Consider the following 288,358-nt stretch of genomic DNA (forward strand, 5'->3'; position numbering starts at 1 on the left):
AGAGACCGAGGGGGAGAGACAGAGACCGAAAGGGAGAGACAGAGACCGAGGGGGAGAGACAGAGACCGAGGGGGAGACAGAGACCGAGGGGGAGAGACAGAGACCGAGGGGGAGAGACAGAGACCGAGGGGGGAGACAGAGACCGAAAGGGAGAGACAGAGACCGAGGGGGAGAGACAGAGACCGAGGGGGAGACAGAGACCGAGGGGGAGAGTCAGACGGGAGACAGAGACAGAGGGGAGAGACAGAGACCGAGGGGGAGAGACAGAGACCGAGGGGGAGACAGAGACCGAATGGGGGAGACAGAGACAGAGGGGAGAGACAGAGACCGAAAGGGAGACAGAGACAGAGGGGAGAGACAGAGACCGAGGGGGAGAGACAGAGACCGAAAGGGAGACAGAGACCGAGGGGGAGAGACAGAGACCGAGGGGGAGAGACAGAGACCGAGGGGGAGAGACAGAGACCGAGGGGGAGAGTCAGACGGGAGACAGAGACAGAGGGGAGAGACAGAGACCGAGGGGGAGAGACAGAGACAGAGACCGAGGGGGAGAGACAGAGACCGAGGGGGAGACAGAGGGGAGACAGAGACCGAATGGGGGAGACAGAGACAGAGGGGAGAGACAGAGACCGAAAGGGAGACAGAGACAGAGGGGAGAGACAGAGACCGAGGGGGAGAGACAGAGACCGAAAGGGAGACAGAGACCGAGGGGGAGAGACAGAGACCGAGGGGGAGAGACAGAGACCGAGGGGGAGAGACAGAGACCGAGGGGGAGAGACAGAGACCGAGGGGGAGACAGAGACCGAGGGGGAGACAGAGACTGAGGGGGAGAGACAGAGACCGAGGGGGAGACAGAGACCGAGGGGGAGAGACAGAGACCGAGGGGGAGAGACAGAGACCGAGGGGGAGACAGAGACCGAAAGGGGGAGACAGAGACCGAAAGGGAGAGACAGAGGGGAGAGACAGAGACAGAGGGGAGAGACAGAGACCGAGGGGGAGAGACAGAGACCGAGGGGGAGAGACAGAGACCGAGGGGGAGACAGAGACCGAAAGGGAGAGACAGAGACCGAGGGGGAGAGACAGAGACCGAGGGGGGAGACAGAGACCGAAAGGGAGAGACAGAGACCGAGGGGGAGAGACAGAGACCGAGGGGGGAGACAGAGACCGAGGGGGGAGACAGAGACTGAGGGGGGGAGACAGAGACCGAGGGGGAGACAGAGACCGAGGGGGAGACAGAGACCGAAAGGGGGAGACAGAGACCGAAAGGGAGAGACAGAGGGGAGACAGAGACAGAGGGGGAGAGACAGAGACTGAGGGGGAGACAGAGACTGAGGGGGAGACAGAGACCGAGGGGGAGAGACAGAGACCGAGGGGGAGAGACAGAGACCGAGGGGGAGAGACAGAGACTGAGGGGGAGAGACAGAGACCGAGGGGGAGACAGAGACCGAAAGGGAGAGACAGAGGGGAGACAGAGACAGAGGGGGAGAGACAGAGACCGAGGGGGAGACAGAGACCGAAAGGGAGAGACAGAGACCGAGGGGGAGACAGAGACCGAAAGGGAGAGACAGAGGGGAGACAGAGACAGAGGGGAGAGACAGAGACCGAAAGGGAGAGACAGAGGGGAGACAGAGACAGAGGGGAGAGACAGAGACCGAAAGGGAGAGACAGAGGGGAGACAGAGACCGAGGGGGAGACAGAGACAGAGGGGAGAGACAGAGACAGAGGGGAGAGACAGAGACTGAGGGGGAGAGACAGACCGAAAGGGAGAGACAGAGACAGAGGGGAGAGACAGAGACAGAGGGGAGAGACAGAGACAGAGGGGAGAGACAGAGACAGAGGGGAGAGACAGAGACAGGGGAGAGACAGACCGAGGGGAAGAGACAGAGACTGAGGGGGAGAGACAGAGACCGAGGGGGAGACAGAGACCGAGGGGGAGAGACAGAGACTGAGGGGGAGAGACAGAGACCAAGGGGGAGATAGAGAGAGACCGAGGGGGAGAGACCGAGACCGAGGGGGAGAGACCGAGGGGGAGAGACCGAGACCGAGGGGGAGAGACCGAGACTGAGGGGGAGAGACCGAGACTGAGGGGGAGAGACCGAGACCGAGGGGGAGAGACAGAGACCGAGGGGGAGAGACAGAGACCGAGGGGGAGACAGAGACTGGGGGGGAGAGACAGAGGGGAGACAGAGACCGAGGGGGAGAGAGAGAGGAGAGACAGAGACCGAGGGGTAGAGACAGAGACTGAGGGGAATCAGAAGGGGAGAGACAGAGACCGAGGGGGAGAGAGACAGAGACCGAGGGGGAGAGAGACAGAGACCGAGGGGGAGAGAGACAGAGACTGAGGGGGAGAGACAGGGACCGAGGTGGGGACAGAGACTGGGGGGGAGAGACAGAGGGGAGACAGAGACCGAGGGGGAGAGACAGAGAGAGAGAGAGAGAGGGGAGAGACTGAGGGGGAGAGACAGACCGAGGGGGGAGACAGAGACTGGGGGGGAGAGACAGAGGGGAGACAGAGACCGAGGGGGAGAGAGAGAGGAGAGACAGAGACCGAGGGGGAGAGACAGAGACTGAGGGGAGACAGAAGGGGAGAGACAGAGACCGAGGGGGAGAGAGACAGAGACCGAGGGGGAGAGAGACAGAGACCGAGGGGGAGAGAGACAGAGACCGAGGGGGAGAGAGACAGAGACCGAGGGGGGGACAGAGACTGGGGGGGAGAGACAGAGGGGAGACAGAGACCGAGGGGGAGAGACAGAGGGGAGACAGAGACCGAGGGGGAGAGAGAGAGGGGAGACAGAGACCGAGGGGGAGAGACAGAGACCGAGGGGGAGAGACAGAGACTGAGGGGAGACAGAAGGGGAGAGACAGAGACCGAGGGGGAGAGAGACAGAGACCGAGGGGGGGAGACAGAGACCGAGGGGGGGAGACAGAGACCGAGGGGGGGAGACAGAGACCGAGGGGGGGGAGACAGAGACCGAGGGGGAGAGACAGAGACCGAGGGGGAGAGAGAGGGGGAGACAGGGACCGAGGGGGAGACAGAGGCTGAGAGGGAGACAGAGACCAAGGGGGACACGGGGACCGAGGGGGACACGAGGACCGAGGGGGAGACAGAGACCGAGGGGGAGACAGAGACTGAGAGGGAGACAGAGACCAAGGGGGACACGGGGACCGAGGGGGAGACAGAGACCGAGGGGGAGACAGGGACCGAGGGGGAGACAGAGACTGAGAGGGAGACAGAGACCAAGGGGGACACGGGGACCGAGGTGGAGACAGGGACTGAGAGGGAGACAGAGACCAAGGGGGACACGGGGACCGAGGGGGAGACAGAGACCGAGGGGGAGATGGGGACCGAGGGGGAGACAGAGACTGAGAGGGAGACAGAGACCAAGGGGGACACGGGACCGAGGGGGAGACAGAGACCGAGGGGGAGACAGGGACCGAGGGGGAGACGGGGACAGAGGGGGACACGGGGACCGAGGGGGAGACAGAGACCGAGGGGGACACGGGGACCGAGGGGGAGACAGAGACCGAGGGCGAGACAGAGACCGAGGGCGAGACAGAGACCGAGGGGGAGACAGAGACCGAGGGGGAGACAGAGACTGAGGGGGAGACAGAGACCGAGGGGGAGAGACAGAGGGGAGACAGAGACCGAGGGGGAGAGAGACAGAGACTGAGGGGGAGTGACAGAGGCCGAGGAGGGGGAGTGACAGAGGCCGAGGGGGAGTGACAGAGGCCGAGGGGGAGAGACCGAGAGGGAGAGACAGAGACCGAGAGGGAGAGACAGAGACCGAGGGGGAGAGACAGAGACCGAGGGGGAGAGACAGAGACCGAGGGGGGGGAGACAGAGACCGAGGAAGAGACCGAGGAGGAGACCGAGGGGGAGAGACAGAGACCGAGGGGGAGAGACAGAGACCGAGGGGGAGAGACAGAGACCGAGGAGGAGACCGAGGGGGAGAGACAGAGACCGAGGGGGAGAGACAGAGACCGAGGGGGAGACCGAGGGGAAAAGACAGAGACCGAGGGGGAGAGACAGAGACCGAGCGGAAGAGACAGAGACCGAGGGGGAGAGACATAGACCGAGGGGGAGACAGAACCGAGGAGGAGACCGAGGGGGAGAGACCGAGGGGGAGAGACAGAGACCGAGGGAGAGGTCAGAGACTGAGGGGGATAGAGAGACTGAGGGTGGAGACAGAGAGAGAGACTGCGGGGGAGAGACTGAGGGGGAGACAGACAGAGAGATTGCGGGGGAGACAGAGACTGAGGGGGAAAGACAGAGACTGAGGGGAGACAGAGAGAGGGGGAGAGACAGAGACTGAGGGGAGACAGAGAGAGAGGGAGAGACAGAGACCGAGGGGGAGACAGAGACAGAGGGGGAGAGACAGAGGGGGGGACAGAGGGGGAGACAGAGACAGAGGGGGAGACAGACAGAGACTGAGGGGGAGACAGAAACTGAGGGGGAGAGACAGAGACTGAGGGGAGACAGAAACTGAGGGGGAGAGACAGAGACTGAGGGGAGACAGACAGAGAGGAGGAGACAGAGACTGAGGGGGAGACAGACTGAGGGGGAGACAGAGACTGAGGGGGAGACAGAGACTGAGGGGGAGACAGAGACTGAGGGGAGACAGACAGAGAGGGGGAGAGACTGAGGGGGAGAGACCGAGACTGAGGGGGAGAGACCGAGACTGAGGGGGGAGAGACAGAGACTGAGGGGGGAGAGACAGAGACTGAGGGGGGAGAGACAGAGACTGAGGGGGGAGAGACAGAGACCGAGGGGGAGAGACAGAGACCGAGGGGGAGAGACAGAGACCGAGGGGGAGAGACAGAGACCGAGGGGGAGAGACAGACCGAGGGGGAGAGACAGACCGAGGGGGAGACAGAAACTGAGGGTGGAGACAGAGATTGAGGGGGAGACAGAGACTGAGGGGGAGACAGAGACTGAGGGGGAGACAGAGACTGAGGGGGAGACAGAGACTGAGAGGGAGACAGACAGAGAGGGGGAGAGACAGAGACCGAGGGGGAGAGACCGAGACTGAGGAGAGACAGACAGAGAGGAGGAGACAGAGACTGAGGGGGAGACAGAGACTGAGGGGGAGACAGAGACTGAGAGGGAGACATAGACTGAGGGGAGACAGACAGAGAGTGGGAGAGACACAGACCGAGGGGGAGAGACAGACCGAGGGGGAGACAGAAACTGAGGGTGGAGACAGAGACTGAGGGGGGGAGACAGAGAGGGGGAGACAGAGATTTAGGGGAGAGACAGAGACTGAGAGACTGAGGGGAGAGACAGAGAAGAGGCACAAATGAGCCAGATCTGATGGGAAAGCTTCTGAACTAACACAAGCACCGGGGGCCATGCACACTGGAGAAAGTGAGAGGAAAACTGCGGATCCAGAAACAAAAGAAAGCCCGTCCCGATCGTCTCCTCCACCTGCTGCTAATAAGGCGAGATCAGAGTTTATATTTACGGTCGTGGCAGAAAGTGTTGGCACCCTTGAAATTATACCAGAAAATGACGCATTTCTCCCAGAACATTATTACATTCCCGTGTTTTGTTACACATGGCGTCTATTTCCTTGGCGTGTATTGGAACAACGCTATAAAAAAATAGAAAGGAAAGTTGAACATAATTTTACACAAAATCCCCAAAATGGGCCAGGGAAAATTGTTGGCACCTTTCCAAAATTGTGGTTGAAAAACTTTATTTGCAGCATGTGATGCTCGTTCACACTCACCTATGGCAAGTAACAGGTATGGGGAGTATAAAATTCACACCTGAAACCAGATAAAAAGGGGAAGAGCCTCAATCTGTCCATTGTTTGTCTGTGTGTGCCACACTAAGCATGGAGAACAGAAAGAGGAAGAGAGAACTGTCTGAGGACTGGAGAGCCAAAATTATTGAACAATATTCCCAATCTCAAGGTTACAAGTCCCTCTCCAGAGACCTTTATGTTCCTTTGTCCACAAGTCGTAGCATAATCAAGACGTTTACAACCTATGGCAGTGTAGCTATTCTCCCTGGATGTGGACGACAGAGAAAGACTGATGAAAGGTTGTAACGCAGGATAGTCCGGATGATGGATAATGCCCAATCAAGGTCTAAAGAATTCCGAGCTGTCCTGCAGGCTCAGGGTGCATCCGTGCCAGTGAGTACTATCCGTCCACATGTGAATGAAATTAAACACTATAGCAGGAGACCCAGGAGTACTCCACTGCTGACACAGAGACATAAAAAAGCTAGATTGCAGGATGCTAAAATATACCTTGGCCAAATTCCTTCTGGGAGAGTGTCGTATGGATAGAGGAGACCAAGATGGAGCTTTTTGGTAAAGCACATCATTCTACTGTTTACCGAAAACGGAATGAGGCCTACAAAGAAAAGAACACAATACCTACAGTCAGATATGGTGGAGGTTCAAAGATATTTTTGCATTATTTTGCTGCCTCTGGCACTGGGTGTCTTGACTGTGTTCAAGGCTTCATGAAATCTGAAGATTACCAAAGGATTTTGGGTGGCAATGTAGTGTCCAGTGTCAGAAAGCTGGGTTTGCGTCCTAGGTCATGGGTCTTCCAGCAGACATAAATACTTCAAGAAACCCCCAGAAATGGATGGAAACAAAGCGCTGGAGAGTTGTGAAGTGGCAGCAATGAGTCCGGACATGATCCCCTGTGGAGAGATCTTACAATCACTGTTGGGAGAAGGTGAAATATGAGATCGAGACCATTTCTGTGCAGCCCGTTTTTGAGATTTTATGTGAAATTTCGTCCACTTTGCCTTTTTTTTTTCTCTTTTTTTTGTGTTGTTCCAAATAAATATCATGTATAACAAAACATGTCATTGTAATAATTTTCTGGGAGAAATACATCGTTTTCTGAAACTATTTCAAGGGTGCCGACACTTTCGGCCTTGACTGTATGCAGTTTTCTAATGACTAGACTCTAGGAAATGACAGCAGAATGCTGCCATCTAGTGGTCAATCGTCACATTACTCTGATCCGGTTCCAGTGTCCGTCCTTATCGTGCACAGATATGGGATCTCGCTGATACTGCCAGATTATTGAGCCCCTGACCGCTTCTCGGTCTCCACACAGTAATTTTGCCCCTTTTATGTCTCCATACAGTAATAGTGCCCTGTCAAGAAAATATGAGTTATTGTCTAAATCACAGAAGCACCCATCCAGGGCTGCCTGTTGCATCTCCTTGGTTTGTGAATGACATGTTTCACAAATGATCCCCCCTCCCTCACTCTGCTTTGTGAGACACTATCCCTTCCCTTGAACCCATGGTCATTTTATGGCCCTGACTAGTTAAAAGCAGTTCTTCCCGCCATGGATTTAAACTCTCCTTTGTCTATTCAAACTCAAATTTAATAACACGCAATAATCCGAGAGACAGGAAACCTATATTTTCAGAATCGGTATAACTAAAGCTACGCCCGAGAGTATTTTGTGACTTCTAGGGTCATCAGAAACCAAGGAAAGGGTTTCTGCCCTCCAGCACCACACAGACATGTCATGATTGGTATTAAAGTGATAGTGCCCCCTCTATGCCTCCACACAGTAATAGCGCCCCCTCTATACATCCGCACAGTAATAGCGCCCCCTCTATGCCTCCACACAGTAATAGCGCCCCCTCTATACATCCGCACAGTAATAGCGCCCCCTCTATACATCCGCACAGTAATAGCGCCCCCTCTATACATCCACACAGTAATAGTGCCCCCTCTATACATCCACACAGTAATAGTGCCCCCTCTATACATCCGCACAGTAATAGTGCCCCCTCTATACATCCACACAGTAATAGCGCCCCCTCTATACATCCACACAGTAATAGTGCCCCCTCTATACATCCACACAGTAATAGTGCCCCCTCTATGCCTCCGCACAGTAATAGTGCCCCCTCTATACATCCACACAGTAATAGCGCCCCCTCTATACATCCGCACAGTAATAGCGCCCCCTCTATACATCCGCACAGTAATAGCGCCCCCTCTATACATCCGCACAGTAATAGCGCCCCCTCTATACATCCACACAGTAATAGCGCCCCCTCTATACATCCACACAGTAATAGCGCCCCCTCTATACATCCGCACAGTAATAGTGCCCCCTCTATACATCCGCACAGTAATAGCGCCCCCTCTATACATCCACACAGTAATAGTGCCCCCTCTATACATCCACACAGTAATAGCGCCCCCTCTATGCCTCCGCACAGTAATAGTGCCCCCTCTATACATCCACACAGTAATAGCGCCCCCTCTATACCTCCGCACAGTAATAGCGCCCCCTCTATACATCCGCACAGTAATAGCGCCCCCTCTATACATCCGCACAGTAATAGCGCCCCCTCTATACATCCGCACAGTAATAGCGCCCCCTCTATATATCCACACAGTAATAGTGCCCCCTCTATACATCCGCACAGTAATAGTGCCCCCTCTATGCCTCCACACAGTAATAGCGCCCCCACTATACATCCGCACAGTAATAGCGCCCCCTCTATGCCTCCGCACAGTAATAGTTCTCCCTCTATGCCTCCGCACAGTAATAATTCCCCCTCTATGCCTCAGCACAGTAATAGCGCCCCCGCTATACATCCGCACAGTAATAGCGCCCCTTCTATACATCCGCACAGTAATAGCGCCCCTTCTATACATCCGCACAGTAATAGCGCCCCCTCTATGCCTCCGCACAGTAATAGTTCCCCCTCTATGCCTCAGCACAGTAATAGTTCCCCCTCTATGCCTCAGCACAGTAATAGTGCCCCCTCTATACATCCACAGTAATAGTGCCCCCTCTATGCCTCCACACAGTAATAGTGCCCCCTCTATGCCTCCACACAGTAATAGTGCCCCCTCTATGCCTCCGCACAGTAATAGTGCCCCCTCTATACATCCACAGTAATAGTGCCCCCTCTATACATCCGCACAGTAATAGCGCCCCCTCTATGCCTCCGCACAGTAATAGTGCCCCCTCTATACATCCACAGTAATAGCGCCCCCTCTATGCCTCCACACAGTAATAGCGTCCCCTCTATGCCTCCACACAGTAATAGTGCCCCCTCTATGCCTCCACACAGTAATAGTGCCCCCTCTATACATCCACAGTAATAGTGCCCCCTCTATGCCTCCACACAGCAATAGCTCCCCCTCTATACATCCGCACAGTAATAGTGCCCCCTCTATACATCCACAGTAATAGTGCCCCCTCTATGCCTCCGCACAGTAATAGTGCCCCCTCTATGCCTCCGCACAGTAATAGCTCCCCCTCTATTCATCCTCACAGTAATAGCGCCCCCTCTATACATCCCCACAGTAATAGCGCCCCCTCTATGCCTCCACACAGTAATAGTGCCCCCTCTATACATCCACAGTAATAGTGCCCCCTCTATGCCTCCGCACAGTAATAGTGCCCCCTCTATGCCTCCGCACAGTAATAGCTCCCCCTCTATTCATCCTCACAGTAATAGCGCCCCCTCTATACATCCCCACAGTAATAGCGCCCCCTCTATGCCTCCACACAGTAATAGTGCCCCCTCTATACATCCACAGTAATAGTGCCCCCTCTATGCCTCCGCACAGTAATAGTGCCCCCTCTATGCCTCCGCACAGTAATAGCTCCCCCTCTATTCATCCTCACAGTAATAGTGCCCCCTCTATTCATCCACAGTAATAGTGCCCCCTCTATACATCCGCACAGTAATAGCGCCCCCTCTATACATCCGCACAGTAATAGCGCCCCCTCTATACATCCCCACAGTAATAGTGCCCCCTCTATACATCCGCACAGTAATAGCGCCCCCTCTATACATCCGCACAGTAATAGCGCCCCCTCTATACATCCACACAGTAATAGTGCCCCCTCTATACATCCGCACAGTAATAGCGCCCCCTCTATACATCAGCACAGTAATAGCGCCCCCTCTATACATCCACACAGTAATAGTGCCCCCTCTATACATCCGCACAGTAATAGCTCCCCCTCTATTCATCCTCACAGTAATAGCGCCCCCTCTATTCATCCGCACAGTAATAGCGCCCCCTCTATACATCCGCACCGTAATAGCTCCCCCTCTATTCATCCTCACAGTAATAGCTCCCCCTCTATTCATCCTCACAGTAATAGCTCCCCCTCTATTCATCCGCACAGTAATAGTGCCCCCTCTATACATCCGCACAGTAATAGCGCCCCTCTATACATCCGCACAGTAATAGCTCCCCCTCTATTCATCCTCACATTAATAGCTCCCCCTCTATTCATCCTCACAGTAATAGCTCCCCCTCTATTCATCCGCACAGTAATAGTGCCCCCTCTATACATCCGCACAGTAATAGCTCCCCCTCTATACATCCGCACAGTAATAGCTCCCCCTCTATTCATCCTCACAGTAATAGCTCCCCCTCTATTCATCCGCACAGTAATAGTGCCCCCTCTATACATCCGCACAGTAATAGCGCCCCCTCTATACATCCGCACAGTAATAGCTCCCCCTCTATTCATCCTCACAGTAATAGCTCCCCCTCTGTTCATCCGCACAGTAATAGCGCCCCCTCTATACATCCGCACAGTAATAGTGCCCCCTCTATACATCCCCACAGTAATAGCGCCCCCTCTATACATCCGCACAGTAATAGTGCCCCCTCTATACATCCCCACAGTAATAGCGCCCCCTCTATACATCCGCACAGTAATAGCTCCCCCTCTATTCATCCTCACAGTAATAGCTCCCCCTCTGTTCATCCGCACAGTAATAGCTCCCCCTCTATACATCTGCACAGTAATAGCGCCCCCTCTATACATCCACAGTAATAGCGCCCCCTCTATACATCCCCACAGTAATAGCGCCCCCTCTATACATCCGCACAGTAATAGCGCCCCCTCTATACATCCGCACAGTAATAGCGCCCCCTCTATACATCCGCACAGTAGTAGCGCCCCCTCTATACATCCCCACAGTAGTAGCGCCCCCTCTATACATCCGCACAGTAATAGCGCCACCTCTATACATCCGCACCGTAATAGCGCCCCCTCTATACATCCGCACAGTAATAGCGCCCCCTCTATACATCCGCACAGTAATAGCTCCCCCTCTATACATCCCCACTGTAATAGCGCCCCCTCTATGCCTCCACACAGTAATAGCGCCCCCTCTATACATCCGCACAGTAATAGTGTCATGATCCAGTGCTGGATCTGGCGGTATTAAATTGACAAAGTGATCTTTTTTTACTTTGTCAGGTTCAGGGTGTCTTGACTGTCTCCGGTGGTGGTGAGTGGTATCGCACCTTAGCTTTAGTTTTAGGTTAATATGCACGTTAATTACATGACAGGTGTTAGGCTCTATAAAGGACAGCCAGGGGTTTTCAATCACTGTTGGTGTTAGTTGTTCATTTGCAACCAACCTTGGTGGTGGAAGGAGCTGAAGAGAGTGCTCAGCTCAATCTGAGTCCTGGTGTGGAAGGAGTCACAGAAGGGAGTTCTTGGCAGCTATTCAGGAGGAAGGCTGCAGTCGGTCGCTGGACTCTGTGCTGGAGCTTTAGCACAGAGAGAGCTAAGTTTTCTGTTTCCCCTGTTTGTGACTTTCCTTATGTGTGTTCTAGTGCAGTGGTGGGATTAGTCTCCGCACCGACCTTTTCCCTAGTTAGGGTTTAGGTTTAGGGCTTGCTAGGGTATTAAGGCACGCGTGCGGCGACAGGCGAGGAGCCTGTATAGGGAATGTGAGGAGTGTAGGGACGCTGCCTCAGGGGAGCTCAGGAGGTCTCCACGTCCCCCTTTCCCTATCGCAGGGCCCACCACTGTAATTGTTCCCTGTGTTTACCCTTATTATTTAAATTCGCCAGCTGGAGGCGGGGTATCCAGTTTTACGTGTATTTCTTAAATTCGCCAGCTGGAGGCGGTATATCCGGCTGCACGTCCCATTATTGTTTAAATTCGCCCTGCTGGAGGCGCTGTATCCAGGATCACGTGTGTCATAAATTCGCCCTGCTGGAGGCGCTGTGTCCAGTCACACGTGATCATTACATTAACACCAACCATAAAAATTTTTTTTCTGCTGAGCCATGGACCTAATGCAAACCTTTACCCAGGTACTGCAGACCCTTACTGAAGAGATTAGGGGGCTGCGCGGTGAGTTGGTGCAGCAACTGCAGCTGTTGGTGGGCTTTGGAGGTTTGATTCAGGCACAGGCTCAGCCAGAACCCAAGATATCTCTCCCAGACCGGTTTTCTGGAGGGAGAGATCAATTCTTGGTATTTCAGCAAGCCTGTAAATTATATTTCAGGCTGCGCCCTCGTTCTTCAGGGAGCGAAGAGCAACGGGTGGGAATCATTATGTCCCTTTTGAAGGGTGATCCCCAATCCTGGGCCTTCTCCCTGCCGGACGATTCACCATCTTTAGAGTCCGTGGACGAGTTTTTTGCGGCTTTGGCGCTTGTGTATGGGGATCCTGATGGCTTCACCCTGGCGGAATCCCGACTCCGTAGGTGTAAACAGGGAGCTCGGGTCGCTGAGGAGTACTGCTCCGAGTTTAGGAGATGGGCCACTGACACTCAGTGGAATGACCCTGCACTTAGGAGTCAATTTGTGCAGGGTCTGTCTCCTAAGTTGCAGGACACTCTGGTGCAGTACGCCGCCCCCAGGTCGCTGGAGGCCGCCATGTCCCTCGCCATCCGGGTGGATAGACGCCTTAGGGAAAGACATGCACAAAATGTGCCCCCTGTAGTCCTCTCCGGGGGGAGGACCCCCCCGGTACGGTTGGAACCCAGGCAGCCCGGTGTTGTTGGTACAAATAGGGGGTTGCCTGGGGTTCGCCGTGGTGGGGGGGTATGCTTTTCCTGTGGGAAGCCGGGCCATTTCATGGGAGCCTGCCCAGGGCGTGCCAAGTCTCCGGACGAACCTGTGCAAGTAGGAGGTGTTGGGTTGTGTTCAGGCCTGCCTACGGTTCAGGGAGTGGTGTCGGCATGTTTTTCCTGTGGGCAGACTGGTCATTTCTTTAAGGCTTGCCCATTACGTGCCAAAATATCTGTGTCATCTCAGAAGCCGCAGACCCCTGGTCGTTTGGAGGGAGGCAACCAGGGAGTGTACATTTCCTCCATTTTGCCCTCCCAAGGTATTATGTCAGCAGAAGTGTTGGCTGGCGGGGTACCGGAGGTGGTACCGGTGCTTGTGGACAGCGGAGCAGGAGTCAGTCTGGTGGATGCTCGCTTTGTCCAGACTCATGGCCTGAAGTGTAGGACGCTGGCCCAACCTATAAGCGTCCAGGCCATTAACTCTGTTCCACTGAGTCAGGGGAGCCTTACCCAAGTCGTAGAGAATATCCATGTACGTATAGGACATCGTGAGGAGTCCTTGTCATGCTACGTCTTGGAGGGAATGCCAGTACCTATCGTTTTAGGCTTCCCTTGGCTGAAAAAACACAACCCGGGGATAGATTGGCCGAGCTAGGGAAGTAGTCAGCTGTGGGCAGTCGTGTGGGGGCTGCTGCCTTTAGACTACTGTCTCTGCCGTCTCTCTTCAGGGGACCCCTTCCTCTCCTGTGAGAGCAGCGATTGTGCGGCGGGGGAGTAGGGGCAAGTTCCAGCCCTCGCCACTTGCAAACCCTGTGAGGAGCAGACCTCGTGGTGGAAAGGGTTGGAGGGTGGTGAACCCTATGGTGTAGTGCGGGGGTGTGAGTGTGGTGACACAGGGGGACGCCTCTGTGGTCAGGTCCAGAATGAGTTCACCAAGTTTTATGACAAACGAATGTGTGGAATAAACGTTCAGGTCCGGACCTGTGTGTGAACGAGCGTGTATGTGTGCCACCAAAAAACATCTTGTGGAAATGTGTTGTGGAGCCTGATCAGCTCATAACAAACAAGCATACTCATACATAAACTCGTTCCCCAGGTCGGCGCTGTGGAGATGGGTGGTTCCTCCAAAATAAACTTTATTGCCAATACCAGCTGTGTATTTGTCTTATACCTGAAGTGTCAGGTAATGGTGGGGTGAACTTGGGATCGGGCCGTCCCCGCTGTAGGTGTTTCCCTAATGAGGGGTGGTCTTGAGGGTCCAGAGGCCCCTCATTAAGGAGGGGGTACTGTCATGATCCAGTGTTGGATCTGGCGGTATTAAATTGACAAAGTGAACTTTTTTTTACTTTGTCAGGTTCAGGGTGTCTTGACTGTCTCCGGTGGTGGTGAGTGGTATCGCACCTTAGCTTTAGTTTTAGGTTAATGTGCACGTTAATTACATGACAGGTGTTAGGCTCTATAAAGGACAGCCAGGGGTTTTCAATCACTGTTGGTGTTAGTTGTTCATTTGCAACCAACCTTGGTGGTGGAAGGAGCTGAAGAGAGTGCTCAGCTCAATCTGAGTCCTGGTGTGGAAGGAGTCACAGAAGGGAGTTCTTGGCAGCTATTCAGGAGGAAGGCTGCAGTCGGTCGCTGGACTCTGTGCTGGAGCTTTAGCACAGAGAGAGCTAAGTTTTCTGTTTCCCCTGTTTGTGACTTTCCTTATGTGTGTTCTAGTGCAGTGGTGGGATTAGTCTCCGCACCGACCTTTTCCCTAGTTAGGGTTTAGGTTTAGGGCTTGCTAGGGTATTAAGGCACGCGTGCGGCGACAGGCGAGGAGCCTGTATAGGGAATGTGAGGAGTGCAGGGACACTGGCTCAGGGGAGCTTAGGAGGTCTCCACGTCCCCCATTCCCTATCGCAGGGCCCACCACTGTAATTGTTCCCTGTGTTTACCCTTATTATTTAAATTCGCCAGCTGGAGGCGGGGTATCCAGTTTTACGTGTATTTCTTAAATTCGCCAGCTGGAGGCGGTATATCCGGCTGCACGTCCCATTATTGTTTAAATTCGCCCTGCTGGAGGCGCTGTATCCAGGATCACGTGTGTCATAAATTCGCCCTGCTGGAGGCGCTGTGTCCAGTCACACGTGATCATTACAGATAGCTCCCCCTCTATACATCTGCACAGTAATAGCGCCCCCTCTATACATCCGCACAGTAATAGCGCCCCCTCTATACATCCGCACAGTAATAGCGCCCCCTCTATACATCCGCACAGTAATAGCGCCCCCTCTATACATCCGCACAGTAATAGCGCCCCCTCTATACATCCGCACAGTAATAGCGCCCCCTCTATACATCCGCACAGTAATAGCGCCCCCTCTATACATCCGCACAGTAATAGTGCCCCCTCTATACATCCGCACAGTAATAGCGCCCCCTCTATACATCCGCACAGTAGTAGCGCCCCCTCTATACATCCGCACAGTAGTAGCGCCCCCTCTATACATCCGCACAGTAATAGCGCCCCCTCTATACATCCGCACAGTAGTAGCGCCCCCTCTATACATCCGCACAGTAATAGTGCCCCCTCTATACATCCGCACAGTAATAGCGCCCCCTCTATACATCCTGTGGATCAGAAACAGAATCCACCCCAGACCTCTGAGACACAAACAGACCCCAGATTTACCCCCTAAGAATACAGATCAGACCCCCAAACCTTACAGACCTCAGACCTTTATATAGATCTGGGCTCTGTATATTTTACAGGGTCTGGTCTGGGGGATATGTATAAGAGGGGCTGTCGCTGCTCTGTATTTGTATTCGGCCCCCTATCTTCCGGGTGCGGTCACTTTCCGATCTGAGGGCCAGGACTCGCTCCTGTGTGTAGTTCCCTGTGCTTACAGCAGGTGGCGCCATTAGCCTTGCACTTAGCCCTGATGACTTTCTCTGCTCCTCTCCCTTTATGGCTGCAGACAATTATTGAAAACCGCCTTCGGTCACAGCTGCAGCTTTGTTACTATTGCATCTGTGCACTGCAGGGTTCATTCCTCCTATATACTGCCACCTATAGCTTGGTTCATCCTGAACCACCTGGTGCATGTGATGAATGGTGGCAATCACACAGGACACAGTGCCCGGGTGTTAAAGTGGCGTATTCTGAACATTGCTGTCAATGAAGTGGTCATTATTATTATTTATTATTATAGCGCCATTTCTTCCATGGCGCTTTACATGTGAGGAGGGGTATACATAATACATACAAGTACAGTAATCTTACACAAGTCACGACTGGCCCAGGAGGAGAGGGGACCCTGCCCGCGATACAGTGGATGAGGGTAGAGCTGGTCGTGCAGCGGCTTGGTGGATCGGTGGATACAATTAACCTCTCCGGTGCCGCTCTCTGTATATTAGTGGCTCCTAAGTGCGGTGCAGCCTCCGCTGCTTTCTGGCCTTTAGGAGCTGCCCCCCCTCCCATTGCCTATCATAAGGGAACGTTACGATGCTGATATTACATCCGCCAGACATTATATCACTGCGCCCTTATCTCCACACTTTACCCTAATCTCCATTCTCCAGCCTTTATCTCCACTCTCCGACCCTTATCTCCGCGCTCCGGCCCTTATCTCCGCGCTCCTGCCCTTATCTCCGCGCTCCGGCCCTTATCTCCGCGCTCCGGCCCTTATCTCCGCGCTCCTGCCCTTATCTCCGCGCTCCTGCCCTTATCTCCGCGCTCCTGCCCTTATCTCCGCGCTCCTGCCCTTATCTCCGCGCTCCGGCCCTTATCTCCGCGCTCCTGCCCTTATCTCCGCGCTCCTGCCCTTATCTCCGCGCTCCGGCCCTTATCTCCGCGCTCCGGCCCTTATCTCCGCGCTCCGGCCCTTATCTCCGCGCTCCGGCCCTTATCTCCGCGCTCCGGCCCTTATCTCCGCGCTCCGGCCCTTATCTCCGCGCTCCTGCCCTTATCTCCGCGCTCCGGCCCTTATCTCCGCGCTCCGGCCCTTATCTCCGCGCTCCGACCCTTATCTCCGCGCTCCGACCCTTATCTCCGCGCTCCGGCCCTTATCTCCGCGCTCCTGCCCTTATCTCCGCACTCCGGCCCTTATCTCCGCGCTCCGGCCCTTATCTCCGCGCTCCGGCCCTTATCTCCGCGCTCCGGCCCTTATCTCCGCGCTCCGGCCCTTATCTCCGCGCTCCGGCCCTTATCTCCGCGCTCCGGCCCTTATCTCCGCGCTCCGGCCCTTACCTCCGCTCTCCGGCCCTTATCTCCGCGCTCCGACCCTTATCTCCGCGCTCCGACCCTTATCTCTGCGCTCCGGCCCTTATCTCTGCGCTCCGGCCCTTATCTCCGCGCTCCGGCCCTTATCTCCGCGCTCCGACCCTTATCTCTGCGCTCCGACCCTTATCTCTGCGCTCCGACCCTTATCTCTGCGCTCCGACCCTTATCTCTGCGCTCCGACCCTTATCTCTGCGCTCCGACCCTTATCTCTGCGCTCCGACCCTTATCTCTGCGCTCCGACCCTTATCTCTGCGCTCCGACCCTTATCTCTGCGCTCCGACCCTTATCTCTGCGCTCCGACCCTTATCTCTGCGCTCCGACCCTTATCTCTGCGCTCCGACCCTTATCTCTGCGCTCCGACCCTTATCTCTGCGCTCCGACCCTTATCTCTGCGCTCCGGCCCTTATCTCTGCGCTCCGGCCCTTATCTCTGCGCTCCGACCCTTATCTCTGCGCTCCGACCCTTATCTCTGCGCTCCGACCCTTATCTCTGCGCTCCGACCCTTATCTCTGCGCTCCGACCCTTATCTCTGCGCTCCGACCCTTATCTCTGCGCTCCGACCCTTATCTCTGCGCTCCGACCCTTATCTCTGCGCTCCGACCCTTATCTCTGCGCTCCGACCCTTATCTCTGCGCTCCGACCCTTATCTCCGCGCTCCGACCCTTATCTCCGCGCTCCGACCCTTATCTCCGCGCTCCGACCCTTATCTCCGCGCTCCGACCCTTATCTCCGCGCTCCGACCCTTATCTCCGCGCTCCGACCCTTATCTCCGCGCTCCGACCCTTATCTCTGCGCTCCGACCCTTATCTCTGCGCTCCGGCCCTTATCTCCGCGCTCCGACCCTTATCTCTGCGCTCCGACCCTTATCTCTGCGCTCCGACCCTTATCTCAGCTCTCAGGCATCATTATAGGTCGCCTCCTCACAAGTAAAAAAACAAACAAAAAAACGTTTTCTTATATCTGTACAAGTTTTATTAAAGCTCCAAAAAGAAGAGACCCCCGAAATATCACAGCTGAACCCAGAGCCTCAAACTCATCCAGACCCCAAACCAAAGCCCTAAACATAGATTCTGACCCCAGAACAGACCCTGTAACAAACATCAGCCGGTCTTAGATCGGACCCCTCATCTCATTCAGGCCCCTAAAAGTGTTCAGACCACATGTCACAGCTTAATCTGAGCCCAAATATACACTCAAACCCCAGACCAAACCCCTAAACTAATACAGACCCCCAACCAGACCCCTGATATTCAGAGCATCCTGGGGCTGCAGTGCGTGGTGGCATCTTCTATCCTGAGAGGTAGCAGTAGCTGTGGGCCAGCAGGGGGCAGCAGTGATTGGTAAATTCCATCAGACATTGGTAGGAAGCCTCAGTGAGAATCCTGAGAGCTAACAGGAAGACAGCAGGGAGCTGCACTAACATCCTGCACCAAGGGCCAGCAGAACTCTGCTTGCAGCTCTGGCTGTGAGTGGAGTAAATCATTACTAAGTGCTGCAGATTTCCTGTAAATTCGATTTTGTTGATGCGTTAACAGAGGAAATGTGTTGGGTCCAAAAATTAGAAAAAAACTTCATGACACGAAACTGGTGAAACAGGTGAATCCGCAGCGCGGAGACGAGAAGGAAAGTGACGAGGACGGTGTCACCATGACACCTGGGCATCATTAACGAGCGAGGCTCTGAAGGAGACAGATTCTGAGATGTACACGGCTCAGCAGTCAGTATCACACAGGAGAGGATTAGATACACGGCTCAGCAGTCAGTATCACACAGGATAGGATTAGATGCACGGCTCAGCAGTCAGTATCACACAGGATAGGATTAGATGCACGGCTCAGCAGTCAGTATCACACAGGATAGGATTAGATGCACGGCTGAGCAGTCAGTATCACACAGGAGAGGATTAGATACACAGCTCAGCAGTCAGTATCACACAGGAGAGGATTAGATACACGGCTCAGCAGTCAGTATCACACAGAAGAGGATTAGATACACGGCTCAGCAGTCAGTATCACACAGGATAGGATTAGATACACGGCTCAGCAGTCAGTATCACACAGGATAGGATTAGATACACGGCTCAGCAGTCAGTATCACACAGGATAGGATTAGATACACGGCTCAGCAGTCAGTGTCACACAGGATGGGAATAGATACACGGCTCAGCAGTCAGTATCACACAGGATAGGATTAGATACACGGCTCAGCAGTCAGTATCACACAGGAGAGGATTAGATACACGGCTCAGCAGTCAGTATCACACAGGATAGGATTAGATACACGGCTCAGCAGTCAGTGTCACACAGGATGGGAATAGATACACGGCTCAGCAGTCAGTATCACACAGGATAGGATTAGATACACGGCTCAGCAGTCAGTATCACACAGGATAGGATTAGATACACGGCTCAGCAGTCAGTATCACACATGATAGTATTAGATACACGGCTCAGCAGTCAGGATCACACAGGATAGGATTAGATACACGGCTCAGCAGTCAGTATCACACACGATAGGATTAGATACACGGCTCAGCAGTCAGTATCAAACACGATAGGATTAGATACACGGCTCAGCAGTCAGTATCACACAGGATGGGAATAGATACACGGCTCAGCAGTCAGTATCACACATGATAGTATTAGATACACGGCTCAGCAGTCAGTATCACACAGGATAGGATTAGATACACGGCTCAGCAGTCAGTATCACACAGGATACGATTAGATACACGGCTCAGCAGTCAGGATCACACAGGAGAGGATTAGGTACACGACTCAGCAGACAGTATCACACATGATAGTATTAGATACACGGCTCAGCAGACAGTATCACACATGATAGTATTAGATACACGGCTCAGCAGTCAGTATCACACAGGATAGGATTAGATACACGGCTCAGCAGTCAGTATCACACAGAAGAGGATTAGATACACGGCTCAGTAGTCAGTATCACACAGGAGAGGATTAGATACACGGCTCAGCAGTCAGTATCACACCGGAGAGGATTAGATACACGGCTCAGCAGTCAGTGTCACACAGGATGGGAATAGATACACGGCTCAGCAGTCAGTATCACACAGGAGAGTATTAGATACACGGCTCAGCAGTCAGTATCACACAGGAGAGGATTAGATACACAGCTCAGCAGTCAGTGTCACACAGGATGGGAATAGATACACGGCTCAGCAGTCAGTATCACACAGGATAGGATTAGATACACGGCTCAGCAGTCAGTATCACACAGGATACGATTAGATACACGGCTCAGCAGTCAGGATCACACAGGAGAGGATTAGGTACACGGCTCAGCAGACAGTATCACACAGGATAGTATTAGATACACGGCTCAGCAGTCAGTATCACACAGGATAGGATTAGATACACGGCTCAGCAGTCAGTATCACACAGAAGAGGATTAGATACACAGCTCAGCAGTCAGTATCACACAGGATAGGATTAGATACACGGCTCAGCAGTCAGTATCAAACACGATAGGATTAGATACACGGCTCAGCAGTCAGTATCACACAGGATAGGATTAGAAACATGGCTCAGCAGTCAGTATCACACAGGAGAGGATTAGATACACGGCTCAGCAGATAGTATCACACAGGAGAGGATTAGATACACGGCTCAGCAGTCAGTATCACACAGGAGAGGATTAGATACACGGCTCAGCAGTCAGTGTCACACAGGATGGGAATAGATACACGGCTCAGCAGTCAGTATCACACAGGATAGGATTAGATACACGGCTCAGCAGTCAGTATCACACAGGATAGGATTAGATACACGGCTCAGCAGTCAGTATCACACAGGATACGATTAGATACACGGCTCAGCAGTCAGGATCACACAGGAGAGGATTAGGTACACGGCTCAGCAGACAGTATCACACATGATAGTATTAGATACACGGCTCAGCAGTCAGTATCACACAGGATAGGATTAGATACACGGCTCAGCAGTCAGTATCACACAGAAGAGGATTAGACACACAGCTCAGCAGTCAGTATCACACAGAAGAGGATTAGACACACAGCTCAGCAGTCAGTATCACACAGGATAGGATTAGATGCACGGCTCAGCAGTCAGTATCACACAGGATAGGATTAGATGCACGGCTCAGCAGTCAGTATCACACAGGATAGGATTAGATACACAGCTGAGCAGTCAGTATTACACAGGAGAGGATTAGATACACAGCTCAGCAGTCAGTATCACACAGGAGAGGATTAGATACACGGCTCAGCAGTCAGTATCACACAGAAGAGGATTAGATACACAGCTCAGCAGTTAGTATCACACGGGATAGGATTAGATACACGGCTCAGCAGTCAGTATCACACAGGATAGGATTAGATACACGGCTCAGCAGTCAGTATCACACAGGATAGGATTAGATACACGGCTCAGCAGTCAGTATCACACAGGATAGGATTAGATACACGGCTCAGCAGTCAGTATCACACAGGATAAGATTAGATACATGGCTCAGCAGTCAGTATCACACAGGATAGGATTAGATACACGGCTCAGCAGTCAGTATCACACAGGAGAGGATTAGATACACGGCTCAGCAGTCAGTATCACACAGAAGAGGATTAGATACACGGCTCAGCAGTCAGTATCACACAGGATAAGATTAGATACACGGCTCAGCAGTCAGTATCACACAGGATAGGATTAGATACACGGCTCAGCAGTCAGTATCACACAGGAGAGGATTAGATACACAGCTGAGCAGTCAGTATCACACAGGAGAGGATTAGATACACAGCTCAGCAGTCAGTATCACACAGGATAGGATTAGATACACAGCTCAGCAGTCAGTATCACACAGAAGAGGATTAGATACACAGCTCAGCAGTTAGTATCACACAGGATAGGATTAGATATACGGATCAGCAGTCAGTATCACACAGGATAGGATTAGATACACGGCTCAGCCTTCAGTATCACAGAGGAGAGGATTAGATACATGGCTCAGCAGTCAGTATCACACAGGATAGGATTAGATACACGGCTCAGCAGTAAGTATCACACAGGAGAGGATTAGATACACGGCTCAGCAGTAAGTATCACACAGGAGAGGATTAGATACACGGCTCAGCAGTCAGTATCACACAGGAGAGGATTAGATACACGGCTCAGCAGTCAGTATCACACAGGAGAGCATTAGATACATGGCTCAGCAGTCAGTATCACACAGGAGAGCATTAGATACACGGCTCAGCAGTCAGTATCACACAGGAGAGGATTAGATACATTGCTCAGCAGTCAGTATCACACAGGAGAGCATTAGATACATGGCTCAGCAGTCAGTATCACACAGGAGAGCATTAGATACACGGCTCAGCAGTCAGTATCACACAGGAGAGCATTAGATACACAGCTCAGCAGTTAGTATCACACAGGATAGGATTAGATATACGGATCAGCAGTCAGTATCACACAGGATAGGATTAGATACACGGCTCAGCCTTCAGTATCACAGAGGAGAGGATTAGATACATGGCTCAGCAGTCAGTATCACACAGGATAGGATTAGATACACGGCTCAGCAGTAAGTATCACACAGGAGAGGATTAGATACACGGCTCAGCAGTAAGTATCACACAGGAGAGGATTAGATACACGGCTCAGCAGTCAGTATCACACAGGAGAGGATTAGATACACGGCTCAGCAGTCAGTATCACACAGGAGAGCATTAGATACATGGCTCAGCAGTCAGTATCACACAGGAGAGCATTAGATACACGGCTCAGCAGTCAGTATCACACAGGAGAGGATTAGATACATTGCTCAGCAGTCAGTATCACACAGGAGAGCATTAGATACATGGCTCAGCAGTCAGTATCACACAGGAGAGCATTAGATACACGGCTCAGCAGTCAGTATCACACAGGATAGGATTAGATACACGGCTCAGCAGACAGTATCACACAGGAGAGCATTAGATACATGGCTCAGCAGTCAGTATCACACAGGAGAGGATTAGATACACGGCTCAGCAGTCAGTGTCACACAGGATAGGATTAGATACACGACTGAGCAGACAGTATCACACAGGATAGGATTAGATACACGGCTGGTTGTTTCTGGCTGTTGGATGTGGTAGTGAAGGGTTAATCCCGCTCGCGCGCCGCTGTCCTATATGTCGCACATGTAATAATATAATCGCCATCATTACGATTATCAGGAAGAATTGGGTTTAATGCAGAAAACATCCCTCCCCCCCCCAACGGTGCGATTGTTTGTTGCTATGGAAACTGTTAATCTGGAAAGGAAATGAATTTATTGCAGGGTCCTATGGATGAGATAATGAAATGAGAAATTCCAGGAAAAAGAACCCCCAACCCCGGCTTAAAGGGGCACCGCACCTATTCACAAGAGAATCCAATCTACTCCTTGTTATCAGCCAAAGGAATAAAGTGCCTGGAAGTGTCACATACTCCCTGCACCCCATATCCACAGGCATCACTGATGTCAGCAACCTCTCATAAAATGCTGCTGAACTGTCAAAACACAACAATTTAAGAGTTACTGGCCCTTTAATTAGCAAAAAATAATTTTATAATCCATTAGCTGGTAGTGTGCCCATTCATTCTACTTCCAAAAGGCAGGGAGCTCCCCCTAGTGGTGGCTGCAGACAGGATCTTATCATGTGTCTCTGTATACAGGAAGCTCCCCCTAGTGGTGGCTGCTGACAGTATCTTATCATGTATCTGTATATAGAGAGCTCCCCCTAGTGGTCACTGCAGACTGGATCTTATCATGTATCTGTATATAGAGAGCTCCCCCTTGTGGTGACTGCAGACAGGATCTTATCATGTATCTCTGTATACAGGGAGCTCCCCCTAGTGGTGGCTGCAAACAGGATCTTATCATGTATCTCTGTATACAGGGAGCTCCACCTATTGGTGGCTGCAGACAGGATTTTATCATGTATCTCTGTATACAGGGAGCTTCCCCTAATGGTGACTGCAGACAGGATCTTATCCTGTGTCTCTGTATACATTGAGCTCCCCCTAGTGGTGACTGCAGACTGGATCTTATCATGTATCTGTATATAGAGATCTCCCCCTAGTGGTGGCTGCAGACTGGATCTTATCATGTATCTGTATATAGAGAGCTCCCCCTAGTGGTGGCTGCAGACTGGATGTTATCATGTATCTGTATATAGAGAGCTCCCCCTAGTGGTGGCTGCAGACAGGATCTTATCATGTATCTGTATACAGGGAGCTCCCCCTAGTGGTGACTGCAGACATGATCTTATCATGTATCTGTATATAGAGAGCTCCCCCTAGTGGTGGCTTCAGACAGGATCTTATCTTGTATCTCTGTATACAGGGAGCACCCCCTAGTGGTGGCTGCAGACAGAATCTTATCATGTATCTCTGTATACAGGGAGCTCCCCCTAGTGGTGGCTGCAGACAGGATCTTATCATGTATCTCTGTATACAGGGAGCTCCCCCTAGTGGTGGCTGCAGGCAGGATCTTATCATGCATCTCTGTATACAGCGAGCTCCCCCTAGAGGTGTGTTGTGAGTTCATTTTTCCCTTCACCAGTGAGGTCTGATAAACTCCCTCTTCTGGCGAAGGAAGGTAGTGAGGCTGATTACCAAACAGCTGAGCAGGTAGATGATGACTGGGTCACAGGAACTGATGACTGGATATAAGGCAGCCGACGCCCTGCTGCCTTGCCGGTGATTTTCCTGCTGGATTCTTGGAGACCAGTCTGATTTCTGCTTCTCAAAGCTAAGTTTTGCTCTGCCTTTTGTTCACTTTAGTTCTGGTTTTGTTTGCCTTGTTTTTTGGAGTTCAGCCATCCCCGGCCGGGGGTGAGCTGAATTCCATTTTTGTCTCTGATCTGTTTATCTCTGGCTCTGTCTTCAGAATATACCTGAGTGCTGATATAGTCTTTTTGAAGCCTAGCGACTTCAGGGCCTGTTTTTCCTATCAGTCTGTTGGTTCATTTTTGGGTAGGGTTTTTGCGGATTGCAGACAGCAGCTTTTCTATCCTGTCCTATTTAGTTAGCTTGGGCCCCATCATTTGCTCAACCTATCTTTCTATCTGTGTTAGTGTTTTTTCATCTTGCTTCACAGTCATTATATGTTGGGGGCTGCCTATTGCTTTGGGGTCTGCTCTGGGGCAGTTTAGATTTCCCCTTTCTGTCTTTAGGCTAATTTAGTTCTCTGGCTGTGATTGAGGGGTCTAGGGCACCGTAGGAACCCCCCACGGCTACTGCTAGTTGTGGATAGGTTCAGGGGTCTGCAATCCGATAGCTGCCAACTTTTCTGGTTTTCTGGACTTAGCTATTATTTTTGTTTTTTCCTCCTTCGGTGACTCATCCATAACAGTGGTGGCTGCAGACAGGATCTTATCATGTATCTCTGTATGCAGGGAGCTCCCCCTAGTGGTGACTACAGTCAATCTTATCATGTATCTCTGTATACAGGGGGCTCCCCCTAGTGGTGACTGCAGCCAGGATCTTATCATGTATCTCTGTATACAGGGAGCTCCCCATAGTGGTGGCTGCAGACAGGATCTTATCATGTATCTCTGTATACAGGGAGCTCCCCCTAGTTGTGGCTGCATACAAGATCTTATCATGTATCTCTGTATACAGGGAGCTCCCCCTAGTGGTGGCTGCATACAGGATCTTGTCTTGTATCTCTGTATACAGGGAGCTCCCCCTAGTGGTGGCCACATACAGGATCTTGTCATGTATCTGTATACAGGGAGCTCCCCCTAGTGGTGGCTGCAGACAGAATATAACTGTATTTGGTGTGGATCTTTATGTCAGTAAATGCCGCTCTCGGTGATGTAATTATAGAATATCATTCTAAGATTGAAACTCGTTTGAGTGAAGTACGGTAATGAGTGATCATTGTTCGATGAGAAGGCCGGTAATAAAGAATTGATCAGTAGTCGCCGCACCGCTCAGAGGTCGGTGCTCTGAGATGTGAGTTGATCTTGTTGGGTCTTTGATTGTTATGATGAGACTTTGCTGACCTCGTCCTCCTGGTGAGATTGTCTGGAAAGATTAAGAGGCTTTTTCCACTGTTAAAGGGGTGAGGCTCTGACAGAAATGATTTTAATTTTATGTTGATGCCGAGAACCTGCATAATTGAACTCTTTCCACAGCAGCCGGTTTGTTACAATGTATTCAGCCTGTAGAATCCTGGATTCCAATCCGATTACATTGTAAGAACAATGGAGATGACGTTTCTTGTCACAGCGAATTATTGAGCAGATAAATGATCGATGATCGGAGGTAATGACGACTGCTCCGCTTCACTGACAGCAGAGATCTTGGGAATAGTGGGGAAGTATGTCAGGTTGGGATTCCCCTTTAATGTTCTAGCACCGGGCGCCGGGTCACGTTCCTGGATCCCTCCCGGGTCACGTTCTTGGATCCCTCCCGGGTCACGTTCTTGGATCCCTCCCGGGTCACGTTCTTGGATCCCTCCCGGGTCACGTTCTTGGATCCCTCCCGGGCCACGTTCCTGGAACCCTCCCGGGCCACGTTCCTGGAACCCTCCCGGGCCACGTTCCTGGAACCCTCCCGGGCCACGTTCCTGGAACCCTCCCGGGCCACGTTCTTGGATCCCTCATGGGTCACGTTCTTGGATCCCTCATGGGTCACGTTCTTGGATCCCTCATGGGTCACGTTCTTGGATCCCTCATGGGTCACGTTCTTGGATCCCTCCCGGGTCACGTTCTTGGATCCCTCCCGGGTCACATTCTTGGATCCCTCCCGGGTCACGTTCTTGGATCCCTCCCGGGTCACGTTCTTGGATCCCTCCCGGGTCACGTTCTTGGATCCCTCCCGGGTCACGTTCCTGGATCCCTCCCGGGTCTCGTTCCTGGATCCCTCCCGGGTCTCGTTCCTGGATCCCTCCCGGGTCTCGTTCCTGGATCCCTCCCGGGTCTCGTTCCTGGATCCCTCCCGGGTCGCCACGTCTCTGTTGCCCAAGTTATTTCTAGGAATCTTTATTTCAGAGATGTCTTCCTTTGACGGCGTGGCCCCATGCCGAGTTCTGTGATTACCTCAATTATCCCCGGCAAAGCCAGGACTGAAGGCACGACGATTTATATAACACCGCCGGAGTCAGCCTGACCTTTCCAGGAAAAGTGCGAGCTGTAAAAAGCCGACTTATTCCGAGAGAAGTAAACAATTCGAAGTCGCCCAAAAGTAAACTCTACTGTATATAGAGCAGGAAAAACCAACCAATCAGAGGACAGAGACTCAGACCTGTACTGTATATAGAGTGAGAGAAACCAACCAATCAGAGGACAAAGACTCAGCCCTATACTGTATGTAGAGCAGGAGAAACCGACCAATCAGAGGACAGAGACTCAGCCCTGTACTGTATATAGCGCAGAAGAAACTGACCAATCAGAGGACAGAGACTCAGCCCTATATTGTACATATAGCGAGAGAAACCGACCAATCAGGGGACATGGAGGGAGGTCTTGGAGCTGCCATGAGATGAATCCAAATTAGACAAGCCAATTCACATGTGGAGGGTGCACATCCACTCGGGGTACAGGATAATGACACTGACACTGGGGGTACGGGATAATGACACTGACACTGGGGGTACGGGATAATGACACTGACACTGGGGGTACGGGATAATGACACTGACACTGGGGGTGCGGGATAATGACACTGACACTGGGGGTACAGGATAATGACACTGACACTGGGGGTACGGGATAATGACGCTGACACTCGGGGTACAGGATAATGACACTGACACTCGGGGTACAGGATAATGACGCTGACACTGGGGGTACAGGATAATGACGCTGACACTCGGGGTGCAGGATAATGACACTGACACTCGGGGTACAAGATAACGACACTGATACTCGGTGTACAGTATGATGACACTGACACTCAGGGTACAGGATAATGACACTCGGGGTACAGGATAATGACGCTGACACTCGGGGTACAGGATAATGACGCTGACACTCGGGGTACAGGATAATGACGCTGACACTCGGGGTACAGGATAATGACGCTGACACTCGGGGTGCAGGATAATGACACTGACACTCGGGGTACAAGATAACGACACTGACACTCGGGGTACAGGATGATGACACTGACACTCAGGGTACAGGATAATGACACTCGGGGTACAGGATAATGACGCTGACACTCGGGGTACAGGATAATGACGCTGACACTCGGGGTACAGGATAATGACGCTGACACTCGGGGTACAGGATAATGATACTGACACTCGGAGTACAGGATAATGACACTCAGGGTACATGATAATGACACTGACACTCGGGGTACAGGATAATGACACTGACACTCGGGGTACAGGATAATGACGCTGACACTCGGGGTACAGGATAATGACACTGACACTCGGGGTACAGGATAAAGACACTGACATTCGGGGTACAGGATAATGACACTGACACTCGGGGTACAAGATAACGACACTGACACTCGGGGTACAGGATAATGACACTGACACTCGGGGTACAGGATAATGACGCTGACACTCGGGGTACAGGATAATGACACTGACACTCGGGGTACAGGATAAAGACACTGACACTCGGGGTACAGGATAATGACACTGACACTCGGGGTACAAGATAACGACACTGACACTCGGGGTACAGGATGATGACACTGACACTCAGGGTACATGATAACGACACTGACAATAGGGGTACAGGATAATGACGCTGACACTTGGGGTACAGGATAATGACACTGACACTCGGAGTACAGGATAATGACACTCAGGGTACAGGATAATGACACTCGGGGTACATGATAACGACACTGACAATAGGGGTACAGGATAATGACGCTGACACTCGGGGTACAGGATAATGACGCTGACACTCGGGGTACAGGATAATGATACTGACACTCGGAGTACAGGATAATGACACTCAGGGTACATGATAATGACACTGACACTCGGGGTACAGGATAATGACACTCGGGGTACAGGATAATGACACTCGGGGTACAGGATAATGACACTCTGGGTACAGGCCATTTTTACTTGGATGCTGATAATTGGAGGTTGATGACACTACATGAGAAGTGAGATGTTCCAGTCTCTTTATAAGATTGCAGTACCCTGTGGCTCTGGCAGGGGGCGCTCTTACTGTACATTACTGTATATGGAGAGGAGCTTTATATGAGATTTCTTATTCAAGGGCTCAGCACTTCATATTCTGCTCATCTGATCTTCACTTACAGGTTTTGTACTTTTCCTCCTTTAGATTTAAGAATATTGTCAGGACACATCCAGGAAAGACGCCATAATGTCCTGCGACAAGACGAGGGGCCGGTGGACACCAGCCATGCAGAAGTGACTGGACTAATAACACCGCCATACACAGCCAAAATAATACCGCCATAGAGAGTCGAAATAATACTGCTATACACAGGCCAAATTATGCCGCCATTCAGAGCTCCCCGTAGTGGTGACTGCAGACAGGATCTTATCATGTATCTCTGCATACAGGGAGCTCACCCTAGTGGAGGCTGCAGACAGGATCTTATCATGTATCTCTGTATACAGGGAGCTCCCCCTAGTGGTGGCTGCAGACAGGATCTTATCATGTATCTCTGTATACAGGGAGCTCCCCCTAGTGGTGGCTGCAGACAGGATCTTATCATGTATCTCTGTATACAGGGAGCTCCCCCTAGTGGAGGCTGCAGACAGGATCTTATCATGTATCTCTGTATACAGGGAGCTCCCTCTAGTGGTGACTGCAGACAGGATCTTATCATGTATCTCTGTATACAGGGAGCTCCCCCTAGTGGTGGCTGCAGACAGGATATTATCATGTATCTCTGTATACAGGGTGCTCCCCCTAGTGGTGTCTGCAGACAGGATCTTATGTATCTCTCTATACAGGGAGCTCCATCTAGTGTTGGCTGCAGACAGGATCTTATCATGTATCTCTGTATACAGGGAGCTCCCCCTAGTGGAGGCTGCAGACAGGATCTTATCATGTATCTCTATCTACAGGGAGCTCCCCCTAGTGGTGGCTGCAGACAGGATCTTATCATGTATCTCTATCTACAGGGAGCTCCCCCTGGTGGAGGCTGCAGACAGGATCTTATCATGTATCTCTGTATACAGGGAGCTCCCTCTAGTGGTGACTGCAGACAGGATCTTATCATGTATCTCTGTATACAGGGAGCTCCCCCTAGTGGTGGCTGCAGACAGGATATTATCATGTATCTCTGTATACAGGGAGCTCCCCCTAGTGGTGGCTGCAGACAGGATCTTATCATGTATCTCTGTATACAGGGAGCTCCCCCTAGTGGTGGCTGCAGACAGGATCTTATCATGTATCTCTATCTACAGGGAGCTCCCCCTAGTGGAGGCTGCAGACAGGATCTTATCATGTATCTCTGTATACAGGGAGCTCCCTCTAGTGGTGACTGCAGACAGGATCTTATCATGTATCTCTGTATACAGGGAGCTCCCCCTAATGGTGGCTGCAGACAGGAGCTTATCATGTATCTCTGTATACAGGGAGCTCCCCCTAGTGGAGGCTGCAGACAGGATCTTATCATGTATCTCTGTATACAGGGAGCTCCCTCTAGTGGTGACTGCAGACAGGATCTTATCATGTATCTCTGTATACAGGGTGCTCCCCTTGTGGTGTCTGCAGACAGGATCTTATCATGTATCTCTCTATACAGGGAGCTCCCTCTAGTGTTGGCTGCAGACAGGATCTTATCATGTATCTCTGTATACAGGGAGCACCCCCTAGTGGTGGCTGCAGACAGGATCTTATCATGTATCTCTGTATACAGGGAGCTAGTGGTGGCTGCAGACGGGATCTTATCATGTATCTCTGTATACAGAGAGCGCCCCCTACTGGTGTCTGCAGACAGGATCTTATCATGTATCTTTGTATACAGAGAGCTCCCCCTAGTGGTGACTGCAGACAGGATCTTATCATGTATCTCTGTGTACAGGGTGCTCCCCCTAGTGGTGGCTGCAGACAGGATCTTATCATGTATCTCTGTATACAGGGACCTCCCCTACTGGTGGCTGCAGAAAGGCTCTTATCATCTATCTCTGTATACAGGGAGCTCCCCCTAGTGGTGACTGCAGATGGGATCTTATCATGTATCACTGTATACAAGGAGCTCCCCCTAGTGGTGGCTGCAGACAGGATCTTATAATGTATCTCTGTATACAGGGAGCTCCCCCTAGTGGTGCTTTCATTTAGAATGTATTTGTTGGAGGTTGCAGTCATTCTCTCCTCTTGTGACAATGAGTATTGACATATGAACATCTCCTTTATTTTATGTTTATCTGTCTTTGGGGTCCGTGTCTCATGATTTTTCTCCATCTTGGTGCTGAAGGATAAATCTGTTGGTAATAAATTAAACAGAATTTTTTGCCATTTACTTATTCATTTACAGAAATAAATAGAAAAAAAAACCCCATAACAAGAATCCACTAGGAGCTCAGTAACACCTGTTGTGTGAAGCCATGAATCACACCTTCTATTTCTGAGTCTTCAAATCCATCAGCGATCCTCAGTCCAGCAGCCATTAGTCACTGACAGGGAGGACGGAAACCCTCCGAGCGCCGAACCGGAGCGATAACCACGGGCATGACATCCAGTAATTAATATTACACAATGTGCAGACTGAGAGAAGAGATGGAACGGTTAAATCATCACACATGAGAAGCTCTAGACATAACATACAATCATAGCTAATGTTTAATTATTACATAAAGAGGCAGTATTATAGTAGTTACATTCTTGCACATAGGAGCAGTATTATAGTAGTTATATTCTTGTACATAGGGGCAGTATTATAGTAGTTATATTCTTGTACATAGGAGCAGTATTATAGTAGTTATATTCTTGTACATAGGAGCAGTATTATAGTATTTATATTCTTGTACATAGGGGCAGTAATATAGTAGTTATATTCTTGTACATAGGGGGCAGTATTATAGCAGTTATATTCTTGTACATAGGAGCAGTATTATAGTAGTTATATGGGCAGTATTATAGTAGGTATATTCTTGTACATAGGGGCAGTATTATAGCAGTTATATTCTTGTACATAGGAGCAGTATTATAGTAGTTATATTCTTGTACATAGGAGCAGAATTATAATAGTTATATTCTTGTACATACAAGCAGTATTATAGTAGTTATATTCTTGTACATAGGGGGCAGTATTATAGTAGTTATATTCTTGTACATAGGGAGCAGTATTATAGTAGTTATATTCTTGTACATAGGAGCAGTATTATAGTAGTTATAGTCCTGTACATAGGGGCAGTATTATAGTAGTTATATTCTTGTACATAGGGGCAGTATTATAGTAGCTATATTCTTGTACATAGGAGCAGTATTATAGTAGTTATATTCTTGTATATAGGAGCAGTATTATAGTAGTTATAGTCCTGTACATAGGGGCAGTATTATAGTAGTTATATTCTTGAACATAGGAGGGAGTATTATAGTAGTTATATTCTTGTACATAGGAGCAGTATTATAGTAGTTATATTCTTGTACATAGGGGCAGTATTATAGTAGTTATATTCTTGTACATAGGAGCAGCATTATAGTAGTTATATTCTTGTACATAGGAGGGAGTTTTATAGTAGTTATATTCTTGTACATAGGGGGCAGTATTATAGTAGTTATATTCTTGTACATAGGAGGCAGTATTATTGTAGTTATATTCTTGTACATAGGGGCAGTATTATAGTAGTTATATTCTTGTACATAGGGGCAGTATTATAGTAGTTATATTCTTGTACATAGGAGCAGTATTATAGTAGTTATAGTCCTGTACATAGGGGCAGTATTATAGTAGTTATATTCTTGTAAATAGGGGCAGTATTAGTTATATTTGTGTACATAGGGAGCAGTATTATAGTAGTTATATTCTTGTACATAGGAGCATTATTATAGTAGTTATAGTCCTGTACATAGGGGCAGTATTCTAGTAGTTATATTCTTGTACATAGGGGCAGTATTATAGTAGCTATATTCTTGTACATAGGAGCAGTATTATAGTAGTTATATTCTTGTATATAGGAGCAGTATTATAGTAGTTATAGTCCTGTACATAGGAGCAGTATTATAGTAGTTATATTCTTGTACATAGGAGCAGTATTATAGTAGTTATATTCTTGTACATAGGAGGGAGTATTATAGTAGTTATATTCTTGTACATAGGAGCAGTATTATAGTAGTTATATTCTTGTACATAGGGGCAGTATTATAGTAGTTATATTCTTGTACATAGGAGCAGTATTATAGTAGTTATATTCTTGTACATGGGGGCAGTATTATAGTAGTTATATTCTTGTACATAGGAGGGAGTATTATAGTAGTTATATTCTTGTACATACGAGCAGTATTATAGTAGTTATATTCTTGTACATAGGGGCAGTATTATAGTAGTTATATTCTTGTACATAGGAGGCAGTATTATAGTAGTTATATTCTTGTACATAGGGGCAGTATTATAGTAGTTATATTCTTGTACATAGGGGCAGTATTATAGTAGCTATATTCTTGTATATAGGAGCAGTATTATAGTAGTTATATTCCTGTACATAGGAGCAGTATTATAGTAGTTATATTCTTGTACATGGGGGCAGTATTATAGTAGTTATATTCTTGTACATAGGAGGGAGTATTATAGTAGTTATATTCTTGTACATACGAGCAGTATTATAGTAGTTATATTCTTGTACATAGGGGCAGTATTATAGTAGTTATATTCTTGTACATAGGGGGCAGTATTATAGTAGTTATATTCTTGTACATAGGGGGCAGTATTATAGTAGTTATATTCTTGTACATAGGGGGCAGTATTATAGTAGTTATATTCTTGTACATAGGGGGCAGTATTATAGTAGTTATATTCTTGTACATAGGGGCAGTATTATAGCAGTTATATTCTTGTACATAGGGAGCAGTATTATAGTAGTTATATTCCTGTACATAGGGGCAGTATTATAGTAGTTATATTCTTGTACATAGGGGGCAGTATTATAGTAGTTATATTCTTGTACATAGGGGCAGTATTATAGCAGTTATATTCTTGTGCACGGGGCAGTATTATAGTAGTTATATTCTTGTACATAGGGGCAGTATTATGGTAGTTAAATTCCTGTACATAGGGGCAGTATTATAATAGTTATATTCTTATACATAGAGGCAGTATTATAGTAGTCAGAGTCTTGTACATAACGGCAGTATTATAGTAATTATATTCTTGTACATAGGGGGCAGTATTATAGTAGTTATATTCTTCTAGATAGGGGCAGTATTATAGTAGTTATATTCTTATACAGTGAGGCAAAAAAGTATTTAGTCAGTCAGCAATAGTGCAAGTTCCACCACTTAAAAAGATGAGAGGCGTCTGTAATTTACATCATAGGTAGACCTCAACTATGGGAGACAAACTGAGAAAAAAAAATCCAGAAAATCACATTGTCTGTTTTTTTTTCATTTTATTTGCATATTATGGTGGAAAATAAGTATTTGGTCAGAAACAAAATTTCATCTCAATACTTTGTGATATATCCTTTGTTGGCAATGACAGAGGTCAAACGTTTTCTGTAAGTCTTCACAAGGTTGCCACACACTGTTGTTGGTATGTTGGCCCATTCCTCCATGCAGATCTCCTCTAGAGCAGTGATGTTTTTGGCTTTTCGCTTGACAACATGGACTTTCAACTCCCTCCAAAGGTTTTCTATAGGGTTGAGATCTGGAGACTGGCTAGGCCACTCCAGGACCTTGAAATGCTTCTTACGAAGCCACTCCTTCGTTGCCCTGGTGGTGTGCTTTGGATCATTGTCATGTTGAAAGACCCATCCATGTTTCATCTTCAATGCCCTTGCTGATGGAAGGAGGTTTGCACTCAAAATCTCACGATACATGGCCCCATTCATTCTTTCATGTACCCGGATCAGTCGTCCTGGCCCCTTTGCAGAGAAACAGCCCCAAAGCATGATGTTTCCACCACCATGCTTTACAGTAGGTATGGTGTTTGATGGATGCAACTCAGTATTCTTTTTCCTCCAAACACGACAAGTTGTGTTTCTACCAAACAGTTCCAGTTTGGTTTCATCAGACCATAGGACATTCTCCCAAAACTCCTCTGGATCATCCAAATGCTCTCTAGCAAACTTCAGACGGGCCCGGACATGTACAGGCTTAAGCAGTGGGACACGTCTGGCACTGCAGGATCGGAGTCCATGGTGGTGTAGTGTGTTACTTATGGTAGGCCTTGTTACATTGGTCCCAGCTCTCTGCAGTTCATTCACTAGGTCCCCCCGCGTGGTTCTGGGATTTTTGCTCACCGTTCTTGTGATCATTCTGACCCCACGGGGTGGGATTTTGCGTGGAGCACCAGATCGAGGGAGATTATCAGTGGTCTTGTATGTCTTCCATTTTCTAATTATTGCTCCCACAGTTGATTTCTTCTCTCCAAGCTGGTTGGCTATTGCAGATTCAGTCTTCCCAGCCTGGTGCAGGGCTACAATTTTGTTTCTGGTGTCCTTTGACAGCTCTTTGGTCTTCACCATAGTGGAGTTTGGAGTCAGACTGTTTGAGGGTGTGCACAGGTGTCTTTTTATACTGATGACAAGTTTAAACAGGTGCCATTACTACAGGTAATGAGTAGTGTTGAGCATTCCGATACCGCAAGTATCGGGTATCGGCCGATACTTGCTGTATCGGAATTCCGATACCGACTTCCGATATTTTTTCAATATCGGAATTCGGCATCGGAATCGGAAGTTCAGTTGATTGACGGCCTGACGTCATCATGATGCGCGGTGTGTGCGCATCATGATGCGCCGTCATTTCGGGCCTTCCGGGGGTCTCTGCCGGCCTGCCGGGGGGCTGTGCCGGCCTGCCGGGGGGCTGTGTGGACTGCCCGGGGTCTGTACCGGCCTGCCGGGGGGCTGTGCCGGCCTGCCGGTGGTCTGTGCACCCTGTGGGGGTCTGTACCGGCCTGCCGGGGGGCTGTGCCGGCCTGCCGGGGGGCTGTGCTGATGTCCGGGGGTCTGTGCAAGCATCGTCCGATGGGACTACAAGTCCCATCGGGCGATGCCTGCTACCATGACAGTGATTGACACATTAGCCAATGATGGGACAGTAGTAGTCCCATCATCCGGCTAATGTGTTAAATGTTAAAAAAAAAAAAAAAATACTACATACATACTACATGCATGCTACATACATACTACATGCATGCTACATACATACTACATATATACTACATACATACTACATACATACTGCATGCATGCTACATACATACTACATATATACTACATACATACTACATACATACTGCATGCTACATACATACTACATACATACTACATGCATGCTACATACATACTACATATATACTACATACATACTACATACATGCTACATACATACTGCATGCTACATACATACTACATATATACTACATACATACTACATACATGCTACATACATACTGCATGCTACATACATACTACATATATACTACATGCATGCTACATACATACTACATATATACTACATACATACTACATACATGCTACATACATACTACATGCTACATACATACTACATATATACTACATACATGCTACATACATGCTACATACATACTACATACATACTACATACATACTACATACATACTACATGCATGCTACATGCATGCTACATACATACTACATGCATGCTACATGCATGCTACATACATACTACATGCTACATACATACCACATACTACATACATACCACATATATACTACATACATACTACATACATACCACATATATACTACATACATACAATACATTCATACAATACATACATAGACATACAGTACATATAACATAGAGTAACATACTTACCAATACTTGTCACATTGTTCCCCGAAGCCATTGTCTTTTCCGGGATAAATATTAACATAACAAACCACAAAAATACTCACCCACGATCCGAAGCAGTCCACGAGTGTGTCCCACGACGATCTTGGGTAGAGAACGGCAGCATCAGATGATGCTGCCGTTCTCTACGGGCTGCAGGAATCCAATGACGGAAGGTAGGTATCCTTCCGCACTGTATTCCTCCGCCACTTAAAAAAAAAAAGTCCCTAGTCTCACTTTATGCCATTGCTGTGTGGGAAATTCCCACATGTAGTATGTATGTAGTATGTATGTAGTATATATGTAGTATGTATGTAGCATGTATGTAGTATGTATGTAGCATGTATGTAGTATGTAGTATGAATGTAGCATGTATGTAGTATGCATGTTGTATGTATGTAGCATGTAATTTTTTTTTTTTTTTTTACATTTAACACATTAGCCGGATGATGGGACTACTACTGTCCCATCATTGGCTAATGTGTCAATCACTGTCATGGTAGCAGGCATCGCCCGATGGGACTTGTAGTCCCATCGGACGATGCCTGCACAGACCCCCGGAGCCTGCACAGACCACCGGCAGGCCGGCACAGCCCCCCGGCAGGCCGGCACAGCCCCCCGGAGCCTGCACAGCCCCCCGGCAGGCCGGCACAGCCCCCCGGCAGGCCGGCACAGCCCCCCGGAGCCTGCACAGCCCCCCGGCAGGCCGGCACAGCCCCCCGGCAGGCCGGCACAGCCCCCCGGAGCCTGCACAGACCACCGGCAGGCCGGCACAGACCACCGGAGCCTGCACAGACCCCCTGGCAGGCCGGCACAGCCCCCCGAAAGGCCCGTACAGACCCCAGAGAGGCTGTACAAGGGCAGGAAAGGGTTTTTCTTATTCCGATACCGGAAGTCCCATAGACTTGAATGGGACTTCCGGTATCGGAATCGGCGATACCGATACTTTTTTTAAAGATCGGCCGATACCATCCGATACGATACTTTGAAGTATCGGACGGTATCGCTCAACTCTAGTAATGAGTGGAGGAAAGAAGAGACTCTTAAAGAAGAAGTTACAGGTCTGTGAGAGCCAGAAATCTTGATTGCTTGTTTCTGACCAAATACTTATTTTCCACTATAATATGCAAATAAAATGAAAAAAAAACAGACAATGTGATTTTCTGGATTTTTTTTTTCTCAGTTTGTCTCCCATAGTTGAGGTCTACCTATGATGTAAATTACAGACGCCTCTCATCTTTTTAAGTGGTAGAACTTGCACTATTGCTGACTGACTAAATACTTTTTTGCCCCACTGTACATAGGGGCAGTATTATAGTAGTTATATTCTTCTACATAGGGGGCAGTATTATAGTAGTTATATTCCTGTACATAGGGGGCAGTATTATAGTAGTTATATTCTTATACATAGGAGCAGTATTAAAGTAGTTATATTCTTGTACATAGGGGAAGTATTATAGTAGTTATATTCTTATACATAGGGGCAGTATTATAGTAGTTATATTCTTGTACATAGGGGGCAGTATTATAGTAGTTAAATTCTTATACATAGGAGTAGTGTAATAGTAGTTATATTCTTGTACATAGGGGCAGTATTATAGTAGTTATATTCTTGTACATAGGGGCAGTATTATAGTAGTTATATTATTCTACATAGGGGACATGTGATGGTGTGATATGCTATGTGGATGTAATTTTTTGTATATTCCTATTTTTCTATTTCAGTTATTTTCATAGTGTTTTTCTTATTACATTGTAAGTCTACAGCCTCACTGTATCTGTCTCTTGATGACTCCCTGTAGTGCATTAATCCCTAAGGCCCTTTTTTCTCCTCTGGGAGGCCTGGAAACCGCCCCAACTTGTTTGACTACCCCTGGACAAGGAAGGGGGTCGGGGGAGAACAGGAGCTGGGCAAGTCAGTTCCGGTGTGGACAGGATCGTGTAAAGACTGCATTTCAGAGAGAAGGACCCATTTTATCCTCTGGTGCTAGAGTTTTGGAATCTCGTTTCCCTGGACATTTTATCCTGATACTGGACTGCATTCTTATTCTGGACTATCTTATCCTTTGTGTGGTGGACTGAATATGGACCTTTTCGTATTTTTGCCTGAATAAAGGTCTTGGAATTGTTCACTCTTCGCTTGCTCTGTTGCTTGTGTGATACCAGAGAAGGACCCCGTGACAACTGGTGGCAGCAGTGGCATCAACAGAGCGTAACCCAATGGAAAACCACCCACAGAGTGAGTACAGAAATTGGACTGTATGCATTTTACAGGAGAGAGCCAGAGACCTGGGCCTGAACTACCAGGGACTGACTAAAGAGGCCTTAATCGATCTACTGGTGGGCGCTAGCCCGGCCACCTCCTCCCAGATGTCTGAAGGACGAGCACTGGAGACAGGGATCCCCTTCCAGAAAAGCCAGTGGTTGGTGTGGTACGAAGAAGAGATGGCGGTTCTGGGCCCCGGCGTCTCTCAGGAGTACAAGGAGGAGGCTGCCCGCCGGGCACAGCGGAGACAGGAAGCAATGGAGCTTGAAAAAGGGAGTAACGCAATGTGGAGTGTAACCCCAACAATCCGGGAGCCTGTACGGATCACCTGGACAGAGTTTATGCCATTTGATGAGGCTTCCGGAGATGTGGAGGGGTTCTTCAAGGACTTTGAGCAGCAGTGTACTGTGATGGAGGTGCCCCTCTCTAGCTGGATGCGTTTGTTAGTGGGGCTCCTGAACGGAAGCATGGCGGAGGCTTACCGAACCATTGATGCACAGCGGAATCGGGATTATAACATTGTAAAGCGGACTATCCTGGATTGCCATGCTATCACCCCAGACTCATATAGGGCCAAGTTCCGAGACCTCCCATGCACCACGGGGGGATCGTTTAGGATGTATGCACATAAGATGTCCGAGGCATGTCGAAGATGGCTGGAAGCAGAAAACGCCTTTACTGTGGAAGATGTTATACAGGCGTTCCTTATAGAACAATTTCTTGCCAAGTGCCCTGCAGAGGTACGGGAATGGGTCCGGGAGCGCACGCCGTGTACCGTGGATAGAGCTGCAGCCCTGGCCGATGAAGCCCTTACTATCCGGCCGCAATGGAGGAGGCTTCTGGACAATGAACCACGGCCTGCTCCCGCGCCCCGTCCCCCTACAATTATATCTGCCCTTCCACCTAGTCGCAAGCCGATGACAATCACACCTCACAATCCTAGGCCCCAACAGTTCCGACCACGACCTGGGGGTATCACAGAGAGGAGGTGTTATGGGTGTGGGCAACCTGGACATTTGCAGTCTGGCTGTCCCTCCAGGATTCAGAGGGAGCCTCACGCTGCCCCACCTCATCCAGTGCATCTTGTACATTCCACCACACCTGAGGAAGACCACCACCCCCACCAGAGTGGACCACCGACCACGGCACCATAGATACCCCTCCTGTAGTGTATGGACTCCGGCCTCTGTCCTTTAGCTACTCAGAGCAACGGCAACGCCACCTGCAGGATGTCTTTATTGATGGATACAAAGTGTCAGGATTTAGAGACACGGGGGCATTCTTGACTATCGCTGACCCCCGTGTGGTTCGACCCGAGGCAATTTACCAGGGTCCGGGAATTCCCATTGTCCTGGCGGGGGGTGCCCGCAAATATATACAGCGAGCTTCTGTGCGTTTGGATTATGGTTGTGGAGAAAAACTGTGTTGGATTGGAGTTATGGGAGGACTTCCTGCAGATATCCTCCTTGGGAATGACATTGGGGAGTTACAGTGCCAATTTGTGGGAGCAGTCACCCGACTACAGGCCCTTCAAGCACTACGTCATCCGGACCCCACCGGGGAGCAACCACCACGAACCGCAGCAGAGTCGGTAAGCAATACTTTCGCTGCTACTACATTGGGAGAGTCTTGGGACAGAGAGGAGTTTAGGCGAGAAATAGAGGGTGACACTACCTTAGCAGCCCTTAGGCGAAAGGCAGAAACTGGGCACATGGGAGATAATGGGGATGGCTTCACTCGAGAAAACGGACTGTATTATCGTGTAACAAAGGGCAGTGACCAGGGCAACCCTGACGCAACGACCAGGCAACTCATTATCCCTCAGAAGTACAGGGACAGCTACTTCAACTGGCCCATGACATCCCCTTGGCTGGGCATCAAGGGAGAAAAAGGACTGAAAAGAGACTCACCCAAAGTTTTTACTGGCCGGGCATTTCGCAATCGGTAGCCCATTATTGCCGCACCTGTGATGTGTGCCAGCGAATGCGGCATCCAGGAGCTCGACATAAGGTACCCCTGCAATCCCTGCCCATAATTGAGGAACCATTTCAATGTGTAGCTGTCGACATCATAGGTCCTCTGGCCCACCCCAGCAGGTCAGGGAAAAAATATATCCTGACCGTGGTGAACTATGCCACTAGGTATCCTGAAGCTGTGGCCCTGTCCAGTATTACAGCAGTAAAGGTAGCCGAGGCCCTTGTTACCATCTTTACCCGGGTAGGGTTTCCTAGTGAAACATTGTCGGATCAAGGCACTCAGTTCATGTCAGATCTGGTCCAGTCCCTATGGCATACCTGTGGTGTTCGAGCCATTCGCACCACCCCATACCACCCGCAGACCAACGGACTATGTGAACGCTTTAATGGAACCCTAAAAAATATGCTGAGGGCTTTTGTTGACGTTGAGAAAGACTGGGAAAAGTACCTGCCACATCTCCTCTTCGCCTATCGGGAGGTTCCCCAAGAGTCCACAGGGTTCTCTCCCTTCAAACTACTGTTTAGCCGGAAGGTCCGTGGGCCTCTCACTCTTCTGAAAGAACATTTGGAGGGAGACATCTCAGATACCGGAATGCCCATCGTTCCCTATGTTCTAGAGCTCAGAGACCGTCTCGCCCAGCTAGCTACCTTCGCTAAAGAACATCAGCGAATGGCCCAGTCCAGACAAAAAACCTGGTATGACCGTAATGCCAGGAACCGGGAATTTATGGAAGGACAGCAAGTGCTCATGATTACTGCTTCCCCTGCCAACAAGCTTCAAGCAGTGTGGGAAGGCCCTTATCAGGTTGTCAAGAAAATTAATGACACTGTTATTGCCCTGGACTCTAGTGGTCGACGACAGAAAACCGTCCACATTAACATGCTGAAAGACTACCACGACCGATCTCTGCCTGTTCTAGCTGTCTGCCACCCCCCTAGTGATACTGCCGACGACGAGTATCTCCCAGATCTCCTCCAGGTTGCCCAAGCAGGAGGATCACTGGAACAAGTGCCCCTGGGCTCCCATTTATCGGATATTCAAAAGGACGATATTGTCGCCGTACTAAGGCCGAGGGCTGCTGCTTTCTCCTCAAAGCCGGGGAAGACTACTCTCACCAGTCACCATGTGGAAACCCCCGGACAACGCCCCATCCAGCAGGCTGCCTACCGGGTTCCAGAGGCTGTTCAAGGCATGATAAAGAACGAACTGGAGGAGATGAAACAACTGGGAGTTATTCAGCCATCTCACAGTTCTTGGGCCTCTCCTGTCGTCCTGGTCCCCAAGAAGGATGGTACAACACGATTCTGCGTTGATTGCAGACGACTAAATGATGCCACCAAGAGTGATGCTTATCCCATGCCCGGGATTGATGATCTATTGGATCGTCTGGCCAGTGCCCAATTTGTGACCATGTTAGACTTGAGCAAGGGGTACTGGCAGATACCCCTAACGGAGGACGCTCGGGAGCGCTCAGCCTTCATTACTCCATTTGGGCTTTATGAGTTCCTGGGAATGCCCTTTGGGATGAAAACTTCCCCCGCTACTTTCCAGAGACTGGTGGATCGACTGTTACAACAATGTCAGGACTTTGCCTGTGCTTACTTAGACGACATCGCCATTTTTAGCACAACCTGGGAGGAACATCTTAAACACTTGGGCATAGTGCTGGACTGTATCCTTACTGCAGGACTGACCATTCGCCCTGATAAGTGCCAAATAGGGATGGCGGAGGTGCAGTACCTCGGGCACAGAGTAGGGGGTGGGACACTAAGGCCTGAGCCTGCCAAGGTGGAAGCCATTAGCAACTGGTGTAGACCCCAGACTAAAAAGCAGGTACTTGCGTTTTTAGGAACTGCTGGTTACTATCGCAAATTTGTTTCTAACTTCAGCACCTTGGCCAAGCCCCTAACCGACCTGACCCGCAACAACATGCCTAGGAATGTGACGTGGACGCCTGCATGCGAGGATGCTTTTTCAGCGTTAAAGACTGCCCTCGTCACTGCTCCTGTCTTGGCTGCCCCTGATTATAAACGCAGGTTCCTCGTGCAGACAGATGCATCCACCTTTGGGATTGGGGCAGTACTTAGCCAAGTGAACGCCGCTGGAGAAGAACATCCTGTTGCTTTTGCCAGTCGGAAACTACTGGATCGGGAAGTTGCCTATGCCACTATTGAAAAGGAGTGCCTTGCCATCGTATGGGCGCTAAAAAAATTGCAGCCATACTTGTATGGCACAGACTTTACAATTGTTACAGACCACAACCCCCTCACATGGCTGAACCGCGTATCAGGGGACAATGGAAGATTGCTGCAGTGGAGCTTGTCCTTACAACCCTACAGCTTCTCCATCCAATACAAGCGGGGAAGCCAACACCAGAACGCCGATGGTCTGTCTCGACAAGAAGAACCATAGGCTCCCCAGGCTGACCTACCCCTGCCACTATACAAGGAACTACAAATAACTGAGCAATATGGACTAAAGTGAGCAGGCCAGAGGTCTGTGTAGACCTCATGGCGTGCTCACTTATTATGGGGGGGAGAGGTTGTGATGGTGTGATATGTTATGTGGATGTCATTTTTTGTATATTCCTATTTTTAACAATTCCAGTTATTTTCATAGTGTTTTTCTTATTACATTGTAAGTCTACAGCCTCACTGTATCTGTCTCTTGATGACCCCCTGTAGTGCATTAATCCCTAAGGCCTTTTGTTCTCCTCTGGGAGGCAACTTGTTGGACTACCCCTGGACAAGGAAGGGGGTGGGGGGAAGAACGGCAGCTGGACAAGTCAGTTCCGGTAGAAACAAGATGGTGAAAAGGCTGCATTTCAGAGAGAAGGATCCATTATTATCCTCTGGTGCTAGAGTTTTGGAATCTCGTTTCCCTGGACATTTTATCCTGATACTGGACTGCATTCTTATTCTGGACTATCTTATCCTTTGTGTGGTGGACTGAATATGGACCTTTTCGTATTTTTGCCTGAATAAAGGTCTTGGAATTGTTCACTCTTCGCTTGCTCTGTTGATTGTGTGATACCAGAGAAGGACCCCGTGACACCTATGTACAGGAATATAGCTACTATAATACTGCCCCTATGTACAAGAATATAACTACTATAATACTGCCCCTATATACAAGAATATAACTACTATAATACTGCTCCCTATGTAAAAGAATATAACTACTATAATACTGCCTCCTAGCTGTGAGGTTGTGTGTCAGTGGTTCTCCTGATGTCTGGAGCAAGCCCAGGGAGGGGCCACCCTGGGCGGGGAAGCTCCCCTGGCAAGGCCCAGGCTTCCCGGCCTACACTGGGACTAGCCTCCCAGGCTTCTACTAATGGGAATGTTAATCCCAAAGCCACTGTGAGTCCAGTGAATGCAGTGAGTCAAAGCTGCAGCAGTTCTATGAAGAAGGAAACAGTTGTGAGTAAAGTTTTGGGAGGAAAACCTTCTCCAGTTCCAGCAAAGAAACAAGAAGGCAATGTGTCAGTGAGTGATGGAAACCAGCAGAATGTGAAGTCTTGTAGCTCCCCAGTCAGTAAGCAGCTCCTGCCAGGTGCACAGGTGAGATCGGCCCCAGCTGTGCAGATCACCTCTCCTGCTTCCAGGCAGAGACGGACGTCTTTGGAAAGACAGACAATGCAGGAAAACCTACAGCAGCATGGCAGTATGGCGCGGTCAGGATGCACACGGTCACAGTCAGGTGGCAGCGATAAACCTGCTGCGGAGCCTGCATCCAGCCAAGGGGCCACAAAACCATCCGTGGTGGACCCGCACAAGACTGTCTTCAAAACCCCTGTACCCGTGGTCAAGACTAAACCTGTGGGGCCGGCGCGTGCACCCGAGCTGCAGCTAGCGGATGAGATACCGGGACTTGTCCGAAAACTGGGTGAGTTACAGCAGCAAAAAAAAAGCGCTGCAAATGGAGGTAGACTTCATCTATAGCCTAAAGACCACTAATCCTGCCAGTAATGACGCGTATGACCTGAGACTGAACACACTGGGTGTACAGCTGGCGAGTGTTGTGCAGGACACTGAATCTGTGCTGGAGAGCATGGGGCCCCTGGCAGAGACCTACAGGAACCGCGAGCGGTTCGCCTCCTATAAGCAGGACTGTGCTGTAGAGGCCAGGACCCCTGATGTTCAGGACGGGACCCCCCAGCAGTGGACACGGCCAGTGTTACAGGCTGCCCGCTTCTGCTTCCAGGAGGGAAAACAGCTGCAGCAGCAGCAGCTCAGTGTGAACAGGAGCACGCACTGCAGACTGCAGCAGAGGCACCACAGGTCCCAGAATGCCCCAAACAGGAGCAGGACAGTATATGTGAGACTGTTTGTGCTGATGAGGCTGAGGCAGCCGAGTGTGAACAGGAGCACACACTGCAGACTCCAGCAGAGGCACCACAGGTCCCAGAATGCCCCACACAGGAGCAGGACAGTATTTGTGAGACTGTTTGTGCTGATGAGGCCGAGGCTGAAGCACAGACTGTGGCTGGTGATGCTGTGCCCATGGGGTCGGGGGTTGGAGGGGTTTCACATTCTGTATTGGACGTCGCACTGTATGATGATAATGATGCTGCTCATGATAATGTGCATGATATGTGTGATTATCCCCCTTTGCCATCCAGTCCACAAGGTGTGACAGCCCCCCCTGCTGCAGGCCCTCTCCCTGTCAGTCAGCCCAGTGTGACCCGGCAGGTGCCCCCAGGAATGCCTGGAGCCGTGGCGCCCCATCCTTCACTTCCAGCGCCAGGTACACCGGCCAGACATTCAAGCGCATTAATGTGGTGCGGTTTAAATACATAGGTGCCAAGGAGGATCTGCCACAACGCAGGTATGTGGTGAGAGAGCTGCTCTGCGGCCAGATGGGGTTTGTGGCAAATGAGATACTGGCGGTGTCTAATCTTCAGGACAGGCAGGGCTACGAGGTCAGCTTCAAGCTCATGTCTGACCTGGACAGATTCTGGGCCAATTACCCCAAGTTCAGAGATGCTGAGGGCTGGAATAAGTTTGTGTTGGTTCCTATCTCCAGGCCGGACACAGTCACAGTGAATATCACCTTCTGGAATGAGGCCGTTCCTCCACAGGACATCGAGGTGTGGCTCCGGAGACACTGTGACCTCGTCTCTGGACTCACCAAGGTCAGAGATGAGGATGGTATCTGTGAGAACATCACTGCCCACTTACCCAACTCCTTCTTCATTGGGAGGGAGAAGGGAAGGTGTTATTATCCCGGGCAACCCAGAAAGTGTTTCAAATGTGGTGGGAAAGGTCATCTGGCTAACGCCTGTACTGTGGTGAAGTGCAGTCTGTGTGGGGCAATTGGCCATGTCGCTGCAGACTGCCGGGACGTCAGGTGCAACCTCTGTGGTAGGATGGGCCACCCTCACAGGGACTGTCCAGACGCCTGGCACAACATCTGCAGAGTCTTCCCTGATGAGTTAGTGATGGCAGGGGCAAAGGCTCAGGAGGATGAGGATGTGGTGGCAGGGACACATGAGGAGGAGTGTTTAATGTCAGGAGAGATGTTGACCAGCTCAGATGCCCACCAGGAGTCCACTCAGGCAGCACCAGAGAAGCAGGGTGCAGAGGGGAACATGGAGGTCGTCCAGCAGCCTCAGATAGCCCCCCCTTCAGCATCGCTGTCTGTATCTGATGACTGGAGCATTAATAATAATAAAAGGAAGAAAAAGAACACATCCTCCCGTAAACCTGAGGCAGAATATGACACTGGTCAGACTGCTAGTAAGAAGGTTCAGAATTCTGCAGGAGTGATGGTCGTGTCCAAGTATGTAGTTTTATCTGACTCCAATGGTGACAATTATGAGGAAGAGTTGAGGAAAGTTGATGCTGAGTGTGACAGGGACATAGAGGACCACCCCCCGCCAAAGCGGAAGCCCTTATCTGTGGACCCTCAGGTGGAGTCTGACATGGACACCAGTGGTGGACAGAACATCTCTGACTCATGATGATGGCTGTTACTCTGCTCCTTCTATATTGTGCTGTGATGGCGGGGTTCTCATTGACAGTGACCTCGAGCAATGTGAATAGCATTAAGCTGAGGAGAACTAGACACACGGTGTATGAACATCTCAAATATCTGGACACAGATGTCATCTTCCTGCAGGAGACACGACTGACATCTCTGGGGCTTATGAGAGAGGCTGAGAGGGAATGGCGGTCCGGTCCTTCTTTCTGGTCACTGGCTGTGGAGCCTTACGCCGGGGTCGCTGTCCTGTTTAACACCAATGATGTGACTGTGCATAGGATGACGGAGGTGGTCATGGGAAGATGTCTGGTCCTGGAAGTCACTGTCCATGGGAGGCGACTCCGGCTTATTAACATCTATGGGCCACAGACAGTGACGGACAGGATCCAGCTGTTTAATGACGTCAAGCCTTACCTCTTCACTTCTCTTCCAGTGGTGATGGCGGGGGACTTTAATGCCATAATGACATCAGGTGACAGCTCCTCGGGCAGGGCAGTGACCAGGGACGGTTAGGTCCTACATAACGTCATAATGCAGGCAGGATTGACCGACGTTTTCACACAGGGTGGGCGACAGCCAAAATTCACGTATTCATGTTCCAACAGGAGCAGTAGGATAGATTTTGCTTTTGTCAGTCCTACTGAGGCTGTCGGCGCCCTGAGTGAGAAGGTCGTCCCTTACTCTGATCACCTTGCCTTGTGCTTCTCTTTGGGTTCCTCTAACCGTCCGGACATTGGTAGAGGGTTGTGGAAGCTCAATTCCAGTCTCCTGGATGATGCCTATGTTCAGAGCCGTGTTCACTCCCTTATCCAGCTTCATCTAGACAGGGTTGACTTCTATGACAACATGACCGACTGGTGGGAGGACGTCAAGGAGAATATCAGATCCCTCTTAAAGAGACTGTCAGTTAATAAAGGGAGGAATAAGTACAGCCAGTACCTAAAGCTGCGCAAAGAATTGGAGTCACTGTATTCGGCGGGCGGGGATGACAAAGTGAAGATCGACCGGCTGAAATCTGAGATAAAGCAGTATCAGTATAGCAGGTATACCTCCCTGGTTCTTGAACGGGATTATGGGTCATTAGGGGCCCCTGATCCCTTTGAGAATTGCAGGGAGGGGGTGGCCAAAAAAATGGTCACGGGTCTCATTGACTCCCAGGGTGTATTGCAGGATTCACGGGAGGGTATCCTGGAGGTGGTGAGATCTTACTATGCTGACTTGTTTCAGAGGAAAGTTTTGGATAAAGATAAGATGACTCAATTCTTGGAGGCAACTCCAGTGCCTGATACTAATGATCTGGACTTTTCTCCTTTGACAGCAGAATTAACGGTGGAAGAAGTTAAGGAGGCTATTGATAAGTTATATCTGAAGAAGGCACCAGGTCCAGATGGTATAACGGCAGAATTTTATAAGAAATTCAGAGACCTCCTGGCTCCAATTCTCGTGGATGTGTATAGAAATTGTCTAGAAAATCACCTGATGCCTCCATCCATGAGAGTGTCCTCGTTAATTCTGCTGTCTAAAGGTAAAGAGCCGAGTGACATCAAGAACTGGAGGCCGATTGCCCTCTTGAATGTGGATAGGAAGATTCTAGCAAAGATCCTATTTTCTAGATTAGTCTGTTTGTCCCCGGCACTGTTGGCAGGCTCTCAGTTTGGCACGGTAAAAGGGCGGAACATCTCTGGAGAAATCATCTCGATACGAGAGATGTTTGAGAGATGTAAAGCTCTGCGGTGTGGGAGATATGTTGTCAGTCTGGACCAGGCTAAAGCCTTTGACAGGGTTGATCATGACTATCTGTGGGCCACTTTGTCAAAGTACGGTATTCCGGGACAATTTGTGGATTGGTTGAAGACGTTGTACAGAGAGGCGGTGAGCTTTCCTCTGATTAATGGTTGGCAGGGTGACACTTTTGGAGTTGGGGCGGGGGTGAGACAGGGCTGCCCAATGAGTCCGCTCCTGTATGTTTTTGCCCTAGACCCATTTCTGAGGTCACTGCAGGAGTGCGATTTTCAGGGGGTGCCGGTCCCCCCACTGCCCGCCTCTGAATGTTGTTGCCTATGCGGACAATGTGACACTGGTGATCTCCAATCCTTGTGAGGTGCAGATGTTATCTGCGTCCATCAGAAGCTACTCAGAGGCCTCCGGGTCTCTGGTCAACCTTGAAAAGAGTCAAGCTCTGTGGACATTAGATACTGAGCCCAGCTTTGATCTGCCGCAGTTTTCCAAAGCCTCCACCCATATTAAGATCCTAGGGGTTAAATTTGGGAGGGATGATAATGCCATGCTAAATTGGGAGGAGAAATTGGAAACCGGAAATGCAAAGGTTCAGTGATGGAAGAACTGGAGGCTGACCTACAGAGAAAGGGTCACAATGTTGAAGATTTACCTGGTCCCCGTTTTCTTGTATGTCTCTGTCATTTTCCCTTTGCCAGAATCTTTCTCAGCGAGGCTCTTCAGCCTGTTCTTCCAGCTCTTGTGGGGGAATAGGATGAACCTGATAAAGAGGGGAATAACATACCTACGGCGGAGAGAGGGTGGGCTGGATATGTTGAATCCAAGGGTTTTCTTTGACTCCTTGTTTCTAAAGGTGAATTTTGGGAACATGGACTCAAACAGTAGCTCCCTGTGGGTAAATAGTATCAGGTACTGGATATTGCCTTTTGCAGAATCTTGGGTGCGAGGCGGCAGTCTCAAGAGGAGGAGATGGACAGGTGACCACCTCCCCCAGTATCTGGACTATGGTCTGAAGTGTGTTAGGAGGTGGGGACTGGAGAGGTCTTACATTGAGAGCAGTACGAGAAGAGACCTGTATGCTCGTGTATGTAGGACTTTCTTCTACTCTCCACTGGCCCTGAGAGATTGTGTCACCACCACCCTGCAGGAAAGCCTTAGGTTCCTAAACGGGAAACGGCTTCCTCCTAAACTGTTTGATGTCACTTGGCTTTCACTGCATAGTCGGCTCTTTGTCAAAGGGAACCTGAAACATCTGTGTGTCTCTGATCGGACGTGTCCCCTTGGTTGTCAGCAGGAGGAGACTATGGAGCACTTCATATGTGATTGCTGGGGAGGGAGGAAGATCTGGGAGGAAGTGTCAGATAATCTAAAAATCCCCATACTGCGGACTCTAAAGTATCCTGACATAATCTATGGTGTCACCTCCACAACAGAGAGACAATGTACATTATAATCAGTGTCATCAAATATTATCACTGGCACATGAGAACCCGGGTGTCACTGCACAATGAGCTGTTCGATCACACCGCTGCAGCCAATCAGGTTATGTCAGAACTCCGGTGGATAAAATCACTAGAAGTTGGAAGGAGTCTAAGAAACATAACGTTATGGAGAAACGTAAAGTTCAGTTAGAAAATATGATAATTTTTTTTTTGTTTTTTTTTTTCCCTCTAACTTTCTTTTTCCATCCCCAGGTGTGGACACTTTAATTTATTTATGAATATGATCTGATCATTAGTGCTGCGTATATATTACCTAAGTGGTTTGTGTTTTGTAATACTGGATGATTTTTGTTTTATTATAATTGTATTTATGTTAGGGGCAATTTTTATTATAAAAACCCAATGTACAAGAATATAACTACTATAATACTGCCCCCTATGTACAAGAATATAACTACTATAGTACTGCCTCCTATGTACAAGAATATAACTACTATAATACTGCTCCTATATACAAGAATATAACTACTATAATACTGCTCCTATGTACAAGAATATAACTACTATAATACTGCCCCCTATGTACAAGAATATAACTACTATAATACTGCTCCTATATACAAGAATATAACTACTATAATACTGCCCCCTATGTACAAGAATATAACTACTATAATACTGCCCCTATGTACAAGAATATAACTACTATAATACTGCTCCTATATACAAGAATATAACTACTATAATACTGCCCCCTATGTACAAGAATATAACTACTATAATACTGCTCCTATATACAAGAATATAACTACTATAATACTGCTCCTATGTACAAGAATATAACTACTATAATACTGCCCCCTATGTACAAGAATATTACTATAATACTGCTCCTATGTACAAGAATATAGCTACTATAATACTGCTCCTATGTACAAGAATATAACTACTATAATACTGCTCTTATGTACAAGAATATAACTACTATAATACTGCTCCTATGTACAAGAATATAACTACTATAATACTGCTCCTATATACAAGAATATAACTACTATAATACTGCCCCTATGTACAGGAATATAACTACTATAATACTGCTCCCTATGTACAAGAATATAACTACTATAATACTGCCCCCTATATACAAGAATATAACTACTATAATACTGCCCCTATGTACAGGAATATAACTACTATAATACTGCCTCCTATGTACAAGAATATAAGTATTATTGTAATGTTGCTCATGATTATAGCGGGTTATCATGTGCCAATATTTGTCAGCACTGGGATTGGACTTATCACATAATATAATTGTGCCGCAGAGGACGCCTCGGTCTTATTACAGCAGATTCGCAGTGAGTGTCGTGGGAACCATCTTGTAAGACTTTACAGAGAACAGAAATAGCTCAGATCTGACAGGAGGACTGAGTGCAGTAACCTTTTCCTCGCTCTTGGTATAAATGACTTTCACACATTTAAACTATAAAGGATTAGGAGAAGTCAGGAATCTGCGGCTTCATCAGTCATCGGAATGTTGGATACAGTGACCTTTAACCTGACATGAGAAATGTCGCTGACAACTAACAGTGATGAATCTCCTCACTGAGCCGAGAGGTGATTATATCCATCCCAGGCAGCACATACATGGTGCAACAACTAGGCAGGTCTGTGTGCAGTATACTTCCTGCAGGTTACAGAATGACAGCAGAATAGTGAGTGCAGCTCTGGGGTATAATACAGGATGTAACTCAGGATCAGTAATGTATGTACACAGTGACTGCACCAGCAGAATAGTGAGTGCAGCTCTGGGGTATAATACAGGATGTTACTCAGGATCAGTAATGTATGTACACAGTGACTGCACCAGCAGAATAGTGAGTGCAGATCTGGGGTATAATACAGGTGGTAACTCAGGATCAGTAATGTATGTACACAGTGACTGCACCAGCAGAATAGTGAGTGCAGCTCTGGAGTATAATACAGCATGTAACTCAGGATCAGTAATGTAATGTCTGTACACAGTGACTGCACCAGCAGAATAGTGAGTGCAGCTCTGGAGTATAATACAGGAGGTAACTCAGGATCAGTAATGTAATGTATGTACACAGTGACTGCACTAGCAGAATAGTGAGTGCAGCTCTGGAGTATAATATAGGCTGTAACTCAGGATAAGTAATGTAATGTACGAGTGTGTACACAGTGACTGCACCAGCAGAATAGTGAGTGCAGCTCTGGAGTATAATACAGGCTGTAACTCAGGATCAGTAATGTAATGTACGAGTATGTACAGTACACAGTGACTGCACCAGCAGAACAGTGAGTGCAGCTCTGGGGTATAATACAGGAGGTAACTCAGGATCAGTAATGTAATGTATGTACACAGTGACTGCACCAGCAGAATAGTGAGTGCAGCTCTGGAGTATAATACAGCATGTAACTCAGGATCAGTAATGTAATGTATGTACACAGTGACTGCACCAGCAGAATAGTGAGTGCAGCTCTGGGGTATAATACAGGAGGTAACTCAGGATCAGTAATGTGATGTATGTACACAGTGACTGCACCAGCAGAATAGTGAGTGCAGCTCTGGGTTATAAAAATAGGAGGTTACTATGTTGTATTGTCCAGGTTACAACATGTTATATAGGAAGTTGTCCAATCTACTTTTTTGGATTTCTCTTAGTTCTGCCTTTATAAAATTTATCACAAGGACAACAAATAGCAGAAATAACTCCAACTGTGGAATATGTGTAGGGTCTCTAATCTCAAAAATATTTTTACCTTCTGTGTCCCTAACTGAAGAAATATTTTATCATCGAGTTTAGTTTACATAGGACAAGTGCGACAAGGAACCCTTGTTTAGGAAATATTTTTTTTTCATCCTTAAGGCTTCCTCCATATATTCCTTTATGTCTGTGCTATTGTGTCTGGCTCCAATCAATTGTCCCTTAGTGGCTGGTTAAAAAATGTATAACTATTGCAATCTCTTTCCTTCCTACAGCTCATAGTTAAATTATTATTTTCTGATGTGTATGTAACGAGATCCAAAAAGTTCACAGATATTTATCTACATGTTGGGGTAAAGGAAAAAAAACTATTAATCTTCTCCAATTTTGAAGGAATGATCAGATCCTTTTCAATTTAATAGCATATCATTGATAAATCTTTTCCACAGGACCAGACCCACACCAACAATGCTGCTAGGGAACATAAATTCATGTTTCAAGTCATCCATATATAAATTTGCATAACTTGGCATGAATTTTGTCCCCATTGTGGTTCCCCATGTTTATACAGTAGATAAAATGATCAATTAGCTTATTTTTAGATATGTATGAAGTTCACAGATTCTCAATTACATGTTGGAGTAAATAAAAAAAATTGCTATTAAATGGGTTGTCCACAAGTATGACAGCACTTTCTCAATCTTATTGTTTGCACCTGTGAAAATAAAAACACATACTCACATCCCATTCCTGCACCATTTCAGCAGTGTCAGCATTTGTGTTCCTGGGGCTCCCATGAGATTGTTATGTCATGTGAACCCTGTGCAAAATCAGTGCTGGTGTCATTGTACCCCTCTCCAGATGTTTTAGCAATGAAGAGCAGCTATCCAAAGCTCTAATTTCCTCTTGATTATGTATAAGTCCGAAGGTGGGGACCGAGCTCACATTACATAACAATAGCACGTGAGCCTTGGGAGCACAAATGCAACACCAGTGGAAAGGTGGCGGCATGGGAGGTGAATACAGTATATGTTTCTATTTTCAAGAGGGCAAACATTTAGATCGAGAAGGGGTTATCCCAGTAGTGGGAATCCCTTTTAATCTTCTCTAAGAACATTTTCATGAAATCCTTAGATTCCTTTAAAAAAAAAATCACATCGTTAGGGCAAGTTAGGATAGGATGGGTTGAACTAGATGGACTTAAAGTCTCCCTTCAACCTTAATTACTATGTTACTATGTTAATAAATATTTTCCGAAGGACCAGATTTTAAGATTCGTACCAAGAACTCTGTCATGGAAGATTAAAACTTCCTTACCAGTAGCTCACATCTAAATTGCATAACTTGGTGAGAATATGGTCCCCATCGCGGTCCCACATGTTTATAAAGAAAATTTGACTTTACATAAAAATACATTTATGAGCTAGGATGAAATTCATGCACTTAACAATACAATCTACATGTTGGTAGAAAATGGTGTAACACCGCGCAATACTGGGAAACTCAAAAGGGTGAATCAGATTACTCACTTGTAAATATATGGAAAAAATGGAATGTCCTGAAGCTGTTTGCCTGTGCTTGAATATAAGTGATGCCTGTTAATTAGATGAAAAAGCTGTTAAAATAAAATAAAAATACAATCAGTGATAAATAAATGAACACTAATGTTTGCCTGAAAGTGAACCCCTTAAGGGTTGCACTCCCGCTTCCTGGTCTAGTGGATTTACGCCAGTGTGTTATTATCTTATCACAATCCACATGTTCTTGCTAATACTGTCCCTTTTTTTAAAAATCTGGCTACTTAACCCTCCTCAAGGTATGTGATGCTTTAAATAGAATTCAAATTGACTGTCCTCCAGGTGTTTTCTTCCATCCATTTAATCCCCTCAAGTATATGAAGGATGTATGATGTCTTTAATGTCTTGTACATTTTTGACACTATCTTTAAGGTGTGTATTATCATTATTATTTATTTCTATAGCACCATTGGTTCCATGGTACTATACATGAGACGGGGCTACATCAAAATGCAAATATCACAGTAAACAAACTAACAATCACAGACTGATACTGGGGGGAGAGGACCCTGCCCTTTCGGGCTTACATTCTACAGGATTATGGGGAAGGAGACAGTAGGTCAGGGGTTGCAGTAACTCCGATGGTGTTGAGGTGGCTCTGTGGTCATTACAGGTTTTAAGTTTTTTGAAGAGATTATTATTATTATTATTTATTTCTATAGCACCATTGATTCCATGGTGCTGTACATGAGAAGGGGTTACATACAAATTACAGATATCACTTACAGTAAACAAACTAACAATCACAGACTGATACAGAGGGTAGAGAGGACCCTGCCCTTTTGGGCTTACATGCTACAGGATGGTGGGGAAGGAGACAGTAGGTTGGTGGGTTGCAGCAGCTCCGGTGTTGGTTGCGGTGATATCACTGGTAGTGGTGAGAGAGAAGGAGGTAGTGGGGTCATGGCAGGCTGTAGGCTTTCTTGAAGAGGTGGGTTTTCAGGTTCCGTCTGAAGGATCCAAATGTAGTTGATAGTCGGACTTGTTGGGGCAGAGAATTCCAGAGAATAGGGGCTATTCGGGAGAAGAGATGGGTTTTCAGGTACCATCTGAAGGATCCAAATGTGGTGGATAACCGGATGTTTTGGGGCACAGAATTCCAGAGGATGGGGGATATTCTGGAGAAATCGTGGAGGCGATTGGGTGAGGAGCAAATAAGCGTGGAGGAGAGAAGAAGGTCTTGGAAGGACTGGAGATTACATGAGGGAAGATATTGAGAGATTAGTTCAGAAATGTACGGAGGAGAAACGTTATGGATGGCTTTGTAGGTCAGTGTTAGTAGTTTCAACTGGATACGCTGAGGGAATGGGAGCCAGTGAAGGGATGGGATTTGCAAAGAGGTGAAGCAGGAGTGTAGTGAGGAGAGAGATTAAATAGGCAGCAGAGTTAAGGACGGACTGGAGGGGTGCGAGAGTGTTAGAAAGTAAGCCACAGAGGAGGATGTTGCAGTAGTCGAGGAGGGAGATGATGAGGGCATGCACAAGTATTTTGGTAGAGTGAGGATTGAGGAAAGGATAGATTCTGGAAATGTTTTTGAGCTGGAGGCAAAGGAGGTGGCGAGAGCTTGGATATGTGGTTTGAAGGACATGGCAGAGTCAAGGGTTACTCCGAGGCAGCGGATTACCGGGACAGGGGAAAGTGTGAATTCATTTATTGTGATAGATAGATCAGGTAGGGAAGGTATACGAGATGGAGGAAAGATAATTAGTTCAGATTTGTCCACACTGAGCTTGAGGAAGCGAGAGGAGAAGAAGTAGGATATGGCTGATAGACACTCTGGGATTCTGGAGAGCAGAGATGTGACATCTGGGCCAGAGAGGTAGATCTGAGTGTCGTCAGCATATACATGGTACTGGAAGCCATAGGACTTTATGAGTTGTCCCAGGCCAAGGGTATAGATTGAGAGGAGGTGGTGTCTGAGGAGGAAACACTAAATACAGTATGTGGTTGGTAAGATATGAGGAGATCCAGGATAGGGCAAGGTCTTTGACACCAAAGGAAGAGAGGATCTGTAGAAGGAGGCAGTGGTCAACTGTGTGGAAGGCAGACGACAGGTCTAGAAGGAGGAGAATAGAGAACTGTCTGTTAGGTTTGGCTGTAAGTCATTAGTAAGTTTGGTCAGGGCCATCTCAGTGGAATGGTGGAGACGGAAGTCACATTGTAGGTTGTCGAAGAGCAAGTTAGATGCAAAGTGAGAGGAAAGTTCAGCTTGGACGTGCTGCTCAAGGAGTTTGGCAGCAAATGGAAGCAAAGATATGGGGAGATAGCTGGACATAGCACTCGGGTCAAGGGATGGCTTTTCAAGGGATGGTGTATCAAAAAATTTGGATAAATTGGAAAGCAAACAATCAATCCCTGAAAATAATGGGTCTCCCTGGTGGCTGTGGACAGGATTTCAGGATTTTAGGAAGATAAGAAAACAGTGCTATTTTAGGGGATTTTTTTAATAATTAAAGTATATTTCTTAATTCGTATTAACATCATATTTCAAGTTCTCCAGGGATTTGACAGATTTGTCAGTAAGGCCAGATATTCAATATTCTAAAGGTCTGTATGTCAATCAAAATTGCAAAATATCCGGGGTCTTATGGAAACATACTGCTACAATCCTGATCTAAATAGGGCTTAAGTACCGCAAGCGACGAGCGCTGCTTGCACCAAGATGTTGTAATTTTTAATGTCACGCCATTGGAGGTCGCTGGCCCTTCCTAACCATTAATTAAAAAATAACCCTTTAAAAAATCATCAGCATTACAGAATGGAATATTAATTAGAGATCTTAAATGATGAGATTTCCAGAATAGAAATTCCGAGAACTTGAATGTAATTCACGATGGCATTTCAAGAAATCAGAAGCAAAGAAAGGTCGTACGTCCTCTTAATGTCACAATCCGCGAGGGGACGGCACGGGAGATGGAAATATTTGAAAGGGTTTTTCTTCAATGTCTCTGTGTCGTCTGGTGGCGAAAGATCAAAAGTTCAAAATCTGTAGGCAAAACCAGCGCTTTCTTCCTAACCGTATAGAGGAGAAGCCGTGACGAGACACCACTGATCTCTGCCGACAACTCTCAGATGACAAATCATATTCATAAAAGGTGCAACACACAGAGACCTGGGGCAATGTCCGTCACTGAGAAAGAAACTGGACACCTAGAACATAGGCAGTGCAGGACGACATTATCTATCTATCTATTATATATCTATTAGCTATCTATTTATTATCTATTATCTATCTATCCATTGTAGTGCAGCGGTAGCACCGCCTGCAGTGATGAGGTAGTGACCCACAAAGTTCAAACAAAGAACTCCTTTAATGCGTTTCTTCACGGCATTAAATGTTCACTTTACACAAGTGTATATCATTAGTGTTTTAGTTCACACCAGTTCATAGCACCACATAGTACACGGCATTCTTTAAATCACAGTTACTAAACACTCCAGAATTCCCTTTGTCCTGTTTCCGTGGGCAACTGCAGCGCCGTATCAATGTCTTACTCATAGCCTCCTTTAGTTTTGCAGTCATTACACACGTCAGTCCTCCTCTGAGTAGTTTTTGTGGACGACAGCACCGCTGTGTATGATGTGGGTGCCACGACTTGTCCTGTGTCTCCTTACACAGACAAAGCTCTGCAAGAGCCAACTGCTCTGCACGCTTGCACCCACCAGACTGGCACTCAGCCTGACCTGACACACCCAACTGAGACACTCAAACCCTTTCCTGCAGGGCTTTTAACATAAGAACCTGTTTCCTTATGCCACATGGAAAACCCAGGACCTGGAATGAAACAGACTGCACAACACCATCCTCCAGTCTGTTTCACATCACTACACTCCAGAGCAGGTTTTCCCTACATCTGCCTTGGACACTGACATGTCCAAGACCAATACTCACTTTTATTATTTTAATTATTTTAGTCTGCAGTGCAGTCACAGCAACACCTGTGCCATGCACACCTAAGGCCTTGATACGCGTCTCATACTGTGCTGCTCTCTCATACTGTGCTGTTCTCTCATACTGTGCTGCTCTCTCATCTGCTCTCACATACTGTGCTGCTCTCTCCCCAAGCTCACATACAGCACTGTTCTCTCCCCTGCTTTCACATACTGGGCTCTTCTCTCCCCTGTGCTCACTTACTGTGCTGCTCTCTTCTACACGCTCACATACTGCGCTGCTCTCACCCTCACACTCACATACTGTGCTTCTATCTTCCCCACACTCACATAGTGCACTGTTCTCTTCTCTGCTCTCACATACTGCGCTGCTCTCTCCCCCACACTCACACATGGAACTGCTCTTTCGCCCCCACACTCACATACTGCTCTGCTATCTTCCCCGCTCTCACATAGGCGCTACTTTCTCCCCCGTGCTCACATACTGTGTTGCTCTCTCCCCCGCGCTTACATACTGTGCTGCTCTTTCTCCTGTGCTCACATACTGTGCTGCTCTCTCCCCCACTCTCACATACTGTCCTGCCCTCTCTGCTATGATTGGGTCACCGAGGTGGAGAGCAAGACCAAGCAAGCCACAGAAAACCAGAGAGGTTGGTAACTAAGCGGATGCAGACCCCTGATCCTGTCCACACAACTAGCAGTAGCCGTGGAGCGTGCTTACGATGATCCTAGATGCCTCAGCACAGCCGGAGAACTAACTAAGCCTAAAGCAAGAAAGGGGAAATCTAAACTGACCCAGAGCAGACCCCAAAAGAATAGATATCCCCCAAACATATATTGTCGGTGAGACAAGATGAAAACACAAATGCAGGTAGGAAAATAGACTGAGCAAACGATGGGGCCCAAACTAACTAGACAGGACAGGAAAGGAAAGACACTGTCTGCAATCACGCAAAAAACCCTGCAAAATAGTCCAACACGTCTGATAGAAAAATACTGAAGTCGCACAACTTTGCCCACTATATCAGCACTCTGGTATATTCTGAAAGCAGAGCAAAAAGAGGCAAATCTAATAAGTGACAAAAACAAACTGGCACAAGCAGTAACATATGGATGGTGATTCAGCACAGCCCCAGACGGAGCTGGCTGACCCACACTAAAATGAAATAGACAAAACCAGATCAAATGTGAACAATAGCAATAGAACACTTAGCTGAGCATGCAGGGGCTGAGCTGGAAACTAAGACCTCAGGAGGCAGGAAAAATCACCAGCAGGGATAGAGGGAGTGGGCTGTCTTAAATCCAGTCTTAAACCCCAGATCTCCAATCGTCCTCCTCATTATCAGGTGGCAAGCCTCTGTTAATCAGATCAGCTCCATTACCTCCAGTAACCACCAGAGGGAGCCCAGAAAGAGAACTCGCAACCCCTCTGTCTATATGACCAGCTCCACTACCTTCAGTAGTAACCAGAGGTAGGCCAGAAAGCGAATTCACAACACCTCTCCCCGCTCACATACTGTGCTGCTCTCTTCCCTGTGCTCACAAGCTATGCTGCTTTCTCCCCTGTGCTCACATACTTGCTTGTTGTGAGTTCATTCTCCCCTTCACTACTGAGGCCCGAGGAACTCCCTCTTCTGGTGAAGAAAGGTAGTGAGCCTGATTGTCAAACACCTGGGGCTGATGATGATGACTGGCTGAGTGGAGTTAATGACTGGATATAAGGCTGCCGACGCCCTTCTGGCCTGCGGGTGATTTCTCTGTGGACTTCTAGGAAACCAGTCTGATTCCTGCTCATCTAAAGCTAAGATTTCTGCTTTGCCTTTTTGCATTAGTGTTTTCTTTTCCTTGCTTTTCTGGATTCTGCCATTCCCTGCTGGTTTGAGCTGAATCTCCTTTTGCCTGTTGCTCTGTCTTCAGAATATTCCTGAGTACTGACATAGCTTTTTTGAAGCCTAGCATCTTCAGGGCCTTTTTTACTGTCAGTTTGTTGGCTCGTATTTTCATAGGGTTTTTCACGGATTGCAGACAGCAGCCTTCCTGTCCTTTCCTATCTAAGCTAGCGTGGGCCCCATCTTTGCTCAGTCTATCTTTCTGTCTGTGTTTTGTTCTTTCTTCTTGATTCACCGTCATTATATGTTGGGGGCTGCCTATTGCTTTGGGGTCTGCTCTGGGGCAGTTTAGATTTCCCCTTTCTTTCTTTAGGCCTATGTATTTCTCCGGCTGTGATCGAGGGGTCTAGGGCATCGTAGGAACCCCCCACGGCTACTGCTAGTTGTGTTGATAGGTTCAGGGGTCTGCAATCTGATAGTTGCCAACTTCTCTGGTTTTCTGGACTTAGCTTGTATTTCTGCTTTTGCCTCCTACGGTGACTCATTCATAACAGAATCACCCGCCATACCGCAGATTCTAGGGTACTCAATAGCAGGAAAGAATTGTATTAAAAAAAAAAAAAAAAAAGTGTGTATATTTTTTCCTCTATATCTCTGAGGCCGTAGGGGGAATTTTTTTTTTCTCTCAATGGAGATAAAGCAATTGTCTGATCGTGTGGAGCAGCTTGCTGCGGAAGTGTGGGGAATTTCCGCCTACCTTGCTCATTCACATGCTGCTGAACCAAAGATTCCTACACCTGATGTATTTTTTGGGGATCGGTCTAAATTTTTGAATTTCAAAAATAATTGTAAATTATTTTTTGCCTTGAAGCCTAACTCGTCAGGGAGCTCCACGCAGCAGGTTAAAATTGTCATCTCTTTGCTGCATGGCGATCCCCAGGATTGGGCGTTTTCTTTGAAACCAGATGATCCTATTCTGACTAATGTGAACGCATTTTTTCAGGCCTTGGGGTTGTTGTATGACGAACCTAATGCCATTGATCAGGCTGAAAAGACCCTGCTGGCATTGAATCAGGGTCGTGATTCTGCAGAATTGTACTGTCAAAAATTCCGAAAGTGGGCAGTACTTACTACCTGGAATGATAATGCCTTGGCTGCTCTCTTTCGGAAGGGGTTGTCAGAAGCCATAAAAGATACTATGGTGGGATTTCCTGTTCCCTCTGGTCTTGACGATTCTATGTCTTTAGCCATTCAGGTTGATCGGCGTTTACGCGAACGCAGAGCTGCATGAGAGGTGTTGCCACCTGTTGAACAGATGTCTGAACCTATGCAATGTGATAGTTTTTTCCAGAGAGCAGCGTCAGGAGTTCAGAAGGCGTAATAAGTTTGTGTTTTTTCTGTGGAGATGCCTCGCATATTATTTCTGTCTGTCCTAAACGCGAGAAACGCTTTGCACACGTTTTCTGTTGGTGGTGTTCAACCTAAGTTTCTTCTGGCTATTACTCTGATCTGCTCCCTGTCCACATTTTCCGCCAAGGCTTTTGTGGATTCAGAAGCAGCCCTAAACCTAATGGACTTGGATTTTGCTAAACGTGGATTTCCGATGACACCTCTGCAGACGCCTATCCCTTTGAGGGGGATTGATGCTACTCCTTTGGCTAAAAATAAACCTCAGTTTTGGACCCAGGTGGTAATGCGGGTCGCCCCAGACCATCAAGAAAATTGCAGGTTTTTGGTGTTACATAATCTGCATGATACCATTGTTCTGGGGTTTCCCTGGTTACAAATTCATAATCCAGTTTTGGATTGGAAATCTGTGTCTGTGGTGAGTTGGGGTTGCCGGTGTACCTTTAGTGAGGCTCCGTTTTTTTCCACCTCTCCTCAGTCGCATGATGTTCCTGATTATTTGGCGGACTTTTATGATGTATTTAGTGAGAATGAGTCTGCGTCTCTGCCTCCTCATAGGAGTTATGACTGTGCAATTGAACTGAGCCCGGGGTGTAAATTTCCCAAGGGTCGGCTCTTCAATTTATCTGTACCCGAGCACGAGGCTATGCGATCCTATATTAAGGAGGCGTTGGAGAAGGGTCATATTAGACCATCCTCTTCACCCTTAGGTGCTGGTTTTCTTTGTAGCCAAAAAGGATGGATCATTAAGGCCTTGTATTGATTATCGTGCTCTCAACAAAATTACTGTTAAATATCAGTATCCGTTACCCCTGATTTCGGATCTATTCTCCAGAGTTAAAGGTGCTTGCTGGTTTACCAAGCTTGACCTCAGGGGGGCGTATAATCTTATCCGCATTAAGCATGGGGATGAATGGAAGACGGCATTTAATACTCCGGAGGGACATTTTGAGTACCTGGTGATGCCTTTTGGGCTCACTAATGCCCCTTCTGTCTTCCAGTGCTTCATGAACGATATTTTCCGAGACTTTGTCGATAAATTTTTGATTATCTATCTGGATGATATTTTGATCTTCTCCAAGGATTGGGATTCTCATGTGAAACATATTCGGACTGTGTTCCGGATCTTGAGGGAGAATTCCCTGTATGTCAAAGGATCTAAATGCCTTTTTGGAGTACAGAGGATTTCTTTTTTGGGATTTATTTTGTCCCCGTCAACTATTAAAATGGACCCGGCCAAGGTACAGGCCATTTACGATTGGGTTCAGCCCACTTCTTTGAAGGCCCTCCAGAAGTTTTTGGGTTTTGCTAATTTTTATCGGAAATTTATAGCAAAATTTTCTAGTATTGCCAAGCCATTGACTGATTTGACTAAGAAGGGTGCTGATGTGTTAAATTGGTCTCCGGAGGCTGTTTCTTCCTTTCAGGAGCTGAAGCGAAGATTCACCTCCGCCCCGTTTTGCGGCAACCTGATGTCTCACTTCCGTTCCAGGTAGAGGTGGATGCTTCTGAGATTGGTGCAGGAGCTGTTTTGTCCCAAAAGGATCCTGTAACATCTAAAATGAATCCCTGTGCTTTCTTTTCCCGAAAGTTCTCTCCATCTGAACGTAACTATGATGTGGGGAATCGGGAACTGTTAGCCATGAAATGGGCATTTGAGGAGTGGAGACATTGGTTGGAGGGAGCTAAGCATCAAGTCGTGGTCCTCACTGACCACAAGAATTTGATTTACCTAGAGTCGGCTAAGCGCTTGAACCCTAGACAGGCTAGGTGGGCCTTGTTTTTTACACGTTTTGATTTTGTGGTTTCTTTTCTTCCTGGAACCAAGAATGTCAAGGCTGACGCCCTCTCTAGGAGCTTCTTTGCTGATTCTCCTGTGGTGACCAAGCCTGCTACCATCTTAGGCGAAGGGGTAGTTCTTTCTGCCATCTCGCCCGATTTGAGACGTGCTCTGGAAGAGTTCCAGGAGGACAAACCTGAGCGTTGTCCCAGTGGAAAGTTGTATGTTCCTGACCAGTGGAAGAAGAGAGTGATGTCTGAAGTTCATTGCTCTGCTTTGGCTGGTCATCCAGGTATTTTTGGTACTAGAGATCTGGTGAGTCGGTCTTTTTGGTGGCCCTCCTTGTCTCGTGATGTCAGGAATTTTGTGCAGTCCTGTGGGACGTGCTCCCGGTCTAAATCGTGTTCTCGCTCTAGTGGGTTGTTGATGCCTTTGCCTGTCCCCAAGAGGCCATGGACCCATATTTCAATGGATTTCATCTCTGATATGCCTGTCTCTCAAAGGATGACTGTTATTTGGGTGATTTGTGATATGTTCTCTAAGATGGTTCATCTTGTACCACTCCCTAAGTTGCCGTCTTCCTCTGAATTGGTGCCCCTGTTTTTACAACAGGTGGTTCGCTTGCACGGGATTCCTGAGAACATTGTATCTGACAGAGGAGTCCAGTTTGTGTCTAGATTTTGGAGAACTTTCTGTTCCAAGCTGGGAATTCAGTTGTCCTTCTCCTCTGCTTTTCACCCTCAGACCAATGGGCAGAGAGAACAAACCAGACCTTGGAGTCATATTTGAGATGTTTTATTTCCGCTGATCAGGATGATTGGGTTTCATTTTTGCCCTTGGCCGAATTTGCTTTAAATAATAGAGCTAGTTCTGCCACTTTGATGTCTCCTTTTTTTTGTAACTTTGGGTTTCATCCTCGATTTTCTTCAGGGCAGGTGGAGCTCTCTGCCTGCCCAGGTGTTGACACTGTGGTGGAGAGAATGCACCAGATCTGGGACCAAGTGGTGGATAAGTTATCTCTCTCCCAGGAAAAGGCCCAGCGGTTTTCCAACCGACATAGGACCATTGGTCCCCAATTTAAGGTTGGTGATATGGTGTGGTTATCATCAAAAAATATTGCTATGAAGGTGGCTTCTCCTAAGTTTAAGCCTAGATTTATTGGACCTTACAAGATTTTGGAGATTATTAATCCGGTCTCTTTTCGTTTGGCTCTTCCTGTCACATTTAAAATCCATAATGTGTTCCATAAATCTTTGTTGAAGAGGTTTGCTGAACCTGTTGTTCCGGGGGTGGCACCTCCAGACCCTGTATTGGTTGAAGGTAACATGGAATATGAGGTAGAGAAAGTACTGGATTCCCGTCTGGCTAGATGGAGACTCCAGTATTTGGTTAAGTGGAAGGGTTATGGTCAGGAGGATAATTCCTGGGTCTCTGCCTCTGATATTCATGCCAAAAGATAGGTGCGTGCCTTTCATCGGGCTCACCCTGATCGCCCTGGTGGCGTGGTTGAGGGTTCGGGGACCCCTCCTCAAGGGGGAGGTACTGTTGTGAGTTCATTTTCCCCTTCACTACTGAGGCCCGAGGAACTCCCTCTTCTGGTGAAGAAAGGTAGTGAGCCTGATTGTCAAACACCTGGGGCTGATGATGATGACTGGCTGAGTGGAGTTAATGACTGGATATAAGGCTGCCGACGCCCTTCTGGCCTGCGGGTGATTTCTCTGTGGACTTCTAGGAAATCAGTCTGATTCCTGCTCATCTAAAGCTAAGATTTCTGCTTTGCCTTTTTGCATTAGTGTTTTGTTTTCCTTGCTTTTCTGGATTCTGCCATTCCCTGCTGGGGTGAGCTGAATCTCCTTTTGCCTGTTGTTCTGTCTTCAGAATATTCCTGAGTACTGACATAGCTTTTTTGAAGCCTAGCGTCTTCAGGGCCTTTTTTACTGTCAGTTTGTTGGCTCTTATTTTCATAGGGTTTTTCACGGATTGCAGACAGGAGCCTTCCTGTCCTTTCCTATCTAAGCTAGCGTGGTCCCCATCTTTGCTCAGTCTTTCTGTCTGTGTTTTGTTCTTTCTTCTTGCTTCACCGTCATTATTTGTGGGGGGCTGCCTTTTGCTTTGGGGTCTGCTCTGGGGCAGTTTAGATTTCCCTTTCTGTCTTTAGGCTATGTAGTCCTCCGGCTGTGATCGAGGGGCCTAGGGCATCGTAGGGCCCCCACGGCTACTGCTAGTTGTGTTGATAGGTTCAGGGGTCTGCAATCCGATAGCTGCCAACTTCTCTGGTTTTCTGGACTTTGCTAGCATTTCTATTTTTGCCTCCTACGGTGACTCAATCATAACACTTGCTGCTCTCTCCCCCACTCTCACATACTGCGCTGCTCTCTCCCCCATGCTCACATACTGTGCTGCTCTCTCCCCCACTCTCACATACTGTGCTGCTCTCTCCCCTGCGCTTACATACTGTGCTGCTCTCTCCCCCACTCTCACATACTGTGCTGCTCTCTCCTGCACTCTCACATACTGTGCTGCTCTCTCCTGCACTCTCACATACTGTGCTGCTCTCTCCCCTGCGCTTACATACTGTGCTGCTCTCTCCCCCACTCTCACATACTGTGCTGCTCTCTCCTGCACTCTCACATACTGTGCTGCTCTCTCCTGCACTCTCACATACTGTGCTGCTCTCTTCCCCACTCTCTCATACTGTGCTGCTCTCTCCCCCACTCTCACATATTGTGCTGCTCTCTCCTGCACTCTCACATACTGTGCTGCTCTCTCCCCTGTGCTCACATACTGTGCTGCGCTCTCCCCTGTGCTCATGTGGGGAAGGTGACTTGACGGACGGACTTGACTGAAGGGAGAAGGGGCGGTTTGTGCACTGTAGACGAATATTGGCAATGACAGAAGGGAAACAGCTGGGGAAGATGGGAAAGGAGTGCAGTACCTAGATTTGACCACAAGATGGCAGGGGGAGAGTGAGAACAGGACTTTACAGCAGCTTATGACTTTAGAAACCGCTTAGTCATGGGGGGGTGGGGAGACAGGAACCCAGGAGGGGAATTCCCGAGGAGGGAGATAAATAGGACATGACATGGTTCCAGACAGTGCTAGTCCTGGGAGGAGCTCAGGAGGAAAAGAATCAGTACGGAGAACTAACAACGGTGGAGAGCTCGACCAGGGGACTGATAGGAAGAGACAGTCAGGGGGTGGTCCTGACACAAGGAACCGCAGGACAGACGAGGCCCCGGGGGTACCGATTGGATGACGACCTCGGACTGGTGAAGCGCTGATAGTAGATAGGCCTAGGGCAGCCCCAGCGAAAGATACGCGAGGAACGTCACTACAACTGAAGGAAGGTGAAGGTACCCGGGCCTGAAACCGGAGAGCTGTAAAGGTGCTGCAGTGTATGGCTTCGGTCGTCAGGAGGACGGCCAATAAACTCGGACCTGTTGCAACCAAAATCTGCCTCCGTCTGGTGTCTGTGTCGTCTGGTCGCGGTAAGCATTGGACCACCCCCAAATCCGGGTCATTACACACTCACATACTGTGCTGCTTTCTCCCCCACTCTCACATACTGTGCTGCTCTCTCCTCCGCTTTCACATACTGTGCTGCTCTCTCCTCCGCTTTCACATACTGTGCTGCTCTCTCCCCTGTGCTCACATACTGTGCTGCTTTCTCCCCCACTTTCACATACTGTGCTGCTCTCTCCCCCACTCTCACATACTGTGCTGCTCTCTCCCCCACTCTCACATACTTGCTGCTCTCTCCCCCACTCTCACATACTTGCTGCTCTCTCCCCCACTCTCACATACTTGCTGCTTTGTCCCCCACTCTCACATACTGTGCTGCTCTCTCCCCCACTCTCACATACTGTGCTGCTCTCTCCCCCACTCTCACATACTGTGCTGCTCTCTCCCCCACTCTCACATACTTGCTGCTCTCTCCCCCACTCTCACATACTGTGCTGCTTTCTCCCCCACTCTCACATACTGTGCTGCTTTCTCCCCCACTCTCACATACTGTGCTGCTCTCTCCCCCACTCTCACATACTGTGCTGCTCTCTCCCCCACTCTCACATACTTGCTGCTCTCTCCCCTGTGCTCACATACTGTGCTGCTCTCTACCCCACTCTCACATACTGTGCTGCTCTCTCCCCCACTCTCACATACTGTGCTGCTCTCTCCCCCACTCTCACATACTGTGCTGCTCTCTCCCCCACTCTCACATACTTGCTGCTCTCTCCCCCACTCTCATACTTGCTGCTCTCTCCCCCACTCTCACATACTTGCTGCTCTCTCCCCCACTCTCATACTTGCTGCTCTCTCCCCAACTCTCACATACTGTGCTGCTCTCTACCCCACTCTCACATACTTGCTGCTCTCTCCCCAACTCTCACATACTTGCTGCTCTCTCCCCCACTCTCACATACTGTGCTGCTCTCTTTCCCCCACTCTCACATACTTGCTGCTCTCTACCCCACTCTCACATACTTGCTGCTCTCTCCCCAACTCTCACATACTTGCTGCTCTCTCCCCCACTCTCACATACTGTGCTGCTCTCTTTCCCCCACCCCAGACTTCAATGCCATACAGTAGGATTAGGGAGGTGATGGCATTGAAGATCTTTATTTAGACCTTCAGTGGCGGATTTAGATGGTAGAGTTTCCTTCGGATGACATAGAAAGCTTCGTAGGCCTTGTCCTTCAGGATCTCTGTGGTTTGGTTGAAGCCCCCTGACTGGTGAATTTCCAGGCCCAGGAAGGGGTAATTGCCCATTCCTGTAAGGCCGCAGTTATTTAGCACGTATGGAAGGTGCTGGCCCGATCTCGGCTATCTCTTCTGGACACCATGATGTTGGTTTTCTTTGGGTTGCTGGGTAGTGTCTATGTGAAGCTGAATCTCTAAGGTTGGTAGATTGTCTTGGAGAACTTTCTCGGTTGGTGACAGCAGCAGTAGGTCATCTTCATACAGCAGTAATTTCACCTGGGCATCATAGAGTGTGAGACTTGGTGTCACGGAGGACTCCATAGCTGTGGCCGCTCAGTGATGTAGATGTTGAAGAGCGTTGGACTTAGGCTGCAGCCCTATCTGACTCCGCGGCTCTGCTGGAAATCAGACTTTCTTCTACTGTTCACACTCACGCTGCAGCGGTTCTTGGTGTAGGAGCTCTTAAGGACATCATATTTCTTTCCTCCTATTCTGCTCTACAGCAGTTTCAGTAACAGGCCCGGGTGCCATACCGAGTCAAAATCCTTTCTAAAATTCACCAAACAAGCGTACATCTTCCTATGTTTTGTGTTGTAGACTTGGCTCTGAATGAGGCTGTGCAGGGTGTAGATGTGGTCGGTGGTGCGGTGGTTTGGCATGAACCCTGTTTGATGTTTGTTGAGGACGTTATGCTCGGTGAGGAAACTGAAACTGAGGATCCTCTTGTTCAGGATGCTGTTGAACAGTTTCCCCAGGTTGTTGCTGACACATATGCCTCTGTAGTTGGCAGGGTCGTACCTATCTCCATTCTTGTGGATGGTGAGATGAGGCCTTGGTTCCAGGTATGAGGGAAGTAGCCGGCACTCAGCACAATATTGAACAGTTTAACCATTGCAGCCTGTATTTCTGGTGGGCTGTACGTCACCATTTCTGGTGGGATTCCATTCAGGCCACTGACTTTTCTACAACTTATGGAAGAGATTCTCTCAGTAACTTCCTGTAATGTGGATGGTGTTTCCAGTGGGTTTTGGAAATTTTTGACTTTTTCCTCCATTGCCTTTAGTTTTGCCTTCATGTTTTTCTATTCTTGGTTTACTTCTTCCTTCGGGATGTCTTTATAGAGGTCGCTGAAGTACTGGAGCCAGATGTTGCTGTTTTGGAGATGGATGTTGTTTTTCTTGATTTTCGTGCCCATGTGGTTCCATTGTTCCCAGAAGGAGTTGTCTTGGAGGACATCTTGGAGTTGGTGGAGATGTAACTCTGCTTCTTCCTCCTGAGGATGGTTTTGTTCTGCCTTTGTCTGATGTCATAGACTTCACGAGAGGCGAGTATAGGCTCTTTTATTTTATCAGGGCCAAACATTTAGATTAAGAAGGGGTTGTCCTAGTAGTGGACAGCACCTTTAAGGTCGGACAATCTGGCCATGGTGTTGAATATATCATTGACGTCTTTCGCGACCTGACTCACTACTTTTGGGTCAGACTCGTAGCTGTAGAAGTGGTGGAGCATCTTCTGTATTTTGGTTCTGCTGGGACCCTCTTGATATTTTATTGCCAACGTCTTAGACCATTTATAAGCAGGAGGCAGGTAGAAGAGGCCGCTCTGCTGAGGCTTTTGTGTGGATAGTTCTTTGCAGATTTTATGTACAACTGGCTGTGATCTGACGGGTGCGTTTGTGGAGTAACTATGAAGGTGCCGATATTTGCCGGGTCTATATCTGTAAGAGAGAAAAGCCTTGGCGGCACAAAAACAATCACGGCGCCACATGTCTGCCTGCAGGTGATGACGGCCCCTGGATATTTCTCATTTGTGCCACAGAGTACGTTAGGTAACTCCTGTGCCGTCCTCCGCTGACCCGCACGGTGTTTCTATGGTCACATCGGTGCAATGTTCAGTCGTGCGTCGTCCGCAGTTCTTCAAGTAATGGAGAAGAGAAGAGAGAAGATCACGAGGAAGAGTCTGCGGTGTACACGGATGTCCTGTCAGATATCTATCTATCATCTATCTATTATCTATCATTTATGTATCAATTATCTATCTATTATAGATCTATTATCTATCTATCTAGAGCTCTGGAAAAAATTAAGAGACCACTGCAAAATATATATAAAAATCGGCTTCTCTCCATGTCTGACCGCCTTTCCATTCCAGTGTCAGCTGAATTCCAACCAGAGTCCACCTCATTCTACTTAATGTGCTTCTGATTAGATGATCACCTGAACCAAACCTTATTTAACGAAGGAAAGTTTAAAAAACCTGCTGTGGTGTTCACAATCCTCCTGCAATAGGACAAGCTGGATGGCAAAACAAGTGCTAGTAATATCCCAAAAGTAATAGGACTGAAAAAATAACTTTTAACCATGCCACAGGAGGTGAAAAGAAAAGTCTTGAGTGAGGAAAAGAAGGGCTCTGCTGGCTTTACTAGCAGAGGGATACAGTGAGCGTCATGTTACCTCCATCCTTAAAATTTCTAAGACGGCAGTCCATTACAACAAGGTCAAGCAGCCGACATTGGGGACAACAAAGCTACAAACCGGCAGAGGGCGAAAACGGCTCTCCACTGACCGTGATGACAGTCATCTTATTCAAGTAGAAAACACTGTGTGCACTACTGTAGTGGTGCCAAGTTAGGTTCCCAAACCATATATGATAAAATGAAAACCTGAAAAAAAAATGAAAAGGTTCTTTCAGACCTTGCTTCATCTAGTACTGAAGGGGGATAACCCCTTTCTGAAAATCGTGCAAACATCTCATTAAGACGTACTGAACGATTAGTATTATCAGAGACAATCCTAGACACCCTATGAAATTGTGATCTTGGAATCGCATTTTTTGTGGATGAAGGGTGTAGACTCTGATAATGTAACAAACTGTGGACAAGTGGTGTTTACCACGTCCAGGAGGAACAGGCTGCGCTGATATTTTCAACTATTAAGATTATCCTGCGTTACAGCAGCTTTCTGACCATTTGATTACTGGCGTTAGCAGTGAAGAACATAAAAAGCGCCCTCCTTCAAGCTACTTTCAAACATACTAGCACGTAACTGATGAAGGTCTATATCGACCGAAACGTTTTCTGGTACTAAAATAAACTGCCTCACCAAGCATTAAGTTGAGTGCCAGGTTTTCATTTTCGTCATCTTATTCAAGTGTCACTCAGCAACCACAGGATGACATCCAGTGACCTACAAAAGGAATGGCAGCTGGGGTGAAGTGCATGGCAAGAACAGTTCATAACAGGCTCAGAGGCAAGGCTCAAATCATGTAAAGGTAGAAAAAAGCCTTTCATCAATGAGAAGCAAAGAAGAGCCAGGCTGAAGTTTGCCAAAGACCATAAGGATTGGAGCATAGAGGACTGGAGTAAGGTAATCTTCTCTGATGAGTCTAATTTTCAGCTTTGCCCAACACCTGGTCATCTAATGGTTAGACGGAGAACTGGAGAGGCGTACAAGCCACAGTGTCTTGCACCCACTGTGAAATTTGGTGGAGGATTGGTGATGGTCTGGGGATGCTTCAGCAAGGCTGGAATTGGGCAGGTTAATCTTTGTGAAGGACGTATGAATCAAGCCGCATACAAGGTTATCCTGGAAACACAGCGGATTCCTTCTGCTCAGGCAATGTTCCCCAACTCTGAGGACAATGCTCCATGCCACACAGATAGGTCAGTCAATGTGTGGATGAAGGACCACCACATCCAATCCCTGTCATGGCCGCCCAATCTCCAGACCTGAACCCCACTGAGAACCTCTGGAATGTAATCAGGAGGAAGATGGATAGTCACAAGCCATCAAACAATGAAGAACTGCTTACATATGTGTCCCAGGAGCGGCATAAGGTCACCCAAAAGCCATGAGAGAGACTGGTGGAAAGCAGCCAAGACGCAGGAAAGCTGGGGTTAACAATCATGGGGATTCCACAAAATATTGATTTCTGAACTCTTCCTGAGTTAAAACATTTGTATTGTTGTTTCTAAATAATTATGAACTTGTTTTCTTAGCATTATTTGAGGTCTGCATTGTTTTGTTATTTTGGCCATTTCTTATTTTCTGAAAATAAATACAAAATTTAGTGCTTGGAAATTCGGAGACATGTTGTCAGTAGTTTATAGAAGAAAAGAGCAATTTGCATTTTACTCACAAATATAAAGAGAAAATCAGACAAACTGAACATTTTGCAGCGCTATGTAACAGATGCGTTAACACACTCATTGGCCGCAATAATAGTAATGCATTCGTTAGCGATGATGCGTTACTTTATTACGCACCCTCGAACGTGGTCTGCAGCGTTTTCGGGTGCACCGGATGCGGTCGCTGTGCATTGACCTGTATGGCTATGGTAGCGAAATGCTACTGTGCGTTAGCGCATACCGTTAGCGCTAGGGCACAAAAGATGTCTTCAGTGTTAGTGCATCCGTTTAACGGATGCCCCTAATGCAATGTAAACCTAGCCTTAAGCTGGAGAAAGGTTCCTACTGTTTTGAAGTGATGAAGGCTGATAATCTTGTAGACCTCAAATACCAGCACCACTATTCACGTTACTTCTTCACAATCTGGAGGCAGGAACTTCACGGTTACACGTGGCGGTGCAGTACTTTCATTACATGTTACAGAAGTCCAGCAAACCATTATGGGAAGCTCCGTCTTCCTCTGTGAGGACTGGACCACATGGGACGAGGTGTGAGGCTCCCTTCCGCTCACCATTCCATTTCTTCCAGGTCTCCGTCCGTCCTCTATGGTTACTCTGCAATGGGCGGACCTTCTCTCTCCCCTCTGTTCCTCGGGGGTGGGCATACCTGTCCAAGGACCGTCTCCTCCAGGTGCAGCATTCTCTCCAGTGGGCATGACCGTTGGAGGAGTAGGCAAATCATCATCATTGGCTGCCTTGGGTAGGGCAACTCCTTGATATATGTCCCATTTTTCCACAAGTCCAACACTCACTTCTAAGCTTGTCTAGTGGGCTCTTTGGTCTGTATCGCTGTTCTCCGGCAGATACATACCCCCTCTGTAATCATTCATCATCCCAGGATATAGACTTAGATTCTGTGGTTGCTGCTTGAGTTTTTCTTGCGCTCCGTATCTCTTCTCTAATTTCTCTTATCTTCTGCCGTAAGTTACCCCAGGGTATGGGATTGGATTCCAAGGTAGCAGCAAGGGCTTCTTTTATGCTCCGTATTTCTGCCCTAATTTCTCGCATTTCCTGCCATAATTCATGGGTCTAGTCTGGTTCAGCATAGCACGCCCTCAAGCATAGTGTTCCACACCTGCAACAAGTCGTGTCCCATTCTGCAGCAAATGGTCACATTCCCTGTCGAGGTCCGACGGACATGCGAGACCCTGCATCGCTTCCAACTCATTTTGAGGAGGCTCCTCTCGGTGGCTTTTGGACTGGAGCAGGGGCTCTTCTAAAACTGGACCATTCACTCCGTATTTAATGTATTTCTTTCTCCGGATCTCTCGGGCCCACTCCAGTTGTGTTAGGCATCAGATTCCTGACACTGCACCGCAGGAATCCAGAGCCAGACATCCAGCGGTCTCCCATTCTCCTCCGACCACTCCGGGTGCTGCTCAGCAATCACAGCGAGCCAGCGCGTACTGCTCAGACTATCTCTAACAGCCTGGATGTTGCTGCCACCTCTGGTGCAGCAATGGTAGCGCAACCTGCTCTGCAGGGATCCGCTCCAGAGGCTAAGTCCTCATGCCGTGCTACTGGGCATGCCCGCAAGGTGACCTCTCACTGGAGAGCAGGGGTCACATGTTCAGGTCCTCTGTCGGATCTGATTGGTCCTTTCCAAGGTACTGGAAGGTCCCAGAAGCGCATGGCTATAAAAAGCCCGCATGGCGGCTCGGCCATGCGCTAGTGTACCATATTATGCTGTGTGTGTATGGTGATGGATGCATGGACTGGTGGCTGACTTATTATGAAACCCCTTCCCTTGGATACTACTAATGGTGACAGAGAGTTGGGTTAGTCAGCTCCAGATTGTGGCAAGCTACACGCCACTGAGCCTTCCTCACCTACACTAGCGTCCGTCGGTGTCCGGTTTTCCGGCACCGACGCTTAGCGGCTACAGTTACCGCCGCGCTGCAGTAGCAGCAGCCATTGGTGTTCGCGGCTGCGACGCCACACGCCGGCAGCCTGTGAGGTTAACAGGTCCGGCGTCTTCGCCTTGTTTGTTATAGGGCGTCTCTGTGCGTTTAAACAGAGTCACTCTTAGCGTTCGGGTGACGTTAAACCGAGCGCGGTATTGCACCTACCGGTGTATCTGCCATTGTCCAGCAGCGGTCTTACCATCTACCGCACGGTGGACCCCGGGCGGCGAACGCACCTCCTATCATATCTGGTGCGTTCCGCCGACCCTAACATTACACTAGCGCCAGGGTCTGGCTGGTAATGGCAGACGTGCAGCAGTTGCAGCGCTATATTCGGCAGCTGGAGAGCAAGTTGGCGGCTATTGAGAGTGCCAACTCAGCTGCGAATGCTGCACTAGCTGCTGCTCAGACAGTTGCTGAGGCTGTCTCACGTGTGCCCGCACTTTTGCCCACGCTGACAATTACCCGCCTCCCGCTTCCCGACAAGATTTCGGGTGACAGCGCCACCTGTAGGGGATTCGTGAGCCAGTGCTCAATTCAGCTCGAGTTACTGGCTGCACGGTTTCCTACAGAGCGGGCTAAGGTGGGCTTTATTGTGTCACTCTTGTCTGGCCGGGCATTAAAGTGGGCTACACCGTTGTGGGTACATGATGATCTTGTGGTTCAGGGTGCCGCTCAGTTCTTCGCGGCCCTGAAGCAGGTCTTTTTGGGACCACGGATCACACACGATGCCTCACTCCAACTACTGTCCCTAACACAGGGGTCGCTCTCGGTTAGCCATTATGCCGTCCGGTTCCAGACACTGGCTTCCAAACTAGAGTGGCCGGACAGAGCTTTAGTCCCGGTATTTCGGACTGGGTTGGCGGAGCATGTAAAAGATGCTCTAGCTACTAGAGAAGTTCCCACCAGTCTGGAGGAACAGATTGCAGTTTCCACCCGCATTGATCTCCGGTTTACGGAGCGCGGGCTGGACCGAGCGCAATCTAGACGAAGGGTTAATCTGGCTCCCATCTTCACCGAGCCGCTAATATACCCCGCACAGGAGCGTGCAACCTCCGAACCTATGGAGGTGTCTCGCACCGGCTCAAAGCCACGTCCGATGCGAAGCTCTGCACGTTGCTATCAGTGCCGACAGTTTGGTCACCCGGCTAGCACGTGTCCTTTGCGGGCGAAAAAACGTCCACGACCAGTGGCCATAGGTGGTGGGCAGTCCAACATGAAACCCTTCTCACCCAAACCGGTATTCCGGGGTACCTTACACAGTGCACTGTCCCTTCACCTGTGAGGCAGAGGTTATCGTGGATTCCGGGGCCAAAGGGAATTTTATGTCCTCAACCTTCGCCCAGAAACACGCTATCCCTCAGGTGTTGCTGCCTCAACCACTGACCATCATGGTGGTTAATGGGGTGTGTTTGCCCACTCAGGTAACCCATCAGACAGCTCCACTCGGGCTTTCTGTCTCTCCCTCCCATCGAGAGACCTTGTCCCTGCTCATTTTGCCTGATGGTATTGACCAGGTGCTACTTGGTCTTCCCCGGCTCCTTTGCCACTCTCCTCATATCAAGTGGGCATCAGGGAAAATACTGGCTTGGAGCAAGGATTGTGAGGGAAGGTGTCTGAAGGGCAGTCTTCAGGTGGCTTCCACTGAAGTGCCTGCGGATCTCTCCGCGCTTTCTAAACCCTACCACCAGTACGCGGACGTCTTCTCCCAAAAATCTGCGGAGACGCTCCCGCCGCACCGCCCATATGATTGCCCGATAGACCTCATGTCAGGCACAGAACCTGCTAGGGGCTGTGTGTATCCACTATCACTCCCCGAAACGGAAGCTATGTCACAATATATCCGGGAGAACCTGGCTAGAGGTTTTATCAGGAAGTCGGTGTCACCGGCTGGTGCAGGGTTCTTCTTTGTTCAGAAGAAGAGCGGAGAGTTACGTCCCTGCATTGATTACAGAGGTCTCAATGCCATAACAGTAAAGAACAAATACCCTCTTCCGCTGATCTCTGAACTGTTTGACAGGTTGCGAGGGGCCCGGATCTTTACGAAACGATCTACGGGGGGCATACAACCTGATCCGCATTCGCGAGGGAGACGAGTGGAAGACAGCCTTTAACACCAGGGATGGCCACTATGAATATCTGGTCATGCCCTTCGGCCTGTGTAATGCACCAGCTGTCTTCCAAGACTTCGTCAATGAAGTCTTCCGCGACATGCTCTCGACCTCGGTGGTGGTCTATCTGGATGACATCCTCACCTTCTCACCAGATTTGACTACCCACCGGAGAGATGTCTGCAGGGTCTTCGACCGTCTATGGGCGAATTCTCTGTTCGCCAAGCTGGATAAGTGCCAGTTTGAGCAGGAGTCCTTGCCGTTCCTGGGCTACATCATCTTGACCCAGGGATTGGCTATGGATCCAGCCAAACTGCAAGCGGTAATGGACTGGCAAGAACCTCATTCACTCAAAGCGGTGCAGCGCTTTCTGGGGTTCGTGAACTATTACCGCCAGTTTATACCACACTTTTCCACACTGGTAGCTCCTTTGGCTGCTCTCACCAAAAAAGGAGCTAACCCCAACACTTGGACTGAACAGGTCTCCAAGGCCTTCTCGGCTATAAAATCTCATTTTGCTGGCGCTCCCATTTTACACCGTCCCGATGTGAACAAACCGTTTATTCTGGAGGTGGATGCCTCTTCCGTCGGTGCAGGAGCAATCCTTTTCCAGAAGGATGCTCAAGGTCGGAAGCATCCCTGCTTCTTCTTCTCAAAGACCTTCTCGCTGGCGGAGAAGAATTACTCTATCGGTGACAGGGAGCTGCTAGCCATGGAGTTGGCCTTTTCAGAGTGGAGACATCTCCTGGAGGGGGCTCGGTTTCCCTTCCAGGTATATACGGACCATAAAAATCTGGTCTATTTGCAGACGGCCCAGCGCCTGAACTCCCGTCAGGCTAGGTGGTCGCTCTTCTTTTCCCGCTTCCGCTTCACCCTGCACTACCTCTCTGGGGAGAAGAACGTCCGTGCGGACGCTCTATCACGCTCAGTGGTCTCAGCGGAAGAAGGAAAGGCAGAGCCTCGGTTAATTCTCCCGCCAGAGAGTTTTACGACCGTGGCTCCAGTCGCTCTCGAGTCAGTGCCACCAGGCAAGACCTTGGTGCCTCCTCAGCTACGGCCGGAGGTCCTTGGCTGGGCACATGCCTCCAGGGTGGGTGGTCATTTTGGCAATAAACGGACCACCGAACTCCTGGCAAGGTCATATTGGTGGCCACATATGGCTCGAGATGTCAAGGAATACGTGCAAGCATGCGTCTCGTGTGCTCGAAACAGACCCTCTAGACAGAGGCCGGCGGGGCTGTTGTATCCCCTGCCAGTGGCGGATAGACCGTGGGAGATGGTTGGCATGGATTTCGTAGTTGGCCTGCCCAAGTCTGGTGGCAGTACGGTCATCTAGGTGGTTACCGACCATTTTTCCAAAATGGTGCATCTGGTGCCACTCGCACACCTGCCTTCCGCTCGAGGTCTGGCCACTTTGTTCATTAAACACACGTATTCCGTTTGCATGGCATGCCGGACAAAATCGTGAGTGACCGAGGTCCCCAGTTTGCGTCTCGGTTTGGGAGGGAGCTCTGCAGCTTACTCAGCATCGAGCTAAATCTGTCCTCCGCCTACCATCCCGAGACGAATGGCCTGGTCTAGAGAGCCAATCAAACCTTGGTCACCTATCTATGGCATTTTGTCTCTGCCAGGCAGGATGACTGGGCATCCTTGCTACCTTGGGCTGAATTTGTCTTAAACAATGCGGTGGCTGATTCCACTGGACAGACACCCTTCCTCTTAAACTACGGCCAACATCCACGCGGCCCTGTCCCGATGCCAGTGTCCTCCGCTGACTCCAGGGTGGCTGACTGGGCAGTGGAGGCCCGGGACATCTGGGATCGCACTCAGGATGCTATCTATGCCTCTAAGGAGAGGATGAGGGCGTCCGCTGACACGCATCGGCAACCCGCTCCAAGCTTTTCCCATGGCGACATGGTGTGGCTCTCCACCCGAAACATCAAACTACGGGTCGAGACCCCTAAGTTCGCGCCGCGACATATTGGACCATTCAAGGTCCTTGAGCGAATTAGCTGGGTGGTCTACCGCCTGGCTCTTCCTCCACATTTAGCCATTTCGGACGTGTTTCATGAGTCCCTCCTCAAACCAGTTCACATGGCCCAGTTTTCTGAGTCATCGGCCGGGTCGTCAGACTTATCATCTGACAAGTTTGAGGTTAATGCCATCGTAGGGCGCAGGTATGTCCGTGGCAAAAAATTTTATTTAGTGGATTGGAAGGGTCATGGGCCCGAGGCTCGAACCTGGGAGCCGGTGGAAAACATCCACGCACCGCTCCTGATCGCGGCTTTTGAGCGCAGTGGGGAGGGGGCCTTAGGGGGGGGTAATGTTAGGCATCAGATTCCTGACACTGCATGGCAAGAATCCAGAGCCAGACATCCGGCGATCTCCCATTCTCCTCCAACCGCTCCGGGTGCTGCTCAGCAATCACGGCGAGCCAGGCGTACTGCTCAGACTCGCTCTGACAGTCTGGATGTTGCTGCCACCTCTGGTGCAGCAATGGTAGCGCAACCTGCTTTGCAGGGAACCGCTCCAGAGGCTAAGTCCTCATGCCGTGCTACTGGGCATGCCCGCAAGGTGACTTCTCACTGGAGAGCAGGGGTCACATGCTCAGGTCCTGTGTCGGATCTGATTGGTCCTTTCCAGGGTACTGGAAGGTCCCAGAAGCGCATGGCTATAAAAAGCCCGCATGGCGGCTCGGCCATGCGCTAGTGTACCATATTATGCTGTGTGTGTATGGTGATGGATGCATGGACTGGTGACTGACTTATTAAGAAACCCCTTCCCTTTGATAATACGAATGGTGACAGAGTGTTGGGTTAGTCAGCTCCAGATTGTGGCAAGCTACACGCCACTGTGCTTACCGCACCTACACTAGCGTCCGTCGGTGTCCGATTTACCGGCACCGACGCTTAGTGGCTACAGTTACCGCCGCGCTGCAGTAGCAGCAGCCATTGGTGTTCGCGGCTGCAACGCCACACGCCGGCAGCCTGTGAGGTTAACAGGTCCGGCGTCTTCGCCTTGTTTGTTATAGGGCGTCTCTGTGCGTTTAAACAGAATCACTCTTAGCGTTCGGGTGACGTTAAACCGAGCGCGGTATTGCACCTACCGGTGTATCTGCCATTGTCCAGCAGCGGTCTTACCATCTACCGCACGGTGGACCCCGGGCGGCGAACGCACCTCCTGTCATTTATATCTGGTGCGTTCCACCGACCCTAACAAGTTGCCCATGTCAGATGAAGATAAAAGCGACATACACTGTGTTCCAAATTATTATGCAAAAAATATTTCCTCCTATTTTCTCTAAATTACCTGTATGAATTGCCGTCATTGTTATTTTCCAGTCATCTACTATTCTAGTATAATTGCAATGTTTTTTAACAATCTGCCTATGAAAACAGTATATTTTTAAAAATAAGAAACACTCAAAATGCATGTTCCAAGTTATTATGCACAGCAGAGTTTTCAACCTTTTTATTTTTATTTTGAACAAAAAAAATGGTGAATTGTGAAATGATAAGCATTATCAGGTCATTACAAAATGAAATCAAACAGTTTTCAAGTCAAAACTTTATTCTCGGTGATGTTACATTTGCACATAGGACCCCTTGTTGGAAAGAAGCTTCTGGACTCTCTCGTCCATTGAATTTGTCAGTTTTTGGATGGTTTGTGCTTCAGTTGTTTTGCCTGTGGACAGAATCCCCTCCCAGAGCTGTTGCTTAGATGTGAGCTGCCTCCCGCCATCATAGACACTCCTTTTGATGATGCTCCAGAGGTTCTCAATGGGGTTGAGGTCAGGGGAAGATGGTGGCCACACCAGAAGTTTGTCCTCTTTTCTGCCCATAGCAGCCAGAGATGCAGATGTGTTATTTGCAGCATGAGACGGTGCATTATCAGGCATGACAATGATCTTGCTGCGGAAAGCGCGGTTCTTCCTCTTGAACCATGGCGGGAAGTGCTGTTTCAGATTATGGAGTTCATCTTTACCCCTTCAGGGATCCTAAAGGGGCTGACAATCTCTCTCCCCATGATTCCAGCCCAAAACATTACTCCACCTCCTCCTTGTTGGCGCCTTAGCCGTGTTTTCATGGGGTGTCCATCAACCAGCCATCCTCCACTCCATCCATCTGGACCATCGAGCGTTGCACAGCACTCAACGGTGAGCAAAACAATTTGGAAGTCAGTCTTCATGTCTCGTTTGGCCACTGGAGCCGTTTCTGCTTGTGTGCAGTGGATATAGGTGGTCGACAGGATGGCTTACGCACAGCTGCAAACCTCTGAAGGACCCTGCATCTTGTTGTTCGGGGACGTTGGAGGCACCAGCAGCTTCAAAAACTTGTCTGCTGCTATCACAAGGCATTTTTGCAGCTGCTCTTTTAACCTGACGCATTTGCCTGTTGGAAAGAGTCCTCAATTTTTCCTTATCAGCACGCACACGTGTGTGCTGGAAATCAGCGACATACTTCTTGATTGTGCGATGATCACAATGAAGTGTCTTGGCAGTGTTGATTGTAGTCATGCCTTGACCTAAATATTCCACAATTTGTTGCTTCTCAGCAGCCGACACATCCTTTTTCTTTCCCATTTTGGCAAAAAATGTAGCCTGCTTAATAATATGGAACAGCCTTCTTCAGTAGTCTTGCCTTTATTTGGACACACCTGCCAAACTAATGTGCACAGGTCTCTGCAATTGCTTTCAGTGATATAAAGAGCCCTGACACACATCACCATCAATGAGTGTAAATGACAAACAAAATTCTAACCTTATCACTCCGAAACGCTTTTTGCATAATAATTTGGAACACAGTGTAGTGCTGCCCTGCAAATTAACTGGACCCCCCTCCATCACTCATCATTTGATCTCCCACAGTCTCAATTCATCCTCATTTTCTGTATCCAATACCCTGTCTCAATTTATAATTATTTGCTGTACCCACCCCCAGTCTCAATTCATCATCATTTGCTGATCCCCATCCCCCAGTCTCAATTCATCATCATTTGCTAATCCCCATCCCCAGTCTCAATTCATCATCATTTGCTGATCCCCATCTCCCAGTCTCAATTCATCATTATTTGCTGATCCCCATCCCCAATCCCAATTCATCATTATTTGCTGATCCCCATCCCCCAATACCAATTCATCATTATTTGCTGATTCCCATCCCCCAGTCTCAATTCATCATCATTTGCTGATCCCCATCCCCCAGTCTCAATTCATCATTATTTGCTGATCCCCATCCCCCAGTGTCAATTCATCATTTGCTGATCCCCATCCCCCAGTGTCAATTTATCATTATTTGCTGCACCCCATCACCCAGTCTCAATTCATCATCATTTGCTGATCCCCATCCCCCATTCTCAATTCATCATTATTTGCTGATCTCCATCCCCCAGTGTCAGTTCATCATTTGCTGATCCCCATCCCCCAGTCTCAATTTATCATTTTTTGCTGCACCCCATCACCCAGTCTCAATTTATCATCATTTGCTGATCCCCATCCCCCAGTCTCAATTCATCATCATTTGCTGATCCCCATCCCCCAGTCTCAATTCATCATTATTTGCTGATCCCCATCCCCCAATCCCAATTCATCATTATTTGCTGATCCCCATCCCCCAATCCCAATTCATCATTATTTGCTGATCTCCATCCCCCAGTGTCAGTTCATCATTTGCTGATCCCCATCCCCCAGTCTCAATTTATCATTTTTTGCTGCACCCCATCACCCAGTCTCAATTCATCATTATTTGCTGATCCCCATCCCCCAGTCTCAATTCATCATCATTTGCTGATCCCCATCCCCCAGTCTCAATTCATCATTATTTGCTGATCCCCATCCCCCAATCCCAATTCATCATTATTTGCTGATCCCCATCCCCCAATCCCAATTCATCATTATTTGCTGATCCCCATCCCCCAGTCTCAATTCATCATTATTTGCTGATCCCCATACCCCAATCCCAATTCATCATTATTTGCTGATCCCCATCCCCCAGTGTCAATTCATAATTTGCTGATCCCCATCTCCCAGTGTCAATTTATCATTATTTGCTGCACCCCATCACCCAGTCTCAATTCATCATCATTTGCTGATCCCCATCCCCCAGTGTCAATTTATCATTATTTGCTGCACTCGATCCCCCATTCTCAATTCATCATTATTTGCTGATCTCCATCCCCCAGTGTCAGTTCATCATTTGCTGATCCCCATCCCCCAGTCTCAATTCATCATCATTTGCTGATCCCCATCCCCAAGTCTCAATTCATCATTATATGCTGATCCCCAATCCCAATTTATCGTTATTTGCTGATCCCCATCCCCCAGTCTCAATTCACCATTATTTGCTGATCCCCATCCCCCAGTCTCAATTCACCATTATTTGCTGATCCCCATCCCCCCAATCCCAATTCATCATTATTTGCTGATCCCCATCCCCCCAGTCTCAATTCATCATCATTTGCTGCACCCCATCACCCAGTGTCAATTCATCATTTGCTGATCCCCATCCCCCAGTCTCAATTCATCATCATTTGCTGATCCCCATCACCCAGTCTCAATTCATCATCATTTGCTGATCCCCATCCCCCAGTCTCAATTCATCATCATTTGCTGATCCCCATCCCCCAGTCTCAATTCATCATCATTTGCTCCCCCTCCTCAAACCCATTTAATTTATTTTATTATTAAAAAAAAAGTTTTTCATACTTACCTCTCAGACGATCCCATTAAGGCGCAGCTCCACTTCTCTTATCCTGGCAAGTGGCACGTAGTCAACGTCACCATCCCATCACATACGAGATGGAGGGAGCCCCAGAACTATGCGGCTGTTCTGTTTTCACGGCTGTGCAGCAGGAGGAAAGCTTCCAACAGCAGCACGCAGTACTTTGTTATACCCTGGGGTCTGGTGAGCAGAAGTAAAAGAGGGGGTCCTCGGACTGGGTCTGAGCCCTGCTCTCTTTGCTTCTGCTCACTGGGTCACACACAGCAGTAAGGGCAGTAATGCTCTGATGGAAGCCCTGGTTAGCGGACCCACTAGCATGCCCCCAACTCTAGTTCTGGCCCAAATCCTTTTTTTTCCCCGTCCAGCAAAGGCCTTTTTAGGTTAATTACTAGCTGCCGAATCCTGACTCTCCCGTCCTCGGATCACAGAAACCCCGACAGGGAAACCCGCATCCTTGCTTTGGGACTTGCTCCCTCCGCTGCTGCGCCAGCCTCCGCCGGTTCCATCGCTCCTCCGGACGCTCCCTCCAGAATGTCAAAATTTCATATAACATGAAATTTTAGTTGATCAAAACTTAAGTTATTAAATCCTCAGTGTGTCAGCTTTGTACATGATTTCTATCAATTTAACACATGAGTAATACACTTTTGAATTAAAAAAAGATTTTTAGCAAAAAAAAAAATATTAGTCCAACAACGTCATTATCATCTGAATCACCAACACAGAATGTGCAGAATGTGTAACCACTGGGACGAGGAAAATTACAGGTGACTAATATACATTATAACGAACAGAAGATAAGGACAAGTGATGATTTCACCGGGTTACATCGGATAAGTAAGGAAAAAGGATATGGTTATAAGTCTCCAAGATAACACGTGGATGAAAAACTAATATAATACTGCCCCCTATGTACAAGAATATAACTTATATAATACTGCCCCTATGTACAAGAATATAACTACTATAATACTGCCCCCTATGTACAAGAATATAACTACTATAATACTGCCCCTATGTATAAGAATATAACTACTATAATACTGCCCCCTATGTACAAGAATATAACTACTATAATACTGCTCCTATGTACAAGAATATAACTACTATAATACTGCTCCTATGTACAAGAATATAACTACTATAATACTGCCCCCTATGTACAAGAATATAACTTATATAATACTGCCCCTATGTACAAGAATATAACTACTATAATACTGCCACTATGTGCAAGAATATAACTACTATAATACTGCTCCTATGTACAAGAATATAACTACTATAATACTGCCCCCTATGTACAAGAATATAACTACTATAATACTGCCCCTATGTATAAGAATATAACTACTATAATACTGCCCCCTATGTATAAGAATATAACTACTATAATACTGCCCCCTATGTATAAGAATATAACTACTATAATACTGCCCCTATGTACAAGAATATAACTACTATAATACTGCCCCTATGTACAAGAATATAACTACTATAATACTGCCCCTATGTACAAGAATATAACTACTATAATACTGCCCCTATGTACAAGACTATAACTACTATAATACTGCCCCTATGTACAAGACTATAACTACTATAATACTGCCCCTATGTACAAGACTATAACTACTATAATACTGCCACTATGTGCAAGAATATAACTACTATAATACTGCTCCTATGTACAAGAATATAACTACTATAATACTGCCCCTATGTACAAGAATATAACTACTATAATACTGCCCCTATGTACAAGAATATAACTACTATAATACTGCCCCTATGTACAAGAATATAACTACTATAATACTGCCCCTATGTACAAGAATATAACTACTATAATACTGCTCCTATGTACAAGAATATAACTACTATAATACTGCCCCTATGTATGTCACGCGGGGCTTAGGTCAACTAAGGCAGAAATACCCGGGGCCCCTGTGGTGTCCCTTTAACTAGGGGAAACCCTGTCTGACCCTCAACTCAGGGTTTTTGCTGATGGTGCAAATGCCTGAGTCTCCAACCTTTCCTTATCTCCTGCTGGCCCTGCACTTAACCCTCCACCCTCCACCCAGTGAGGAGACACACCACCAAAGCCCCACACAATAATGACAGACAGGGAGAACTTAAACTGCACCGCATACACACAGGACTATACAGTAATGTGAACAGGGCACAGCAAAACACAAATATGGGAAGGCGAGAAGGTAACAACGGATCATACGACACCAGATATGAATCTCTCTCTCTCCAACACCTCCACTCCAGACCGGAACCACTTGGTATGACACACAAGCTATAATCGGCGACGCCCATAGGCCAGGACCTATTTAAAGACCGTGGGCGTGACCAAACATCCAACCTTATCTCCAGCTAGATTAACCCCCGATAGCCTGAGAAAGTCAAGCCGGCGCCACTGAGGCTATAGTGGACGGAGGTGGAACTACCTCTGCCTGCCGGACGCTGTGGTGTGAATAGCGTCCGACATGACAAGTGGACGGAGGTGAAACTACCTCTGCCTGCCGGACGCTGTGGTGTGAATAGCGTCCGACATGACAGTACCCCGTCTTCTACGAGGGACCCCAGGGCCCTCAAGACTCATAGGACCCGGCTTGTCCGGATGACGACGGTGAAAGGAACTGCCCAGCCGATCCGCATGTATGTCCGAGGCTGGTACCCAAGACCTCTCCTCCGGACCATACCCCCGCCAGTGTACCAAATACTGAAGAGTACGGCGCACTACTCGAGAGTCCACTACCTTGGAGACCTCAAACTCTAAATCGCCATCCACCAAGACTGGAGGTGGCATCGGCGTCGTGTCCACAGAGCCTACCACCTTTTTCAATAAAGCCCTGTGAAACACGTTGTGTATCTTGTATACTGCAGGAAGTTCCAAACGATAAGCAACTGGGTTAATGATGGCAGCAATCTTAAAAGGCCCAATAAACCTTGGACCCAATTTTAAAGATGGAATTTTGAGTTTTATGTTTTTAGTCGCTAACCACACCCATTCACCCACACACAGGTCCGGACCTGGCACGCGTCTACTGTCAGCACTCATGCTCAACAATCGCTGTTTCACCCTCCTCCAGACCGATGATAATTGAGCTCCTAGCTGGTCCTCCTCCGGGACGCCCCCCGAGTCACCCTGACGTAAGGTACAAAATTGAGGATGTTGACCGTAAACACAAAAGAACGGAGACTCTCCCGATGACTCTTGGCGGTGATTATTTAACGCGAACTCAGCCAGAGGAAGGAAAGTAGACCACTCCTCTTGGTTGTCGGACACAAAGCATCGTAAATACTGCTCCAGATTTTGGTTCATGCGCTCAGTTTGACCATTTGACTGTGGATGAAACGCCGATGAATGTGACAACTTGATCCCCAAACGTGAGCAAAAAGCTTTCCAAAACCTTGCAACAAATTGAGTTCCCCTATCAGATACTATGTCCGACGGAACTCCGTGGAGTCTGACCACCTCCTGCACAAACATCTGAGCCAACGTCTTCGCATTGGGCAAGGAAGGCAATGACACAAAATGCGCCATCTTTGAAAATCGGTCAACCACCACCAGGATGACCGTGTTCCCCGCCGAGGCTGGCAAGTCAGTGATAAAATCCATGGAGATTTCTGTCCATGGCCTATTAGGTACCCCCAGAGGCTGTAGCGTGCCAGCAGGACGGGCTTGGGGCGACTTGGCCCTGGCGCACGTGATGCAAGCTGCCACGTACGAGACCACGTCCTGCCGGATTTTGGGCCACCAGAAATGACGCGATACCAGCTCCAAAGTGCCCTTAACCCCTGGATGACCAGCCATTACCGAGTCGTGGTGTTCCCTCAACACCTTAAGACGAAGATGAAGGGGTACAAATGGTTTGTTGGCGGGAAGTCCTGGCGGTACCTCCTCTTGGGCCTCGGCAATCTCCGCCTCTACCTTACTCGTGAGAGCCGAAACCACTACACCTTCCTGGAGGATGGGTACCGGCTCTTCCCGAGGTTCTCTCCCCGGAAAACACCTGGACAAGGCATCCGCCTTGGTGTTTTTAGCCCCGGGACGGTAAGTCATCAGAAAATTGAAACGTGTAAAAAACAATGCCCAGCGAACCTGCCTAGGAGACAGACGCTTGGCCGACTCCAGATAGAGCAGGTTCTTATGGTCGATGATGACTGTCACCTGGTGAGCCGCCCCCTCCAAGAAGTGTCGCCATTCCTCAAAAGCCAATTTGATGGCTAACAACTCCCTGTTGCCGATATCATAATTCCGTTCGGCCGGCGACAGCTTCTTGGAGAAGTAGGCGCATGGATGCATCTCGCTCAAGGACGAGCCTTGAGACAGTACTGCCCCCACTCCCACCTCAGACACATCAACCTCCACCACAAAAGGTTTAGTCACGTCCGGTTGCACCAGAATGGGGGCTGAAGCAAAACTGTTCTTCAGACGCTCAAATGCGCGTATGGCCACCTCAGACCAGCTAGCCAGATCGGTACCTTTTTTTGTCATGTCCGGTTTGGCTATAGTAGAAAAGTGTTTTAGAAATTTCCTATAATAATTAGCAAACCCAAGGAACCGCTGGAGCGCTTTCAGACTCTCCGGCCTCTCCCATTGCAGCACCGCTTGCACCTTCGCGGTGTCCATTTTAAACCCTGCGGCGGACACAATATATCCCAAAAAAGGCAACTCCTGAACAAAAAATAAACATTTTTCCAGCTTAGCATAGAGCTTATTCTCACGGAGCAACTGTAACACCTGCCTAACATGCTCTAAATGAGTGTGCCGATCGCTAGAATAAATGAGGATATCATCCAGGTATACAATCACAAATTTCCCCAGGACATGAGCAAATACATCATTAATAAAATGTTGGAAAACAGCAGGCGCGGTTGTCAACCCAAATGGCATAACCAGGCTCTCAAAATGACCCTCAGGAGTGTTAAACGCCGTCTTCCACTCATCCCCCTGACGGACCCTTATGAGGTTATACGCCCCCCTGAGGTCAAGCTTGGAAAACCACTTTGCCCCCGCCACCTGGTTGAACAAATCAGGGATCAAAGGCATCGGGTAGGGATCACAGATCGTAATCTGGTTTAACTCCCGGAAATCCAGACACGGGCGTAACCCCCCATCTTTCTTCTTAATGAAGAAAAACCCCGCTGCTACAGGCGAGGATGATGGCCGGATGTGCCCTTTACTTAGACTCTCCGCGATGTAGTCTTTCAAAGCTTGTCTCTCAGGACCAGAAATATTAAACATCCTGGCCTTAGGTAATTTAGCCCCGGGTTTTATCCTAATCTCACAGTCATAGGCTCGATGTGGAGGTAGTTCTGAGCAACCCCTCTCAGAGAATACGTCCGCAAAATCCAGCAACGCCTCCGGAAGGCTGGGCGTCACGGCGGACACACATGTGGCCAAGCAATTGTCCTGGCAGAAACCACTCCACTGGACTATGTCCTGAGTTTTCCAATCAATCACCGGGTTGTGCCTGGACAACCATGGAAAACCCAGGACCATTTGAGCTGGGAGATTACGGAGGACCCTACACGTAACCCACTCAGAATGTAGGACCCCAATGTGGAGTTTCACCTCTGCCACAAACTCAGTAATCTCCCCTTGTGGGAGGGGAGCGGCATTAATGGTAGCCACGCGATTAGGATGAGGAAGTTTTTCAATCTTAAACCCGGCGGTGTGTGCAAACTCCTCATCTATGAGATTGGTGGCGGAACCGCTATCCACAAACACTGATATAGGTAGCTCTCTGCCGGCGACAATAACCTTGGCAGGGAGCATACATTGAGATACCATCATGGAGGATATGCATACGCTCAGTTGGGCCTCCTCCATACCCTCTGAGCTTACCAGTTTTCCGCCGGTGTGACCCTCTTCGGTATCACAGGACAAACATTAACATAATGACCTCTTTTACCACAGTAGAAACATGCTCCGGGCTTCGTGAACCCAGGAACGCGACGCTTAACCTGTGACACCCCCGCAATTTGCATAGGTTCAGTGGCTCATCTACTTCAACCACACTTGCACCTCTGCTTTCCCCCAGGGGTAGCGGCTCCTGTGCCCCCTGACGCAAACGGCGATCAATACGTATCACCAAACTCATGGCAGACTCCAACGATGCCGGAGTCTCATACATCAGGAGGGCTTGTTTAACTCTTCCTGAAACCCCATGAATAAACACCGGACTCAAGTTAGTCTGCAGTTAGCTATTAGTTATTAGTTAGCTATTAGATTTTCATGTATGATGAATTCGATTTTCATGTATGATGAATTATTATGATGAATTCGATTTTCATGTATGATGAATTATTCATAGAGTGGATGGGTAAAATTTTATTCAGGATTGTGAGATGTTAATTTTGACTACTTGTGGTCCTGGGTTGTTCACGTAAATCACTTATTTATGTCGCGCAACCTACTCAATCGTACATAAGTTCATTTTGAAAAGAGGTTCCCTGGACCACTAGTGCTCAAAATGACCAGCTCAATGTCCTGAATAATATGTGCCAAAAAAAAGATCATCTCTATGTGTAGTTCAGAAGTTATTCACATAAATCTCTTATGTCGCGAATAATCAAACGCACTCAATCTAACCAATTTTGCCCAAAAAATTCACAACTCTATGTATAGTTGAAGAATTATACAAAATATGCTAACTCCACCTGTGAAACATTTTATAGGCACCTCACTGTTTGCTATCACAACTTACCTGAAGTTTCCGTAAGGGCTTAACCCACTAATCTATGTTTAATTCAAGAGTTGTTGCACAGATGCTAACTTTGTGTGTGAAATTACACTTAATAAAGTTTTATGTCATCAAATTATTTATATGTAATTGTAACGTCATTATTAACCTTGTTTTTAACTTTACATAGTGGTTCTTGTGTAGACACGGGGGTCAGTGGGTTCTCTCGTCCGCTTGCCCAGCCGCCTTTACAAAGACAGCATGGACCATGGCTCATCTCAACTGAACGCCCGACCTCCTTAACAGTGGGTAGAACACTACTCAGACAGCACAGGGTGCGGGAATCACAATATTAGGACTTTCTTGGATCCCCAAACAATTAATGGCATATATCACACAACCAGCAAAACAAAATGTAACAGCAATCAGTTTATCACCCTTCCACTGGCTCACCAGGGATTATAATATCCGTTCCTCAGAGCTTCCAGGGCTACTTACTCCAAGCCAGCAGCACCCCGCTTTCGGCACCCACCGAGAAAGGAATGATGCCAGATTTAGGAAGCTGACTGACTACCGCAAATTCTGTAGTCAGGTGACTGGATTGTCCCAAGCTGGATACCATCCTTATGTAGTCTTTGATATCTCAGCCGAATCCTTGCATTCGATGCTGACGTCCATGTAGTCTTATAATCCATGTGGGGTTATGGCCTGCCAATCGGATCCGCAGATCCAAAATTGGTACCATGCTGCAAGAGAGACTTGGTCACTGGACAGTCCTCCTTCTATACCCCTGAGCTCTCAATTCAGACCCTTGGGGCTTCATGATTGGTGGAATAAGAGTGTGCTAGATTCCAAGCCGCATACATAATATCCATAGTAGTAGAGTTGAGCGAAACGGGTCGAAAAATTTCAAAAGTCGCCGACTTTTAGTAAAGTTGGGTTTCATGAAACGAAACCCGACCCTAGGGTGAGGTCGGCCACGAGCTCGGCGACTTTAGCGCCAAAGTCGCGTTTCAAAAGTTTGTTTTCCGCCCTTTTTCAGCCAATCAGGATCCACGGACACTGTGGGCAACGTGATGACATAGGCAGGGGTCACCACCATCTTTGAGAAGGGCATGCAAGTGATTGGCTTGCTTTGGGGGGCGTCACAGGGGGTATAAAAGGGCGTGCATGCCGACCGCCATGTTACTCATGCTGATCTCAGAATAGGGAGAGCTGCTGCTGCTGATTCTGTAGGGAGAGCGTTAGGCAGGGAAGAAGATACCAAAAACTGATTCTGCTGCTAACGATTTTGCCTGTACAACACACCAGTCACTGTGTGTGCAGTGCAAGTGGAGGCTATATTTTGCTGGATCAACTGTGTTGGTTGTTAGGCTGCCTTATAAGGCTTCCTGACAGCTGCATTGCTGTTTTCCCACTGCTCTGCAAACTGCTTTTTTAAAAGCAATCCCAATTTTTTTCTCTTGTCCTGGTGAGGTACTGAGCGTGCATTTTTTCACACCATACAGCGGTGTACGCTCCTCACACAGTACCGTGTAACGGCTGTTATCACGGCCACAGTGAAGCTATCTGTGTGTGACTCTGTAAAAATAAGTCGAGGACATGTTCCGTTCTTACAGACCTGCACCTTCTAGTTTTGTCTGGTTTTCAAACAGTTAAGTATATTTGCTGTTTGATCACATTCAAAACTATAGAGAGACAGTGTGTGTCAGTCCGTATACTTAAAAAACACGGAGCTTGACAATTTTACGGACACCGGACAGCGGTGTACGTGCACGCTCCTCTCTCAGTACCGTGTAACGGCTGTTATCACGGCCACAGTGAAGCTATCTGTGTGTGACTCTGTAAGAATAAGTCGAGGACATGTTCCGTTCTTACAGACCTACACTCTAGGGAGATTCCTATTCTGCCCAATTCTATATACACCTTGTAGTTTGTCATACACTAGCCAATTTCTGCCTGTGACATAGCGGTGTGATATTCACTGGGCCTCACACAATCCAAAAGTGTCCACAAGTGTGTTCATAAATTCTACATCTCCCCTGTCCTATAGTGACATTTTTCACACCTACGACATTGAGCCTGTGACATAGCAGTGTGATATTCACTGGGCCTCACACAATCCAACAGTGTCCACAAGTGTGTTCAGAAATTCTACATCTCCCCTGTCCTACAGTGACATTTTTCACACCTGCGACATTGAGCCTGTGACATAGCGGTGTGATATTCACTGGGCCTCACACAATCCAACAGTGTCCACAAGTGTGTTCAGAAATTCTACATCTCCCCTGTCCTATAGTGACATTTTTCACACCTACGACATTGAGTCTGTGACATAGCGGTGTGATATTCACTGGGCCTCACACAATCCAACAGTGTCCACAAGTGTGCTCAGAAATTCTACATCTCCCCTGTCCTATAGTGACATTTTTCACACCTGCGACATTGAGCCTGTGACATAGCGGTGTGATATTCACTGGGCCTCACACAATCCAACAGTGTCCACAAGTGTGTTCAGAAATTCTACATCTCCCCTGTCCTATAGTGACATTTTTCACACCTGCGACATTGAGCCTGTGACATAGCGGTGTGATATTCACTGGGCCTCACACAATCCAACAGTGTCCACAAGTGTGTTCAGAAATTCTACATCTCCCCTGTCCTATAGTGACATTTTTCACACCTACGACATTGAGTCTGTGACATAGCGGTGTGATATTCACTGGGCCTCACACAATCCAACAGTGTCCACAAGTGTGCTCAGAAATTCTACATCTCCCCTGTCCTATAGTGACATTTTTCACACCTGCGACATTGAGCCTGTGACATAGCGGTGTGATATTCACTGGGCCTCACACAATCCAACAGTGTCCACAAGTGTGTTCAGAAATTCTACATCTCCCCTGTCCTATATACACCTTGTACCTTGTTTTACATTACTATATAGTTTGTGGGATTTTGTGTACATTTTTACCAAAAATGAGGAAGGCTGGTGGAAGAGGCAGTGGAATTGGGAGGGGGGTTGCCAGCTGGTAATGATGGTGTTGGTGGTGGATCTGATGGTAGTGGCAAAAGCAAAATAGGACCGAATGCAGGAGGTGTTGAGCCTACGTCATCGTCTGGCTCCACAAGGCCTCGAAGGCTTAGTTTTCTAGGAGTTGGCAAACCGCTTTTAAAGCCAGAGCTTCAGGAAAAAGTTTTGGCTTACATTGCTGACTCATCCTCCAGCTCTATCACCTCCTCTTCTGAAGTTGTAAAAAATAAAAGCACTGAGTCGTCATTGGAGGCTCATGTTCATGAACCACACCTTTCCTTGTGTCCTTCACCCCAACCAAGATTGAAGGATGACGCAGGCCATACAACTGATTACTCCATGGAGCTGTTTTCACATACCATGCCTGGGTTATCAAGTGAAATGGTGAATTACCCAGGCCAAGATGAATCTGACATGGAGTGCACTGATGCACAGCCACTGATAGATGATTCTGCTGGTACATTCACTCAGAGCACTACATTGTCCTCACAGTGTAATGAGCCAGATTCTGACCCTGATGAGACTCAGGTGCCCCTTCCCGCATACTATACCACCATACACGGTGACACAGAGGAAGGTGCACATGACATTGAAGAGGAGGTGATGGATGACCCAGTTGTTGACCCAGATTGGCATCCATTGGGGGGAAGAGGGTGCTGCTTCCAATAGCTCCGATGAGGAGGAGCATCCACAGCAGACATCGACATCGCAACAGCTGTTGTTATCTGGCAGGCCTGGAGCACTCCAAAGACAGGTTCCAAAAATCAAAAGAGTTGATGGACAGCTTGTCCAGACGGTCAAAATATCACAGCGTGCTAGGCCGCAAAATGTCTTCCAAAGTAGGAAGAGTGCAGTGTGGCACTTTTTTGAACAAAATCCTCATGATCAGGCCAAGGTTATCTGTAAGAAGTGCGCAAAGACCTTTAGCCAAGGGAAAAATCTGAAAAATTTGAATACCAGCTGCATGCTTAGACATTTAATCATGCACTTGCAAGCGTGGACACAACACCAAACCTCAAGTGCCACATGTGCAACTGATCACAACGAAGGTAGTCAGCAGCGCTACATTGTTTCCCCCACTGTAAGCCCACCGGTTAGCACAGCAGCAAATGTTGAGGTGTCATTGCAAGGCCAAAGCAGTCAGGGAATCCCACTGTTATATCGACGAAAGACTGAATCTAGGCCATCAGAAACAACACCAACTCCATCACCATCATCAGCCCTCTCTCAGTCCACCCTGACCACCGCTAGTTCCACCATATGCAGCTCTCAAGTCCAGGTCACGCTCCCAGAGACTATGAGTAGGTCAAGAAAGTACTCAGTCTCTCATCCGCGTACACTGGGTTTGAACGCCCACATTGCCAAACTAATCTCGTTAGAGATGATGCCCTATCGGTTGGTGGAAAGCACAGCTTTCCGCGAACTCATGGCCTATGCAGTACCACGCTATGACCTACCCAGTCGCCACTTCTCTCGCAAAGCCATCCCAGCCCTCCACCATCATGTGAAAGACCGCATTGTCCATGCACTCAAGCAGTCAGTGAGCGGAAAGGTGCACCTCACAACTGATGCATGGTCCAGTCGGCATGGCCAGGGCCGTTACGTGTCCATCACTGCGCACTGGGTTAATGTGGTGGATGCAGGGTCCACAGGGGACAGCGGTGGTGGGACAGTGCTGCCTAGCCTACGGTATAGGAAACAGTTGGCTGTCGGCGTTCGACCCTCCTCCTCCTCCAGAAGCGAAAGCTCGTCCACAGAGCGCAGTCGTACGAGCACTCCATCTGCAGCTGCCACTGTTGCACACGAGGTGTTCCCCTATCGAGCAGCTAGTGGAAAGCGTCAGCAGGCTGTGTTGCAGATGATGTGTTTGGGCGACAGACACACCACGGAGGTGCTGGCCGAGTACTTGAAGCGACAAACTGAGTCATGGCTGGGCAGTATACATCTTGAGGCAGGCAAGGTAGTTAGTGATAACGGCCGTAATTTTGTGGCAGCCATAGCCCTTTCAAAACTCAGCCACATACCTTGCTTGGCTTACACCTTGAGCCTGGTGGTGCAGTGCTTCCTCAACAATTATCCGGAGTTAACAGCCCTGCTCCAGAAGGTGCGAAGACTGTGCGCGCACATCCGCCGGTTGCCTGTACACTCTATTCGTATGCAGAAGCTGCAGCGATTGCTCCACCTTCCCAACCACCGCCTCATTATCGACATTGCAACAAGGTGGAACTCCACCCTGCACATGGTGGAGCGGCTGTGCGAGCAGAGGCAGGCCATAATGCATTTGTGGGAGGATACACGGCCAGGCACTTTGAGAGCAGACATGGAGTTGACAGGTGTGCAGTGGTCGAAGCTGAAAGACCTCTGTAAAGTCCTTCAGTGTTTTGAGGAATGCACACGGCTGGTAAGCGCAGACGACGCCATCCTAAGCATGAGCATCCCACTTATGCGTCTGCTCATGCAAACTTTGACGCACCTTAAGGAGCAGGCGTCTGCAGCCAATGTTGACGAGGAGGAAGAGGAGGAGGGAATCCTTGATGACATTCAGCCATTGTCTGCTCAGGGACCTCTCCTGGACGAGGTGGAGGAAGAGGAGGAGGAGGAGGATGATGGGGATGATTACTTAGGGGAGGAGGATGCATCTCGTGGGGCAAGTGAAAATGTTGGCGTGGCAAGGTCTGGTACAGGGTTTGTGCGTGACTGGAGGGATGTGGATTTGCCAGAAAGTGCTCCTCCACCCAGCACTCGCAGTGCATCATTGACACCGGGAACATTGGCCCACATGTCAGATTATGCCTTGCAGATCCTAAAAAGGGACCCCCGCATTGCCAAAATGATGAACGATGACGACTACTGGTTGGCCAGCATCCTGGATCCACGCTATAAAGGCAAATTACAAAACATCATGCCACACGAGAACCTTGAGCTAATATTGGCTAATAAACAAGCAACTCTGGTAAATCGGTTGCTTGAGGCATTCCCAGCACACAGCAGCGGTGATGGTTCTCACACGAGCCGTACGGGCCGGGGGCAGCTTGGCAGAGGTGTTCGTGGTGCACACAGCAGAAGTGGCGTTGGAGACAGGGGTTTCATGACAATGTTGTGGACTGATTTTTCAAGTACCGCTCACACAACAGGTAATACTGCATCGATGGAAAGTGACAGGAGACAGCAGTTGTCAACTATGGTTACAAACTACTTTTCCTCCCATATCGATGTTCTCCTGCACAGGTCATTCCCCTTTGACTATTGGGCCGCTAAACTGGACACCTGGCCTGAATTGGCACAATATGCCTTACAGGAGCTCGCTTGCCCAGCTGCAAGTGTGCTATCGGAAAGAGTCTTCAGTGCAGCTGGATCAATCCTGACAGAAAAAAGGACCCGTCTGTCAACCCAAAATGTGGATGATCTAACCTTCATTAAAATGAACCACGCATGGGTTTCTAAGGATTTTGTCCCACCTTCCCTTGATGACACATAGGTTGCCAGAAAAATGGCTTGCTTTGGTTCTCCTCCTATTCCGTGAACTTGACCTATTTCACCTTTTGCAGCAGCTGAATGTCCCACATCAACATATGCCACTTTGTAAACCGCCCCAACTGGGCTGCCCCCCCCATGGCCGGGGTCACCACTTAACGCACGAGACCGTGCGAGTGCCGTTGCCCTGGACAGGTGGGTAGGCCGACTCTTGGGCGCGGGCACTGGCACAGGGTCCCTCATAGTGCAATCAAGTGTCTCTGACGGTGGTGGTGCACACCCGCCGTCAGACACACCGCCGTACTATGAGGGGCCCAGTGCCAGTACCTACGCCCACGAGTGTGCCCCCCTTGCTTGGGTAGGGCCCCAGCATTTGCAATGTTTACCTCTCCCTGCTCCTCCGCTGTGTAGTCTGGGCTGTCAAATCCTTCACTGGGAGTGCCACTACAAATTGATTGAACTGAAAGGTGATGGTTAAGATGTAGCTATGCCCTGTCCTGCTGGCCGGGCTCTAGCTCCAGATGATCAATGGCTTCCATTTCTTATGGACGTGGACTCACAATGACATGCAGTGGTGGTTTATCATCAGCTTTCACAGTTTTCCTACTCACAAACGTGTGACATTCCGGCGCACATTTTAAAATGTGGCCTCTCATGCCAATCAATTAGAATCGCCTACGGCCTGTGGCTTCTGTCTTTTGCACTCCAAAGTTACGTGACAGATCATGATAGCCAGTGAGCACCATGTTTACATCGCTCCCTGTGATAAAAATTTGATTGAGATGAGTAACAGTGATGGAATCAACGGAAGTGCGATACAGCAAGACTTTATTCACAAAAAAATGTTTTCACTGTCTCAACACACAAATTAATTGAGGGTCAGCATCGCCTATGAGAATTGTGATGGAAGTTTTTCCCGTGAATAGTAATTCCTAGATTTCTGCAATCACTAGCCTTTATGTCAGTAATTGTATGCATCTCATTTCCTATTGCGGAGAGGCTGGACTGTATTACTGAGACAGAAATATATCTGAAGATTTAAAAATAACACCAAAAGTATATAGTTGTGTACGCCTCAATTGCATTTCCTTTTTTCCACTTTTCAGATTGCTGTGTAATCCATACTGAGAACACGGAGATTTTACATGTTTAAACTATGCTATATATACCTGCTATCCAGTGATAAAGTACCCTTTCTCAACTTTGTACAATCTGGTCAAATCCATACTGGGCCTGAGAACATCTGAGTCTGCCTCCTGATCTATAGACATATATTTTTAATGTGTAAACTAGGCTACATATAAACGTGTTATCCAGTGAAACTGTACCCTTTATCAACTTTCTACAATGTTGTTGAATCCATACTGGGCCTGAGAACGGCTGCCGAGCTGTTAAGCAAGCTACAGCACCTGTGGTTTGGACACGTAATTTTTTCAGGAATGACGGTTAAGCCTAACTCCGGAATTGCGGTTGACCTGAACTTACTGGGAAATCATCGTTCGTTTGCGGGGAATAATCTGAATCCCAGATCCCCATCACTAACAGAGTTCAGCAGGTTATCTGCACCTGTAAGCGACAAAAGCTGGTCCTTTCAGTGTAGCGTGCATGCAGCCCTGGACATGTACGGGAATGCTAGACCTGTTATTGCTCGATCTCACGTGCCAGAGCCTCACTTATCCCTCTAGTAAGCTTGACGCATACTGCGGGGGCATGCCGGAGTCTCGGTTGTTAACGGAATAAAGCTGAGAAATCGCTAGCACAACTACAAACACACATACCACACCACACACAGAATCGACAAAGCTTTCAAAGTGTGCATCTTTTCTTTAGGTGGCATGGTTGTGGTTTCCCGGGTGGAGTCCAATTAAGCCACAGGCTCTACTCCTGGTGGTGCCCTTTTGGACATTCCTTTAAGGTTCAGCTTTGCAATCATACTGCCCCCGGAAACCAAAAACTTTGCCTTCATGGACGCTGTTTGGAGGTTCGTGGGAATACCGCCGCCCGATCAGCAGTCGGCATATGGGTCACCCTCCCAGGGCTGTGGGATACTGGGTACCGTGCCGGTGTCAGTGGGATGTGTCACAGCAGCGGTGACCCGGACGGTGGCCCTGGGCGCCCATGTAAATGGCGTGGTATAATGGTAAGGAGTTTATATAGTTTGACGCCACCTGTGGTGTTCGGCAACATAGAAGTTAGGCCGACGCTGCATGCAGATCCTCTGGGACTGATGGTGTTGTGCAGCAAAGATGGTGAAGCTCCCCACAGGTGGAGCTGGAGTCCCAGGGAAGTGTAGATGTAGTGATGGGGGAAAGGCACAGGCGGTGTAGGTGCTGGTACCCAGATGTAGCGGTGCTGGAATACCTGTAGGACACCAGAGCGTGCAGTTCCAAAGCTTTACTCACAGTCTGCAGGTTACACAGATGCCTGCCTCCATGCTGTGTCCTCCGGGTGAGGACCTCAGCCAACCTCCGGGACCAAAATGGAAAGCTCCCTTCCAACACTCCGCCAACATGTACCTTCCTGAACGTCTCCTTTCTAGCGCTTGTGGGGGAAGCACTCACAGGACCGTGGTTCACTGAAGCGCCTCCTGTCTAACAGATGTTCCTCAGACTTTACTTGTATGGCAGACAGCTGTAGCCTTTTCCTTCTGGCTCCCACACGTCGATGCTGGGGCCTCCGAGCCTTAGTTGGGTACAGAGCATTTATAGCTGCTACTTCCCCCGGTTTCTGCTGCAGGAACGTCAGTGTCCCTACAAACTCGGAGACCGGAATCGGGACCATGCGCTCCAGCTAGGAGTGAGCCTTAACTCTGCTCATCCTCCAGCTCCCCTTCTCACGTCCACACACTTCCCCTTCCCTGCACAGAGTGCCCTAACTTACCTCCTCCCGACCACAGAGAGCAGCTCCTCAGCAGTCAGGTTCAGAGGTCTCCCTGCTAGCCTGGAGTGGGAAATGTGTTGTGTGTTGGTTTCACTGCTAGAGAGATCCTTCGTTGCTCCCAAACTTGACAACACACTCCCTAGGAGGAAGGTAATGCCACAGTGGCGACCTTACTCTTGGGGACGCCACAAGTGCACTGAGGTCCAGCCACTGCTGGATGATGCTGCTGGAACATTGACCCAGACCACTACATTCCCCTCGCACTCTACACTGCCAGAATCTGACCCAGAGGAAACTCAGGTTCCCCTTCCCACATACTATACCACCTTAGACGGTGACAAAGAGGAAGGTGCAGATGAAAGTGCAGGTTGGGGGGGCATACTCATGGGCGATGGCACTGGCACAGGGCACCGCATAGTACGCAAAAGTGTCTCTGCCGGTGGGAGGGCCTAAACAGCCAAGTGCAGTGAGATAGAAGATGGGGACGACAAGGAGTTCAGAGTAGTGCAGGGATTCCCTAGCAAGGAGACTTATGTAATTGTTTTCAATGTTGGGACAGCAATTTTTGGGGAGCACTATACTCTGGTGAATGATATATGGGGCCCACCATACACTGGAGCATTCCAAAGGTGGACATCAGACACTGGAGCAGCATTTACAGGGCCCATTATACACTAGAGCAGTAGAAATGGGGCCCATTATATATGGAGCATTATTTGGGCCCATAAGACAGTGGAGCTTCATCCATTGGGACCAACATATACTGTAGCATTATGTGGAGCTCATCATATACGGTTTGAAACATTATATGGGATCAATGATTCCATATGGAGAAATATATGGGCCTCATTACTCTGTATAGTGCACTAAGTGCTAAGTCCGTTTTTGGAGGTATTGGAGAATTTAAATTGGATATCAGTCATGAGATGTAAGAAGTGAAGTATTTTTCATTGTACTATACCGCTATTTCTCTGCCGTATCGGAGCATGATGAGTTGTGGTATGTGTTAAAGGGGCGCTCTTTGGCCCTGGGCCCACGAAAACTTGGAGCCAGCCCTCCCCCCCACAACTGTAGCGAAATAACCCCCATTTTTCAGTGCGTAACTAGTATTATGAAGTAAATTAAGGTTGACAAGCTTAAGTAATAAGAATTGATGCTTTTGGCATTCAAATGGGCACTGTAGGTGTGTTTCCTGTCCTCCTCTCACTGACGACTTTAATTCCCCATTGACTTACATTGGGTTTCGTGTTTCGGTCGGACCCCCGACTTTTCCCTATAATCGGCCGATTTTGCTCGACCCGACTTTTGGAAAAGTCGGGTTTCAGGAAACGAAACTCGACCCTAAAAAAACAAAAGTCGCTCAACTCTACATAGTAGTAATGGTGTCTAAAGGTGCTGTCACACTTAGCGATGTACCAGCGATCCCGACCAGCAATATGACGCGGTCAGGATCGCTGGTGCACCGCTAAGTGGTCGCTAGTGAGCTGCCACACAGGCAGATCTCACCAGCGACATCGCTGGGGACGGGGGTCGCTACTTACCTGTCACACCAGGCGATCCTGCGTCCTCCCGCCCGGCTCCACGCATCGCTCGTCGTCACAGCAGGAAGCTGACGACGAGAAACAGTCCTGGAGGTTCTCGCGCGATCAACGATAACCAGCGGGGGAGCCGGTCGTAAGTATCAGACATAGCGATATCGCTTAGTGTGACATGCCCTTAACAGAGATGAGGAAGAGTCAGCTAATTTACATAGAATGGAGCAACACAATGAAAGGTTAGCATCATTGATTTGTCGGAGTCTGTGACCTTCCCTGGCAAAGGTAATTACAGGAGTCAACAGGAACTGTAAAGCCCCCGTTACACACTGCGATATCGCTAGCAATATCGCTGTAGTCACCGATTTTGTGACGTTGCAGCGATATTGCTAGCGATATCGCTGCATGTGATACTTACCTCCGACCGGCTCCCCCGCTGATTATCGCTGATCGCGCGAGAAGCTGCTGGACCATTCCTTGTCGTCCACTTCCTGCGGCGCTTCCTGTGGAGAGACTAGCGACGCGTGGAGCCGGGCGGGAGGACGCAGGATCGCCGCGTCTGACAGGTAAGTAGCGACCCCCGACCCCTGCTATGTCGCTGGTGAGATCTGCCTGTGTGGCAGCTCACTAGCGACTACTTAGCGATGTACCAGCGATCCTGACCGCGTCATATCACTGGTCGGGATCGCTGGTGAGTCGCTAGGTGTAACGGTACCCTAAACCTAGACGAGTCTTGTAGAAACAATGAGGGGCTTATCACATGGTCATAAACGGAATACCTCCATGTGTGACCAAAGTTTAAGAAACTCAACCCATGCTAGGCATTGAAAGAGTCCATGTCATCACAGTTCTGAAGTGATACACTCACTTGGAAGCCATCGCAGTATTCCGTAGAGTGGCCCTACCTGGAGGATTGTCCGTTAGCGTCATCTGTCCAGGGGAAGTGTTTGTGTTGAGTTGCCATACGTGAGCGAACGTACACCGTAACCTCCAGTCTGAACTTCAGTGTTGTTGTGTTTGTCCTGTTTGAAAGCTATATTTATATTTGGCTATAGAAAATATCTAATATGTTTAAGAATAAAAGTCAATGATGAGATCAGTCTCAACATTTTAATTAAAAATTTACTTGCTTAATGTAAATGTTTTGAATGTTTTTGTTTTGATATCTCAGACAGGTTCGATGTTGGAGGTCTTGCTATAAATACGGAACTGCTCCAGTGTATGTATAAAAAATGTTGTCGCCAAGTATCATCTCGTGTGCAAGGAAGTCGTGCTTCACATAGATATTCATCCTCTATGTATTATAGGCACAAATTAGGTGAAATTAATTGATAATAACATTAGAAAGTTTACATATGATAAATGCTTATTATATTCATGTCACTGACAATAATTTCTACATATGTGGATTATTACGTTTTATGTACCGGATCAAGGTTGTTGAGTTAGTAGTATGGTTTTAGTAAACAATGATAATTAGACATAAATTTTTGTTGTTACCAATCCTTGTAATATCTATGAAATGCAATTCGATTGAGTGCGTTTGATTATTCGCGACATTAGTGATTTACATGAATAACTTCTGAACTACACATAGAGATGATCATTTTTTTGGCAGATATTATTCAGGACATTGAGCTGGTCATTTTGAGCACTAGTGGTCCAGGGAACCTCTTTTCAAGTTGAACTTATGTACGATTGAGTAGGTTGCGTGACATAAATAAGTGATTTACGTGAACAACCCAGGACCACAAGTAGTCAAAATAAACATCTCACAATCCTGAACAAAATTTTACCCATCCACTCTATGAATAATTCATCATACATGAAAATCGAATAGCTAACTAATAACTAATAGCTAACTGCAGACTAACTTGAGTCCGGTTGAATAAACTGACTCCGCAGCGCTGGGTCGTTCCACTGTGTGTCTACGGCCCACCGGCGAAATTCTGAGCAATAGTCTTCCGCCATATGTTCCCCCTGACGGAGGGCACAGACTTTAGATTCCGCTAGAGCCAATCTGTCAGGATCATCATAAATGAGCCCGAGTGCCGAAAAAACATTATCGACAGAATGAAATGTAGCAGAGGCGGCTGGTAAGGAAAATGCCCATGCTTGGGGGTCACCACTCAGTAATGATAACACCAGACCCACCCGCTGGGCCTCATTACCTGAGGAGACCGGGCGCATGCGGAAGTATAACTTGCAGGCCTCCCGAAATATGACAAATTTGCTGCGTTCCCCTGAGAATCGTTCTGGCAGCGGGATCTTCGGCTCTGCAACGACACCTGCAGATGCCGTTTGCACCTTCGCTACTACCAGGCCCTGCTGCTGAACTGCCCCTTTCAACTCGGAGACCTGTAAGGACAGCGCCGCCAACTGGCGGGTTATGGGATCCATGGACTCCTGAAAAATGTAGGCCGATTATAATGTCACGCGGGGCTTAGGTCAACTAAGGCAGAAATACCCGGGGCCCCTGTGGTGTCCCTTTAACTAGGGGAAACCCTGTCTGACCCTCAACTCAGGGTTTTTGCTGATGGTGCAAATGCCTGAGCCTCCAACCTTTCCTTATCTCCTGCTCAGCCCTAAGCTTAACACTCCACCCTCCACCCAGTGAGGAGACACACCACCAAAGCCCCAAACAATAATGACGGACAGGGAGAACTTAAACTGCACTGCATACACACAGGACTATACAGTAATGTGAACAGGGCACAGCAAAACACAAATATGGGAAGGCGAGAAGGTAACAACGGATCATACGACACCAGATATGAATCTCTCTCTCTCCAACACCTCCACTCCAGACCGGAACCACTTGGTATGAAACACAAGCTATAATCGGCGACGCCCATAGGCCAGGACGACTATTTAAAGACCGTGGGCGTGACCAAACATCCAACCTGATCTCCAGCTAGATTAACCCCCGATAGCCTGAGAAAGTCAAGCCGGCGCCACTGAGGCTATAGTGGACGGAGGTGGAACTACCTCTGCCTGCCGGACGCTGTGGTGTGAATAGCGTCCGACATGACAATGTACCAGAATATAACTACTATAATACTGCCCCCTATGTACAAGAATATAACTACTATAATACTGCCCCAATGTGCAAGAATATAACTACTATAATACTGCCCCTATATACAAGAATATAACTACTATAATACTGCTCCTATGTACAAGAATATAACTACTATAATACTGCCCCCTATGTACAATAATATAACTACTATAATATTGCTCCTATGTGCAAGAATATAACTACTATAATACTGCCCCTATGTGCAAGAATATAACTACTATAATACTGCCCCCTATATACAAGAATATATCTACTATAATATTGCCCCTATGTACAAGAATATAACTACTATAATACTGCCCCTATGTGCAAGAATATAACTACTATAATACTGCTCCCTATATACAAGAATATATCTACTATAATATTGCCCCTATGTACAAGAATATAACTACTATAATACTGCTCCCTATGTACAAGAATATAACTACTATAATACTGCTCCCTATATACAAGAATATATCTACTATAATATTGCCCCTATGTACAAGAATATAACTACTATAATATTGCCCCTATGTACAAGAATATAACTACTATAATACTGCTCCCTATGTACAAGAATATAACTACTATAATACTGCTCCCTATATACAAGAATATATCTAATATAATATTGCCCCTATGTACAAGAATATAACTACTATAATACTGCCCCCTATGTACAAGAATATAACTACTATAATACTCCCCCTATGTGCAAGAATATAACTACTATAATACTGCCCCTATATACAAGAATATAACCACTATAATACTGCTCCTATGTACAAGAATATAACTACTATAATACTGCCCCCTATGTACAATAATATAACTACTATAATACTGCCCCTATATACAAGAATATATCTACTATAATATTGCCCCTATGTACAAGAATATAACTACTATAATACTGCCCCTATGTGCAAGAATATAACTACTATAATACTGCCCCCTATATACAAGAATATATCTACTATAATATTGCCCCTATGTACAAGAATATAACTACTATAATACTGCCCCTATGTACAAGAATATAACTACTATAATACTGCCCCATGTACAAGAATATAACTACTATAATACTGCTCCCTATATACAAGAATATATCTACTATAATATTGCCCCTATGTACAAGAATATAACTACTATAATACTGCCCCTATGTACAAGAATATAACTACTATAATACTGCCCCATGTACAAGAATATAACTAATATAATACTGCCCCTATGTGCAAGAATATAACTACTATAATACTGCCCAAATGTACAAGAATATAACTACTATAATACTGCCCCTATGTACCAGAATATAGCTACTATAATACTGCCCAAATGTACAAGAATATATCTACTATAATACTGCTCCTATGTGCAAGAATATAACTACTATAATACTGCCCAAATGTACAAGAATATATCTACTATAATATTGCCCAAATGTACAAGAATATAACTACTATAATACTGCTCCTATGTACAAGAATATAACTACTATAATACTGCCCCATGTACAAGAATATAACTAATATAATACTGCCCCTATGTGCAAGAATATAACTACTATAATACTGCCCAAATGTACAAGAATATACAGTGGGGCAAAAAAGTATTTAGTCAGTCAGCAATAGTGCAAGTTCCACCACTTAAAAAGATGAGAGGCGTCTGTAATTTACATCATAGGTAGACCTCAACTATGGGAGACAAACTGAGAAAAAAAAATCCAGAAAATCACATATACAAGAATATAACTACTATAATACTGCCCCTATGTACATGAATATAACTACTATAATACTGCCCCTATGTACAAGAATATAACTACTATAATACTGCCCCTATGTACAAGAATATAACTACTATAATACTGAATCGTAGAGTTGGAAGGGACCTCCTGGGCCATCTGTACATACTGCTCCCTATGTACAAGAATATAACTACTATAATACTGCCCCCTATATACAAGAATATAACTACTATAATACTGGATCTATGTACAAGAATATAACTACTATAATACTGCCCCCTATATAGAAGAATATAACTACTATAATACTGCCCCTATGTACAAGAATATAACTACTATAATACTGCCCCCTATGTACAAGAATATAACTACTATAATACTGCTCCTATGTACAAGAATATAACTACTATAATACTGCCCCCTATATACAAGAATATAACTACTATAATACTGCTCCTATGTACAGAATATAACTACTATAATACTGCCCCTATATACAGAATATAACTACTATAATACTGCCCCCTATATACAAGAATATAACTACTATAATACTGCCCCTATGTACAGAATATAACCTCTATATTTAGAAGGATGACTCCTGCTGATCGGTTTCCTTTCCTTTTCTAGCGCCCTGGAAACATAAGATGAGTTTTCTTTCAGGTCGTAGAAACTTTTACCAAGTCTGAGAGTTAATTACGTTACAAGTTTCTGTGCAGATTTATTACGTGGGATTAATGCGGCATCTGAGCTGTGGAGCGGTGCGCGCTCATTACCAGGAGGACATTAGAGCTTTAATGGATCCATCGTAGATAAGTCTTCCGTGTAAAAGCGCGGGGCGAAGGAAGCTGCGGTTCACAGGTCGTTTTCACAAAGTCATAAAATGCTCGGCAAGTCGCCATAACCTAAAAAAGTGCTCCATGCTGAGATGAAAGACTATGCAGGTAAAGTTTGAGACTTCTGAAACATCCCTGGTGGTCTAGGGGGAATGAATATGGAATGGGTAATGTGGATTTGGTGAGTGAACATGTTCATCACTGGTGGTCTGTGTGGTGAAAAGGATAATAAAGCATCTATCGGACCCTGAAGGTGATAATTCCTTCCCATGTGTACGGCTCCCTCTGCTCTTGTGCTTGCTAGGTTACACCCTATGTTGCCACTCTTCTAGTCTTCAGGTGGCTGCATGCTGCCTGAGTATTCAGGTAGTTTGTCAAATGTCCTCCTAATCAAAAAACCAAGCTCTGTTATTTCACTGGGCTCTGTAATATATCCATCAAAAGGTGCGTGTCTGCATACCCGACTCTGCTGCTCCAAGGTGCTCAATCAAGAGTTGTATCAAGGTGCTAGTCTGCATAACGTTCTCTGCTGTTCCTAGGTGCTGACCACACAGTCCGCTTTGTTGTATGGATGTGCCTGTTTGCAGACTTGAGTCTGCTGTTCCAAGGCTCCCGTCTGCAAACTCAGCTCTGTTTTTGTAAATGTCTGTCTTCATAACCAAACCTGCTTCCAAAATGCCTATCTGCATACTCGGCTCTGTTGTTCTAAGATGTTTTTCCGCATACCCAACCCTACTTTTCCAAAATGCCTATTTGCATACTCGGCTCTTCTGGTCCAAGGCGCTTATCAGCATACTCGGCTCTGTTGTTCCAAGATGATGCCTGTTTGCATTCCCAACCCTGCTTTTCCAAGATGCCTATCTGCATACTCGGCTCTGCTGTTCAAAGCTGTCAGTTTGCTCACTTAGCTCTGCTATATTAAAGTACCTAGCTGCATATCCAGCTCCGCAGTTTTGTTCTCTTCCATCTGCCCCCAAGTATATCCATCTGAGCTGCTCCAAGTGTCGCCATTAGAGATGAGCGACTTTGCCTTTTTTCGGGTCGAGTTGGGTTTCATGAAATCCGACTTTCGCAAAAGTCGGGTCGAACGCAATCGGCCGACTATCGTGAAAAGTCGAAGGCCGACTGAAACACGAAACCCAATGGAAGTCAATGGGGAAGAAAAGTCGGCAGTGAGTGGAGGACAGGAAACACACCTACAATGTCCATTTTAATGCCAAAAGCATCAATGATTATTACTTAAGCTTGTCAACCTTAATTTACTTTATAATAATAGTTAGGCATTGAAAACTGGGGGTTATTTGGCTAAAGTTGTGGGGGGGTAGGGCTGGCTCCAGAATTCGTGGGCCCAGGGCCAAAGAGTGTCAATGGGCTCCTTTAACACATGCCAAAATTCATGATCCTCTGATATGGCAGAGAAATAGCGGTATAGTACAATGAAAAATACTTCACTTCTTACATCTCATGACTGATACCCATTTTAAATTCTCCAATAGCTCCAAAAATGGACAGTATATTACTCCATACAGTATTATGGCCAGCGCTTAGTGCGCTATACAGAGTAATAAGGCACATATATTTCACCATACAGAATCATTGGTCCCATATAATGTTCCATACAGTATATGATGAGCTCCACATAATGCTACAGTATATGTTGGTCCCCATGGATGAAGCTCCACTGTGTTATGGGTCCAAATAATGCTCCATATATAATGGGCCCCATTTCTAATGCTCCAGTGTATAATGGGCCCTGTAAATGCTGCTCCAGTGTCTGATGTCCCCCATTTGGAAAGCTCCAGCATATGATGGGCCTCACGGAAGATGCTCTAGTGTACGATTGGTCCAAATAATGCTCCATATATAATCTTCCCCATTTACAATGCTCCAGTATATGATGGGCCCCATGGATGATGCTCCAGTGTCTTATGGGCCCAAATAATGCTCCATATATAATGGGCCCCATTTCTAATGCTCTAGTGTATAATGGATCCTGTAAATGCTGCTCCAGGGTCTGATGTCCACCTTTGGAATGCTCCAGTGTATGGTGGGCCCCATATATCATTCTCCAGAGTATAGTGCTCCCCAAAAATAACTGTCCCAACCTTTAAAACAATTAAATAAGTCTCCTCGCTAGGGAATCCCTGTACTCTGGACTCCTCGTCGTCCCCATCTTCCATCTCTCTGCACTTGGACTGTTTAGGCAGAGGGCGTACAGACGTGATGTCATCGCGCTCTCTGACCAGAATGTCACTGTCAGGAAACGCGGAAGACGTCACGGCGGTGGCGCAGGGAGAGGTAAGTATTTCAACTTTGCAAGTGCTGTGATCCTGAGCAAGCAGGGGGGGCCCACTCGTTGGCAACGGCACTGGCACAGGGCCCCTCATAGTACGGCAGTGTGTCTGACGGCGGGTGGCCCTCCCACCAGCAGAGACACTTTTTCATACTATGAGGGGCCCTGTGTCAGTGCCGTCGCCCATGAGTAAGCCCCCCCACACCTGCTCAAGGAACCTGCACTTTCCAGGACGTCCACCTGACAGCACCATGGAGGACGTCCTCCTCCTCCTTACAGGGACAGGAAAACACACAAGAGGTTAAAAGGTCATGTCCCACCCCCTCTCCCTCAGTGTTTTTCCTGTCCCTGCAAGGAGGAACACACAAGAGACTTACCGGAGGGGCTCAGGGGATCGTGCGGCCAGTCCAAGCCTTCCCCTGTCAAGAGGTCCCGGGGCCGAAACTCTCCGATGGGGGAGTCCCTCTGCTCCAAAGGCCAGGAGCAGGACGACGCTCCTGGAGGGAGCCGTTCCTCCCTGTGGGAGGCTCTCGACTCCAGGACGCACCGCCATAACAGGCGAGGGTCGGCTCCCCGCAGGCGGCTGGCCGAGCGGGCACCGGCAGAAGGATGGGCGCAGCAGCGCCATGACAGGTGGGCCCCTGCAGGCGGCGGGCCAGGCACCCGCAGGATGGCTCCAACGGCGGGGTCAGCGCTGGAAGGCGCCAACAGACCGCCATAGCAGGCGGGGGGCGGTTCCCTGCAAGCGGCGGTCTGAGCGGGCACCGGGGGAGATGCAGAGCGCGGTCACACGCAGGAGCCCGGGCAGGAAGTGGAGGAGGCGGCCTATCGCGGAGGTCGTGCGTCACATCCGGTGACGTCAGACGCCGGCTTTTGAATCCCGGGCGCGCACTCCTGAGATCCACAGCGCTCGGCAGAATCGTGCCAGAATGGAAGGCAACGCTCCAGCAGGTGGAGGGGTAAGTGCGCATAGCGCAGACCACCCTCCCCCACCCATCCTCACAGCCCAGATCTGAGTAGGTGCCCCTTCTGTATTATTAGGAGAAGGGAACCTCGGCAGAATCCCCCTCGGTGAAGGACCCGGCAAAAGCCACCGCCAAATCGGTCCGATGCCCCGTATGCAGGGTAAAGCTGCCAGACACCTATAGCAAGACCCTATGCGGACCCTGTACCTCAAGGGTCATAGGCGAGGAACAGCCATCCCTCCTTTCCGAAATGAGATTGCTGATAAGGGAGGAAGTTCAGGCCTCTACAGCCGGCCTCACGCGGCGTCAGTCCCCCAGCCCAGGGCCAAGTCGCAAGCGTCCAAGGTGGGAAGCAGACCCAGTGTCGGAAGCAAGCCCTAGCGAGGAGTCCGACTTCTGGGATTCAGACCAGGAGGAAGAAGGCGAGATCCCGGGGGATAGACAGGATCAGAGCAGGAAGTACCTGTTCAGACTGGAGGACACGGACGAGCTGGTCCAGGCAGTCAGAAATACTATGCAAATAGAGGAAGTCCCTAAACCACAGTCCAGACAGGACTTAATGTTTGGAGGACTCGTGGCCCGGAAACAGGTAGTGTTCCCCGTAAGTGAACACATCAAAACAATGGTCCAGGAAGAGTGGAAAGAGGCAGAGCGTCGGTTGATACTCTCCCGAGACTTTAAAAATAGACTGCCTTTTGATCCCGAGGAAACACAGGCATGGGAGGAAGTCCCTAAAATAGATGTCCCAGTCGCCAAGGTTACCAAAAAGACGGCCATCCCATTCGAGGACTCGTCAGGTCTCCGAGACCCGATGGATAGGAAGGCGGACGTCTTGCTAAAAAGAACTTGGGAGACGTCGGCGGCTCTGATTAGGGCCAACATAGCAGCCACCTCAGTGGCCAGGTCTATGTTTTTGTGGATGGGGCAGTTGGAGGAACACCTAACCAACAAGACCCCTAGATCAGAGATCCTAGCATCACTTCCTCTCATGAAATCAGCCACGGCGTTCCTGTCGGATACGTCGGCTGAATCAGTAAGGTTTGCAGCCAGAAACAGCTCCCTCTCCAATGCGGCCCGGAGAGCAGTCTGGCTTAAATCCTGGTCGGGGGATAACGCTTCTAAAACAAAGCTATGCGCCATCCCCTTCTCGGGCCTGAGGGTATTTGGACCAGCCCTAGATAACATCCTAGAGCTAGTGTCCGATAAAAATAAAGGGTTCCCAGAGGAAAAACCCAGGTGGCCCCAGTCCTTTCGGAGACGCTCCTTCTTCAGGAGGCAGACGGAATTCAGGGGTCGAGCAAAGTCCAATAGAAGCTCCTATAAGGGCTCCTTCAGCCAAGACGGGAGGAAAAGGGGTCCCTCATTCACATCAACATCTAGATCGAGGAGGCAATGACGCCATAGGTGTTGGGGGGAGACTTCGCCACTTCGCAGCAAACTGGTCCCGGGTCACCCACAATCCATGGGTTGTCAGAACCATCGCGGAAGGCTACAGTATAGAGCTCTATTCACCTCCCCCTGACAGATATATTGCCCCACTGTCGTCCTGGAGGACTCCGCAATGTGGACGGATCTTCAGGACATGGTAAACTCAGAGGTCATAATACCAGTTCCCCCAACGGAAAGAGGAAGAGGGCACTACTCTTCCCTGTTTTCAATCACAAAACCATCCGGCGAGGCCCGTACCATCATAAACCTGAGACCACTAAATGCCTGGGTCAGATACAAGAGATTCCGGATGGAATCGATCCGATCCGCAATCCCCCTAATAGACAGGGACGCCGTTATGTGCACCCTAGACCTAAAAAAGGCATACTACCAGGTCCCTATCCATCCCTCATCCCAGAGCCTTCTAAGGTTTGCGGTCAGTTTACCAGCCCGGACCTGCCACTTCCAGTTCCAGTGTCTTCCACTCGGGTTGGCCTCAGCTCCCAGAATCTTTACAAAATTGGTGGTAGAGGTGGTAGCCTACCTAAGAGATCAGGGTATTGTGATCATTCCATACCTGGACGACTTCCTACTGGTGGCAAGATCCAAAGAAGCGCTCATTCGAGACAGAATCCGAGCAACTACCGTAATGGAGTTCCTTGGCTGGGTGATCAACTGGGAGAAGTCAGACCTCAGGCCAGACACCAGAAAAGTATTCCTCGGAGTCCTCCTAGACTCAGCCAACAGAATATCCTGGCTACCCGAGCAGAAGCAGAAGACTGTTCAGGCCAGAATCAGAGACCTGTTGAGGCGTCAATGTTCCATAAGAGGGGCAATGGAAGTCTTGGGCCTCATGACAGCCTGCATCCAGTGTGTCCGTTGGGCCCAATTCCACTCGAGGTTGTTACTGAGAGAAATCCTCGCAAGGTGGGACAGAAGTCGGGCGTCGCTAGACAGACCCCTAAGGCTGCCAGAACGAGTGAAGGAGTTCCTGCGGTGGTGGACACAGTCCAGAAACCTTCAGGTGGGCGTACAATGGACAACCTCTCCATACGTGGTAGTCACCACAGACGCCAGTGCGTGGGGATGGGGAGCCCATATAGAAGGGAAGATCTTCCAGGGGAAATGGCCAGCAGGCATCAGGACCAGATCCTCCAATTTCAGAGAGCTCTTTGCGGTTTGGGAAGCGTTATGGAGAAACCAGTCGGTACTAAAGAATCGTCATGTCCGCATATTATCCGACAATACAACGGCAGTGGCATTCCTGAAGCACCAGGGAGGGACAAGACATCAACCACTACAGGCCCTGGCGGGAAAAATATTCACGTGGGCAGAACGAACAGTCCGATCAGTGACCGCAGTACACTTAGAAGGTTCCCAGAACGAAGTGGCAGACTACTTGAGCAGACAACAGATCTACCCGACAGAATGGGAACTGAACATGGAAATCTTCGACCACCTTTGTCAGCGTTGGGGAACCCCCACTATAGATCTTTTCGCAAGCCGGAAGAACTCGAAGGTCCCCAGGTTCTATTCCCTGAATCCGACGGACCACCCGGAAGGCGTAGACGCCCTGAGTGAGACTTGGGGAGAATCCCTCTCTTATGCGTTCCCACCACTGGCTCTCATACCGGCAGTGCTCAGGAAGATACGCGAAGACCAAGCAAGAGTGATGTTGATCGTGCCATATTGGCCGAGGAGAAGCTGGTTTCCCCTTCTAGGAGCCATGGCAGTAGAAAATCCAGTCGAACTACCCCGTGGAAGGACATCATCCACCAAGGCCCGATCCGTCACCCGGACCCAGCAAGACTCCACCTGTCGGCTTGGATCCTGAGAGGGACATCCTGAAGGCAAAGGGACTGTCGGATCAGGTCATATCCACCTTACAGGCCAGTAGGAAACCGGTGACATCCACAATCTATCGAAAAATATGGAAAAGATTCTGTCTGGAGGGTGGCAGGTCCGATCTTGTGGCAGGCGCCCCTGACCTCCCTAACATACTAAGCTTTTTGCAGGCAGGTTTTAATAAAGGCCTTAAGCCCAGCACTCTAAAGGTTCAGGTTTCAGCCTTGAGCGCCTTCTTCGATTACCAGTTAGCTTCACATCCCTGGGTAATAAGATTTATAAGAGCCACACAGCGCCTGCGCCCCACGATTAGGCAGCTCACCCCGCCTTGGGACCTAGGCCTGGTACTTCGGTTTCTCTGTACAGACCCCTACGCTCTCGATGAGAAAATAACCATCTCTGCTCTCACTCGTAAAACGGCCTTCCTAGTAGCCATTACCACGGCCAAAAGAATAGGGGAGATCCAGGCCCTGTCCACTAAGGACCCATATCTCCAGATAAGAGAGGACCGTATAATCTTAAGACTAGACCCGGCATTTACCCCAAAGGTAGCCTCTCCAAAAAATCTAAATCAGGAGGTAGTGTTACCATCCTTCTGTGATAATCCCCGTAATAAGAAGGAGCAGCGTCTTCACTCGCTGGATGTGAGGCGCGCAGTTATAGACTACCTAGAGGCCACCAATAGCTGGCGCATCGACCCGAACCTGTTCATCCTCTTTGGGGGTAGAAATAAGGGGAAGAGGGCCTCTAAGGCGTCCATCGCGCGCTGGATTACCTCATTAATCTCGGACGCCTACCAAGCTGAAGGCGCCAACCCACCAAATTTCATAAAAGCCCACTTTACGAGGGCAGTATCGGCCTCATGGGCCGAACGGGCGGGGGCGTCGGTTGATCAAATCTGTAGATCAGCAACCTGGGCCAGTCTTAATACATTCTGCAAGCACTACAAGCTTGATGTGTTAGCTGGTCAACAGACCGCATTTGGGAGAAAGGTTCTCCAGGCGGTAATCCCACCCTGAGGAGGTGCTTTGGTACTCTCCATGGTGCTGTCAGGTGGACGTCCTGGAAAATAGGTATTAGACCTACCGGTAAGGATGTTTCCAGGAGTCCATCCTGACAGCACGGGTAGTTCCCTCCCTGTTATGTTATACTATGTTGTATTATGTTATGTCATATGCTGTAATATGATTGTTTCATTAAACTGTTACTAGCATCATCCACCTTGTGGTACTTGTTAAATCACTGAGGGAGAGGGGGTGGGACATGACCTTTTAACCTCTTGTGTGTTTTCCTGTCCCTGTAAGGAGGAGGAGGACGTCCTCCATGGTGCTGTCAGGATGGACTCCTGGAAACATCCTTACCGGTAGGTCTAATACCTATTTTCATCTGCACCTTCCTCTTTGTCACCGTGTAAGGTGGTATAGTATGCGGGAAGGGGAACCTGAGTTTCATCTGGGTCACATTCAGGCCGTGTAGCGTGCGAGGGGAATGTAGTGGTCTGGCTCAATGTACCAGCAGCATCATCCAGCAGTGGCTGGGCATCAGTGCACTTGTGGCGCCCCCAGGAGTACGGTCGCCACAGTGGCATTACCTTCCTCCTAGGGAGTGTGATGTCATGCTTGGGAGCAACGAAGGATCTCTCTAGCAGTTAAACCAACACACAACACATTTCCCACTCCAGGCCAGCAGGGAGACCTCTGAACCTGACTGCTGAGGAGCTGCTCTCTGTGGTTGGGAGGAGGTAAGTTAGGGCAGTCTGTGAAGGGAAGGGGAAGTGTGTGGACGTGAGAAGGGGAGCTGGAGGATGAGCAGAGTTAAGGCTCACTCCTAGCTGGAGCGCATGGTCCGGATTCCGGTCTTCGAGTTTGTAGGGACATTGATGGTCCTGCAGCAGAAACCGGAGGAAGTAGCAGCTATAAATGTTCTGTTCCCAACTAAGGCTCGGAGGCCCCAGCAGCGACGTGTGTAAGCCAGAAGGAAAAGGCTAAGGCTGCCTGCCATACGAGAAAGTTCCAAAAGAGAGCCAACAAGGGGAACTTCAGTGAACTCAGTACTGTGAGTACCTCAGATAAGCGCTAGAACGGAGGCCACACTACCGATCTGCAGAGAGAGAATTCCTAATTTGCTTCCAGGCTGACCAACTCCTCCATCTGTACGCTGGGTCCTGGACGGCACTTACCAAGTACAGGTAAAGGAACTGCACGACTGTGTCTGTCATCTTTCTCCTGCGCCTGGCGCACGGCTCTGCTACATCCTGCACTGCACACCATCTACCAACTCTTTCATCTGCCCTGCGACTACGGCCCTACCTGTGCAGGGCTTCTACATCATAATAATAGTAATACATTTTATTTCTATAGCGCCGACATATTCCGCAGCACTTTACATTTCGGAGGGGACTTGTACAGACAATAGACATTACAGCGTAACAATAATCACATAGATCATAACAGATACCAAGAGAAATGTGGGCCCTGCTCGCAAGCTTACAGTCTATGAGGAAAGAGGTAGACACGAAAGGTGGGTGGTAACAGTTGCCCTGATTGTATGGACCAGCCATAATGTTAAGTGTGTAACAGTACAGACACAGAGGGCTAATGGATGCATAAAGCATGTGGGAACATGATGCGGGGAACCTAGTTATGGTAAAAACTTTTGGCTGTGCCACATAGGGATTGTTATGTACTGTAAGGCATGATTTTGTTGGAACCTTCCAGAATCCTCCATTCTAGGAGAAAATATCCTTGTCACACAGCTGCAGCCCCCCTCCTTGTGTTTCTCCCTCCTTATTCACTTACAGCTCTCTGCCTGCATTTGGGTAACAGGACACCGTCCATTTCCTGTTGAGAAAGGAATGTTAATTAATTAAGGGAAAGGATCTCTTTGTCCTGGGACATGCGGCTGAAATAAAACAATGAGAAATATTAAAGAAGCTCTAGCTTGCACCTCCCTCGCGGCAGAGATATAATAATTACATTTCTGCGAAGGGCACGAAACCAGCTTTCTAACCTCTAATTTTCACGGCTCTAACCCCTCCAGAAACTGAGATATGGATTGCTCCCAAATGGAGTGTCTTAATTATGGCATGTTTGATGTTGTTTTATTGTATTCGATAAACTACAACCAATGAGACTCTCGGTGTGTCTATACGTGCTTCCCTCATTTAGATATGGTTATTATAAGTTTCCTAGTTAAATGGCAACTTGGAGAAAGGGGGCTGAACTTCCCCAGACTGCCCCTTTCGTGATGTAACCGACCCTAGGCTATAAGATATCAGGACTCTTCAGACCTACAGATGACTACCCATTCCTGCTACTACATGTGGGGACAAATGACACCGCAAGAAACGACCTTGAAATCATCTGCAGAGACTTTGAAGACTTAGGCAAGAAAGTGAAAGAACTGGGAGCGCAGGTGGTCTTCTCTTCCATCCTCCCAGTGGATGGCCATGGAACAAGGAGGTGGAATAAGATTCTGCAGGTGAACAACTGGCTACGTCGATGGTGCCGTCAGCAACGATTTGGATTTCTGGATCACGGAGTGAACTACTTATACGATGGACTACTTGCTAGAGATGGGGTGCACCTTACGAAGACTGGAAAGCATGTATTTGGAAGTCGCCTTGCTACACTTGTAAGGAGAGCTTTAAACTAGAACAACATGGGAAGGGAAGCAAAAGACCAGAAAAAGCCATACACCTGACAAATGCTATTGAGAACTCTGCTATTAGAAGTGGAAAGGAAGAACAAAGACGAAAGAATCTAATTAATAAAAATAATGGAGAAAGAGAAACCAATCACAAACTAAAATGTTTCTATACTAATGCACAAAGCATGGGCAACAAACAAGGAGAATTGGAACTACTAACACAGGAACAGAAATATGATGTAATTGGAATCACTGAAACTTGGTGGGACAATACACATGATTGGAATACAAGACTAGAAGGATACAACTTATTTGCAAGAAATAGACTTGATAAACGAGGAGGGGGTGTCGCATTGTATGTTCGAAACGCGTATATCTGCACAGAGATTGAAGCTACAGAGACTGGGAGTTCTGTGGAAACTGTTTGGGTAAGAATACAAGGACAGAACAATGGAAAGGACACCATTGTAGGCATTTACTACAGGCCGCCTGTGCAAGCCGAAGATATAGATGAACTCTTTATGCATCAGATGGCCAAGTTCTCCAAAAAATATGACATAGTTGTCATGGGAGATTTCAACTATCCAGACATTTGTTGGGAATCTCTCTCAGGCAAAACTAACAGGTCAAGGAAATTCTTATCCTCTCTTGCTGACAACTTTATCTTCCAAAAGGTAAGGGAGAAAACAAGGGGAACTGCTACCTTGGATCTAATCCTTATAAACAGGGAGGAAATGGTTGAGGAGGTAAAAGTGGCTGGGACCCTAGGAGGTAGCGACCATGCTATTTTAGAATTTTGGATTACTAGAGGTGGAAGACCTGTGAAGACTCAGACGTCAAGGTTAGATTTCAGAAAGGCAGATTTTAAGGGATTCAGAAAGAGAATTGGAGGGATCCAATGGCTGGATATCCTTAAAGACAAAAATGTCCAGGAAGGATGGGAAATCTTGAAAAATGAAATTCTCAAAGCACAGTTGTTAACAATTCCGAAAAGAGGGAAGAATAGGAAGCATTTAAGGAAACCAGGATGGATGAACACAGAACTTAAGCACATGCTAAAAAGGAAGAAAAAAATGTTTATAAAATGGAAAGAGGGAGGCATATCTAAAGAAGAATATAATGCTGTCTGCAGAACCTGCAGGGCACAAATCAGATTATCTAAAGCTGAAAATGAACTGAGGCTTGCAAGAGATGTCAAAAGCAATAATAAAGGATTTTGGGGATATGTCAAAAGTAAAAGAAAAGTCAAAGATGCTATAGGATTTTTACAGGATGAAAATGATGAAATGGTAAGACAGGATGTTGAGAAGGCTGAACTTTTAAATTCCTATTTTGCATCTGTTTTCTCTCAGAAAGGAAATGCAACATCAACTGTTATTCACTGTCCTATTAAGGGAATAGAAGAATCCAGGATATCTATAAACAGAAAGATAGTGAGGAAACACTTAGCTAACCTAAATGAATTCAAGTCTCCAGGTCCAGATGAATTACACCCCAGAGTACTGAAGGAGATAGCAGAAGAAATTTTTGAACCCCTCTCCATAATCTTTGAAAATTCTTGGAGAACAGGAGAAGTGCCAGAAGACTGGAGAAGAGCAAATGTTGTTCCTATCTTCAAAAAGGGGAAGAAGGTGGACCCAGGCAACTATAGGCCGGTGAGTCTGACTTCTATACCAGGAAAGATCTTTGAACAAATTATTAAACAACATGTATGTCAATACCTGGATAAGAATGAAGTGATTAAACAGAGTCAGCATGGGTTTGTAACTAATAAGTCATGTCAGACTAACTTAATTTCCTTCTATGACGGTATCACTGATTGGGTGGATCAAGGAAATGCTGTAGATATAGTATATCTTGACTTCAGCAAAGCATTTGACAAAGTCTCTCATACAATCCTTATTGAAAAAATGACTAAGTATGGAATGGACAAGGCAACTGTTAGGTGGATTCATAACTGGCTTAGTGATCGGACCCAAAGAGTGGTCGTAAATGGCTGCACATCCAGTTGGAAGAATGTCTCAAGTGGGGTACCACAGGGCTCTGTCCTGGGCCCTGTATTGTTCAACATCTTTATCAACGATTTAGATGAAGGAATTGAGGGTAAACTGATTAAATTTGCTGATGACACAAAGCTAGGAGGGATAGCTAATACTAGAGAAGAGAGAGAGAGGATTCAAAAAGATTTAAATAAACTGGAGAAGTGGGCAGCAACTAACAGAATGGTTTTTAACAGGGAGAAATGCAAAGTACTACATCTGGGCAATAAAAATGAAAAAAGCATATATAGAATGGGAGGAATAGGGCTAAGTGACAGCACATGTGAAAAAGACTTGGGTATACTAATAGATCACAGACTGAATATGAGTCAACAGTGTGATGCAGCAGCAAAAAAGGCAAATGCAATTCTAGGATGTATTAACAGAAGCATACAGTCTAGATCACGTGAAGTCATTATTTCCCTCTACTCCTCTTTGGTCAGACCTCATCTGGAATATTGTGTCCAGTTTTGGGCACCACATTTTAAAAAAGACATCAACAAACTGGAGCAAGTTCAGAAAAGAGCGACCAGAATGGTGACCGGTCTGCAAACCCTGTCTTATGAGGAAAGGTTGCAGGATTTGGGAATGTTTAGTTTGCAAAAGAGAAGACTGAGAGGAGACTTAATAGCTGTCTACAAATATCTAAAGGGATGTCACATTGTAGAAGGATCAACTTTATTCTCATTTGCACAAGGAAAGACTAGAAGCAATGGGATGAAACTGAATGGGAAGAGACACAGATTAGATATTAGAAAAAACTTTTTGACAGTTAGAGTGATCAATGAGTGGAACAGGCTGCCACGAGAAGTGGTGAGTTCTCCTTCAATGGAAGTCTTCAAACAGAGGCTGGACAGACATCTGACTGGGATGATTTAGCGAATCCTGCTTTGAGCAGGGGGTTGGACCAGATGGCCCAGGAGGTCCCTTCCAACTCTACGATTCTATGATTCTATGAGATATCCCTTACTTGGAATTCGTCAGTTGAAGCTGCAGATGCCATGCTAGAAAGACCAGCAGATGCCTGGGGATGTGTGGCTCCGCCTTCTTTCACCACATGGCTTGCCTAAAGAACCATAAGCAACTGTAAGTGTAATTTCTGTTTTCATCCATTTATTTTTATATTTGCAATGTACATATTTAATGTCTCAACTTTGTAACAACTTTTATCTGTGTAATCACTGCCCACCTGTTTGGGAATAAATGATAAAATTATCAGTTTGTCTCCATGCTCTAAGAAACGAACTATGCGCCTTTTTTAGATAATCGCTACAAATTTGGGGGTTTGCCACGGACCCTCTTAATTAACTTGTTGATTAAGTGAATCGTGGCTGGTGGCAGCGTGGTGTGTGCGGTTGGTTAGGCTAGTTGGCAGTACGGAAGGGTCTGATATTGCTGAATGAGTGGCTGAGGCCAACACATTGATAATTCCCTTACTGCAGTAGTCTAATTACCCGTGTGTTAGCGTGGGTGGTCTGGAGCAGCAAACCCCGGGAGTAGACCCTCTGGACCGTGGCACTGAGGGGCCCCGGGCGAGCTGCCAGGTGGAACCGACCCCTATACAGGGACCGTTAGGAGCAGGCCCAGGGGTTCGAGTATCACGGTAGCCGGTACCGAGAGGGGCGGCTCAGGATGGACCAGAGTAAGACTGTGAGACTGGAGTAAAGAATGACAGAGCAAGACTGGAACCAGGAGGCCGGAAAGAAGTGAGACAGAAGACTGGAACGAGAAGGAATGACAGGAGTAGGAATACTGGAGACAGGACTGGAGTAGGACGGCATGAACACTGGAGACGGAACTGGAGTAGGACGGCTGGAACACTGGAGACTGGACTGGGGTAGGACGGCAGGAACACTGGAGGCAGGACTGGGGTAGGACGGCAGGAACACTGGAGACAGGACTGGAGTAGGACGGCAGGAACACTGGAGAAAGGACTGGAATAGGACGCCAGGAACACTGGAGACAGGACTGGAGTAGGACGGCAGGAACACTGGAGACAGGACTGGAGTAGGACGGCAGGAACACTGGAGACAGGACTGGAGTAGGACGGCTGTAACACTGGAGACAGGACTGGAGTAGGACGGCTGTAACACTGGAGACAGGACTGGAGTAGGATGGCAGGAACGCTCGAGACAGGACTGGAGTAGGATGGCAGGAACACTGGAGACAGGACTGGAGCAGGACGACAGGAACACAGGAGGCAGAACTGCAGAAGAGAACAAGGAACACGGGTTGCAGGACTGAGAGGCTGCTGCAGAGATCAGCCGAGAACGGAATTGCAGGAGCAGAGAGCACATGATGAAGCGAGGCCAGAGTGCTAGGAAACACAACGATCAAGCGCCTCCCTCAGGAGGAAGTGGCTTGATATGGCCCCGTCTGGTCAGCCATTGGTCCAAAGGTGTTTCCGGGTCAGGGCACAGCTGGAGCATAAGAAGCAGGAAGGAGGCGCGGCCGCAGCCTATGGCACATGCGCATAGCATGCAGGGAGGCCATCGGTCGTGAGCCCGTCTCAGGTGACCGCCGCGGCCGTCGGGTGGAGAGAGGCTGCGGCGTGGGAGCGACGGCCGACTGCGGCGTGGGAGCGGAGGCCGGGTGAGTATGGCGGAGCGGTGTAACACCGTGCACAACAAGCAGCCCATCTGGCGACTAATTATCCTAGGTGCAGTTCCCTGACTGACCTGAGAGTAAGGGGTGCACCTGAGAGCTGCGAGTTCCAAAGTGGAACTGAGAAAGTTGGATATCCATAAATCCCCGCAGTTCTTGGAAGGTTGTTAGCAGTGGTGGCTCAACCAAAATAACCCCCCTGCGGTAAATTGTTAGAGCGAGATTAGCTTGCTGAATATTTTTGTCACATGGTACCAGTGGCGGGATAACTAAGATAAGCCCCCACTGTGCCTGTGATAGCCGTGTGCCGGCAGTGCGTCGCTTCCCTCCGTCCACTGACATACCCGCGTCGGTGGTGGGATCATCACATATTGGTGGCAGCGGCGTGCTTCATCACAGATACCTTCATTAAGATCAATATTTCAAACCTCTGGTCAGAGAGGGCTCCTCCGCGGGTATTCTCCTGTAGGGGATGGTTTCAGCCTTTCTGTCCCTATTACTGCACCTGATACCCCAATACTGAGCCGCTGCTGCCGTATGTGTCGGTATTACTGCACCCAATACCCCAATACTGAGCCGCTGCTGCAGTATGTGTCCCTATTCCTGCACCTGATACCCAAATACTGAGCCGCTGCCGTATGTGTCTCTATTGCTGCACCTGATACCCCAATACTGAGCCGCTGCTGCCGTATGTGTCCCTATTACTGCACCCGATACCCCAGTACTGAGCCGCTGCTGCCATATGTGTCCCTATTACTGCACCTGATACTGCAATACTGAGCCGCTGCTGCCGTATGTGTCCCTATTACTACACCTTATACCCCAATACTGAGCCGCGGCTGCCGTATGTGTCCCTATTACTACACCTGATACCCCAATACTGAGCCGCTGCTGCCATATGTGTCCCTATTACTGCACCTGATACCCCAATACTGAGCCGCTGCTGCCGTATGTGTCCCTATAACTACACCTGATACCCCAATACTGAGCCGCGGCTGCCGTATGTGTCCCTATTACTGCACCTGGTACCCCAATACTGAGCCGCTGATGCCGTATGTGCCGCTATTACTACACCTGACACCCCAATACTGAGCCGCTGCTGCCGTATGTATCCCTATTACTGCACCTGATACCCCAATACTGAGCCGCTGCTGCCGTATGTGTCCCTATTACGGCACCTGATACCCCAATACTGAGCCGCTGATGCCGTATGTGCCGCTATTACTACACCTGACACCCCAATACTGAGCCGCTGCTGCCGTATGTATCCCTATTACTGCACCTGATACCCCAATACTGAGCCGCTGCCGTATGTGTCCCGATTACTGCACCTGGTACCCCAATACTGAGCCGCTGATGCCGTATGTGCCGCTATTACTACACCTGACACCCCAATACTGAGCCGCTGCTGCCGTATGTATCCCTATTACTGCACCTGATACCCCAATACTGAGCCGCTGCCGTATGTGTCCCTATTACTGCACCTGGTACCCCAATACTGAGCCGCTGATGCCGTATGTGCCGCTATTACTACACCTGACACCCCAATACTGAGCCGCTGCTGCCGTATGTATCCCTATTACTGCACCTGATACCCCAATACTGAGCCGCTGCCGTATGTATCCCTATTACTGCACCTGATACCCCAATACTGAGCCGCTGCTGCCGTATGTGTCCCTATTACTGCACCTGGTACCCCAATACTGAGCCGCTGATGCCGTATGTGCCGCTATTACTACACCTGACACCCCAATACTGAGCCGCTGCTGCCGTATGTATCCCTATTACTGCACCTGATACCCCAATACTGAGCCGCTGCCGTATGTGTCCCTATTACGGCACCTGATACCCCAATACTGAGCCACTGCTGCTGTATGTGCCCCTATTACTGCACCTAATACCCCAATTCTGAGCCGCTGCTGCCATATGTGTCCCTATTACTGCACCTGATACCCCAATACTGAGCCGCTGCTGCCGGGAACTGCACCTAGGATTAGTCGCCGGATGGGCTGCTTGTTGTGCACGGGCAATTAGACTACTGCAGTGAGGGAATTATCAATGCTTTGGGCCTCAGCCCCTCATTCAGCAATAATAGATTTTATCATTTATTCCCAAAATGCGGGCAGTGATAATACCGATAAAAATTGTTATAAATTGAGACATTAAATATGTACAATGCAAATATATAAAAATAACAGGGATGAAAGCAGAAAGTACACTTACATGTGCTTAATTGGTATTAGGCAACCCATGTGGCTCGGGGGATGGGCCACTTAGCCAGACATCTCCAGACATTTCATAATCTTTCTAGCATGGAATCTGCAGCTCAAACTGAAGCACTGTACGGGAGGGGTACCTTATAGCCCAGGGTCTGTGACCTCACGAAAGGGGCGGTCTGGTGAGGTACAACCTCCCTCTCAAAGTTGAAATTTTACTTAGTTTATCGACTACAGTAAAACAACATCACACATGCCATAATTAAGACACTCCATTTGGGAGCAATCCATATCTCAGTTTCTGGAGGGATCAGAGCCTTGAAAATTAGAGGTTAGACAAGCTGGTTTCGTGCCTGTCGCAGAAATGTAATTATTATATCTCTGTGATGTATGATTTTTGCAATATGACTTGTTTTAATACTTCCCATATACTTGCATCCAGCCTCATGGCCAGAACAAAGGAATCCTTTCCCTTAACTAATTAACATTCTTTTCTGTGGAGAGAGGCCAAATGCTTGTAGCAGGAAGTGTCCTATTACAGATCCAGGCAGAGAGCAGCAAGCGGGGGGGAGGGGGGAATTGCTGCAGCTATGTGACAAGCCGATTTTCTCATCAAAGTGAAATGGGAGATTTATAGAATGTTCTAGAAACATCATACTTTACTTAACATATATATCTTACAGTACATTACAGTATCCACAAGGAATACCACAGGGTTGACCATATCCAACCCTCCTAGTCTCCTCGTACAGTAAGTAACCTCCCTCTTGACCAGGTTCAGTGTATTCCCCCATAACAGTTGGAAGAACAAACTGTAGACTCGAGTCCAGAGAAACTCTGGCAAGATGCACACACTGCCCAGATAAATCAGTAAAGGGAGCAGGTAAGTTTTGATCAGGTTTACTCTTTCCCTGAGGGTCAAAGACCAACCCTTCCATTGGTTCACCTTCTGAGTGGCGATCTCAAGCCTGCTGTCCCAATTTTGTTTGGGGTAATCCCCCTGGCCAAATTCGATGCCAAGGACTTTTGCAGAGACTTTGGGTCCTGGAAGGGTGTCCGGGAGATCAAAACCAGGATCTCCTCCTCCCAGCCAGAGACTCTCACACTTATCCCGGTTGATCTTGGACCCGGATGCCTCCGAGTAGCGATCTACCTCTGACATCAGCCACCCTGCCTCCTCGAGAGAGGAAACAAAAACAGTGACATCATAGGCATACGCCACCACCCTCAGAGTGGCTTCTGGTGCTGCCCGGTCCATCCCGATCCCGGCCAACGGTCCACGCTCCACCTTCCTAAGAAGTGGGTCAATCGCAAACACGTACAGCAGCGGGCTCAAGGGACAACCCTGGCGAACACCAGATCCAACCTCAAAGGAGCTGCAAATCCAACCATTCACAAGCGGGAAACTCTCTGCCCCACAGTACAAGGTTTTAAGCCAATGAACAAACTCCCCCGGCAGGCAATATCTCAGAAGGACAGACCAGAGGTACTCATGATTAACCCGATCAAACGCTTTTGCCTGGTCCAGTGACAGCATGTACCCCTTCCAGTGTCCAGCCCTACCCTGCTCCACCGCCTCCCGGACACCGAGGCACAGCACTAAATGTGCTGCGACCTGGAACAGAGCAATGCTGGGCCCAAATTTCCCCAGCCGACTAAACAGCACCTTTGCCAGAACCTTCCTGTCTGCATTGAGAAGCGCTATGGGATGCCAATTCTCAATGCACGATGGGTCCTTACCTTTTGACAAGATGATCAGGGTGGACCTCCTCATTGACTTTGGCAGAGTGACCGAGGAAAGACACTCATTGAATACCTCAGTCAAGGGGGGAACTAAAGCGTCCTTTAAGGTCTTATAAAACTCAGATGTTAAGCCATCTGGACTGGACTTTTTTTTTGGGCAAGCCCTTCAATCGCCAACTTAACTTCCTCTTCCCTGATCATCTCTGTCAAAACGTCAAGAGAGGGGTCTACCCCTGGTTCGGGAACGGCTTCAGCCAGAAAAGCCGACATCTTATCCCAATCAAGATCCCTCTTCCCCCAAGAGGTGCGAGTAGCAGGATCTGACAACCTCCAGGATCCTTGATCTGGATCGCCTCAGGGACCCCGTAGTGTCGACCAGTCCTGTAACCACTTTACTATTCACTGACATCTTGCAGTTTCTGTAAGGGTCGGGCGGGCGGTACTTCCCGTAATCCCTCTCACAAACCAAAGATGCGTGTCAATCGTACTGACACCTCATGAGCAAAGATTTCACTCTGGAGATCTCCTCGCGGCTACAGTTGAGACAAGATGCTCGAGTTTCCTCCTCAGACCCTGATACAGGCGGTACCTGCTCAGACTCCTGAGGCTCGAGAGCTTCCGGAAGAATCTCGCCACCCTTTTCTTGAACATCTCCCACCACTCTGACTTACTACTACAAAGATCCAATAAGGGTACCTGGCTCTGAAGAAAATCCTCAAAGGACTGTCTTATGTCCGCTTCTTCCAAGAGAGATGAATTGAGCCTCCAAAAGCCTCTTCCCATCCAGAGGGTCTATTTTATAATGTATGTACACAGTGACAGCTCCAGCAGAATAGTGAGTGCAGCTCTGGAGTATAATACAGGATGTAACTCAGGATCAGTAATGTAATGTATGTACACAGTGACTGCACCAGCAGAATAGTGAGTGAAGCTCTGGGGTATAATACAGGATGTAACTCAGGATCAGTAATGTAATGTATGTACACAGTGACTGCACCAGCAGAATAGTGAGTGCAGCTCTGGGGTATAATACAGGATGTAACTCAGGATCAGTAATGTAATGTATGTACACAGTGACTGCACCAGCAGAATAGTGAGTGCAGCTCTGGAGTATAATACAGGATGTAACTCAGGATCAGTAATGTAATGTATGTACACAGTGACTGCACCAGCAGAATAGTGAGTGCAGCTCTGGAGTATAATACAGGATGTAACTCAGGATCAGTAATGTAATGTATGTACACAGTGACTGCTCCAGCAGAATAGTGAGTGCAGCTCTGGGGTATAATACAGGAGGTAACTCAGGATCAGTAATGTATGTACACAGTGACTGCACCAGCAGAATAGTGAGTGCAGCTCTGGCGTATAATACAGGATGTAACTCAGGAACAGTAATGTAATGTATGTACACAGTGACTGCTCCAGCAGAATAGTGAGTGCAGCTCTGGGGTATAATACAGGATGTAACTCAGGATTAGTAATGTATGTACACATTGACTGCACCAGCAGAATAGTGAGTGCAGCTCTGGGGTATAATACAGGATGTAAGTCAGGATCAGTAATGTAATGTATGTACACAGTGACTGCGCCAGCAGAATAGTGAGTGCAGCTCTGGGGTATAATACAGGATGTAACTCAGGATTAGTAATGTAATGTATGTACACAGTGACTGCGCCAGCAGAATAGTGAGTGCAGCTCTGGGGTATAATACAGGATGTAACTCAGGATCAGTAATGTAATGTATGTACACAGTGACTGCGCCAGCAGAATAGTGAGTGCAGCTCTGGGGTATAATACAGGATGTAACTCAGGATCAGTAATGTAATGTATGTACACAGTGACTGCACCAGCAGAATAGTGAGTGCAGCTCTGGAGTATAATACAGGATGTAACTCAGGATCAGTAATGTAATGTATGTACACAGTGACTGCACCAGCAGAATAGTGAGTGCAGCTCTGGAGTATAATACAGGATGTAACTCAGGATCAGTAATGTAATGTATGTACACAGTGACTGCTCCAGCAGAATAGTGAGTGCAGCTCTGGGGTATAATACAGGAGGTAACTCAGGATCAGTAATGTATGTACACAGTGACTGCACCAGCAGAATAGTGAGTGCAGCTCTGGCGTATAATACAGGATGTAACTCAGGAACAGTAATGTAATGTATGTACACAGTGACTGCTCCAGCAGAATAGTGAGTGCAGCTCTGGGGTATAATACAGGATGTAACTCAGGATTAGTAATGTATGTACACATTGACTGCACCAGCAGAATAGTGAGTGCAGCTCTGGGGTATAATACAGGATGTAAGTCAGGATCAGTAATGTAATGTATGTACACAGTGACTGCGCCAGCAGAATAGTGAGTGCAGCTCTGGGGTATAATACAGGATGTAACTCAGGATTAGTAATGTAATGTATGTACACAGTGACTGCATCAGCAGAATAGTGAGTGCAGCTCTGGGGTATAATACAGGATGTAACTCAGGATCAGTAATGTATGTACACAGTGACTGCACCAGCAGAATAGTGAGTGCAGCTCTGGGGTATAATACAGGAGGTAACTCAGGATCAGTAATGTATGTACACAGTGACTGCACCAGCAGAATAGTGAGTGCAGCTCTGGGGTATAATACAGGATGTAACTCAGGAACAGTAATGTAATGTATGTACACAGAGACTGCACCAGCAGAATAGTGAGTGCAGCTCTGGGGTATAATACAGGATGTAACTCAGGAACAGTAATGTAATGTATGTACACAGTGACTGCTCCAGCAGAATAGTGAGTGCAGCTCTGGGGTATAATACAGGATGTAACTCAGGATTAGTAATGTATGTACACAGTGACTGCACCAGCAGAATAGTGAGTGCAGCTCTGGGGTATAATACAGGATGTAACTCAGGATCAGTAATGTAATGTATGTACACAGTGACTGCGCCAGCAGAATAGTGAGTGCAGCTCTGGGGTATAATACAGGATGTAACTCAGGATTAGTAATGTAATGTATGTACACAGTGACTGCACCAGCAGAATAGTGAGTGCAGCTCTGGGGTATAATACAGGATGTAACTCAGGATTAGTAATGTAATGTATGTACACAGTGACTGCATCAGCAGAATAGTGAGTGCAGCTCTGGGGTATAATACAGGATGTAACTCAGGATCAGTAATGTATGTACACAGTGACTGCACCAGCAGAATAGTGAGTGCAGCTCTGGGGTATAATACAGGATGTAACTCAGGATCAGTAATGTAATGTATGTACACAGTGACTGCTCCAGCAGAATAGTGAGTGCAGCTCTGGGGTATAATACAGGATGTAACTCAGGATCAGTAATGTAATGTATGTACACAGTGACTGCTCCAGCAGAATAGTGAGTGCAGCTCTGGGGTATAATACAGGATGTAACTCAGGATTAGTAATGTATGTACACAGTGACTGCACCAGCAGAATAGTGAGTGCAGCTCTGGGGTATAATACACGATGTAACTCAGGAACAGTAATGTAATGTATGTACACAGTGACTGCACCAGCGGAATAGTTAGTGCAGCTCTGGAGTATAATACAGGATGTAACTCAGGATCAGTAATGTAATGTATGTACACAGTGACTGCACCAGCAGAATAGTGAGTGCAGCTCTGGAGTATAATACAGGATGTAACTCAGGATTAGTAATGTATGTACACAGTGACTGCACCAGCAGAATAGTGAGTGCAGCTCTGGGGTATAATACAGGATGTAACTCAGGATCAGTAATGTAATGTATGTACACAGTGACTGCTCCAGCAGAATAGTGAGTGCAGCTCTGGGGTATAATACAGGATGTAACTCAGGATTAGTAATGTATGTACACAGTGACTGCACCAGCAGAATAGTGAGTGCAGCTCTGGGGTATAATACAGGATGTAACTCAGGATTAGTAATGTATGTACACAGTGACTGCACCAGCAGAATAGTGAGTGCAGCTCTGGGGTATAATACAGGATGTAACTCAGGATCAGTAATGTAATGTATGTACACAGTGACTGCACCAGCAGAATAGTGAGTGCAGCTCTGGAGTATAATACAGGATGTAACTCAGGATTAGTAATGTATGTACACATTGACTGCACCAGCAGAATAGTGAGTGCAGCTCTGGGGTATAATACAGGATGTAACTCAGGATCAGTAATGTAATGTATGTACACAGTGACTGCTCCAGCAGAATAGTGAGTGCAGCTCTGGGGTATAATACAGGATGTAACTCAGGATTAGTAATGTATGTACACAGTGACTGCACCAGTAGAATAGTGAGTGCAGCTCTGGGGTATAATACAGGATGTAACTCAGGATCAGTAATGTAATGTATGTACACAGTGACTGCTCCAGCAGAATAGTGAGTGCAGCTCTGGGGTATAATACAGGATGTAACTCAGGATTAGTAATGTATGTACACAGTGACTGCACCAGCAGAATAGTGAGTGCAGCTCTGGGGTATAATACAGGATGTAACTCAGGATCAGTAATGTAATGTATGTACACAGTGACTGCACCAGCAGAATAGTGAGTGCAGCTCTGGAGTATAATACAGGATGTAACTCAGGATTAGTAATGTATGTACACAGTGACTGCACCAGCAGAATAGTGAGTGCAGCTCTGGGGTATAATACAGGATGTAACTCAGGATCAGTAATGTAATGTATGTACACAGTGACTGCACCAGTAGAATAGTGAGTGCAGCTCTGGGGTATAATACAGGATGTAACTCAGGATCAGTAATGTAATGTATGTACACAGTGACTGCTCCAGCAGAATAGTGAGTGCAGCTCTGGGGTATAATACAGGATGTAACTCAGGATTAGTAATGTATGTACACAGTGACTGCACCAGCAGAATAGTGAGTGCAGCTCTGGGGTATAATACAGGATGTAACTCAGGATCAGTAATGTAATGTATGTACACAGTGACTGCACCAGTAGAATAGTGAGTGCAGCTCTGGGGTATAATACAGGATGTAACTCAGGATCAGTAATGTAATGTATGTACACAGTGACTGCTCCAGCAGAATAGTGAGTGCAGCTCTGGGGTATAATACAGGATGTAACTCAGGATTAGTAATGTATGTACACAGTGACTGCACCAGCAGAATAGTGAGTGCAGCTCTGGAGTATAATACAGGATGTAACTCAGGATCAGTAATGTAATGTATGTACACAGTGACTGCACCAGCGGAATAGAGAGTGCAGCTCTGGGGTATAATACAGGATGTAACTCAGGATCAGTAATGTAATGTATGTACACAGTGACTGCTCCAGCAGAATAGTGAGTGCAGCTCTGGGGTATAATACAGGATGTAACTCAGGATTAGTAATGTATGTACACAGTGACTGCACCAGCAGAATAGTGAGTGCAGCTCTGGAGTATAATACAGGATGTAAGTCAGGATCAGTAATGTAATGTATGTACACAGTGACTGCACCAGCAGAATAGTGAGTGCAACTCTGGGGTATAATACAGGATGTAACTCAGGATCAGTAATGTAATGTATGTACACAGTGACTGCACCAGCAGAATAGTGAGTGCAGCTCTGGAGAATAATACAGGAGGTAACTCAGGATCAGTAATGTAATGTATGTACACAGTGACTGCACCAGCAGAATAGTGAGAGCAGCTCTGGGGTATAATACAGGATGTAACTCAGGATCAGTAATGTAATGTATGTACACAGTGACTGCACCAGTAGAATAGTGAGTGCAGCTCAGGGGTATAATACAGGATGTAACTCAGGATCAGTAATGTAATGTATGTACACAGTGACTGCAACAGCAGAATAGTGAGTGCAGCTCTGGAGTATAATACAGGATGTAACTCAGGATCAGTAATGTAATGTATGTACACAGTGACTGCACCAGCGGAATAGTGAGTGCAGCTCTGGAGTATAATACAGGATGTATCTCAATGACTGCAGTGTGTAATGCATTCTTAGATCCTGGAGGCCACATTACACGTTGCTAATGACGCTCTGTGGTTATCATACAGATGGCCGTGTCACTGTGCCGCTATGAATTCCCCGCATGAATATACATTCATGAATGGTGGTGCTGGAATATTCCGGCATGACATCTTCCCAGGAGAGGAGCGCAGCTCTGTGAACCTCACGGCTCAGTAATGTTCATGTTTAGAATGTGATGCATTCAATAAAGAAGCAATAACCGCAGTGACTCCCTCCCTCCGCGCCGGAGACAAGTGGCGTGAGGCCTCCGCTGATAGAAGCTTCTCGCCTCCCATATGGAGACATTCGCTGACCTCTGGTATATTATCATCTCTTCCCATGTAAAGCACAATATGGCAGAATTATACTCCGGAGCAGGACAGCCCTGGGAGAAGTAAGCGTTGCGCCTGATGTAATAGAGACGGATAGCAGCTGTACACCGCGCGATGGGTAATCAGATCAAGGCTGTGCACAGCGCACAGGAGGCGGCACGTTATGTGCGCAGGGACCCTCACCGCGCGGCACACACCATATAAATATATATATACAGTATATATATGACAGTCATGGCCGAAAGTGTCGGCACCCCTGAAATTGTGCCAGAAAATGACACATTTCCCCCAGAACATTATTACATTCCCGTGTTTTGTTACACATGGCGTTTATTTCCTTTATGTTTATTGGAAAAACATAAGAAAAAAACATTAAAAAGCAAAATGGACATAATTTCACACAAAACCCCAGAAATGGCCCGGACTCATTGCTGAAGTATGCTGGGGTCATTATCCTGCATCATACAGTGATGTAATAATACTGCCATAATAATGAATAAATAATACTGCCATAATAATGAATAAATAATACCGCCATAATAATACTGACATATAACTCCACTATAGAATGACTGAATGCCGCCATACAATAATAAAACTACCATACAGTGATGTAATAATACCGCCATACAGTGATTGAAATATTCCATTATGTGACAATTAAATAATGCTACCATACAGTGATTCAATAGTACCGCCATGTAATGACTGAATGATGCCGCAACGCAGTGGTTGAATAATATGGCTAACTTGTTGGTATTAATAATATCTCCATACAGTGGCTAAACATTAAACCGTGCAGTAATTGACTAAACATTGTTACTTTGCAATAAATAAATAATCCACCCACATAGTGATTAAATAATAATGCTATACATTGCCTAAATACCACTATCATATAGTGATTTAATGACGCTGCGATATGGTGACTTATTATACCACCATTACAATATAATACCACCATTATTATACCACCATGCAATAAATGAATAATATGTCCAATACACTGATTCAATAATACTGCCATACAGTGAATTAACAATATGTCAATAGGGTGTGTGAAAAAATCCACTATACAGTGACTAAATAATATGGCTATACAGTGATTAAATAATGCCAGCATACAGTATAATGAATGAATAACACTGCCAAACCTCGTTTAATATTACTGCCATATGATAAACGAATAATACAACCTTACAGTGTCTGAATAATATGGTTATACAGAGACTCAGCAATACCACCATATAGTGAAAGAATAATACGGCAATACACTTAATGAATAACGACATACAGTGATTTATTAATACTGCCATATCGTGACTGAATAATACCGTCATACAGTAATTGAATAGTAGATACATAAATAATACCGTCCAATGGTGACTGTTTAGTAGCATAATGATTTAATAATGCTTTTCTCGCCACATTCATTCTCATCCCTGTACTGCGACATCAACAAAAGTCATAACAAGGAAAGGACAAGGCAGCGGGGGACGTATACCGCAATCACAGCATCCAGAGAATATCACAGCAGGCACACGCCCCGGCATGGACTCTGGTAGATGCATCCGATAGGGGACAAGGAGCGCACCGTCACCAGCTCCAGACAATACGGAGAGAAGACGAAGACGAGCGCTGCTCCTGGATACAATGAGAGGCTAAATATAGACGAGGAAGAAAAGGAAAAACTATCAATGCTTAGCTCAATAATGAGACCAAGGACTCGGAGCAAACACAAGAGGCGAGTCAGCGACTAAACCCGACACGCCACTCACACGTTACACCGCACCGAGACTGAATCATATCAGCAACCGAACATCTGAGCCACGTGTAACATACCGATGCACTGACAGAGGCGACACTACTGCCATAGTCATCTACATGGGAGCAGTATTATAGTAGTTATATTCTTGTACATAGGGGCAGTATTATAGTAGTTATATTCTTGTACATAGGAGCAGTATTATAGCAATTATATTCTTGTACATAGGAGCAGTATTATAGTAGTTATAATCTTGTACATAGGGGGCAGTATTATAGTAGTTATATTCTTGTACATAGGGAGCAGTATTATAGTAGTTATATTCTTGTACATAGGGGGGCAGTATTATAGTAGTTATATTCTTGTACATAGGGGGGCAGTATTATAGTAGTTATATTCTTGTACATAGGGGCAGTATTATAGTAGTTATATTCTTGTACATAGAGGCAGTATTATAGTAGTTACATTCTTGTACATAGGGGCAGTATTATAGTAGTTATATTCTTGTACATAGGGACAGTATTATAGTAGTTATATTCTAGTACATAGGAGCAGTATTATAGTAGTTATGTTCTTGTACATAGGGAGCAGTATTATAGTAGTTATATTCTTGTACATAGAGGCAGTATTATAGTAGTTACATTCTTGTACATAGGGGCAGTATTATAGTAGTTATATTCTTGTACATAGGGAGTAGTATTATAGTAGTTATATTCTTGTACATAGGGAGCAGTATTAGAGTAGTTATATTCTTGTACATAGGGAGCAGTATTATAGTAGTCATATTCTTGTACATAGGGGCAGTATTATAGTAGTTATATTCTTCTACATAGGGAGTAGTATTATAGTAGTTATATTCTTGTACATAGGGAGCAGTATTATAGTAGTCATATTCTTGTACATAGGGGCAGTATTATAGTAGTTATATTCTTCTACATAGGGAGTAGTATTATAGTAGTTATATTCTTGTACATAGGGACAGTATTATAGTAGATATATTCTTGTACATAGGGGGCAGTATTATAGTAGTTATATTCTTGTACATAGAGGCAGTATTATAGTAGTTATATTCTTGTACCTAGGGGCAGTATTATAGTATATTCTTGTACATAGGGGCAGTATTATAGCAGTTATATTCTTGTACATAGGAGCAGTATTATAGTAGTTATATTCTTGGACATAGGAGCAGTATAATAGTAGTTATATTCTTGTACATAGAGGCAGTATTATAGTAGTTATATTCTTGTACATAGGAGCAGTATTATAGTAGGTATATTCCTGTACATAGGGGCAGTATTATAGTAGTTATATTCTTGTACATACGGAGTAGTATTATAGTAGTTATATTCTTGCACATAGGAGCAGTATTATAGTAGTTATATTCTTCTACATAGGGAGTAGTATTACAGAAGTCATATTCTTGTACATAGGGGGCAGTATTATAGTAGTTATATTCTTGTACATAGAGGCAGTATTATAGTAGTTATATTCTTGTACCTAGGGGCAGTATTATAGTATATTCTTGTACATAGGGGCAGTATTATAGCAGTTATATTCTTGTACATAGGAGCAGTATTATAGTAGTTATATTCTTGGACATAGGAGCAGTATAATAGTAGTTATATTCTTGTACATAGAGGCAGTATTATAGTAGTTATATTCTTGTACATAGGAGCAGTATTATAGTAGGTATATTCCTGTACATAGGGGCAGTATTATAGTAGTTATATTCTTGTACATACGGAGTAGTATTATAGTAGTTATATTCTTGCACATAGGAGCAGTATTATAGTAGTTATATTCTTCTACATAGGGAGTAGTATTACAGAAGTCATATTCTTGTACATAGGGGGCAGTATTATAGTAGTTATATTCTTGTACATAGGGGCAGTATTATAGTAGTTATATTCTTGTACATAGGAGGCAGTATTATAGTAGTTATATTCCTGTACATAGGGAGCAGTATTATAGTAGTTATATTCTTGTACATAGAGGCAGTATTATAGTAGTTACATTCTTGTACATAGGGGCAGTATTATAGTAGTTACATTCTTGTACATAGGGGCAGTATTATAGTAGTTATATTCTTGTACATAGGGGGCAGTATTATAGTAGTTATATTCTTGTACATAGGAGCAGTATTATAGTAGTTATATTCTTCTACATAGGGGCAGTATTATAGCAGTTATATTCTTGTACATAGGAGCAGTATTATAGTAGTTATATTCTTGTACATAGAAGCAGTATTATAGTAGTTATATTCTTGGACATAGAAGCAGTATAATAGTAGTTATATTCTTGGACATAGAAGCAGTATAATAGTAGTTATATTCTTGTACATAGAGGCAGTATTATAGTAGTTACATTCTTGTACATAGGCGCAGTATTATAGCAGTTATATTCTTGTACATAGGGAGTAGTATTATAGTAGTTATATTCTTGTACCTAGGGGCAGTATTATAGTAGTTATATTCTTGTACCTAGGGGCAGTATTATAGTAGTTATATTCTTGTACATAGGGGCAGTATTATAGCAGTTATATTCTTGTACATAGGAGCAGTATTGTAGTAGTTATATTCTTGTACATAGGAGCAGTATTATAGTAGTTATATTCTTGGACATAGGAGCAGTATAATAGTAGTTATATTCTTGTACATGGAGGCAGTATTATAGTAGTTATATTCTTGTACCTAGGGGCAGTATTATAGTATATTCTTGTACATAGGGGCAGTATTATAGCAGTTATATTCTTGTACATAGGAGCAGTATTATAGTAGTTATAATCTTGTACATAGGAGCAGTATTATAGTAGTTATATTCTTGGACATAGGAGCTGTATAATAGTAGTTATATTCTTGTACATAGAGGCAGTATTATAGTAGTTATATTCTTGTACATAGGAGCAGTATTATAGTAGGTATATTCCTGTACATAGGGGCAGTATTATAGTAGTTATATTCTTGTACATACGGAGTAGTATTATAGTAGTTATATTCTTGCACATAGGAGCAGTATTATAGTAGTTATATTCTTCTACATAGGGAGTAGTATTACAGAAGTCATATTCTTGTACATAGGGGGCAGTATTATAGTAGTTATATGCTTGTACATAGGGGCAGTATTATAGTAGTTATATTCTTGTACACAGGAGGCAGTATTATAGTAGTTATATTCCTGTACATAGGGAGCAGTATTATAGTAGTTATATTCTTGTACATAGAGGCAGTATTATAGTAGTTACATTCTTGTACATAGGGGCAGTATTATAGTAGTTATATTCTTGTACATAGGGGCAGTATTATAGTAGTTATATTCTTGTACATAGGGGGCAGTATTATAGTAGTTATATTCTTGTACATAGGAGCAGTATTATAGTAGTTATATTCTTCTACATAGGGGCAGTATTATAGCAGTTATATTCTTGTACATAGGAGCAGTATTATAGTAGTTATATTCTTGTACATAGGAGCAGTATTATAGTAGTTATATTCTTGGACATAGAAGCAGTATAATAGTAGTTATATTCTTGGACATAGAAGCAGTATAATAGTAGTTATATTCTTGTACATAGAGGCAGCATTATAGTAGTTACATTCTTGTACATAGGGGCAGTATTATAGCAGTTATATTCTTGTACATAGGAGGCAGTATTATAGTAGTTATATTCTTGTACCTAGGGGCAGTATTATAGTAGTTATATTCTTGTACCTAGGGGCAGTATTATAGTAGTTATATTCTTGTACATAGGGGCAGTATTATAGCAGTTATATTCTTGTACATAGGAGCAGTATTGTAGTAGTTATATTCTTGTACATAGGAGCAGTATTATAGTAGTTATATTCTTGGACATAGGAGCAGTATAATAGTAGTTATATTCTTGTACATAGAGGCAGTATTATAGTAGTGATGTTCTTGTACATAGGAGCAGTATTATAGTAGTGATGTTCTTGTACATAGGAGCAGTAATATAGTAGTTATATTCTTGTACATAGGGGCAGTATTATAGTAGTTATATTCTTGTACATAGAGGCAGTATTATAGTAGTGATGTTCTTGTACATAGGAGCAGTATTATAGTAGTTATATTCTTGCACATAGGGGCAGTATTATAGTAGTTACATTCTTGTACATAGAGGCAGTATTATAATAGTGATGTTCTTGTACATAGGGGGCAGTATTATAGTAGTTATATTCTTGTACATAGTGGCGGTATTACAGTAGTTATATTCTTGTACATAGGGGCGGCATTATAGTAGTTATATTCTTGTACATAGGGGCGGTATGATAGTTATATTCTTGTACATAGGGGCGGTATTATAGTAGTTATATTCTTGTACATAGGGGGCAGTATTATAGTAGTTATATTCTTGTACATAGGAGCAGTATTATAGTAGTTATATTCTTGTACATAGGAGCAGTATTATAGTAGTTATATTCTTGTACATTGTAGCGGTATTATAGTAGTTATATTCTTGTACATAGAGGCAGTATTATAGTAGTTATATTCTTGTACATAGAGGCAGTATTATAGTATTGATGTTCTTGTTCATAGGAGCAGTATTATAGTAGTTATATTCTTGTACATAGTAGCAGTATTATGGTAGTTATATTTTTGCACATAGGGGCAGTATTATAGTAGTTATATTCTTGTACATAGAGGCAGTATTATAGTAGTGATGTTCTTGTACGTAGGAGCAGTATTATAGTAGTTATATTCTTGCACATAGGAGCAGTATTATGGTAGTTATATTCTTGTACATAGGGGCAGTATTATAGTAGTTATATTCTTGTACATAGAGGCAGTATTATGGTAGTTATATTCTTGTACATAGGGGCAGTATTATAGTAGTTATATTCTTGTACATAGAGGCAGTATTATAGTAGTTACATTCTTGTACATAGGAGCAGTATTATAGCAGTTATATTCTTGTACATAGGGAGTAGTATTATAGTAGTTATATTCTTGTACATAGGGGCAGTATTATAGTAGTTATATTCTTGTACATAGGGGCAGTATTATAGCAGTTATATTCTTGTACATAGGAGCAGTATTATAGTAGTTATATTCTTGTACAAAGGAGCAGTATAATAGTAGTTATATTCTTGTACATAGGAGCAGTATTATAGTAGTTATATTCTTGTACATAGGGAGCAGTATTATAGTAGTTATATTCTTGTACATAGGGGCAGTATTATGGTAGTTATATTCTTGTACATAGGGGCAGTATTATAGTAGTTATATTCTTGTACATAGAGGCAGTATTATGGTAGTTATATTCTTGTACATAGGGGCAGTATTATAGTAGTTATATTCTTGTACATAGAGGCAGTATTATAGTAGTTACATTCTTGTACATAGGAGCAGTATTATAGCAGTTATATTCTTGTACATAGGGAGTAGTATTATAGTAGTTATATTCTTGCACATAGTGGCAGTATTATAGTAGTTATATTCTTGTACATAGGAGCAGTATTATAGTAGTTATTTTCTTGGACATAGGAGCAGTATAATAGTAGGTATATTCTTGTTTATAGTAGTTACATTCTTGTACATAGGGGCAGTATTATAGCAGTTATATTCTTGTACATAGAGGCAGTATGTCACGGGGTCCTTCTCTGGTATCACACAATCAACAGAGCAAGCGAAGAGTGAACAATTCCAAGACCTTTATTCAGGCAAAAATACGAAAAGGTCCATATTCAGTCCACCACACAAAGGATAAGATAGTCCAGAATAAGAATGCAGTCCAGTATCAGGATAAAATGTCCAGGGAAACGAGATTCCACAACTCTAGCACCAGAGGATAAAAATGGGTCCTTCTCTCTGAAATGCAGCCTTTTCACCATCTTGTCTCTACCGGACTGACTTGTTGTCCAGCTGCTGTTCTTCCCCCCACCCCCTTCCTTGTCCAGGGGTAGTCAAACAAGTTACCTCCCAGAGGAGAACAAAAGGCCTTAGGGATTAATGCACTACAGGGGGTCATCAAGAGACCGATACAGTGAGGCTGTAGACTTACAGTGTAATAAGAAAAACACTATGAAAATAACTGGAATTGTTAAAAATAGGAATATACAAAAAATGACATCCACATAACATATCAGACCATCACAACCTCTCCCCCCCCCATAATAAGTGAGCACGCTATGAGGTCTACACAGACCTCTGGCCTGCTCACTTTATTCCACATTGCTCAGTTATTTGTAGTTCCTTGTACAGTGGCAGGGGTAGGTCGGCCTGGGGAGCCTATGGTTCTTCTTGTCTAGACAGTCCATCGGCGTTCTGGTGCTGGCTTCCCCGCTTGTATTGGATGGAGAAGCTGTAGGGTTGTAAGGACAAGCTCCACAGCAGCAATCTTCCATTGTCCCCTGATACGCGATTCAGCCATGTGAGGGGGTTGTGGTCTGTAACAATCCTAACGTCTCTGCCATACAAGTAGGGCTGCAATTTTTTGGCGCCCATACGATGGCAAGGCACTCCTTTTCAATAGTGGCATAGGCAACTTCCCGATCCAGTAGTTTCCGACTGGCAAAAGCAACAGGATGTTCTCCGGCGGCGTTCACTTGGCTAAGTACTGCCCCAATCCCAAAGGTGGATGCATCTGTCTGCACGAGGAACCTGCGTTTATAATCCGGGGCAGCCAAGACAGGAGCAGTGATTAGGTCAGTCTTTAACGCTGAAAAGGCATCCTCGCATGCAGGCGTCCACGTCACATTCCTAGGCATGTTCTTGCGGGTCAGGTCGGTTAGGGGCTTGGCCAAGGTGCTGAAGTTAGAAACAAATTTGCGATAGTAACCAGCAGTTCCTAAAAACGCAAGTACCTGCTTTTTAGTCTGGGGTCTACACCAGTTGCTAATGGCTTCCACCTTGGCAGGCCTTAGTGTCCCACCCCCTACTCTATGGCCGAGGTACTGCACCTCCGCCATCCCTATTTGGCACTTATCAGGGCGAATGGTCAGTCCTGCAGTAAGGATACAGTCCAGCACTATGCCCAAGTGTTTAAGATGTTCCTCCCAGGTTGTGCTAAAAATGGCGATGTCATCTAAGTAAGCACAGGCAAAGTCCTGACATTGTTGTAACAGTCGATCCACCAGTCTCTGGAAAGTAGCGGGGGCAGTTTTCATCCCAAAGGGCATTCCCAGGAACTCATAAAGCCCAAATGGAGTAATGAAGGCTGAGCGCTCCCGAGCGTCCTCCGTTAGGGGTATCTGCCAGTACCCCTTGCTCAAGTCTAATGTGGTCACAAATTGGGCACTGGCCAGACGATCCAATAGATCATCAATCCTGGGCATGGGATAAGCATCACTCTTGGTGGCATCATTTAGTCATCTGTAATCAACGCAGAATCGTGTTGTACCATCCTTCTTGGGGACCAGGACGACAGGAGAGGCCCAAGAACTGTGAGATGGCTGAATAACTCCCAGTTGTTTCATCTCCTCCAGTTCGTTCTTTATCATGCCTTGAACAGCCTCTGGAACCCGGTAGGCAGCCTGCTGGATGGGGCGTTGTCCGGGGGTTTCCACATGGTGACTGGTGAGAGTAGTCTTCTCCGGCTTTGAGGAGAAAGCAGCAGCCCTCGGCCTTAGTACGGCGACAAAATCTTCCTTTTGTATATCCGATAAATGGGAGCCCAGGGGCACTTGTTCCAGTGATCCTCCCGCTTGGGCAACCTGGAGGAGATCTGGGAGATACTCGTCGTCGGCGGTATCACTAGGGGGGTGGCAGACAGCTAGAACAGGCAGAGATCGGTCGTGGTAGTCTTTCAGCATGTTAATGTGGACGGTTTTCTGTCGTCGACCACTAGAGTCCAGGGCAATAACATAGTTAGTGTCATTAATTTTCTTGACAACCTGATAAGGGCCTTCCCACACTGCTTGAAGCTTGTTGGCAGGGGAAGCAGTAATCATGAGCACTTGCTGTCCTTCCATAAATTCCCGGTTCCTGGCATTACGGTCATACCAGGTTTTTTGTCTGGACTGGGCCATTCGCTGATGTTCTTTAGCGAAGGTAGCTAGCTGGGCGAGACGGTCTCTGAGCTCTAGAACATAGGGAACGATGGGCATTCCGGTATCTGAGATGTCTCCCTCCAAATGTTCTTTCAGAAGAGTGAGAGGCCCACGGACCTTCCTGCTAAACAGTAGTTCGAAGGGAGAGAACCCTGTGGACTCTTGGGGAACCTCCCGATAGGCGAAGAGTAGATGTGGCAGGTACTTTTCCCAGTCTTTTTCAGCGTCAACAAAAGCCCTCAGCAGATTTTTTAGGGTTCCATTAAAGCGTTCACATAGTCCGTTGGTCTGCGGGTGGTATGGGGTGGTGCGAATGGCTCGAACACCACAGGTATGCCATAGGGACTTGACCAGATCTGACATGAACTGAGTGCCTTGATCTGACAATATTTCACTAGGAAACCCTACCCGGGTAAAGATGGTAACAAGGGCCTCGGCTACCTTTACTGCTGTAATACTGGACAGGGCCACAGCTTCAGGATACCTAGTGGCATAGTCCACCACGGTCAGGATATATTTTTTCCCCGACCTGCTGGGGTGGGCCAGAGGACCTATGAGTCGACGGCTACACGTTGAAAAGGTTCCTCAATTATGGGCAGGGATATCAGGGGTACCTTATGTCGAGCTCCTGGATGCCGCATTCGCTGGCACACATCACAGGTGCGGCAATAATGGGCTACCGACTGCGAGACGCCCGGCCAGTAAAAACTTTGGGTGAGTCTCTTTTCAGTCCTTTTTCTCCCTTGATGCCCAGCCAAGGTGATGTCATGGACCAGTTGAAGTAGCTGTGCCCTGTACTTCTGAGGGTCAATGAGTTGCCTGGTCGTTGCGTCAGGGTGGCCCTGGTCACTGCCCTTTGTTACACGATAATACAGTCCGTTTTCTCGAGTGAAGCCATCCCCATTATCTCCCATGTGCCCAGTTTCTGCCTTTCGCCTAAGGGCTGCTAAGGTAGTGTCACCCTCTATTTCTCGCCTAAACTCCTCTCTGTCCCAAGACTCTCCCAATGTAGCAGCAGCGAAAGTATTGCTTACCGACTCTGATGCGGTTCATGGTGGCTGCTCCCCGGTGGGGTCCGGATGACGTAGTGCTTGAAGGGCCTGTAGTCGGGTGACTGCTCCCACAAATTGGCACTGTAACTCCCCAATGTCGTTCCCAAGGAGGATATCTGCAGGAAGTCCTCCCATAACTCCAATCCAACACAGTTTTTCTCCACAACCATAATCCAAACCCACAGAAGCTCGCTGTATATATTTGCGGGCACCCCCCCGCCAGGACAATGGGAATTCCCGGACCCTGGTAAATTGCCTCGGGTCGAACCACACGGGGGTCAGCGATAGTCAAGAATGCCCCCGTGTCTCTAAATCCTGACACTTTGTACCCATCAATAAAGACATCCTGCAGGTGGCGTTGCTGTTGCCCTGAGTAGCTAAAGGACAGAGGCCGGAGTCCGTACACTCCAGGAGGGGTATCTATGGTGCCGTGGTCGGTGGTCCACTCTGGTGGGGGTGGTGGTAGCTCTTCCTCAGGTGTTGTGGAATGTACAAGATGCACTGGACGAGGTGGGGCTGCGTGGGGCTCCCTCCGAATCCTGGAGGGACAGCCAGACTGCAAATGTCCAGGTTGCCCACACCCATAACACCTCCTCTCTGTGATACCCCCAGGTCGTGGTCGGAACTGTTGGGGCCTAGGATTGTGAGGTGTGATTGTCATCGGCTTGCGACTAGGTGGAAGGGCAGATATAATTGGAGGGGGACGGGGCGCGGGAGCAGGCCGTGGTTCATTGTCCAGAAGCCTCCTCCATTGTGGCTGGATAGTAAGGGCTTCATCGGCCAGGGCTGCAGCTCTATCCACGGTACACGGCGTGCGCTCCCGGACCCATTCCCGTACCTCTGCAGGGCACTTGGCAAGAAATTGTTCTATAAGGAACGCCTGTATAACATCTTCCACAGTAAAGGCGTTTTCTGCTTCCAGCCATCTCCGACATGCCTCGGACATCTTATGTGCATACATCCTAAACGATCCCCCCGTGGTGCATGGGAGGTTTCGGAACTTGGCCCTATGTGAGTCTGGGGTGATAGCATGGTAATCCAGGATAGTCCGCTTTACAATGTTATAATCCCGATTCCGCTGTGCATCAATGGTTCGGTAAGCCTCCGCCATGCTTCCATTCAGGAGCCCCACTAACAAACGCATCCAGCTAGAGTGGGGCACCTCCATCACAGCACACTGCTGCTCAAAGTCTTTGAAGAACCCCTCCACATCTCCAGAAGCCTCATCAAATGGCTTAAACTCTGTCCGGGTGATCCGTACAGGCTGCCGGATTGTTGGGGTCACACTCCACATTGCGTTACTCCCTTTTTCAAGCTCCATTGCTTCCTGTCTCCGCTGTGCCCGGCGGGCAGCCTCCTCCTTGTACTCCTGAGAGACGCCGGGGCCCAGAACCGCCATCTCTTCTTTATACCACACCACCCACTGGATTTTCTGGATGGGGATCCCTGTCTCCAGTGCTCGTCCTTCAGACATGTGGGAGGAGGTGGCCGGGCTAGCGCCCACCAGTAGATCGATTAAGGCCTCTTTAGTCAGTCCCTGGTAGTTCAGGCCCAGGTCTCTGGCTCTCTCCTGTAAACTGCATACAGTCCAATTTCTGTACTCGGTGGGTGGTTCTCCATTGGGTGACGCTCTGTTGATCCCACCGCTGCCACCAGTTGTCACGGGGTCCTTCTCTGGTATCACACAATCAACAGAGCAAGTGAAGAGTGAACATTTCCAAGACCTTTATTCAGGCAAAAATACGAAAAGGTCCATATTCAGTCCACCACACAAAGGATAGATAGTCCAGAATAAGAATGCAGTCCAGTAACAGGATATAATGTCCAGGCAAACGAGATTCCACAACTCTAGCACCAGAGGATAAAAATGGGTCCTTCTCTCTGAAATGCAGCCTTTTCACCATCTTGTCTCTACCTGACTGACTTGTAGTCCAGCTGCTGTTCTTCCCCCCACCCCCTTCCTTGTCCATGGGTAGTCAAACAAGTTGCCTCCCAGAGGAGAACAAAAGGCCTTAGGGATTAATGCACTACAGGGGGTCATCAAGAGACAGATACAGTGAGGCTGTAGGCTTACAATGTAATAAGAAAAACACTATGAAAATAACTGAAATTGTTAAAAATAGGAATATACAAAAAATGACATTCACATAACATATCACACCATCAGACAGTATTATAGTAGTTATATTCTTGTACATAGGGCAGTATTATAGTAGTTACATTCTTGTACATAGAGGCAGTATTATAGTAGTTATATTCTTGTACATAGGGGCAATATTATAGTAGTTATATTCTTGTACATAGGGGCAATATTATAGTAGTTATATTCTTGTACAAAGGGGCAGTATTATAGTAGTTATAATCTTGTACATAGGGGCAGTATTATAGCAGGTATATTCTTGTAAATAGGGGCAGTATTATAGTAGTTATATTCTTGTACATAGGGGCAGTATTATAGTAGTAATATTCTTGTACATAGGGGGCAGTATTATAGTAGTTATATTCTTGTACATAGGGACAGTATTATAGTAGTTATAGTCTTGTACATAGGGGGCAGTATTATAGTAGTTATATTCTTGTACATAGGGGCAGTATTATAGTAGTTATATTCTTTTACATAGGAGGCAGTATTATAGTAGTTATATTCTTGTCCATAGGGGCAGTATTATAGTAGTTATTGTCTTGTACATGGGGGGCAGTATGATAGTAGTTATATTCTTGTACATAGGGGCAGTATTATAGTAGTTAAATTCTTGTACATAGGGGGCAGTATTATAGTAGTTATATTCTTGTACATAGGGGCAGTATTATAGTAGTTATATTCTTGTATATTGGAGCAGTATTATAGTAGCTATATTCTTGTACATAGAATCAGTATTATAGTAGTTATATTCTTGTACATCGGGTGCAGTATTATAGTAATTATATTCTTGTACATAGGGGCAGTATTATAGTAGTTATATTCTTGTACATAGGGGCAGTATTATAGTAGTTATATTCTTGTACATAGGGGCAGTATTATAGTAGTTATATTCTTGTATATTGGAGCAGTATTATAGTAGCTATATTCTTGTACATAGAATCAGTATTATAGTAGTTATATTCTTGTACATCGGGTGCAGTATTATAGTAGTTATATTCTTGTACATAGGGGCAGTATTATAGTAGTTATATTCTTGTACATAGGGGCAGTATTATAGTAGTTATATTCTTGTACATAGGGGGCAGTATTATAGTAGTTATATTCTTGTACATAGGGGCAGTATTATAGTAGCTATATTCTTGTACATAGGGGGCAGTATTATAGTAGTTATATTCACGTACATAGGGGCAGTATTATGGTAGTTATATTATACATAGGGGGCAGTATTATAGTATTTATATTCTTGTACATAGGGGGCAGTATTATAGTAGTTATATTCTTGTACATAGGAGCAGTATTATAGTAGTTATATTCTTGTACATAGGGGCAGTATTATAGTAGTTATATTCTTGTACATAGGAGCAGTATTATAGTAGTTATATTCTTGTACATAGGGGCAGTATTATGGTAGTTATATTCTTGTACATAGGGGGCAGTATTGTAGTATTTATATTCTTGTACATAGGGGGCAGTATTATAGTAGTTATATTCCTGTACATAGGGGCAGTATTATAGTAGTTATATTCTTGTTCATAGGGGCAGTATTATAGTAGTTATATTCTTGTACATAGGGGCAGTACTATAGTAGTTAGATTCTTGTACATAGGGGCAGTATTATAGTAGTTATATTCTTGTACATAGGGGGCAGTATTATAGTAGTTATATTCTTGTACATAGGGGCAGTATTATAGTAGCTATATTCTTGTACATAGGGGGCAGTATTATAGTAGTTATATTGACGTACATAGGTGCAGTATTATGGTAGTTATATTCTTATACAAAGGGGCAGTATTATAGTATTTATATTCTTGTACATAGGGGGCAGTATTATAGTAGTTATATTCTTGTACATAGGAGCAGTATTATACTAGTTATATTCTTGTACATAGGAGGCAGTATTATAGTAGTTATATTCTTGTACATAGGGGCAGTATTATAGTAGCTATATTCTTGTACATAGGGGCAGTATTATAGTAGTTATATTCTTGTACATAGGAGCAGTATTATAGCAGGTATATTCTTGTACATAGGGGCAGTATTATAGTAGTTATATTCTTGTACATAGGGGCAGTATTATAGTAGTAATATTCTTGTACATAGGGGGCAGTATTATAGTAGTTATATTCTTGTACATAGGGACAGTATTATAGTAGTTATAGTCTTGTACATAGGGGGCAGTATTATAGTAGTTATATTCTTGTACATAGGGGCAGTATTATAGTAGTTATATTCTTTTACATAGGGGGCAGTATTATAGTAGTTATATTCTTGTCCATAGGGGCAGTATTATAGTAGTTATTGTCTTGTACATGGGGGGCAGTATGATAGTAGTTATATTCTTGTACATAGGGGCAGTATTATAGTAGTTAAATTCTTGTACATAGGGGGCAGTATTATAGTAGTTATATTCTTGTACATAGGGGCAGTATTATAGTAGTTATATTCTTGTATATTGGAGCAGTATTATAGTAGCTATATTCTTGTACATAGAATCAGTATTATAGTAGTTATATTCTTGTACATCGGGTGCAGTATTATAGTAGTTATAAGTAGTTATATTCTTGTACATAGGGGCAGTATTATAGTAGTTATATTCTTGTACATAGGGGGCAGTATTATAGTAGTTATATTCTTGTACATAGGGGCAGTATTATAGTAGTTATATTCTTGTACATAGGGGCAGTATTATAGTAGTTATATTCTTGTACATAGGGGGCAGTATTATAGTAGTTATATTCTTGTACATAGGGGCAGTATTATAGTTGCTATATTCTTGTACATAGGGGGCAGTATTATAGTAGTTATATTCACGTACATAAGGGCAGTATTATGGTAGTTATATTCTTATACATAGGGGGCAGTATTATAGTATTTATATTCTTGTACATAGGGGGCAGTATTATAGTAGTTATATTCTTGTACATAGGGGGCAGTATTATAGTAGTTATATTCTTGTATATTGGAGTAGTATTATAGTAGCTATATTCTTGTACATAGAATCAGTATTATAGTAGTTATATTCTTGTACATCGGGTGCAGTATTATAGTAGTTATATTCTTGTACATAGGGGCAGTATTATAGTAGTTATATTCTTGTACATAGGGGCAGTATTATAGTAGTTATATTCTTGTACATAGGGGGCAGTATTATAGTAGTTATATTCTTGTACATAGGGGCAGTATTATAGTTGCTATATTCTTGTACATAGGGGGCAGTATTATAGTAGTTATATTCACGTACATAAGGGCAGTATTATGGTAGTTATATTCTTATACATAGGGGGCAGTATTATAGTATTTAGATTCTTGTACATAGGGGGCAGTATTATAGTAGTTATATTCTTGTACATAGGAGCAGTATTATACTAGTTATATTCTTGTACATAGGAAGCAGTATTATAGTAGTTATATTCTTGTACATAGGGGCAGTATTATAGTAGCTATATTCTTGTACATAGGGGGCAGTATTATAGTAGTTATATTCTTGTACATAGGGGCAGTATTATGGTAGTTATATTCTTGTACATAGGGGGCAGTATTGTAGTATTTATATTCTTGTACATAGGGGGCAGTATTATAGTAGTTATATTCCTGTACATAGGAGCAGTATTATAGTAGTTATATTCTTGTACATAGGGGCAGTATTATAGAGGTTATATTCTTGTACATAGGGGGCAGTATTATAGTAGTTATATTCTTGTACAGAGGGGCAGTATTATAGTATTTATATTCTTGTACATAGGGGGCAGTATTATAGTAGTTATATTCTTGTACATAGGGGGCAGTATTATAGTAGTTATGGGGGCAGTATTATAGTAGTTATATTCTTGTACATAGGGGAATTATTATAGTAGTTATATTCTTGTACATAGGGGGCAGTATTATAGTAGCTATATTCTTGTACATATGGGGCAGTATTATAGTATTTATATTCTTGTACATAGGGGGTAGTATTATAGTAGTTATATTCTTGTTCATAGGAGCAGTATTATAGTAGTTATATTCTTGTACATAGGGGCAGTATTATAGTAGTTATATTCTTGTACATAGGGGCAGTATTATAGTAGCTATAATCTTGTACATAGTGGGCAGTATTATAGTAGTTATATTCTTGTACATAGGGGCAGTATTATAGTAGTTATATTCTTGTACATAGGTGCAGTATTATAGTAGTTATATTCTTGTACATAGGAGCAGTATTATACTAGTTATATTCTTGTACATAGGAGGCAGTATTATAGTAGTTATATTCTTGTACATAGGGGCAGTATTATAGTAGCTATATTCTTGGACATAGGGGCAGTATTATAGTAGTTATATTCTTGTACATAGGAGCAGTATTATAGTAGTTATATTCTTGTACATAGGGGCAGTATTATAGTAGTAATATTCCTGTACATAGGGGGCAGTATTATAGTAGCTATATTCTTGTACATAGGAGCAGTATTATAGTAGTTATATTATTGTACATAGGGACAGTATTATAGTAGTTATAGTCTTGTACATAGGGGGCAGTATTATAGTAGTTATATTCTTGTACATAGGGGCAGTATTATAGTAGTTATATTCTTTTACATAGGGGGCAGTATTATAGTAGTTATATTCTTGTCCATAGGGGCAGTATTATAGTAGTTATTGTCTTGTACATGGGGGGCAGTATGATAGTAGTTATATTCTTGTACATAGGGGCAGTATTATAGTAGTTATATTCTTGTACATAGAAGCAGTATTATAGTACTTATATTCTTGTACATAGGAGCAGTATTATGGTAGTTATATTCTTGTACATAGGGGCAGTATTATAGTAGTTATATTCTTGTACATAGGGGCAGTATTATAGTAGTTATATTCTTGTACATAGGAGCAGTATTATAGTAGTTATATTCTTGTACATAGGGGCAGTATTATAGTAGTTATATTCTTGTACATAGGAGCAGTATTATAGTAGTTATATTCTTGTACATAGGGGGCAGTATTATAGTAGTTATATTCTTGTACATAGGGGGCAGTATTATAGTAGTTTTATTCTTGTACATAGGGGCAGTATTATAGTAGTTATATTCTTGTACATAGGGGGGCAGTATTATAGTAGTTATATTCTTGTACATAGGGGCAGTATTATAGTAGTTTTATTCTTGTACATAGGGGCAGTATTATAGTAGTTATATTCTTGTACATAGGAGCAGTATTATAGTAGTTATATTCTTGTACATAGGGGGCAGTATTAAAAGTAGTTATATTCTTGTACATAGGGACAGTATTATAGTAGTTATATTCTTGTACATAGGGGCAGTATTATAGTAGTTATATTCTTGTACATAGGGGCAGTATTATAGTAGTTATATTCTTGTACATAGGAGCAGTATTATAGTAGTTATATTCTTGTACATAGGGGGCAGTATTATAGTAGTTATATTCTTGTACATAGGGGGCAGTATTATAGTAGTTTTATTCTTGTACATAGGGGCAGTATTATAGTAGTTATATTCTTGTACATAGGGGGGCAGTATTATAGTAGTTATATTCTTGTACATAGGGGCAGTATTATAGTAGTTTTATTCTTGTACATAGGGGCAGTATTATAGTAGTTATGTTCTTGTACATAGGAGCAGTATTATAGTAGTTATATTCTTGTACATAGGGGGCAGTATTATAGTAGTTATATTCTTGTACATAGGGACAGTATTATAGTAGTTATATTCTTGTACATAGGGGGCAGTATTATAGTAGTTATATTCTTGTACATAGGAGCAGTATTATAGTAGTTATATTCTTGTACATAGGGGGCAGTATTATAGTAGTTATATTCTTGTACATAGGGGGCAGTATTATAGTAGTTTTATTCTTGTACATAGGGGCAGTATTATAGTAGTTATATTCTTGTACATAGGGGGACAGTATTATAGTAGTTATATTCTTGTACATAGGGGACAGTATTATAGTAGTTTTATTCTTGTACATAGGGGCAGTATTATAGTAGTTTTATTCTTGTACATAGGGGCAGTATTATAGTAGTTATATTCTTGTACATAGGGGGCAGTATTATAGTAGTTATATTCTTGTACATAGGGGCAGTATTATAGTAGTTTTATTCTTGTACATAGGGGCAGTATTATAGTAGTGATGTTCTTGTATGACAGGTAACAGGACAGGATGTGGCAGTGTTCCCCTCTGGAGTCTGTCCTGTTACAGATAATTAGGCGCGGTGATGAGACGTTTCGGGTTGTTTCGGGCTCTTGCAGTATTCTCGTGCTCGGCGGTATTAGATGTTACCTGAGATTGCACTTTGGTATTACGGAAACGTTCCAGTTGACATTCCCGGCTCATGAATTTTCATATCTCCACAGCTTGAAGAGCGGCTTGTAGAGAAAACAACATTAAACCGCGCCGGAGGCCGTTACACAATGTCTCTGCTCCTGGAAAACCTGATTATATCCGTGTGTCGCTGTTACTAAGCGGGGTCCACTGCCTGCAACACGGAGAGGGGAGACGAGCAGGGGGCTGCGGAGGGCTGATATGACCGCAGTACAGCTGTCATGTTACACGTGGCCGAAATCATAACAGACCCTGAACCAAACCGTACAGAGAACATTACAGCAACGACACAGAGGACTACTACCCCCAGCATCACCCGGCCAGCAAACATGAATGACCGCGGCAAGGGATAAGGTGGTGGAGTAGAGATTAAAACCGCCAAACCTAAACCCAGAGGTAATCCCGAGATCCGATGATCTTGCTTTCCTAGGGTCATTCTCACTATAGTATGAGAATGTCCTGGTGGGAATAACCCTTTTTCCAGTCCTTCATATTAACCCCATAGGCACCATTTTTTTTCATCTGTTACGCGGTATTTTACGTTTTTGGACATTTTTTTGCAGTGAGCTGCTCCGCGACGTAATCTCATATAACAGAACCAGCAATGATCGCATCCAGCTGCTTCATCCTCCATTATTTAGGAGATGGTTTCGCCAATTCTCACCTCTTCAGGGTCACATGGAGCACACAGGTAGCTGCAGAGGGTGATGGTCGCGGTCGCCCATATGGCAGCATTTATATATACACTGCTCAAAAAAATAAAAGGAACACTCAAATAACTCATCCTAGATCTGAATGAATGAAATATTCTCATTGAATACTTTGTTCTCTACAAAGTTGAATGTGCTGACAACAAAACCACACAAAAATCATCAATGAAAGTCAAATTTCTTAACCAATGGAGGCCTGGATTTGGAGTCCCCCCCAAAATTAAAGTGGAATAACACACTACAAGCTGATCCAACTTTGTTGTAATGTCCTTAAAACAAGTCAAAATGATGCTCAGTATTGTGCGTGGCCTCCACGTGCCTGTATGACCTCCGTACAACGCCTGGGCATGCTCCTGATGAGGTGGTGGATGGTCTCCTGAGGGATCTCCTCCCAGACCTGGACTAAAGCATCCGCCAACTCCTGGACAGTCTGTGGTGCAACGTGACGTTGGTGGATGGAGCGAGACATGATGTCCCAGATGTGCTCAGTCAGATTCAGGTCTGGGGAACGGGCGGGCCAGTCCATAGCTTCAATGCCTTCATCTTGCAGGAACTGCTGACACACTCCAGCTACATGAGGTCTAGCATTGTCCTGCATTAAGAGGAACCAGGGCCCACCGCACCAGCATATGGTCTCACAAGGGGTGTGAGGATCTCATCTCGGTACCTAATGGCAGTCAGGCTACCTCTGGCGAGCACATGGAGGGCTGTGCGGCCCTCCAAAGAAATGCCACCCCACCCCATTACTGACCCACTGCCAAACCGGTCATGCTGAAGGATGTTGCAGGCAGCAGATCGCTCTCCACGGCGTCTCCAGACTCTGTCACGTCTGTCACATGTGCTCAGTGTGAGCCTGCTTTCATCTGTGAAGAGCACAGGGCGCCAGTGGTGACTTTGCCAATCCTGGTGTTCTGTGGCAAATGCCAAGCGTCCTGCACGGTGTTGGGCTGTGAGCACAACCCCCATCTGTGGACGTTGGGCACTGAGACCATCCTCATGGAGTCTTTTTCTAACCGTTTGTACAGACACATGCACATTTGTGACCTGCTGGAGGTCATTTTGCCGGGCTCTGGCAGTGCTCCTCTTGTTCTTCCTTGCACAAAGGCGGAGGTAGCGGTCCTGCTGATGGGCTGTTACCCTCCTACAGCCCCCTCCACGTCTCCTGGTGTACTGGCCTGTCTCCTGGTAGCGCCTCCAGCCTCTGGACACTACGCTGACAGACACAGCAAACCTTCTTGCCACAGCTCGCATTGATGTGCCATCCTGGATGAGCTGCACTACCTGAGCCACTTGTGTGGGTTGTAGAGTCCGTCTCATGCTACCACGAGTGTGAAAGCACAACCAACATTCAAAAGTGGCCAAAACATCAGCTAGAAAGCACTGGTACTGAGATGTGGTCTGTGGTCCCCACCTGCAGAACCACTCCTTTATTGACGGTGTCTTGATAATTGCCAATAATTTCCATCTGTTGTCTATTCCATTTGCACAACAGCATGTGACATTGATTGTCAGTCAGTGTTGCTTCCTAAGTGGACAGTTTGATTTCACAGAAGTTTGATTCACTTGGAGTTAGATTCTGTTGTTTAAGTGTTCCCTTCATTTTTTTGAGCAGTGTATAGATACAAGTGTTTATGTGAGTCTGTTTTGTAAAGTCGTGGATCTCCGAAATATATTCCCCCATCCCCGGGCGGCCATTGTTATTTCCACGACTCCGTCAAAGCTTCTGATGAAATTACTCTTGTGCTGAAGGAAAAACAAGAAGCACAAAAGCCTCGGGAAGAAACAGAAAAACAAACATTGAAGCGTCGGAGCGTCTTGTCGTTAAGCGGTATAAAAATTGTTTTATCAGCTAAACAGTAAAATAATCGCCCCCTCCGGTCCTCCTGTGCACGCACCCTCCGCACACTCACCCTCCGCACACTCGCCCTGCGCACACAAATCGTCCGCACACTCACTCTCCGCACATTCACCCTGCGCGCCTGCATCCTCCGCACACTCACTCTCCGCACACTCATCCTGCGTGCACGCATCCTCCGCATACTCACCCTGCGCGCATGCATCTTCCGCACACTCACTCTCCGCACACTCACCCTGCGCGCATGCATCCTCCGCACACTCTCTCTCCGCACACTCATCCTGCATGCACGCATCCTCCGCACACTCACCCTGCGCGCACACATCCTCCACACACTCACCCTGCATGCACGCATCCTCCACACACTCACCCTGCATGCACGCATCCTCCACACACTCACATCCTCCGCACACTCACCCTGCACGCACACATCCTCCGCATACTCACCCTGCGTGCACGCATCCTCCACACACTCACATCCTCCGCACACTCACCCTGCGTGCACGCATCCTCCGCACACTCACGTCCTCCGCACACTCACTATGCATGTACGCATCCTCCGCGCACCCACCCTCCGTGCATTTACCCTCCACACACTCACCCTTTGTGTACTCACCCTATGCACACTAACTCTCCGGGAACTGACACTCCACTCACTCTCCCTATGTGCACACACCCATCACGCACTCACTCTCTGTGCACGCACCCTACGTGCACGCACCCTTCCCCTATGTGCACGCACCCTCTGCTCACTCACCCTATATGCACACACCGTCCGTGCACTCACCCTCCAGGCACTCACTCTATGCGCACTTGCACACTCAATCTCTGCGCACTTACCCTCTGTGCATGCACCCTCTTCACACTTATACTCCAGGCACGCACCCTCCATGCACTCATCCTCCGCACACTCACCCTCAGCACATCAATCCTGTGCGCGCTCACACTCTATGTGCATTCTGCAGGTTGGTGTGCTCTATGGTGATAATATATGAGAATTTTGGCGGTATTATTTGTGCACGGTATAGTAGTTGTACATGTGCAATATTTGGCAGTATGATTTGTGCACTGTATGGTGGTAGAATATGTGTATTGTGCAGGTTTTTGGTTACATCATTGTAAGTGTGTGCTGTAAGGTGATAATATAAAAGTAGTTAATGGCGGTATTATTTGTGCATGGTATGGCATGAGTACATGTGCAGGTTTTTGGTTGTATTGCGGGAATATCTAAGTAGTTTATGGTGGTATTACTTGTGCACGGTTTGGCGGTAGTACATGTGCAGGTTTTTGTTGTATTGCTTTATGGTGGTAATATATAAGTACTTGGCTGTATTATTTGTGCACGGTCTGGCAGTTGTACGTATGGTGGTGTTATATGTGCAGTATATGGCAGCATTATTTAGATAACACATGTCGGCACAGCCACAAATAACTCTTCACATTGAGAACTGTGACTGTCGGGTAGAGACGAACATTATGTCTCTGGACTCGAGGGGGGGGGGGGGGGCAGATATTTGTTTGCCTCCAATTTTGGAAAACGTTTTCCAATTTGTTGCAAAAATTGCCCTTAAAAAGCCAGAAGGAAATAAATCATCCTCTTCGCCCGCGTGCGACCGGAATCAGGTAATTCAGCGATGATTGCCAGACTTCTGCCGCGCGGCACTAATACAAGCACGTACAGCGGCGGTGTAACGGCCGCAGCGCAGGAGGGGAACATAATGTACGGCGAGTAATATAACGAGCCGCAATTTACCAGCTCTGCAGTTAAAGGGGAACCCCGCCGCTCGTCACGCAGATATTACCGCAGATTGCGGACGGCGTACCCGACCGATTACATTACAGCCGAGCATTACCGGGAGGGTGAGATGTAACGCCGCCGCTCACCGCGCCTCATTACCGCTCACAGACGCCGCGGGAGACGGCTTTTAAGAGTCCAAAAATCTGTAAAAATGTCTCCTTTAAGGTGATTGAGCTTTTCCAGACGACGAGCCGCAATTTTCACGCTGATCTCCAATCTTCCCACATAAAGAAATGTCATCAAACACGGAGATTATCGGAAAAAGTGGAAGAAACTGGAACAGTGAGAAAGTCCTTAAATCGCCCTCTTAGGCAGCTGACAACCAATATGGCAGCTTTCACAACTTTCACCCGGGGTCGTCACCCAGCTGGAAGTAACAATTCAGTTTCCCTACAGCTCCCCCGCAGGAGAAATGAGGTATTACACTGCTTCTGAATCAAGGTAATAGGCTGTCTTTGTAATGCTGAGTCCTCCAGAGTGAGAGACGCTCTTTGTAGATGTTTCAGAAAGGGGAACCCTCTTCTTAAAAATTAGTTTTCAGACCTGGAGACCTCCCCTTTAATGATATCAAGACTGATCAACCCCCACTGAAGTGAAGTGACCCAAAAATAAGCTGATCACGTGTTATCCCGCTGCTCCAAATCCTCAGAGATCGGCTGGAACCTGTGACGCCACCTGTAAGTAACAATTCAATTTCCCTACAGCTCCCCCGCAGGCGAAATGAGGTATTACACAACTTCTGATTCACGGTAATAGGCTGCCTGTGTGATGGTGAGTCCTCCAGACTAGGAGTTGTAGTGCTAAAAAATGAGGAACCTTTTTCTGAAAATGAGTTTAGAGCCCGGAGACCTCCTTTAATGATTTCATCACTGATCAACCTCCCACTGGTGTAATGTGCCCAAAAAGTTAGCACAGGTTATCTCGCTGCTAATATCTCCAGGGACCAGCTGCAATCGGTGACACCACCTGGAAGTAACATTTCAATTTCCCTACAGCTCCCCTGCAGGAGATATGAGGTATTACACCATCACTGATTAAAGGTAATAGGTTGTCTGTGTAATGCTGAGTCCACCAGAGTGAGAGACGCTCTGTATAGATGTTTCATAATGTGGAACCCTCCTCTAAAAATTAATTTTTAGACATGGAGACCCCATTTAATGATTTTAAGACTAATTAACCCCTAACTCCTTTAATAATATCATCACGGTATAACCCCCACTGGTGTGATGAGCCACAAAAAAAAAACCTGATAAACATGTTATCCTCAATGACCAACTGGAATCTAACAATCAATCTGGAAGCAAATGTTCGATTTCCCCACAGCTCCCCCGCAGGAGATATAAGGTATTACACCATCCACACAATCAATCTGGAAGCAAGTGTTCGATTTCCCCACAGCTCCCCCGCAGGAGATATAAGGTGTTACACCATCCGCACAATCAATCTGGAAGCAAGTGTTCAATTTCCCCACAGTTCCCCTGCAGGTGATATAAGGTATTACACCATCCGCATAATCAATCTGGAAGCAAGTGTTCGATTTCCCCACAGCTCTCCCGCAGGAGATATAAGGTATTACACTATCTGCACAATCAATCTGGAAGCAAGTGTTCGATTTCCCCACAGCTCCCACGCAGGAGATATAAGGTGTTACACCATCCGCACAATCAATCTGGAAGCAAGTGTTCAATTTCCCCACAGCTCCTCCGCAGGTGATATAAGGTATTACACCATCCGCACAATCAATCTGGAAGCAAGTGTTCAATTTCCCCACAGCTCCCCCGCAGGAGATATAAGGTATTACACTATCTGCACAATCAATCTGGAAGCAAGTGTTCGATTTCCCCACAGCTCCCCCGCAGGACATATAAGGTGTTACACCATCCGCACAATCAATCTGGAAGCAAGTGTTCGATTTCCCCACAGCTCCCCCGCAGGAGATATAAGGTATTACACCATCTGCCCAATCAATCTGGAAGCAAGTGTTCGATTTCCCCACAGCTCCCCCGCAGGTGATATAAGGTATTACACCATCTGCACAATCAATCTGGAAGCAATTGTTCGATTTCCCCACAGCTCCCCCGCAGGAGATATAAGGTATTACACCATCCGCACAATCAATCTGGAAGCAAGTGTTCAATTTCCCCACAGCTCCCCCGCAGGTGATATAAGGTATTACACCATCTGCCCAATCAATCTGGAAGCAAGTGTTCGATTTCCCCACAGCTCCCCCACAGGTGATATAAGGTATTACACCATCTGCACAATCAATCTGGAAGCAAGTGTTCGATTTCTCCACAGCTCCCCCGCAGGAGATATAAGGCGTTACACCATCCGCACAATCAATCTGGAAGCGAGTGTTCAATTTCCCCACAGCTCCCCCGCAGGTGATATAAGGTATTACACCATCTGCACAATCAATCTGGAAGCAAGTGTTCGATTTCCCCACAGCTCCCCCGCAGGAGATATAAGGTATTACACCATCCGCACAATCAATCTGGAAGCAAGTGTTCGATTTCCCCACAGCTCCCCCGCAGGAGATATAAGGTATTACACCATCCGCACAATCAATCTGGAAGCAACTGTTCGATTTCCCCACAGCTCCCGCTCAGGAGATATAAGGTATTATACTATCCGCACAATCAATCTGGAAGCAAGTGTTCGATTTCCCCACAGCTCCCCCGCAGGAGATATAAGGTATTACACCATCCGCACAATCAATCTGGAAACAAGTGTCCAATTTCTACACAGCTCCCCAGCAGGACATATGAGGTATTACACCATCCACACAATCAATCTGGAAGCAAGTGTTCAATTTCCCCACAGCTCCTGCTCAGGAGATATAAGGTATTACACCATCCGCACAATCAATCTGGAAACAAGTGTCCAATTTCTACACAGCTCCCCAGCAGGACATATGAGGTATTACACCATCCACACAATCAATTTGGAAGCAAGTGTTCGATTTCCTCACAGCTCCCCCGCAGAACATATGAGGTATTACACCATCCGCACAATCAATCTAGAAGCAAGTGTTCGATTTCTCCACAGCTCCCCCGCAGGAGATATAAGGTATTATACTATCCGCACAATCAATCTGGATGCAAGTGTTCGATTTCCCCACAGCTCCTGCTCAGGAGATATAAGGTATTACACCATCCGCACAATCAATCTGGAAACAAGTGTTCAATTTCTACACAGCTCCCCCGCAGGACATATGAGGTATTACACCATCCACACAATCAATTTGGAAGCAAGTGTTCGATTTCCTCACAGCTCCCCCGCAGAACATATGAGGTATTACACCATCCGCACAATTAATCTAGAAGCAACTGTTCGATTTCCCCACAGCTCCCGCTCAGGAGATATAAGGTATTATACTATCCGCACAATCAATCTGGAAGCAAGTGTTCGATTTCCCCACAGCTCCCCCGCAGGAGATATAAGGTATTACACCATCCGCACAATCAATCTGGAAACAAGTGTCCAATTTCTACACAGCTCCCCAGCAGGACATATGAGGTATTACACCATCCACACAATCAATCTGGAAGCAAGTGTTCAATTTCCCCACAGCTCCTGCTCAGGAGATATAAGGTATTACACCATCCGCACAATCAATCTGGAAACAAGTGTCCAATTTCTACACAGCTCCCCAGCAGGACATATGAGGTATTACACCATCCACACAATCAATTTGGAAGCAAGTGTTCGATTTCCTCACAGCTCCCCCGCAGAACATATGAGGTATTACACCATCCGCACAATCAATCTAGAAGCAAGTGTTCGATTTCTCCACAGCTCCCCCGCAGGAGATATAAGGTATTATACTATCCGCACAATCAATCTGGATGCAAGTGTTCGATTTCCCCACAGCTCCTGCTCAGGAGATATAAGGTATTACACCATCCGCACAATCAATCTGGAAACAAGTGTTCAATTTCTACACAGCTCCCCCGCAGGACATATGAGGTATTACACCATCCACACAATCAATTTGGAAGCAAGTGTTCGATTTCCTCACAGCTCCCCCGCAGAACATATGAGGTATTACACCATCCGCACAATCAATCTAGAAGCAAGTGTTCGATTTCTCCACAGCTCCCCCACAGGAGATATAAGGTATTATACTATCCGCACAATCAATCTGGATGCAAGTGTTTGATTTCCCCACAGCTCCTGCTCAGGAGATATAAGGTATTACACCATCCGCACAATCAATCTGGAAACAAGTGTTCAATTTCTACACAGCTCCCCCGCAGGACATATGAGGTATTCCACCATCCACACAATCAATTTGGAAGCAAGTGTTCGATTTCCTCACAGCTCCCCCGCAGAACATATGAGGTATTACACCATCCGCACAATCAATCTAGAAGCAAGTGTTCGATTTCTCCACAGCTCCCCCGCAGGAGATATAAGGTATTACACCATCCGCACAATCAATCTGGAAGCAAGTGTTCGATTTCCCCACAGCTCCCCCGCAGGAGATATAAGGTATTATACTATCTGCACAATCAATCTGGATGCAAGTGTTCGATTTCCCCACAGCTCCTGCTCAGGAGATATAAGGTATTACACCATCCGCACAATCAATCTGGAACCAAGTGTTCGATTTCCCCACAGCTCCCCCGCAGGAGATATAATGTATTACTCCGTCCGCAATTAAAATAATTAAGTCTGTCTGTGTAAATGCTGAGTGGTCCAGTTTGGATCTTCTCCAGAATGGCAGAGTCTCTTCTGGAAAGGAGGAGTCCCCCTTTAATGATATCATCCCCGATGTACCCCCTTTTGGTGATTGGTAGAGGTTCTTGCAGTTTATGGTCGCACTCTTCACGTATGACTTATATATGGCAGTGTAGCCCCCCAGACTCCCCCCGAGATGTCGGAGCGTTACACGAGTATATTGTGCCCGCAGAAGCCGCGGATTTCCATGGAAATGTCTCCGCTGATGTATTTTATTATTTTGCTCTCACGTCAGATTACAGCCGTGTAATTACACAGGGACGCGCGTCGCAGCTGCCAGCGACGGGGATCAGCGGAGTCCGTGTCTCGGGTTCATACAGAAACGCTTCCAGTTATTAAAGGGTAATTGTATATAATAAAGCCGGGAACATGAGACGCTCAGGATCTGCCCCCGGGAGTCCCGGCCAGCCCCCGCATGGGGAATGCTAAGAACGCGGACATCCATCCATGCCTGGGAGAAACCGATAATGGCTCCTCCGGGCGGGCGAGGGGTCGGGTCCCCTCCTAATAAGCAAATAATTATAGGGGTCCGGGATCTGTCAGAGCAGATCAGAGGAGAAACCGCTCCCTAATCCCCCCGACTCCTCACACTGAAACTCACATTGTGACGCTCCTCAGTTACTCCTCCGGGCAACAAACTACTGACACAACCAATGGGTGATGCCAGGATAATGACACTCGGAGTACAGGATAATGACACTGGAGGTGCAGGATAATGACACTGGAGGTGCAGGATAATGACACTGGGGGTACAGGATAATGACACTGGGGGTGCAGGAGAATGACACTGGGGGTGCAGGATAATGACACTGAGGGTACAGGATAATGACACTGGGGGTGCAGGAGAATGACACTGGGGGAGCAGGATAATGACACTGGGGGTGCAGGATAATGCACTCGGGGTGCAGGATAATGACACTGGGGGTACAGGATAATGACACTGGGGGTGCAGGAGAATGACACTGGGGGAGCAGGATAATGACACTGGGGGTGCAGGAGAATGACACTGGGGGTGCAGGATAATGACACTGGGGGAGCAGGATAATGACACTGGGGGTGCAGGATAATGACACTGGGGGTACAGGATAATGACACTGGGGGTACAGGATAATGACACTGAGGGTGCAGGAGAATGACACTGGGGGAGCAGGATAATGACACTGGGGTACAGGAGAATGACACTGGAGGTGCAGGATAATGACTCTGGGGTACAGGATAATGACACTGGGGTGCAGGAGAATGACACTGAGGGTGCAGGAGAATGACACTGGGGGAGCAGGATAATGACACTGGGGTACAGGATAATGACACTGGGGGAGCAGGATAATGACACTGGGGGAGCAGGATAATGACACTGGGGGTACATGATAATGACACTGACATTCGGGGTACAGATAATGACACTGACACTCGGGGTACAGGATAATGACACTGGGGGTACAGGATAATGACACTGGGGGTACAGGATAATGACACTGGGGGTACAGGATAATGACACTGGGGGTGCAGGATAATGACACTGGGGGTACAGGATAATGACACTGGGGGTACAGGATAATGACACTGGGGGTGCAGGATAATGACACTGGGGGTACAGGATAATGACACTGGGGGAGCAGGATAATGACACTGGGGGTGCAGGATAATGACACTGGGGGTACAGGATAATGACACTGGGGGAGCAGGATAATGACACTGGGGGTACAGGATAATGACACTGGGGGTACAGGATAATGACACTGGGGTGCAGGATAATGACACTGGGGGTACAGGATAATGACACTGGGGGAGCAGGATAATGACACTGGGGGTGCAGGATAATGACACTGGGGGTACAGGATAATGACACTGGGGGTACAGGATAATGACACTGAGGGTGCAGGAGAATGACACTGGGGGAGCAGGATAATGACACTGGGGTACAGGAGAATGACACTGGAGGTGCAGGATAATGACTCTGGGGTACAGGATAATGACACTGGGGTGCAGGAGAATGACACTGGGGGAGCAGGATAATGACACTGGGGGAGCAGGATAATGACACTGGGGTACAGGATAATGACACTGGGGGAGCAGGATAATGACACTGGGGGAGCAGGATAATGACACTGGGGGTACAGGATAATGACACTGACATTCGGGGTACAGATAATGACACTGACACTCGGGGTACAGGATAATGACACTGGGGGTACAGGATAATGACACTGGGGGTACAGGATAATGACACTGGGGGTGCAGGATAATGACACTGGGGTACAGGATAATGACACTGGGGGAGCAGGATAATGACACTGGGGTACAGGATAATGACACTGGGGGAGCAGGATAATGACACTGGGGGTGCAGGAGAATGACACTGGGGGAGCAGGATAATGACACTGGGGGTGCAGGATGACACTTGGGGAGCAGGATAATGACACTCGGGGACAGGATAATGGCACTGGGGGTGCAGGAGAATGACACTGGGGGTACAGGATAATGACACTGGGGGTGCAGGAGAATGACACTGGGGGAGCAGGATAATGACACTGGGGGTACAGGATAATGACACTGACATTCGGGGTACAGATAATGACACTGACACTCGGGGTACAGGATAATGACACTGGGGGTACAGGATAATGACACTGGGGGTACAGGATAATGACACTGGGGGTGCAGGAGAATGACACTGGGGGAGCAGGATAATGACACTGGGGTACAGGATAATGACACTGGGGTACAGGAGAATGACACTGGGGGAGCAGGATAATGACACTGGGGTACAGGATAATGACACTGGGGGTGCAGGATAATGACACTCGGGGGACAGGATAATGGCACTGGGGGTGCAGGAGAATGACACTGGGGGTGCAGGAGAATGACACTGGGGGTGCAGGATAATGACACTGAGGGTACAGGATAATGACACTGGGGGTGCAGGAGAATGACACTGGAGGAGCAGGATAATGACACTGGGGGTGCAGGAGAATGACACTGGGGGAGCAGGATAATGACACTGGGGGTGCAGGAGAATGATACTCGGGGTACAGGATAATGACACTGGGGGTGCAGGAGAATGACACTCGGGGGACAGGATAATGGCACTGGGGGTGCAGGATAATGACACTGGGGGTACAGGATAATGACACTGGGGTTGCAGGATAATGACACTGGGGGTGCAGGATAATGACACTGGGGGTACAGGATAATGACACTGGGGTTGCAGGATAATGACACTGGGGGTGTAGGATAATGACACTGGGGGAGCAGGATAATGACACTGGGGTTGCAGGATAATGACACTGGGGGTGCAGGATAATGACACTGGGGGAGCAGGATAATGACACTGGGGAACAGGAGAATGACACTGGGGAGCAGGATAATGACACTGGGGGTACAGGAGAATGACACTGGGGGTGCAGAATGACACTGGGGGTGCAGGAGAATGACACTGGGGGAGCAGGATAATGACACTCGGGGTACAGGGGGCGCTGCCATCTGCCGCCATCACATGTGACCTCTCCTCCCGCTTCGGCGTGGACCCACAGCCCACCCATCCTGACCCCGGTGCCCGCAGGCACAATGGCCGCCCTGGTGAGGTTGGAGATAATTCACCTTTTATTAACCTATAGATTTCCTGTCGGTTCTTGACGCTTGGACAAACGATCGTCGGGCCGCGATGGGCGCTGAGGCATTCAGGAGGAAGACGAGCTGATGAGATCCATCCATGAATTTCATTACTTTCTTGTTGAGTTTCTAAAATAAGACTCCGCACAGCGCGGCCGGGGCTGATTCACAGCCGGAGAGGGAAAAACTCCAGAAAAATAACTCTTAAAGGGCCGGTCCTGCCGCCAAACCCCGAGCTGGCTCCTGGATTCATCTTTTTCTATCATTTTTTGATTATTGATTTTTCTTTACCCCGTCAGTCGGTCGATCGTCATCGCTTGATCTGCAGCCCCTGGACCCAAGAGAAAGCGAGACGAGAGCAGAAAACGTATTAATATTCCAAAGCCTGCGTCAATTCGTCTTGGTTACGCTCATCGCTGACGTCTGCATCGATCACGAGGGACTGACTCATCAATTCCTGTCCTGCCGACAAGTTGCAATAAGGATAGCTCTGCCCGGACCCTAAAACTTCAGGGCTGACCCTATATGAGGATTAAACATGTCTCTCCCAATGCTTTCTTACAAATAGGTGTACTGTCACTTTAAGAGGACCGTTTTCTATGGCAAGTAGCTCAGCTCTACCGGTCAGTTATCCTTATGAAGGGTGGATTGCCCCTTTAAGATTGCAATTTTGTGTACATGTGTGGAAGGTTGAGTTTAGGGCCAGCCAGTGACTTTATGAAGGAAGTTGTTCCAAACATCTTGGAAAACTGACCCCAGATCTTCCATGTATGAGGCTTCTGTAGATCCTTCTGTCTCTTCATATTCTGACATACTTAAGGAGGAACACCACTGTTGCAGCTATGTCTGCAAACAGCTCCTCCTATATCAGCTTTTCGGACATTAATGGAGTATTATTGTTTTTTTTAGATCCTGGGTAGAGTAACTTTAAGGGGTTCTTTAAGGAGGACCTGTCACTTGCCATAAATTTGTAATGTTTTTAGCCGGTGTAAAAGCCGCTGTTCTCCTGAATCCGGCGATATTTTTATTTTGTTTCTACTCCTCTCCATTACTGAGATATGACTGTTTTTTCTTGAGCCTTTGGTAGTCAATTGGGTGTGGTCATAAAGAAGATGACGCCCACAAGGAATAACTGAGTACCACCCCCACTGAGCCAAAAAGACTACATATCTACAGAAGGGGCCATATCTCAGGAACGGAGAGGCGCAGGAACAAAAGAAAAACAACGCCGGATTCAGGAGAACAGGGGCATTTATACCAGTGGGAAAAATCAGATATGTATGGCCAGTGACAGGTTCCCTTTAAGTAACCCATTCTGGGGTGATTGTGGGTGCACTATTTAGGGCAGTTTTCTATTAGCCAGAATAGTTACAAAATCTTCCCGCTTACTTTACAGGAGCTGACAGGTCCTTGAATTAGAAAAAAAAGTTTTACAGATTTTTTTTTAGAGAATTTTGTAATACCTTATTTCCCCTATAGGGGAGCTGTAGGGAAATAGATTTCCTGCTGGGTTCCCACAGTTGGTGATTCAACCTCCAGGACACCCTGACATTAAATTTTTGTTGGCCAAAATAAGGGCCTGAGCGTATGTGTCAACCTGTAGAACACAAAATTTAGGACATTCAAGCCCCACTTTCAGTACTGCCCCAAAATATGAACTTTTGGGTGCGGCTTTGCTAAACCATGCCCCTTTTTGGGTTCAGCTGTCAGAATTGTCCCAGGAAAATGAGCATTGTCAACAAATATAAGTGGATGGGACAACAGGTACCTGGTGCCCCCTTACCTCTGGTGGTGGTAGGCGCACTTGGTCACCAGGAGGGGGCACCACTTAAAGGGATATTTCTGTTTACAAAAATAAAACTAGTCTAAATGGAAAATCCCTTTAATTATTGCTGTGAATTGAAAACAAAAAGTGAAAAATTGAAAAAAATCTCACTAAATGAAGACTAATGGACGGAAGGGCGCGGCGCCCCGTTTGCAGCACATAGCCACCCGTGATGGATGGCCAGGCCAGGGGTTATCCGCCATCGCCGACGTACACAGGATGCCTGCGGGGTGATGAATAATTTATTACGAACATCTGTAATTTCAGCGCCGGAGTATATTACGTTGACAGAAGCGAAATAGTGAAAAATGAATCAGTTCTATCCGGTGAAAGATGTGAGCACACGTGCTCTGATGATAGTGCCGCACGCAGTGCTCTGATGATAGTGCCGCACGCAGTGCTCTGATTATATCGCCGCACACAGTGCTCTGATGATAGTGCCGCACACAGTGCTCTGCTGATAGCGCCGCCAGCTCCACTACCCACAGTAACCACCAGAGGGAGCCCAAACTCAGAAGTAAGAGAATTCACAACAGGGGCCATTATAATATAGAGCGGGCTATGTGGCGGCATTTATACATTATGTTGGTCTAAGTGGGGGCCATTATACTATATGGAGGGCTATGTGGGGGCCATTAAACTATATGGAGGGCTATGTGGGGGCCATTATACTATATGGAGGGCTATGTGGGGCCATTATACTATATGGAGGGCTATGTGGGGCCATTATACTATATGGAGGGCTATGTGGGGGCCATTATACTATATGGAGGGCTATGTGGGGGGCATTATACTATATGGAGGGCTATGTGGGGGCCATTATACTATATGGAGGGCTATGTGGGGGCATTATACTGTTTGGAGGGCTATGTGGGGCCATTATACTATATGGAGGGCTATGCGGGGCCATTATTCTATATGGAGGGCTATGTGGGGGCCATTATACTATATGGAGGGCTAAGTGGGGGCCATTATACTATATGGAGGGCTATGTGGGGCCATTATACTATATGGAAGGCTATGTGGGGCCATTATACTATATAGAGGGCTATGTGGGGGCCATTATACTGTATGGAGGGCTATGTGGGGGCCATTATACTATATGGAGGGCTATGTGGGGGCCATTATACTGTATGGAGGGCTATGTGGGGCCATTATACTATATGGAGGGCTATGTGGGGCCATTATACTATATGGAGGGCTATGTGGGGGCCATTATAATATAGAGCGGGCTATGTGGCAGCATTTATACATTATGTTGGGCTAAGTGGGGGCCATTATACTATATGGAGGGCTATGTGGGGCCATTATATTATATGGAGGGCTATGTGGGGCCATTATACTATATGGAGGGCTATGTGGGGGCCATTATACTATATGGAGGGCTATGTGGGGGCATTATACTGTTTGGAGGGCTATGTGGGGGGCTTTATAATATATGGAGGGCTATGTGGGGGCATTATACTATATGTAGGGCTATGCGGGGCCATTATTCTATATGGAGGGCTACGTGGGGGCCATTATACTATATGGAGGGCTAAGTGGGGCCATTATACTATATGGAGGGCTATGTGGGGCCATTATACTATATGAAGGGCTATGTGGGGGCCATTATACTATATGGAAGGCTAAGTGGGGGCCATTATACTATATGGAGGGTTATGTGGGGTCATTATACTATATGGAGGGCTATGTGGGGCCATTATACTATATGGAGGGCTATGTGGGGGCCATTATACTATATGGAGGGCTATGTGGGGGGCATTATACTGTTTGGAGGGCTATGTAGGGCCATTATACTATATGGAGGGCTATGCAGGGCCATTATTCTATATGGAGGGCTATGTGGGGGCCATTATACTATATGGAGGGCTAAGTGGGGGCCATTATACTATATGGAGGGCTATGTGGGGCCATTATGCTATATAGAGGGCTATGTGGGGCCATTATACTATATGGAGGGCTATGTGGGGGCCATTATACTATATGGAGGGCTATGTGGGGGGCATTATACTGTTTGGAGGGCTATGTGGGGGGCATTATACTGTTTGGAGGGCTATGTAGGGCCATTATACTATATGGAGGGCTATGCAGGGCCATTATTCTATATGGAGGGCTATGTGGGGGCCATTATACTATATGGAGGGCTAAGTGGGGGCCATTATACTATATGGAGGGCTATGTGGGGCCATTATACTATATGGAGGGCTATGTGGGGCCATTATGCTATATAGAGGGCTATGTGGGGCCATTATACTATATAGAGGGCTATGTGGGGGCCATTATACTGTTAGGAGGGCTATGTGGGGGCCATTATACTGTATGGAGGGCTATGTGGGGGCCATTATACTATATGGAGGGCTATGTGGGGGCCATTATACTATATGGAGGGCTATGTGGGGGCCATTATACTGTATGGAGGGCTATGTGGGGGCCATTATACTATATGGAGGGCTATGTGGGGGCCATTGTACTATATGGAGGGCTATGTGGGGCCATTATACTATATGGAGGGCTATGTGGGGCCATTATGCTATATAGAGGGCTATATGGGGCCATTATACTATATAGAGGGCTATGTGGGGGCCATTATACTGTTAGGAGGGCTATGTGAGGGCCATTATACTATATGGAGGGCTATGTGGGGGCCATTATACTGTATGGAGGGCTATGCGGGGGCCATTATACTATATGGAGGGCTATGTGGGGGCCATTATACTGTATGGAGGGCTATGTGGGGGCCATTATACTGTATGGAGGGCTATGTGGGGCCATTATACTGTATGGAGGGCTATGTGGGGGCCATTATACTGTATGGAGGGCTATGTGGGGGCCATTATACTATATGGAGGGCTATGTGGGGGCCATTATACTATATGGAGGGCTATGTGGGGGCCATTATACTATATGGAGGGCTATGTGGGGGCCATTATACTGTATGGAGGGCTATGTGGGGGCCATTATACTATATGGAGGGCTATGTGGGGCCATTATACTGTATGGAGGGCTATGTGGGGGCCATTATACTATATGGAGGGCTATGTGGGGGCCATTATACTATATGGAGGGCTATGTGGGGGCCATTATACTATATGGAGGGCTATGTGGGGGCCATTATACTGTATGGAGGGCTATGTGGGGGCCATTATACTATATGGAGGGCTATGTGGGGGCCATTATACTGTATGGAGGGCTATGTGGGGGCCATTATACTATATGGAGGGCTATGTGGGGCCATTATACTGTATGGAGGGCTATGTGGGGGCCATTATACTATATGGAGGGCTATGTGGGGGCCATTATACTATATGGAGGGCTATGTGGGGGCCATTATACTATATGGAGGGCTATGTGGGGGCCATTATACTATATGGAGGGCTATGTGGGGGCCATTATACTGTATGGAGGGCTATGTGGGGGCCATTATACTATATGGAGGGCTATGTGGGGCCATTATACTGTATGGAGGGCTATGTGGGGGCCATTATACTATATGGAGGGCTATGTGGGGGCCATTATACTATATGGAGGGCTATGTGGGGGCCATTATACTATATGGAGGGCTATGTGGGGGCCATTATACTATATGGAGGGCTATGTGGGGGCCATTATACTGTATGGAGGGCTATGTGGGGGCCATTATACTATATGGAGGGCTATGTGGGGCCATTATACTGTATGGAGGGCTATGTGGGGGCCATTATACTATATGGAGGGCTATGTGGGGGCCATTATACTATATGGAGGGCTATGTGGGGGCCATTATACTATATGGAGGGCTATGTGGGGGCCATTATACTGTATGGAGGGCTATGTGGGGGCCATTATACTATATGGAGGGCTATGTGGGGGCCATTATACTGTATGGAGGGCTATGTGGGGGCCATTATACTATATGGAGGGCTATGTGGGGCCATTATACTGTATGGAGGGCTATGTGGGGGCCATTATACTATATGGAGGGCTATGTGGGGGCCATTATACTATATGGAGGGCTATGTGGGGGCCATTATACTATATGGAGGGCTATGTGGGGGCCATTATACTATATGGAGGGCTATGTGGGGGCCATTATACTATATGGAGGGCTATGTAGGGGCCATTACACTGTTAGTAATTATACAGTATGAAGGTTTGTGTGGGGTTCATCATATTGGGTGGTGGGCTGTGTGGGGGGGCCACCATACGTGGCAGGGAGGGTTGAGTGGGGTGCAGTAGGGTTATAATATAGTGGCTGGAGGAATTCACTGTGGGGGCATCATTCAGTGTTTGGGGGTGCTTTATGGGGTAATGAGGGAGTCTCGAGGGGCTTCTAGGTTACTCAGTAAGGCCTGCCGTGGGGCCCCGTGATTTCCCTGTAGCCCCCGGAGTGACACACACAGCTCCTCCAGTGTAGGGAGGTTATATAGAAGCGGATCCCCGTACATAACGCGGTCTCCGGCGCTGTGCCCTCAGTGCTGCCCCCTGGCGGCCGCTCTCCCCGTTAGAAGGCGGCGCTCCGGCTCCTGAGTCGCTGTCAGTGCGCTGCGCTCCGCTCTGCCCGGCGGATGGTGCCGGCTGCTGCTCCCGCCCGATGACCGGGGACGGGATGAGTTTCCACAAGGAGGACGGGGTGAGCCTGTGCCAGAAGGCGCTGCAGATCGTGTCCGAGCTCTGCCTGGGCGGGCAGGTGGAGTGGGACAAGTGCACCGGCATCTTCCCCCGGAGCAACCAGGGAGCCGGCAGTACAGGTGAGCGTGCAGCGGGCAGATCGGGAGCGGGCAGAGCGACACCGGGAGAGGGCAGAGCAGGCAGAGCGACGCCGGGAGCGGGCAGGACAACACCGGGAGCAGGCAGAGCGACGCCGGGAGCGGGCAGAGCAGGCAGAGCGACGCCGGGAGAGGGCAGAGCAGGCAGAGCGACGCCGGGAGAGGGCAGAGCAGGCAGAGCGACGCCGGGAGCGGGCAGGACAACACCGGGAGCAGGAAGAGCGACGCCGGGAGCAGGAAGCAGCGGGCAGAGTGACACCAAAAGAGGTCAGAGCGACACTGGGAGCAGGAAGAGCGTCAGCAGGAGCGGGCAGAGCAACATCGGGAGCGGGCAGAGCGTCACCTAGAGCAGGCAGAGCTCACCATGAGCGGGCAGAGCGCCACCAAAAGAGGGCAGGGCAACACCGGCAGCGGGCAAAGTATCACCTAGAGCAGGCAGAGTAACACTAGGAGCGGGCAGAGCGTCACCTAGAGCAGGAAGAGCTCACCAGGAGCGGGCAGAGCGTCACCAATAGAGGGCAGGGCAACACCGGGAGCGGGCAGAGCAACATCAGGAGCGGGAAGAACGTCACCGTGAGCGGGTTTGGCGCCACAGAGAACCAGCAGAGCACCACTGAGAGCAGGCAGAGTGCCAGCGGGAGAGAGCAGAGCGTCACCGGAAGCGAGCAGAGCGCCACCGGGAGAGGGAAGTGTGCCTCTGGGAGCTATCTGCAGCTCCTGCCCCACCACATCTATGTGTGACCCCAAAATCTGCAGCTCCTGCCCCCCACATCTATGTGTGACCCCAAAATCTGCAGCTCCTGCCCCCCACATCTATGTTTGACCCCAAAATCTGCAGCTCCTGCCCCCCCACATCTGTGTGACCCCAATATCTGCAGCTCCTGCCCCCCACATCTGTGTGACCCCCAATATCTGCGGCTCCTGCCCCCCACATCTGTGTGACCCTAATATCTGCAGCTCCTGCCCCCCACATCTATGTTTGACCCCAAAATCTGCAGCTCCTGCCCCCCACATCTGTGTGACCCCAAAATCTGCAGCTCCTGCCCCCCCACATCTGTGTGTGACCCCAATATCTGCGGCTCCTGCCCCCCACATCTGTGTGACCCCCAATATCTGCGGCTCCTGCCCCCCACATCTGTGTGACCCTAATATCTGCAGCTCCTGCCCCCCACATCTATGTTTGACCCCAAAATCTGCAGCTCCTGCCCCCCCACATCTGTGTGTGACCCCAATATCTGCAGCTCCTGCCCCCCACATCTGTGTGACCCCCAATATCTGCAGCTCTTGCCCCCCACATCTGTGTGTGACCCCATTATCTGCGGCTCCTGCCCCCCACATCTGTGTGTGACCCCATTATCTGCGGCTCCTGCCCCCCACATCTGTGTGACCCTAATATCTGCAGCTCCTGTCCCCCACATCTGTTTATGACCCCCCAATATCTGCTGCTCCTGTCCCCCACATCTGTTTGTGACCCCCCCAATATCTGCAGTTCCTGCCCCCCACATCTGTGTGACACCCTCCCCAATATCTGCTGCTCCTGCCCCCCACATCTGTGTGACCCCGATATCTGCAGCTCCTGCCCCCCCCCCCCACATCTGTGTGTGACCCCATTATCTGCGGCTCCTGCCCCCCCACATCTGTGTGACCCTAATATCTGCGGCTCCTGCCCCCCCACATCTATGTTTGACCCCAAAATCTGCAGCTCCTGCCCCCCCACATCTGTGTGTGACCCCAATATCTGCAGCTCCTGCCCCCCACATCTGTGTGACCCCCAATATCTGCAGCTCTTGCCCCCCACATCTGTGTGTGACCCCATTATCTGCGGCTCCTGCCCCCACATCTGTGTGTGACCCCATTATCTGCGGCTCCTGCCCCCCACATCTGTGTGACCCTAATATCTGCAGCTCCTGTCCCCCACATCTGTTTATGACCCCCCAATATCTGCTGCTCCTGTCCCCCACATCTGTTTGTGACCCCCCCAATATCTGCAGTTCCTGCCCCCCACATCTGTGTGTGACCCCAATATCTGTGGCTCCTTTATGTGTTTATCCCTGATATGTTCCTGTTTTGGGGTCACGGGTCTTTTCCCCTCACTGTCTCCGTCATCGGTATCATGTACCCCGATATCAGTCTCCCATAGCTCAGTGCCAGTCCTGGTGCCCAGTGTCCCCCAGTCGCCCCATCACCCCTTATTATATGTCTACACCCCAATGTGCTTAAGTCCTTCCTCCATTATTGATTTCAACTCCTCACCTCTGCTCCCCGGCGTCTTGTCACCTCTGCTCCCCGGTGTCTCCTCTGCTCCCCGGTGTCTCGTCACCTCTGCTCCCCGGTGTCTCCTCTGCTCCCCAGTGTCACCTCTGCTCCCCGCTATCTCGTCTCCTCTGCTCCCCGCTATCTCGTCTCCTCTGCTCCCCGCTATCTCGTCTCCTCTGCTCCCCGGTGTCTCCTCTGCTCCCCGGTGTCTCCTCTGCTCCCCGGTGTCTCCTCTGCTCCCCGGTGTCTCCTCTGCTCCCCGGTGTCTCCTCTGCTCCCCGGTGTCTCCTCTGCTCCCCGGTGTCTCCTCTGCTCCCCGGTGTCTCCTCTGCTCCCCGGTGTCTCCTCTGCTCCCCGGTGTCTCCTCTGCTCCCCGGTGTCTCCTCTGCTCCCCGGTGTCTCCTCTGCTCCCCGGTGTCTCCTCTGCTCCCCGGTGTCTCCTCTGCTCCCCGGTGTCTCCTCTGCTCCCCGGTGTCTCCTCTGCTCCCCGGTGTCTCCTCTGCTCCCCGGTGTCTCCTCTCCTCTGCTCCCCGGTGTCTCCTCTCCTCTGCTCCCCGGTGTCTCCTCTCCTCTGCTCCCCGGTGTCTCCTCTCCTCTGCTCCCCGGTGTCTCCTCTCCTCTGCTCCCCGGTGTCTCCTCTCCTCTGCTCCCCGGTGTCTCCTCTCCTCTGCTCCCCGGTGTCTCCTCTCCTCTGCTCCCCGGTGTCTCCTCTCCTCTGCTCCCCGGTGTCTCCTCTCCTCTGCTCCCCGGTGTCTCCTCTCCTCTGCTCCCCGGCGTCTCCTCTGCTCTGCTCCCCGGCGTCTCCTCTGCTCCCCGGCGTCTCCTCTGCTCCCCGGCGTCTCCTCTGCTCCCCGGCGTCTCCTCTGCTCCCCGGCGTCTCCTCTGCTCCCCGGCGTCTCCTCTGCTCCCCGGCGTCTCCTCTGCTCCCCGGCGTCTCCTCTGCTCCCCGGCGTCTCCTCTGCTCCCCAGTGTCTCCTCACCTCTGCTCCCCAGTGTCTCCTCACCTCTGCTCCCCGGCGTCTCCTCTGCTCCCCGGTGTCTCCTCACCTCTGCTCCCCGGCGTCTCCTCTGCTCCCCAGTGTCTCCTCACCTCTGCTCCCCGGCGTCTCCTCTGCTCCCCGGCGTCTCCTCTGCTCCCCGGCGTCTCCTCTGCTCCCCGGCGTCTCCTCTGCTCCCCGGCGTCTCCTCTGCTCCCCGGCGTCTCCTCTGCTCCCCGGCGTCTCCTCTGCTCCCCGGCGTCTCCTCTGCTCCCCGGCGTCTCCTCTGCTCCCCGGCGTCTCCTCTGCTCCCCGGCGTCTCCTCTGCTCCCCGGCGTCTCCTCTGCTCCCCGGCGTCTCCTCTGCTCCCCGGCGTCTCCTCTGCTCCCCGGCGTCTCCTCTGCTCCCCGGCGTCTCCTCTGCTCCCCGGCGTCTCCTCTGCTCCCCGGCGTCTCCTCTGCTCCCCGGCGTCTCCTCTGCTCCCCGGCGTCTCCTCTGCTCCCCGGCGTCTCCTCTGCTCCCCGGCGTCTCCTCTGCTCCCCGGCGTCTCCTCACCTCTGCTCCCCGGCGTCTCCTCTGCTCCCCGGCGTCTCCTCACCTCTGCTCCCCGGCGTCTCCTCTGCTCCCCAGTGTCTCCTCACCTCTGCTCCCCGGCGTCTCCTCTGCTCCCCGGCGTCTCCTCTGCTCCCCGGCGTCTCCTCTGCTCCCCGGCGTCTCCTCTGCTCCCCGGCGTCTCCTCTGCTCCCCGGCGTCTCCTCTGCTCCCCGGCGTCTCCTCTGCTCCCCGGCGTCTCCTCTGCTCCCCGGCGTCTCCTCTGCTCCCCGGCGTCTCCTCTCCTCTGCTCCCCGGCGTCTCCTCTGCTCTGCTCCCCGGCGTCTCTTCTGCTCTGCTCCCCGGCGTCTCCTCTCCTCTGCTCCCCGGCGTCTCCTCTCCTCTGCTCCCCGGCGTCTCCTCTGCTCCCCGGCGTCTCCTCACCTCTGCTCCCCGGCGTCTCCTCTGCTCCCCGGCGTCTCCTCACCTCTGCTCCCCGGCGTCTCCTCTGCTCCCCAGTGTCTCCTCACCTCTGCTCCCCAGTGTCTCCTCACCTCTGCTCCCCGGCGTCTCCTCTGCTCCCCGGCGTCTCCTCTGCTCCCCGGCGTCTCCTCTGCTCCCCGGCGTCTCCTCTGCTCCCCGGCGTCTCCTCTGCTCCCCGGCGTCTCCTCTGCTCCCCGGCGTCTCCTCTGCTCCCCGGCGTCTCCTCTGCTCCCCGGCGTCTCCTCTGCTCCCCGGCGTCTCCTCTGCTCCCCGGCGTCTCCTCTGCTCCCCGGCGTCTCCTCTGCTCCCCGGCGTCTCCTCTGCTCTGCTCCCCGGCGTCTCCTCTGCTCTGCTCCCCGGCGTCTCCTCTCCTCTGCTCCCCGGCGTCTCCTCTCCTCTGCTCCCCGGCGTCTCCTCTCCTCTGCTCCCCGGCGTCTCCTCTGCTCCCCGGCGTCTCCTCACCTCTGCTCCCCGGCGTCTCCTCACCTCTGCTCCCCGGCGTCTCCTCTCCTCTGCTCCCCGGCGTCTCCTCTCCTCTGCTCCCCGGCGTCTCCTCTCCTCTGCTCCCCGGCGTCTCCTCTCCTCTGCTCCCCGGCGTCTCCTCACCTCTGCTCCCCGGCGTCACCTCTGCTCCCCGGCGTCTCCTCTCCTCTGCTTCCCGGCGTCTCCTCTCCTCTGCTCCCCGGCGTCTCCTCTCCTCTGCTCCCCGGCGTCACCTCTGCTCCCCGGCGTCACCTCTGCTCCCCGGCGTCACCTCTGCTCCCCGGCGTCACCTCTGCTCCCCGGCGTCTCCTCTGCTCCCCGGCGTCTCCTCTGCTCCCCGGCGTCTCCCCGATATCTCCCCGCCATCCTCACCACTGTATCTTCTCGCCTCTGCTTTACTCCTACAGTATAAAGTCTCAGTCTCCGACCTATCGGCACACCACAACTCCCAGCATGCCCGCTGTAGTGGTTTTTCCATTTGCGGCCGGTTTTTGTGAATGAGCCGCGGAGCGCCTGCAGCTTTATGTGTCGCGGATTTATCTCTTGTTCTGTCATAAAGCATTTATGAATGGAGCGAGGGCGGCTCGGGGAATGCTGGGAATATTCATCCATGATGAGGGGACGCTGCTCCTCGCACTAATGAGGATGCCAGATCGTATTCAATGGCTGTAAGAGCTGCAGACACCGCAGCAGGCGGCCAGGATCTGCTGGGAGTTGTAGTGCTTGCACCGTCTTAAAGGGACATGACATAATTAGCGCTGTTTGTTTTGATACACTCGGCTCCTCCCCTTTGTCCCATTAGCTCCTCCTCCTGTATATATGTGACCGTCACGGTTCTCGAGGAAGGAGAATTGCGTCGAGCGGAGCGTGCCACGGCGTTACTTCTGTGCCTCCGTGTTTTAACCCTTTCCCGACATCCACCGTACGTGTGACTTATTGGCCGTGTCAGTGACATGATTATGCCTTAATTACATGGATAAATCCTTTAAATCTGTGTCTGGGAAAGCTAGGTGTCAATATGGCCGCCGCCATAGTGAAGAAAAGCTGGGTGACGATGGTTGCCATATTGGTTGCCATCCGTTTCTATGACGACGGGGTGACAATATGGCCGACATTCTCCTCTCCAGCATTGAGGGGTCGTTATTTGGTGCTCATACCTCTCTGTGGATCCCCTTCGGTTGTCATGACAGCGAGAGTCAATAACGAGACCTGTTATGAGGGAAGCGATGTTCTGCGGCCATGCCGGTGTCATCTAGGGTTAACGCACAGACATTATGGGAATTTCTGACCCTGCGAACCCAGCACTAGAGCTGATCCCAGGACTAGCAACGGTTATACAAGACTACTTCCCCGCATAGAGCCATTATAATAGGGATTTACATGGGACTGCACCGCTATTTATTTTCCTATCTTCAGCAAAAATATTACAGGAGGACATAAAAAGTTACAATGATTTGTGATTGGCTATCGCTGCATTTACATATCTAAGCATGGGCGGGGCTTTCTCCACCCTTGCGGAGCTAAGCTTTAGTACTGACCCTTCATAAAGAACATCTTCATCACAGGCGATGAGAAATTTTATACAGCTTTATTCAGGTTTCATTTCCTTCCTGTATAAGTGGCGGCTGAGCTGTAATTTTATACATGAACATTTATCTGAATCCTCGTAATAAAACATCTAATTAGATCTTCTGATGACAGCGAGAAAAGGTTAGAGAAATAAACCGGAGAGAAGACGGCAAATCATCGGGAGCAAGATGTGTAAACCCTTCAATTGGGCGTTGTGTAGTCATCAATACAGTCTGTATCACCACCGAGCGATATAGAGACCTGAAGATTCAGGAGATGGCAGTATTATAGTAGTTATTTTCTTGTACATAGGGCGAGTATTATAGTAGTTATATTCTTGTACATAGGAGCAGTATTATAGTAGCTATATTCTTGTACATAGGGCGCAGTATTATAGTAGTTATATTCTTGTACATAGGGGGCAGTATTATAGTAGTTATATTCTTGTACATAGGGCGAGTATTATAGTAGTTATATTCTTGTACATAGGGGCAGTATTATAGTAGTTATATTCTTGTACATAGGGGGCAGTATTATAGTAGCTATATTCTTGTACATAGGGCGCAGTATTATAGTAGTTATATTCTTGTACATAGGAGCAGTATTATAGTAGTTATATTCTTGTACATAGGAGCAGTATTATAGTAGTTATATTCTTGTACATAGGAGCAGTATTATAGTAGTTATATTCCTGTACATAGGGGGCAGTATTATAGTAGTTATATTCTTGTACATAGGGGACAGTATTATAGTAGTTATATTCCTGTACATAGGGGGCAGTATTATAGTAGTTATATTCTTGTACATAGGAGCAGTATTATAGTAGTTATATTCTTGTACATAGGGGGCAGTATTCTAGTAGTTATATTCTTGTTCATAGGAGCAGTATTATAGTAGTTATATTCTTGTACCTAGGAGCAGTATTATAGTAGTTATATTCTTGTACATAGGGGCAGTATTATAGTAGTTATATTCTTGTACATAGGAGCAGTATTATAGTAGTTATATTCTTGTACATAGGGGGCAGTATTCTAGTAGTTATATTCTTGTACATAGGAGCAGTATTATAGTAGTTATATTCTTGTACCTAGGAGCAGTATTATAGTAGTTATATTCTTGTACATAGGGGGCAGTATTATAGTAGCTATATTCTTGTACATAGGGGGCAGTATTATAGTAGCTATATTCTTGTACATAGGGCGCAGTATTATAGTAGTTATATTCTTGTACATAGGGGGCAGTATTATAGTAGTTATATTCTTGTACATAGGGGGCAGTATTATAGTAGTTATATTCTTGTACATAGGGGGCAGTATTATAGTAGTTATATTCTTGTACATAGGGGGCAGTATTATAGTAGTTATATTCTTGTACATAGGGGGCAGTATTATAGTAGTTATATTCTTGTACATAGGGGGCAGTATTATAGTAGTTATATTCTTGTACATAGGGGGCAGTATTATAGTAGTTATATTCTTGTACATAGGGGGCAGTATTATAGTAGTTATATTCTTGTACATAGGGGGCAGTATTATAGTAGTTATATTCTTGTACATAGGGGGCAGTATTATAGTAGTTATATTCTTGTACATAGGGGCAGTATTATAGTAGTTATATTCTTGTACATAGGGGGCAGTATTATAGTAGTTATATTCTTGTACATAGGAGCAGTATTATAGTAGTTATATTCTTGTACATACCGTTGTGGCCAAAAGTATTGACACCCCTGCAATTCTGTCAGATAATACTCAGTTTCTTCCTGAAAATGATTGCAAACACAAATTCTTTGGTATTATCTTCATTTAATTTGTCTTAAATGAAAAAACACAAGAAGAATTGTCCTAAAGCCAAATTGGATATAATTCCACACCAAACATAAAAAAGAGGGTGGACAAAAGTATTGGCACTGTTGGAAAAATCACGTGATGCTTCTCTAATTTGTGTAATTAACAGCACCTGTAACTTACCTGTGGCACCTAACAGGTGTTGGCAATAACTTTATCACACTTGCAGCCAGTTGACATGGATTAAAGTTGACTCAACCTCTGTCCTGTGTCCTTGTGTGCACCACATTGAGCATGGAGAAAAGAAAGAAGACCAAAGAACTGTCTGAGGACTTGAGAAACCAAATTGTGAGGAAGCATGAGCAATCTCAAGGCTACAAGTCCATCTCCAAAGACCTGAATGTTCCTGTGTCTACCGTGCGCAGTGTCATCAAGAAGTGTAAAGCCCATGGCACTGTGGCTAACCTCCCTAGATGTGGACGGAAAAGAAAAATTGACACGAGATTTCAACGCAAGATTGTGCGGATGTTGGATAAAGAACCTCGACTAACATCCAAACAAGTTCAAGCTGCCCTGCAGTCCGAGGGTACAACAGTGTCAACCCATACTATCCGTCGGCATTGAATGAAAAGGGACTGTATTGTAGGAGACCCAGGAAAACCCCACTTCTTACCCCGAGACATAAAAAAGCCAGGCTGGAGTTTGCCAAAACTTACCTGAAAAAGCCTAAAACGTTTTGGAAGAATGTTCTCTGGTCAGATGAGACAAAAGTAGAGCTTTTTGGGCAAAGGCATCAACATAGAGTTTACAGGAGAAAAAAAGAGGCATTCAAAGAAAAGAACACAGTCCCTACAGTCAAACATGGTGGAGGTTCCCGGATGTTTTGGGGTTGCTTTGCTGCCTCTGGAACTGGACTGCTTGACCGTGTGCATGGCATTATGAAGTCTGAAGACTACCAACAAATTTTGCAGCATAATGTAGGGCCCAGTGTGAGAAAGCTGGGTCTCCCTCAGAGGTCATGGGTCTTCCAGCAGGACAATGACCCAAACACACTTCAAAAAGCACTAGAAAATGGTTCGAGAGAAAGCACTGGAGACTTCTAAGGTGGCCAGCAATGAGTCCAGACCTGAATCCCATAGAACACCTGTGGAGAGATCTAAAAATGGCAGTTTGGAGAAGGCACCCTTCAAATATCAGGGACCTGGAGCAGTTTGCCAAAGAAGAATGGTCTAAAATTCCAGCAGAGCATTGTAAGAAACTCATTGATGGTTACCGGAAGCGGTTGGTCGCAGTTATTTTGGCTAAAGGTTGTGCAACCAAGTATTAGGCTGAGGGTGCCAATACTTTTGTCTGTCCCATTTTTGGAGTTTTGTGTGAAATGATCAATGTTTTGCTTTTTGCTTCATTCTCTTTTGTGTTTTTTCATTTAAGACAAATTAAATGAAGATAATACCAAAGAATTTGTGTTTGCAATCATTTTCAGGAAGAAACTGAGTATTATCTGACAGAATTGCAGGGGTGTCAATACTTTTGGCCACAACTGTAGGAGCAGTATTATAGTAGTTATATTCTTGTACATAGGAGCAGTATTATAGTAGTTATATTCTTGTACATAGGAGCAGTATTATAGTAGTTATATTCTTGTACGTAGGAGCAGTATTATAGTAGTTATATTCTTGTATATAAGGGCAGTATTATAGTAGTTATATTCTTGTACATAGAGGCAGTATTATAGTAGTTATATTCTTGTACATAGGGGGCAGTATTATAGTAGTTATATTCTTGTATATAAGGGCAGTATTATTGTAGTTATATTCTTGTACATAGGAGCAGTATTATAGTAGTTATATTCTTGTACATAGGGGGCAGTATTATAGTAGTTATATTCTTGTACATAGGGGGCAGTATTATAGTAGTTATATTCTTGTACATAGGGGGCAGTATTATAGTAGTTATATTCTTGTACATAGGGGCAGTATTATAGTAGTTATAGTCTTGTATATAAGGGCAGTATTATAGTAGTTATATTCTTGTACATAGGAACAGTATTATAGTAGTTATATTCTTGTATATAAGGGCAGTATTATTGTAGTTATATTCTTGTACATAGGAGCAGTATTATAGTAGTTATATTCTTGTACATAGGGGGCAGTATTATAGTAGTTATATTCTTGTATATAAGGGCAGTATTATAGTAGTTATATTCTTGTACATAGGAGCAGCATTATTGTAGTTAATACTGCCCCTATATACAAGAATATAACTACAATAATGCTGCTCTTATATACAAGAATATAACTACTATAATACTGTTCCTATGTACAAGACTATAACTACTATAATACTGCCCCTATGTACAAGAATATAACTACTATAATACTGCCCCCTATGTACAAGAATATAACTACTATAATACTGCTCCTATGTACAAGAATATAACTACAATAATACTGCCCTTATATACAAGAATATAACTACTATAATACTGTTCCTATGTACAAGACTACAACTACTATAATACCTCCCCTATGTACAAGAATATAACTACAATAATGCTGCCCCTATGTACAAGAATATAACTACTATAATACTGCCCTTATATACAAGAATATAACTACTATAATACTGCTCCTATGTACAAGAATATAACTACTATAATACTGCTCCTATGTACAAGAATATAACTACAATAATGCTGCCCCTATGTACAAGAATATAACTACTATAATACTGCCCTTATATACAAGAATATAACTACTATAATACTGTTCCTATGTACAAGACTACAACTACTATAATACTGCTCCTATGTACAAGAATATAACTACAATAATGCTGCCCCTATGTACAAGAATATAACTACTATAATACTGCCCTTATATAGAAGAATATAACTACTATAATACTGCTCCTATGTACAAGACTATAACTACTATAATACTGCCCCTATGTACACGAATATAACTACTATAATACTGCCCCTATATACAAGAATATATAGTAGTTATATTCGTGTACATAGGGACAGTATTATAGTAGTTATAGTCTTGTACATAGGAACGGTATTATAGTAGTTATATTCTTGTATATAAGGGCAGTATTATAGTAATTATATTCTTGTACATAGGGGCAGTATTATAGTAGTTATATTCTTGTACATAGGGGCAGTATTATAGTAATTATATTCTTGTACATAGGAGCAGCATTATTGTAGTTATATTCTTGTATATAGGGGCAGTATTATAGTAGTTATATTCGTGTACATAGGGGCAGTATTATAGTAGTTATATTCTTGTACATAGGAGCAGCATTATTGTAGTTATATTCTTGTATATAGGGGCAGTATTATAGTAGTTATATTCTTGTATATAGGGGCAGTATTATAGTAGTTATATTCGTGTATATAGGGGCAGTATTATAGTAGTTATATTCGTGTACATAGGGGCAGTATTATAGTAGTTATATTCTTGTATATAGGAGTAGTATTATAGTAGTTATATTGTACATAGGGGACAGTATTATAGTAGTTATATTGTACATAGGGGACAGTATTATAGTAGTTATATTGTACATAGGGGACAGTATTATAGTAGTTATATTCTTGTACATAGGGGCAGTATTATAGTAGTTATATTCTTGTACATAGGAGCAGTATTATAGTAGTTATATTGTATATGGGGGCAGTATTATAGTAGTTATATTCTTGTACATAGGGGCAGTATTATAGTAGTTATAGTCTTGTACATAGGAGCAGTATTATAGTAGTTATATTCTTGTACATAGGCAGTATTATAGTAGTTATATTCTTGTACATAGGGGCAGTATTATAGTAGTTATATTCTTGTACATAGGAGGCAGTATTATAGTAGTTATATTCTTGTACATAGGGGCAGTATTATAGTAGTTATATTGTATATAGGGGGCAGTTTTATAGTAGTTATATTCTTGTACATAGGAGCAGTATTATAGTAGTTATATTCTTGTATATAGGAGCAGTATTATAGTAGTTATATTGTACATAGGGGACAGTATTATAGTAGTTATATTCTTGTACATAGGGGCAGTATTATAGTAGTTATATTCTTGTACATAGGGAGCAGTATTATAGTAGTTATATTCTTGTACATAGGGGCAGTATTATAGTAGTTATATTCTTGTACATAGGGGGCAGTATTATAGTAGTTATATTGTACATAGGGGGCAGTATTATAGTAGTTATATTCTTGTACATAGGGGGCAGTATTATAGTAGTTATATTCTTGTACATAGGGGGCAGTATTATAGTAGTTATATTCTTGTACACAGGGGCAGTATTATAGTAGTTATATTCTTGTACATAGGTGGCAGTATTATAGTAGTTATATTCTTGTACATAGGGGCAGTATTATAGTAGTAATATTCTTGTACACAGGGGCAGTATTATAGTAGTTATATTCTTGTACATAGGTGGCAGTATTATAGTAGTTATATTCTTGTACATAGGGGGCAGTATTATAGTAGTTATATTCTTGTACATAGGGGCAGTATTATAGTAGTTATATTCTTGTACATAGGGGCAGTATTATAGTAGTTATATTGTATATAGGGGGCAGTATTATAGTAGTTATATTCTTGTACATAGGGAGCAGTATTATAGTAGTTATATTCTTGTACATAGGGAGCAGTATTATAGTAGTTATATTCTTGTACATAGGGAGCAGTATTATAGTAGTTATATTCTTGTACATAGGGGCAGTATTATAGTAGTTATATTCTTGTACATAGGGGGCAGTATTATAGTAGTTATATTCTTGTACATAGGGGGCAGTATTATAGTAGTTATATTCTTGTACATAGGGGCAGTATTATAGTAGTTATATTCTTGTACATAGGGGCAGTATTATAGTAGTTATATTCTTGTACATAGGGGGCAGTATTATAGTAGTTATATTCTTGTACATAGGGGGCAGTATTATAGTAGTTATATTCTTGTACATAGGAGCAGTATTATAGTAGTTATATTCTTGTACATAGGGGGCAGTATTATAGTAGTTATATTCTTGTACATAGGGGGCAGTATTATGGTAGTTATTTTGTGTGAAGCATCTTGTTGGATGATCTTTACACTTAATTTCTTATCCCCCCCCTCCAGATGTATCGGTTAGCCTACTCGCTGTCGTGGTCAGCTTCTGTGGTTTAGCGCTTTTGATGGTCTCGCTCTTCGTTTTCTGGAAACTTTGTTGGCCGTGTTGGAGAAGTAAACCTGTCATATCTGCAACCAATGGCGTCCCACAATGTGTACCCAGCGCTCCCCCGGAAGTGATGGAAACCAATGAGAAAAAGGAAATCAAACAGAACGGGAAGCATTCGGTGAGACTGCAGGAAGCCGCCATGAAGATCAGCCACACGTCACCCGACATCCCGGCCGAGGTGCAGAACGCACTGAAGGAACATTTAATGAAGCATGCACGTATACAGCGCCAAATCACTGAGCCCGCGTCATCCTCTCGGTAAGAAGACCAATTAACCAATTTCCTTTCTTTATTTTTTTTTAGATTTTTCTACTTTCTGTTTTTGTGTAGAGATGTCCTCACGATAACACTGCCTGACTGCTCTCACAGTTCAGAATTGTCATAGAGAAGCCAAAAGGAACAAAACCTTCGTGCACCGCGACGTCGACATCCGACACAGTCATAGAGGGGATAACAGTGGTGAAATCTCCACACTGCAAATTCCACCAGACTGTGAGCTATATGTGTTGGTTCTGTTAAATTACTATTTCGGAGTGAGGAACTTTAGCCTTTTGTGTGTTTCTGGAGGCATCCATTTGTTTCCTTCCTAGAGTATTCAGATTTGAGGGAGGGGATCTAATTTTTCCACTGCTGATTGAAGAAAAAAAAAATTAAGCTCCACCTTTTTTTCCCAGGCCCTGCCCCCTCGGTTCCTATAAAAAGACTGAACAGGCTTTAGGGCCTAATTTATTAAATAATCTAAAGCTCGGTTCTTGTGACAAGTTGAGCAACTATAATGGGGTCTGTTAGACCTCCACTGTGAGTGCAGACAGCCGTTTAGAGGCCTCCAGTGAAATAAAAATGATATAATAAAGTGACCCCACTAAATAGATCGTTGGCCTTCAGTGCAAATGTCAAGGGCGCTATAAATAAAGCTGGTTGAACATGACAGCAGAGGAAATCTAGGATTGCATGGTGACCATTGAGATGAACTTCATTGATGAGGTCCCAAAGGGGTGACCCTCTTGCGTGATGTCCGTATACCCTTAATCCATGATCCCTTTTATCCATTATATAAGAAGATCTTCCTCTCTCTTTCACCGTGATTCCATTTTTCATCATTTTTCAAACTCTCAGCTCTCTGTCGGTGAATGAAAATCTTCATTGTTTCATTCCTGAGTCTAAAAACCTCATTCAGAGAATGTACTTCTCACAGCTGAGGGTTTGTTACAGCTAAAATGTATCCTGACCCGAAGAGTCTCTGTAAATGGTGAGGGTACAGTGTCAGAGACCAGGTTGTATCTTCCTTCTTTTTTTCCTTTGTTGTTAATGTGAAAAGTTTGGATTTTTCTATTATATAAAACATTGAACATAATCCCACCCCTGAGCAACAGCATAGCCCCGCCCCTGAGGATCTGCCACACCACTATAGCCTATAAATTTGGTGTTCGTGATGTATGAATTGCAGTAAAGGAAAGAAAATCCACCTGGGTGATCTCTTAATTGACTATATCCTGAGTAAGACCCATGATTCCTTTTATTAACATGGGCAGGTCTTCTGTATCGGGCACATTTTTACCTCCATTATATATAGAACTGTCCTTTATGTGAGCTCATGACCCACTCATGTTCAATATGGTGGGGCCAAGCACTGCGTGAGATGGTGGAGGACTGAACTCCTTAGACAATGGCAGGCACTGTTCCATTCCATATTTTGGGGATTGGTGACAGTCCCAGTGGTGGGACCCCCAGCGAATTGTGGATCGAGGACAAACCCTTTAAGGGTTAATTAGGTCAAGAGTCCAGCTACACATAATGGCAAAATACTCGAATAAACACAAACCAATAGATCTTGCTAAATAAAACCCAAAAACTTGGTGGAATTGTCTTCCCGATGTTCTGTCTGGGGAGGGAAGGATGTGACTACAATCATGCGGGGTGACGAGAGATTGCTCACGGACATGAAATGTTTATGAAAAGTAATTACACGGCGCGTTCGGACAACCGGAGAACAATGGCGGTGGATAATTTATGTTCTGCATAAACAATTTCCTTCTGCTAATTTGAGAAACAAAAGAGCAAAATTAATTGAAAGTGGAAGGATCTGTAGATGTAGGATGGAGGGGTCTCGGCGCGTCTCTTTGGCGCTGGATTCGTGCAGTCTGTTCCCACAGGTATAATAGAAGACGGGTGATTCGTTAAGTCTTTGTACTCTGGGTTCATTGGAGGTAAATGGGATCAGCGAGCAAAGGTGGCCTCATCCCAGTGTAGCTAGCAAGGGAAAATCACATGCAGAAAAATGGCAAGAGCCTTTGAAAAACATCACAAGAATTCTGACCATGTCCAACATTCTCTGTTAAAAGTTACTGGTACATAAGATCCTCTCTGCAGCCACCACTAGGGGGAGCTCCCTGTATACAGAGATACAGGATAAGATCCTGTCTGCAGCCACCACTAGGAGGAGCTCCCAGTATAAAGAGATACATGATAAGATCCTGTCTGCAGTCATCACTAGTGGGAGCTCCCTGTATACACAGATACAGGATAAGATCCTGTCTGCAGCCACCATTAGGGGGAGCTCCCTGTATATAGAGATACATGATAAGATCCTGTCTGCAGTCACCACTAGGGGGAAGCTCCCTGTATACAGAGATGCATGATAAGATCCTGTCTGCAGTCACCACTAGGGGGAGCACCCTGTATACAGAGATACATGATAAGATCCTGTCTGCAGCCACCACTAGGGGGAGCTCCCTGTATACAGAGATACATGATAACATCCTGTCTGCAGCCACCACTAGGGGGAGCTCCCTGTATACAGAGATACATAGGGTCCTGTCTGCAGCCACCACTAGAGGGAGCTCACTGTATACAGAGATACATGATAAGATCCTGTCTGCAGCCACCACTAGGGGGAGCTCCCTGTATACAGAGATACATGATAACATCCTGTCTGCAGCCACCACTAGGGGGAGCTCCCTGTATACAGAGATACATAGGGTCCTGTCTGCAGCCACCACTAGAGGGAGCTCACTGTATACAGAGGTACATGATAAGATCCTGTCTGCAGCCACCACTAGGGGGAGGTACCTGTATACAGAGATATATGATAAGATTCTGTCTGCAGTCCCCACTAGGGGGAGTGCCCTGTATTCAGAGATACATGATATTATCCTGTCTGCAGTCACCACTAGGGGGAGCTCCCTGTATACAGAGATACATGATAAGATTCTGTCTGCAGCCACCACTAGGGGGAGCTCTCTGTATACATAGATACATGATAACATCCTGTCGGCAGCCACCACTAGGAGGAGGTCCCTGTATACAGAGATATATGATAACATCCTGTCTGCAGTCACCACTAGGGGTAGCTCCCTGTATACAGAGATACATAAGATCCTGTCTGCAGCCACCACTAGGGGGGCTCCCTGTATACAGAGATACATGATAAGGTCCTGTCTGCAGCCACCACTAGAGGGAGCTCCCTGTATACAGAGATACATGATATGATCCTGTCTGCAGCCACCACTAGGGGGAGCTCCCTGTATACAGAGACACATGATAAGGTCCTGTCTGCAGCCACCACTAGGGGGAACTCCCTGTATACAGAGATACATGATAAGATCCCGTCTGCAGCCACCACTAGGGGGAGGTACCTGTATACAGAGATATATGATAAGATCCTGTCTGCAGTCCCCACTAGGGGGAGCGCCCTGTATTCAGAGATACATAATATTATCCTGTCTGCAGCCACCACTAGGGGGAGCTCTCTGTATACAGAGATACATAAGATCCTGTCTGCAGCCACCACTAGGGGGAGCTCCCTGTATTCAAAGATACATGATATTATCCTGTCTGCAGCCACCACTAGGGGGAGCTCCCTGTATACAGAGATACATGATAAGATCCTGTCTGCAGCCACCACTAGGGGGAGCTCTCTGTATACAGAGATACATGATAAGATCCTGTCTGCAGCCACCACTAGGGGGAGCTCCCTGTATACAGAGATAGATGATAAGATCCTGTCTGCAGTCACCACTAGGGGGAGCTCTCTGTATACAGAGATACATGATAAGATCCTGTCTGCAGCCACCACTAGGGGGAGCTCCCTGTATACAGAGATACATGATAAGATCCTGTCTGCAGTCACCATTCTGTATTTAAGGAGATGAGTGAGCTTGAATAACTAGAATATAAGGTGAGGGGATTCTTGTTTCTTCTAAATATCATACCCAAAGCAGATATAAAAGAAATCTAACTTTTTAAAATTCTATACATATATTTTTTTTACTTTTATTTTCCTCGCAGACACAATTCCTTCAGGAGACATTTACCAAGACAAATGCAAGTGTCCAGTGTAGACTTCAGCATGGGCGTGGAACCCCTAAAAAGGGGCGAGACCACCACCAGCATCGGCAGGATCAAACCTGAGTTATACAAGCAAAAGTCCGTAGACTCCGAAGACAACAAGAAGGAAGACGTCAAGACGTGCGGGAAGCTCAACTTCGCCCTTCAGTATGACTACGAGAACGAACTGCTCATGGTCAAGATCCTGAAAGCCTTGGAGCTGCCAGCTAAAGACTTGTGTGGGACCTCCGATCCGTACGTTAAGATTTATCTCCTCCCCGACAGGAAGAAGAAGTTTCAGACCCGGGTTCACCGGAAGACTCTTAACCCCATGTTTGATGAGACTTTCCAGTTCCCGGTGGCTTACGAGCAACTCAGCAATAGGAAACTGCATTTTAGTGTGTACGACTTTGACCGTTTCTCCAGACATGACATGATCGGGGAAGTTATCCTTGACAATTTATTCGAGGTCTCGGATCTCTCCAGAGAAGCCACAGTGTGGAAGGACATCCACTGTGCCACGACCGTAAGTTCCGGCCGTATTCTCTTACATCGGTCGTTTTATTGTACGGGTGTTGAATGTTTGATAATACCGCCCAGCACTTTTTGGTTATGGCTAACTTCGTGGGACTCTAAAGTGTAATATTTTGTAGAAATCTCTGAGAAGTCACAATGGTGGGCAAAAAATCTGACCCAGGCGGAGTATGAGCAACGTATATTTTATGGAGATATTCAGTATTAGATATACCACGTTCATACATGAGATTTACGCCTTTATCATCGCTACAACTTAAAAGACCAAAAATCTCCCAAGATCCAGGTCCACACATGATCTGTGAAGGTACAAGGGTTAATCAGATGGGCAAATTCTAGTTCTTTTAGGAGAACAGAGAAACTATCCTTAATGTGAAGGATGTAGAGCACTTATTCTCTCGGATTAGTGAAAGGGGTGATAACATGAAGAAAAGTTCCTTATACCATTAGCAGGGACTAGTAGTTTCACCTTCCCCTTTCTTCTGTTGTACGTTCTTCCTTCACCATAAACCGACCTAGTAATGCTTCCCTGCCTCTTACTCACAGAATAATGCACTGATCAGAGATTACATATTCTGTCTGATTAGTAAGAGGGGTGATAACATGAGGAGGAGTTCCTGTATCACATCCCTGAGGTCACTAGAAGACTATAAAGGGAGTGGGCTAACAGTAGCAGACTCTTGTAGGTGTCTACTGTCTTATTTCCTGCTAAAACATGTAGCTCTCTCCACCCAAAAAATAAAAGTAGCCCCCTGACACTGACTTTAAATGCTCACATCCCCCCTGAGTTGTAAATGGAGGCAATGACATGAAGAAAAGATCCTGCATCATTTTCCAGGGTCCACAAGATAAGGGATTGGTGATAACATGAAGAAAAGCTCCTGTATTACTTCTCAGGGCTCATTAGTTAAGAGGTGGGTGATAACATAGAGAAAGGTTCCTCTATTCTTTGGGATTACATGGTAAGAGATGGATGATAGCATGAAAAAAGTTCCCGTATCACTTCTCAGGGTTAATTAGTCAAGGGGTGAGTGATAAGAAGGAAAAAAGTTATGCAATTACTTCTCTGGGCTTACAGGGTTAGAGGTGGGTGAAAGCATGAAGAAAAGTTCCTGCATCACTTCCCAGAGAGCACTAGATAAGAGGTGGATGATATCATGGAGAAAAGTTCCAGCAACACTTCTCAGGGCTCACAGGGTAAGGGGTGGGTTATAATATGAGTAATATTTCCTGTGTCACTTCTCAGCGATCACTAGTTAAGGGGTGGGTGATAACAAGGAGAAAAGTTCCTCTGTTACTTCTTCGGGCTTACAAGGTTTGAGATGGGTTAACAACTTATGAAGAAAAGTTCCTGTATCACGTCTCTGGGATCACTAGTTAGAGGGTGGCTGATAATTTGAAGAAAAGTTCCTGCATCATTTCCCAGAGCTTACTAGATAAGAGGTGGATGGTAACATGAAGAAAAGTTGCTGCAACACTTTTCAGGGCTCACTGGGTAAGGGGTGGGTTATAACATGAGTAATAGTTCCTGCATCTCTTCTCGAAGATCAGTAGATAAGGGGTGGGATAAAACATGAATACAACTTCCTGTATCACTTCTCAGGGCTTACTAGGTAAGGGATGGGTGATAACATGGAGAAAAGTTCCTAATCACTATTGGAGAGGGGAGATGACCATGGTCAACTCTTAGCTCCCTCTTCTCTTTTTTCCTGCTGTCCCTTATAGATAGTTCTTTCCTCCATTATAAACACAGTAAAACTTTTCATCCTGCTCCCTGAATTCCATCTTGGACTTTAATGTGGCACCAAGATCTAAGCGCTTATGGTCGAGTGAAATTACTGATCTCTTTGTCTGCAAATTGGACTAAAACCGCGAAAACTTGTTTTTTTGATGGTGACGAAGCTTTGTACTGTACTTATGATATGGGTTTCAAAACTGGATGTGTGACAGTCTCCTCGGGGGCGGGCACAATATGATGGGGTGTGGCTACTTGTTATAAGATTCAAACTGGAGTTTCTGGAGATTGCGGTCTGTGATGTGAACTCATTTTCTTCTCCTTCCGTTCTCCCTCTGGTGGTGACAGGAGGTAGTGAGGTTGGTTTAATTGGTAGTGATCTGCCACCTGATGAGGAGGATAACGATTGGATCTCTGGAGTATCAGACTGGATATAAGACAGCCGACGCCCTATCCTGGTGATTCAGTCTGCTTCTCAGGTCTTGGACTTCAGTTCTGTTCCAGTCTTCTCAAGTTAAGTTTGTTTTTGCTATTGTTCATACTTGTTCTTGTTGGTCAATTCAGTTTTTTGTGGTCAGCCAGCCCCTGCTGGGGTTGTGCTGAATTTCCGCTCCTATTTATCTGTATTTGCCTTTTGGTCCCTTATTAGATTGGCCTCTTTTTTGCTCTGTCTCGGAATATTTCAGAGTGCTGATATAGTGGGAGAAGTCTAGTGACTTCAGGGTTAATTTTGCTATCAGAAGTGTTGGACATTATTTTGGTAGGGTTTTTGGCAGATTGCAGACAGTGTCTTTCCTTTCCTGTCCTTTCTAGTTAGTCGGGCCCCATCGTTTGCTCAGCCTATTTTTCTGCCTTTGTTTGTGTTTTCATCTTGTTTCACCGTCAATACATGTGGGGGGCTGTCTTTCCTTTGGGGTCTGCTCTGGGGCAGTTAGTTTTCCCCTTTTCCTGCTTTAGGCTTATGTAGCTCTCCGGTTGTGACGAGGCGTCTAGGACCATCGTAGGAACGCTCCACGACTGCTGCTAGTTGTGTGGTAGGATCAGGGATCTGCAATCTGCATAGTTACCAACCTCTCTGGTTTTCTGAGACTTAGCTTGTGGTGTTTTTTCCTCCTCGGTGACCCATTCATAACAGGTCTGCCTAGAAGAATATGAATGAAACATCTCCTGTCCTGGGTAAAACGAAGAGAATTCCAGGGCCCATAGCATAAAGCTTATACAGTGGGGCAAAAAAGTATTTAGTCAGTCAGCAATAGTGCAAGTTCCACCACTTAAAAAGATGAGAGGCATCTGTAATTTACATCATAGGTAGACCTCAACTATGGGGGACAAACTGAGAAAAAAAAATCCAGAAAATCACATTGTCTGTTTTTTTTTTTTTTCCTTTTATTTGCATATTATGGTGGAAAATAAGTATTTGGTCAGAAACAAGCAATCAAGATTTCTGGCTCTCACAGACCTGTAACTTCTTCTTTAAGAGTCTCCTCTTTCCTCCACTCATTACCTGTAGTAATGGCACCTGTTTAAACTTGTTATCAGTATAAAAAGACACCTGTGCACACCCTCAAACAGTCTGACTCCAAACTCCACTATGGTGAAGACCAAAGAGCTGTCAAAGGACACCAGAAACAAAATTGTAGCCCTGCACCAGGCTGGGAAGACTGAATCTGCAATAGCCAACCAGCTTGGAGTGAAGAAATCAACTGTGGGAGCAATAATTAGAAAATGGAAGACATACAAGACCACTGATAATCTCCCTCGATCTGGTGCTCCACGCAAAATCCCACCCCGTGGGGTCAGAATGATCACAAGAACGGTGAGCAAAAATCCCAGAACCACGCGGGGGGACCTAGTGAATGAACTGCAGAGAGCTGGGACCAATGTAACAAGGCCTACCATAAGTAACACACTACGCCACCATGGACTCAGATCCTGCAGTGCCAGACGTGTCCCACTGCTTAAGCCTGTACATGTCCGGGCCCGTCTGAAGTTTGCTAGAGAGCATTTGGATGATCCAGAGGAGTTTTGGGAGAATGTCCTATGGTCTGATGAAACCAAACTGGAACTGTTTGGTAGAAACACAACTTGTCGTGTTTGGAGGAAAAAGAATACTGAGTTGCATCCATCAAACACCATACCTACTGTAAAGCATGGTGGTGGAAACATCATGCTTAGGGGCTGTTTCTCTGCAAAGGGGCCAGGACGACTGATCCGGGTACATAAAAGAATAAATGGGGCCATGTATCGTGAGATTTTCAGTGCAAACCTCCTTCCATCAGCAAGGGCATTGATGATGAAACGTGGCTGGGTCTTTCAACATGACAATGATCCAAAGCACACCGCCAGGGCAACGAAGGAGTGGCTTCGTAAGAAGCAGTTCAAGGTCCTGGAGTGGCCTAGCCAGTCTCCAGATCTCAACCCTATAGAAAACCTTTGGAGGGAGTTGAAAGTCTGTGTTGCCAAGCGAAAAGCCAAAAACATCACTGCTCTAGAGGAGATCTGCATGGAGGAATGGGCCAACATACCAACAACAGTGTGTGGCAACCTTGTGAAGACTTACAGAAAACGTTTGACCTCTGTCATTGCCAACAAAGGATATATCACAAAGTATTGAGATGAAATTTTGTTTCTGACCAAATACTTATTTTCCACCATAATATGCAAATAAAATGAAAAAAAAAACAGACAATGTGATTTTCTGGATTTTTTTTTTCTCAGTTTGTCTCCCATAGTTGAGGTCTACCTATGATGTAAATTACAGACGCCTCTCATCTTTTTAAGTGGTGGAACTTGCACTATTGCTGACTGATAAATACTTTTTTGCCCCACTGTATATGTGACACGTGACTTCTCATTAGACAAAATGGATAAGACCGTGTTTTCCCCTTGGAGAGATAATGACTCTTCACTGTCACTTTTCTAATTTCATATTACAACACGAACCGCTGAGCAGCAAATCTCAGCTATATTATTTTTTTTTTTCATTTGTTTTTTTTCACCCTTTTTTTTTTTTTTTTAAATATTTTCTTATTTTCTTAAATTTACCTCTTTGCAAAAAACATCCTTACAGCCATATTGGGCAGATTTTTTTTTTTTTTTTTTTTTTTTTTTTTTTTTTTTTTTCAAAAGGATTTTCTTTTTTCTTTTTCAGTTGTTTTGGCTTTTTTTTTTTAACCTATTTTCTGTAATGTTTACTATATATACCTATTAACAAAAAAGAGGAAAAATCTGATTAATAAGACGAAAGAAAATGCTTCTCTTTTCCCAGTCTTGATGGGGCCAAGAAGCCAGAATGGTGGATTTTTCTTTTTTTTTTTTTTGCAGTAGATCCTTTGTTACACACATGGTCTGTAAGAATAAGAAAGATCTGATTAATAACGCAGGTGGACGTGTGGTGCGACTGTTATCCAGCTGTTTACTTCTTCTCTGCTGGGTACATGCTACCACTCCCGCTTTTATCACTTCCACCTGGACCTAGTTGTACTTAAGGCTGTGAGGAACTTGTAAATTTTTCAAATCAGACTTTCTACCATATTAGTTAGCTTTTTCTTTTTTTTAATGGAAAATCCCTTTAATATCCCAGAACCCACCTGAAGGATCCTGCTTTCTTCCCACAGCTTTCCTTTCCAAGCAGAGCCAGTTTTAGACAAAATGCGGCCCTGGGTAAAAGTGTAAAGTTTGGCCCTAAATACTCTCATAGTGCACCATCACATTGTAGGATTATTGCATAATTAATTGGCATTTTGTTTCATGAAATAAGTATTTGATACAATAGAAAAACAGAACTTAATATTTGGTGCAGAAGCCTTTGTTTGCAGTTACAGAGGTCAGACGTTTCCTGTGGTTCTTGACCAGGTTTGCACACACTGCAGAAGAGATATTGGCCCCCTCCTCCATACAGATCGTCTCCAGAACTTTCAGGTTTCGGGGATGTTGCTGGGCAATATTGAGTTTCAGCTTACTCCAAAGATTTTCTATTGGGTTCCGGACTGGAGACTGGCTAGGCCACTGGAGGACCTTAAAATACTTCTTACGGAGCCACACCTTAGTTGTCCTGGCTGTGTGTTTTCAGGTTATTGTCATGCTGGAAGACCCAGCCTCGACCCATCTTCAATGCTCTTACTGAGGGAAGGAGGTTGTTGGCCAAAATCTCGCGATACATGACCCCATCCATCCTCCCTTCATTATGATGCAGTTGTCCTGTCCCCTTTGCAGAAAAGCACCCCCAAAGTATGATGTTTCCCCCACCATGCTTCACAGTTAGGACAGTGTTCTTGGGGTTGTACTCATCCTTATTCTTCCTCCAAACACGGCGAGTGGAGTTGATACCAAAAAGTTCTATTTCACTCTCATCTGACTACACAACCTTCTGACATTCCTCCTCTGGATCATCTAGATGGTCATTGGCGAACTTCACATGGGCCTGGACTTGTGCTGGCATGAGCAGGGGGACCTTGCGTGCCCTGCAGGATTTTAATCCAAGACGACGTAGTGTGTTGCTAATGGTAATGTGTGAGACTGTGGTCCCTGCCCTCTTCATATCACTGACCAGGCCCTCCCGTGTAGCTCTGGGCTGATTCCTGACATTTCTCAGAATCATCCTTACCCCACGAAGTGAGATCTTGCATGGAGCCACAGATTTAGAAAGATTGACAGTCATCTTGTGTTTCTTCCATCTAATAATTGCGCCAACAGATGCCTTTTCACCAAGCTGCTTTCCTATTGTCATGTAGCCCATCCCAGCCTTGTGCAGGTCTGCCATTTTGTCCCTGGTATCCTTAGACAGCTCTTTGGTTTTGGCCATGGTGGGGAGGTAGAAGTGTGATCGAGTGTGTGAATAGGTGTCTATTATACGAGGTCAAATAGGTGCAATTAATACAGGCAATGAATGCAGAGTAGGAGGCTTCTTACAGAAAACTAACAGGTCTGTGAGAGCAGAATTCTGGCTGGTTGGTCGGTGATCAAATACTTATTTCATGCAATAAAGCGCAAATTAATTATGTAACAATCCTACAATGTGATTCTCTGGATTTTATTCTGTGTCTCACAGGTGAAGTGTACTTAGGATAAAAACTACAGACCTCTCCATTCTTTGTAGGCAAAATCACCAGTATATCAAATAGAGTGCTTATTTCTCACAAAGTACATGTAGCAAACACACAGACATACACAGATCCACGCTGCATACACAGAGCACAGACAGACACAGATCCACGCTGCATACACAGAGCACAGACATACACAGATCCACGCTGCATACACGATATACACAGATCCACGCTGCATACACAGAGCAGACAGACACAGATCCACGCTGCATACACAGAGCACAGACAGACACAGATCCACGCTGCATACACAGAGCACAGACAGACACAGATCCACGCTGCATACACAGAGCACAGACAGACACAGATCCACGCTGCATACACAGAGCACAGACAGACACAGATCCACGCTGCATACACAGAGCACAGACAGACACAGATCCACGCTGCATACACAGAGCACAGACAGACACAGATCCACGCTGCATACACAGAGCACAGACAGACACAGATCCACGCTGCATACACAGAGCACAGACAGACACAGATCCACGCTGCATACACAGAGCACAGACAGACACAGATCCACGCTGCATACACAGAGCACAGACAGACACAGATCCACGCTGCATACACAGAGCACAGACAGACACAGATCCACGCTGCATACACAGAGCACAGACATACACAGATCCACGCTGCATACACAGAGCACAGACATACACAGATCCACGCTACATACACAGAGCACAGACAGACACAGATCCACGCTGCATGCACAGACAGACACAGATCCACGCTACATACACAGAGCACAGACAGACACAGATCCACGCTACATACACAGAGCACAGACAGACACAGATCCACGCTGCATACACAGAGCACAGACAGACACAGATCCACGCTGCATACACAGAGCACAGACATACACAGATCCACGCTGCATCCACAGAGCACAGACAGACACAGATCCACGCTGCATACACAGAGCACAGACATACACAGATCCACGCTGCATACACAGAGCACAGACAGACACAGATCCACGCTGCATACACAGAGCACAGACAGACACAGATCCACGCTGCATCCACAGAGCACAGACAGACACAGATCCACGCTACATGTACAGACAGACACAGATCCACGCTACATACACAGAGCACAGACAGACACAGATCCACGCTACATGCACAGACAGACACAGATCCACGCTGCATACACAGAGCACAGACAGACACAGATCCACGCTGCATACACAGAGCACAGACAGACACAGATCCACGCTGCATACACAGAGCACAGACAGACACAGATCCACGCTGCATACACAGAGCACAGACAGACACAGATCCACGCTGCATACACAGAGCACAGACAGACACAGATCCACGCTGCATACACAGAGCACAGACAGACACAGATCCACGCTGCATACACAGAGCACAGACAGACACAGATCCACGCTGCATACACAGAGCACAGACAGACACAGATCCACGCTGCATACACAGAGCACAGACAGACACAGATCCACGCTGCATACACAGAGCACAGACAGACACAGATCCACGCTGCATACACAGAGCACAGACAGACACAGATCCACGCTGCATACACAGAGCACAGACAGACACAGATCCACGCTGCATACACAGAGCACAGACAGACACAGATCCACGCTGCATACACAGAGCACAGACAGACACAGATCCACGCTGCATCCACAGTGCACAGACAGACACAGATCCACGCTGCATCCACAGAGCACAGACAGACACAGATCCACGCTGCATCCACAGAGCACAGACATACACAGATCCACGCTGCATCCACAGAGCACAGACATACACAGATCCACGCTGCATACACAGTGCACAGACATACACAGATCCACGCTGCATACACAGTGCACAGACAGACACAGATCCACGCTGCATACACAGAGCACAGACAGACACAGATCCACGCTGCATACACAGAGCACAGACAGACACAGATCCACGCTGCATACACAGAGCACAGACAGACACAGATCCACGCTGCATACACAGTGCACAGACATACACAGATCCACGCTGCATACACAGTGCACAGACAGACAGATCCACGCTGCATACACAGAGCACAGACATACACAGATCCACGCTGCATACACAGTGCACAGACAGACAGATCCACGCTGCATACACAGAGCACAGACATACACAGATCCACGCTGCATACACAGTGCACAGACATACACAGATCCACGCTGCATACACAGAGCACAGACATACACAGATCCACGCTGCATACACAGAGCACAGACAGACACAGATCCACGCTGCATACACAGTGCACAGACAGACAGATCCACGCTGCATACACAGAGCACAGACATACACAGATCCACGCTGCATACACAGTGCACAGACATACACAGATCCACGCTGCATACACAGAGCACAGACATACACAGATCCACGCTGCATACACAGAGCACAGACATACACAGATCCACGCTGCATACACAGAGCACAGACATACACAGATCCACGCTGCATACACAGTGCACAGACATACACAGATCCACGCTGCATACACAGTGCACAGACATACACAGATCCACGCTGCATACACAGAGCACAGACATACACAGATCCACGCTGCATACACAGAGCACAGACATACACAGATCCACGCTGCATACACAGAGCACAGACATACACAGATCCACGCTGCATACACAGAGCACAGACATACACAGATCCACGCTACATACACAGAGCACAGACATACACAGATCCACGCTGCATACACAGAGCACAGACATACACAGACATACACAGATCCACGCTGCATACACAGAGCACAGACATACACAGATCCACGCTGCATACACAGAGCACAGACAGACACAGATCCACGCTGCATACACAGAGCACAGACAGACACAGATCCACGCTACATACACAGAGCACTGATAACACTATAATGTATGGTAGTTTCTGCAGTTATCTCTGGGGCCCCCTGCGGGAGTTTCATCCCTGGGCAATTGCCCAATTTGCATCCCCCCTCCCAACACCATTGTAACTCTGATCCTCTTTGGTGGCCACCTACTTTACCCTCCTCCGCTGTCCGACCTGATGGGTCCTAAGTGCCAGAGAGAGGAAGACAATGTGTTGAGCGAGCACAGGATTTGGGAGGGAGACATGTGGCCTTTTTTTTTTTTTTTTTTAGGGTATCAGATATATGTAATTTGTCATTATTTTCGGGGTGCTTGCTCTGTTTTGAATTTTTTGGGTGAAATGTCAGTTTTTAGTGTAGTTCTTTTCGTTGTGTCTTTTTTGAAAAATTTTGTACAATATTTTTTTAGTTTTTAAATATCGAAATCTCAGCTTTTGTGTTTTTATAACTTTTCGGAGGATTATATGTGTATTATACTCTCCTCAACTTTGAAATTGCAACAACAAAACTAATAAGTAATGGAATGATGGAGATCATTCTGGATGATGCTATTTATGGATGGAGATGTTACTCATCTGCAAATTAGGGAAAAGTGAAAAATTTACAAAACCTGTAGATTTCCTAAGATGGTTGTCTGAGGAAGGTTCTGCCGCTGAATGTATTTGGGAAAATCATCAAGATGCACTGCTGGCAGCTCCTGTAATCACCGAACATTGACTTCCCAGATGTGCTTGAGGAAAGACAAGTCCAGAGATGCTGCAACCTTGGTGGAACACTTGGGTCATGCAGCCTGTTCACAGTAGTATGAGGAACATGTGGCTGAAGGTTGTCATGTTCTAAGTCGACTCTTGGGACACTGGAGATATGGTCGCACTGCTTATTCTACCACTTCAAAAGGGGTCCTGCAACCATACATTATGCCACTCCCATGCCATAATCCTTTGAGTAGGACCAAGGTAACATTTCATCACGAAGGCCTCTTCATGTGTCTGCAGACCAATCTCCGGCAATCATGGCTTCCAAGACAGAAGCTGAAATCATCACTGAGGAGGATTGGCCTCCATTGCCGTCTCGAGTTTTATGGCGTGTGGACATGGGACACCTGTAGCCGGATGTCCAGCACGTAGACCATTGTGATGACGCCTTCTGATGGTCTGTGTAGACGTCTATGGATCAGTCATGGAGTCAACGAAGTGGCCAATTCTCCAAAGTGTCCCAGGAGCCATCTATCAGCACAACAAGTCCAAGCCACGATGTCCCGTTCTACAGAGAGCCGACGGCATCGTAGGTTCTTCTCTCTTGTTCTTGGTTCTTTCCTCTTGGAAGGCTGAAATATTGTGACGTCGAGCAGAAGTTTTGGATTTCTCTGGGCTCCGAGGATTCGGTCCATCGCGGAGAACGGAGCCATGAATTCCGGGAGGAAATCCTGCGCTTTCCTTACCAACATGTAGAAATTGAATTAGAAGTCGTCCATATGTTTCCCTCGGTGTTTGCTGATAATTTATGCCCAGACTTCGCTATTTTCGAGCTTCTTAGGAAATGATGAATGTTCCAGGAGGCGCGGAGACGACAGCTGTCACCAGTCTCCGGTGCTGCTCTTTTTAAGTGTGCAGTAAAATGTTATCTTGAGTTTTGGAAAGAAGTACCTTGAATTTAAAGGAAAATCTCTTGTCTCCAGACTCCATTCACTATAATCATAATCCCCACACTGGATTCCATGACGCCTATGGCAAGCCTGATGGGTCATAATTAAAGGGGTTTATGACATGATGAGGCGTGGCGTACCAAATGTCTTCTTATGGCAGTATTAATGAATAATGGTGTAATCTCTAAGTTAATATACTCCTATAACAGCTCCACCATGTGTGACAGTGGGGATGGTGTTTTCAGGGTGATGTGCAGTGTTAGTTTTCAAAAAGTTCTTTTTTTTGGTTTTTGGTCGCACCTTCTTCCACGTGCTCGATGTTACCCTAGATGGCATTTGTGATGGTGTGATATGTCATGTGGGTATCATTGTGGTATATTAATATTTTACGGATTTCCATAGTGTTCTCTTGTTGCCCTGTATCATTCCGTGTATTCCCATATTGTCTAGAGTCTCAATTACCTTCCAAAAGTCTGATAATTGAATTAGCTCACTTAAGGGCCCTTTACATTTAGCGATGCACCAGCGAACCGACCAGCGATCCGACCCGGTCAGGATCGCTGGTGCATCGCTAAATGATCGCTAGTGAGCTGTCACACAGGCAGACCTCACAGCGATGACGCAGCGCACGATACTCACCTTTCACACACAGCGATCCTGACGTCCTCCCGCCCGCATCCACGCGTCGCTCGTCGGCGCCAGCAGGAAGTGCCCGACAAGAAATGGAGCCGGACATTCTCGCGCGATCAGCGATGGACAGCGGGGGAGCCGGTCGGAGGTAAGTATCACACATAGCGATATCGCTAGTGATATTGCTATAACGTCACAAAATCGGTGACGTTATAGCGATATCGCTAGCGATATCGTTATGTGTAAAACCCCCTTTACTGTCTGCAGCCTGACTGTATCTATGCCTCTTGATGAACCCCCTGTAGTGCCTTAATCCCCAAGGCACCTTTGTCAGGTCTGGGAGGCCTGAAAACCATCCCAACCTGTCTGATTACCCCTGGACATAAGGAGGGGGCTGGGGAGGACAGGAGCTGTTTAAGTCAGACCCTGTGTGGTGATGATCGTGTGAAGACGGCACGTCAGAGAGAAGGGGAAGCATATGGACCCATTTTATCCTCTGTCTGCTGGATTATTGGACTCTCATCTCCTTGGACATTCATCCTGCTACTGAACTGCATTCGTGTTCTGGACTATTGTATCCTCAGTGTGGTGGATTGTTTATGGACCTTTTAGTTTTGCCTATAATAAAGGTCTTGGGATTGTTCACACTTCCCTCACTCTGTTGATTGTGTGGTATCGGAGAAGGACCCCGTGACAGCATTGCAACAAGAAAAATTTATTGTAAAGTTGGACTTTCCTGCATAAAGCTACAGATACAAAATGCCAGAAATATGTATCTTGCCTGGTAGATTTTTAGGTGAGACTCTGCCCCCAATCCAACCAATAATCTTTACGGTTCCACTCTCGCTTCTTCCTCTGACCGGCACTTTGGGGATCATTCAGTAGATGTGCTTTTTTTTATTGACGCGGGTGCCTGGGCAGAGAGCCAGGATCCCTTCTGGGCACAGAACAGAACAATCGAGATCCAGCAGAATATTGAATCTATGAAGCATCCAGGGAGCGATGAGCAGATATTGCCGAGCGGCTGCGCCGAGTCAATTTCAGAGTGGAGAAAGACGCAGTCGTCTGTCCTACATGTAGTCAGTCTGTCCCCTGCCTGGAATGGCTGATAACAGAGAGTAATTGGTTAAATTAATCGGTCATCAGCTAGAAGTGGCTGCTCACAGGGAGCAATAGCTGATATTAATCGGACTCAGTCTATTACTCTTTACTATTAACCATTTGAGGCTAGAAAGAGGCCGACTGTGGGGAGCATAGATATAATGGATTGCTCTCTGTTATCAGCCACTTCAGGCTCTCGGTGGAAACCTCCCACTATGAATTATTCTCCATCCGTACAGTGCAGGTGTTATACACCGATAATATAATGGCTGTATGTGACTTACATAACGCAAAGTAAGCAGAACCCGGCGGAGGCTACGAGCCATTTACCCGCCATACACATCCTCATTATAGCGGAAGAAATTATCCTGCATTCAGAGACGCTGCAACAAAGTAACAGGTGCAACTATGGAGTGTAGTAATTGTCCTGATCCCGGGGGGAGGAGTGCGGAGAATGTCAGGAGCGGGAAGTGTCTTCTTGGAAAAGTTCAATGTCGTAAACTACAACGTTCCAAAGTTTCCAGAAGGTATTTAAAGGATCAGTAAACTTGTTATTGTTCAACCAGTATTATAGTAGTTATATTCTTGTACATAGGGGCAGTATTATAGTAGTTATATTCTTGTACATAGGGGGCAGTATTATAGTAGTTATATTCTTGCACATAGGGGGCAGTATTATAGTAGTTATATTCTTGTATATAGGGGCAGTATTATAGTAGTTATATTCTTGTACATAGGGGACAGTATTATAGTAGTTATATTCTTGTACATAGGAGCAGTATTATAGTAGTTATATTCTTGTATATAGGGGCAGTATTATAGTAGTTATATTCTTGTATATAGGGGGCAGTATTATAGTAGTTATATTCTTGTACATAAGAGCAGTATTATAGTAGTTATATTCTTGTACATAGGAGCAGTATTATAGTAGTTATATTCTTGTATATAGGGGCAGTATTATAGTAGTTATATTCTTGTATATAGGGGGCAGTATTATAGTAGTTATATTCTTGTACATAAGAGCAGTATTATAGTAGTTATATTCTTGTACAGGTGAGCAGTATTATAGTAGTTATATTCTTGTACATAGGGGGCAGTATTATAGTAGTTATATTCTTTTACATAAGAGCAGTATTATAGTAGTTATATTCTTGTACATAGGAGCAGTATTATAGTAGTTATATTCTTGTACAGGTGAGCAGTATTATAGTAGTTATATTCTTGTACATAGGAGGCAGTATTATAGTAGTTATATTCTTGTACATAGGGGGTAGTATTATAGTAGTTATATTCTTGTACATAGGAGCAGTATTATAGTAGTTATATTCTTGTATATAGGAGCAGTATTATAGTAGTTATATTCTTGTATATAGGAGCAGTATTATAGTAGTTATATTCTTGTACATAGGAGCAGTATTATAGTAGTTATATTCTTGTATATAGGGGGCAGTATTATAGTAGTTATATTCTTGTATATAGGGGGCAGTATTATAGTAGTTATATTTCTGTACATAGGTGGCAGTATTATAGTAGTTATATTCTTGTACATAGGGGCAGTATTATAGTAGTTATATTCTTGTATATAGGAGCAGTATTATAGTAGTTATATTCTTGTATATAGGGGCAGTATTATAGTAGTTATATTTCTGTACATAGGGGGCAGTATTATAGTAGTTATATTCTTGTACATAGGGAGCAGTATTATAGTAGTTATATTCTTGTACATAGGGGGCAGTATTATAGTAGTTATATTCTTGTATATAGGGGTAGTATTATAGTAGTTATATTCTTGTATATAGGGGGCAGTATTATAGTAGTTATATTCTTATACATGGGGGCAGTATTATAGTAGTTATATTCTTGTACATAGGGGGGACATATAATTATTTCCCATGGGGCCAGATACTAATGATGTGAGTCTTATGTGGCGGTGACATCTTTTTTGTGACTCACTACAGATTTGATTCCCCGGATTGTCAGGAGATGCGGTATAATTTCCTTAGGTGCAGGATGTGATGTAGTGATGACAGCTGGCGGTGACTGAGATCTGCTGTCAGCAGAGGTTTCTCTTTTGACTCTTGTGCAGGTTCCATATTTAGCTCTGATACTTTGCATTGTATTGCGGGGTTATTAATTAGCATCACTTAGCGGAGTTGGATGACGGCTCTGACAGAAGGCAATGACTTTCGGATTAGTCTGCAATCTACTTTTGTCCCTAGAGACTTTTTTTTAATTTTTTTTCAAGATCCCGCCAGGGGGAAAATAAAGCTAGAAGTTTCGGAAGGAAGATGTAGAAATTGAAAAACTGAGATTTCTCTATTTCTACCTTTTTGGGTTATTTAAGAGATGCGTGACAGAAATAGCTGTGACCGTCATCCCTGGGTCAGACGAGCGGCCTGCTCTAGATATTAGTTATTCTGTGTTTGGAGGAGTAGAATATAGCGCTCTGCTCTTTATCCAGAAACAGCGCTACTGTCACCCTTGTGGCTGCTTGTTGTATTACATCTAAGCACTTTCCCTTACTGTGCCTTGAGAAATTTAATTTTCTTTTTTAAGTGTTGATTTGTAGGGGTCTGACTTCTAAGACCCCCAACGATCATTCAGACCCCCGAGGAGAGGGCATGAGTCCGCACAGTGGGGCATAAGATCGACCCTTTATCTCTGTGGTTTGATTAATTGTTGGAGGTCAAAAGACCCTAAACCCCACCTGTCATCAAAGACCCCCACCAGAAACCAACCCTTTAAAGCGGCGACCATATGTCATGTTCTTTTTCAGTTTGAATGATTTATACTTTTTGTCCATTTCTGATTGGTTTTTTTTCCTGCCCAGATCTAATAATCCGTCACCGTTCTGAATTCCCCTTGAACAATGTAAATATCTTTCTACATAGACAGAATAATACCCACAGTGCACTGACCTGGGCAACAGTAAATCACCGTGTAATCAGAGTGGAATCACCGACTCCGCGGTGCGACGCTCCCTGATTAATGGATCCGCTGATTGCTGCTGTCAGCTGATTGGATGGCTGAGAAGCCCGCTGATTAGCATACTGCATAATTTCCTCTTAATGTCGTTGGGAATTACATCAATTTATCGAGATTTATTATAAGTCTCTGGTAAAAGCCATAAAGCTCTGCGGGGGTCGTGTGTGTTCCAGTTTTCCCATTTTCATTGTCACCTGAGCTCTCCTGATTGGAGTCGCCGGCATTAATGGATGTGATGTGCTGCTCAGTGATTGTGGTTTTTTTGGGGATTTTTCCAGGAAAGTGTGGACCTCGGGGAGATCATGTATTCCCTGTGTTACCTCCCGACTGCCGGCAGGATGACGCTGACGGTGATTAAGTGTCGGAATCTGAAGGCGATGGACATCACAGGCTCCTCCGGTACGTCCCCCCCAGAGACGGAAGGTGACGATGTCTGGGGATAATTTATGCACCAATGACGGTATCCGGCTCTAAAAATAAGAAATGGGAAAAGTTTTATCATCTTTTCACAGTCTGCCCATTCACAGGCTTTATTTTTATTACTTTCTTTTTTTTTTTTTTTCAGTGTTTCTTTGCTCCATCCCACCCAATGTTTCCTACACTTTCTAGTCTCCGTTCATCTGTTTTTGTTTCCTTCCTTCCTTTTATCCTTTTTTCTTTTTTCCTTTTCATTCTTCCTTTCCAATTTTCATTCCCTCCTTCCTTCCTCTTCCTCCTTCCTTGCTTCCTTCTTTTCCATCCATCATCTTTCCTTCCTTCATTACTCTTTCATCCATCTTTCCTTCCAAGCTCTTTTTTTTTTTTACTTTCCTTTATTCCCTTTCTCTGTTTCATTCCAAGTTTTCTTCCTTCCTATCTTCCTTCTTTCTTTCCTTTCCTACCTTTCCTCCTTCCTTGCTTCCTTCTACTCTTTTTTTTTTTTTTTTTTTTTTTTTTTTTTTTTTGCTTTTCATTCTTCTTCCGTTTCATTCCCATTTTTCTTCATTCGCTTTCCTCCCTTGTTTCCTTCTTTCCTTCCTTCCTTATCCTTTATGTCTTCCTTCTTTCCTTTTCCATACTTTCCTTCCTGCTTTCCTTCATTCCTCTTCCCTGTTACATTAGCGCCTTCCTTCCTTCCGTTTTCCTTGCCCGTATTCCCCAGCCAGATTTCCTTTTGTCCTTTATTTCACCACTGTCTTCCCTTATCATTCCCTCCCATTACCTCCTCTCTTTGTGGCCATTCCTTTCCCGTAGTCCTCTGTCCCCTTTTTCCTTCATTTACCATTTTTTCAATTTTTTGTCCTTTTTTAATCTTTCTTTTTTTTTTTTTTTTGCTCAATCCCTTCTCCTGATTTGTTTGGTCATCTTCCCCTTTCTTTTCTTTTACCTTTTATCTCCTTTTCTATTCTATTTTTCTTTGATTCCTTCTTCCACCAGTCGCTTCCTCCTCTTCCTTTCTTTCTGCAGTATTAATAGTTAAAATGAACTCAAGGAAAAAGTGCAATAAAAGATGTTATAATGATAAAAGCTTAGCACTCATGGAATAATAAAGGACACTCGGTAATTAAGATAAAAAACAACGAAAAAACACCAAGAAAAAATGTCCAAATTTAATTTATTAGCAACACATATATGAATAAATAAATTGTATATATAAAATATATGTATGTATACATGTATAAGATAAAATATGTGGTAATGGGGTAAGGGGGTCAATGCCAAAGGGCACAACCGGGGACCAAAATTAGCAATAATAAAATTACATATAGAGACAAAAAATTCATAAATAAATGGGTTCACTGCATGAGAAATAGCTATATATATATATATAACAATATAAGTGACCGTGCAAAAGTGAATGTGCAGAGCAAATATAAAATACAAAAAAATATAAAATAAAAAATAATAAATAAAATATATATATTTTTGATATAATTGTGTGACAAAAAAGTATATTAAAGTAAAGATTAGTGAATATATATAAAAAATATTTATATAAATATATATAAAAAAAATATAATATATGAAGTAATAAGATAGTGGTTCAAACAAAAAACAAACTCTGTAATATTGTGCTCATAATAAACAAAGTAACACGCAAATTTACCCAAAAATAAAAGGTGAGAAAAGAGAAATAATGAACACTGTATGCAGTACCTTTATGCTGCAAGGGTCCCCGGGATGTGCCAGCCCCGACGCGCGTTCACCCCCTGACGAAGGTACGCCGAAACGCGCGTCGGGGCTGGCACATCCCGGGGACCCTTGCAGCATAAAGGTACTGCATACAGTGTTCATTATTTCTCTTTTCTCACCTTTTATTTTTGGGTAAATTTACGTGTTACTTTGTTTATTATGAGCACAATATTACAGAGTTTGTTTTTTGTTTGAACCACTATCTTATTACTTCATATATTATATATTTTTTTATATATATTTTTTTATATATATTTATATAAATATTTTTTATATATATTCACTAATCTTAATACTTTAATATACTTTTTTGTCACACAATTATATCAAAAATATATATATTTTATTTATTTTTTATTTTATATTTTTTTGTATTTTATATTTGCTCTGCACATTCACTTTTGCACGGTCACTTATATTGTTATACACTCACTGGCCACTTTATTAGGTACACCTGTCCAACTGTGTGTTAAGACTTAATTTCTAATCAGCCAATCACATGGCGGCAACTCAGTGCATTTAGGCATGTAGACATGGTCAAGACAATCTCCTGCAGTTCAAACCGAGCATCAGTATGGGGAAGAAAGGTGATTTGAGTGCCTTTGAACGTGGCATGATTGTTGGTGCCAGAAGGGCTGGTCTGAGTATTTCAGAAACTGCTGATCTACTGGGATTTTCACGCACAACCATCTCTAGGGTTTACAGAGAATGGTCCGAAAAAGAAAAAAAATCCAGTGAGCGGCAGTTCTGTGGCCGGAAATGCCTTGTTGATGCCAGAGGTCAGAGGAGAATGGGCAGACTGGTTCGAGCTGATAGAAAGGCAACAGTGACTCAAATTGCCACCCGTTACAACCAAGGTAGGCAGAAGAGCATCTCTGAACGCACAGTGCGTCGAACTTTGAGGCAGATGGGCTACAGCAGCAGAAGACCACACTGGGTACCACTCCTCTCAGCTAAGAACAGGAAACTGAGGCTACAATTTGCACAAGCTCATCGAAATTGGACAGTAGAAGATTGGAAAAACGTTGCCTGGTCTGATGAGTCTCGATTTCTGCTGCGACATTCGGATGGTAGGGTCAGAATTTGGCGTAAACAACATGAAAGCATGGATCCATCCTGCCTTGTATCAACGGTTCAGGCTGGTGGTGGTGGTGTCATGGTGTGGGGAATTTTTTCTGGGCACTCTTTGGGCCCCTTGGTACCAATTGAGCATCGTTGCAACGCCACAGCCTACCTGAGTATTGTTGCTGACCATGTCCATCCCTTTATGACCACAATGTACCCAACATCTGATGGCTACTTTCAGCAGGATAATGCGCCATGTCATAAAGCTCGAATCATCTCAGATTGGTTTCTTGAACATGACAATGAGTTTACTGTACTCAAATGGCCTCCTCAGTCACCAGATCTCAATCCAATAGAGCATCTTTGGGATGTGGTGGAACGGGAGATTCGCATCAGGGATGTGCAGCCGACAAATCTGCGCGAACTGTGTGATGCCATCATGTCAATATGGTCCAACATCTCTGAGGAATGCTTCCAGCACCTTGTTGAATCTCTGCCACGAAGAATTGAGGCAGTTCTGAAGGCAAAAGGGGGTCCAACCCCTTACTAGCATGGTGTACCTAATAAAGTGGCCAGTGAGTGTATATATAGCTATTTCTCATGCAGTGAACCCATTTATTTATGAATTTTTTGTCTCTATATGTAATTTTATTGCTAATTTTGGTCCCCGGTTGTGCCCTTTGGCATTGACCCCCTTACCCCATTACCACATATTTTATCTTATACATGTATACATACATATATTTTATATATACAATTTATTTATTCATATATGTGTTGCTAATAAATTAAATTTGGACATTTTTTCTTGGTGTTTTTTCGTTGTTTTTTAGTATTAATAGGAAATGCTGTAAATATTGGTGTGATCCTTGGGACTCTCCAGTCCTAGGAAAAAACATGGCGGACTTCCATGGTTTCCCATGCAGTTATCAGAAAACGGATGTGGCCGCTGTGTACAGAATATAACTACTATAATACTGCCCCCTATGTACAAGAATATAACTACTATAATACTGCCCCTATGTACAAGAATATAACTACTATAATACTGCTCCTATGTACAAGAATATAACTACTATAATACTGCCCCCTATGTACAAGAATATAACTACTATAATACTGCCCCTATGTACAAGAATATAACTACTATAATACTGCCCCCTATGTACAAGAATATAACTACTATAATACTGCCCCTATGTACAGGAATATAAGTGATTAAACAGAGTCAGCATGGGTTTGTAACTAATAAGTCATGTCAGACTAACTTAATTTCCTTCTATGATGGAATCACTGATTGGGTGGATCAAGGAAATGCTGTAGATATAGTATATCTTGACTTCAGCAAAGCATTTGACAAAGTCTCTCATACAATCCTTATTGAAAAACTGACTAAGTATGGAATGGACAAGGCAACTGTTAGGTGGGTTCATAACTGGCTTAGTGATCGGACCCAAAGAGTGGTCGTAAATGGCTGCACATCCAGTTGGAAGAATGTCTCAAGTGGGGTACCACAGGGCTCTGTCCTGGGCCCTGTATTGTTCAACATCTTTCTCAACGATTTAGATGAAGGAATTGAGGGTAAACTGATTAAATTTGCTGATGACACAAAGCTAGGAGGGATAGCTAATACTAGAGAAGAGAGAGAGAGGATTCAAAAAGATATAAATAAACTGGAGAAGTGGGCAGCAACTAACAGAATGGTTTTTAACAGGGAGAAATGCAAAGTACTACATCTGGGCAATAAAAATGAAAAAAGCATATATAGAATGGGAGGAATAGGGCTAAGTGACAGCACATGTGAAAAAGACTTGGGTATACTAATAGATCACAGACTGAATATGAGTCAACAGTGTGATGCAGCAGCAAAAAAGGCAAATGCAATTCTAGGATGTATTAACAGAAGCATACAGTCTAGATCACGTGAAGTCATTATTTCCCTCTACTCCTCTTTGGTCAGACCTCATCTGGAATATTGTGTCCAGTTTTGGGCACCACATTTTAAAAAAGACATCAACAAACTGGAGCAAGTTCAGAAAAGAGCGACCAGAATGGTGACCGGTCTGCAAACCCTGTCTTATGAGGAAAGGTTGCAGGATTTGGGAATGTTTAGTTTGCAAAAGAGAAGACTGAGAGGAGACTTAATAGCTGTCTACAAATATCTAAAGGGCTGTCACATTGTAGAAGGATCAACTTTATTCTCATTTGCACAAGGAAAGACTAGAAGCAATGGGATGAAACTGAATGGGAGGAGACACAGATTAGATATTAGAAAAAACTTTTTGACAGTTAGAGTGATCAATGAGTGGAACAGGCTGCCACGAGAAGTGGTGAGTTCTCCTTCAATGGAAGTCTTCAAACAGAGGCTGGACAGACATCTGACTGGGATGATTTAGCGAATCCTGCTTTGAGCAGGGGGTTGGACCAGATGGCCCAGGAGGTCCCTTCCAACTCTACGTTTCTATGATTCTATGATTTCTATGATTCTATGATAACTACTATAATACTGCTCCTATGTACAAGAATATAACTACTATAATACTGTTCCCTATGTGCAAGAATATAACTACTATAATACTGCTCCTATGTACAAGAATATAACTACTATAATACTGTCCCTATATACAAGAATATAACTACTATAATACTGCCCCTACATACAAGAATATACTATAATACTGCTCCCTATGTACAAGAATATAACTACTATAATACTGCTCCTATGTACAAGAATATAACTACTATAATACTGCTCCTATGTACAAGAATATAACTACTATAATACTGCCCCAATATACAAGAATATAACTACTATAATACTGCCCCTATATACAAGAATATAACTACTATAATACTGCCCCTATATACAGGAATATAACTGTGACGAACAGCGGACCGCTGTCGCCAAATTGCGCCAGACAGCGGACCCTGTGCCACCAATATGTCACGATCCCACCACCGACACGGGTTTGTCAGCGGACGGAGGGACGCGACGCACTGCCGGCACACGGCTATCACAGGCACAGTGGGGGCTTATCTTAGTTATCCCACCACCGGCACCACGTGACAAAAATACAGCAAGCTAATCTTGCTCTAACAATTTACTGCAGGGGGGTATTTTGGATGCCCCACCCCTGCTAACAACCTTCCAAGAACTGCGGGGATTTATGTATATCCCACTTTCTCAGTTCCACTTTGGAACTCGCAGCTCTCCAGCACCCCCCCTTACCCTCAGGTCAGTCAGCAAACTGCACCTAGGATAAGTAGTCGCTGGATGGGCTGCTTGTTGTATACGGGCACTTAGACTACTGCAGTAAGGGAATTATCAATGCTGTGGCCGCAACCCCTCATTCAGCATGTAAGACCCGTCTGTACTGCCAACTAGCCTATCCCACCGCACACACCACGCTGCCACCAGCCACGCTTTACTTAATCACAGAGTTAATTAAGAGGGTCCGTGACAAACCCCAAATTGGTAGCGATTATCTAAAAAATGCGCATAGTTCGTTTCTTAGAGCATGGAGGCAAACTAATAGATTTTTATCATTTATTCCCAAAAGGGCAGTGATTATACAGATAAAAGTTGCTATAAAGTTGAGACATTAAATATGTACAAAACAAATATAACATAAAGTGGATGAAAGAACAGAAAGTAACACTCACATGTGCATAGTTGGTATTAGGCAGACCATGTGGCTGGGGGAGAGGCGCTTAACCAAACGTCCCCACTCATCGGCACGTCTCTCTGGCATGAGGACTTCGGCTGAGCTCAGCTCATTGTCCCCTCGCATCCCTTATGGTCTAGGCTGTGTGACCTCAGCAAAAGGGGCCGGATGGGGAGGTTCCACTCCCTTCTCTCTAAGTTGAAACTTTACTAAAAACTTATATTAACTATATCGGGACGAGAAAAGCTCGTATAACCACCCGTAGGGTACCATTGTTTGTAATTTACTGAATAGATTGAAACAACTCCAAGCATGCCATACTTAGGACACTCCATTTGGGAGCAATCCATATCTCAGTTTCTGGAAGTCCGAGAATCGTGAAACTTAGGGGTTTAGAAAGCTGGCTTCATTGCCTACACAGTGATATAATTATTATATCTCGACGGTGTATGGTGTTTGCGATACAGTCTCTTTAATATCACCTATAGCTAGATTGGCCTCTTGGTTTCAGACAAAGGGACATCCTTTCCACTTAGCCGTGCAGGTATGGGGGAAGGAGAGGGCTTCGAGAGGAAATGGACGGTTTCAGGTTTCACAGAGCTGCACGCAGGAAGACACTGGTGTGTGTTGTGGGGGAAGAGGGGGGGTTGCAGCTACATGACAGGCTCGTCTCCTCAGTGTGTAGCAATGGGAGATTCTAGAAAGTTCTGCAAAATCATATCTTACATTACAATAACTACTATAATACTGCCCCCTAAGTACAAGAATATAACTACTATAATACTGCCCCTATGTACAAGAATATAACTACTATAATACTGCCCCCTATATACAAGAATATAAATACTATAATACTGCTCCTATGTACAAGAATATAACTACTATAATACTGCTCCTATGTACAAGAATATAACTACTATAATACTGCCCCTATGTACAAGAAAATAACTACTATAATACTGCCCCCTATGTACAAGAATATAACTACTAGAATACTGCCCCCTATGTACAAGAAAATAACTACTATAATACTGCTCCTATGTACAAGAATATAACTACTAGAATACTGCCCCTATGTACAAGAAAATAACTACTATAATACTGCCCCCTATGTACAAGAATATAACTACTATAATACTGCCCCTATGTACAAGAAAATAACTACTATAATACTGCTCCTATGTACAAGAATATAACTACTAGAATACTGCCCCCTATGTACAAGAATATAACTACTATAATACTGCTCCTATGTACAAGAATATAACTACTATAATACTGCCCCCTATATACAAGAATATAACTACTATAATACTGCTCCTATGTACAAGAATATATCTACTATAATACTGCCCCCTATGTACAAGAATATAACTACTATAATACTGCCCCTATATACAAGAATATAACTACTATAATACTGCTCCTATGTACAAGAATATAACTACTATAATACTGCCCCTATGTACAAGAAAATAACTACTATAATACTGCCCCCTATGTACAAGAATATAACTACTAGAATACTGCCCCCTATGTACAAGAAAATAACTACTATAATACTGCTCCTATGTACAAGAATATAACTACTAGAATACTGCCCCTATGTACAAGAAAATAACTACTATAATACTGCCCCCTATGTACAAGAATATAACTACTATAATACTGCCCCTATGTACAAGAAAATAACTACTATAATACTGCTCCTATGTACAAGAATATAACTACTAGAATACTGCCCCCTATGTACAAGAATATAACTACTATAATACTGCTCCTATGTACAAGAATATAACTACTATAATCCTTTGTCAGTATTTATCTCACTTTCTCGCTCTCCTCCCAGATCCGTATGTGAAGGTGTCACTGATGTGTGATGGTCGTAGATTGAAGAAACGCAAAACCACCACAAAAAAGAACACCCTGAATCCGGTCTACAACGAGGCCATCATATTTGACATTCCTCCAGAGAACATGGACCAAGTCAGCTTGTCTATCGCCGTCATGGATTATGATCGGTATTAGCTTTATCATTGGAAATTAAGAGATATTTCACTTTTATTCCTAGAAATCCCCTCTAATCCTTCGTTTTGCTCGTGGCTCCCGGAGGAGTCGTCTCGGGGAGGATGAAGGTTTTGGTTGCGGATTTTAATTCTTCTGATAAACAGATCTGACTTTTCCTTACAGGGTGGGACACAATGAAGTCATCGGGGTGTGCAGAACCGGAGTGGACGCCGAGGGGCTCGGCAGAGACCACTGGAACGAGATGTTGGCGTACCCAAGAAAGCCGATCACCCACTGGCACTCATTAGTGGAGGTAACAAGACGTCAACTTTCTTTTTCATCCGAGACACATTTAACCATTTGTGCTTTCCATTTTCTTGCATTCGTGGTGCGAAAAAAAAAAAAAGTAGAACCCCCTGAGATTGCTCCTATAGTTCCAAAATGGCCTGAAAAAAATTAAAGCTGAGTTCTGATTGGCTGATTATTTGCTAATACTAAAAGATTAAGTAGACCCTCAGGTATTAAAACTTTAACTTTTAAAATTGAACATTTTAAATAAATGTAAAAAAAAATAATCCCCAAATAAAATGTATTCATATCCTAATTCTTATTGATTTAAATAATAACTTTTAAGGATTTATCAAAAATGAAATAAAAAAAAAAAAGTAAATCTTAATTTTTTCTTATATCTAGAACTTTTGTCTTTGCAGCTGGAATATATATAAAAAAAAATGTAAAATATATTTTTTTCATTTAAATAATATTATAATAAATTAAAAAAAGTAACTAAACATATACAATGTTCTTAATATATCAAAAAGTTCTGTTCCTCTGTCGGGATATATAAAATAATACTTTTTTCTTGGCTAAACCTCAAATATAAGGATGTTAAGTTAAAATAAATTAATAAACATTTTTTTTTTTTTTTATCTATTCGTATGAAGGGCCAGAACTGATTAATACAGGGAACAAATTTGTATTTAAATTTAATTTTATTTATTTTTACAATTTTTTTTTTTGTAAGGCAAAGTTTCAAGGATTAAGATTTAATTAAAAAAAAAAAATAATTATGAAAAGTTTTTAAAACTATTCTTTAGATATTATGTAAGAAGCTAGAACTGACAGAGGAATAAAATTCAATTTCAATAGATTTTTTATTTTTATTGTACATTTTCTTTATTATTTTGTCAGCTAAGTCATATTCCCAAGCGAAAAGTCATTGGTTCGAATCAAGGCGCAGTCAGGAAGTGGTTTTGCTTTCCTTGGGAAAGCGTCATCGTCCAGCTCTTCGTTAGCGGTCTCTTGGCCAAGAAAATTGCCAAACTCCATCATATGAGCGCCCATGACAGGTTGGATGAAGTCCATCCATCTATTCAGAAGCCAAGAGGTGGACGTCTGGGCAAAATATCGGCGTCAACAAGTCGGCTCATCCCAAGGTCTATCAGTTCTGGGGTGACAGACGCAGCAGTGGAGGAGGCTCGTATGCTTCGTAATAGTGAGTTCACAGGCGTCCATATAAGAACCGTGTTACACAAGTCTGGAATGGTGGCCTGAAAAAGGTGAAGGAGCCTGGACTTCAATATCGTCATAAAAAGCATCGGCACGAGTTTGCAAAAAAAGTATGAAAAGTGGACGATAGAAGATTGGAAGCGGGTGGAGCGTTGAGACAGAAGTCAATAGGCTAGGCGATGATGGGTCCAAATGGGTCTGAAAGAAACAAGGGAAAAATGGGCTAATGGATGGAGAAATTGAAGGAAATATGAAGTTCGGTGGAGTAAGCCCGATGATATGAGGATGATTCATAGCCAAAGGCATTGGATACTTGACCAGGATCGATGGAGTTCTCAATACTGAGCTATTATGTGAGTGTCCTACAAGATGAGTTACTCCGTACACTCGAGTACTAGGAGTATGAAAAGGACGACATAGTGTTCCACCTGGACAACGACCCGAGATTGGTCAAGAAATGGTTCAATGACCATGAATTAGAGGTTTTGGATTGTCCCCCCACAGTCCCCAGACCGCAACCCAATCCAACACTTGTGGGTAGAGTTGAAAAAAAAAAGCTGTATACAGACCCAAGTGACCAACTTTGGGAACTTTCAGAAGAGACCTGGGATCAGATTTCGGTTGAGCCATGCTAGACTCAAGAGCAGCCCCAAAAGCATTCAGGTAGTCCTGAAAGCCAAAGGTGGATTTACATAATAATAAAAATAAAATTTAGATTTTTAGGAGCAAAACAGTGACATGACGAGAATCTGCATAACTAATCATATGCTAATTAGCTGCAAGTCACATTTATGTATGAGAAAGCCAAGGTGATGGTCTGTAAAATCATGGTAGTCTCATGGTTGAAGCTGTAGTGGATGGTGAGATATGGAGCCTGAAAGGCAAAGGTTCAAAACATTGTTACCCTTTTGCTCATCACTGTATATATCTGGATGCAGCCAGAACTGACTGACTTTTTGGTAAAAAAATTCTATTTTAAATAGATTTTTGTTTTTACATTTTTTTAACAAAACCTCAATATATAAAAAATAAATAATAAATTCTGTATTTCCAGATGCCGGGCAGAGCTACCAGTTTCGACAGTCAAGGATCCTGTTCTTCTCCAAAGCCTCCGTTGACACCATAGAACCGCCGGTACGAGGTCTTACACGTCAACCACTTGCCTAAAACACACGTGGCCCCATCCAAGAGCGCGGTGCACAGCAGCCAATCAGAAGTGAGTTTATTTTGCAATGTGTCAACACTCATCGTCTCCAGCAGGAGCACTCACTGTCCCGCCGAAAAAAAGGGAACCGGATCTGACGCCGACACAAGAATTGTGAGGGCACTTTCGTTATTCCTTGTGGTGGGTCTCCCTGAAATGTGTTGTACTGAACACAAATGCACTCAGGAGTAATATTTCTATGTCTTGGTTTTTTTTTTGTTTTTAATATATATATCGATATCTATAACCGAATGAGAGAAAGCAGTGCATTCTGGGTGTAAGGCTCCGCCCATTTATGACTCCGCCTACATCCGTTCAGGCTTAACCATCAAACCAGCGGTAAAACTTTGACCACATCGAATGAAAGTTCAGCCTTTAAGTAAAGTCTCTCCAAATTTTATGCAGAATTCAAAAATTTTTTTTTTTTTTTTTTAAAACGAGCGCTAAATTATTTCTACCCACATTTTTTGGGGAAAATTTCCATTCCACACAATCTTAGTTGGGCTCCGAGGGGAAATGTTTACCTAGAAATGGTATTTGATGTTTTTTCCAAGAGATTTTTTTCCGGGGAGCAGGGGTTCTAAAAATTGAATTTTTTTTTTTCTCCAGAGACGAAATTCAGGATTGTAATTTTGAAAAATATCTAAAAAATTTTCATTGGCTTTTTAGGAGCCACTTAGGGGTTAGGGCGACATTGTTATAGGAGTTTTATGTCCATGATGCCTAAAGAGTCCAACAATAGAACCATTGGAAATGAAAAATTGAAAAATTGGCATGAGAGCTTGACAGACCGGTCGGGCATTTTGCCAATCTGTTAAGGCCAATTTTGGCTTTATTTTTGGTGCTAAGTACCTTATGGACTCACTAAGTACCCTTTATTAAAGGAGTCTTATAAGCGATTTATTTTTAAAGGAAAGACTTCCTTCTAATTTACTAACTCGAAAAATAGCGAGAGTCTACAGAAGCCAATCAGAACTTTGCCATCATTACATTACCGGAACGTCCAAATTGGCTCCTATGGTTCAGGTTCTAATTAACTGTAAGTCCATGTTGGCTTTTTCAAAAATATTTGTATGAGGTCAAATTTAGTTTTTAATTTGGTATTCAGTCTATATGTTGCCATGTTGTTGCGTTATTGAGCATGAAACATTAAATTTTTCCCCCGGCGTCGTTGGGCCTAATCGAAAACCAACGTAGTAATGATTCCTAATAAACCCCCTTTAAGTACGAGCCACCCAGATACAGAGGATTTCATTGGGGCGAAGATCATAAAGTAGAACAAGAAATTATTCCTTCTCGATATTCTTACACAGAGTTGATGTTTTTGGTCTTATATTGGTTTTTCGGGACTTGATCCTACTCAATACCATTGACTTTTTTTCCGGTGCTGCCAGTCTTGAGATACATTGACGATACATCCACAGTGATGTCATGTCACTGCGTTCTCTAATGAAGGCCTCAGTGAACATTACATCTAAGTTGCTTGCATACGGCTAACGGATCCTACCAAGAGATGTGGAGAATTCAAAATGTAGTTTTTTTTGTATACATTTTCTGCAAAAATATAAAATGTCCCAGAATTACCCTAAAAAAGGTAAAAAAACAAATTGGAAAAATCACTAGGTTTTAGAATTTTTCAAATGTATCCTATGGGAAGGGCTTAAAAATATTTTTGTTCCCGACTTAAGTAGTACTTGGTTACGAATATAAGATGTGAAAAAAAACAAAACTTATAGTGCACCCATCGCCGATCCCACTCACCGTCAATTCCTCCTCTTTCTGCTGCCTCGCCTGAGAAGCCAGGATGGGGCCAGAAGTTCTGGCTTGTAATGAAAATTCCAGAGATGCGGTGCGTGATGATAAAAAGAGGAGGACCAGATGGTGGGCAGCGTACTTAGCAACAGCAGCCAAGTAGTAAACATCTGCAAGAAATGGGTAAAATACATTTTTGTAACACTTTAGCCAGGGGTGAGGAACTTTTTTTTTTTCTGCCAAGGGCTATTTGAATATTTAGACCATCCTTTGGGGGCCGTGCAAAACTCACGCTAACTCCGCCCACAAGGTACATCCTGACGCTGGCATTGGCGTCAGGACATATTTCATTGCACCCATCTCAGTGTTCAGTAGACTATACAGTGCGTGCCCAAGGAGCAAGAAAAAATTAAAAAGCCGGTGGCAGTCATAACACAGCTGGCTGACCGAGCACTGCTGTCCCCGGCATTCTACGCAGGGGCCAGATAAAAGGTAATCTCGGGCCTAAGGTTCCCCAACCCTGTTGGTTGAAAAATGATGATCGTTGGGGGTCCGAACGTTGTGACCGCCTCCGATCTTAGAACAGGACTCTAAGGATGGAACGGTAGAGTGGATATTTCTGAGCCCCGGTTTTTAGATGGGTGAGTTGGGGTAATTCCCATATAAAAGGCCCATCTCTTAAAAAAAAAAAAAAAAAATCAAAAATTTCAAAAGTGGATAAAAAGTAGTATTTTATTATCATTTTTTTTTTTTCCAGGATACATACTGTAGATTAATTTGCAGATATAAATGCAGCATTTCCAGAGAGATGACTGATCAGTTCCCCGAATAAATAGGGACTATTATTAGCAGTCGCCCCTGACCTTCCGATTTTCTGGCACATGCCTGGGGAGTCCATTAGACCCATCGCCTATTATAATGTTGATGAAAAGAGCCAATTAACACAGGGGCTGTCTGTTGCCATGACACGGGCCATTCAATGCCTGCGCAGACAGTCGTGCTAGCACACAAAGAGCCGCGTCCCTGCTCTGTGCAGCAGCAGAAATATTTTTATAGACAGGAAAAAAAAAATCTGAAAGGAAATCAGATATTGAAACAAATCTATAGATGTTAGATGATGATCTCTTGGGAAAAAAAAAATGTTTTTTAAACATTTTGGCAAACGATCCTCCTTGCCAATCGGAATGTAAGAAGATGATTGGGCCAGGTTTCACTTGTTTTCCGCCACCCATCATTAACGATGTCCTTTGGCCTCTTGGGGCCCATATTGATTCGAACGGCATGATAACATTTATAGGGTTTTTGGCTGAGTTCCCAGTTAAGCTAATTACTTTCCTAGAATATCTGTGGTCTACAATGGAATCCAATACCATGAAAAAAAAAATTGCACCTCAAGGCTGATATGTAGGAGTGTTGAATTTTGGCAATCCTGTCATTTAGACCCAGTCACCTGAACAACAGTGTCTAATTTGTTGTTATTTTATTCCCACTGTTCCCCTGAGTATTCCGTTTTTTTCCTTTTTCAAATCTGACTTACGGTTCCAGAGATATGAGCTTTTTTTTTTAATTTTTATGGTCTTTACTACGAGGGCGGAGCTTACTAAAGACACGCCCCAGAGGATCTTGTGAGAAAGGCTCTCATTGGTGAAGATCATAAAAAGGCCAATATCTTTGGAACTGTATGCCGGATTGAAAAAAAATTAAATACTCTGCGGAGCAGAGAGCGATATCTGGTCACTTTTAACCTGGTGACAGTTCTGCTTTAATTTGGGACTCTTACAATCATTTTTTTTAAATTTATATAAAATTGAAAATTTGGGCTCTAAATTTTAAAATTTGTCTTAATTCACCAAATCATCAATGAAGGACACGGATTAATAATCTCCTCTTCGTTTTCACTTAATTCCTGCCTGTGACACTTTATTTGAATGTACTTTTATGTGGTGCGTGTGTACAGTTGTGCGTTTTTTCAAGCATCACAATACACTGTAGCAGCAATATCTCGAGACTGTTATACATCAATTCCAGGTAGTAGGGTTTGAAATTTACCAATACAAGTATTCACTTCAAATCTGAATTGACGTTTATGCTTCGAAGAGGCCGTTTTGGCTCAAAGGGAATTTTATCAATGAAAAAAAAGCACAATTTTTATTATATTTTTGAATTATTTTCTGTATTTTATGGATCATTAAAAATTCAGATGAGCTAAAATTGTAGATTTTACAAAGTTGAATTCTCAAACATATTAGAATGTGATTTATACAAATTGCCAGTAATTTTATATGAAATTCCTTGTGTTTTATTTATTTTAATTTTATTTGATTTTATTACATTTTTTTGTTTTTACCAATTTCCACATTTATTGGACACTATAAAATGTGATCTAAGCCTCGCGTGTGGATCACTGACTTCCGGTCTCGTAAATCTCCGACATGCTGTACACAGTTATGGTGTAAAACGCAAGGCCTGTCAAAGTGTCCGTTCTCATTAGTCTTGGGATGGCCGAGTCCTCCGATGAATATGACCCAGTCAAGAACAAATTACATTTTTTTGCAATTCTCTCTGTGACAATCCAGGAAGATGATGGCCAGTTTTCTGGATTGTAGATACCTGAAAAAGAGGTTAACAAAATAAAAAAGCAGTATACTACACTTGGCCACTCTTTCTCCAGCTGCCTCAACTTTCCACCCTATCCTCCGTAGACCACCAAGCATAAGAAGCTTCTCATTGTCCCTCCTTTTTGCTGCTAAATCTCCATCCACCTAGCCTAACTGACAAGCTCCTCAGTGTCCCTCCTCTCTGCTACTGCTGAACCTCCACCCAACTAGCCTGACAAGCTCCTCAGTGTCCCTCCTCCCTGCTACTGCTGAACCTCCACCCAACTAACCTGACTGACAAGCTCCTCAGTGTCCCTCCTCCCTGCTATTGTTGAACCTCCACCCAACTAGCCTAACTGACAAGCTCCTCAGTGTCCCTCCTCTCTGCTACTGCTGAACCTCCACCCAACTAGCCTGACAAGCTCCTCAGTGTCCTTCCTCCCTGCTACTGCTGAACCTCCACCCAACTAACCTGACTGACAAGCTCCTCAGTGTCCCTCCTCCCTGCTATTGTTGAACCTCCACCCAACTAGCCTGACTGACAAGCTCCTCAGTGTCCCTCCTCTCTGCTACTGCTGAACCTCCACCCAACTAGCCTGACAAGCTCCTCAGTGTCCTTCCTCCCTGCTACTGCTGAACCTCCACCCAACTAACCTGACTGACAAGCTCCTCAGTGTCCCTCCTCCCTGCTATTGTTGAACCTCCACCCAACTAACCTGACTGACAAGCTCCTCAGTGTCCCTCCTCCCTGCTGCTGCTGAACCTCCACCCAACTAACCTGACTGACAAGCTCCTCAGTGTCCCTCCTCCCTGCTATTGTTGAAACTCCACCCATCTAGCCTGACTGACAAGCTCCTCAGTGTCCCTCCTCCCTGCTATTGTTGAAACTCCACCCATCTAGCCTGACTGACAAGCTCCTCAGTGTCCCTCCTCCCTGCTATTGTTGAAACTCCACCCATCTAGCCTGACTGACAAGCTCCTCAGTGTCCCTCCTCCCTGCTATTGCTGAACCTCCACCCATCTAGCCTGACTGACAAGCTCCACAGTGTCCCTCCTCCCTGCTATTGCTGAACCTCCACCCATCTAGCCTGACTGACAAGCTCCTCAGTGTCCCTCCTCCCTGCTATTGCTGAACCTCCACCCATCTAGCCTGACTGACAAGCTCCTCAGTATCCTTTCTTCAGACTGCTGCAGAACTTTGGTCTACCTGACCCAACTACCATACCAAGCTCCTCAGTGCCCCTCCTTCCTGCTTCTCTCACTGCTCAGTACAAGCTGCACTTGTCAGTCAGACTGGGTGGCCGGAGACTGGATACACTTGGACTTTACTCTTCATCTCTCATTCTTTAGCTGGATATTTCACCTGCTCATTTTAACATCCGGATTGAACCCCAGATTCTAAAATAGTAAGTCTACCAGCCTCATCAAGATCTGCTGTAAAATGACACAGTGAAGAATCACTTTAAGTTGAAATACATTCCATTTTTTATATTATTAACGGTGAGACTGGAAAGAAGAGAAGCCGCTGTAGTAAGCGGGGAACGTGGGCGGAATCTTCGCTGATGTCCTTTCAAGCTAAATTGATGCCTGTCAGATAAGTGCAGACACTTACAGATGAGAAATCAAGCTGCTGCTGCTGCTGCTGCGCTCCTCACCGAGAAGGCAGCAAAGACAGAAAACATGGTATTATTACTATTATTACTATTAATGAGTTCATTGAATTGATTTTTTTTAATTATTAAATCTAATTTTATTAGATCATCGGTGTAAAATTCTGATAAATTTACATCAAGATTAAAAAAACAGAAATTTGAGGGATTTTTGAATTTTTTTTTTTTTTTTTTTTACATTTTAATGCAAATGTTAACCCATTGACAGCCTTTGACCTACTTGTACCACAAAAGTCATGTCCATGCCTTTTGATGTGATCTCGCACGCCGATCCCAGCTTCCATTTTATTACCCTAGACCACCAGGGAAGCTATAATATTCTCGACATTACCCTAAACCACAAGGCATGTAAGCATTAATCCCTCCGGACCACCAGGGATACAAATAAAACTCAATTCAGCACCAAATATCACCATGAAGGCAAACATTAACCGAACCATTATCATGTAGCACCTTGGAAGCTAATCATAACACCTCCATTAACCTAGACCACCAGGGGATCAAATTATAATCCCTCCAGTACCCTGGATCACAAGGGAAGGAAAAATTAATCCTTGTATCACTCTAAACTGCCAGGGAATCAATAATGTTCTCTACATTACCCTAACCCGCAAGGCAAGTAAATATTAATCCCTCTGGACCGCCAGGGAAGCAAATATTAATCTCTCCAGTATCCAATATTACAAGCGAACAATAAATTGCCCGTTTTTTCACCCTAGACCACCAGGGAAGCTATAATATTCTCTATATTACCCGGAAACTCAAGGGAAATAAATATTAATCCCTCCAGACCACTAGGGACACAAATATTAGTCTTTCCAGTATCCAAGATTACAAGCGAAGGAGAAATTGACTGATTTTTCACCCTAGACCACCAGGGAAGCTACAATATTCTCTACATTACCCGGAAACTCAAGGGGAATAAATACGGTATTAATCCCTCTAGATCACCTGGGACACAAATAAAAACCTCTTCAACACCCTAGACCACCAAAGAAGCCAAATATTAACTGATCCATTATCCTATACACCAGAGAAGCAAATGGCACCCCCATCAACTATCCTAGACCACCAGGGGAGTAAATATTTATCCCTCCAGACCACCAGGGACACAAATATTAGTCTTTCCAGTATCCAAGATTACAAGCATAGGAGAAATTGACCGTTTTTTTTTCACCCTAGACCACCAGGGAAGCTATAATATTCTCTACATTACCCAGAAACTCAAAGGAAATAAATGTTAATCCCTCCAGACCACCAGGGACACAAATATCAATCTCTTCATTATCCAAGATTACAAGCGAAAGAGAAATTGACCGTTTTTTCACCCTAGACCATCAGGGGAGCTATAATATTCTCCCGGAAACTCAAGGGAAATAAATATTAATCCCTCTAGACCACCTGGGACACAAATAAAAACTCCTTCAACACCCTAGACCACCAAAGAAGCTAAACATTAACTGATCCATTATCCTATACACCAGGGAAGCAAATAGCACCCCCCACCAACTATCCTAGACCACCAGGGGAGTAAATAATAATCCCTCCAGTACCCTAGATCACAAGGAAAGGCGGCATTAACCCCTCTATAACCCTTGAGCACCAGGAATGCAAAATGATCCTTTGATAATACCATAGACCACAAGGAAAAGAAAACATTATCCCTCTCCATAACACTAGACCACTAGGAATCAAATATTAACCCTTTTATTCTTGACTATTACACACTGTGTGCAGCATACCGATGACTGGAAATCAATAAAGTAGTCCTCACATGACCACGGAAAACCGAAGTGTGTGTTTGTTTTTTTTTTTGTTTTTTTTTAAATTTTTTTTTTTTTTTTTTTTTTTGGGGGGGGGGATAATTTTTTATTATCATTTTTACTTGAACATGTATATTATTTGTACATTTCACTGGTATTTCCTTATGGATAAGGGGGGAATTTACAGGAATAGTTTTTAGTCCTTTTTTTTCCCCGAAAATATCGATTGATCTAGGAAAGTCTGAATCAAAAAAAGACATAAAATAATCTAGTAAAGTATAATAAACTAGTTTAAAAAAAAAATTAAAAATATGTTCTGAATAAATAACCTTTTTCCTTCTGTTTTTACAAAGCGGAGCAAGTCCTCAGATCCTTGCTTCCAGAGGTATAGGCGGGAGAGGTAGCAGTTGCACATGGGCCCTGGTGCACCAGTGTTATAAATCGCAGGTCCCGATTATAAATTTTGCATTGGGGCCCGGAAGCTTCCGCAATGTTTACCTAAAACCTTTTATCCGTGCCTCAATATTCCGTTTTTAAAGATAAATACCCGGGTTATTTATTTGTACAGCGCCCACTTTCCAGCAAAAACGTATCTGACAACAAACCGCGTTTCTGAATATCGGAAATTGTTCCATTCGAATGTAGCATTCTAGGAATATATGGTATATATTTTTTTTTTTATTTAATTTTTTTTTTTTTTTTTTTTTTGGTTCCCGGATGTGTTTGTTGTGTTCGAGTTGTACAGATTTGATTTTTGCAAATAAATTATTGGAGAATTCTATATTTCATGCAATCTTCGAATTAAATGTGCAGAGATCAATGGTGGGAAAAAAAAAAATAGTAAAAAATTAGTGCAGCCGTGTAATCTGGCCAGGTAAACGCACAGGCGAAAAAAAACATACCTAAATAATCAAAAATGATTTTTTCTTTTTTTTTTTTTTTCTTTTATTAGGGCCGTATATGGGATTTTTTAAAAATTTTTAATTTGTATTTTTTTTTTTATAATTTCTTTTGTTTAGTTAGTATTTAAAATATTTATATCCTTTAAAAGGTCACAAATTTATGTAGAGTTTAAGAAGTGTTTTTGTTAAAAAAAATTTTTTAAAAATAAAACCTTTCACATTACATGAAGATGAAAGTATAAGATAATGTGAATATAATAAAAAAAAACATAGTGATCATTTATTTCACCAAGTACCATTAAAATATATATATATATATATATATATATATATATATATATATATATAATGTGTGTGTTCTATAGGATTAAAAAAAAAAAAAAATATATATGCAATTTTGAAAAAATAAAAAATATTGGGCAAAAATAAGTTATGCAAAAATTTGTTCGTCACACAATTATGCAATTTTTTTGAAAATGCATTCCAGAATAAAAATAATAATAATAATTCCATTCATTGTAATCCAAAAGGCCTTTACTTAAACTTGTAAATTATTATTTATCCTAAAAAAATAATAGATTAATCGGATAGGAAGTTAGGGTTACAGGATAGGAAGTTGGGGGATGGGATGTTGGGGTTAGGTTATGGGATGGATGTTGGGGGATAGGGATGATGTTGAGGGATAGGATGGAATGGATGTTGGGGGATGGGATGGATGTTGGGGGATGGAATGGATGTTGGGGGATGGAATGGATGTTGGGGGATAGGGAGGGTGTTGAGGGATGGGATGGATGATGGGATGGATGTTGGGGATGGGATGGATGTTGGGGGATAGGGAGGGTGTTGGGGTTAGGTTGTGGGATGGATGTTGGAGATAGGGAGGATGTTGAGGGATAGGATGGATGTTGGGGGATAGGGATGGATGTTGGGGAATGGGATGGGTGTTGGGGGGTAGGGAGGGTGTTGGAGAATAGGGAGGATGTTGGGGTTAGGTTATGGGATGGATGTTGGAGATAGGGAGGATGTTGAGGGATGGGATGGATGTTGAGGGATAGGATAGATGGGGGATAGGGAGCATGTTGAGGGATAGGATGGATGTTGGGGGATAGGGAGGATATTGAGGGATAGGATGAATGTTGGGGGATAGGGAGGATGTTGGGGGATAGGGAGGGTGTTGGGGGATAGGGAGGATGTTGGGGTGAGGTTATGGGATGGATGTTGGAGATAGGGAGGATGTTGGGGATGGGATGGATGTTGAGGGATAGGATGGATGTTGGGGAATAGGGAGGATGTTGAGGAATGGGATGGATGTTGGGGATAACATGAATGTTGGGGGATAGGGAGGGTGTTGAGAAATAGGGAGTATGTTGGGGAATACAGAAGATTATGGGGACATGGAAGATTTGGGGAATAGGGAGGATGTTGAGGGATAGGATGGATATTGGGGGATGGGATGGATTTCGGGGGATAGGATGGATGTTGGGGGATAGGGAGGATGTTGAGGGATAGGATGGATGTTGGGGGGATAGGGAGGGTGTTGGAGAATAGGGAGGATGTTGGGGTTAGGTTATGGGATGGATGTCGGAGATAGGGAGGATGTTGGGGATAGGATAGATGTTGGGGGATAGGGAGAATGTTGAGGGATGGGATGGATGTTGGGGGATAGGAAGAATGTTGAGGGATAGGATGGATGTTGGGGGATAGGGAGGGTGTTGGAGAATAGGGAGGATGTTGGGGTTATGGGATGGATGTTGGAGATAGGGAGGATGTTGGGGAATACAGAAGATTTTGGGGGATAGGGAGGGTGTTGGGGGATAGGGAAGATGTTGGGGGATAGGGAGGATGTTGGGGGGGGAAAGGATGGATGTTTGAGGGATAGAATGTTATGGATAGGATGGTAGGGGAATGGTTATTGGGGATAGGATGATGGGATAATAGGGTATAGGATAGACATTGGAGGATAGGTTGGATGTTTTGGGATAGAATTTTAGGGATAGGAAGTTAACGGAACATGTGTTGGGGATAGGATGGATGTTGATAGATAGGGAGTTAGGGGATAGGATGCTAAGGGTAAGGCATTGGTGTTAGGAGATAGGATGTTAGAGGAATGATTGTTGGGGATAGGATGATGGGGTGATAGGGTATAGGATGGATGTTGGGGGATAGGGTGCTAATGTTAGGGCATTAGTGTTCGGGGATAGAGTGATAGGGTTTTCCTCAACCCTATTTTTTTTTTTCACTCTTTCCTAAACAAGGAAGAATAGCGAGCTAGAGAGTTTGCCAGGTTACAATGCTGCACTTTACGAAGTAGTGATTTTTTTTTTTCTAGTTGTTTTTGTGTATATTTCATGAGCCTCTATAGCGGAATTTTTAAGTACATTTAATAAATGAGCTCTATGGAAAGATACTTTGGTCAAAAAAAAATCTCACGCAGGATGTCAATTGTTTGTGCTAAATGTTGTTGGCTGACTTACAATACTTGAGCGTTTTGTACACTTTTACTTGTGTCCAGCAAAATGTGAATTTTTAATGGGGTTTGTGATTTGATACTTGCCTATTGTTGAAGTCCTTATCTCCAGCTTCTGTACTATTTAAGATGAAGGCAAAACTTTTTGGAAAAATTGTGTATCTGGCTTTTTGTACGCGCTGACTCTGATGTTTGTGAAATTTTGAGCTACAAGAGAGTATTTACCTATATATCAGAATCTATTTATTGTACGACCTATGATCTGTTTTTTGTGTTTTTTTTTTTTGTTTTTTTTTTCTTTTTATTCCATTGATTTGCACTGGTCTGGAAAAGATGTATCACATTTCAGTATTTTCAAAAATCATCCGCTCTGGAAAAATGTGCAAAAATGTTTGTCATTACAGATGAGTACTGTAACAGCAAAACCTCAACATTATTTGTCATGGAGTGTACAGTTTGTGATAATTTTCTAAAAAAAAAAAATGTAATAAAATAAAAAAATATTAAAGATATTAAATATAATTTTGATCTGTTTCATATGTATTTTAAAAGAATAAAGATATTCTAAATTCACGATTTAGAGGTTGTGTTTATTTGGCATTAGTTTTTTTAAGTTTGCTTTATGGTTTTTTTTACCCTTTTCTTAATTTATGTTTTTGGAATGCTACGGCATTTTATATTTTAATTTTTTTAATTTTACCTTTTTTGAAATTTTTTAAATAGTTTGACATTCTTAAAATTATTTTTTTTTGTTTTAAAATTTTATTTTTCAACCCCCAAAAAAACAAATTAGATATGTACTAGGCCATGCAATTACACACTAATGTTAAGAACAAAAGAAAAAGACCCGTGTATAAGGGCAAAAATCTGTTATTATGCTGTCTTATTATTATATAGTTTGTATTTTATACTTATATGATTTCTAGTGCATTTTGTACTTTTGCATGCTTTTAACTCCTTTTTTTCTAAACTTACTGTGCTTGGTGCTGTAGCTATGTTCTATCCGCCGGAACCAGACTGTAGATTTGAGCTGCAGGACCAGGCACAGTCACTATCAAATGTCTAATACTGCAACTCCGTCTCATTCACTTGAATAAGGCAAAATTCATGTGAACTGCAGTATCAGGCACAGACACAGTCACATGTGCATCACTGTGCCTGGTGCTGTATCTCAGTCTTTTTTCCTTGTAGAGGACCTACTTGATATGAGCTACAGGACCAGGCACATTCACTACTAAATGTACAACCCACAGCCTGGAACTACAGCTCAGACCCAATAATTTGAATAAAACTAAATTGATGTGAACTGCAGGTCGAGGCACGGTCAGTGCCAAAAGTAAGACTTTGTGCCTAGTACTGCAACTTAATACTTTTCACTTGAATAGGACAGTCTTGATGTGAGCTGCAGCGCCAGGCACAATCACAGCCAAATGTACATCACTGTGCCTGGTACTGTATCTGTCATTTTCCTTTGAACAGGACAAACTTGATGTGAGTTGCAGGACCAGGCACAATCATGGCCTAATGTACTGTACATCACTGTGCCTGGTGCTGTATCTTAGTTTTTTTTTGTTTTTTTTTTTGCTCCTGAACAGGACCGAGTTGATTTAACCTGTAGGACCAGGCAAAGTCACTATCAAATGTCCGGCACTACGCCTATTACTGCAGCTCAGACACATTCACCTGAATAAGAGAACAGCGTTCATGTGAGCTGCAGGACCGGGCACAGTCACTACCAAATGTCAATACCGCACCCATAAAATATCCTGCATTATTTACCGCGCCGCTCCTACATTACCCACTGCCTAACAATAGAAATACCCTACATTTTTGGAAATAAATTTTCTCTGTGAACTGACAGAAAACAAGATTCTGTTCAATGGTAACATGTGGACATGACAAAATACATATACAGATGGTGATAGAAGTATTGCACACGCCACCAATTTTCTAAGTTAATCTATTTCTAAAGGTGATATTGACATGAAATTCTCACCAGATCTTGGTAACAACCCATCAAATCCACCCTTGTTTCATTATCATCCTAGTAGATGTCAGCAGATTTTTTTCAAGTATGTCTCGATATATATGTGCATTTATCCTTCATTCAATTTTATGAAGTCTGTCAGTGCCGTATGCTGAAGAACAGTCCTACATCATAATGTAACCACCTCCAAGCTTTACTGTTGGTATGGTGTTTTTTGGGGTGATCTATATTGCCTTTTGACCTTCAAACATGGTCTGTATTATGACATCCAAAGAGCTCCAAGTTGGTCTCATAAGACCAAACTATTCTTCCAGTATTTCACAGGCTTGTCTAAAGTTGTTGAGCAAACTGTAAACACGCTTGAGCATGCTTTCTCTTGAGCAATGGAGTCTTAAATGGTGAGCGTGCATGCAGGCCATGGAGTCTTAAATAGTGAGAGTGCATACAGGCCATGGAGGTTGAATGCATTACTTATAGTTTTCTTTAAAACAATTATACCTGCTTATGCCAGGTCTTTCTTTAGATTTCCAAAGATGTTCTAGGCTCTTGGACAACTTTTCTGATAATTCTTTTTACTTCTCTTTCTGAAATCTTTCGGAGTGCTCCTGGTCAGTTTATGGTGAAATTATGTTCTTTCCACATTAAGAGACGCCAACAGAGCTCTCTGGAACCTTCAATAGTCTAGAAATTCATCTGTAAACAATGCCATCAGTATGTTTTGCAAAAATAAGGTTGCAAAGGTCTTGAGACAGCTTGTCAGGGCTGGCGGAACACACCAAATTATAAAATAATAGTAGGTGCGTTTGCAGCCCGAGGTCCACCGTGCAGAGGTGGTACACTGCTTCTAAGTAATGGCGGAAGAATAGAGCAGTGTAAAAACAGTCACGCGTGGGTTACGTCACCCAATGTGAATAGGGGCGAACTCTGTTAATGCACAGAGTCGCACAACTGCTGAACGTAAATGCCGGAGCCTGTTTAGCTCACAGAGCCCGGCCAAAAGAGAGCACAGTGTACGGCCACAGAACTCTACCCCAAGGACACGGGGTTAGAGTCCCTCTAGGCCCACTGAGCGCGCGGCGTCGCTGCCGCGAGCGCCGCTATAGACGCTGGCTCTGAAGTGGAGCATGTGCACGGAGGCGTGCCGAGTCCCTGGTGACGACTGATGTCTGACTCAACCTCTGTCCTACCTACACCTAAGCCTGGGCGATAGCAGGCTAGGCTGCACAACACATGCGTACCAAGGGTAGGGGTTTCTTAATGAGTCATTCACCAGAGACATTGATGCGTGCCTATGTGGCGCCACAGAGGTACTGCACCTTCTCCTAAGGTGTAGTGCCCCACCATCCAGGTAAGGTGGGAATTCCCTGCCACAATCCAACACCTGCATCCCACACACAGGATAGTTCAGCAGGGACACCTAGCAACTTCAGGCTGGGGGTAGCAGAGTACCCTTCATGGAACCCTGCTTCGTAACGAGATGTGCTGGGAGGTGGGTGGAGTTAGTATAAAAAGAATGGGAAAGATAGAATTAGAGTTCAGTCTCCCAGAGGGGAAGGACAGGTCAGTCGCCCGGACGGGAATCGAGGTCAGTCCCTTAGGGGGCCGTCAGAGAGAGTTAGGTCAGTCTCCGAGAGGGGAGGAGAGGTTGGTTCCTGAGGAGGACAGGCTGACAGAAAGTCGGTCGGAATGGAAGCCACTCAGACAGGAGTGAGGGTCCCTGGAAGAGAATGAGAGAGAGAGAGAGACGTAGAACTGTAACCTGCATTTCCATAAGAGAGAGAAAGACAAGTACGGAACGAAGTGGAAGGAGAACAGAGCGGAGGAGTGGGTTGGATAGGAACCCTGCCTATAGGTTCTCAGCGCACGGCCGGGGACCGGTCCCCGAGGTTGTATGGACACTTATGGTTCTGCAGCAGACACCGGTGGAGTAGTTGGCTGTAAATGCACTACTCCCATCCAAGACTTGGGACACAACAGCGAAACGGATAGAGAGCCGGGATTCAGGAGAAGGGAGTCCCCGAAGCAGGCTACAGCTGTCTGTCATACAAGTGAGAGAGTTGTTAGGAACATCTGACAGGAGGAACTTCAGAGAACCACGGTGCTGGAGCTCTTCACACCAATAGGCGCTATAGAGGAGTCCTTCAGCAAAGGCACATGTTGGAGGGGTGCTGGTGGGGAGAGCCCTATCTTGCCTGGAGGTTGGCTGGGCCTCTGTCCCGGAGGACACGGCACAGAGGCAGGCACCTGTGTGCACTACGAACTGTGAGTAAAGCTTTGAAACTGCAAGCCCTGGTGTCCTCCATTCCCGCATCAGCACCGCTACATTGGGGGTATCAACATCTACACCATTCTGTGCCCCTACTATATCGCACCTATACACTGCCCTGGGACTACAGCTCCACCTGTGGGGAGCTATACCATCTTAGCTGCATCACACCATCAGTCCCAGTGGATCTGCAAGCAGCGTTGGCTTACCATCTTACTTGCCAAATACCACGGGTGGCGTCACGAACTTTACATTACAACCAAACACCACCGCCATTGATATTGGGGCCCAGGGCCACGGACCGGGTCACCGCTGCTGTGACACATCATCCCCCTGACACCGGCCCGGTACCGAGTACCCCACAGCCCTGGGTGAAGCCAGCGATGGGGCGACCCACATACATCACTCAGTCCACATAGTCTGTAAATACAGTCTTATCCTAGCGCATGGTCGAGCGGCCATGCGAACCTTTTATAGCCGCGAGCGTCCGGGACCTTCCTGGCTTCTCGGATCGGCCAATCCGAACACGAGCAGGACCTGAGCATGTGACCTTCGATCTCCAATGGGAGATCACTCCACGGGCATGCTCAGTGGCCTGACATGGGGACTTAGTACCTGGAGAATCTCGCTGCTGAGCAGCATGTATTGACATAGCTGTGCCAGAGGTGGCAGCAGCAAGCAAACTCACGGAGCTGGTCTGGGCAGAGCGCCTGGACCGACGAGATTGCTGATCAACCTCCTCTGCGGCTGGAGAGGAATGGGAGACCGCTGGAAGTAAGGCTCGGGATTCTTGCTGTGCAGCGACAGAAATCCGACGCCTAACACAGCTCACTGGTTTAACTCATCTTGAGATGTTTCTTGTGTGGCACATTGATAATGAGGCACCTTGTGTTAGGCCATTAATTGAACCTGGTTTTCATTATTTTTGATGACGTGTTCATACTTATTTCACCTGATGTATATCATCTGAAAATGGCCAACATGAAAAGTTATCGCTACAAGAATTACTTTTACCATTCGTGGAGGAGCGGGGTGCCCTTTAGGTAGTGAAGAATTGGTCTGATCAATGATGTTCGCCGGCTCGTTGGTAAACACGTGATTGGTTTACAACCACCCTCCCCCCGCCTCCAAGTCAACCCAACTTCCAGAAAAACATTTAACCCAAACAGACAGACGTATTGGACGTCATCAGTTCCACATACTGTATATACTGTGTGTGTATAGATAGATCTATATCTTCTGTGCTGTTTATACGTTTCCGGCCAGGCCATTGGGACGGAAGGGCACAATGACCTCCCGGTTACTTCACATTCTGTGAGGGAGGACAGTGATCACATGTCTTCCATCCTTCTGACAGTCCTCAAAAACAAGATGACAAAACCATCAATCAAAAACTAACATTATGTGTTATCACAGATATCAGTTCACTTGAGCAAGAGGAGAGCAGATCTACCTCTACCTGTCCATCTACACTCTATAGAGAAAAGTATGTGCCCCCTCCACCTCAGACTGCAGGAGCTTTCCCGACCTCCCATCCTACATCCATCCATTAAGCATTAATATGGAGTCGGCCCGTCTGCAGATATAACGTCTCCCGCTCTTCTGGGAAGGCGTCTACAATATTTTGGAGACATCTGTGGGAATTTCTGCGACTTCAGGCCCTGGTTTTTTGGGGGAGGTCAGGGGCACAATCTCCATTATAAGTGTTGGATGTGGCCAGTCATGTTCTTTCATGAAACTTCCTCTCGATGTCTGTATGGACTTTGTGGATGGTTCCCCAAACTGTTCCCACGAGGCTGGAGGCTACAATTGTCCACAATGTTTTCTGCTGAAGTGTTATGATTTCCCTGATGAACTTGGACTGTTTAGTAAAAATTGGACCGTTGCAAAGAACCTGGTGTCCCATACATTGTGTGTAGAGGCTTCTGAAGACAGAAGCCTGGAGGCAGCGGAGACTTGCAGCCTACCAGTGAGTGTGATGCACCCCACACCCTACAGCACACTGGGACACCCCTTTTCTGTAAAGTGCCAGAGCGAAACCGGACATCAGCTCAGTCACGACTACCGATCTGCAGCACTTTACCTTAGCAGGGCCTGATTAGGAGTTCACCTGCGGTGTTTTGCTAAGAGAACCAAGGAATGGGTTCAGCTTGTGTTTGCTGATGGTGAACCAGTAAGTCTGCTGGATGTAACAGTGTTGAGTGTGTAAGCTCATGAGTGACCATCCAAGATGTGAGCTGTAGCTGGGAGAGAGACAACTGAGGTTCTCTCTCTGAATGGAGTGACTCGGGTCCTTTGGTCCTAGTGCTCCTACCTCAAGCACTAGCGAGCATACTAAGTAATGTATCCTAAGTGTTGTGGCCTCTTTGCGACATCGAGGCAAATCAACGCGGCACAAAAGTGGCGCCAGGAAATCATAGTATCATAGAATCGTAGAGTTGGAAGGGACCTCCTGGGCCATCTGGTCCAACCCCCTGCTCAAAGCAGGATTCGCTAAATCATCCCAGTCAGATGTCTGTCCAGCCTCTGTTTGAAGACTTCCATTGAAGGAGAACTCACCACTTCTCGTGGCAGCCAGTTCCACTCATTGATCACTCTAACTGTCAAAAAGTTTTTTCTAATATCTACTCTGTGTCTCCTCCCATTCAGTTTCATCCCATTGCTTCTAGTCTTTCCTTGTGCAAATGAGAATAAAGTTGATCCTTCTACAATGTGACAGCCCTTTAGATATTTGTAGACAGCTATTAAGTCTCCTCTCAGTCTTCTCTTTTGCAAACTAAACAATCCCAAATCCTGCAACCTTTCCTCATAAGACAGGGTTTGCAAACCGGTCACCATTCTGGTCGCTCTTTTCTGAACTTGCTCCAGTTTGTTGATGTCTTTTTTAAAATGTGGTGCCCAAAACTGGACACAATATTCCAGATGAGGTCTGACCAAAGAGGAGTAGAGGGAAATAATGACTTCACGTGATCTAGACTGTATGCTTCTGTTAATACATCCTAGAATTGCATTTGCCTTTTTTGCTGCTGCATCACACTGTTGACTCATATTCAGTCTGTGATCTATTAGTATACCCAAGTCTTTTTCACATGTGCTGTCACTTATCCCTATTCCTCCCATTCTGTATATGCTTTTTTCATTTTTATTGCCCAGATGTAGTACTTTGCATTTCTCCCTGTTAAAAACCATTCTGTTAGTTACTGCCCACTGCTCCAGTTTATTTATATCTTTTTGAATCCTCTCTCTCTCTTCTCTAGTATTAGCTATCCCTCCTAGCTTTGTGTCATCAGCAAATTTAATCAGTTTACCCTCAATTCCTTCATCTAAATCGTTGATAAAGATGTTGAACAATACAGGGCCCAGGACAGAGCCCTGTGGTACCCCACTTGAGACATTCTTCCAACTGGATGTGCAGCCATTTACGACCACTCTTTGGGTCCGATCACTAAGCCAGTTATGAATCCACCTAACAGTTGCCTTGTCCATTCCATACTTAGTCATTTTTTCAATAAGGATTGTATGAGAGACTTTGTCAAATGCTTTGCTGAAGTCAAGATATACTATATCTACAGCATTTCCTTGATCCACCCAATCAGTGATTCCATCATATAAGGAAACTAAGTTAGTCTGACATGACTTATTAGTTACAAACCCATGCTGACTCTGTTTAATCACTTCATTCTTATCCAGGTACTGACATACATACTTTTTATATAATGGGGGATGGGATTGGGTGTTCAATGTGAGCCTAACAACGATATCCTCAATCTATGGGATACTGGAACATTTTCACACCGCATATAGAAATAATCTGGTTGTGATATACCGGGCTTTTCTGAGTTTTTTTTAATTACCCATAATGCTCCATGCAGATAATAGAATTTCTTCGAATGATTACAATCTGATGAGAAATTAATAATTGAAGACACTTTCCATGGAGGTTTTTCAGCTGCCTGCACTTACATACCATCCACATCCAACGGCACTGAAATAACTCTGCAACGGCTCCTCATCAATCTTCACGAGTCACCGGCACTGACACCAGACAAATAGATTATCTTCCCCATCCGTGTCATCTCTGATTGTGCAGGCCGGAAAATCAATGCAGCAAATAAGTCGCTTGTCTTTTCTGTCTGTCAACAGAACTGAACGAAATGACTGAAGAGAAGAAGTATCTGGTGTATAAAATATCACGAAAAGGCTATAAGGAGGGATGGATGGTACTGGGTGGCCCTTACCCCTAAATACGGTGGATGGCACCATGATACATTGGCTTTCTCTGTGATTCTTGCCCATAATGCCAAAAAACAAACTCTTTGTGAATATGAAAAACACATTGTTGTTGACTCCCGATTGTCCTTTGATGAGTAGATGATGGTCTGGCCCCTGTAACCTTTGTCCCTGGAGCTCGGCCACCCACATCGGAAAATCTCGTATCTTGACAGAACTCTCTTTGGAAGAGTGTCCAGGATGATCACACTGGAAACCACATGAAAATGTCCCAGGAAAAGACTGTCTGGGTGGTATGGAATCATCCAATAATGTTTATCTGTGTCAACTTTGTAGTGACTCCCGAGTCACTCATCCTCTTTATAGCATCGTTGTTCGGTGGATTTTAAAGCTCTCGTGCCCCACTGTCTTTATTGTTTCATTGGGTGAAGGGTCTCTAGATATAGAAATATGGCAGCTGTAGTTAGTGTCTCACTATTGTCCCACATCTCCATGGAAGAATCATCTCTAGACATAGAAATATGGCAGCCATAGTGTCTCACTAGTATCTCTCATCCTCATAGACGAATGGTCTCCAGACATAGAAATATGGAAGCTGTAGGATCTCACTGGTGTCTGTCATCCCTTGGAAGAAGGGTCTCTAGACACAATATATGGCAGCTGTAGTGTCTCACTATTGTCCCACATCTCCTTGGAAGAATGGTCTCTAGACATAGAAATATGGCAGCTGTAATGTCTCACTATTGTCCCACATCTCCATGGAAGAATGGTCTCTAGACAAAGAAATATGTCAGCCATAGTGTCTCACTAGTGTCTCTCATCCCCATAGATGAACGGTCTCCAGACATAGAAATATGGAAGCTGTAGGATCTCACTGGTGTCTGTCATCCTTTGGATGAAGGGTCTCTAGACACAATATATGGCAGCTGTAGGGTCTCACTGGTTTCTCTCTTCCCTTTAGATGAAGGGTCTCTATACATAGAAATATGGCATTTGTAGGGTGTGACGGTGTGATATGATATGTGGATATCATTTTGTGTATATTTCTATTTCACTGATTTTCATAGTGTTTTTCTTATTGCCTTGTGTGTCTGTAGCCTGACTATGTCTCTTGATGACCCCCTGTAGTGTCATAATCCCCCAGGCACCTTTGTTAGGCATGGGAGGCCTGAGAACCGCCCCAACCCGTCTGGCTACTCCTGGACATGGGGAGGGGGCTGGAAGGGACAGGAGGGGGAAGTCAGTTCCTGTGTGGAGAGCATCGTGTGAACATGCACGTCAGAGAGAAGGAAGCGTATGGACCCATTTTATCCTTCGGCTGCTAGAGTTTTAGACTCTAATCCCCTTGGACATTTTATCCTGTTACTGGACTGCATTCTTGTTCTGGACTATTGTATCCTCAGTGTGGTGGATTGTTTATGGACATTCTAATTTTGCCTGTGATAAAGGTCTTGGGATTGATCACACTTCCCTCGCTCTGTTGATTGTGTGGTGTCGGAGAAGGACCCCGTGACAACGGGTCTCATTGGTTTCTAGACATAGAAATATGGCAGTTAAAGTGTCTCACTAATGTCTCTCTTCCCCTTGGATGAAGAAGCTTTAGACATAGAAATATGGCAGCTGTAGCTTCTTGCTGGTGTCTCTCTTCTCATTGGATGAAGGATAAATAGACTTTGAAATATGGCAGCTGGATTGTTTTACTGGTGTCTCTCTTCCATTTGGAAGAAAAGTATCAAGACATTGAAATATGGCAGCTGTGGTGTCTCGCTGGTGTCTCTCTTTATCAGGTCACTAGTTTTACAGGACTGAAATAACAAGCCATGAGCCATAGGGTTGTCAGTCTTTTCTTTTACCACCAGTTCCCATCAGGCATGAAGCCTCTCGCAACCCTAAAACCCTACAACTCTCCCTAAGGCTAAAGACCATGTTATAAGGTTAGGTGAACAGCAAGAATGGCTGGAAGGTATTAACTGGGATTCCACAGACAGGCTTTTTGCTAGCTACTCTGTTTAGCATATCCCACGAGAACTCAGACCTTCACCCTTTAACCCATGAACAGGGATCTGAACTTAGGCAGCATCCCCTTGGTTACATCTATGGAGTGACTGCTGGCTGGTAGAGCTAGTTGGCAGAATGTAGTCAAAAAGATTAAGGTTTGCACCATAACTTACCAAGAATGAGCAGAGTAACAGAAATAAACTAGGGAAACTAGAATTTCTAACTTGCCACAACAAGAACAGAGAGCTAAGAGTTTAAAAGAGGAAGGATCCCTTATGACTCCCAGCAGAGAGTAAATTGCAACAGAATAGTCACTACATATCGTATGTTTGTTGGTGCTGTTTCTGAAAAATGTGGACAATTCTGAAAAATCCAGGACTGTTGGCAACTACAGGTTTGGTTCTCTGGTCCTCTGGGTCCCCAGAGAACTTATACACTGCACCATAAAACTCATCACTCACTCCAGATTTCAGTATCTCATGATGGACAAGTCTACTCAAGTCTCCAGCCCACCAACTTTCTCATAATGGACAAGTTTATTCCATCTCCAGGCCCCAAAATCTTTCAAGATGGGGTAGTCTACTCCAGTCTCCAACCCACCAACTCTTTTATGGTGGACAAGTCTACTCTGGTATCAAGCACAACAACTATTTCATGATGGACAAGTCCATCCCAGACTCTAGCCTACAAACTCTCCCATAGTGGACAAGTCTATTCCGTCTTCAACAACCCATTGCTTTCATGACGGGGAAAGCCTACCAACTCCTTCATGATGGACAAGTTTATGCTAGTCTCCAGGCCATCAACTGTTCTATGATGGACAAGTATATTTCAGTTTGCAGCCCATCAACTCTCTCATGATGGATAAGTCTGCTCCAGTATGAAGCCTACAAAACATTTCATGATAAACAAATATACTCCATTCTCCAGTCCATCAATTTTCTTATAATGGAGAAGTCTATTCCATCTTTTGCCACTCAATCCTGGATAACTCTACTCTAGTATCCAGTCCGCAAATTCTTTCAGGATGAACAAATCTACTATAGTCTCCAGCCACCCAACCCTTTCATTATGGGCAAGTCTACTTCGGTCTCCAGTTCACTAAGTCCCTCATGATGGACAAATCTAATCCAGTTTGCAGTCAACCAATTATCACATGATGGACAAATCTAATTTGGTCTCCAGCCCTCCAACTCCCTCACGATAGACAAATCTACTTCAGTCTCCAGTCCACTATCTCATGATGGACATGTCTTCTCTAGTCTACAGCCCACCAACTCTCTCATGATGGACAAATCTACTCTAGTATCCAGCTCACTAACTCTCTCATGATAGACAAGTCCACTCCAGTTTTCAGCCCATCAACTCTCTCATAATGGACAAGTCTACTTCAGTCTCCAGCCCACCAACTCATTCATGATGGACAAGTTTACTCTGGCCTCCAACCCATAAACTCTCTCTCGTAATGGACAGTCTACTCCAGTATCCAGCTCATCAACTCTCTCATGATGGATAAGTCCCCATTCTTTCATAATGAACAAGTCTAGTCTGGCCTCCAGCTTACTAACTCTCTCTTAATGGACAGGTCTACTCTGGCCTTTAGTCCACCATCTTTCTCTTAATAGACAAGTCTACTCTTGATTATAGCTCATCAATTCTACCACGGTGGACAAGCTCAAACACATTGGTTACAAAGGTAAATAAGGGGGTCTACAAAAACCTGACACTTTCTCTCTTCTGGTACCAGAACCTTCCTACTTTTATTAGGTTGCAAATCTAACTTATTCTATGTGTCACTGTCATTTCTGTGTAAAGCCTAGATAAAAAGATAAAAATGACTGGCCTGCTGTGGACCTAGCACCTGGTATCCTGCTGCTATAAGGCAAAATCTACAGGAGAATATATTTGATCAATTTCCCTACAGCGCCTCTACAGGCAAAATGAAGCATTACACAACTCAAATCACATTACACAAATGAAATCAATGCAATGTCTGTGCGATGTATAGATACTTTTGTTCCTCCAGGGCAAAAGAAGTTTTCTAAACTATAGTAAACAGATGTTCATAGGACTAGAAGTCTCAGCGAGCCCCATTTCTGCCAAAAATATAACTCCCATCCTCCACAGCCGGTGCATCTATAATCAATGCCAGCAGAACGTATAGATAAATGGTGATTCCGCTTAATCTCTGGAAGAAATTACATTTATTACTCCTGGGAGAAAAGCGTGAAAAATAAACAGATTAAACTAATGGGATAATTTACATGAATTAAATTAGGTGTCGCTTTTCCCTGATGGCGATCAAAGCAGCGCAGGTTATGGCCTTCGAAGGATCCAGAAGAAAAAATGCAAATAATAATTTATTTATTGTAATGAAGAGCGGAGAATGACATTTACTACAGATGTTTTGATAATTAAAGGGGATTTCCACATCTGTTTTCCATATTACTGTAGCGGTATAATAACTCGGGATCATGGCTGTGCATCCTACATGCATCGCCTTCCAATATACTGTAGCTGTATAGTAACTCGGGATCATGGCTGTGCATCCTACATGCATCACCTTCCATTATACTGTAGCTGTATAATAACTCGGGATCATGGCTGTGCATCCTACATTCATCACCTCCCATTATACTGTAGCTGTATAATAACACGGGATCATGGCTGTGCATCCTACATTCATCACCTCCCATTATACTGTAGCTGTATAATAACTCGGGATCATGGCTGTGCATCCTACATTCATCACCTCCCATTATACTGTAGCTGTATAATAACACGGGATCATGGCTGTGCATCCTACATTCATCACCTCCCATTATACTGTAGCTGTATAATAACTCGGGATCATGGCTGTGCATCCTACATTCATCACCTCCCATTATACTGTAGCTGTATAATAACTCGGGATCATGGCTGTGCATCCTACATTCATCACCTCCCATTATACTGTAGCTGTATAATAACACGGGATCATGGCTGTGCATCCTACATTCATCACCTCCCATTATACTGTAGCGGTATAATAACTCGGGATCATGGCTGTGCATCCTACATTCATCACCTCCCATTATACTGTAGCTGTATAATAACTCGGGATCATGGCTGTGCATCCTACATTCATCACCTTCCATTATACTGTCGCTGTATAATAACTCGGGATCATGGCTGTGCATCCTACATTCATCACTTTCCATTATACTGTCGCTGTATAATAACTCGGGATCATGGCTGTGCATCCTACATTCATCACCTCCCATTATACTGTAGCTGTATAATAACTCGGGATCATGGCTGTGCATCCTACATTCATCACCTCCCATTATACTGTAGCTGTATAATAACTCGGGATCATGGCTGTGCATCCTACATTCATCACCTTCCATTATACTGTCGCTGTATAATAACTCGGGATCATGGCTGTGCATCCTACATGCATCACCTCCCATTATACTGTAGCTGTATAATAACTCGGGATCATGGCTGTGCATCCTACATGCATCACCTTCCATTATACTGTAGCTGTATAATAACTCGGGATCATGGCTGTGCATCCTACATGCATCACCTCCCATTATACTGTAGCTGTATAATAACTCGGGATCATGGCTGTGCATCCTACATTCATCACCTTCCATTATACTGTAGCTGTATAATAACTCGGGATCATGGCTGTGCATCCTACATGCATCACCTCCCATTATACTGTAGCGGTATAATAACTCGGGATCATGGCTGTGCATCCTACATTCATCACCTCCCATTATACTGTAGCTGTATAATAACTCGGGATCATGGCTGTGCATCCTACATGCATCACCTTCCATTATACTGTAGCTTTATAATAACTCGGGATCATGGCTGTGCATCCTACATGCATCACCTCCCATTATACTGTAGCGGTATAATAACTCGGGATCATGGCTGTGCATCCTACATTCATCACCTCCCATTATACTGTAGCTGTATAATAACTCGGGATCATGGCTGTGCATCCTACATGCATCACCTTCCATTATACTGTAGCTGTATAATAACTCGGGATCATGGCTGTGCATCCTACATACATCACCTTCCATTATACTGTAGCTGTATAATAACTCGGGATCATGGCTGTGCATCCTACATGCATCGCTTTCCATTATACTGTAGCTGTATAATAACTCGGGATCATGGCTGTGCATCCTACATGCATCACCTTCCATTATACTGTAGCTGTATAATAACTCGGGATCATGGCTGTGCATCCTACATGCATCGCCTTCCATTATACTGTAGCTGTATAATAACTCGGGATCATGGCTGTGCATCCTACATGCATCGCCTTCCATTATACTGTAGCTGTATAATAACTCGGAATCATGGCTGTGCATCCTACATGCATCACCTTCCATTATACTGTAGCTGTATAATAACTCGGGATCATGGCTGTGCATCCTACATGCATCACCTTCCATTATACTGTAGCTGTATAATAACTCGGGATCATGGCTGTGCATCCTACATTCATCACCTTCCATTATACTGTAGCTGTATAATAACTCGGGATCATGGCTGTGCATCCTACAGGCATCGCCTCCCATTATACTGTAGCTGTATAATAACTCGGAATCATGGCTGTTCATCCTACATTCATCACCTTCCATTATACTGTAGCTGTATAATAACTCGGGATCATGGCTGTGCATCCTACATTCATCACTTTCCATTATACTGTCGCTGTATAATAACTCAGGATCATGGCTGTGCATCCTACATGCATCACCTTCCATTATACTGTCGCTGTATAATAACTCGGGATCATGGCTGTGCATCCTACAGGCATTGCCTTCCATTATACTGTAGCTGTATAATAACTCGGGATCATGGCTGTGCATCCTACATGCATCATCTTCCATTATACTGTAGCTGTATAATAACTCTGGATCATGGCTGTGCATCCTACATTCATCACCTTCCATTATACTGTAGCTGTATAATAACTCGGGATCATGGCTGTGCATCCTACATGCATCGCCTTCCATTATACTGTAGCTGTATAATAACTCGGGATCATGGCTGTGCATCCTACATGCATCGCCTTCCATTATACTGTAGCTGTATAATAACTCGGGATCATGGCTGTGCATCCTACATGCATCACCTTCCATTATACTGTAGCTGTATAATAACTCGGGATCATGGCTGTGCATCCTACATGCATCGCCTTCCATTATACTGTAGCTGTATAATAACTCGGGATCATGGCTGTGCATCCTACATGCATCACCTCCCATTATACTGTAGCGGTATAATAACTCGGGATCATGGCTGTGCATCCTACATGCATCACCTTCCATTATACTGTAGCTGTATAATAACTCGGGATCATGGCTGTGCATCCTACATGCATCACCTCCCATTATACTGTAGCTGTATAATAACTCGGGATCATGGCTGTGCATCCTACATGCATCACCTTCCATTATACTGTAGCTGTATAATAACTCGGGATCATGGCTGTGCATCCTACATGCATCACCTTCCATTATACTGTAACTGTATAATAACTCGGGATCATGACTGTGCATCCTACATGCATCACCTTCCATTATACTGTAGCTGTATAATAACTCTGGATCATGGCTGTGCATCCTACATTCATCACCTCCCATTATACTGTAGCGGTATAATAACTCGGGATCATGGCTGTGCATCCTACATGCATCACCTTCCATTATACTGTAGCTGTATAATAACTCGGGATCATGGCTGTGCATCCTACATGCATCACCTCCCATTATACTGTAGCTGTATAATAACTCGGGATCATGGCTGTGCATCCTACATGCATCACCTTCCATTATACTGTAGCTGTATAATAACTCGGGATCATGGCTGTGCATCCTACATGCATCGCCTTCCATTATACTGTAACTGTATAATAACTCGGGATCATGACTGTGCATCCTACATGCATCGCCTTCCATTATACTGTAGCTGTATAATAACTCTGGATCATGGCTGTGCATCCTACATGCATCACCTCCCATTATACTGTAGCGGTATAATAACTCGGGATCATGGCTGTACATCCTACATGCATCACCTTCCATTATACTGTAGCTGTATAATAACTCGGGATCATGGCTGTGCATCCTACATGCATCACCTTCCATTATACTGTAGCTGTATAATAACTCGGAATCATGGCTGTGCATCCTACATGCATCACCTTCCATTATACTGTAGCTGTATAATAACTCGGGATCATGGCTGTGTATCCTACATTCATCACCTTCCATTATACTGTAGCTGTATAATAACTCGGGATCATGGCTGTGCATCCTACAGGCATCACCTCCCATTATACTGTAGCTGTATAATAACTCGGAATCATGGCTGTTCATCCTACATTCATCACCTTGCATTATACTGTAGCTGTATAATAACTCGGGATCATGGCTGTGCATCCTACATTCATCACCTTCCATTATACTGTAGCTGTATAATAACTGGGGATCATGGCTGTGCATCCTACATTCATCACCTTCCATTATACTGTAGCTGTATAATAACTCGGGATCATGGCTGTGCATCCTACATGCATCACCTTCCATTATACTGTAGCTGTATAATAACTCGGGATCATGGCTGTGTATCCTACATGCATCACCTTCCATTATACTGTAGCTGTATAATAACTGGGGATCATGGCTGTGCATCCTACATGCATCACCTTCCATTATACTGTAGCTGTATAATAACTGGGGATCATGGCTGTGCATCCTACATGCATCACCTTCCATTATACTGTAGCTGTATAATAACTCGGGATCATGGCTGTGCATCCTACATGCATCACCTTCCATTATACTGTAGCTGTATAATAACTGGGGATCATGGCTGTGCATCCTACATGCATCACCTTCCATTATACTGTAGCTGTATAATAACTCGGGATCATGACTGTGCATCCTACATGCATCACCTTCCATTATACTGTAGCGGTATAATAGCTCGGGATCATGGCTGTGCATTCTACATGCATCACCTTCCATTATACTGTAGCTGTATAATAACTCGGGATCATGGCTGTGCATCCTACATGCATCACCTTCCATTATACTGTAGCTGCATAATAACTCGGGATCATGACTGTGCATCCTACATGCATCACCTTCCATTATACTGTAGCTGTATAATAGCTCGGGATCATGGCTGTGCATCCTACATGCATCACCTCCCATTATACTGTAGCTGTATAATAACTCGGGATCATGGCTGTGCATCCTACATTCATCACCTTCCATTATACTGTAGCTGTATAATAACTCGGGATCATGGCTGTGCATCCTACATGCATCACCTTCCATTATACTGTAGCTGTATAATACCTCAGGATCATGGCTGTGCATCCTACATGCATCACCTTCCATTATACTGTAGCTGTATAATACCTCAGGATCATGGCTGTGCATCCTACATGCATCACCTTCCATTATACTGTAGCTGTATAATAACTCGGGATCATGACTGTGCATCCTACATTCATCACCTTCCATTATACTGTAGCTGTATAATAGCTCGGGATCATGGCTGTGCATCCTACATGCATCACCTTCCATTATACTGTAGCTGTATAATAACTCGGGATCATGACTGTGCATCCTACATGCATCACCTTCCATTATACTGTAGCTGTATAATAGCTCGGGATCATGGCTGTGCATCCTACATGCATCACCTCCCATTATACTGTAGCTGTATAATAACTCGGGATCATGGCTGTGCATCCTACATTCATCACCTTCCATTATACTGTAGCTGTATAATAACTCGGGATCATGGCTGTGCATCCTACATGCATCACCTTCCATTATACTGTAGCTGTATAATACCTCAGGATCATGGCTGTGCATCCTACATGCATCACCTTCCATTATACTGTAGCTGTATAATACCTCAGGATCATGGCTGTGCATCCTACATGCATCACCTTCCATTATACTGTAGCTGTATAGTAACTCGGGATCATGGCTGTGCATCCTACATGCATCACCTTCCATTATACTGTAGCTGTATAGTAACTCGGGATCATGGCTGTGCATCCTACATTCATCACCTTCCATTATACTGTAGCTGTATAATAACTCGGGAGCATGGCTGTGCATCCTACATTCATCACCTTCCATTATACTGTAGCGGTATAATAACTCGGGATCATGGCTGTGCATCCTACATGCATCACCTTCCATTATACTGTAGCGGTATAATAACTCGGGATCATGGCTGTGCATCCTACATTCATCACCTTCCATTATACTGTAGCTGCATAATAACTCGGGATCATGGCTGTGTATCCTACATGCATCACCTTCCATTATACTGTAGCTGTATAATAGCTCGGGATCATGGCTGTGCATCCTACATGCATCACCTTCCATTATACTGTAGCTGTATAATACCTCAGGATCATGGCTGTGCATCCTACATGCATCACCTTCCATTATACTGTAGCTGTATAATACCTCAGGATCATGGCTGTGCATCCTACATGCATCACCTTCCATTATACTGTAGCTGTATAATAACTCGGGATCATGACTGTGCATCCTACATGCATCACCTTCCATTATACTGTAGCTGTATAGTAACTCGGGATCATGGCTGTGCATCCTACATTCATCACCTTCCATTATACTGTAGCTGTATAATAACTCGGGAGCATGGCTGTGCATCCTACATTCATCACCTTCCATTATACTGTAGCGGTATAATAACTCGGGATCATGGCTGTGCATCCTACATGCATCACCTTCCATTATACTGTAGCTGTATAGTAACTCGGGATCATGGCTGTGCTTCCTACATGCATCTCCTTCCATTATACTGTAGCTGTATAATAACTCGGGATCATGGCTGTGCATCCTACATTCATCACCTTCCATTATACTGTAGCTGTATAATAACTCGGGATCATGGCTGTGCTTCCTACATGCATCTCCTTCCATTATACTGTAGCTGTATAATAACTCGGGATCATGGCTGTGCATCCTACATTCATCACCTTCCATTATACTGTAGCTGTATAATAACTCGGGATCATGGCTGTGCATCCTACATGCATCACCTTCCATTATACTGTAGCTGTATAATAACTCGGGATCATGGCTGTGCATCCTACATGCATCACCTTCCATTTTACTGTAGCTGTATAATAACTCGGAATAATGGCTGTGCATCCTACATGCATCACCTTCCATTATACTGTAGCTGTATAATAACTCGGGATCATGGCTGTGTATCCTACATTCATCACCTTCCATTATACTGTAGCTGTATAATAACTCGGGATCATGGCTGTGCATCCTACATGCATCACCTTCCATTATACTGTAGCTGTATAATAACTCGGGATCATGGCTGTGCATCCTACATTCATCACCTTCCATTATACTGTAGCTGTATAATAACTGGGGATCATGGCTGTGCATCCTACATTCATCACCTTCCATTATACTGTAGCTGTATAGTAACTCGGGATCATGGCTGTGCATCCTACAGGCATCACCTCCCATTATACTGTAGCTGTATAATAACTCGGAATCATGGCTGTTCATCCTACATTCATCACCTTCCATTATACTGTAGCTGTATAATAACTCGGGATCATGGCTGTGCATCCTACATTCATCACCTTCCATTATACCGTAGCTGTATAATAACTGGGGATCATGGCTGTGCATCCTACATGCATCACCTTCCATTATACTGTAGCTGTATAATAACTGGGGATCATGGCTGTGCATCCTACATTCATCACCTTCCATTATACTGTAGCTGTATAATAACTCGGGATCATGGCTGTGTATCCTACATTCATCACCTTCCATTATACTGTAGCTGTATAATAACTCGGGATCATGGCTGTGCATCCTACAGGCATCACCTCCCATTATACTGTAGCTGTATAATAACTCGGAATCATGGCTGTTCATCCTACATTCATCACCTTCCATTATACTGTAGCTGTATAATAACTCGGGATCATGGCTGTGCATCCTACATGCATCACCTTCCATTATACTGTAGCTGTATAATAACTCGGGATCATGGCTGTGCATCCTACATGCATCACCTTCCATTATACTGTAGCTGTATAGTAACTCGGGATCATGGCTGTGCATGCTACATGCATCACCTTCCATTATACTGTAGCTGTATAATAACTCGGGATCATGACTGTGCATCCTACATGCATCACCTTCCATTATACTGTAGCGGTATAATAGCTCGGGATCATGGCTGTGCATTCTACATGCATCGCCTTCCATTATACTGTAGCTGTATAATAACTCGGAATCATGGCTGTTCATCCTACATTCATCACCTTCCATTATACTGTAACTGTATAATAACTCGGGATCATGGCTGTGCATCCTACATGCATCACCTTCCATTATACTGTAGCTGTATAGTAACTCGGGATCATGGCTGTGCATCCTACATGCATCACCTTCCATTATACTGTAGCTGTATAATAACTGGGGATCATGGCTGTGCATCCTACATGCATCACCTTCCATTATACTGTAGCTGTATAATAACTGGGGATCATGGCTGTGCATCCTACATGCATCACCTTCCATTATACTGTAGCTGTATAATAACTGGGGATCATGGCTGTGCATGCTACATGCATCACCTTCCATTATACTGTAGCTGTTTAATAACTCGGGATCATGGCTGTGCATCCTACATGCATCACCTTCCATTATACTGTAGCTGTATAATAACTGGGGATCATGGCTGTGCATCCTACATGCATCACCTTCCATTATACTGTAGCTGTATAATAACTGGGGATCATGGCTGTGCATGCTACATGCATCACCTTCCATTATACTGTAGCTGTATAATAACTCGGGATCATGGCTGTGCATCCTACATGCATCACCTTCCATTATACTGTAGCGGTATAATAGCTCGGGATCATGGCTGTGCATTCTACATGCATCGCCTTCCATTATACTGTAGCTGTATAGTAACTCGGGATCATGGCTGTGCATCCTACATGCATCACCTTCCATTATACTGTAGCTGTATAATAACTCGGGATCATGGCTGTGCATCCTACATGCATCACCTTCCATTATACTGTAGCTGCATAATAACTCGGGATCATGACTGTGCATCCTACATGCATCACCTTCCATTATACTGTAGCTGTATAATAGCTCGGGATCATGGCTGTGCATCCTACATTCATCACCTTCCATTATACTGTAGCTGTATAATAACTCGGGATCATGGCTGTGCATCCTACATGCATCACCTTCCATTATACTGTAGCTGTATAATAACTCGGGATCATGGCTGTGCATCCTATATGCATCACCTTCCATTATACTGTAGCTGCATAATAACTCGGGATCATGACTGTGCATCCTACATGCATCACCTTCCATTATACTGTAGCTGTATAATAGCTCGGGATCATGGCTGTGCATCCTACATTCATCACCTTCCATTATACTGTAGCTGTATAATAACTCGGGATCATGGCTGTGCATCCTACATTCATCACCTTCCATTATACTGTAGCTGTATAATAACTCGGGATCATGGCTGTGCATCCTACATGCATCACCTTCCATTATACTGTAGCTGTATAATAACTCGGGATCATGGCTGTGCATCCTACATGCATCACCTTCCATTATACTGTAGCTGTATAATAACTCGGGATCATGGCTGTGCATCCTACATTCATCACCTTCCATTATACTGTAGCTGTATAATAACTCGGGATCATGGCTGTGCATCCTACATTCATCACCTTCCATTATACTGTAGCTGTATAATAACTCGGGATCATGGCTGTGCATCCTACATGCATCACCTCCCATTATACTGTAGCTGTATAATAACTCGGGATCATGGCTGTGCATCCTACATTCATCACCTTCCATTATACTGTAGCTGTATAATAACTCGGGATCATGGCTGTGTATCCTACATTCATCACCTTCCATTATACTGTAGCTGTATAATAACTCGGGATCATGGCTGTGCATCCTACATTCATCACCTTCCATTATACTGTAGCTGTATAATAACTCGGGATCATGGCTGTGCATCCTACATGCATCACCTTCCATTATACTGTCGCTGTATAATAACTCGGGATCATGGCTGTGCATCCTACATGCATCACCTTCCATTATACTGTAGCTGTATAGTAACTCGGGATCATGGCTGTGCTTCCTACATGCATCTCCTTCCATTATACTGTAGCTGTATAATAACTCGGGATCATGGCTGTGCATCCTACATTCATCACCTTCCATTATACTGTAGCTGTATAATAACTCGGGATCATGGCTGTGCTTCCTACATGCATCTCCTTCCATTATACTGTAGCTGTATAATAACTCGGGATCATGGCTGTGCATCCTACATTCATCACCTTCCATTATACTGTAGCTGTATAATAACTCGGGATCATGGCTGTGCATCCTACATTCATCACCTTCCATTATACTGTAGCTGTATAATAACTCGGGATCATGGCTGTGCATCCTACATGCATCACCTTCCATTATACTGTAGCTGTATAATACCTCAGGATCATGGCTGTGCATCCTACATTCATCACCTTCCATTATACTGTAGCTGTATAGTAACTCGGGATCATGGCTGTGCATCCTACATTCATCACCTTCCATTATACTGTAGCTGTATAATAACTCGGGAGCATGGCTGTGCATCCTACATTCATCACCTTCCATTATACTGTAGCGGTATAATAACTCGGGATCATGGCTGTGCATCCTACATGCATCACCTTCCATTATACTGTCGCTGTATAATAACTCGGGATCATGGCTGTGCATCCTACATGCATCACCTTCCATTATACTGTAGCTGTATAGTAACTCGGGATTATGGCTGTGCTTCCTACATGCATCTCCTTCCATTATACTGTAGCTGTATAATAACTCGGGATCATGACTGTGCATCCTACATGCATCACCTTCCATTATACTGTCGCTGTATAATAACTCGGGATCATGGCTGTGCATCCTACATTCATCACCTTCCATTATACTGTAGCGGTATAATAACTCGGGATCATGGCTGTGCATCCTACATGCATCACCTTCCATTATACTGTCGCTGTATAATAACTCGGGATCATGGCTGTGCATCCTACATGCATCACCTTCCATTATACTGTAGCTGTATAGTAACTCGGGATCATGGCTGTGCTTCCTACATGCATCTCCTTGCATTATACTGTAGCTGTATAATAACTCGGGATCATGGCTGTGCATCCTACATTCATCACCTTCCATTATACTGTAGCGGTATAATAACTCGCGATCATGGCTGTGCATCCTACATGCATCACCTTCCATTATACTGTAGCTGTATAATAACTCGGGATCATGGCTGTGCATCCTACATGCATCACCTTCCATTATACTGTAGCTGTATAATAACTCGGGATCATGGCTGTGCATCCTACATGCATCACCTCCCATTATACTGTAGCTGTATAATAACTCGGGATCATGGCTGTGCATCCTACATTCATCACCTTCCATTATACTGTAGCTGTATAATAAGTCGGGATCATGGCTGTGCATCCTACATTCATCACCTCCCATTATACTGTAGCTGTATAATAACTCGGGATCATGGCTGTGCATCCTACATTCATTACCTCCCATTATACTGTAGCTGTATAATAACTCGGGATCATGGCTGTGCATCCTACATGCATCACCTCCCATTATACTGTAGCTGTATAATAACTCGGGATCATGGCTGTGCATCCTACATTCATTACCTCCCATTATACTGTAGCTGTATAATAACTCGGGATCATGGCTGTGCATCCTACATGCATCACCTCCCATTATACTGTAGCTGTATAATAACTCGGGATCATGGCTGTGCATCCTACATGCATCACCTTCCATTATACTGTAGCTGTATAATAACTCGGGATCATGGCTGTGCATCCTACATTCATCACCTCCCATTATACTGTAGCTGTATAATAACTCGGGATCATGGCTGTGCATCCTACATGCATCACCTCCCATTATACTGTAGCTGTATAATAACTCGGGATCATGGTTGTGCATCCTACATTCATCACCTTCCATTATACTGTAGCTGTATAATAACTCGGGATCATGGCTGTGCATCCTACATGCATCACCTCCCATTATACTGTAGCGGTATAATAACTCGGGATCATGGCTGTGCATCCTACATTCATCACCTCCCATTATACTGTAGCTGTATAATAACTCGGGATCATGGCTGTGCATCCTACATGCATCACCTTCCATTATACTGTAGCTTTATAATAACTCGGGATCATGGCTGTGCATCCTACATGCATCACCTTCCATTATACTGTAGCTGTATAATAACTCGGGATCATGGCTGTGCATCCTACATGCATCGCCTTCCATTATACTGTAGCTGTATAATAACTCGGGATCATGGCTGTGCATCCTAAATGCATCGCCTTCCATTATACTGTAGCTGTATAATAACTCGGGATCATGGCTGTGCATCCTACATGCATCCCCTTCCATTATACTGTAGCTGTATAATAACTCGGGATCATGGCTGTGCATCCTACATGCATCACCTTCCATTATACTGTAGCTGTATAATAACTCGGGATCATGGCTGTGCATCCTACATTCATCACCTTCCATTATACTGTAGCTGTATAATAACTCGGGATCATGGCTGTGCATCCTACAGGCATCGCCTCCCATTATACTGTAGCTGTATAATAACTCGGAATCATGGCTGTTCATCTTACATTCATCACCTTCCATTATACTGTAGCTGTATAATAACTCGGGATCATGGCTGTGCATCCTACATTCATCACTTTCCATTATACTGTCGCTGTATAATAACTCAGGATCATGGCTGTGCATCCTACATGCATCACCTTCCATTATACTGTCGCTGTATAATAACTCGGAATCATGGCTGTGCATCCTACAGGCATTGCCTTCCATTATACTGTAGCTGTATAATAACTCGGGATCATGGCTGTGCATCCTACATGCATCATCTTCCATTATACTGTAGCTGTATAATAACTCTGGATCATGGCTGTGCATCCTACATTCATCACCTTCCATTATACTGTAGCTGTATAATAACTCGGGATCATGGCTGTGCATCCTACATGCATCGCCTTCCATTATACTGTAGCTGTATAATAACTCGGGATCATGGCTGTGCATCCTACATTCATCACCTTCCATTATACTGTAGCTGTATAATAACTCGGGATCATGGCTGTGCATCCTACATGCATCGCCTTCCATTATACTGTAGCTGTATAATAACTCGGGATCATGGCTGTGCATCCTACATGCATCACCTTCCATAATACTGTAGCTGTATAATAACTCGGGATCATGGCTGTGCATCCTACATGCATCGCCTTCCATTATACTGTAGCTGTATAATAACTCGGGATCATGGCTGTGCATCCTACATGCATCACCTCCCATTATACTGTAGCGGTATAATAACTCGGGATCATGGCTGTGCATCCTACATGCATCACCTTCCATTATACTGTAGCTGTATAATAACTCGGGATCATGGCTGTGCATCCTACATGCATCACCTCCCATTATACTGTAGCTGTATAATAACTCGGGATCATGGCTGTGCATCCTACATGCATCACCTTCCATTATACTGTAGCTGTATAATAACTCGGGATCATGGCTGTGCATCCTACATGCATCACCTTCCATTATACTGTAACTGTATAATAACTCGGGATCATGACTGTGCATCCTACATGCATCACCTTCCATTATACTGTAGCTGTATAATAACTCTGGATCATGGCTGTGCATCCTACATTCATCACCTCCCATTATACTGTAGCGGTATAATAACTCGGGATCATGGCTGTGCATCCTACATGCATCACCTTCCATTATACTGTAGCTGTATAATAACTCGGGATCATGGCTGTGCATCCTACATGCATCACCTCCCATTATACTGTAGCTGTATAATAACTCGGGATCATGGCTGTGCATCCTACATGCATCACCTCCCATTATACTGTAGCTGTATAATAACTCGGGATCATGGCTGTGCATCCTACATGCATCGCCTTCCATTATACTGTAACTGTATAATAACTCGGGATCATGGCTGTGCATCCTACATGCATCGCCTTCCATTATATTGTAGCTGTATAATAACTCGGGATCATGGCTGTGCATCCTACATTCATCACCTTCCATTATACTGTAGCTGTATAATAACTCTGGATCATGGCTGTGCATCCTACATGCATCACCTCCCATTATACTGTAGCGGTATAATAACTCGGGATCATGGCTGTGCATCCTACATGCATCACCTTCCATTATACTGTAGCTGTATAATAACTTGGGATCATGGCTGTGCATCCTACATGCATCACCTCCCATTATACTGTAGCGGTATAATAACTCGGGATCATGGCTGTGCATCCTACATGCATCACCTTCCATTATACTGTTGCTGTATAATAACTCGGGATCATGGCTGTGCATCCTACATGCATCACCTTCCATTATACTGTAGCTGTATAATAACTCGGGATCATGGCTGTGCATCCTACATGCATCACCTTCCATTATACTGTAGCTGTATAATAACTCGGAATCATGGCTGTGCATCCTACATGCATCACCTTCCATTATACTGTAGCTGTATAATAACTCGGGATCATGGCTGTGTATCCTACATTCATCACCTTCCATTATACTGTAGCTGTATAATAACTCGGGATCATGGCTGTGCATCCTACAGGCATCACCTCCCATTATACTGTAGCTGTATAATAACTCGGAATCATGGCTGTTCATCCTACATTCATCACCTTGCATTATACTGTAGCTGTATAATAACTCGGGATCATGGCTGTGCATCCTACATTCATCACCTTCCATTATACTGTAGCTGTATAATAACTGGGGATCATGGCTGTGCATCCTACATTCATCACCTTCCATTATACTGCAGCTGTATAATAACTCGGGATCATGGCTGTGCATCCTACATGCATCACCTTCCATTATACTGTAGCTGTATAATAACTGGGGATCATGGCTGTGCATCCTACATGCATCACCTTCCATTATACTGTAGCTGTATAATAACTGGGGATCATGGCTGTGCATCCTACATGCATCACCTTCCATTATATTGTAGCTGTATAATAACTCGGGATCATGGCTGTGCATCCTACATGCATCACCTTCCATTATACTGTAGCTGTATAATAACTGGGGATCATGGCTGTGCATCCTACATGCATCACCTTCCATTATACTGTAGCTGTATAATAACTCGGGATCATGACTGTGCATCCTACATGCATCACCTTCCATTATACTGTAGCGGTATAATAGCTCGGGATCATGGCTGTGCATTCTACATGCATCACCTTCCATTATACTGTAGCTGTATAATAACTCGGGATCATGGCTGTGCATCCTACATGCATCACCTTCCATTATACAGTAGCTGCATAATAACTCGGGATCATGACTGTGCATCCTACATGCATCACCTTCCATTATACTGTAGCTGTATAATAGCTCGGGATCATGGCTGTGCATCCTACATGCATCACCTCCCATTATACTGTAGCTGTATAATAACTCGGGATCATGGCTGTGCATCCTACATTCATCACCTTCCATTATACTGTAGCTGTATAATAACTCGGGATCATGGCTGTGTATCCTACATGCATCACCTTCCATTATACTGTAGCTGTATAATAGCTCGGGATCATGGCTGTGCATCCTACATGCATCACCTTCCATTATACTGTAGCTGTATAATACCTCAGGATCATGGCTGTGCATCCTACATGCATCACCTTCCATTATACTGTAGCTGTATAATACCTCAGGATCATGGCTGTGCATCCTACATGCATCACCTTCCATTATACTGTAGCTGTATAATAACTCGGGATCATGACTGTGCATCCTACATGCATCACCTTCCATTATACTGTAGCTGTATAGTAACTCGGGATCATGGCTGTGCATCCTACATTCATCACCTTCCATTATACTGTAGCTGTATAATAACTCGGGAGCATGGCTGTGCATCCTACATTCATCACCTTCCATTATACTGTAGCGGTATAATAACTCGGGATCATGGCTGTGCATCCTACATGCATCACCTTCCATTATACTGTAGTTGTATAGTAACTCGGGATCATGGCTGTGCTTCCTACATGCATCTCCTTCCATTATACTGTAGCTGTATAATAACTCGGGATCATGGCTGTGCATCCTACATTCATCACCTTCCATTATACTGTAGCTGTATAATAACTCGGGATCATGGCTGTGCATCCTACATTCATCACCTTCCATTATACCGTAGCTGTATAACAACTCGGGATCATGGCTGTGCATCCTACATGCATCACCTTCCATTATACTGTAGCTGTATAGTAACTCGGGATCATGGCTGTGCATCTTACATTCATCACCTTCCATTATACCGTAGCTGTATAATAACTCGGGATCATGGCTGTGCATCTTACATTCATCACCTTCCATTATACCGTAGCTGTATAATAACTCGGGATCATGGCTGTGCATCCTACATGCATCACCTTCCATTATACTGTAGCTGTATAATAACTCGGGATCATGGCTGTGAATCCTACATTCATCACCTTCCATTATACTGTAGCTGTATAATAACTCGGGATCATGGCTGTGCATCCTACATTCATCACCTTCCATTATACTGTAGCTGTATAATAACTCGGGATCATGGCTGTGCATCCTACATGCATCGCCTTCCATTATACTGTAGCTGTATAATAACTCGGGATCATGGCTGTGCATCCTACATGCATCACCTCCCATTATACTGTAGCGGTATAATAACTCGGGATCATGGCTGTGCATCCTACATGCATCACCTTCCATTATGCTGTAGCTGTATAATAACTCGGGATCATGGCTGTGCATCCTACATGCATCACCTTCCATTATACTGTAGCTGTATAATAACTCGGGATCATGGCTGTGCATCCTACATGCATCACCTTCCATTATACTGTAGCTGTATAATAACTCGGGATCATGGCTGTGCATCCTACATGCATCATGTTCCATTATACTGTAGCTGTATAATAACTCGGAATCATGGCTGTGCATCCTACATGCATCACCTTCCATTATACTGTAGCTGTATAATAACTCGGGATCATGGCTGTGTATCCTACATTCATCACCTTCCATTATACTGTAGCTGTATAATAACTCGGGATCATGGCTGTGTATCCTACATTCATCACCTTCCATTATACTGTAGCTGTATAATAACTCGGGATCATGGCTGTGCATCCTACATTCATCACCTTCCATTATACCGTAGCTGTATAATAACTGGGGATCATGGCTGTGCATCCTACATGCATCACCTTCCATTATACTGTAGCTGGATAATAACTGGGGATCATGGCTGTGCATCCTACATTCATCACCTTCCATTATACTGTAGCTGTATAATAACTCGGGATCATGGCTGTGTATCCTACATTCATCACCTTCCATTATACTGTAGCTGTATAATAACTCGGGATCATGGCTGTGCATCCTACAGGCATCACCTCCCATTATACTGTAGCTGTATAATAACTCGGAATCATGGCTGTTCATCCTACATTCATCACCTTCCATTATACTGTAGCTGTATAATAACTCGGGATCATGGCTGTGCATCCTACATGCATCACCTTCCATTATACTGTAGCTGTATAATAACTCGGGATCATGGCTGTGCATCCTACATGCATCACCTTCCATTATACTGGAGCTGTATAGTAACTCGGGATCATGGCTGTGCATGCAACATGCATCACCTTCCATTATACTGTAGCTGTATAATAACTCGGGATCATGACTGTGCATCCTACATGCATCACCTTCCATTATACTGTAGCGGTATAATAGCTCGGGATCATGGCTGTGCATTCTACATGCATCGCCTTCCATTATACTGTAGCTGTATAATAACTCGGGATCATGGCTGTGCATGCTACATGCATCACCTTCCATTATACTGTAGCTGTATAATAACTGGGGATCATGGCTGTGCATCCTACATGCATCACCTTCCATTATACTGTAGCTGTATAGTAACTCGGGATCATGGCTGTGCATGCTACATGCATCACCTTCCATTATACTGTAGCTGTATAATAACTGGGGATCATGGCTGTGCATCCTACATGCATCACCTTCCATTATACTGTAGCTGTATAATAACTGGGGATCATGGCTGTGCATGCTACATGCATCACCTTCCATTATACTGTAGCTGTATAATAACTCGGGATCATGACTGTGCATCCTACATGCATCACCTTCCATTATACTGTAGCGGTATAATAGCTCGGGATCATGGCTGTGCAGTCTACATGCATCGCCTTCCATTATACTGTAGCTGTATAATAACTCGGAATCATGGCTGTTCATCCTACATTCATCACCTTCCATTATACTGTAGCTGTATAATAACTCGGGATCATGGCTGTGCATCCTACATGCATCACCTTCCATTATACTGTAGCTGTATAGTAACTCGGGATCATGGCTGTGCATCCTACATGCATCACCTTCCATTATACTGTAGCTGTATAATAACTGGGGATCATGGCTGTGCATCCTACATGCATCACCTTCCATTATACTGTAGCTGTATAATAACTGGGGATCATGGCTGTGCATCCTACATGCATCACCTTCCATTATACTGTAGCTGTATAATAACTGGGGATCATGGCTGTGCATGCTACATGCATCACCTTCCATTATACTGTAGCTGTTTAATAACTCGGGATCATGGCTGTGCATCCTACATGCATCACCTTCCATTATACTGTAGCTGTATAATAACTGGGGATCATGGCTGTGCATCCTACATGCATCACCTTCCATTATACTGTAGCTGTATAATAACTGGGGATCATGGCTGTGCATGCTACATGCATCACCTTCCATTATACTGTAGCTGTATAATAACTCGGGATCATGGCTGTGCATCCTACATGCATCACCTTCCATTATACTGTAGCTGCATAATAACTCGGGATCATGACTGTGCATCCTACATGCATCACCTTCCATTATACTGTAGCGGTATAATAGCTCGGGATCATGGCTGTGCATTCTACATGCATCGCCTTCCATTATACTGTAGCTGTATAGTAACTCGGGATCATGGCTGTGCATCCTACATGCATCACCTTCCATTATACTGTAGCTGTATAATAACTCGGGATCATGGCTGTGCATCCTACATGCATCACCTTCCATTATACTGTAGCTGCATAATAACTCGGGATCATGACTGTGCATCCTACATGCATCACCTTCCATTATACTGTAGCTGTATAATAGCTCAGGATCATGGCTGTGCATCCTACATTCATCACCTTCCATTATACTGTAGCTGTATAATAACTCGGGATCATGGCTGTGCATCCTACATGCATCACCTTCCATTATACTGTAGCTGTATAATAACTCGGGATCATGGCTGTGCATCCTACATGCATCACCTTCCATTATACTGTAGCTGCATAATAACTCGGGATCATGACTGTGCATCCTACATGCATCACCTTCCATTATACTGTAGCTGTATAATAGCTCGGGATCATGGCTGTGCATCCTACATTCATCACCTTCCATTATACTGTAGCTGTATAATAACTCGGGATCATGGCTGTGCATCCTACATTCATCACCTTCCATTATACTGTAGCTGTATAATAACTCGGGATCATGGCTGTGCATCCTACATGCATCACCTCCCATTATACTGTAGCTGTATAATAACTCGGGATCATGGCTGTGCATCCTACATTCATCACCTCCCATTATACTGTAGCTGTATAATAACTCGGGATCATGGCTGTGCATCCTACATTCATCACCTCCCATTATACTGTAGCTGTATAATAACTCGGGATCATGGCTGTGCATCCTACATTCATCACCTCCCATTATACTGTAGCTGTATAGTAACTCGGGATCATGGCTGTGCATCCTACATTCATCTCCTCCCATTATACTGTAGCTGTATAGTAACTCGGGATCATGGCTGTGCATCCTACATTCATCACCTCCCATTATACTGTAGCTGTATAGTAACTCGGGATCATGGCTGTGCATCCTACATTCATCACCTCCCATTATACTGTAGCTGTATAGTAACTCGGGATCATGGCTGTGCATCCTACATTCATCACCTCCCATTATACTGTAGCTGTATAATAACTCGGGATCATGGCTGTGCATCCTACATTCATCACCTCCCATTATACTGTAGCTGTATAATAACTCGGGATCATGGCTGTGCATCCTACATTCATCACCTCCCATTATACTGTAGCTGTATAATAACTCGGGATCATGGCTGTGCATCCTACATTCATCTCCTCCCATTATACTGTAGCTGTATAGTAACTCGGGATCATGGCTGTGCATCCTACATTCATCACCTCCCATTATACTGTAGCTGTATAGTAACTCGGGATCATGGCTGTGCATCCTACATTCATCACCTCCCATTATACTGTAGCTGTATAATAACTCGGGATCATGGCTGTGCATCCTACATTCATCACCTCCCATTATACTGTAGCTGTATAATAACTCGGGATCATGGCTGTGCATCCTACATGCATCACCTCCCATTATACTGTAGCTGTATAGTAACTCGGGATCATGGCTGTGCAACCTACATTCGTCACCTCCCATTATACTGTAGCTGTATAATAACTCGGGATCATGGCTGTGCATCCTACATTCGTCACCTCCCATTATACTGTAGCTGTATAATAACTCGGGATCATGGCTGTGCATCCTACATTCATCACCTCCCATTATACTGTAGCTGTATAGTAACTCGGGATCATGGCTGTGCATCCTACATTCATCACCTCCCATTATACTGTAGCTGTATAATAACTCGGGATCATGGCTGTGCATCCTACATTCATCACCTCCCATTATACTGTAGCTGTATAATAACTCGGGATCATGGCTGTGCATCCTACATGCATCACCTCCCATTATACTGTAGCTGTATAGTAACTCGGGATCATGGCTGTGCATCCTACATTCATCACCTCCCATTATACTGTAGCTGTATAATAACTCGGGATCATGGCTGTGCATCCTACATTCGTCACCTCCCATTATACTGTAGCTGTATAGTAACTCGGGATCATGGCTGTGCATCCTACATTCATCACCTCCCATTATACTGTAGCTGTATAGTAACTCGGGATCATGGCTGTGCATCCTACATGCATCACCTCCCATTATACTGTAGCGGTATAATAACACGGGATCATGACTGTGCATCCTACATGCATCACCTCCCATTATACTGTAGCGGTATAATAACACGGGATCATGGCTGTGCATCCTACATTCATCACCTCCCATTATACTGTAGCTGTATAGTAACTCGGGATCATGACTGTGCATCCTACATGCATCACCTCCCATTATACTGTAGCTGTATAATAACTCGGGATCATGACTGTGCATCCTACATGCATCACCTCCCATTATACTGTAGCTGTATAATAACTCGGGATCATGGCTGTGCATCCTACATGCATCACCTCCCATTATACTGTAGCTGTATAATAACTCGGGATCATGACTGTGCATCCTACATTCATCACCTCCCATTATACTGTAGCTGTATAATAACTCGGGATCATGGCTGTGCATCCTACATGCATCACCTCCCATTATACTGTAGCTGTATAATAACTCGGGATCATGACTGTGCATCCTACATTCATCACCTCCCATTATACTGTAGCTGTATAATAACTCGGGATCATGGCTGTGCATCCTACATTCGTCACCTCCCATTATACTGTAGCTGTATAATAACTCGGGATCATGGCTGTGCATCCTACATGCATCACCTCCCATTATACTGTAGCTGTATAATAACTCGGGATCATGGCTGTGCATCCTACATTCGTCACCTCCCATTATACTGTAGCTGTATAATAACTCGGGATCATGGCTGTGCATCCTACATTCATCACCTCCCATTATACTGTAGCTGTATAATAACTCGGGATCATGTCTGTGCATCCTACATTCATCACCTCCCATTATACTGTAGCTGTATAATAACTCGGGATCATGGCTGTGCATCCTACATGCATCACCTCCCATTATACTGTAGCTGTATAATAACTCGGGATCATGGCTGTGCATCCTACATTCATCACCTCCCATTATACTGTAGCTGTATAATAACTCGGGATCATGGCTGTGCATCCTACATGCATCACCTCCCATTATACTGTAGCTGTATAATAACTCGGGATCATGACTGTGCATCCTACATTCATCACCTCCCATTATACTGTAGCTGTATAATAACTCGGGATCATGGCTGTGCATCCTACATTCATCACCTCCCATTATACTGTAGCTGTATAATAACTCGGGATCATGGCTGTGCATCCTACATTCGTCACCTCCCATTATACTGTAGCTGTATAATAACTCGGGATCATGGCTGTGCATCCTACATGCATCACCTCCCATTATACTGTAGCTGTATAATAACTCGGGATCATGGCTGTGCATCCTACATTCGTCACCTCCCATTATACTGTAGCTGTATAATAACTCGGGATCATGGCTGTGCATCCTACATTCATCACCTCCCATTATACTGTAGCTGTATAATAACTCGGGATCATGTCTGTGCATCCTACATTCATCACCTCCCATTATACTGTAGCTGTATAATAACTCGGGATCATGGCTGTGCATCCTACATGCATCACCTCCCATTATACTGTAGCTGTATAATAACTCGGGATCATGGCTGTGCATCCTACATTCATCACCTCCCATTATACTGTAGCTGTATAATAACTCGGGATCATGGCTGTGCATCCTACATTCATCACCTCCCATTATACTGTAGCTGTATAGTAACTCGGGATCATGGCTGTGCATCCTACATTCATCACCTCCCATTATACTGTAGCTGTATAGTAACTCGGGATCATGGCTGTGCATCCTACATTCATCACCTCCCATTATACTGTAGCTGTATAGTAACTCGGGATCATGGCTGTGCATCCTACATTCGTCACCTCCCATTATACTGTAGCTGTATAGTAACTCGGGATCATGGCTGTGCATCCTACATTCATCACCTCCCATTATACTGTAGCTGTATAATAACTCGGGATCATGGCTGTGCATCCTACATTCATCACCTCCCATTATACTGTAGCTGTATAATAACTCGGGATCATGGCTGTGCATCCTACATTCATCACCTTCCATTATACTGTAGCTGTATAGTAACTCGGGATCATGGCTGTGCATCCTACATTCATCTCCTCCCATTATACTGTAGCTGTATAGTAACTCGGGATCATGGCTGTGCATCCTACATTCATCACCTCCCATTATACTGTAGCTGTATAGTAACTCGGGATCATGGCTGTGCATCCTACATTCATCACCTCCCATTATACTGTAGCTGTATAATAACTCGGGATCATGGCTGTGCATCCTACATGCATCACCTCCCATTATACTGTAGCTGTATAATAACTCGGGATCATGGCTGTGCATCCTACATTCATCACCTCCCATTATACTGTAGCTGTATAATAACTCGGGATCATGGCTGTGCATCCTACATTCATCACCTCCCATTATACTGTAGCTGTATAATAACTCGGGATCATGGCTGTGCATCCTACATTCGTCACCTCCCATTATACTGTAGCTGTATAGTAACTCGGGATCATGGCTGTGCATCCTACATTCATCACCTCCCATTATACTGTAGCTGTATAATAACTCGGGATCATGGCTGTGCATCCTACATTCGTCACCTCCCATTATACTGTAGCTGTATAGTAACTCGGGATCATGTCTGTGCATCCTACATTCATCACCTCCCATTATACTGTAGCTGTATAATAACTCGGGATCATGGCTGTGCATCCTACATTCATCACCTCCCATTATACTGTAGCTGTATAATAACTCGGGATCATGGCTGTGCATCCTACATTCGTCACCTCCCATTAAACTGTAGCTGTATAGTAACTCGGGATCATGGCTGTGCATCCTACATTCATCACCTCCCATTATACTGTAGCTGTATAGTAACTCGGGATCATGGCTGTGCATCCTACATGCATCACCTCCCATTATACTGTAGCGGTATAATAACACGGGATCATGACTGTGCATCCTACATGCATCACCTCCCATTATACTGTAGCTGTATAATAACACGGGATCATGACTGTGCATCCTACATGCATCACCTCCCATTATACTGTAGCGGTATAATAACACGGGATCATGACTGTGCATCCTACATTCATCACCTCCCATTATACTGTAGCTGTATAATAACACGGGATCATGACTGTGCATCCTACATGCATCACCTCCCATTATACTGTAGCTGTATAATAACACGGGATCATGACTGTGCATCCTACATGCATCACCTCCCATTATACTGTAGCTGTATAATAACACGGGATCATGACTGTGCATCCTACATGCATCACCTCCCATTATACTGTAGCGGTATAATAACACGGGATCATGACTGTGCATCCTACATGCATCACCTCCCATTATACTGTAGCGGTATAATAACACGGGATCATGACTGTGCATCCTACATGCATCACCTCCCATTATACTGTAGCGGTATAATAACACGGGATCATGACTGTGCATCCTACATGCATCACCTCCCATTATACTGTAGCGGTATAATAACACGGGATCATGACTGTGCATCCTACATTCATCACCTCCCATTATACTGTAGCGGTATAATAACACGGGATCATGACTGTGCATCCTACATGCATCACCTCCCATTATACTGTAGCTGTATAATAACACGGGATCATGACTGTGCATCCTACATGCATCACCTCCCATTATACTGTAGCGGTATAATAACACGGGATCATGACTGTGCATCCTACATTCATCACCTCCCATTATACTGTAGCGGTATAATAACACGGGATCATGACTGTGCATCCTACATGCATCACCTCCCATTATACTGTAGCTGTATAATAACACGGGATCATGACTGTGCATCCTACATTCATCACCTCCCATTATACTGTAGCTGTATAGTAACTCGGGATCATGTCTGTGCATCCTACATTCATCACCTCCCATTATACTGTAGCTGTATAATAACTCGGGATCATGGCTGTGCATCCTACATTCGTCACCTCCCATTATACTGTAGCTGTATAGTAACTCGGGATCATGGCTGTGCATCCTACATGCATCACCTCCCATTATACTGTAGCTGTATAATAACACGGGATCATGACTGTGCATCCTACATGCATCACCTCCCATTATACTGTAGCGGTATAATAACTCGGGATCATGGCTGTGCATCCTACATGCATCACCTTCCATTATACTGTAGCGGTATAATAACTCGGGATCATGACTGTGCATCCTACATGCATCACCTTCCATTATACTGTAGCGGTATAATAACTCGGGATCATGGCTGTGCATCCTACATGCATCACCTCCCATTATACTGTAGCGGTATAATAACTCGGGATCATGACTGTGCATCCTACATGCATCACCTTCCATTATACTGTAGCGGTATAATAACTCGGGATCATGACTGTGCATCCTACATGCATCACCTCCCATTATACTGTAGCGGTATAATAACTCGGGATCATGGCTGTGCATCCTACATGCATCACCTTCCATTATACTGTAGCGGTATAATAACTCGGGATCATGGCTGTGCATCCTACATTCATCACCTCCCATTATACTGTAGCGGTATAATAACTCGGGATCATGACTGTGCATCCTACATGCATCACCTTCCATTATACTGTAGCTGTATAATAACTCGGGATCATGGCTGTGCATCCTACATGCATCACCTCCCATTATACTGTAGCTGTATAATAACACGGGATCATGACTGTGCATCCTACATGCATCACCTCCCATTATACTGTAGCGGTATAATAACATGGGATCATGACTGTGCATCCTACATTCATCACCTCCCATTATACTGTAGCGGTATAATAACATGGGATCATGACTGTGCATCCTACATGCAACACCTCCCATTATACTGTAGCTTTATAATAACACGGGATCATGAATGTGCATCCTACATTCATCACCTCCCATTATACTGTAGCTGTATAGTAACTCGGGATCATGTCTGTGCATCCTACATTCATCACCTCCCATTATACTGTAGCTGTATAATAACTCGGGATCATGGCTGTGCATCCTACATTCGTCACCTCCCATTATACTGTAGCTGTATAGTAACTCGGGATCATGGCTGTGCATCCTACATTCATCACCTCCCATTATACTGTAGCTGTATAGTAACTCGGGATCATGGCTGTGCATCCTACATTCATCACCTCCCATTATACTGTAGCTGTATAGTAACTCGGGATCATGGCTGTGCATCCTACATTCATCACCTCCCATTATACTGTAGCTGTATAATAACACGGGATCATGACTGTGCATCCTACATTCATCACCTCCCATTATACTGTAGCTGTATAGTAACTCGGGATCATGGCTGTGCATCCTACATTCATCACCTCCCATTATACTGTAGCTGTATAGTAACTCGGGATCATGACTGTGCATCCTACATGCATCACCTCCCATTATACTGTAGCTGTATAATAACACGGGATCATGACTGTGCATCCTACATGCATCACCTCCCATTATACTGTAGCTGTATAGTAACTCGGGATCATGACTGTGCATCCTACATTCATCACCTCCCATTATACTGTAGCGGTATAATAACACGGGATCATGACTGTGCATCCTACATGCATCACCTCCCATTATACTGTAGCTGTATAATAACACGGGATCATGACTGTGCATCCTACATTCATCACCTCCCATTATACTGTAGCTGTATAATAACTCGGGATCATGGCTGTGCATCCTACATTCATCACCTCCCATTATACTGTAGCTGTATAATAACTCGGGATCATGGCTGTGCATCCTACATTCGTCACCTCCCATTATACTGTAGCTGTATAGTAACTCGGGATCATGGCTGTGCATCCTACATTCATCACCTCCCATTATACTGTAGCTGTATAGTAACTCGGGATCATGGCTGTGCATCCTACATTCATCACCTCCCATTATACTGTAGCTGTATAGTAACTCGGGATCATGGCTGTGCATCCTACATTCGTCACCTCCCATTATACTGTAGCTGTATAGTAACTCGGGATCATGGCTGTGCATCCTACATTCATCACCTCCCATTATACTGTAGCTGTATAGTAACTCGGGATCATGGCTGTGCATCCTACATGCATCACCTCCCATTATACTGTAGCGGTATAATAACACGGGATCATGACTGTGCATCCTACATTCATCACCTCCCATTATACTGTAGCTGTATAGTAACTCGGGATCATGGCTGTGCATCCTACATGCATCACCTCCCATTATACTGTAGCTGTATAATAACACGGGATCATGACTGTGCATCCTACATTCATCACCTCCCATTATACTGTAGCTGTATAGTAACTCGGGATCATGTCTGTGCATCCTACATTCATCACCTCCCATTATACTGTAGCTGTATAATAACTCGGGATCATGGCTGTGCATCCTACATTCGTCACCTCCCATTATACTGTAGCTGTATATTAACTCGGGATCATGGCTGTGCATCCTACATGCATCACCTCCCATTATACTGTAGCTGTATAGTAACTCGGGATCATGGCTGTGCATCCTACATGCATCACCTCCCATTATACTGTAGCGGTATAATAACACGGGATCATGACTGTGCATCCTACATGCATCACCTTCCATTATACTGTAGCTGTATAATAACACGGGATCATGACTGTGCATCCTACATGCATCACCTCCCATTATACTGTAGCGGTATAATAACACGGGATCATGACTGTGCATCCTACATGCATCACCTCCCATTATACTGTAGCGGTATAATAACACGGGATCATGACTGTGCATCCTACATGCATCACCTCCCATTATACTGTAGCTGTATAGTAACTCGGGATCATGGCTGTGCATCCTACATGCATCACCTCCCATTATACTGTAGCTGTATAATAACACGGGATCATGACTGTGCATCCTACATGCATCACCTCCCATTATACTGTAGCGGTATAATAACACGGGATCATGGCTGTGCATCCTACATGCATCACCTCCCATTATACTGTAGCGGTATAATAACACGGGATCATGACTGTGCATCCTACATGCATCACCTCCCATTATACTGTAGCGGTATAATAACACGGGATCATGACTGTGCATCCTACATGCATCACCTCCCATTATACTGTAGCTGTATAGTAACTCGGGATCATGGCTGTGCATCCTACATGCATCACCTCCCATTATACTGTAGCTGTATAATAACTCGGGATCATGACTGTGCATCCTACATGCATCACCTCCCATTATACTGTAGCGGTATAATAACACGGGATCATGACTGTGCATCCTACATGCATCACCTCCCATTATACTGTAGCTGTATAGTAACTCGGGATCATGGCTGTGCATCCTACATGCATCACCTCCCATTATACTGTAGCTGTATAATAACACGGGATCATGACTGTGCATCCTACATGCATCACCTCCCATTATACTGTAGCGGTATAATAACACGGGATCATGACTGTGCATCCTACATGCATCACCTCCCATTATACTGTAGCTGTATAGTAACTCGGGATCATGGCTGTGCATCCTACATGCATCACCTCCCATTATACTGTAGCTGTATAATAACTCGGGATCATGACTGTGCATCCTACATGCATCACCTCCCATTATACTGTAGCTGTATAGTAACTCGGGATCATGGCTGTGCATCCTACATGCATCACCTCCCATTATACTGTAGCGGTATAATAACACGGGATCATGACTGTGCATCCTACATTCATCACCTCCCATTATACTGTAGCGGTATAATAACACGGGATCATGACTGTGCATCCTACATGCATCACCTCCCATTATACTGTAGCGGTATAATAACACGGGATCATGACTGTGCATCCTACATTCATCACCTCCCATTATACTGTAGCGGTATAATAACACGGGATCATGGCTGTGCATCCTACATGCATCACCTCCCATTATACTGTAGCGGTATAATAACACGGGATCATGACTGTGCATCCTACATGCATCACCTCCCATTATACTGTAGCGGTATAATAACACGGGATCATGGCTGTGCATCCTACATTCATCACCTCCCATTATACTGTAGCGGTATAATAACACGGGATAATGGCTGTGCATCCTACATTCATCACCTCCCATTATACTGTATCGGTATAATAACACGGGATCATGGCTGTGCATCCTACATTCATCACCTCCCATTATACTGTAGCTGTATAATAACACGGGATCATGGCTGTGCATCCTACATGCATCACCTCCCATTATACTGTAGCTGTATAATAACACGGGATCATGACTGTGCATCCTACATGCATCACCTCCCATTATACTGTAGCGGTATAATAACACGGGATCATGACTGTGCATCCTACATGCATCACCTCCCATTATACTGTAGCTGTATAGTAACTCGGGATCATGGCTGTGCATCCTACATGCATCACCTCCCATTATACTGTAGCGGTATAATAACACGGGATCATGACTGTGCATCCTACATTCATCACCTCCCATTATACTGTAGCGGTATAATAACACGGGATCATGACTGTGCATCCTACATGCATCACCTCCCATTATACTGTAGCGGTATAATAACACGGGATCATGACTGTGCATCCTACATTCATCACCTCCCATTATACTGTAGCGGTATAATAACACGGGATCATGGCTGTGCATCCTACATGCATCACCTCCCATTATACTGTAGCGGTATAATAACACGGGATCATGACTGTGCATCCTACATGCATCACCTCCCATTATACTGTAGCGGTATAATAACACGGGATCATGGCTGTGCATCCTACATTCATCACCTCCCATTATACTGTAGCGGTATAATAACACGGGATAATGGCTGTGCATCCTACATTCATCACCTCCCATTATACTGTATCGGTATAATAACACGGGATCATGGCTGTGCATCCTACATTCATCACCTCCCATTATACTGTAGCGGTATAATAACACGGGATCATGACTGTGCATCCTACATGCATCACCTCCCATTATACTGTAGCGGTATAATAACACGGGATCATGACTGTGCATCCTACATTCATCACCTCCCATTATACTGTAGCGGTATAATAACACGGGATCATGGCTGTGCATCCTACATGCATCACCTCCCATTATACTGTAGCGGTATAATAACACGGGATCATGACTGTGCATCCTACATGCATCACCTCCCATTATACTGTAGCTGTATAGTAACTCGGGATCATGGCTGTGCATCCTACATTCATCACCTCCCATTATACTGTAGCTGTATAGTAACTCGGGATCATGACTGTGCATCCTACATGCATCATCTCCCATTATACTGTAGCTGTATAATAACACGGGATCATGGCTGTGCATCCTACATGCATCACCTCCCATTATACTGTAGCGGTATAATAACACGGGATCATGGCTGTGCATCCTACATTCATCACCTCCCATTATACTGTAGCTGTATAGTAACTCGGGATCATGGCTGTGCATCCTACATTCATCACCTCCCATCATACTGTAGCTGTATAATAACACGGGATCATGGCTGTGCATCCTACATTCATCACCTCCCATTATACTGTAGCTGTATAGTAACTCGGGATCATGGCTGTGCATCCTACATGCATCACCTCCCATTATACTGTAGCGGTATAATAACACGGGATCATGACTGTGCATCCTACATTCATCACCTCCCATTATACTGTAGCTGTATAGTAACTCGGGATTATGGCTGTGCATCCTACATGCATCACCTCCCATTATACTGTAGCTGTATAGTAACTCGGGATCATGGCTGTGCATCCTACATGCATCACCTCCCATTATACTGTAGCGGTATAATAACACGGGATCATGACTGTGCATCCTACATTCATCACCTCCCATTATACTGTAGCGGTATAATAACACGGGATCATGACTGTGCATCCTACATGCATCACCTCCCATTATACTGTAGCGGTATAATAACACGGGATCATGACTGTGCATCCTACATTCATCACCTCCCATTATACTGTAGCGGTATAATAACACGGGATCATGACTGTGCATCCTACATGCATCACCTCCCATTATACTGTAGCGGTATAATAACACGGGATCATGACTGTGCATCCTACATTCATCACCTCCCATTATACTGTAGCGGTATAATAACACGGGATCATGACTGTGCATCCTACATGCATCACCTCCCATTATACTGTAGCTGTATAGTAACTCGGGATCATGGCTGTGCATCCTACATGCATCACCTCCCATTATACTGTAGCGGTATAATAACACGGGATCATGACTGTGCATCCTACATTCATCACCTCCCATTATACTGTAGCGGTATAATAACACGGGATCATGACTGTGCATCCTACATGCATCACCTCCCATTATACTGTAGCGGTATAATAACACGGGATCATGACTGTGCATCCTACATTCATCACCTCCCATTATACTGTAGCGGTATAATAACACGGGATCATGGCTGTGCATCCTACATGCATCACCTCCCATTATACTGTAGCGGTATAATAACACGGGATCATGACTGTGCATCCTACATGCATCACCTCCCATTATACTGTAGCGGTATAATAACACGGGATCATGGCTGTGCATCCTACATTCATCACCTCCCATTATACTGTATCGTTATAATAACACGGGATCATGGCTGTGCATCCTACATTCATCACCTCCCATTATACTGTAGCGGTATAATAACACGGGATCATGACTGTGCATCCTACATGCATCACCTCCCATTATACTGTAGCGGTATAATAACACGGGATCATGACTGTGCATCCTACATTCATCACCTCCCATTATACTGTAGCGGTATAATAACACGGGATCATGGCTGTGCATCCTACATGCATCACCTCCCATTATACTGTAGCGGTATAATAACACGGGATCATGACTGTGCATCCTACATGCATCACCTCCCATTATACTGTAGCGGTATAATAACACGGGATCATGACTGTGCATCCTACATGCATCACCTCCCATTATACTGTAGCTGTATAGTAACTCGGGATCATGGCTGTGCATCCTACATTCATCACCTCCCATTATACTGTAGCTGTATAGTAACTCGGGATCATGACTGTGCATCCTACATGCATCACCTCCCATTATACTGTAGCTGTATAGTAACTCGGGATCATGGCTGTGCATCCTACATGCATCATCTCCCATTATACTGTAGCTGTATAATAACACGGGATCATGGCTGTGCATCCTACATGCATCACCTCCCATTATACTGTAGCGGTATAATAACACGGGATCATGGCTGTGCATCCTACATTCATCACCTCCCATTATACTGTAGCTGTATAGTAACTCGGGATCATGGCTGTGCATCCTACATTCATCACCTCCCATTATACTGTAGCTGTATAGTAACTCGGGATCATGGCTGTGCATCCTACATTCATCACCTCCCATTATACTGTAGCTGTATAGTAACTCGGGATCATGGCTGTGCATCCTACATTCATCACCTCCCATTATACTGTAGCTGTATAGTAACTCGGGATCATGGCTGTGCATCCTACATGCATCACCTCCCATTATACTGTAGCTGTATAGTAACTCGGGATCATGACTGTGCATCCTACATGCATCACCTCCCATTATACTGTAGCGGTATAATAACACGGGATCATGGCTGTGCATCCTACATTCATCACCTCCCATTATACTGTAGCGGTATAATAACACGGGATCATGTCTGTGCATCCTACATTCATCACCTCCCATTATACTTTAGCGGTATAATAACACGGGATCATGGCTGTGCATCCTACATGCATCACCTCCCATTATACTGTAGCGGTATAATAACACGGGATCATGGCTGTGCATCCTACATGCATCACCTCCCATTATACTGTAGCGGTATAATAACACGGGATCATGGCTGTGCATCCTACATGCATCACCTCCCATTATACTGTAGCTGTATAATAACTCGGGATCATGGCTGTGCATCCTACATTCGTCACCTCCCATTATACTGTAGCTGTATAGTAACTCGGGATCATGTCTGTGCATCCTACATTCATCACCTCCCATTATACTGTAGCGGTATAATAACACGGGATCATGACTGTGCATCCTACATGCATCACCTCCCATTATACTGTAGCGGTATAATAACACGGGATCATGACTGTGCATCCTACATTCATCACCTCCCATTATACTGTAGCGGTATAATAACACGGGATCATGGCTGTGCATCCTACATGCATCACCTCCCATTATACTGTAGCGGTATAATAACACGGGATCATGACTGTGCATCCTACATGCATCACCTCCCATTATACTGTAGCGGTATAATAACACGGGATCATGACTGTGCATCCTACATGCATCACCTCCCATTATACTGTAGCGGTATAATAACACGGGATCATGACTGTGCATCCTACATGCATCACCTCCCATTATACTGTAGCGGTATAATAACACGGGATCATGGCTGTGCATCCTACATGCATCACCTCCCATTATACTGTAGCGGTATAATAACACGGGATCATGGCTGTGCATCCTACATGCATCACCTCCCATTATACTGTAGCTGTATAATAACTCGGGATCATGGCTGTGCATCCTACATTCGTCACCTCCCATTATACTGTAGCTGTATAGTAACTCGGGATCATGTCTGTGCATCCTACATTCATCACCTCCCATTATACTGTAGCGGTATAATAACACGGGATCATGACTGTGCATCCTACATGCATCACCTCCCATTATACTGTAGCGGTATAATAACACGGGATCATGACTGTGCATCCTACATTCATCACCTCCCATTATACTGTAGCGGTATAATAACACGGGATCATGGCTGTGCATCCTACATGCATCACCTCCCATTATACTGTAGCGGTATAATAACACGGGATCATGACTGTGCATCCTACATGCATCACCTCCCATTATACTGTAGCGGTATAATAACACGGGATCATGACTGTGCATCCTACATGCATCACCTCCCATTATACTGTAGCGGTATAATAACACGGGATCATGGCTGTGCATCCTACATGCATCACCTCCCATTATACTGTAGCGGTATAATAACACGGGATCATGGCTGTGCATCCTACATGCATCACCTCCCATTATACTGTAGCGGTATAATAACACGGGATCATGACTGTGCATCCTACATGCATCACCTCCCATTATACTGTAGCGGTATAATAACACGGGATCATGGCTGTGCATCCTACATGCATCACCTCCCATTATACTGTAGCGGTATAATAACACGGGATCATGGCTGTGCATCCTACATGCATCACCTCCCATTATACTGTAGCTGTATAATAACTCGGGATCATGGCTGTGCATCCTACATTCGTCACCTCCCATTATACTGTAGCTGTATAGTAACTCGGGATCATGTCTGTGCATCCTACATTCATCACCTCCCATTATACTGTAGCGGTATAATAACACGGGATCATGACTGTGCATCCTACATGCATCACCTCCCATTATACTGTAGCGGTATAATAACACGGGATCATGACTGTGCATCCTACATTCATCACCTCCCATTATACTGTAGAGGTATAATAACACGGGATCATGGCTGTGCATCCTACATGCATCACCTCCCATTATACTGTAGCGGTATAATAACACGGGATCATGGCTGTGCATCCTACATGCATCACCTCCCATTATACTGTAGCTGTATAATAACTCGGGATCATGGCTGTGCATCCTACATTCGTCACCTCCCATTATACTGTAGCTGTATAGTAACTCGGGATCATGTCTGTGCATCCTACATTCATCACCTCCCATTATACTGTAGCGGTATAATAACACGGGATCATGACTGTGCATCCTACATGCATCACCTCCCATTATACTGTAGCGGTATAATAACACGGGATCATGACTGTGCATCCTACATTCATCACCTCCCATTATACTGTAGCGGTATAATAACACGGGATCATGGCTGTGCATCCTACATGCATCACCTCCCATTATACTGTAGCGGTATAATAACACGGGATCATGACTGTGCATCCTACATGCATCACCTCCCATTATACTGTAGCGGTATAATAACACGGGATCATGACTGTGCATCCTACATGCATCACCTCCCATTATACTGTAGCGGTATAATAACACGGGATCATGGCTGTGCATCCTACATGCATCACCTCCCATTATACTGTAGCGGTATAATAACACGGGATCATGGCTGTGCATCCTACATGCATCACCTCCCATTATACTGTAGCGGTATAATAACACGGGATCATGACTGTGCATCCTACATGCATCACCTCCCATTATACTGTAGCGGTATAATAACACGGGATCATGGCTGTGCATCCTACATGCATCACCTCCCATTATACTGTAGCGGTATAATAACACGGGATCATGGCTGTGCATCCTACATGCATCACCTCCCATTATACTGTAGCTGTATAATAACTCGGGATCATGGCTGTGCATCCTACATTCGTCACCTCCCATTATACTGTAGCTGTATAGTAACTCGGGATCATGTCTGTGCATCCTACATTCATCACCTCCCATTATACTGTAGCGGTATAATAACACGGGATCATGACTGTGCATCCTACATGCATCACCTCCCATTATACTGTAGCGGTATAATAACTCGGGATCATGACTGTGCATCCTACATTCATCACCTCCCATTATACTGTAGCGGTATAATAACACGGGATCATGGCTGTGCATCCTACATGCATCATCTCCCATTATACTGTAGCTGTATAATAACACGGGATCATGGCTGTGCATCCTACATTCATCACCTCCCATTATACTGTAGCTGTATAGTAACTCGGGATCATGGCTGTGCATCCTACATTCATCACCTCCCATTATACTGTAGCTGTATAGTAACTCGGGATCATGACTGTGCATCCTACATGCATCATCTCCCATTATACTGTAGCTGTATAATAACACGGGATCATGGCTGTGCATCCTACATTCATCACCTCCCATTATACTGTAGCTGTATAGTAACTCGGGATCATGGCTGTGCATCCTACATTCATCACCTCCCATTATACTGTAGCTGTATAATAACACGGGATCATGGCTGTGCATCCTACATTCATCACCTCCCATTATACTGTAGCTGTATAGTAACTCGGGATCATGGCTGTGCATCCTACATTCATCACCTCCCATTATACTGTAGCTGTATAATAACTCGGGATCATGGCTGTGCATCCTACATTCATCACCTCCCATTATACTGTAGCTGTATAATAACTCGGGATCATGGCTGTGCATCCTACATTCATCACCTCCCATTATACTGTAGCTGTATAGTAACTCGGGATCATGACTGTGCATCCTACATTCATCACCTCCCATTATACTGTAGCTGTATAATAACTCGGGATCATGGCTGTGCATCCTACATTCATCACCTCCCATTATACTGTAGCTGTATAGTAACTCGGGATCATGGCTGTGCATCCTACATGCATCACCTTCCATTATACTGTAGCTGTATAGTAACTCGGGATCATGGCTGTGCATCCTACATGCATCACCTCCCATTATACTGTAGCTGTATAATAACTCGGGATCATGGCTGTGCATCCTACATTCATCACCTCCCATTATACTGTAGCTGTATAGTAACTCGGGATCATGACTGTGCATCCTACATGCATCACCTTCCATTATACTGTAGCTGTATAATAACTCGGGATCATGGCTGTGCATCCTACATTCATCACCTCCCATTATACTGTAGCTGTATAATAACTCGGGATCATGGCTGTGCATCCTACATTCATCACCTCCCATTATACTGTAGCTGTATAGTAACTCGGGATCATGACTGTGCATCCTACATTCATCACCTTCCATTATACTGTAGCTGTATAATAACTCGGGATCATGGCTGTGCATCCTACATTCATCACCTCCCATTATACTGTAGCTGTATAATAACTCGGGATCATGACTGTGCATCCTACATGCATCACCTTCCATTATACTGTAGCTGTATAATAACTCGGGATCATGGCTGTGCATCCTACATTCATCACCTCCCATTATACTGTAGCTGTATAATAACACGGGATCATGGCTGTGCATCCTACATGCATCACCTTCCATTATACTGTAGCTGTATAATAACTCGGGATCATGGCTGTGCATCCTACATTCATCACCTCCCATTATACTGTAGCTGTATAATAACACGGGATCATGGCTGTGCATCCTACATGCATCACCTTCCATTATACTGTAGCTGTATAATAACTCGGGATCATGGCTGTGCATCCTACATGCATCACCTCCCATTATACTGTAGCTGTATAATAACTCGGGATCATGACTGTGCATCCTACATTCATCACCTTCCATTATACTGTAGCTGTATAATAACTCGGGATCATGGCTGTGCATCCTACATTCATCACCTCCCATTATACTGTAGCTGCATAATAACACGGGATCATGGCTGTGCATCCTACATTCATCACCTCCCATTATACTGTAGCTGTATAGTAACTCGGGATCATGGCTGTGCATCCTACATGCATCACCTTCCATTATACTGTAGCTGTATAATAACTCGGGATCATGGCTGTGCATCCTACATTCATCACCTTCCATTATACTGTAGCTGTATAGTAACTCGGGATCATGGCTGTGCATCCTACATTCATCACCTCCCATTATACTGTAGCTGTATAGTAACTCGGGATCATGGCTGTGTATCCTACATTCATCACCTCCCATTATACTGTAGCTGTATAATAACTCGGGATCATAGCTGTGCATCCTACATTCATCACCTCCCATTATACTGTAGCTGTATAATAACACGGGATCATGGCTGTGCATCCTACATTCATCACCTCCCATTATACTGTAGCTGTATAGTAACTCAGGATCATGGCTGTGCATCCTACATTCATCACCTCCCATTATACTGTAGCTGTATAGTAACTCGGGATCATGGCTGTGCATCCTACATTCATCACCTCCCATTATACTGTAGCTGTATAGTAACTCGGGATCATGGCTGTGCATCCTACATTCATCGCCTCCCATTATACTGTAGCTGTATAATAACTCGGGATCATGGCTGTGCATCCTACATGCATCACCTCCCATTATACTGTAGCTGTATAGTAACTCGGGATCATGGCTGTGCATCCTACATGCATCACCTCCCATTATACTGTAGCTGTATAATAACTCGGGATCATGGCTGTGCATCCTACATTCATCACCTCCCATTATACTGTAGCTGTATAATAACTCGGGATCATGGCTGTGCATCCTAAATTCATCACCTTCCATTATACTGTAGCTGTATAGTAACTCGGGATCATGGCTGTGCATCCTACATGCATCACCTCCCATTATACTGTAGCTGTATAGTAACTCGGGATCATGGCTGTGCATCCTACATTCATCACCTCCCATTATACTGTAGCTGTATAATAACTCGGGATCATGGCTGTGCATCCTACATTCATCGCCTCCCATTATACTGTAGCTGTATAATAACTCGGGATCATGGCTGTGCATCCTACATGCATCACCTCCCATTATACTGTAGCTGTATAGTAACTCGGGATCATGGCTGTGCATCCTACATTCATCACCTTCCATTATACTGTAGCTGTATAATAACTCGGGATCATGTCTGTGCATCCTACATTCATCACCTCCCATTATACTGTAGCTGTATAATAACTCGGGATCATGGCTGTGCATCCTACATTCATCACCTCCCATTATACTGTAGCTGTATAATAACTCGGGATCATGGCTGTGCATCCTACATTCATCACCTTCCATTATACTGTAGCTGTATAATAACTCGGGATCATGACTGTGCATCCTACATTCATCACCTCCCATTATACTGTAGCTGTATAATAACTCGGGATCATGGCTGTGCATCCTACATTCATCACCTCCCATTATACTGTAGCTGTATAATAACTCGGGATCATGGCTGTGCATCCTACATTCATCACCTTCCATTATACTGTAGCTGTATAATAACTCGGGATCATGACTGTGCATCCTACATTCATCACCTCCCATTATACTGTAGCTGTATAATAACTCGGGATCATGTCTGTGCATCCTACATGCATCACCTCCCATTATACTGTAGCTGTATAGTAACTCGGGATCATGTCTGTGCATCCTACATGCATCACCTCCCATTATACTGTAGCTGTATAATAACTCGGGATTATGGCTGTGCATCCTACATTCATCACCTCCCATTATACTGTAGCTGTATAGTAACTCGGGATCATGGCTGTGCATCCTACATTCATCACCTCCCATTATACTGTAGCTGTATAATAACTCGGGATCATGGCTGTGCATCCTACATTCATCACCTCCCATTATACTGTAGCTGTATAGTAACTCGGGATCATGGCTGTGCATCCTACATTCATCACCTCCCATTATACTGTAGCTGTATAATAACTCGGGATCATGGCTGTGCATCCTACATTCATCACCTCCCATTATACTGTAGCTGTATAATAACTCGGGATTATGGCTGTGCATCCTACATTCATCACCTCCCATTATACTGTAGCTGTATAGTAACTCGGGATCATGGCTGTGCATCCTACATTCATCACCTCCCATTATACTGTAGCTGTATAATAACTCGGGATCATGGCTGTGCATCCTACATTCATCACCTCCCATTATACTGTAGCTGTATAATAACTCGGGATCATGGCTGTGCATCCTACATTCATCACCTCCCATTATACTGTAGCTGTATAGTAACTCGGGATCATGGCTGTGCATCCTACATTCATCACCTCCCATTATACTGTAGCTGTATAATAACTCGGGATCATGGCTGTGCATCCTACATTCATCACCTCCCATTATACTGTAGCTGTATAGTAACTCGGGATCATGGCTGTGCATCCTACATTCATCACCTCCCATTATACTGTAGCTGTATAGTAACTCGGGATCATGGCTGTGCATCCTACATTCATCACCTCCCATTATACTGTAGCTGTATAATAACTCGGGATCATGGCTGTGCATCCTACATTCATCACCTTCCATTATACTGTAGCTGTATAGTAACTCGGGATCATGGCTGTGCATCCTACATTCATCACCTCCCATTATACTGTAGCTGTATAATAACTCGGGATCATGGCTGTGCATCCTACATTCATCACCTCCCATTATACTGTAGCTGTATAGTAACTCGGGATCATGGCTGTGCATCCTACATTCATCACCTCCCATTATACTGTAGCTGTATAATAACTCGGGATCATGGCTGTGCATCCTACATTCATCACCTTCCATTATACTGTAGCTGTATAGTAACTCGGGATCATGGCTGTGCATCCTACATTCATCACCTCCCATTATACTGTAGCTGTATAATAACACAGGATCATTGCTGTGCATCCTACATTCATCACCTCCCATTATACTGTAGCTGTATAATAACTCGGGATCATGGCTGTGCATCCTACATTCATCACCTCCCATTATACTGTAGCTGTATAATAACTCGGGATCATGGCTGTGCATCCTACATTCATCACCTCCCATTATACTGTAGCTGTATAATAACTCGGGATCATGGCTGTGCATCCTACATTCATCACCTCCCATTATACTGTAGCTGTATAGTAACTCGGGATCATGGCTGTGCATCCTACATTCATCACCTCCCATTATACTGTAGCTGTATAATAACTCGGGATCATGGCTGTGCATCCTTCATTCATCACCTTCCATTATACTGTAGCTGTATAATAACTCGGGATCATGGCTGTGCATCCTACATTCATCACCTCCCATTATACTGTAGCTGTATAATAACTCGGGATCATGGCTGTGCATCCTTCATTCATCACCTTCCATTATACTGTAGCTGTATAATAACTCGGGATCATGGCTGTGCATCCTACATTCATCACCTCCCATTATACTGTAGCTGTATAATAACTCGGGATCATGGCTGTGCATCCTACATTCATCACCTCCCATTATACTGTAGCTGTATAATAACTCGGGATCATGGCTGTGCATCCTACATTCATCACCTCCCATTATACTGTAGCTGTATAGTAACTCGGGATCATGGCTGTGCATCCTACATTCATCACCTCCCATTATACTGTAGCTGTATAATAACACAGGATCATGGCTGTGCATCCTACATTCATCACCTCCCATTATACTGTAGCTGTATAATAACTCGGGATCATGGCTGTGCATCCTACATGCATCACCTCCCATTATACTGTAGCTGTATAATAACTCGGGATCATGGCTGTGCATCCTACATTCATCACCTCCCATTATACTGTAGCTGTATAATAACTCGGGATCATGGCTGTGCATCCTACATTCATCACCTCCCATTATACTGTAGCTGTATAATAACTCGGGATCATGACTGTGCATCCTACATTCATCACCTCCCATTATACTGTAGCTGTATAATAACTCGGGATCATGGCTGTGCATCCTACATTCATCACCTCCCATTATACTGTAGCTGTATAATAACTCGGGATCATGGCTGTGCATCCTACATTCATCACCTTCCATTATACTGTAGCTGTATAATAACTCGGGATCATGGCTGTGCATCCTACATTCATCACCTCCCATTATACTGTAGCTGTATAATAACTCGGGATCATGGCTGTGCATCCTACATTCATCACCTTCCATTATACTGTAGCTGTATAATAACTCGGGATCATGTCTGTGCATCCTACATTCATCACCTCCCATTATACTGTAGCTGTATAGTAACTCGGGATCATGGCTGTGCATCCTACATGCATCATCTCCCATTATACTGTAGCTGTATAATAACTCGGGATCATGGCTGTGCATCCTACATTCATCACCTCCCATTATACTGTAGCTGTATAGTAACTCGGGATCATGGCTGTGCATCCTACATGCATCACCTTCCATTATACTGTAGCTGTATAATAACTCGGGATCATGGCTGTGCATCCTACATTCATCACCTCCCATTATACTGTAGCTGTATAATAACTCGGGATCATGGCTGTGCATCCTACATGCATCATCTCCCATTATACTGTAGCTGTATAATAACTCGGGATCATGGCTGTGCATCCTACATTCATCACCTCCCATTATACTGTAGCTGTATAATAACTCGGGATCATGGCTGTGCATCCTACATTCATCATCTCCCATTATACTGTAGCTGTATAATAACTCGGGATCATGGCTGTGCATCCTACATTCATCACCTTCCATTATACTGTAGCTGTATAGTAACTCGGGATCATGGCTGTGCATCCTACATTCATCACCTCCCATTATACTGTAGCTGTATAATAACTCGGGATCATGGCTGTGCATCCTACATTCATCACCTCCCATTATACTGTAGCTGTATAATAACTCGGGATCATGGCTGTGCATCCTACATTCATCACCTCCCATTATACTGTAGCTGTATAATAACTCGGGATCATGGCTGTGCATCCTTCATTCATCACCTTCCATTATACTGTAGCTGTATAGTAACTCGGGATCATGGCTGTGCATCCTACATTCATCACCTCCCATTATACTGTAGCTGTATAATAACACAGGATCATGGCTGTGCATCCTACATGCATCACCTCCCATTATACTGTAGCTGTATAATAACTCGGGATCATGGCTGTGCATCCTACATTCATCACCTCCCATTATACTGTAGCTGTATAGTAACTCAGGATCATGGCTGTGCATCCTACATTCATCACCTCCCATTATACTGTAGCTGTATAATAACACAGGATCATGGCTGTGCATCCTACATTCATCACCTCCCATTATACTGTAGCTGTATAATAACTCGGGATCATGGCTGTGCATCCTACATGCATCACCTCCCATTATACTGTAGCTGTATAATAACTCGGGATCATGGCTGTGCATCCTACATTCATCACCTCCCATTATACTGTAGCTGTATAGTAACTCAGGATCATGGCTGTGCATCCTACATTCATCACCTTCCATTATACTGTAGCTGTATAATAACTCGGGATCATGGCTGTGCATCCTACATGCATCACCTCCCATTATACTGTAGCTGTATAATAACTCGGGATCATGGCTGTGCATCCTACATTCATCACCTCCCATTATACTGTAGCTGTATAGTAACTCAGGATCATGGCTGTGCATCCTACATTCATCACCTTCCATTATACTGTAGCTGTATAATAACTCGGGATCATGACTGTGCATCCTACATTCATCACCTCCCATTATACTGTAGCTGTATAATAACTCGGGATCATGGCTGTGCATCCTACATTCATCACCTTCCATTATACTGTAGCTGTATAATAACTCGGGATCATGGCTGTGCATCCTACATTCATCACCTCCCATTATACTGTAGCTGTATAATAACTCGGGATCATGGCTGTGCATCCTACATTCATCACCTCCCATTATACTGTAGCTGTATAATAACTCGGGATCATGGCTGTGCATCCTACATTCATCACCTTCCATTATACTGTAGCTGTATAATAACTCGGGATCATGGCTGTGCATCCTACATTCATCACCTCCCATTATACTGTAGCTGTATAATAACTCGGGATCATGGCTGTGCATCCTACATGCATCACCTTCCATTATACTGTAGCTGTATAGTAACTCGGGATCATGGCTGTGCATCCTACATGCATCACCTTCCATTATACTGTAGCTGTATAGTAACTCGGGATCATGGCTGTGCATCCTACATTCATCACCTTCCATTATACTGTAGCTGTATAATAACTCGGGATCATGTCTGTGCATCCTACATTCATCACCTCCCATTATACTGTAGCTGTATAGTAACTCGGGATCATGGCTGTGCATCCTACATGCATCATCTCCCATTATACTGTAGCTGTATAATAACTCGGGATCATGGCTGTGCATCCTACATTCATCACCTCCCATTATACTGTAGCTGTATAATAACTCGGGATCATGACTGTGCATCCTACATTCATCACCTCCCATTATACTGTAGCTGTATAATAACTCGGGATCATGTCTGTGCATCCTACATTCATCACCTCCCATTATACTGTAGCTGTATAGTAACTCGGGATCATGGCTGTGCATCCTACATGCATCATCTCCCATTATACTGTAGCTGTATAATAACTCGGGATCATGGCTGTGCATCCTACATGCATCACCTCCCATTATACTGTAGCTGTATAGTAACTCGGGATCATGGCTGTGCATCCTACATTCATCACCTCCCATTATACTGTAGCTGTATAGTAACTCGGGATCATGGCTGTGCATCCTACATTCATCACCTCCCATTATACTGTAGCTGTATAATAACTCGGGATCATGGCTGTGCATCCTACATTCATCACCTCCCATTATACTGTAGCTGTATAATAACTCGGGATCATGGCTGTGCATCCTACATTCATCACCTTCCATTATACTGTAGCTGTATAGTAACTCGGGATCATGGCTGTGCATCCTACATTCATCACCTCCCATTCTACTGTAGCTGTATAATAACTCGGGATCATGGCTGTGCATCCTACATTCATCACCTCCCATTATACTGTAGCTGTATAATAACTCGGGATCATGGCTGTGCATCCTACATTCATCACCTTCCATTATACTGTAGCTGTATAATAACTCGGGATCATGGCTGTGCATCCTACATTCATCACCTCCCATTATACTGTAGCTGTATAATAACTCGGGATCATGGCTGTGCATCCTACATTCATCACCTCCCATTATACTGTAGCTGTATAATAACTCGGGATCATGGCTGTGCATCCTACATTCATCACCTTCCATTATACTGTAGCTGTATAATAACTCGGGATCATGGCTGTGCATCCTACATTCATCACCTTCCATTATACTGTAGCTGTATAATAACTCGGGATCATGTCTGTGCATCCTACATTCATCACCTCCCATTATACTGTAGCTGTATAATAACTCGGGATCATGTCTGTGCATCCTACATTCATCACCTCCCATTATACTGTAGCTGTATAATAACTCGGGATCATGGCTGTGCATCCTACATTCATCACCTCCCATTATACTGTAGCTGTATAGTAACTCGGGATCATGTCTGTGCATCCTACATTCATCACCTCCCATTATACTGTAGCTGTATAATAACTCGGGATCATGGCTGTGCATCCTACATTCATCACCTCCCATTATACTGTAGCTGTATAATAACTCGGGATCATGGCTGTGCATCCTACATTCATCACCTCCCATTATACTGTAGCTGTATAATAACTCGGGATTATGGCTGTGCATCCTACATTCATCACCTCCCATTATACTGTAGCTGTATAATAACTCGGGATCATGGCTGTGCATCCTACATTCATCACCTCCCATTATACTGTAGCTGTATAATAACTCGGGATCATGTCTGTGCATCCTACATTCATCACCTCCCATTATACTGTAGCGGTATAATAACTCGGGATTATGGCTGTGCATCCTACATTCATCACCTCCCATTATACTGTAGCTGTATAATAACTCGGGATTATGGCTGTGCATCCTACATTCATCACCTCCCATTATACTGTAGCTGTATAGTAACTCGGGATCATGGCTGTGCATCCTACATTCATCACCTCCCATTATACTGTAGCTGTATAATAACTCGGGATTATGGCTGTGCATCCTACATTCATCACCTCCCATTATACTGTAGCTGTATAATAACTCGGGATTATGGCTGTGCATCCTACATTCATCACCTCCCATTATACTGTAGCTGTATAATAACTCGGGATCATGGCTGTGCATCCTACATTCATCACCTTCCATTATACTGTAGCTGTATAGTAACTCGGGATCATGGCTGTGCATCCTACATTCATCACCTCCCATTATACTGTAGCTGTATAATAACTCGGGATCATGGCTGTGCATCCTACATTCATCACCTCCCATTATACTGTAGCTGTATAGTAACTCGGGATCATGGCTGTGCATCCTACATTCATCACCTCCCATTATACTGTAGCTGTATAATAACACAGGATCATTGCTGTGCATCCTACATTCATCACCTCCCATTATACTGTAGCTGTATAATAACTCGGGATCATGGCTGTGCATCCTACATTCATCACCTCCCATTATACTGTAGCTGTATAATAACTCGGGATCGTGGCTGTGCATCCTACATTCATCACCTCCCATTATACTGTAGCTGTATAATAACTCGGGATCATGGCTGTGCATCCTACATTCATCACCTCCCATTATACTGTAGCTGTATAGTAACTCGGGATCATGGCTGTGCATCCTACATTCATCACCTTCCATTATACTGTAGCTGTATAGTAACTCGGGATCATGGCTGTGCATCCTACATTCATCACCTCCCATTATACTGTAGCTGTATAATAACACAGGATCATTGCTGTGCATCCTACATTCATCACCTCCCATTATACTGTAGCTGTATAATAACTCGGGATCATGGCTGTGCATCCTACATTCATCACCTCCCATTATACTGTAGCTGTATAATAACTCGGGATCGTGGCTGTGCATCCTACATTCATCACCTCCCATTATACTGTAGCTGTATAATAACTCGGGATCATGGCTGTGCATCCTTCATTCATCACCTTCCATTATACTGTAGCTGTATAATAACTCGGGATCATGGCTGTGCATCCTACATTCATCACCTCCCATTATACTGTAGCTGTATAATAACTCGGGATCATGGCTGTGCATCCTTCATTCATCACCTTCCATTATACTGTAGCTGTATAATAACTCGGGATCATGGCTGTGCATCCTACATTCATCACCTCCCATTATACTGTAGCTGTATAATAACTCGGGATCATGGCTGTGCATCCTACATTCATCACCTCCCATTATACTGTAGCTGTATAACAACTCGGGATCATGGCTGTGCATCCTACATTCATCACCTCCCATTATACTGTAGCTGTATAGTAACTCGGGATCATGGCTGTGCATCCTACATTCATCACCTCCCATTATACTGTAGCTGTATAATAACACAGGATCATGGCTGTGCATCCTACATTCATCACCTCCCATTATACTGTAGCTGTATAATAACTCGGGATCATGGCTGTGCATCCTACATGCATCACCTCCCATTATACTGTAGCTGTATAATAACTCGGGATCATGGCTGTGCATCCTACATTCATCACCTCCCATTATACTGTAGCTGTATAATAACTCGGGATCATGGCTGTGCATCCTACATTCATCACCTCCCATTATACTGTAGCTGTATAATAACTCGGGATCATGACTGTGCATCCTACATTCATCACCTCCCATTATACTGTAGCTGTATAATAACTCGGGATCATGGCTGTGCATCCTACATTCATCACCTCCCATTATACTGTAGCTGTATAATAACTCGGGATCATGGCTGTGCATCCTACATTCATCACCTTCCATTATACTGTAGCTGTATAATAACTCGGGATCATGGCTGTGCATCCTACATTCATCACCTCCCATTATACTGTAGCTGTATAATAACTCGGGATCATGGCTGTGCATCCTACATTCATCACCTTCCATTATACTGTAGCTGTATAATAACTCGGGATCATGACTGTGCATCCTACATTCATCACCTCCCATTATACTGTAGCTGTATAGTAACTCGGGATCATGGCTGTGCATCCTACATGCATCATCTCCCATTATACTGTAGCTGTATAATAACTCGGGATCATGGCTGTGCATCCTACATTCATCACCTCCCATTATACTGTAGCTGTATAGTAACTCGGGATCATGGCTGTGCATCCTACATGCATCACCTTCCATTATACTGTAGCTGTATAATAACTCGGGATCATGGCTGTGCATCCTACATTCATCACCTCCCATTATACTGTAGCTGTATAATAACTCGGGATCATGGCTGTGCATCCTACATGCATCATCTCCCATTATACTGTAGCTGTATAATAACTCGGGATCATGGCTGTGCATCCTACATTCATCACCTCCCATTATACTGTAGCTGTATAATAACTCGGGATCATGGCTGTGCATCCTACATTCATCATCTCCCATTATACTGTAGCTGTATAA

At 45.5% G+C, this 288,358-nt stretch overlaps 1 protein-coding gene and 1 long non-coding RNA gene across 3 annotated transcripts; one reads left to right on the top strand and one right to left on the bottom strand.

The window, feature by feature from the left end:
• Positions 1-30,903: 30,903 nt before the first annotated feature.
• On the bottom strand, positions 30,904-164,392 carry LOC141048565 (uncharacterized). Its single transcript, XR_012220087.1, has 4 exons — positions 163,593-164,392; positions 54,671-54,736; positions 31,557-31,731; positions 30,904-31,448 (listed from the first exon to the last, which is right to left on the bottom strand). It is a non-coding gene; the product is annotated as an uncharacterized lncRNA (long non-coding RNA).
• Positions 164,393-169,899: 5,507 nt separating this feature from the next.
• Positions 169,900-216,484, top strand: SYT10 (synaptotagmin 10). Of its 2 annotated transcripts, none has more exons than XM_073544282.1 (7): positions 169,900-170,159; positions 183,392-183,749; positions 187,779-188,343; positions 204,726-204,846; positions 213,199-213,370; positions 213,540-213,669; positions 215,920-216,484. In XM_073544282.1, the coding sequence occupies exons 1-7, from the start codon at positions 170,003-170,005 to the stop codon at positions 215,989-215,991; spliced, it is 1,575 nt and encodes a 524-aa protein (XP_073400383.1). In that variant the 5' UTR covers positions 169,900-170,002; the 3' UTR covers positions 215,992-216,484. The 2 variants fall into 2 exon arrangements, with proteins under 2 accessions (XP_073400383.1, XP_073400384.1); XM_073544283.1 differs by lacking the exon at positions 169,900-170,159 and adding an exon at positions 175,111-176,617.
• Positions 216,485-288,358: the final 71,874 nt, after the last annotated feature.

This window comes from Dendrobates tinctorius, unplaced genomic scaffold, assembly GCF_039654945.1.
Source record: "Dendrobates tinctorius isolate UK_male_01 unplaced genomic scaffold, ASM3965494v1 ptg000136l, whole genome shotgun sequence".
NCBI lineage: Eukaryota > Metazoa > Chordata > Amphibia > Anura > Dendrobatidae > Dendrobates > Dendrobates tinctorius.

Bases quoted from the DNA above. Each gene is read 5' to 3' on its own strand.
- SYT10 (XM_073544282.1), top strand. From the start codon at position 170,003: ATGACCGGGGACGGGATGAGTTTCCACAAGGAGGACGGGGTGAGCCTG. The intron at 170,160-183,391 runs GTGAGCGTGCAG...CCCCCCCTCCAG, and splicing joins CCAGGGAGCCGGCAGTACAG to ATGTATCGGTTAGCCTACTC. The intron at 213,371-213,539 runs GTATTAGCTTTA...TTTTCCTTACAG, and splicing joins GCCGTCATGGATTATGATCG to GGTGGGACACAATGAAGTCA.